This window comes from Hoplias malabaricus, chromosome 17 (genome assembly GCF_029633855.1).
Source record: "Hoplias malabaricus isolate fHopMal1 chromosome 17, fHopMal1.hap1, whole genome shotgun sequence".
Classification (NCBI taxonomy): domain Eukaryota; kingdom Metazoa; phylum Chordata; class Actinopteri; order Characiformes; family Erythrinidae; genus Hoplias; species Hoplias malabaricus.
In genome coordinates this window covers 16,406,959-16,695,316 of record NC_089816.1, presented here as the reverse complement: position 1 = coordinate 16,695,316, position 288,358 = coordinate 16,406,959, and the positions used below count along the sequence as shown (strand labels likewise).

The 288,358-nt window shown below is 40.1% G+C and overlaps 13 protein-coding genes and 4 long non-coding RNA genes across 35 annotated transcripts in view; 6 read left to right on the top strand and 11 right to left on the bottom strand.

Annotated features, from left to right (window-relative positions):
- Window positions 1-4,648: 4,648 nt before the first annotated feature.
- On the bottom strand, window positions 4,649-6,325 carry LOC136673621 (uncharacterized). 3 transcript variants are annotated; one of them, XR_010795950.1, is made up of 5 exons: window positions 6,236-6,325; window positions 6,095-6,157; window positions 5,192-5,948; window positions 5,034-5,112; window positions 4,649-4,871 (listed from the first exon to the last, which is right to left on the bottom strand). It is a non-coding gene; the product is annotated as an uncharacterized lncRNA (long non-coding RNA). The 3 variants fall into 3 exon arrangements; XR_010795951.1 differs by having other exon boundaries at window positions 4,650-4,871; window positions 5,034-5,115; window positions 5,854-5,948; XR_010795949.1 differs by having other exon boundaries at window positions 4,651-4,871; window positions 5,854-5,948.
- Window positions 6,326-10,434: 4,109 nt separating this feature from the next.
- On the bottom strand, window positions 10,435-16,066 carry LOC136673622 (uncharacterized). The gene is made up of 3 exons (XR_010795952.1): window positions 16,032-16,066; window positions 12,381-12,545; window positions 10,435-12,047 (listed from the first exon to the last, which is right to left on the bottom strand). It is a non-coding gene; the product is annotated as an uncharacterized lncRNA (long non-coding RNA).
- A 6,027-nt stretch (window positions 16,067-22,093) lies between these two features.
- Window positions 22,094-24,422, bottom strand: LOC136673619 (melanoma-associated antigen E1-like). Its single transcript, XM_066649208.1, has 4 exons — window positions 24,311-24,422; window positions 24,170-24,232; window positions 22,498-24,018; window positions 22,094-22,300 (listed from the first exon to the last, which is right to left on the bottom strand). The coding sequence occupies exons 1-4, from the start codon at window positions 24,381-24,383 to the stop codon at window positions 22,182-22,184; spliced, it is 1,776 nt and encodes a 591-aa protein (XP_066505305.1). The 5' UTR covers window positions 24,384-24,422; the 3' UTR covers window positions 22,094-22,181.
- Window positions 24,423-31,897: 7,475 nt separating this feature from the next.
- LOC136674159 (melanoma-associated antigen E1-like) lies at window positions 31,898-33,430 on the bottom strand. 2 transcript variants are annotated; one of them, XM_066650045.1, is made up of 5 exons: window positions 33,335-33,430; window positions 33,194-33,256; window positions 32,446-33,045; window positions 32,284-32,367; window positions 31,898-32,118 (listed from the first exon to the last, which is right to left on the bottom strand). In XM_066650045.1, the coding sequence occupies exons 1-5, from the start codon at window positions 33,387-33,389 to the stop codon at window positions 32,000-32,002; spliced, it is 921 nt and encodes a 306-aa protein (XP_066506142.1). In that variant the 5' UTR covers window positions 33,390-33,430; the 3' UTR covers window positions 31,898-31,999. The 2 variants fall into 2 exon arrangements, with proteins under 2 accessions (XP_066506142.1, XP_066506143.1); XM_066650046.1 differs by having other exon boundaries at window positions 31,899-32,118; window positions 32,284-32,364.
- Window positions 33,431-34,803: 1,373 nt separating this feature from the next.
- LOC136674081 (uncharacterized) lies at window positions 34,804-36,967 on the bottom strand. Its single transcript, XR_010795996.1, has 4 exons — window positions 36,883-36,967; window positions 36,748-36,810; window positions 35,967-36,479; window positions 34,804-35,725 (listed from the first exon to the last, which is right to left on the bottom strand). It is a non-coding gene; the product is annotated as an uncharacterized lncRNA (long non-coding RNA).
- A 3,456-nt stretch (window positions 36,968-40,423) lies between these two features.
- LOC136673776 (mucin-21-like) lies at window positions 40,424-44,218 on the bottom strand. Its single transcript, XM_066649490.1, has 5 exons — window positions 44,092-44,218; window positions 43,950-44,012; window positions 41,487-43,358; window positions 41,307-41,417; window positions 40,424-41,107 (listed from the first exon to the last, which is right to left on the bottom strand). The coding sequence occupies exons 1-5, from the start codon at window positions 44,144-44,146 to the stop codon at window positions 40,986-40,988; spliced, it is 2,223 nt and encodes a 740-aa protein (XP_066505587.1). The 5' UTR covers window positions 44,147-44,218; the 3' UTR covers window positions 40,424-40,985.
- Window positions 44,219-49,989: 5,771 nt separating this feature from the next.
- On the top strand, window positions 49,990-57,422 carry ribc2 (RIB43A domain with coiled-coils 2). Its single transcript, XM_066649871.1, has 8 exons — window positions 49,990-50,100; window positions 50,559-50,824; window positions 52,284-52,365; window positions 52,984-53,295; window positions 53,886-54,004; window positions 55,913-56,140; window positions 56,831-56,997; window positions 57,270-57,422. The coding sequence occupies exons 2-8, from the start codon at window positions 50,708-50,710 to the stop codon at window positions 57,349-57,351; spliced, it is 1,107 nt and encodes a 368-aa protein (XP_066505968.1). The 5' UTR covers window positions 49,990-50,100; window positions 50,559-50,707; the 3' UTR covers window positions 57,352-57,422.
- A 320-nt stretch (window positions 57,423-57,742) lies between these two features.
- On the bottom strand, window positions 57,743-65,815 carry ada2a (adenosine deaminase 2a). Of its 7 annotated transcripts, XM_066649662.1 has the most exons (11): window positions 65,687-65,746; window positions 65,375-65,493; window positions 63,809-64,153; window positions 63,378-63,594; window positions 63,075-63,285; window positions 62,832-62,959; window positions 62,648-62,738; window positions 61,235-61,343; window positions 60,944-61,101; window positions 59,467-59,669; window positions 57,743-59,302 (listed from the first exon to the last, which is right to left on the bottom strand). In XM_066649662.1, the coding sequence occupies exons 3-11, from the start codon at window positions 64,113-64,115 to the stop codon at window positions 59,200-59,202; spliced, it is 1,527 nt and encodes a 508-aa protein (XP_066505759.1). In that variant the 5' UTR covers window positions 64,116-64,153; window positions 65,375-65,493; window positions 65,687-65,746; the 3' UTR covers window positions 57,743-59,199. The 7 variants fall into 7 exon arrangements, 5 of the variants coding, with proteins under 5 accessions (XP_066505759.1, XP_066505760.1, XP_066505758.1 ...); XM_066649663.1 differs by lacking the exon at window positions 65,375-65,493 and having other exon boundaries at window positions 63,809-64,119; window positions 65,687-65,735; XM_066649661.1 differs by lacking the exon at window positions 65,375-65,493 and having other exon boundaries at window positions 57,744-59,302; window positions 65,687-65,815.
- A 3,497-nt stretch (window positions 65,816-69,312) lies between these two features.
- cecr2 (CECR2 histone acetyl-lysine reader) lies at window positions 69,313-119,637 on the bottom strand. The gene is made up of 19 exons (XM_066649120.1): window positions 119,432-119,637; window positions 99,355-99,449; window positions 96,499-96,682; window positions 89,938-90,065; window positions 89,752-89,829; window positions 89,154-89,206; window positions 88,851-89,023; window positions 86,487-86,573; window positions 84,073-84,220; window positions 83,253-83,382; window positions 82,511-82,548; window positions 82,329-82,420; window positions 81,468-81,594; window positions 80,638-81,011; window positions 80,123-80,254; window positions 79,242-79,944; window positions 77,294-79,058; window positions 72,546-72,606; window positions 69,313-72,307 (listed from the first exon to the last, which is right to left on the bottom strand). Exons 1-18 carry the CDS (start codon window positions 119,549-119,551, stop codon window positions 72,549-72,551), a joined length of 4,485 nt encoding a protein of 1,494 aa, XP_066505217.1. The 5' UTR covers window positions 119,552-119,637; the 3' UTR covers window positions 69,313-72,307; window positions 72,546-72,548.
- Window positions 119,638-128,140: 8,503 nt separating this feature from the next.
- slc25a18 (solute carrier family 25 member 18) lies at window positions 128,141-139,712 on the top strand. 6 transcript variants are annotated; one of them, XM_066648831.1, is made up of 12 exons: window positions 128,141-128,207; window positions 129,676-129,875; window positions 130,535-130,638; window positions 130,979-131,114; window positions 131,343-131,465; window positions 134,352-134,407; window positions 134,588-134,678; window positions 135,303-135,418; window positions 136,742-136,895; window positions 137,375-137,544; window positions 138,138-138,213; window positions 139,452-139,712. In XM_066648831.1, exons 4-12 carry the CDS (start codon window positions 131,095-131,097, stop codon window positions 139,591-139,593), a joined length of 948 nt encoding a protein of 315 aa, XP_066504928.1. In that variant the 5' UTR covers window positions 128,141-128,207; window positions 129,676-129,875; window positions 130,535-130,638; window positions 130,979-131,094; the 3' UTR covers window positions 139,594-139,712. The 6 variants fall into 6 exon arrangements, with proteins under 6 accessions (XP_066504928.1, XP_066504934.1, XP_066504929.1 ...); XM_066648834.1 differs by having other exon boundaries at window positions 128,156-128,207; window positions 129,769-129,875; XM_066648832.1 differs by lacking the exon at window positions 130,535-130,638 and having other exon boundaries at window positions 128,147-128,207.
- Window positions 139,713-140,703: 991 nt separating this feature from the next.
- Window positions 140,704-148,916, bottom strand: atp6v1e1a (ATPase H+ transporting V1 subunit E1a). Of its 2 annotated transcripts, none has more exons than XM_066648839.1 (9): window positions 148,706-148,916; window positions 146,748-146,813; window positions 146,520-146,629; window positions 146,373-146,439; window positions 146,184-146,273; window positions 144,747-144,815; window positions 144,529-144,623; window positions 143,738-143,825; window positions 140,704-143,303 (listed from the first exon to the last, which is right to left on the bottom strand). In XM_066648839.1, exons 1-9 carry the CDS (start codon window positions 148,736-148,738, stop codon window positions 143,241-143,243), a joined length of 681 nt encoding a protein of 226 aa, XP_066504936.1. In that variant the 5' UTR covers window positions 148,739-148,916; the 3' UTR covers window positions 140,704-143,240. The 2 variants fall into 2 exon arrangements, with proteins under 2 accessions (XP_066504936.1, XP_066504935.1); XM_066648838.1 differs by lacking the exon at window positions 148,706-148,916 and adding an exon at window positions 147,461-147,559.
- LOC136673398 (uncharacterized) lies at window positions 145,749-147,515 on the top strand. The gene is made up of 3 exons (XR_010795932.1): window positions 145,749-145,780; window positions 147,073-147,263; window positions 147,362-147,515. It is a non-coding gene; the product is annotated as an uncharacterized lncRNA (long non-coding RNA).
- A 3,647-nt stretch (window positions 148,917-152,563) lies between the features above and the next one.
- Window positions 152,564-156,231, top strand: cpa4 (carboxypeptidase A4). 2 transcript variants are annotated; one of them, XM_066649053.1, is made up of 11 exons: window positions 152,564-152,628; window positions 152,956-153,037; window positions 153,144-153,278; window positions 153,577-153,675; window positions 153,851-153,952; window positions 154,131-154,232; window positions 154,351-154,461; window positions 154,976-155,066; window positions 155,160-155,359; window positions 155,869-155,953; window positions 156,044-156,231. In XM_066649053.1, the coding sequence occupies exons 1-11, from the start codon at window positions 152,564-152,566 to the stop codon at window positions 156,229-156,231; spliced, it is 1,260 nt and encodes a 419-aa protein (XP_066505150.1). The 2 variants fall into 2 exon arrangements, with proteins under 2 accessions (XP_066505150.1, XP_066505149.1); XM_066649052.1 differs by having other exon boundaries at window positions 154,351-154,465; window positions 154,956-155,066.
- A 691-nt stretch (window positions 156,232-156,922) lies between these two features.
- Window positions 156,923-180,920, top strand: smc1b (structural maintenance of chromosomes 1B). The gene is made up of 25 exons (XM_066649051.1): window positions 156,923-157,113; window positions 157,234-157,422; window positions 157,829-157,941; window positions 158,148-158,351; window positions 158,482-158,720; window positions 159,156-159,414; window positions 159,691-159,831; window positions 160,089-160,171; window positions 160,362-160,569; window positions 160,776-160,961; window positions 161,207-161,392; window positions 161,636-161,782; window positions 161,934-162,071; window positions 162,180-162,296; window positions 162,631-162,737; window positions 162,851-162,992; window positions 163,297-163,442; window positions 176,100-176,253; window positions 176,562-176,657; window positions 176,913-177,069; window positions 177,461-177,615; window positions 177,705-177,856; window positions 178,237-178,306; window positions 179,597-179,707; window positions 179,822-180,920. Exons 1-25 carry the CDS (start codon window positions 157,005-157,007, stop codon window positions 179,915-179,917), a joined length of 3,705 nt encoding a protein of 1,234 aa, XP_066505148.1. The 5' UTR covers window positions 156,923-157,004; the 3' UTR covers window positions 179,918-180,920.
- A 4,355-nt stretch (window positions 180,921-185,275) lies between these two features.
- si:ch211-266k8.4 (USP6 N-terminal-like protein) lies at window positions 185,276-227,905 on the top strand. Of its 2 annotated transcripts, none has more exons than XM_066649351.1 (16): window positions 185,276-185,726; window positions 186,266-186,353; window positions 186,697-186,804; window positions 187,247-187,433; window positions 187,939-188,064; window positions 189,497-189,620; window positions 190,111-190,180; window positions 190,858-190,972; window positions 191,578-191,695; window positions 193,663-193,775; window positions 206,009-206,098; window positions 207,511-207,608; window positions 208,014-208,100; window positions 210,559-210,662; window positions 215,110-215,310; window positions 217,952-218,427. In XM_066649351.1, the coding sequence occupies exons 1-16, from the start codon at window positions 185,587-185,589 to the stop codon at window positions 218,172-218,174; spliced, it is 1,992 nt and encodes a 663-aa protein (XP_066505448.1). In that variant the 5' UTR covers window positions 185,276-185,586; the 3' UTR covers window positions 218,175-218,427. The 2 variants fall into 2 exon arrangements, with proteins under 2 accessions (XP_066505448.1, XP_066505449.1); XM_066649352.1 differs by lacking the exon at window positions 217,952-218,427 and adding an exon at window positions 226,870-227,905 and having other exon boundaries at window positions 185,281-185,726.
- A 16,382-nt stretch (window positions 227,906-244,287) lies between these two features.
- On the bottom strand, window positions 244,288-249,083 carry rassf10a (Ras association domain family member 10a). The gene has a single exon (XM_066649401.1). It carries the CDS (start codon window positions 248,345-248,347, stop codon window positions 246,941-246,943), a length of 1,407 nt encoding a protein of 468 aa, XP_066505498.1. The 5' UTR covers window positions 248,348-249,083; the 3' UTR covers window positions 244,288-246,940.
- Window positions 249,084-251,041: 1,958 nt separating this feature from the next.
- The window catches only part of tead1a (TEA domain family member 1a), a 52,596-nt gene continuing 15,279 nt past the window's right edge, over window positions 251,042-288,358 (bottom strand). The window contains exons 3-14 of one of the 2 annotated variants that reach the window (XM_066649207.1): window positions 283,617-283,698; window positions 281,728-281,958; window positions 268,124-268,188; window positions 267,911-267,973; window positions 261,748-261,882; window positions 261,432-261,472; window positions 260,165-260,220; window positions 259,925-260,049; window positions 258,732-258,905; window positions 256,189-256,329; window positions 255,819-255,971; window positions 251,042-254,337 (exon numbers count right to left, since the gene is read on the bottom strand). In XM_066649207.1, the coding sequence (XP_066505304.1) occupies window positions 254,224-254,337; window positions 255,819-255,971; window positions 256,189-256,329; window positions 258,732-258,905; window positions 259,925-260,049; window positions 260,165-260,220; window positions 261,432-261,472; window positions 261,748-261,882; window positions 267,911-267,973; window positions 268,124-268,188; window positions 281,728-281,929 (1,269 nt within the window). In that variant the 5' untranslated portion in view covers window positions 281,930-281,958; window positions 283,617-283,698 and the 3' untranslated portion in view covers window positions 251,042-254,223. The remainder of the gene's footprint in view (window positions 254,338-255,818; window positions 255,972-256,188; window positions 256,330-258,731; window positions 258,906-259,924; window positions 260,050-260,164; window positions 260,221-261,431; window positions 261,473-261,747; window positions 261,883-267,910; window positions 267,974-268,123; window positions 268,189-281,727; window positions 281,959-283,616; window positions 283,699-288,358) is intronic. The other variant, XM_066649206.1, reaches the window with a different exon arrangement.

Here is a 288,358-nt window from a genome sequence, read left to right as displayed (position 1 = left end):
TCAAAGCGTCATTGGAACATATGTTGTGTAAGGCTCTAAACAATATCTATGGAGCTAATTAAATCTGAATTTTCAATATTTTAATTATATTTGTCTGAATATATTATATCTGAATTATGTTCGTATGACATTTGATAAACTTGAAATTTTGAGGTGGTGAAATTTTCAAATTTGAAAAATTCACATAAACAATATTCAGATCACAAAAATAGTAAAAAAAAAATCAGATTTAAAAAATACGGACCATAAATTCAACTCAAAAAATTGCAAAAATACGAATCTAAGCCAGAGGTCAACCAGCGGGCTTCTCGGGAAAAAGTAAACTTCCACAGAGATCCACAACTGGATAAAAACTTGCTGAACCTCTGAATATTTACATGCACAACACTTTTATAATCAGATGTTTATGAAAATGTAAGTATTTCTACATAAATGTCAGGTTCTGTGCCATGTCCTGTCCCATAATCTGGTAAATAAATAATTGAAATGTATTTGTGTTTAGTAATGTCAAATATATCACTGTTTAAATAAACTGTATTAATCATCGACCGTTACCTCGTGTAAACGTCATTTCTGTAAAGTGTCTTTCTTAAAAGCATGCTAAAGTTCGGGTAAATGCTCTGTTCATGACAGGAGCTTAAAAGATAAAAATGTAATGGTGATGTGTCGTTAAACGCAAGGACCTTTACATTTAATTAACAAGAATAATACGAATGAACAGGGCGATTATATAGAAATGTTTACATATCTATAAAGTCTGATTGGTTAAACAGTGCTTGTAATGGATATTCATTCATTCATTCCTTCATTATCTGTAACCGCTTATCCAGTTCAGGGTTGCGGTGGGTCCAGAGCCTGCCTAGAATCATTGGGCGCAAGGCGGGAATACACCCTGGAGGGGGCGCCAGTCCTTCACAGGGCAATGGAGATTCAGTCTTGTTAAAATATTTATCAAACCACTTGCTCTCTAGTTTGTGGCTTAGATTGGGGATCTTGACTATTTTTGTGTAAAGTTAAAAGATAAGAGAAAAGAAAAGATGTGGTGAACCAGAAAGGAAGTAAATCTGTGGGTTATGGACAGAGGATGCTTTCAATCACAAAATGAAAGACGTGTGTCACAGAAACACCTCCACACATGAATAAGAGATTATGATAAAATCTCAACAACTTTCAACACATTTCTGTCTGAACGTCCAGTAAAATACTATAATGTTGAGCAGAGCTCGGCTAAGTGCAGCGTGAACGGTGTTAGAGCCGTAGTCATGGAAGTTGAAGCGAAGAGGCCAAGTGTCCTATTTCTACTCTCAGTCCCCTTCATCATTTAAACACTGCGCCCCTTTTGCTGACGCTTACACTGTCATTAAAGTGCTCACTTCAAAGAAGTACTTAGTTTCAGGGCAGGATTTGGGACGGTGTGAGACTGCTCTGTGATTGGTGTCCTTGAGAAGAGGGCACTGTGATTGGTTAATTCTGCGATCGTTCTGTCTGTGGAAGTTTACTTTTCCCTGAGAAGCCCGCTGGTTGACCTCTGGCCTAGATTCGTATTTTTGCAATCTGAATTTTTTTTACTTGAATTTATGGGTGCGTATTTTTTTAATCTGAATTTTCTTTACTCTGAATTTTTGTAATCTGAATATTCAAAACGGAATATTTCACCACCTCAATTTCAAGTTTATCAAATGTCATACAAAAACAATTCATATAAAATATAATCAGACAAATATAATTCAAATATTGAAAATTCAAGATTTAGCTCCATAAATATCACATATGATACTTAGACATAATATCATTTATAAGATTACAGTGTTAATCTTTTTAATATTAACACTGCAATCTTATAAATGATATTGTCTAAATATTTGCTGCAAATATTTGTTCCCTTTATGAAAACTATCTAGTAAATTCATACATTTTTTTCCTTCATGGGTAAAGCAAATTGACCAAATTTCTTAAGGTTAGATACATTAATGTTTCATACTGAAGCAAAAGCATGTTGCAGGAATAAATTATATCATGGAATTGATATAAGGGATGTGTCAGAGAGAAAGAAGCTGAGGGAGAAGTTAAAGTGTAAGCCTTTCAAGTGTTACTTGGACAATGTGTATCCTCAGTTGGATGCTTGGGAAGACCTTGTCAGCTATGGTGCTGTAAGCAACTTGTAAAATGTTCTGTTTCCTTAATTTCAGACTTCTAAATAGTCAAGATACAGCATTGAACTCTAGGGTACTCTTCTGTAAATAATATAAACCAATTGTCACTGCTCTTGAAGTCTTATCTGGTCCTGTGTTGCCATATGGCAGATGCAGAATATCTTGTCTGAAAATAACTGTATTGGTCAGGGTCCTGTTCCTGGAAGTGTTCCTAATCTGTATCAGTGTCATTTCTATAGAACTCAGGTATGTGTTTCAACTATCCCACCCTATGTTCATACAACAGTTTAATGAAAAATAAGCATTTCATACTTATAGAAGATAAATGCAAGTTATTCTGAAAGCTTCCAATACTTCCATTATCTCTCAGCTAATTTTGTATTTTTTATACAGATGTGTTACTAAGGAGGAGTGGGGAGTTTTACATTGGAGGCATTAAATCTCACAAGTACAATAGTAACTGTTGCCTTGTGGATCCTGGTGAAGGGCATGGACCTGGATTGCATGACTGTAAAGTAGCATCACAGAAAGGATTCCACATGTACTGGGAATTTAAACAGGTGCTTAATTTTGACAAGGGTTTTGCAAAGCACTCTGCCCTAAACCATGTAAATGTTTATTCGCTTTACTTTTAATTTTCCTAGATCTGTAGCTCACCCTCCTGTAAAACCTGGCAGGCATTTGTGTTCATGTGGCATAGAATAGTATCATATTTAGTTCCAGTAATAAAGTCATTATTTAAAAATGAACAGAAGTCTGGGACTATGGTTTATACATTATATATCTATATATCAGTATATATTTATACATTATAATCACAGCAATGTCATGTGCTAACCATCTGTGGCAAAAAGTGTGTTGGAAAATAATATCCTGGCAAATAGTTAATGAAAGTAAATATTGGATATAACGATGCCTGATGTGTAAAGGGGTCTGTATGTTTTACTTCCAGGGTCAAGAAGTAAGTAACAGACACACAAACCGATGTCTGGAGATAGCCCAGGGACAAGATTCTTATTACCATCTTATCATTCAGACATGCAGTGGCCAACATTGGAGGATACAGAATATCAAAGACTTTTAACCAGCTGTCTCAAATCTGTAAAATCTGTCAAACTTTGAAATATTACCACATTTTAATTTGTATCACTGAATTTGTTTGCACTGAAATTATGTTTTTTTTGCTTTTGAATTTAAGTCTTCAGATTTCCACCTCAATATTCTGCTTCACAATTATGCATCTGAATATAATTGCTCTTGAATTTAACTCATGAATTTTCAAGAACATGTTTTCACTGTTATTATTCAAGGTTAATAAATTCAGACAATTGTGCCACATCTGTAAACACTGGTATAATTTTGTTCTTAAAAAATAAACACAAAAAAAAACCCTTTCAGTGTTTAAAATCCAAGCTATATATATATTTTTTTCAATATACTGCACAAGGCTATTATTCCTATAGCTGACTATTTCTTAAACCTAGCATCAATTCTACTCACTGTGAGGTCCGAGTAACATGCACACAATTTACAGGTTACAACGTCACCCTTTAATTTGTTTTTATGATATTGTTCTTACTTTGAGTCCATTTCACCCATGGGCCATCTATAGTATTTTTATATTTTCGCAAAATATCATCCGCCAAGACTGCCTGACTAGGAGTGAGTTGTCTCTTCATTAAGCATTGTATGATGGTTAACACCAATAAATAGCCCTCATCTGGCCTGCCAAATAGTCTGAGAAGGTTAACACCCCCCCACACACAACCCTTGGTAACATCTTGTCCCATTCATTAAATTGGTTTTGGTTAATCTCCATTTGTAGGGTCTGAAATAATCTGGGTAATAAATTAATATTAATGGAATCCTTGAGGTGAAATAAAATCAAGGAATTAGATTCCATCTTGCAATGCCTTCCTTAATTTTTTATAGATTGATCATTTTGCTCCTTGGTATACTGATGCCCAAATATGTATGGAATCCTTATGCCATTTCAGAGGCTATTAATATAATTTCTGCTGGTGGACTACATTTTAACTTGTTAATCTCACATCCTAAAAACTGCCCATACTGTTCAAACAACTACAAATTAGGTAAAGAATATGTTGGTTGTCATAGATCATCATAATCTTTGTAGCAGGCCAATGTGCACCATCCCTATAACCAACTTCTTTAATGTATTTTGCCTAACATTGAGCAAATGGTTCAAGATAGAGCAGATAGCTGAGGTGACCATGCACAGCCCTGTATTGGGCCCCTTTTTAGGGGCCTACATTTAGTTCTATTCCTGCAGAGCACTGCATTTTGTTACAATGCACCATTGACCAAACTCATTAAACAATCAATTCCATTTAAATGGAAAAAGAAAAAAATGCTTTTCAGTTCCGCGACCCTAAATTGGATAAGCGGTTACAGATAATGGATGGATGCTTTTCAGTTTTAATTAAATTTGGTTCCAGTTTATCAAACCAACTAACTGCCCAAAGAACTTACTACATACAAATTGAAAGTAACAGTTAAAGAGGACATTTATTTTAGAGGCAAGCCACTCAAGCATTACATAAGCAGAGGCCAAGACCTCATTCAGAATGGATCACATTTATGCACTCAGAAATTCTTGGGCCACCACTGGACTGAAGGCTTGTTCCTTGAGCAAAAAGGACAGCAGAACACACAGACCCTCATGTTTCACCTTTGCTTTAAGGGCCTGCAAATCCTCTATTTAAAAAGAGAAAAAAATAGAATAAAGTGACATTTGATGAATGGTGAGATTCTACATACTGCTTCATGGAACAAATTTCTCAAGCCAGTAATATAAATTCATTTGAAACATTTCACTCACAGTAATTTAAACTTGATTTTACCAACAGGAAAACTTACCTTCCGCAAAGGTATCAAGTTTTTCTTCAGATGCTTTACAATTGGAAGGCAGGGGTAGACCTTTCATAGACTTTCTGCTCTGCTGACGGAATAGACATTCAAATTAGACGATCTGACCATTACATAGGCACTTCTAGATCTAGGTTCAGATGCAGTACCTTGGTTTGCAGCGGGAGTCATGGTTCCAGGAGACTCCATAACTGAGCTTGGCTGTGATGTTGTAGTCAAACCAGGTTCTGCAGTATGTTTAACCTCTTCAGAAGGCACCTCTTGCTCGGAACTAGACTGCAGTGTTGTAACTACACTTGAGTCTACAATATAATTCACTAGACCAAAAGATCATTTCCCCAAGCTGGGCTGTGAGGTTGTAGTCAAACCAGGTTCTGCAGTATGTTTCACCTCTTCAGAAGGTACTATCCCAGGAGTGGGCTGTAATGTTGTAGCTACTCCTGTTTCTAGGGTAGGCTTCACCTCACCGGAAGACTCTTGCCCAGAACTAGGCTGTAGTGTTGTAACTACACTTGCTTCTACTACATCATTCACCAAACCAAAAGACCTTTTCCCCAAGCTGGGCTGTGAGGTTGTAGTCAAACCAGGTTCTGCAGTATGTTTCACCTCTTCAGAAGGTACTAAACTAGGAGTGAGCTGTAATGTTGTAGCTACTCTTGTTTCTAGGGTTGGCTTCACCTCACCAGAAGACCCATTCCCCAGACAGGGTTCTGAAGTTATAGCTAAACCAGACTTCTCCTCAGATCCAGGTTGTGATGCTGTAGCTCTACAGGCCTCTACAGTGAGGTTCACATTTCCAGAAGAATCTTACCCAAGTTCAGGTTGTGATGAATTCTTTTCAGTGACAGATTCAGATGTAACATCTCCATTTTCAGCTACAAGGTCTTCAGTGGTCTTCAGTGTCCACTAAGTAAGAGAAAAATTCAGAACAAATTTTGATGGTTACAGCAAAAAGGTCCTGTCTTGTTTCTCAGTACTTACTACCATGGAAATATAGACCCAAAACAACATTCATGGAACTCTTTTGTCACATTGGGAAAGAAAGTTCAGACCTTCATTTCCAGCAGGATGGTCAACAGAACTTGGCTCTGAGAACAAGACTGGAGCGCTCCACACTGAGAATAAGAGGTTCAAACTGATTAGAATCAACATGAAACAAGTGGAAATACTGGAACTGGAAAAGACTAACCAACCTTGGTAAACCCATAGGCTTATTAAACATAGAAGAAGCCTTTTCTAGACTTCCATTTTTTGCATTCACAGTCAAACACAAGGCTTGTCAGGTTGGCTGAAACCAATTTATACAGCGTGCAATCAGCATTCAGGTGGAGCTCATTAGTACTGTGAGCAAGTACTCCACCTCAGCTCTTTCAGGATGTGGCATTTTAGTGTGGCTAAAAATATTCCAATAAAAAATTATAGACTTTTGTTTATCATTTAAATATAATTATTAATTTAAAAAAATATATAAGTGTCATTGCACAAAGAACAGGATGATAGATTTATATTTTTTTGTTAATTTACTGTACAGTTGAATATTTGATTGTTCTGCAACTGACCTTGGAATAAATAGCTTTTGTTAAACTATAATAAAACATGGAGTAACAATAACAAAATCTATGCATTCCACTTTATGTGAATATGTATGTTCAGTTTAACTGATAGTCAGCTGTCACTCAGTTTCAAATGTGAGACTCTGCTGACAAACTCTTTTACATAGAAATACCCAAGTTCCAGATACTAGGGGTGGGCGATATGACTAAAATAATATCATGATATTTTAGGGTATTTTGGTGATAGCTTTGGCGATATGAAAAAACACTGCAAATTTATGAACGCAGAGCAAATTCGCACCGCACACTGTGCCTAAATGATGTAATGAATGTATGCCATATTACGTTTAACTGCAACAATGCATTACAAAAAACAGTCAGAATATCATGGTAATCACAATATATATTTTTTTATTGTTTGAAACATTTTTGCAATATTATTGCACATGATACAATATGGCACAGCCCTACTAGATACATTAATGCTTTGCACTAAACCTGAAGCATGTTGCAAAATAATTTATATAAATAAAAATGATTTATATCTGTTGCTGTTCAGGATCATCAAACTGGTAGATGGGACATGAAAGGAAGAAAGAAGCTGAGGGAGAAATTACATTTGTTTGGTACTTCAGCAGGATGAGTTGAATACTGGGAACATTATTGGCTTTGGTGCCATAAACCCATTTCATGCATTTTTCAGATCAAATCAAATTTATTTGTATAGCGCTTTTTACAACTGATGTTGTCACAAAGCAGCTTCACAGAATTCCAGTAAGACAAAGATTTGACATGAAATGTTAAAAAAAAAAAAAAAAAAATGTAAAAAACCCCAAGTGAGAAAGCCAGGGGCGACAGTGGCAAGGAAAAACTCCCTCAGCTGAGGAAGAAACCTTGGGAGGAACCAATGCTCACAAGGGGTGACCTATCCTCCTCTGGTCAATCTACTGGTGATAACAATTAGTAGTCCGTGAGAACTTCAGTGTAGGGGCAGCTTCATGGCACTTGGTGGTTGCTGGAGCATGGGCAGCTGGTCTGAAGCGTGCAGGAGGATCTCGACAGTCATCCATCAGTGTCCAGACAGACAGGTGGGCAGTCGTTTACTCAGAAAAATGTAAAGGGATGGAATTAGTTTTGAACTCTTTGGTGTTTGTAAAGCAGAAAATGTGAACATTTCCAGAGTGTGGCTAATGACTCCGGCAGATCTGACTATGACAGCTTTAACTAAAAGGAGAGAACCAGACACGGGAGCATCCTGAAACACTGGCATCCCTCCGCTCCACCGTCAACAAACCTAAGTGATCGTGTGAAGCGGCGGGACGAGAGCACCAGCATCTCAGTTTACTATAATTCCCTGTGTCCAAGGACCCCCCGGATCTGCCGCCTTTATCCATGAGGGAGCATTAACTATCAAAATATAAAACAAAATAAGTTTTTAGCCTAGATTTGAAGATTCCCGAACATTTTCTGGAAGATCATTCCAGAGTTTGGGGGCTTTATAAGAAAAGGCTCTTGCCCCAGCTTCTGAATTCTGGGAACAATTAAAAAACCAGTATTCTGTGATCTGAGTAAACGTGGAGGCTCATAATAGGAAATTGTATCTTGAAGGTATTCAGGAGAGAGCCCATGTAGAGCTTTATATGTTAATAACAATTTTGTAGTCAATGCGGAATTATACAGGCAGCCAATGAAGTGATGATAGATCTGGGCTGATAGGTTCAAATTTTCTAGTTTTAGTGAGGACCCTGGCTGCAGCATTTTGAACTAGTTGAAGTTTTCTTAAATTGCTGCTGGTGCATCCTGACAATAGTGCGTTACAGTAGTCAAGCCTTGAAGTAATAAAGGCATGTACTAATGTTTCTGCATCCTGCAGGGATAAGGCATGTCTAATCTTAGCAATATTGCGAATATGTAAAAAAGCTGTCCTAGTGATACTGCCTATGTGTTGATCAAATGATAAATCCGGGTCAATTATGACACCAAGAATTTTTGCTGTTGAACCAGGTTTAACTGGAAAGTCAGCGAGATTTAAAATTAAATCTGATCATTTATTTCTTGCCACCTTTGGAGCCAAAAGCAGGACCTCTTTTTTGCTGTTTAAAAGGAGGAAGTTCCGCAACATCCAGCCTTTCATGTCTTTTACACAGTCCTCTATTTTCTTTAATCTGTGTTTGTCATTGGGCTTGGCTGAAATATACAATTGCGTGTCGCCTACATAACAGTGAAATTTAATGTCATGGTTTCTTATAACTGTGCCTAGCGGTAACATGTATAATGTAAAAAATAATGGTCCTAAAATATAGCCATGTATAAAAAAGCCTTTAGAATAATTTGAATTTAGATTGTTTACGTTTAGATAACGTTACCTTAAGTAAGATTTGAACCATAATAGGGCTGTCCCTGAAATTCCCACCATGTTTTCTAAACTTTCTATGAGAATATTGTGGTCTATTGTATCGAAGGCTGCGCTTAGGTCAAGAAGCACCAACAGGGATACGTGGCCTTTATTAGAGGCAAGAAGAAGATCATTTGTTATCTTAACTAGAGCTATCTCTGTACTATGATGTGGCCTGAATCCAGATTGGAATTTTTCATATATATGGTTCTTATGTAGATATGAACTAAGTTGTTGGGCCACAGCTTTTTCTAAGATCTTGGATAGAAATGGCAGATTAGAAATAGGCCTGTAATTAAACCTATGATCAAGAAACCAAATCTTGATGCTAGTACACTGTCTAATAACTGCTAGTTTAAAAGCTTTGGGTATATGGCCCAGGCTAAGCAATGGGTTTACTACAGTTAAAAGACGATTGACAATAGCTGGTAGTACTTAGAGTAATTTTGTGGGAATTGCATCAAGTATGCAAGTTGTACGGAGGTGATAATCTTCTCTAGTTCTAACTGTGGGAGTGGGTAAAAGGTTTCAAGTCTTTCTTTTACAATTACATTATGTTTTATATCAGTCACATCGGGTGGCAGCCAGGTCGGATTTCATACTGTGGCTTGAGTTTGTTGTCTAACATTCTCAATTTTATTATTAAAAAAGTCCATAAAATCTTTACTGGTGAGAGTTGCTGGAATTAGTTGTTCGGAACCTGTTTGATTTTTTTGTAGTTCTGGAAAACACACTGAACAGTACTCTCTGATTATTTTTATTATTGCAGATCAGCAAGGCCAGATATTCTGAGCGAGCTTTAGTGAGGGCATTTCTATACTCTATAAGGCTGTCCTTCCAGGCAGAATGGAACACTTCCAGCTTGGCTGATCGCCATTTCCGCTCTAGTTTCCGTGATGTTTGTTTTAAAGTACGGGTTTTATCATTATACCATGGTGCAAGCTTTTTCTGTCTTATACTTTTATGTTTAAGTGGTGCTACCTTTTCTGAAGTAGATCGACAGGTATTTTCTAAATAGTCAGTTAGTACATCTATCGCCATTGGGTCTGATCAAGTGGGAACTGGTGTTGATATTTCTGGGAGGTTTTCTATAAATTGTAGGGCGGTAGATGGTTTTATTATACGCTTTGTAGAATAGCGAGGGGTCTTACATATATTATGGCTAAGACGTAGCTCATATGAAATTAGGTAATGGTCGGAGATTGCTGAGGATTGCAGTAAGATATTAATTTTGTCAATGTTAAGACCTAGTGTCAGAACTAAGTCTAAAGTGTGACTGCAGTAGTGTGTAGGCCCTGTTACATTTTGAGTAATACCAATAGAGTCTAAGATTGAGGTAAATGCCTTTTTAGTGGGTCACTTTCCTTATCAAAATGAATATTGAAATCTCCTACAATTATATCTTTATGATTGCAAACCGCCAGGTTTGTAGCAAAAATCGCTGAATTCTTTCAGAAATTCTAAGTAAGGCCCTGGTGGTCTGTAAATGTTGCATAATAAAAATGCATCCTTTTTTGTGACCAGATTTGTAATAATGGTGGAGAGAACCTCAAAAGAAGTGAAGATGTCAGATTGTTTAAGACTAATTTCTAGGGTATTTTGGTAAATTACACATTCTCCACCTCCTTTGCCTGATAATCTTGGGCTATGTACATAATTATAGCCTAGGGGGGTGGCTTCATTTAGTGCTAAATATTCATTTGATCTAACCCACGTTTCCATGAGACAGAAAACGTTGAATTTATGATCACTTATGATATCATTTACGATGACTGCTTTTGAGTTTAGTGATCTCATGTTGAGTAACCCAAATTTTAGTTCTGAGGTGTTGCTGCTATCATATGTGTATGATTTAATATTGATCAGGTTGCTGAAACATGCTGATTTTGATTTTCTACTTTTACATTTAGTTCGGGGGAAAGACACAGTTTCGATGCAGTTGAACCTAGGTGACGCCTCAAGGCAGTTCACAGACGGTCGCTTTAGTCTGTCTGTCTGCGGCCTGGTCCGGGCTCTGGGTTGTCAGCAGCTGTCTACACTACTCTGCTGACTAACTAAAAGACTATGTGCTATGCTGCAAGAAAGTAAGGCAGCAACCTCCCGCGTGGGGTGGATACCATCCCTACCTACAAGACCAGGCTTGCCCTCGAAACGTAACCAACTTTCTATAAAGCCCACTTGATTTTCGGAACACCACTTGGACATCCAGCAGTTTAACGCCGAAAGTCTGCTGTAGGCTTCAACGCAGCAATGGGATGGGACCAGAGCAGATTACGGCATCGGACATCTGGGCCAATTTAATCACCTCTAATATTACCCTTAGTTACCTCAGACAAATATCATTGGCCCCTACATGAATGACTATCCTCGAATATCTCCTATTAGCTAACAGTCTAAGGTTGCCACTAATATCCAACGCTCTGGCTCCAGATAAACAGCTAACTGTTACTGCCGGCGCCCCTAAAGGAGTAGCTAATTTCACGTGTCGAACAATAGAGTCTCCTATAACCAGAGCACTCTTAACAGGCTCCTCAGCGGGTGCTTTGCTGAGCGGGGCAAACCTGTTTGACACGCGAATCGGAGGAGCGTGGTGTCCCGGTGGGCTAGCTTTGGCCTCAGCGTTAGCATCAGCCTTAGCTTTCCGGCTATATTGCCGAGACGTCACCCATTCACTCCGCTGTGAGGGCTCTAACGCCGGAGTCGAGGGGGTGCTAACTCTCCCTAAGGCACCCGGATTTGCTAGCACTGACTCTGTTTATCTCTTGATAATAATAAGCTCCAGATGCGCACTTCTAGCTGGTCCACTTTATCCATCAGAGAGCCAACTAGCTGACACTTGGCACAAACACAATCACTATCGTTATCACTAGAGGTGGAAAAGGGGGTTAACCTAAACATGCCACACTCTGAGCAGGCAAAACAGCCAGTAGTAGCCATGGAATTGCAGGTACTTACCGTTTTTGGTTGATTTTAGTAACTTTACTAAACGAGAAACGTTACTCCAGGGTCCGGTGGCTGTTTTAGTGCCTCTGTAATAAATATTCCTGTGGAGACAATCTATAAGAGATCTATGGATGGTTAGTAAGTTGTAAAAACAAATAAGTACAGAAATAATTGTAGAAACAGGAAAACTAGAGCAATCAAAACAGTTTCTTCTAAACGGGTACAGGAACAGCCAAACGGATTGCTTTTTTCAGAAACATAGAAAGTCTGGATTGACCAACAAACTATAGTCTTGCTGAAAACGTTTAAACCACTAGTTAGTGCTGTTGAAAGCTTGTGTTCCTCTATTGACCTTTGGCACATATGAAATAACTCTGAAAATAACGCAATGCTAGACAGATTTATCTTAAAATTACTGCACCAAAATCATTTTGATGCTCCACTGACCTGTAATAGGGAGAATAAAGCCCCTGTCTTCGCTACTCTGAGCTCAGCAATGCAGAAACACATAGAAAATCTTCATGTGGGCAGGAAACTACCCCTTCTCCATGATAGTGCTGTTAAAGTGGAATACACTGGCTCCATAGGATACCCAAATCCAACCTCTTGTTGCTATAACCGCAATAGGACCAGAGAACATGTATGAATGTATGTAAAAAAAAAAAAAAAAAAAAATTGGGTCTGAAATGCATTTCCACTGGGCATATTTTTTTCCAATACAGTGACATGTGCAACATTTATAAAGAATTGCCTATGGAAAATTACAGCAAAACAGGTATCATTCTCACACTAGTATGTGTTGTGAAAAATAATTTTATTACTTTGTATTAGTGGACAAATATCATTGAATGATGATTAGTTAAAATTAGAAAGTATAATTACATATTCATTGTATGAAACCTTGTATTCATATGAATGATTAACCAGTATTTTAACCATGCATTTAAACAGTTTAGAATCTGCACACCTTCTGACATGCTGACTCAGTGTTTACATCTTTCTAATTCCTTAGATCTTTTAACAGATCTGCACTTAGGCTGGTAGTATAAATTCCAAGTGTTAGTTAGGACAGTTGAATTTTAGGGCACCTCAGTGACCTTAAAGTCCATTAGTGACCCCTCTGAATCTTGGTGACAGAAAAGGAGTGTGGGTAATAAAACCTACAGAGTCAGAAGGGCAGGATGAGTGTTTTGGGGTCATAGGTGCATGGGAAACATGCACGCAGAAACCTGAGTACTAACATGTCTAATTATGCATATTAATATATGTTAATCAGCCAGAAACGCCTTGCCAGCAGGGTATTCGTCATTTGGGGTATAAAAACTGTGGAGTCAGATGGGAAGGTCAGAACTTTGCGTGGAAGGGCACTAGGTTGCGTTTCTTATGTATTAGTTCTCCTGGTACCAGTATTGAAATAAATACTTTGGTTTGCTTTGAACTTCACTCGACTGGTTTTTGTAACGCTTCCGGAACGAGCACGCCTCCCTCAGGAGAGAGGGTGTATTTTGGATCTTTTGGAGATCTTCTAAATTTTAATTACTTTGGGAACGGTCCAAAAAGAATATCAAATTCTTCAATTGGTGACCCCGGACGTGCGGAAGTGTGAGAACAAGACCGACTTCGGACTCCACTTTCCACTCGCGGCCGCAATTTATTGAGGTGGGTGAGCAGACCCTGTTTTATTCAAATTCTGCATATTGGAATTTCTAAATCAGAGTGGTGCGGAGGTCTGAAGGCGGTCTGGAGTGAGGTAATGAGCAAATCAATTTATTTTAAATATGTTTTTATAATGTGTTATTGGTTTATACATTTGGGGTTGCTTGGTTATGGTTTTTATTATGGTTTCGATGGAAGTTGTGCCCATCATGGTTTTTTATAATGGAATTTAAAATGGTATAGATGGATGATTGGTTCCCATCTGAGACAGAGTGGTGGCGTCCTCAGCTCGGAACCTGACGAGGTTTCGTGTTAATTGCCTGGTCTAAGGGTTAGTCCGTGAGAGTTCGTCTCCTCTAAAGTATATTAATATTAGCGGATGTCGTGCCCGCGAGCGGAAGTTGTCCCCGCGTATTTATTAATTTAAAAAGAGCGGAAGTTGTTCCCGCCACGGTTTGAAGTGTATTTTAATGCAACCTGATTGTGTATTCGTGTGTTCTATGTTCTAAGAGGCTGTGTTATTTTTTGGGGCTATTTGCATGACTGTTGTGTATGTCTCTGCTCGCTAGAGGGCGATAGAGGAGTGTCTTGCTGTGTATGTGTATGTGTGTGTGTGTGTGTCAGCTGAAAGAATTTTTTTTTGGGAGAGAATGGAGAAAGTGGGGGACTGATCAACCCCCTTTTCTTCTGCGGTTGTTTTTGAGTGTGTGTGTGTGGAAAACCCTCCATGTGCTGTACAGAGCCATAAATTTTATGTGAGTGTGTTTAGAGAAAAGGGGGGAAAGGACATCTCTGTTTTTAGAGTGTCAGTGAGAGAGTGTGTTTAATGAGAATGGAAAATGTCATAAAGAGAGATTTAGAAATTAATAGGGAAAGAAATTTGTAATGGTATAAATTATGAGCTTCGTTCAAGGACAGTTATTTAAAGAATATGAACCTCAATAAAATAAGGGGTTTGTTTATCTATGACAATGAGCCTGAACGGAAGACGTTTTAAAGTAAAATATATAAAGTAAATTAAATGAGCTTTCTTGGAGACTATACATTAAGAAAATATATATAATGAGCTCCAGAAAGACGTTTTTAGAGGTTGAGAACAGGAGAAAGGAGAGCAAAGTGTAAAGCTGAGTAATTAATAGGATATATTGAGGTAATTGTAAGGTTTAAACACGGGAATTTAAGGGAAAATTGTTAATTGAACACTTGCTCTAATTTTGAATCTGGTTTCTTTGATATTGTTTATTTAGGCTGGTGGTGGATAAAATATATTTTGTTTACTGCTTATTGTCCTAAGAATCTTATTTTTCTGGTTTAGTTAGTATTTTTAACTATGGTAATTAGTCTAAAAAAAAAATATAATAATAATTTTATTTTCTGCCACGGTTTGAATTTTTCGTTCTTCATAACATATTTTGTAACCTGCTTGCTATTTCTCTAGTTCATTAAATTTTGCTTTCACTTGTTATAATATATCTTGTGATTTCACTGTGGCCTGTGGACTGTTGAGTGTGGCTGGAACCTTGTTTTCGTTTTTAAAATATAGTCGTTGGTTTAATTCTGTGTTGTGAGATACTAGTCCTGCTTTTCTTGCTTTTTCTATTTACTATAAATTGTATTTCGTATATTGGCGTGGTATTTGCTTCTGCCTAACAAGCTTTTTCGGTCCGTGGGTCGGTTTCATACTTCATGTAAATTAGGCTTGACTTGCTTTTATATTCAATACTGTGTTTGAAGACAAACTTATGTTTTATATCAACCTGTGAAATTCTTCACAGGGTTGAGGAGGTTCTGCTTTTATTGGCTGAGTTTGTAAACTTGACTGTAAAACTTTGGACTTTTTCTTTTATATAAACTAAGGCGGACTGTGCTGAGAGCAGCGGCGGCTGCGTGGGCGATTTGCGTGGGTGCTGGGAAACTGTTTTAATTCACTCTGAATTGCAATGAAACCTAACGGTGATAATTGATTTGCAATTAAAGGGTGAACTAGAACGAAGACCATTTCAGGTAAGGTCCAATTTTTTAATCAGCTTCTTACAGACACTATGGCTACTCCTAGAGACTTGCATAATGAATTAAACGCCATTTACGGCGTGGGGAACTGGGAATGGAAACCGTTTGTACAACAAATTGAAATAATAACTGAGGGATTAAAACAGGGAGAAATATATTTTTAAAAGCGGGTTAATGTGCACAAAAGTGTGCTACAGAGATTTGAAACATGGGCTAAATTACATACAGGGGAGAAAACTTGTTTAATCACCGGTATTAATCAGTTGAAAAGAGAGCTGGAGGAAAGATTATGTCAGGCTGAAGCAGAGGTTAGTAAGGCTAGCCTTTTCCAAAGACCTAAGGCAAACGCAAGTTTAAAAATAGCTAAAATAGACATTGCGGAGCTTCTAAATTTTAAAATGGCGTTCCTCAGTCTCATTACGCAGCTCTTACTTTGAAAACAACAGGTCAGTCACACTCGAACGCCGTTTAACTCACTGCGTAGAACACGGAAGTGGACAGTGATATGAAACACAAGGGGGAGGAGCCTACAGCTCCGCCTCCCCCATACAACATAGGTCACGTCACACCAGTTGATAATGTCCCACCAGTTGATAATATCCTCCCTGTTTTCAGTGTTGATTCCGGCAAAGTGAGCGTACAGACAGACACAAGTGGCCGGGATTTTGCTTGTGAGCAGCCAGCTCAAAGTGACACATATACAAAAGCACACATACACGACCCATTCCAATTGCGAAAGCCACATGAGTCAATTTTAAATACACATACGGATATTAATACTGACCGTTATGACATTATTGATGACACGGGAAAGCATGTAGAACAGGATAATCTGCGCCTTGTCGATAAACAAACACTAACAACATCATTTAAGAACTCGATGCCACGTAAAAATAAACAAAAAATCAGGATTAAAGCAGATTTAGAGGGCCATGTCACAACGGCTGACTATGATCAGGATGACGGACATATAGCAGATGATGAGGACAGTGCGAATGGACGACGTGGTGGTAGACGGCTTTCTGATTTGAACAAAACATTGCGTGCCATGGAAAAACTCATATTAGAAGAACAGAGACAATTGGACTTAAAAAAAACAGACTTTAGAATGCGACATGCAAACTTCAGACAAAACGGACATTTTGAGACGTAGCACCGGACCTCGACATCCGCCTGACAGATATAAGACTGACAATAACGTTGACACTATGTTTCCATTAGTGGCCACTAGTACAGGAACATATAAATATGTACCATTATCATTAACTGATGCACAGACTTTGGTCGATCAGCTTCTGCCTTTCTGTAGTGGAGCGGCTGCTTGGATTAGAAAGCTGGACAGTCTGACAGGTGGCATGACTCTAGCACTTGGGGATTTTAGAAATATTATTAAAAGATCGACTACTTCCATGGAAGCAGCTGAAATAGAGAAAAAGGCTGAGACATCTACTAAACCTAACTATGATCTTTTCCATATGAACAATTATAAGGAAAAAATTGATAATAAAGACAAGGAGATACTTAAGTTACAAAGAGACCTACTAACTGTTCAACTAGCAGAAGCCAGGAAATCTACAAATAATAATAAAAAGCAAATAAAGTCTGACACCATGATGCCTATGACTGCACTGCCACATATGCAATCACAAGAAATATTTATGAACAAAAACACATATATGCCTACACAATCAGGGCCACCACAAAACCCACCGTATAATTATGGACCAAGTCCATATTTCTCATATCGGCCCTACTCATGGGGCAGGGGGCGTGGTAATGGTGGGAGGAGGGGCAGGGCCCGCCGTCGGACAGCGGCATGTCTAAGATGTGGAGCTTTGGACCACTGGGCAGCACAATGTAGGGCACCACTGTCTACTGACACCAGCTATCCACAACAGGCACCACAACCACAGGCGGCACCAAAACCGGAGCCATCACATCTTCCTGCTGGCCAATACAGCATGGAGCCGTGGGGTGGACATTGACGGGGCCATGAGGAGCACCAGGACAGCAGGGCCAGGGCAGAACCATGCTGTCATTAACTGTGGGGGCCTCCGAAATAGTTTTTCTGGTGGACATGGGAGCCACATGGTCAGCCATCAACGTTGTATTACCTGCACATCTGATGAGCGAACACACTGTGCAAGTAAGGGGCTTTTCGGGGAAATCTACATCACTGCCAAAAACAAGACATTTGCCAGTCAGTACTGGTACACAGACTGTGTCACATTCATTTTTAATTCCACCACAAGCACCCTTGAACATTTGTGGTAGAGACTTGTTGACTATTTTATGCCAACCAGATGGGATCACATTTACGTGGTTGGACGGACTCAAAACTGTGGCAGTGGTGGGGTACACTGACGGTATGTACCTGATGAGACCTCAACAGGATGAGTCGATAGACATTTCCTGGGCTTTAGTGACTGGACAGACGGACCGGTCACCACGACTCATTGCCTTGTTCCACCACTGGTCGACTTGGATTACAGCCATGGCACCCTACGTTCCTCCGCCCGACCCATTCCATGTCACCCTGTTTTATGATGTAGGGGGAGATTTAACTTATTATGAATATTTTCAAAACAGAATTAGAGGGCACACAGTGGTCGGTTAATACCACTGGGATTTATGTGGGTCTTGAAGGGGTGGCATCTCCTGTTTCACTAACACCACAACAACATTGTTGGTACAAACTGTCTGACACGGCGGCACCACACATTTCACTAGCTGTCGATCAGAGACACGAGGCCAAGCAGTTGGGCCCTATGGTATAAAGAGCAAATGAGGCCACGGATTGGGTCAGGACACAGCTGCTTGGTGTCATGTTTTCGCAGTCCACACAGACATATCACATCACTGATAACTCACTCATCTTGGTCACATTGCACCATTAATTGCTGCCTAGACACCATGGTTGTGAGGACTGTGATTATCTACAGATGGAGGTATTATTAGCATCACTACCTGACACATTGTGGTCCACAGGACCAGATGATGTATGATAGACTAATCAGACACTTGTCTATTTTTGTATGAATATTACACAACCAATTTGGATTGCCCAATATAAACAACAAACCAGAGACTGTGTAAGAACATGTTAGCATTTTTAGAACTGACTGGTTACAGCAGACAATACATTACTGACTTTGTTGGACGAACATAACCTTTTAGACATGGTGAAATCTCTAGGGATGAGAAATTTGTCTGGTAAGCTTAATTGGACGGTGGAGTCTGAACAGGCGTTTATAGACGTTAAACAAGCCTTATCCGTCGCAGTTGACTTAGCCAGACCTGACTATTCATTACCTTTTTACACAGATGTTTCTGAAACAGACACTGTGATAAATGGTGTACTGTTTCAGAAAAAGGGGGATGGTAGAGCACTACTAATGTATTTAAGTGTCCCATTGGACCTTATAGAGAGGAGACAATCAAAGTGCACAAGACATGTAGCAGGACTGACTAAATTAGTTCAGAAAACAGCACAGCAGGATATCCATTGCGCATTCTAACCACACATGGAGTAGTAGCGTACATAAACTCACAGATGTTTACACTCACTCCATTGAGACAGAGACGCATTCACAAAGCATTGACTGCACCCAACATCACCTACACACGAAGGAGTTAATATGGCGGATGGGATGATGGAAGGTCCACCACATGAATGCGAGGAACAGGTGGAAAGGCAAGGAAAAGTAAGACCAGACTTACAAGCCACACCCATTCCAGGGTCATGGAATCTATGGACGGATGGGTGTGGGTACAGGGCAGATACAGGTGAAGTCAGAGCAGGATACGCAGTAGTTTAGGAAGCGAAGGGGGAAACACATGAGTTTCAGACAGTTATTGCAGACGAAGTGAAACAAAACCCATCGGCGCAGAAGGCAGAACTGCTAGCAGTAATTTCAGCATTAGAAGTGGCACATATAGGAAAACAACAAAACACTGGAAAATTAAAAACAATGGTGGCATACATGTCAGCATTAGTGGTTGATTACATCACTAAATGTCAGATTTGTAACATTCAGAATGTAACAAAAGCATTTAAACTAGCTCCAGGAAGGTTTCCATTGCCAGATTCTCATGGACATGAGATTAAAATGGATTACCCAGATATGATTGACCCCATTAGGAGATATAGATATCTCCTGGTCGTAGTAGATAGATTATCGGGGTGGGTAGAGGCACTCCCCACTCTGAGGGAAGATGTAAAATCAGTCTGTAAGTTTCTGATTAATTGTTGGATTACGAACCATGGGTTTCCTAGGAAAATTTTTTATTTTTTATATTTTTTCAGATAGCGGGAGTCATTTCACGAGTAAAACACTGCAGTGGGTGGAGCAGTCGTTGGGGCTGCGCCATAGCTATGGTTGTGTGTATCATCCTGCCTCACAAGGTCAGGTGGAGAGGATGAATCAAAATTTGAAAATCAAATTAGCAAAAATTAAACTGGCCACGGGCATGAATTGGCTTGATGCCCTTCCAATTGTTTTAATTAGTGTCCGTAGTTAAGTGAACAGAAATACAGGGTTCACTCCTTTTGAATTAGGGAGGGGCATCGCTTTTCCAGGCCCCTCCAGCGCGCTTGCGTCCCCCCAGAAACTACCTCAAGCAGAGTACTGACAGCTATATGAGAACTAGAAGCTGTTTGTAAAGATTTCTCTATACAGGTGCAGGAAAGGAGAGAAGGAGAAGAAACGGAGGAGAAGGATCCAGAAGTGACAGTCTCACCCTGGGTCCTCCTGAAGGTTATCAAGCAGAAGTGGTACGAACCTCGCTGGACAGGACCCTACCAGGTGACAGAGAGAACCAGTTGTGCAGTCCGGCTGAAGGGTAAAGGCTTATAATGGTACCACCTCACACAGTGCAGAGCCGCACCGACATCTAACATCAAACATTCACTGAAGGAAAACAACACCTCAGAAGAGGCTGATCAAGCAGCCTCAACCAACATAGGGGCAGAATAATCCCCTGAGGCAGGGGCACGACAAGGAAAGTCTATCCTTGCCCCCAGCGCAGATCCCTACCAATGGATGAAGAATACACTTTAACACATATACATATAGGGCTCATTGTAATCTCTTAGTCCAGAGAGTGAGTGGTAGGACAGAGGTGTCCACTCCTAACAGGAGTGGTGTAATTGCCCGCTACCACCACAATCTGCCATCACGCTCTACCTAAGTCACTCGCCAAACCGGGGGTGACCTAGGCAGACCAATTTAACATTAATTGCTTATCATTTATTTAAATGTATTGACCTGTCAGTTGGACAGGTCAAAAGGGGGAATTGTTGTGAAAAATAATTTTATTACTTTGTATTAGTGGACAAATATCATTGAATGATGATTAGTTAAAATTAGAAAGTATAATTACATATTCATTGTATGAAACCTTGTATTCATATGAATGATTAACCAGTATTTTAACCATGCATTTAAACAGTTTAGAATCTGCACACCTTCTGACATGCTGACTCAGTGTTTACACTTTTCTAATTCCTTAGATCTTTTAACAGATCTGCACTTAGGCTGGTAGTATAAATTCCAAGTGTTAGTTAGGACAGTTGAATTTTAGGGCACCTCAGTGACCTTAAAGTCCATTAGTGACCCCTCTGAATCTTGGTGACAGAAAAGGAGTGTGGGTAATAAAACCTACAGAGTCAGAAGTGCAGGATGAGTGTTTTGGGGTCATAGGTGCATGGGAAACATGCACGCAGAAACCTGAGTACTAACATGTCTAATTATGCATATTAATATATGTTAATCAGCCAGAAACGCCTTGCCAGCAGGGTATTCGTCATTTGGGGTATAAAAACTGTGGAGTCAGATGGGAAGGTCAGAACTTTGCGTGGAAGGGCACTAGGTTGCGTTTCTTATGTATTAGTTCTCCTGGTACCAGTATTGAAATAAATACTTTGGTTTGCTTTGAACTTCACTCGACTGGTTTTTGTAACGCTTCCGGAACGAGCACGCCTCCCTCAGGAGAGAGGGTGTATTTTGGATCTTTTGGAGATCTTCTAAATTTTAATTACTTTGGGAACGGTCCAAAAAGAATATCAAATTCTTCATATGACACCATATTAAAACACACAGCTCCAAAGAAACTGCACACAAGTCATTTATGCCCAGAGTGTTTTGGTTCAGTCAGTAAATAAATCCATATTTACATCTTCAGTTAACTACTTACAGATCAATTAGTTGCTCCGACAAATCTGAGATCATAACTTGGTTGGGGTCAGGGCAATTTCACTGAGGATTCAGGTCTTGCCAAAAGGACCACAAAAGCACAACTCCAGAGCTGTTCAACAAACACTGGGAGAAACTCCAGGCAGTGGCAAACAGAGGCTAACCCAGGCCTCCTGGTCACATTCACATTGCCATAAATAGCAGAATTGTCAACACTGGAGGACATAGCCCAAATACTGAAATTTTCACATCCAAAAGAAAAAAAAAAAAAAAAAAAAAAGACATTAAAAAAAAGGCACATTCAAGAGTGTTATACAAATTTAATTTGAGAACAAAGACATACAAGAATCACATAAAAAGCCAAGATGTCATTCAGAATGGATCATATTTATGCACTCAGAAAATCTTGGGCCAACTCTGGACTGAAGGCTTGATCCTTGAGCAAATAGGCCAGCAGAACCCACAGACCCTCATGTTTCACTTTTGATTTAAGAGCCCGCAGCTGTCCTAATAAATTAAAACAAAATCCACATTTGGAATCACAACTGTCAAGAAGCAGGACCTATGAAATGTTTGATAATTTAAAAAAGTAAACAACCCACAGTACATTTGGAAACAAATCTGTCAAGTCAATAAACCCCAAGATTCAATTTTAAACTAAACATTACACTAAGCTTCATTATACTGATGCTAAACATGCTTACCTTCTGCAAAGGCATCAAGTTGTTTTTCAAACACTTCCTGATTGTAAGGCAGGGGAAAACCTTTGACAGGGGTTGACTGTTTCTGCTCTGCTATAACTGAACTTGGCTGTGATGTGGTAGACAAACCAGGTTCTGCAGTAGGCGTCACCTCTTCAGCCCACTCCTGGGATAGTGCCTTCTGTAGTGTTGTAGCTACTCTTGTTTCTAGGGTTGGCTTCACCTCACCAGAAGACCCATTCCCCAGACTGGGCTGTAGTGTTGTAACTACACTTGCTTCTACAACACCATTCACCAGACCAAAAGACCCTTTCTTCAAGCTTGGCTGTGAGGTTGCAGTCAAACTAGGTTCTGCAGTATGTTTCACCTCTTCTGAAGGTACTATCCCAGAAGAGGGCTGTAATGTTGTAGCTACTCTTGTTTCTAGGGTTGGCTTCACCTCACCAGGAGACCCATTCCCCAGACTGGGCTGTAGTGTTGTAACTACACTTGCTTCTACAACACCATTCACCAGACCAAAAGACCCTTTCTTCAAGCTTGGCTGTGAGGTTATAGTCAAACTAGGTTCTGCAGTATGTTTCACCTCTTCTGAAGGTACTATCCCAGAAGAGGGCTGTAATGTTGTAGCTACTCTTGTTTCTAGGGTTGGCTTCACCTCACCAGGAGACCCATTCCCAAGACTGGGCTGTAGTGTTGTAACTACACTTGCTTCTACAACACCATTCACCAGACCAAAAGACCCTTTCTTCAAGCTTGGCTGTGAGGTTGTAGTCAAACTAGGTTCTGCAGTATGTTTCACCTCTTCTGAAGGTACTATCCCAGAAGAGGGCTGTAATGTTGTAGCTACTCTTGTTTCTAGGGTTGGCTTCACCTCACCAGGAGACCCATTCCCCAGACTGGGCTGTAGTGTTGTAACTACACTTGCTTCTACAACACCATTCACCAGACCAAAAGACCCTTTCCCCAAGCTTGGCTGTGAGGTTGTAGTCAAACTAGGTTCTGCAGTATGTTTCACCTCTTCTGAAGGTACTATCCCAGAAGAGGGCTGTAATGTTGTAGCTACTCTTGTTTCTAGGGTTGGCTTCACCTCACCAGGAGACCCATTCCCCAGACTGGGCTGTAGTGTTGTAACTACACTTGCTTCTACAACACCATTCACCAGACCAAAAGACCCTTTCCCCAAGCTTGGCTGTGAGGTTGTAGTCAAACCAGGTTCTGCAGCATGTTTCACCTCTTCAGAAGGCACTATCCCAGAAGAGGGCTGTAATGTTGTAGCTACTCTTGTTTCTAGGGTTGGCTTCACCTCACCAGAAGACCCATTCCCCAGACTAGGCTGTGAGGTTGTAGCTAAACCAGACTTCTCCTCAGATCCAGGTTGTGATGCTGTAGCTCTACAGGCTTCTAGAGTAAGGTTCACATTTCCAGAAGAATCTTTCCCAAGTTCAGGTTGTGATGAATCCTTTTTAGTGACAGATTCAGATGTAACATCTCCATTTTCAGCTACATGCAGGTCTCCAGAATCCACTAAGTAAGAGAAAAATTTAGAACAAATTTTGATGGTTACAGCAAAAAGGTCCTGTCTTGTTTGTCAGTACTTACTACCATGGAAATATAGACCCAAAACAACATTTATGGAACACTTTTGTAAGGTCGCATTGTGAAAGTAAGTTCAGACCTTCATTTTCAACAGGATGGTCAACAGAAATTCGCTCTGAGGACAAGACTGGAGTGCTCCACACTGAGAATAAGAGGTTCAAACAGATTAGAATCAACATGAATCAAGTGGAAATGCTGGAACTGGAAAAGGCTAACCAACCTTGGTAAACCCATAGGCTTATTAAACATAGAAGAAGCCTTTTCTGGACTTCCATATTTTTTTTTTTTTGCATTCACAGTCAAACGCAAGGCTTCGCAGTCTGGCTGAAACCAATTTATACAGAGTGCAATCAACATTCAGGTGGAGCTCATTAGTACTGTGAGCAAGTACTCCACCTCAGCTCCTTCAGGATGTGGTATTTTAGTGTGGCTAAAAATATTCCAATAAAAAATAATAGACTTCTGTTTATCATTTAAATATAATTATTAATTTAAATGATAGGTTTATATATATATATTTTTTTATTTACTATACAGTTGAATATTTGATTGTTCTGCAACTGACCTTGGAATAAATAGCTTTTGTTAAACTTTAATAAAACATGGAGAATAACAAAATCTATGCATTCCACTTTATGTGAATATGTATGTTCAGTTTAACTGATGGTCACCTGTCACTCAGTTTCAAATGTGAGACTCTGGTGACAAACTCTTTTACATAAAAATATCCCAAGGTCCAGATACTAGGGGTGGGCGATATGGCCCTAAAATAATATCATGATATTTTAGGGTATTTTGGTGATAGCTTTGGTGATATGAAAAAACACTGAAAATAATTTTATTCATTTCAAGAACACATTATTTCATCAAAATAAATGTTATTTTAATATTAGTTTAATATATTTCTTAATTTATATTTAATTACATTTTATTTAAGCACAATCTAATAATTTCAAACATTCAGAAGAAACAACATATGTAAATACCCATAACTTGCCAAGATTCTGATGTTGTATAAAAAATACAGATATTTTATATCCAAACTACCTTCACATGACTGAAGACACTCCTCTTTGGGAGCAAATTTATGAACGCAGAGCAAATTTGCACCACACCTGTCACTGTGCCTAAATGATGTAATGAATGTATGCCATATTACGTTTAATTGCATCAATGCATTACAAAAAACAGTCAGAATATCATGATAATCACAATAAATATTTTTTTATTTATTGTTTGAAATATTTTTGCAATATTATTGCACATGATACAATATGGCACAGCCCTACTAGATACATTAATGCTTTGTACTAAACCTGAAGCATGTTGCAAAATTTATTTATATAAATAAAAATGATTTATATCTGTTGCTGTTCAGGATACTCAAACTGGTAGACGGGACATGAAAGGAAAAAATAAGCTGAGGAAGAAATTACTTTTGTTTGGTACTTCAGCAGGATGAGTTGAATACAGGGAACCTTATTGGCTTTGGTGCCATAAACCCATTTCATGTATTTTTCAGAAACGTAGAAAGTCTAGATTGACCAACAAACTATAGTCTTGCTGAAAATGTTTAAACCACTAGTTAATGCTGTTGAAAGCTTGTGTTCCTCTATTGACCTTTGGCACATATGAAATAACTTTCTGAAAATAAAGCAATGCTAGACAGATTTATCTTAAAATTACTGCACCAAAATCATTTTTGATGGTCCACTGACCTGTAATAGGGAGAATAAAGCCCCTGTCTTTGCTACTCTGGGCTCAGTAATGCAGAAACATGTAGAAAATCTTCATGTGGGCAGGAAACTACCCCTTCTCCATGACAGTGCTGTTAAAGTGGAATACACTGGCTCCATAGGATTCCCAAATCCAACCTATTGTTGCTATAACTGCAATAGGACCAGAGACCTCATGTATGAATGTATGTAACAAAATTGGGTCTGAAATGCATTTCCACTGGGCATATTTTTCAATGTTTTGGCTGATGCAGTAACATGTGCAACATTTATAAGGAACTGCCTATGGAAAATTACAGCAAAACAGGCATCATTCTCACACTAGTCCATATTAAAACACACAGCTCCAAAGAAACTGCACACAAGTCATTTATGCCCAGAGTGTTTTGGTTCAGTCAGTAAATAAATCCATATTTACATCTTCAGTTAACTACTTACAGATCAATTAGTTGCCCCCACAAATCTGAGATCATAACTTGGTTGGGGTCAGGGCAATTTCACTGAGGATTCAGGTCTTGTAAAGGATGCCAAAAGGACCACAAAAGCACAACTGCAGAGCTGTTCACCAAACACTGGGAGAAACTCCAGGCAGTGGCAAACAGAGGCCAACCCAGGCCTCCTGGTCACATTCACATTGCCATAAATAGCAGAATTGTCAACACTGGAGGACATAGCCCAAAGACTGAAAGTTTCACATCCAAAAAAAATAAGACATTAAAAAAAAAAAGGCACATTCAAGAGTGTTATACAAATTTAATTTGAGAACAAAGACATACAAGAATCACATAAAAAGCCAAGATGTCATTCAGAATGGATCATATTTATGCACTCAGAAAATCTTGGGCCAACTCTGGACTGAAGGCTTGACCCTTGAGCAAATAGGCCAGCAGAACCCACAGACCCTCACGTTTCACTTTTGATTTAAGAGCCCGCAAAGGTCCCAAAATAAAAAAAAAATAAATAAATAAACAGACAAATTTAAGATATTCCACATTTGGAATGCAACACAACTGTCAAGAAGCAGGACCTATGAAATGTTAGATAATTAAAAAAAGTAAACAACCCACAGTACATTTGGAAACAAATTTGTCAAGTCAATAATCCCCGAAATTCAATTTTAAACTAAACATAACCCACAATATTTAAGCTTCGTTATACTGATGCTAAACATGCTTACCTTCTGCAAAGGCATCAAGTTGTTTTTGCTAACACTACCCAATTGTAAGGCAGGGGAACACCTTTGACATGGGTTGACTGTTTCTGCTCTGCTGTAACTGAACTTGGCTGTGTTGTTGTAGTCAAACCAGGTTCTGTAGTATGTTTCATCTCTTCAGAAGGCACTATCCCAGGAGTGGGCTGTAATGTTGTAGCTACTCTTGTTTCTAGGGTTGGCTTCACCTCACCAGAAGACTCTTCCCACAAAGCAGGAGAAAATGTTAAATACTATTAGTGCAAAACAGCTTGTCTAGTTTCTCAACAATATTGTAGCATTCAAATACAAGTGCATAAACACCTAATTTTACATTGACATTAGAAATAAATATATAGCATTGTTCTCTACACAAATTAAATCTTTGGGCTTTGGTATGTTTTTATTTACAAGAAAATGAACTTGTTCAGGTGGGTGTGTGAAAAATGTTGCAGATATATTGTGAGAGAGTTCAGAGCTTCACTTCCAAAAGAGAATTCAACTGTGGGTAAGACTGGAATACTCTGAGGAAGACTCTACACACTGAGGAAAAACAGGTTAAAACTGATAAGAATCAAAATGAAACAAGAGAAGCTGCTGAAACTAGAAGACTAACCAACCTTGGTGAACCCATAGAGTTAGTAAACATAGAAGAAAGATTTTCTGGTCTCCCAACATGGTCTTCATGCAAGGCTTCGCAGGCCTTTTAAACCAATTTATACACAGTGCAATTAAAAGGTGGAGCTCATTACCACCATTACTTGCTCCTGAGCTGGAGCAAGAACTCCAGCTCAGCTCCTGCAGGGGGGATGCAGCATTTTAATGTGACTGTTTAAAGTTAATTAAAGAGATCCTTATCAATGAACTAAATGCAACCATTAAAAATATATGTATCATTGCAAAAATAACAGGATGATGTTTTTTTTTTCCATAAATATTTTATAAAAAACATATGTTTTTCTTATGTGTGTTTACCTCAATCATTAAAGTATATGTGACACAAAATATAAATATACAATCCATATTAAATTCACATATTATCACACATATATGTCATACATACACCGGCAATCTATATGCATTTAATATAGATTGTTGATATATGTCATACATATATGAATAACATATATGAACTGTGTATTTGAATTTAATATAGATTATCCATATTTATATATTGTCCAACATATATTGTCCTAAATAACATGAGATTTTACAAAGTTGCATAAAGGATGAACATAAGAAAATTAGCCTGGTTGTAGCATGTATCTTCCTTGGCTACACTGTAAATGTGGGTACTTTTCAATTTACCACAAATACATAAACATTGATAAATAATATAAAGGTGCTGAGGCATTTATGATCAGACCTCCATTTCCCAAAGTCACCCAATTGTTTGAAGCAGCCAAACTTTATTCAAAAGTTGTTGGCCACTTTCAACAGTGATGTTTTTGGGCAAGTCAGTGAGGGTTAGTATGTCATACAAAATTAATACATATATAACATATTCAGACAAATATAATTCAAATATTGGAAATTCAAAGAAATTAAATTCAAATATTGAAAATTCAGACAAATATATTTCAAATATTGAAAATTCAGATTCAAATACTCATTCAAATAGTCATTGATTTAGCTCCATAAATATCACATATACTGTACATAATATCATAACATTACAGTGTTAATCGTTTTAATATTAACACTTTAATCTTATAAATGATATTGTCTAAATATTTGCTGCAAATATTTGTTCCCTTTATGAACACTATCTACTAAATTCATACATTGTTTTCCTTCATGGGTAAAGCATATTGACCAAATCTCTTAAGGTTAGATACATTAATGTTTCATACTGAAGCAAAAGCATGTTGCAGAAATAATTTATATCTGTTGCTCTTCAGGATCATGGAATTGATATAGGGGATGTGTCAGAGAGAAAGAAGCTGAGGGAGAAGTTAAAGTGTAAGCCTTTCAAGTCATACATGGACAATGTGTATCCTCAGTTGGATACTTGGGAAGACCTTGTCAGCTATGGTGCTGTAAGCCACTTTTTAATGTTCTGTTTCCTTAATTTCAGACATGTAAATAGTCAAGATACAGCATGGAACTCTAGGGTACTCTTCTGTAAATAATATAAACCACTAGTCACTGCTCTTGAAGACTTATCTGGTCCTGTGTTGCCATTTGGCAGATGCAGAATATCTTGTCTGAAAATAACTGCATTGATCAGGGTCCTGTTCCTGGAAGTGTTCCTATTCTGTATCAGTGTCATTTCTATAGCCCTCAGGTATGTGTTTCAACTCTCCCACCGTGTGTTCATGCAACAGTTTATAGAAGATTAATGCAAGTTATTGTGAAAGCTTCCAATACTTCCATTATCTCTCAGCTCATCTTCTGATTTTGTTTTTTATATACAGATGTATTACTACAGGAGGAGTGGGGAGTTTTACATGGGAGGCATTAAATCTCACAAGTGCAATAGTGACCATTGCCTTGTGGATCCTGGTGAAGGGCATGTACCTGGATTGCATGACTGTAAAGTAGCATCACAGAAAGGATTCCACATGTACTGGGAATTTAAACAGGTGTTTAATTTTGATAAGGGTTTTGCATAGTACTCTGCTCTAAACCATGTAAATGTTTATTTGCTTTACTTTTACTTTAATTTTCCTAGATCTGCAGCTCACCCTCCTGTAAAAGCTGGCAGGCATTTGTGTTCATGTGGCATAGAATAGTATCATATTTAGTTCCAGTTATAAAGTCATTATTTCAAAATTAACAGAGGTCTGGGACTATGGTTTATACAGTATATATCTGTATATCAGTATATATTTATACAGTATAATCACAGTAATGTCATGTGCTAACCATCTGTGGCAAAAAAAGTGTGCTGGAAAAAAACAATATCCTGGCAAATAGTTAATGAAAGTAAATATTGGATATAACAATGCCTGATGTGTAAAGGGGTCTGTATGTTTTACTTCCAGGGTGAAGAAGTAAGGAACAAACACACAAACCGATGTCTGGAGATAGCGCAGGGACAAGATTCTTATTACCATCTTATCATTCAGATGTGCAGTGGGCAACACTGGAGGATACAGAATGTCAAAGACTTTTAACCAGCTGACAGAATAAAATGTGCGCTACTGTATGGAAGTAAATCTGTCAGACTTTGAAATATTACCATCTTTGAATTTGTAGCACTGAATTTTTTTGCATTGAAATTATGTATCTGATTTTTTTTTTTTTTTTTGCTTTTGAATTTAAGTCTTCAGATTTCCACCTCTGAATATTTTGCTTCACAATTATGCATCTGAATATAGTTGGTCTTGAATTTAACTCATGAATTTTCAAGAACATGTTTTCACTGTTATTATTCAAGGTTAATAAATTCAGATAAATTTCAAGCTTAAAAAATTCAAACAATATATTTTGAAGTTGCTCAAATTCTATAGACAAAAATTCAGATGCCAAAATATGAGTTAAATGCAGAGTACACTTATGGGATACAAAGGATAAGCAATCGATTCATTTGGATTTTGTTTCACCTTAAAATTGTGCACTAGTTGCATTCTGTCTTTCATTGATAGTTACATAGTGCTGTGCATTCTTTCTCCTCCTTACATATATTCTTTCTCCTCCTTTTGTTTTAATGTAGAGGGTTAAATGTTTAAGATCTTAGTTCTATACAAGACAGACATTAGAAATAAAATTATATCAGAGTTATATGTATCAGACTATCGTGCCACATCTGTAAACACTGGTATAATATATATATGTTATATATTATATACAATATATATGTTCTTAAAAAAAAAAAAAAAAAAAACCCTTTCAGTGTTTCAAAACCAAGCTATGTTTTTTTTTTCAATAGACTGCACAAGGCTATTATTCCTATAGCTGACTATTTCTTAAATCTAGCATCAATTCTATTCAGTGTGAGGTCTGAGTCATATGCACAATTTACAGGTTACAACCTCACCCTTTGTTTTATTTTAAATGCCCTTACTTTGAGTCCAATTCACCCATGGGCTATCTATAGTATTTATATATTTTTGCAGAATACCATCCGCCAAGACTGCCTCAATGGGAGTGAATTGTCTCTTCATTATTTTTCATTAAGCATTTTATGATGGTTAACACCAATAAATAGCCCTCATCTGGGCTGCGAAATAGTCTGAGAGAAGGTTAACACCCCCCTCACCCCCAACCCTTGGTAACATCTTGTGCCATTCATTAAATTGGTTTTGGTTAATCTCCATTTGCAGGGTCTGAAATAATCTGGGCAATAAATTAATATTAATGGAATCCTTGAGGTGAAATAAAATCAAGGAATTAGATTCCATTCCATCTTGCAATGCTTTCCTTAATTTTTTATAGATTGATCATTTTGCTTGGTATACTGAGGCCCAAATATGTATGGACTCCGTATGCCATTTCAGAGGCTATTAATATAATTTCTGCTGGTGGACTACATTTTAACTTGTTAATCTCACATCCTAAAAACTGCCCATACTGTTCAAACTACAAATTAGGTAAAGAATATGTTGGTTGTCATAGATCATCATAATCTTTGTAGTAGGCCAATGTGCACCATACCTATAACTAACTTTAATGTATTTTGCCTAACATTGAGCAAATGGTTCAAGATAGAGCAGATAGCTGAGGTGACCATGCACAGCCCTGTATTGGGCCCCTTTTTAGGGGCCTACATTTAGTTCTATTCCTGCAGAGCACTGCATTTTGTTACAATGCACCATTGACCAAACTCATTAAACAATCAATTCCATTTAAATGGAAAAAGAAAAAACTGCTTTTCAGTTTTAATTAAATTTGTTCCAGTTTATCAAACCAACTAACTGCCCAAATAACTTACTACATACAAATTGAAAGTAACAGTTAAAGAGAGGACATTTATTTTAGAGGCAAGCCACTCAAGCATTACATAAGCAGAGGCCAAGACCTCATTCAGAATGGATCACATTTATGCACTCAGAAATTCTTGGGCCACCACTGGACTGAAGGCTTGTTCCTTGAGCAAAGAGGACAGCAGAACCCACAGACCTTCATGTTTCACTTTTGCTTTAAGGGCCTGCAAATTCTCTATTTAAAAAGAGAAAAAAATAGAATAAAAGTGCCATTTGATGAATGGTGAGATTCTGCATACTGCTTCATGGAACAAATTTCTCAAGCCAGTAATATAAATTCATTTGAAACATTTCACCCACAGTATAATTTAAACTTGATTTTACCAACAGGAAAACTTACCTTCCGCAAAGGTATAAAGATTTTCTTCAGATGCTTTCCAATTGGAAGGCAAGGGTAGACCTTTGATAGACTGTTCCTGCTCTGCTGATGGAACAGACATATTCAAGTTAGAAGATTTGACCATTACGTAAGCACTTCTAGATCTAGGTTCAGATGCAGTACCTTGGTTTGCATCAGGAGTCACGGTTCCAGAAGACTCCATAACTGAACTTGGCTGTGATGTAGTCAAGTCAGGTTCTGCAGTATGTTTCACCTCTTCAGAAGGTACTATCCCAGGAGTGGGCTGTAATGTTGCATCTACTCCTGTTTCTAGGGTAGGCTTCACTTCACTGGAAGACCCATTCCCCAGACTAGGCTGTAGTGTTGTAACTACACTTGCATCTACAACATAGTTCACTAGACCAAAAGACCCTTTTCCCAAGCTGGGCTGTGAGGTTGTAATCAAACCAGGTTCTGCAGTAAGTTTCCCCTCTACAGAAGGTACTATCCCAGAAGAGAGCTGTAATGTTGTAGCTACTCCTGTTTCTAGGGTAGGCTTCACCTCACCAGAAGACCCATTCCCCAGACTAGGCTGTGAGGTTGTAGCTAAACCAGACTTCTCCTCAGATCCAGGTTGTGATGCTGTAGCTCTACAGGCTTCTAGAGTAAGGTTCACATTTCCAGAAGAATCTTTCCCAAGTTCAGGTTGTGATAAATCCTTTTCAGTGACAGATTCAGATGTAACATCTCCATTTTCAGCTACAAACAGGTCTTCAGAGTCCACTAAGTAAGAGATATTTAGAACAAATTTTGGTAGTTACAGCAAAAGGTCCTGTCTTGTTTGTCAGTACTTACTACCATGGAAATATAGACCCAAAACAACATTTATGGAACTCTTTTGTAAGGTCACATTGTGAAAGTAAGTTCAGACCTTCATTTCCAGCAGGATGGTCAACAGAACTTGGCTCTGGGGACAAGACTGGAGCGCTCCACACTGAGAATAAGAGGTTCAAACTGATAAGAATCAACATTAAACAAGTGGAGATGCTGAAACTGGAAAAGACTAACCAACCTTGGTAAACCCATAGGCTTATTAAACATAAAAGAAGGCTTTTCAGGATTTCCATTTTTGCATTCACAGCCAAACACAAAGCTTCTCAGTCTGGCTGAAACCAATTTATACAGAGTGCAATCAACATTCAGGTGGAGCTCATTAGTACTGTGAGCAAGTACTCCACCTCAGCTCATTCAGGGGTCGATGTGGCATTTTAGTGTGACTAAAAATATTCCAATAAAAAAAATTATATACTTCTGTTTATCATTTGAATATAATTATTAATTTTAAAAAAATATATGTGTCATTGCACAAAGAACAGGATGATATAGGTTTATATTTTTGTTAATTTACTATACAGTTGAATATTTGATTGTTCTGCAACTGACCTTGGAATAAATAGCTTTTGCTAAACTATAATAAAACATGGAGAATGACCAAATTTCTTCATACAACTTTATGTGAATATGTATGTTCAGTTTAACTGATGGTCAACTGTCACTCAGTTTCAAATGTGAGACTCTGGTGACAAACTCTTTTACATAGAAATACCCAAGGTCCTGATACTAGGGGTGGGCGATATGGCCCTAAAATAATATCATGATATATTAGGGTATTTTGGTGATATCTTTGGCAATATGAAAAAACACTGAAAATAATTGTATTCATTTCAAGAACACACTATTTCATCAAAATAAATGTTATTTTAATATATTTCTTAAATTATATTTAATTACATTTATTTAATCTAATAATTTCAAACATTCAGAAGAAACATGTGTAAACACCCATAACTTGCCAAGATTCTGATGTTGTATAAAAAATACTAAGAATATAGATATTTTATATCCAAACCAGCTTCACATGACTGAAGACACTCCTCTTTGGGAGCAAATTTATGAACCCAGAGCAAATTTGCACCGCACCGGTCACTGTGCCTAAATGATGTAATGAGTGTATGCCATATTACGTTTAATTGCAACAATGCATTACAAAAAACAGTCCGAATATCATGGTAATGACAATATAGATTTTTTTATTGTTTGAAACATTTTTGCAATATTATTGCACATGATACAATATGGCACAGCTCTACTAGATACATTAATGCTTTGTACTAAACCTGAAGCATGTTGCAAAATAATTTATATAAATAAAAATAATTTATATCTGTTGCTGTTCAGGATCATCAAACTGGTAGATGGGACATGAAAGGAAGAAAGAAGCTGGGGAAGAAATTACTTTTGTTTGGTACTTCAACAGGATGAGTTGACTACTGGGAACATTATTGGCTTTGGCGCCATAAACCCATTTCATGTATTTTTCAGAAACATAGAAAGTCTAGATGCAAAAAACTGTAGTCTTGCTGAATATGTTGAGACAACTAGTTAGTGCTGTTGAAAGCTTGTGTTCCTCTATTGACCTTTGGCACATATGGAATAACCTTCTGAAAATAAAGCAATGCTAGACAGCAGCTTTACCTTAAAATTACAGCGCCAAAATCATTATGATCCACTGACCTGTAATAGGGAGAATAAAGCCTGTCTTTGCTACTCTGGGCTCAGCAATGCAGAAACATGAAGAAAAACTTCTACATGTGGGCAGGAAACTACCCCTTCTCCATGTATTCAAGACAGTGCTGTTAAAGTGGAATACACTGGCTCAATAGGATTACTAAATCTGTTGCTATAACTGCAATAGGACCAGAGACCTCATGTATGTAACCACAAAATTGGGTCTGAAATGCACTTGCACTGGGCATATTTTTCAATGTTTTGGCTGATGCAGTGACATGTGCAAAATTCATAAAGAATTGCCTATGGAAAGTTACAGCAAAACAGGCATCATTCTCACACTAGTCCATATTAAAACACACAGCTCCAAAGAAACTGCACACAAGTCGTTTATGCCCAGAGTGTTTTGATTCAGTCAGTAAATAAATCCATATTTACATCTTCAGTTAACTACTTACAGATCAATTAGTTGCCCCCACAAATCTGAGATCATAATTCAGCATAAAGCAGAGCTGTTCAGCAAACACTGGGAGAAACTCCAGGCAGTGGCAAACAGAGGCAAACCCAGGCCTCCTGGTCACAGTCACATTGCTGTAAATGGTCAACACTGGAGGACATAGCCCAAAGACTTGTGTGGATGTGAAAAGTTCAAGACCCAAAAAAAAATAAATAAATAAAAATAAATTTAAAAAAAATTGTGTTTTACAAATTTAATTTGAGAACAAAGACATACAAGCATCACATAAAAAGCTAAGTCCTCATTCAGAATGGATCACATTTATGCACTCAAATTCTTGCGCCAACTCTGGACTGAAGGCTTGATCCTTGAGCAAATAGGCCAGCAGAACCCACAGACCCTCACGTTTCACTTTAGATTTAAGAGCCCGCAGACGTCCTAAGGAAAGGGGGGAAGAAGAAAAGAAAAAAAAAAAACCAAATTCAAGATATTCCACATTTGGAATGCAACACAAATGTTAAGCAGGACCTATGAAACGTTTAATAATTAAAAAAGTAAACAAAACCCACATTACATTTGGAAACAAATTTGTCAAGTCAATAACCCCCAAAATTCAATTTTAAACTAAAAATAACCCACAATATTTAAGCTTCATTATACTGATGCTAAACATGCTTACCTTCTGCAAAGGCATCAAGTTTTTTTTCCTAACACTTCCCAGTTGTAAGGCAGGGGAACACCTTTGACAGGGGTTGATTGTTTCTGCTCTGCTGTAACTGAACTTGGCTGTGTTGTTGTAGTCAAACCAGGTTCTGCAGTATGTTTCATCTCTTCAGAAGGCACTATCCCAGGCTGTAATATTGTAGCTACTCTTGTTTCTAGGGTTGGCTTCACCTCACCAGAAGACCCATTCCCCAGACTGGGCTGTAGTGTTTTAGCTACTCTTGTTTCTAGGGTTGGCTTCGCCTCACCAGAAGACTGTATCCCCAAGCTGGGTTGTGAAGTTGTAGATAAACCTGGTTGTATGGTTGAATTAATCTCGTCAGATCCAGGTTTTGATGTCCTGGCTCTACAGTAAGGTTCACATTTCCAAAAGAATCTTTCCCAAGTTCAGTTTGTGATGAATACACTTCAGTAACCAATTCAGATGTAGCATCATTTTTAGCTACATACACGTCTTCCTCATTTAAATCTTCAGTAAAGTCCACAAAGCAGGAGAAAACATTAAAAACTATTAGTGCAAAACAGCTTGTCTAGTTTCTCAACAATATTGTAGCACTCAAATACAAGTGCATAAACATTGACAATTTTACATCGACATTATTAGAAAGCAATATGCAGCATTGTTCCCTACACAAATTAAATCTTTGGGCTTTGGTAGGTGTTTATTTACAAGAAAATGAACTTGTTCAGGAGAGTGTGTGAAAAATGTTGCAGATATATTGTAAGAGAGTTCAGACCTTCACTTCCAGAAGAGAATTCATCATCAGTTGACACTGTGGGTAAGACTGGAATACTCCACACTGTGAAAAACAGGTTAAAACTGATTAGAATCAAAATGAAACAAGAGAAGCTGCTAAAACTAGAAAACCAACCTTGGTGAACCCATAGCGTTAGTAAACATAGAAGAAGGATTTTCTGGCCTCCCATCATGGTCCTCATTGTCCTATGCAAGGCTTCACAGGCCTTTTAAACCATTTTATACACCGTGCAATTAACAGGTGGAGCTCATTACCACCATGTGGATCTGAGCAAGAACTCCAGCTCAGCTCCTGCAGGGGGGACGCAGCATTTTAATGTGACTGTTTAAAGTTAATTAAAGAGATCCTTATCAATGAACTAAATGCATCACGCATATATGTCATACATATACGAGCAATCTGTATGTATTTATTATAGATTGTTGATGTATGTCATACATACATGAATAACATATATGAACTGTGTATTTGAATTTAATATAGATTATCCATACTTATATACTGTCCAACATATCTCCTAAATAACATGAGATTTTACAAAGTTGCATAAAGGTTGAACATAAGAAAATTAGCCTGGTTGTAGCATGTATCTACCTTGGCTACACTGTAAATGATGGTACTTTTAAATGTATCACAAATACATAAATATTTATAAATAATATAAAGGTGCAGAGGCATTTTTGATCAGACTCCCATTTCCCAAAGTCACCCAATTGCTTGAAGCAGCCAAACTTTATTTACAAGTCATTGGTCACTTTCAGCAGTGATGTCTTTGGGCAAGTCAGTGAGGGTTAGTGTAGTTTATATATTTTATTTCAATATGTTCATCTTTTATGATTTTTATTGTTAAACTATATGAAGTAAACTGTATAGAAGTGAACATAAAGAAGGTAATGTATAAATGAATAAAGTAATAGTGTGTATTTAAACCAGATATTTTAAAACACTAGAGGCTGACACTAAGTGATATCTTAGCATTGACAGTCTTTATTTATTTGTTTATTTATTTATTTAAATGTGTACACAGAAATAAACAGATTGTTTTTTTGGCAATTTTTAAACAATTTTCTGAAGAATAGCATAAATGCCTGAGACTTTTTCACAGTATAACATGTGATACCCTAATACCCTTTGATACCTCATGATACCTGATGTATGAGGTATGAAATTTAACCTCACTGATGATTTTTAAGCGGTGTCATGTGATAAATCAACGAGATATAACATTTAAAAAAATCACATGTTCCTTTATTGAAAATAAATAAAGAAATAAATATATTTTTGTACATTACCACACTGAAATAATTGCTATTGGCAGGCTCACCACGCTGCTTGGAGTATTATTGGCTTAAATGGCTGTCATTCAGGAAACTGGCCAATGGGAATTGAGCCCACCTCTCAGCGGTTAGGTTTGTCAAGTCCATGTATTTACTTGTTTGTATCGCTGCTGTTAATCGCTCGATCTAAACGTGTATCTGGATTATTTCATATCTGACCGTCAAATTCTTAATTTAAGAAAACTGTGCGATGTCACCAGAGAAAAAAACTTGGAATATAGACAAAGACGAGTCAGAGGGGATCTGTTTAATCAAGTGGAAAAACCGGGTAAGTCAAGGAAAGACTTTCCTTGTATTTATATGTCCTTAATTATGGAATAAAATAATGTGTTTTAGGGTGAGGAAACGGAAAAGCCATATATTGTTACCAAAACTGCAGAAGGTGTAGGATTCTGATAAAGTTACAGGTCAGGTAATCTATATATCATCAAAAAAGGTCAGCTTTGTTGTCACATCACAGGTGTAAAGGTAAGTACAGTATATACACATTAACATGCATTATAAGATGATTATTCCTGTTACTAGGGGCGGCATGGTGGCGCAGTCACACAGCTCCAGGGACCTGCTCCGGGTGGCTGTCTGTGAGGAGTTTGCCGTGTTCTCTCCGTGTCCGCGTGGGTTTCCTCCCAAAAACACATGTTGGTAGGTGGATTGGTGACTCAAAAATGTCCATAGGTGTGTGTGTGAGTGAGTGAGTGAGTGTGTCGCCCTCTGGGGTGTGTTCCTGCCTTGTTCCCAGTGATTCCGGATGGGCTCTGGACCCACTGTTACCCTGAATTGGATGAGCGGTTAAAAATACAGCGGTTAAATGAATTCTTGTTACTAACTATATGTGATAAAATTATCCTGTATCATTAAATCCATGTCTGACATGTGAAACACACATTAAGATTTTAAGCTTAATGAATTGCTAATTCAGTAAAAGAAATCACTTTTTGTGATTAACAGAGGAACCCATCACATTGTCTGGCACCCTGTGTGGGGCTCGAATGTCTCAGATGAGCCAGTGTAGTGGACTCTATATGAAAATATCTGAATATTAGGCAGCTGCTCTCCAAATTGACAGCAAGTGAGACTCTAAACTTTAATCCAGTCTTCTGGGTCCTTCATGTGACTGGATAAGGATGTTGTTCCTAAGTGCTTTCCTCTCTGTTTACCTATTAGCATTGATTGTGGTTTTCTGTGAATGATTTTGCTAACACTTCATTATTAAGAATGCAGCTCGGTATAAAAATTATCCTTTTCCATTCAGTACTCTATTATTTTAATGCATACATTCATATCTTTGTGCTAACTTTGTGCCCTGCATATGTGGGTAAAAAATGTATACTTACACAAACACCATGTGTTAAAAAATAATCCAAGGTCTAAAATATTGGGGTGGTTTCCCAGACAGGGATTAAGCCTAGTCAGGAATAGGCTTAATCCTTGCCTGGGATATCACCTTATTAATGCTTTGACATTAAGCATGTTGTAGAAATAATTTATGTCTGTTGATATTCTAGGTTAGTCTTCCTGAAAATGTTTAAAATCACTGTGCTTGAGAGCTTGTCTGGTTCTCTGTTGACCTTCAGCATATATGAAATGACTTGCATTACACTACATACAGTAATACAGTAAATAATTTGATCAGAGGCTTCATGTATAAATGGAATTTACCCATAAACCTGGGTCAGAATAACTTCCTGCCAGTCAAAACGCCATACAAACAGCCAGCCACATTAAATAATACAGCTCCATAATAACTGCACATAGGCTACTTTTTCCTGAAAGTAATTTGAGAAAAATTTTAGTTTGTCTCAACTGTATATCCATGTATTTTATAAACATTAAGGACAACACTGCTGCCAGAAGCACATGGAGCATCCAACACACTGGCAGGACATTTGCCTCGCAGTCTTTCATTTTTTTTTTAATAAATATATAATTTTGTAATACTGTATGCTTGGCTGTGTGGCTCTTTTATTACTGTATTTCTCTCCTTTTCATGAACCATTTCATCAGAGGAACACCGACATAACTACAGTTTTTTGAACAGCCAAGTATGAGGGTGAAAATAAGCCTTCTCTCAGTCAGTTTCACACTCCCTTTGCAAAGTGTCTCTACTCTGATTTAACACAAATCTGGCCATTCACCCCTGCCTCTGCTACAGTGCACCTTACAAAACTGGCACTACTGCCTGCTGCAGCTACATGCCACAAACTTGGGAGGTGGTTTTAGTTCCGTTTATTTGTATGACCATTTAAAAAAGGGGTCTGAGTTTGACATTTTCACACATGCAAAAGAAATCAGACACTGAAGAGACTCGAGTGTAAAAATGTAATTAGAAACAACACAGGAGAATACAAAACATCAAAATACACCAGTGGCCTCTAAATTATGAGACACATTCCTTTTCATATGCCCCCTGCAGGGTATATTCCTGCCTTGCGCTCAATGATTCCAGGTAGGATCTGGACCCACCACGACCCTGAACTGCATAAGGGTCTTACATACCTTTTCATATGTAAAGACCTTGCTGCTGTTACTTCTGCATGAAATGACTAGTTGCTCGTGTAATGTGATGTATGGTTGATGTTTACACACTAGTTCTATTCATGTATTGTATGTAACAATGCCATTACTATGTATGCCATAACTATGTATTAATGTCTTGAAAAAAATATATTTTTTATCTTAAATTAACAAGGACCTTACCTTTAATTGAATAAACATTTTTGGTCTCAGAAAAACTGTTAAATATCTAATCTGCCCATGAACTGACTGAAAGCCTCAAAAGTCAAAGTGATTCATTGCATTTCAAAATTTCTAATATGATTTTATTTATTTTTGAGATTGAAGCCACCCACCCATCACATAAGCAGAAACGTCAGGGTCTGATTAAGTCACATTTAGTTCAAAATCTTGGCTCAGTGAACGGAAGCCTTGATCCTTGAGCAAAAATCCAAGCAGAATCCGCATACCCTCACTTTTCATTTCTTCCTTAAGGGACCGCAAATCCCCTAAAAACAGATTTTAAAAAGTCAAGGACATATCTTCAGATATTTCAACAGCTAAAACTGAAACACATCTTGACACACATCCTGTGCAATTTTAATGAACTAGGCCTGTCATTTGAAATAAATGTCGAACCAATAAAACCTAAATTTCTCAAATTTAACCTACCATTAATTAAATATTCATTAAAATGATAATTGTTACCTTTTGCAATGGGAGATTTTGTTGAACCAAAAAGGTTTTTTTCAAGCACTGCCCAATCAGATGCCAGGTGTAGACGCATGTTTTTATGTCCAGACTTTTTGTGCTCAGCTGCTGAAAAAGATGTAAGCAAATTAGCAGAAGACTTTACTATTCCAAAGTAGTTTCTAGATCTAGTAGTACCTTTGCTATCAGATTTCTCTGTCCCAGCAGCATTAATTTCAGCAAAAGCACTTCCAGAATTTCCAGGACAGTTCTTCTTTACTAAAGAGTCTTTCCCAGGTCCAGATTGTGACACTGTTGATTCATCTTCTACAGTAGGGCTCACCTTGCCAGAAGACCCTTTCCCAGAACTAGGAGTTTCAGAGTTTCCAGGAGAGTTTACCTTCTCAGAACCTTTCCCAGAGCCAGATTGTGATGTTTTGACAAAACCTGATACAGCAGGGTTCACTTTAACAGAAGAAACATTCCCAGAAGTAGGCTGCAATGTGGCAGATAAACCAGGGTTCACCTTGCCAGAAGTCACTTTTCCAGATCCAGGCTGTGATGTTGTAGCTAAACTTGCTTCTAAGGTAGGCCTAACCTCACCTGAAGACACTGTACCAGAAGTAGGCTCTAAATGTGTAGGGATAGGAATGAGCTCACTGAAAGATGCTTTACCAGATGTAGGCTGTAATGCTGTAGATAAACCTGCTTCTAAAGTCGGGCTAACACCATCAGAAGACCCCATCCCTGAACTAGCTTTTGACTTGGCTAACCCTGCTTCTAAAGTAGGGCTGACCTCTCCAGAAGACTCTTTCCCAGAACTAGGCTTTGATGTTGTAGCTAACCATGCTTCAATGGTAGGACTAACCCCATCAGAAGACACGATCCCTGGACTACCCTTTGTTGTAGCAAAACCTGCTTCTGTAGTAGGGCTGACTTCACCAGAAGACTCTCTTCCAGAACTAGGCTGTAATGTTGTAGGTAAACTTGCTTCCATAGTAGGCCTAACCTTACCAGAAGTAGGCTGTAATGTTGTAGCTAAACCTGCCTCTATAGTAGGGCTGACTTCACCAGAAGACTCTTTCCCAGGACTAGGCTGTGACGTTGTAGCTAAACCTGCTTTTATAGTAGGGCTGACTTCACCAGAAGACTCTTTCCCAGGACTAGGCTGTGACGTTGTAGCTAAACCTGCTTTTATAGTAGGGCTGACTTCACCAGAAGACTCTTTCCCAGGACTAGGCTGTGACGTTGTAGCTAAACCTGCTTTTATAGTAGGGCTGACTTCACCAGAAGACTCTTTCCCAGGACTAGGCTGTGACGTTGTAGCTAAACCTGCTTTTATAGTAGGGCTGACTTCACCAGAAGACACTCTCCCAGGACTAGGCTGTGACGTTGTAGCTAAACCTGCTTTTATAGTAGGGCTGACTTCACCAGAAGACTCTTTCCCAGGACTAGGCTGTGACGTTGTAGCTAAACCTGCTTTTATAGTAGGGCTGACTTCACCAGAAGACACTCTCCCAGGACTAGGCTCTGACGTTGTAGCTAAACCTGCTTTTATAGTAGGGCTGACTTCACCAGAAGACTCTTTCCCAGGACTAGGCTGTGACGTTGTAGCTAAACCTGCTTCTGTAGTAGGGCTGACTTCACCAGAAGACACTCTCCCAGGACTATGCTGTGATGTTGTAGCTAAACCTGCTTCTGTAGTAGGGCCAACTTCACCAGAAGACTCTTTCCCAGGACTAGGCTGTGATGCTGTAGCTAAACCTGCTTCTGTAGTAGGGCTGACTTCACCAGAAGACACTCTCCCAGGACTATGCTGTGATGTTGTAGCTAAACCTGCTTCTGTAGTAGGGCCAACTTCACCAGAAGACTCTTTCCCAGATGCAGGCTGTGATCTGGTAAAGCCACATGCCTCTACAGTAAGGTTCACCTTGCCAGAGGAATCTTTCCCAGATCCTAGCTTTGATGAGTCAGATGCAACAACTGCATGTTCATTTACATGCTGTTCATCAGGCACTTCCTTTCCATTACTGGGCAAAGTTTGTCCTTCTCCTTGAGGATCCAAGTTCACTAAACAGAAAAGTGTTTATTAATAATAATAATAATAATGATAATAATAATAATTAAACTTATTTATTATTCTATTGCTCAGCAGTTGGGTTCAAGTTATTGGGAGATAAAATTTAATAATTTAAAGCACCAAATAAAAGTACACATCCACCACTAACTGCATGAGATCATATGCTTCCCCAAAAAAATTATATCTCTCTGAGTAGAGAGACATAATTAAGCAATATTCAGTACCTTGAGGATGAGATGGCTATCAAGAACATAAACTAGATTATCCAGCATTTGCACCGAACCTTACATTTATTGTTAATTAACTAATGTGAACGTATTAGTTTTAATGCCAAACAGCAAAATATTTGGCATTTATATACTAATAGCATATGGTTTCTTTAAGCTTGTTTCATGGGTTTGTTTCAAGCAAAATGAACTTTAAAGAATTTTTTTCCAAAATGTTACTAATGTTTTTCCTTGATGGAATCCTCACTGTACACTCAGAACAACTCTGTAGAGCACAAGTAGAAATGTAAGCCTAAAATAGATTAGTGTAACCACACAAAAGAAAAGCCACACTGTGAAAGTGAGAGTTCAGACCTTCATTTCCAGAGGGACGCTCAACATCCCTTGGCACCGAGGGGAAGACTGGAAAGCTCCACACTATACATAACAGGTTAAAAACTGATTAGAATTAACATGAAACAAAAAGAGCTGTTGAGACTGCAAAACTCTAACCAACCTTGGTGAAAACACAAGTTAAATAAACATAGAAGAAGGATTTTCTGGCCTCCCATGGTGGCCTTCAGGGGGAAACAAAAACGTCTCTGGCAGTTTACAATCTGTTTATTGACACTGCAAGTAATGCTCAGGTGGTGCTCGTTAGTACAAAGCAGAAACTGAGCAAGGACTCCACATCAGCCCCTGGTGGAGGGGAGCGCTATTTTAGAGTAATGTAGTCTTTTAGGCCTAGTCCACACATACAGGGGTAGTTTTCTTTTCATTGTTTTTTAAATAATCGCCAACTCCACATAAAAACTGTATGTAACATTAACCATGAAGTCATGTTAGCCAAACAATACTGCACCACTGTGTAATGTACCTCAGATCAGTTTTTTGTTGACAACAGGTGAAAGGGTTTGCATATCAGATAAAAAATTCATCATGTTTTGTTTTAGACAATAAAATGACTTCAAAATATCTACCCATATCAACAGCTGTAAATAAACACTTTGCAGACTAAATTGTGTTTTAATGTTTAAAATGATTTTCTTTTAAAAAATAAAGCTTATGTGCAGCCCATGCACAATCCAAATCAAGTTTCTGGTTCAAGACAGGTAGTGACAGTCTCCTCAAAAAGGACATTGACATTATATTTTGATTGTGATTTATTTAAGTGCAACCCCTTTTTTTATGTTACCTAATATACATTCTTCAATTAAAAATAAATTAATTGCTTAATATAAAGAAAGGAGAAATTGTATGTGTGGGCAAGGACTTAGTTACATTTATCCATTAAATACATCCTTTAAAATTATTGCATAATTTACAGGATTAGGATTTTGATATTTTAAAATGAACCCTTAAGTGAAGGTGATGGTGTTAGTGTCCAATTGTGTGTTTGATGCTTGTGCAATGGAGCTTGGATTAAAATGATTTTGTTTGACTGTAATACAACGTAACAGATGTGTGCAAAATTTTGCTGTGTATTCTCTGTATTTTCAGTACTGACTGTAATGTATTATGGTGTATCTAAAGATTTATGTAACTATATTTAACAGAGAGAACAAAATGCAGAAACGCAGTTATAAAATGGTGCATTTCCATTAAGCACTCTACTGCATCTAATAATTCATAAATATTTTTCTGCCTCCTCTGTGCCCAGCATGTATGGGTAAAATTATATTAACAAAAAAATAGACTGAAGACAATCTGCATTAAATAAAATGAGATCAATACATTAATGCTTTACTTTCCTTAAGTGAATGTGAACATAGTCTGCTGTATTCTTTAAGGAAATTTCAAACAAGAAGCCGGGAAATAAGAAGCTGACTAGCTTTGTAATGTCAAGGAAAGCACAATATTTACAAGTTTTTCCTGTAGAAATAACAGGAAGCAGGAAGGAAGGAAGGATGATAAGGATGCCCAAAATCTGAAGCAGCTAATTCTATTGACTTTGGTGAACAGAAGACCTTCCTTGCTTGGCTCCCTAACAACTCAGTGGGCAGCGTACTGATTAGTTAGTGAGTGTGCTGCGTATTGATTGGCTAGTTAGCTTTGCCAACAAAACAGGATCAAAATTCATGCATGCAGTTCTGGTTTTAACTCCAATGTTTCACTCAAATTAGGTTTGTGAATGAATCTCAGACATGTAAAACATCCATCCATCCATCCATCCATCCATTATCTGTAACCGCTTATCCAATATGGGTCGCGGGGGGTCCAGAGCCTACCTGGAATCATCGGGCGCAAGGCGGGAATACACCCTGGAGGGGACGCCAGTCCTTCACAGGGCAACACAGACACACACACATTCACTCACACCTACGGACATTTTCGAGTCGCCAATCCACCTGCAATGTGTGTTTTTGGACTGTGGGAGGAAACCGGAGCACCCGGAGGAAACCCACGCGGACACGGGGAGAACACACCAACTCCTCACAGACAGTCACCCGGAGCTGGAATCGAACCCACAACCTCCAGGCCCCTTTGTTTGTGCACATACAAAACTAACTCACACATGCACAGCATATTTCTACAGCCGCATATCTATATTCACAAACATGAATTTGCAAGATTTTTTATGATCCTGAATTGATTCCATACCCGAGTCTCTCTGTACTCACTGACTGACATTGTTAGAATGGCTCTGTTTACAAACATAATGCAGATAAATTAATGAATGTATCTCACTTTAATTGTAATGTATAAATTAGGATTTTGAAAGAAACAAAACAATTTAGATATCCTAGTTTTTGTTTCAGTTGTATGTTTATGAATACATGCTCGAAATGTTATCTATTATACAAAATAGCATCAAACACTAGAAGGATCTTACTCCTGTGACTTCCCTGATTTTTTAGAAAATATTTGAACTCAAAATAATTAGGTTTTTTTTAATTCTATTTGTTTTATTCGGCTGGGATGAATATAATATTTGTATGTATTTGTATTTGTAGTGGTATTAATTTTACGAATCTTTAAAGTGCACTATTTAGGGAGTGAAGTGTAGAGCAATTAATATTTCTGGACTTCTTGACTTTGAGTAACTTGAACCATGTTAGTCCGATTGCAGACCCATCACATTTGTTGTGGTCTGCATAGACGTTAACGAGTTACATTTCTGGAAACGTGCACATCACACAACGCAGCCTACAGCAGACAGCGAGCATATATCGGTCCACTGGCATTAAAAAGGTTGGAACACCACTGACCGTAGACCGTAGACACAGATTTTACATTCACAAAGACTTTTATTCTGGAAGACAACATAATACAAATTTTACCAACAACTATAAGAGATATAATAATGAGTATAAGCCTGATATAAAATGATTATGCCAAAAATGTTGACACTGTGATGGATTAAAATTATTTACTAATCTTATTTATAAAGGATAACTAAAGCTAATTAAGGAAATAAAAAATTGGACTGTGAATGGAAAAGTGCTAAACTGTGGCATTCTGTTTAATCACCAGCGGTCTGCCCAGAAAACGCTGTGCAAAACGCTAATGGACCTCCAAATTTGCCCTCAGTGGACCAACAATGGTCCGCCATCTCCTTGCTATCAGTAATAGGTTCAACACAGAAGCATAAATTGGGTTGAATACTAAGGAAACAGCGACCTCTGTTGGCTTGGAGGAGCACCTTGGGTGTATGTGATAGTTGGTATAACATAATTAATTGTATTTAATCTTTGACCATTTCTGTTGTGTTCATCAGTATCAGACTAATTAATGACAATCTATGAAAAGACTGGGGAACCAAGAGTGACAGTCTTTTCACTTACACTAGGTTAAACATAAGTCTTGTTACAGATATTATACTAGTTCATTGGAGGTATAAGGGAAATAGTTTTGTACTTTTTCTCAAGTGGAGATCTACAATGAGGAGTAATATTTTATTTACACCAAGTATCTGTACTTTTTCTCAAATACATGGTTTGTGTACTATGTTTCCTCGCCATTTTCTAGCTCTTCAGTTTGTTTGTGCCGTGGAAACAGACCTATTGTGTTAATGGCAGCCTGTGTCAGTAAACGAACAAAGTGGCTCAGTCACACACGCTAAGCTTCCTTTCTGACTGCGGTTAAGCCAGCCGCCGTTTGAGAAAACACGGTTAAACTAGCCGCACGTCAAATTTTTGTGCGCGTATACTAGTGACAAACCGGTAATACTCGATGAGCGTGAAGACCTGAGCTTATACCCTTCATTTTAAAGCACAAGTAACGGCATTTAACCGGTTTATATATTGGTCATTTCTAGTAAGCAATCCATACAATCAACAGATATCAGTTCAGGGTTTACTACACTATCTATCTATGAAGTATGAGATGATTTTACTGTATAGTTTTTATGTAAATGACATTCAAAATCCCTATAATTGTCCATTGTTTTTTTTTACCTGAGTCAGGTTCACTGCTTTATAATATGGTTATTTCTAATAAGTAGTCCATACAACCAACAGATATCAGTTCTGTGTGTACCACACTATGTACTTATGAAATATGAAGTGATTTTACTGTATAGTTTTTGAGTAAATGATATTCAAAATCCCTATAATTGTCCATTGTTTTTTAACATGAGTCAAGTTCACTGCTTTATAATATGGTCATTTCTAATAAGTAGTCCATACAATCAACAGATATCAGTTCAGGGTTTACTACACTATGTATCTATGAAGTATGAAGTGATTTTACTGTATAGTTTTTTATGTAAATGACATTCAAAATCCCTATAATTGTCCATTGTTTTTAATGTTAACTCAAGTTGGATGTTTTATAAAATGGTAATTTTGAATAAGTAGTGACATACAAACAACATATATCAGTTCAGGGTGTACCACACTATGTACCTAAAAAATATGAAGTGATTTTACTATATACATTTTGAGTAAATGATATTAAAATCCCCATAATTTTCCATTGTTCTTAATGATGACTCAAGTTTGATGTTTTATAAAATGGTCATTTTGAATAAGTAGTCCACACAACCAACATACATCAGTTCTGTGTTTGCCATACTATGTACCTATAAAATATGAAGTGATTTTACTATATAGTCTTTGAGCAGATGACATTCAAAATCCCCATAATTTTCCATTGTTTTTAATGATGAATCAAGTTTACTGCTTTATAATATGGTCATTTCTAATAAGTAGTCCATACAACCAACAGATATCAGTTAAGTGTGTACCACACTATGTATCTACGAAATATGAAGTGATTTTACTGTATAGTTTTCACTATAGTTTTTCACTTCATATTTCATAGATACATAGTATAGTAAATCCTGAGCAGATATCAGTTGGTTTTATGGAGTACTTATTAGAAATGACCATATTATAAAGCATTGAACTTGACTCGTGTTCAAAAACAATGGACAATTATGGGAATTTTGAATGTCATTTACAGAAAGAACTATACAGTAAAATCACTTCATATTTCATAGGTTCATAGTATGGTAAACACTGAACTGATATCTGTTGGTTTTATGGACTACTTATTAGAAATGACCATATTATAAAGCAGTGAACTTGACACATGTTTAAAACAATGGACAATTATGGGATTTTTGAATGTCATTTACTCAAAAACTATACAGTAAAATCACTTCATATTTCATAGGTATATAGTATGGTAAACACTGAACTGATATCTCTTATCTCTTGATTGTATGGACTACTTATTAGAAATGACCATATTATAAAGCAGTAAACTTGAGTCGTCATTAAAAACAATGGAGAATTATTGAGAATTTGAATATAATTTACTCAAAAACTATACAGTAAAATCACTTCATATTTCATAGGTACATAGTGTGGTACACTCTGAATTGATATCTGTTGGTTGTGTGGACTACTTATTAGAAATGACTATATTATAAAGCAGTGAACTTGACTCATGTTAAAAAACAATGAACAATTATGGGGACTTTGAATGTCATTTACATACAAACTATACAGTAAAATCACTTCATATGTCATAGGTACATAGTATGGCAAACACTGAATTGATATATATTGGTTGTGTGGACTACTTATTCAAAATAACCATTTTATAAAGCAGTAAACTTGAGTTAACATTAAAAACAATGGACAATTATAGGGATTTTGAATGTCATTTACATAAAAAACTATACAGTAGAATCACTTCATACTTCATAGATACATAGTGTAGTAAACCCTGAACTGATATCTGTTGATTGTTTGGACTACTTACTAGAAATGACCAATATATAAACCGGTTAAATTCTGTTACTTTCTTTAAAATGAAGGGCATAAGCTCAGGTCTTCACACGCATTGAGTATTACCGGTTTGTCACTAGTATACGCGCAATAAAATCTGACGTGCGGCTAGTTTAACCGTGTTTTCTCAAACGGCGGCTAGCTTAACCGCAGTCCTTTCTGCTCACTGCAGAGAAACGACAGAGACTTCCAAACGTTGAAAGTCAGGAACCAATATGTGGATATTGCTTTATTGCTGCTCCATGTGTGACTAATATTGACTTATTTTGCGGTTTCATATTATTTCGGTAGGAACCCACTGTAACTCCATATGTAAACACTGTGCTACTAATCTATATCGTTCAAGTTACCACTGAGTTTCTGTGATAAATCAAGCAGTGAAAGAAACCTTACAGACAAACTTCAGCCAGGTTCAAACAACAGCGGATTTTCCCCCTCAAACATACGTAAACAAACCAGAGAGCAGTTCCCCACAATCGTAGACGTCCCCTTTAAGTAATTCACGCATTAAATGTGTCGTTAGCACGGCGTATTTAGACATTCCCAGTTTAATTTAGTCACTCCCACTGTTTATTTCGTCGTTCCCATGCCTTAGTAAATTTTCCTGAAAATGTTACAGTCATCGGGAATTTTTCCCTCTTTTCTCTTCTGCTTTAGGGTCCAGTTTATTTTAAAAAAAACATGAGCAGATGTGGTGTTATTTTTTTATTTCTGTGTGTATTATTACTATGTGTGATTTGTCAAGGACCGACAGAGGTCTCCCGTGAATCCTGGTCTCCTGGAAACGGGGTGTTTACATGTGGAGGCAGTTGGGAGGACAGAACCTGTTTGAGACGGGGAGGACAGAGCCAAGAAATAAAACGTTCATTAAAATAAAATTCTGAACTCTCCGAGATGAAGCGTGTCGAGCTGCAGTCAGACCACAGTACAGCCGCCAACCTGGACAGAAGAAAACACCGGGAGATACAGCGGCAAAACTGCATTTTCAACGCCAAAGAGAGAACAATTGGTGTGAGTTGGAGTTATGAACAGGACTTCTGCATATAATAATACATATTTCCTGGTCAAACTCTTGTATATCAGTTTTTTTTAATTTGTTTGTAATTTGAAAATACCAGTGCTGTACAAATAGTGAACATTTGTTACATTTGAACATTTGTTACATCATTTGAACACAACAGCTGTCCTAAAATTAAGATGAATGTTAAAGAATTAAAATTAAGAATGGGTCTCCATCTCCTAAAAAGTTATTAATTTGGTTATGCAATGATAAAGTGGTACAGTTGTATAAAATACCTTTATATGCTGGAGTTTTAACGTTACCCTTTACATGAAATAAGAGTCCTAGGCCTCTCCCTTATAAGATTCACCAGATGATTATTCTTCCTCGATTAAACTGTATTATTGGTAACCTTGTCCTGGCATGTGCAAAACCCAGATTGGTCCATAAAACTGCCAGATAGATACTGCAAGACATATTCACTGCAAAATAAAAGCAACCTATAGTTGTCAGGGAAAACATTTCCTGCATTGTACAATAGTAGGGTGACCAGACGTCCTCTTTGACCCGGACTTGTCTTTTTTTAGACTTAAAAAAATGTCCAGGCGGAATTTCACATACCTCCGGGATTTTGTTTTTCTAGAGCTTACATAGAACTTCGAGAAGCGTTTCGTTCACAAACTAGTCCCGCCCTCCCCTACTCCGATTGGTTCGCTTGAGTGAGAAGGGGGCGTGGTTAAGTAGCCTAAAATCTTCTGAGTGGGCGGTCTGACTGTAGAGCTACCGTTATTGGTCGATAACCTTCTCTGTAAACATTTAATTGGTCAGTCTGCACGTTAGTAATCCTTGTTTACGTCAAGCTCATGTACGTCAGGCAAAGCTCTCGAGCAGCTATGCCGAAACTTAAATGTAAGTTCTCGCGAGGGCTCATCCGAGACGTGTCCTCTTTTTTCACCATCTCAGATTTGGTCACCCAAGTAGAGGTATATTATTGGTCACTAAAGGTACAAACAGTGTAAATGTACCTTTAAAAGTACAACTGTGTTTAAAAGCCCAATTGTATTCCCTGAAAGTACATTACATTCCCTTCTCTGGAAAATATAGGTGAATATTTGTAAGTTTTCATTATAGAACTGAGTCAAATTTAAAAACGTAATAAAAGTCCTGGACATGAAATGTGTATGAAATCAACACAATTTTAAAATCTACAGTTATAATAGAATAAGGTATAATTATGTTCCCTAATTAAAGGTACACATATGTACACTTGAGGGTACCACCACAGAGACAAATTTTCTGACAGTGTATGGCACTGCCACATTCTTCTTTATGACCCCTTCTATGTTTTTTTCTATGCCTGTTTTAATGCATGGCAATATGCTTCATTTGATAAACTGTTAGATATGGGTTGGTAACTGAGTGCAGTCTAACACTTTCAGAAGCACAAGTAAAAACATTTTGTTGGTCTAGATTGACAAGGATGCTCTTGACTGTCAAGTGAAAGAAAGAAGGAATAAAGAAGAAGTGGGGGCAAAAGTCCAGAAGGAATATGGTGAGTTTGTCATGTTAATGCTTGTTTTATAGCATAACAAATAAAGAAAAAATTACCAAATTTACAATAAAATAAATTAATAAGTAAAATAAAATAAGTGGCGGCACGGTGGCACAGCAGGTAGCGTCGCAGTCACACAGCTCCAGGGGCCTGGAGGTTGTGGGTTCGATTACCGCTCCGGGTGACTGTCTGTGAGGAGTTGGTGTGTTCTCCCCATGTCCGCATGGGTTTCCTCCCACAGTCCAAAAACACACGTTGGTAGGTGAATTGGTAACTCAAAAGTGTCCGTAGGTGTGAGTGAATGTGTGTCTGTGTTGCCCTGTGAAGGACTGGCGCCCCCTCCAGGGTGTATTCCTGCCTTGCGCCCAATGATTCCAGGTAGGCTCTGGACCCACCGTGACCCTGAACTGGATAAGCGGTTACAGATAATGAATGAATGAAAAATGAATAAAATAAGCACAGTAAAATAATAATAATAGTGGAGCAATACAATTTCTAAAGAATTTTCCACCAATACAGAGAGCATATAAGTCAAAAACCACACTGGTTGTGCTAATCCTTTATCATATTCCTGATAAATAATCAGTGATTTTGTCTTTTCTCTTCTCTTTTTTTCAGAGGATGGTCTAATAAGCACCAACCGTGTAGCTCACATACTGGCGCACTGGCAGAAAAAAGATGAACGCCTTCTGGAAGAGGCCATTGTACACTTCCGTCACCAGTTCCAGCAGCCCAGCAGCAGACGAAAGTTTGACCTGAATGACCCTGAGCTCCTGAAGAAGCAGGAAGGAATGTGTATTCTGCCAGGGTTGACAGGAGAGGACCCGTCCAGCAGAGACAGAGCACGACAGCAGAAGGATCAGCTGAGAAACTGGATCGTACAACAACAGCGCGAGCTAGAGAAAAAAAAAGAGTTGCAGAACCTGGAAGGTAATTGTATTTCATCAGCTTAGAAACCCTGTCAATGTGCACACCGAGTTTGTATAATATTTCTAGAAAAGAATAAATTGAAAGGAGACTTTCAGGAGCACCTACACATGAGACAGGTCACTATGCTCAATGAGTCACCCATCCTGAGCCCCACTCTGGATGACTCCGGGTGCACTGGTTTCCTCCCACAACCCAAATACAAACATTGGTAGGTGGATTGGCTACTCATAGTTGTGTGTGGGTGTGTGTTGCCCTGCGATGAACTGGCGTCCCCTCCAGGGTGTGTTCCCACGTTGCACACAGTGTTTCGTTGTATGCTTCAGACCCACCACAGCCCTGAACTGTATAAGTGGTTATAGACAATGAATGGATGAATAAATAAATGAATGAATGAATCTCCCACTTAAAACTCCAGTTCCAGTCCCTTTATTCCATTGCACCAATCTCTAAATGAATGTGGGATAGAGCATTAATATAATATTGAAAATATGAGTAGGTTCTCTCCAAAATTTAAAACTGTCCTGTCTTTTTGTAAATTCAATGACCCAGAGACCTTTCAAAGAAGCTGACGATCTCTTGTTTTGTAAAAGATCAGCAGTATGACTTAAATCGAGTAGCTCTGGACAGCAGAGCTTTAGAGATGCAGAAGATGGAGGAAGAACACAAGAGGGCCACCAACACTGCCATCGGAGACTTCAACCTAGCCTTGGTGAGTCCATGGGTGTAACTTTCATTGAGAAACCAAGCACAGGTTAATGTACTATGGATGTTAATCTGCATTGTAATCTATTCAGCCCACCTCCCTTAAAAGAGCTTCATAAACTAGCTACACTGTGTAAACCAGTGGCGGATACTGGTCTTTCAAGGAGGGGAAGCTCAATTTCGGCCTACATCATAAAATGTGTCGGTTTATTTATACGTAAATTCTACCCTCCGTTCCTTTTTAAGAAAATGATCTGTGACCCTGTCGTACCAAAAAGGCGTCTTGACACTTGACTAGTGTCCTCTCAATGGCCAGCAGAGCTAGGCTGCTTAAACGGCCTTGGCCCATGTGAAGTGTGTCCGCCTGTGAGTGCTTTTTGAGGTGGAGGGGCTCAGCAGCACCCGCTGGACAGAAACTGCGATAGAAGTCAGAAAGAGTGATAGAAGTCAGTCTCCAAACACAAGCAGCTACAAAAAAACACACGAGAAACAGAAGCTTGATTTGTCGCTAGTCGTTTTTAACAGGATTCAGAAAGTCTGGTTCAACTCAGAACAGAATGAAAATTTAATGCTCCCACGAATCTTTAAACCAAAGGATCGCTGATTCGCTCATTTCGCTGTCAATCAAAAAGGGATTCAGCCTCAGACAGATCATCCAATCATCATGCAGAAGCTGAGCGTCCGGGCCAGCCGAGGCCAGCCCACTGCCCCATAGACCCCCAGAGACGCTGAGAGTCCGATGGGCGGGACAAAGTCCAGCATTTATCCAATCACTCGTCTCGTTTCGCTGCACTTCGCTGCGTCGCTATTGAACTCTGTAGACACTCAGCGTCCACACTGTTTAAATCACTGTGAATCTGCGCGAATGATTGAGAGGAAAGCCGCGTCTTTACCAGTGATAAGAAGCTGATTCTGAACAAAAGTTAATCGCGTTGTAGTGCATATTTATTCAATGACATGTACACACAACATTATATATTTGATCACTTATTTTTTGACATTTTAGGGGAAGCTGGGAAGCCTTACAGTCTTAGAGCAATTTGTAAACAGAGTACAAGTTCAGCTGTTTAAAACACTGATACATTTAGTTGTAAATATACAGCTTGTATAATATCCTTTGAAAAGTACTTCATATTAAACAGGATGATATGGAGCAGCTGAACATAAGCCTATGTTGAATCACCCCAATGTGTAGACTAGAGCCCCATACCACTGGGCAGTGGAACTGCATTCTGTAGAGTGATGGAGCTCAGTACTGCTTCTGGGATCAGACATCGGTAATGCTTTAATGGATGAATACAATTAACCACACACAGCAATGTTCCACTATTTCATGCAAAGCCTTGCTACTGCACAATCATTTAATTCTTACGAATGGGTTTCCTTCGGGTGACTGTCTGTGAGGAGTGTGGTGTGTTCTCCCTGTGTCTGTGTGGGTTTCCTTCGGGTGACTGTCTGTGAGGAGTGTGGTGTGTTCTCCCTGTGTCTGCCTGGGTTTCCTTCGGGTGACTGTCTGTGAAGAGTGTGGTGTATTCTCTCTGTGTCTGTGTGGGTTTCCTCCGGGTGACTGTCTGTGAGGAGTGTGGTGTGTTCTCTCTGTGTCTGTGTGGGTTTCCTCCGGGTGACTGTCTGTGAGGAGTGTGGTGTGTTCTCTCTGTGTCTGCTTGGGTTTCCTCCGGGTGACTGTCTGTGAGGAGTGTGGTGTGTTCTATACTATACCAGCACTTTTGGACATAGCGTAAATATAATATCTAAATAAAAAAAATGGATGTTGTTTTTCTTGAATTGATTGAATTTTCAAACTTTCTTTGTTGGGAAAAATCAAGAAAAACTCTTTGGGAATTTAGTAAGTGAAGGGGACAATTATTCTCCTTAAATTTGTCCCTCAAATGATTAAATCCTCCATTGTGAACAGGCCGCTGAGTTGTCACAGCAGCGAGAGAAGGAGCGTCATGAGGAAGAGAAAAATAACCAGGCAGACATCCTGAACCAGCTGCAGGGTGAAGTGTTGAGAGAGAGCACCCAGAGAAGTGTTGGAGTCCCGGGACAACCCAGAGTGCGCAGAGACTGCTATAAGGGCATGTCCCCTCAGCAGATTAAGGATTACACCACGTACCAGCTGCAGCAAGCCACGGAGAGGAGGGTAAAGGCAATTCTTTTCATTAGATTTGATTCAATGTATGGTCCCATTACATACACTCTAGAGCTTACAAATACACCATAATTTTCCAGAAAAATAAAATAAAATCAAAGCTAATAAACGCTAAAGAATGAAAATTAAAGACACTTTACACTGTCTGTCTTTGACTGATCTGAGACTTCTCTGATGTAGAATTGGTTTCTTTAAATATCTTTTTGTTTTTGGCCTTCTGAGCTACGGCACAAATGGCTTGTCACTGAGAAGTGAAACTATCCACAGATAGTTCAGTGTTTTTAGTTTGAAGGAGTAATCTCACATTTTTATTAAACAATATTATGAAAGTCCCTGTGAAGAGCTGGCACCAACTCCAGGGTGTTTTCCTGCCTTGCGCCCAATGATTCTGGGTGGGCTACGGACGCATGTCGATCCTGAACTGGATAAGCGGTTACAGACAATGAATGAATATTATGAAAGTGATTTTATTTCTAGAAGGTTCAACACAACTAAATAACCCTGCTGTAGTCCCAGAATGAATCAGTGTGTGCTCTATAAAGCCAGTCCCCCAGATTAGCTGGCTATGTGAGTGATTGCTTCTTTTAAAAGGTTGTATTAAGCTGTATTTTGATTTTAAATTTGCTTAGGATGAATGAACATGGCCAGGTTTTTCCATATATTTGTTGTGTGTGTGTGTAGAAAGTTCATATGCAGCAGCAACAGGAGGATATGCTGCAAGACCTTGAACGTTTGGCCTCAGCTCGTGCTGCTCTGCTGCAGGAGAGACAACAGGCCCGCATCAACAAGGAGTTGCGTAGAGGCATAGACAACACAAACGCACAGCTTGCCCTCATCCAACACAGGCAGTGAGTTATACATACACACACACACACTTTAGCGACCAGATACCAACCTAAAGCTATTCCTTATTTTATTATAAAATGATTAATCTGCTGAGCTACAAGTACTGAATTTTGAATAGTGGTGAATGTTATGACAGAACAGTAATGTTACAAATTAGAGGAAATCAAACTGCAGCCATTTGAGAAGAAAAACAACATCACATCTCAGACTTGCTGTGTATTGTCAGTAGACAGAGCTGTGAATTTAGAAGTGGTATATATTGTCTCCACTACAGGAAGGAGCACCTTGAGAAAGAGGTTTACTCCAATGTTCCTGATGAGAGCTACTTCTCCCAGTTCAATACCAGCAGCAGGTAGATATTCAACAGAATCACAACAAGAAAAGAAAACAAAAAAATAAAGACAATGCTCTCACAAAAAATGTCTTTCTTTCTTCATGTCCTTCATTGCTTGCAAATTTCCAGCAGATTCACAGTTAAAAAAAAGATGCAATAATCTTTACACAGTCTTTAAATATTCTGTTGCTCATTGCTTCCCAGTACATTGTGCCTAATAATCTGCACTGCTAATTAGTAGTTCTGAATTTTACACAATTATAAAACTCCTTGTTGTTCATTACTGGTAAACATAGCTCCAATATTAAATGTAAAAAATCAAATGTATTATATTTTAAATCGACAGAATCCCCATGTGCAATACAAGAAAAACAGTAAATTATGAAACTATTTGTGTTTGCATGGATTTGACAGTGTGTAGTTTCATGCTAAGTGGCTCTTTTCATTTGGAACTAAAGGAAAATCAAATGCTCTAACTGGAAATGTAAAACACAGCAATATAGCAATGTAACAAAAAACATCTTTATTTTGCTCACTAAAGCACTTAAATGCTATGAAGCAAAATATACTGACAGAGATCTGCAAAACATGTGAAACATGATTTTTTAATTTTTCAAAATTTTACTGCATTTATATTACACATATATACAGTTAATCACAATAATGAACATGTAACTGCATACAGCAGTTCCAGCATGACATCCCACACTTTTTCATGGACCAGCTTCATTCAGTTTGACCAGGGTAGTGTAGATTCTCTTTAACCATTAATATTGTAATACTTTCATTTTGTCTTCTTAAACATCTAGTCTCCATAATTATAGATTTTTAATGGTGGACAGCTCATCGCATGACATCAAAGCTGTGTAAAATAAAGAAATCGTGTAAGAATTTAAGGTTTTATATACTGGTGGTCAAGATAATATATGCCGTTTTGACAACAAAGTTGCAACATGATCTAATGTCTATTATGTGAAACTGCATTATTTATCACTAAACTGTACTTTTATTAAAAACTAGGGTGACCATACGTCCTCCTTTACCCGGACATGTCCTCTTTTTTTCACTTAAAAAATGTCCGGCCGGAATTTCACAAACGTCCGGGATTTTGTTTTTCTAGAGCTTACATAGAACTTCGAGAACTTTCGTTCACAAACTAGTCCTGCCCTCCCCTACTCCGATTGGTTCGCTTGAGTGAGAAGGGGAAGTGGTGAAGTAACCTAAAATCTTCTCATTGCACGGTCTGACTGTAGAGCTACGGTTATTGGTCGATAACCTTCTCTGTAATCATTTAATTGGTCAGTCTGCACGTCAGTAGCCCTTGTTTACGTCAGGCAAAGCTCATGTATGCTTACCTACCCTCAGCTCGAGCAGCTATGCCGAAAACTAAATGTAAGTTCTTGGATGAATTTAAAAAGAAATTCACATGTGTAAAAGGACCTAAAAGCACACATAGGTTCAGCTAAGCATACAACGGCAGCGAAGCGAGGGGCGAGAGCCAACCACTCCCACCCCCATTTATCTGAATGACCTGAGATCAAGCGCCCTCTGCCCACCATTTTGTTGTGGACCACTCAGCTGCACTAAATCAATTCCTCCACTAGAGGGCGATGGATGCACACATTGTGCACATAAAAAAACTTGAGTGGCTCACTACATTTAGTTCGTCAGAAAGCCATCCTTTAAAATGAAACAAATCCAAACACAAATCTTACCCAATCTGACAGAGAAAGCATAAAAACATATTACCCTTTATTAATATACTCAAATCAACCCAACATCAATTAACCCCAGCTCAGTTCACTCGACTTGCACTTTTCCAGTGCATGTAAAATTGCACATGTGAAATGTCCAAACCATGAAGTCTATTTCACCAGAAAGTCTGTAGCAGACTTTCTGAGACAAACTTGTCCCACTTCACTAGTAAAGCTGTAATGGCTTTATCCTTCTCTGCGGGGGACAAGGAGCTATACCTGTAAAAGAAAATACAGAGAAATCAGTGTCATGGAAGGTGCACAAACTGGAAAAAAAAAATTCTGCCAAAGCAGAAGTGTAAATGCTGATAAAACATAAAGTAGGGCCAAACATATAGAGGACACAGTTTCTTCTGAATTAATGTAAAGAAGTAATAAGTTACCTAAGAGAGTTAATGACAAGCTCCTTTAGGGTGGCTAAATTAGACCTCATTCCTCCAAACCCCATGAAGGCCTGGTAGAAATCATGAGAAAGGGCTGTCGCCCCAAACAGAGCTGGGTCATCTGAGCTGATCACCATGGGCTGACCCTCTGCCATCAGCACAGCAGCAGGATGATTCCTCATGTCTGACACCAGCTTCAGAACCTAAACAGAGCAAATGAAGAATACAGTTCTGATACAGTATTTACAAACTCCACCCCAGGGAGGACACAGGTCCTGATTAGAGTGAATTCATTGAAATAGGCTAATCGGGTAGTTATTAAGCCTTTTGTGTGTTGAATCAGGGTTTGAGGAAGAAAAGAATAAACAAAACTCTGCTTTAATAAGGCCAGACATAAATACTTATTTTGCACATTGTTTTTTTTAATATCTGAGCAAGAATAAAACCTTTATGCAAAGAGCTCACATATCTTTGCTACAAATAAAAATGAAGACTTGTATGTAACACATACTCTTCTGGAACAATCACCAGAAGTGGGAAATTATAACTGCATTGGTTGGTTAACGCTAACTGTTATAAATATTTAGTAAACCAACATTCATTCTCATTCATTCATTATCTTTACAGATATACTTACTTACTTATACTTACTTACTTAGATATATTTACCCTTATCCAGTTTAGGGTCGCGGTGGGTCCGGAGCCTACCTGGAATCATTGGGCGCAAGGCGGGAATACACCCTGGAGTGGGCGCCAGTCCTTCACAGGGCAACACACACTCACACACACACCTACGGACACTTTTGAGTTGCCAATCCGCCTACCAACGTGCGTTTTTGGATTGCGGGAGGAAACTGGAGCACCCAGAGGAAACCCACGCAGACACAGGGAGATCACACCACACTCCTCACAGTCACCTGGAGGAAACCCACACAGACACAGAGAGAACACACCACACTCCTCACAGACAGTCACCCAGAGCGGGACTCAATCTCACAAGCTCCAGGTCCCTTTAGCTGTGTGACTGCGACACTACCTGCTGCGTCACCATAGTAAACCAACATAAACGCATAAAACAAACATACAGAAATAATATGCTCAAACGTGGATAATAGTTATATTAATAGGTATAAGTGACTATCAATTAAGTCAAATGTATTTCTCATCACAAAGTAGTAGAGTAAATATGGTTTAATTTATAACACAATGTTAAAACTAGAACTCACATGAGCTTGTGCCTTGGTCTCCCCAGACACATCATACAAATGGGGAGTTTCAAATGTAGAGAAAGCCAAGCAACACACTTCTGTTGTAGTGAAACAATGTGGACATGCATTCCTGTTTACAATACTTCCTCAAACTGTTGAAACTCAAAAGAGCTTCATTCTTACTGTGCTATAAAACTTAAAAACTAAAGCACAAGTTTTATTTATAGTTCTCAGCACAAGCTTACAACTGTACATGAGCAGTACTGTACCTGGTTAGAAATGGGGCAAACTTCCAAAGCTACATCCATCTTCCTGGCGAGCTCTTTGACTACAGGGTGGCGTGTGATTGCAAACCCGTGGCCGATGCGAGAGGTATTGAACAGCAGAGCGTCCATCAAGTTCTGATCGACGTCTGTGCCTTCTAAGTCTGCATGAAGATGTTACACAACACAGGGTTTATGAATTCTCAGATCTGAAGGTTCATCATTCAGCCTCAAAGGACAGCGCTAAGACTTGTACAAAAGAAAAAAACAAGCTCTGAGACTCATACAAGCTCATACCAGTCTCTCCTGCATGGAAAAAGTAGGGCAGATAAATGCCCTGTTTCTCAGGCACTTCTAATGCGTCTCTAAAATACCACAGAGGCCTTCCTGTGTCTTCACGACCCACCTAAAAGAGGACAACACAAACATCACTTTTTTTCATATGAACACATTAAAAGAATAATTCAAAGATTGGTTCACAGTGGTGGGGTGTTGGGTGATGGTTTTATATCTCTAATACATTCATCACAGAAACAGATTACAAGAAATCTTTACAATTGCCCTACTTAATGGCTGAGAAAATGTTTTAAAAGAGGACTCAGAGATTTTGTCCTAAAATGTAAATTATGTCTAATTATAATTCATTCATTCATTATCTGTAACCCTTATCCGGTTCAGGGTCGCGGTGGGTCCAGAGCCTACCTGAAATCATTGGGCGCAAGGCGGGAATACACCCTGGAGGGGGCGCCAGTCCTTCACAGGGCAACACACACGCACATTCACTCACACCTATGGACACTTTTTGAGTCGCCAATCCACCTACCAACGTGTGTTTTTGGACTGTGGGAGGAAACCGGAGCACCCGGAGGAAACCCATGCGGACACAGGGAGAACACACCACACTCCTCACAGACAGTCACCCGGAGGAAACCCATGCGGACACAGGGAGAACACACCAACTCCTCACAGACAGTCACCCAGAGGAAACCCACGCAGACACAGGGAGAACACACCACACTCCTCACAGACAGTCACCCAGAGGAAACCCACGCAGACACAGGGAGAACACACCACACTCCTCACAGACAGTCACCCGGAGCGGGAATCGAACCCACAACCTCCAGGCCCCTGGAGCTGTGTTACTGTGACACTACCTGCTGCGCCACCGTGCCGCAATTATGTCTAATTATTTATGTCTAAATAAAAATTTAGAAGCTGTTTTTAGAAATGTCTTGAAGGTTCATTGGTGGTTTTGAATAGTGAATAAATGTTTTAAGCTTTTACTTAAATCTTAGCTTCTCTCCAGTTGAAATCAATACCCTCTGAATGTCTCAATTTCACTATGTTTAGACTAACAATGACAAACATCTCATGATATCCCACGTCTCTTGTGGGCATGTTCAGGGCTGTTATTTATCTGCTTGGGTTGAGGGACAGTTCTGGACGGTGCTTTGCTTTTTAAATGACCCAATAATATTGCCTGGGAAAAATTGGAAATACCCCGTTGCCTGTCAATCTGTTGTTCTCTAGATTGAACAAGGGGAGGGGGAGGTCATGCAAAAATCTAGAAAAAAAGTTGTGCTGTCCTCAAAAACCACATTAACATGGTAAAATAAATTAATGTATATGGAGGTGATCATCCTATAGATCATTTAGCAATTACAAGCAAGTAACACACACTTCTTGGTTAGATAGTACAGTTGTACTTACAAAGTCAAACCCGGCGATGATATCTGGGAAATTCCTTTGTAGGGTCATGGCTTCCTCTACAGCTTTAACAGCTTCCGTTAAATTCAAACCTCTGCGACAAACACAAACATGTGTCAAGGACTAGTAAAAGCAGCAGCCAGTACAATGTAGTGTGTAAATTCAAACACTGGTTTTAAGACTAAACCTGTGGACGGTGAAGATCACTCGAGCACCTAAGAAGTCTGGGTACTGAGCTCTGAACTGTTGAAGAAGCTTTTGACAAGTCCTGAGACTCCAGTCTCTACTGTTTCTCCTGCCATCCAGCTCATATGTCTGAGACGAAGCAGAAAAACAGGGTTTGTCAACTTTTAATATGACAAATTTTATGTGAATTAATTTTAGATCATATCCCTCAGCCCATAAATCATTTAGATCATCATTTAAATACTGGTGGTAGTAGAGCTCTGATTTCCAGATATATGATGTTGTCCATGTAGAACTGCCTGAGGCCTTCATAAAAGTAATCCTTAAAGACGGGGGCATAGGTGACCAGTCCATAAGCCACTAAGAACGCCTGTTCAAACCTCTTCCAGACAACATCTTGGTTTGGATAGGCCTTGTCTGGGTCCTCAGTAAATAGCGTGAGATTACGGATAAAGCTGCAAATTCAAACAGGAAAATAACCATTATTGTCTCTGAAGATCTGTGTTAATACTAAACACTAACTCTCTTTAATGTCTCCTCAGCCCACCTGTTGTCCAGTTCTGTACTGTTCAGATTCAGTCTCAGTGTTTTGAGTAGAGTCCATGTGGAGCAGTGTTCTTTATACTTAGGTTTCCCAGTGGAGAAGAGAAACCTCACTGAGTTATCGTCAGTAAAGCACACATAGCAGTTCTCTCTGTAGGTCACGTTCTTCACCAGCCATTCAACTCCAACCAGGGCAAAATCATGGACATGTAGTGCTGCACCTGCAACACAAAGAGGAAACAGTAAATAATGAGTTCACTAAATGACAAAACAGTTGACACAAAATATCAAGAGGAACTTCACTGACACTTCCAAAGATCTGCATGAATAAATTTAATTCCGAGTACTCTGATGTGAGTTTAGGTATGAAAAGGACACTGGGCTTGTATGAACGCAATGAAGGATCCTATATGTTTCAAATGAACATTACTGTACCCTTGGGCATCTTCTGCAGGAAGCTGAAGACAGCACTCTGTTCGATCAGAGGCTTGGCTTTAAAGAAGTGCATCGCAGGGGGAAACTCTGGCAACTCCATTTCCTGCAGCTTCAGCTGGTGGAGCTTTTGATTGAGGAGCTTTTCTTTGTCGTTCAGCACCACGCTGCCTCCGACTTCTCTGATCACCTCCTGCTGCAGGAGGGCTTGACGCTGTTGAGGATCAGGCCTTCCCCAGCACAGCGGTGTCCAAAACACAAACACAGACCACAGCAGATACATCTGCTTTCTCCAGGACTCAGCAGCCATGAGTCTGTGGAGGTTCCAATACGAAGATAAACATGAATCTGCAGAGGAGGTGAGGTCAGTCATTGAATATGTGCAAATTCACAAATGTCAGAAAGCCATATACATTCATTTTTGTTTTGTTTTACATAAATTTAAAGAATTAATTAATACATCAATTGAAATGATCGCTTTAAATCCAATTTATGAGCATTTAGATTATCAGCCACCTCTAAAAATGAGGTTGAAACATATCTTTAAATTTGCCAAATAAATAAAGGTGATTTACTGTGTATATCACTGTTAAAGTAAACTGTTCCACTGCGTGTTTCATTACACTAGTTCATTTTAACTCTATTGTGCAGTGTGTACAGAATACTCTGGATAAAACTGCTGAATTATTGTATTATTGGAAGAATTTCCTTTTTTGTTTGTTACAATTCATCAAATCTCAAAATATTGTGATGCTTGTTGATTGTTGTGATATTTGTCCCTATTCTCAACTACAACAAATAATTACAGCTACACAATTTATTGCTAATATTACTACTATCATGCTTTGTATAATTCTTAAAGTAGAGCAGAGGAGGCAAGCCTCTTACTTTCTCTTCTCTTTTGCTTTTTCTACACTAAACTTTCTGTTAAGGCCAGATTCATCCATAAACCACAGTTGCACAGAATTAGTAACAGAATTACAGCCATAATTAAAATAATAGTACAGAAAGCATCAAAAGCTCCCTGTGTTATGCCTAAATGAAGCAGCAAGGACAACCCGTGACTCTCTGTCTGTTACTTATTACCAGTAATAAACAAAAATTGTCTTGTCTTGTCTATAGAAATGGCATAGTTTATATACGGTCTTTCAAATACATTTAAATTAGAGTCTGAAATTTAAAGCTTCTCATTGGAATCTCTTGTTCAAAAATGTATATTTCTTTAAGTTATTAAAAATGGGCACTCTACACTTTCACCCTCATTCAGAAGGCACTGATCTAAGAATATGTAATTACTTCCTGACTCTAACTCACATAACCCTCCACCTGCAGCCTGACAGCCACACACCACATGTTGATGGGTTTGGTGCTTTTGCTTTATGACGTCAGAAACCTTGCCTGTCTGAATTTGCCCATTTGAGACTGTCTTTGAAATACTGCTGTTTCAAAGCAGAAATGCTCAGCCGAGGTACTGACTATTTATTGTGCACTGATAAATAATCAGCCGTAAATAATACCAGGATAACTAGTTAAAACACCTGATACTGGAGGGTGTATTTATTATCCTACCTGTGAACTTGCGTCATGTACGTAATAATATTAAAACCCCAGCAAGAAAGCAGTCCTCTCCGAAGCTTTAAGGAGGCAGTGAAGAGTCCGACTGCAGCGTTTGGATTTTGAGAACGACGCTGGTGAACAAAGCAAACGGCAACGGCTGATTTTGTATTTTTCCATAAGATTTACATTAAGAGCTGAGGCAGTGGCCAGGGGACCGAGAGACTGAGACTGTTTAAAAGACACAGCTGACCCCCAACGACACGAAAGACGAGTATCAAGAAATAATTTTTAAAAAGTGGTTTAGTTGCCATATAGAATGCTCACCGTGATAAACAGCGTGGAGTCAATGAGCGGACACACTTCTCTCACAACAACAGCAGCAGCAGCGGGCTCAGCTCAGTCGCCAAAACAGTCAGACGTCACATCCCGCTCTGCACCCATTGGCTGAAAAACATTCCGTCAATGGCCTGCTCTGGTGTATATCTCTTACACGTTAATTCAAATGACCTGAAATTCACTAACATTTCAGTTCTGATATGCATCTCCGCAAAAAAGGAAAGGAAATAAATGCACGGAGGCCAAGTTAATGTGTCAGTGTAGTTGACACACACTGTCACACACGTTCTAACAGTTTATAATTATACATCGGCAATAAAACGCAAAGTAACGTTACACTGCACAACTATGAACATTCAGATGTTTGCAGTTGTCCTGAGACTATCCAGAACCCAGGACTAGGTTGTGGGCAGTGGAGATTCTATACGTCACTAGTTTTCCACTTTCCTCTTAATCAAAACAGGGAGCTGAATTTACTAAAGAAACAAAAGGCATTGCTGAGCATTTTTGAAAGGCACAAGAGGACAAGAAGCAGGGCGCTGCTCTGGGGGAGCATTTCACAAATGGTCAGTCAATTAATCAGTAAATACTACTGAAACCATGTTTATAGGGGATAAAAAACAAATTAAATGAATTCATCAGAAATACAATAAACATGGCATAATTTATTCAAGAAATAAGGTAAATCTTGAGTAACTTCACAGTATATACAGGTGATAGTCATAAAATTAGAATATCATGGAAAAGTTGATTTATTTCAGTAATTCTAATCAGGGTGGCACGGTAGTGGAGCAGGTAGTTTTCGCAGTCACACAGCTCCAGGGACCTGGAGGTTGTTGGTTCCAGTTCTGCTCCGTGACTGTCTGTGAGGAGTGTGGTGTGTTCTCCCTGTGTCCGCGTGGATTTTCTCCGAGTGACTGTCTGTGAGCAGTGTGGTGTGTTCTCCCCATGTCTGCGTGGGTTTCCCCCGGGTGACTGTCTGTGAGCAGTGTGGTGTGTTCTCCCCGTGTCCTCGTGGGTTTTCTCCGGGTGACTGTGAGCAGTGTGGTGTGTTCTCCCTGTGTCCACGTGGGTTTTCTCCGGGTGACTGTCTGTGAGGAGTGTGGTGTGTTCTCCCCGTGTCTGTGTGGGTTTCCTTTGGGTGACTGTCTGTGAGGAGTGTGGTGTGTTCTCCCCGTGTCTGCGTAGGTTTCCTCTGGGTGACTGTCTGTGAGGAGTGTGGTGTGTTCTCCCCGTTTCCGAGTGGGGTTTTTTCCGGCTGATTGTCTGTGAGGAGTGTGGTGTGTTCTCCCTGTGTCGGCATAGGTTACCTCCGGGTGACTGTCTGTGAGGAGTGTGGGGTGTTATCCCTGTGTCTGCGTGGGTTTTCTCCGGGTGACTGTCTGTGAGGAGTGTGGTGTGTTCTCCCAGTGTCTGCGTGGGTTTCCTCTGGGTGACTGTCTGTGAGGAGTGTGGTGTGTTCTCCCCGTATCTGCGTGGGTTTCCTCTGGGTGACTGTCTGTGAGGAGTGTGGTGTGTTCTCCCCGTTTCCGAGTGGTTTTTTTTTCCGGCTGACTGTCTGTGAGGAGTGTGGTGTGTTCTCCCTGTGTCTGCGTGGGTTTCCTCCGGGTGACTGTCTGTGAGGAGTGTGGTGTGTTCTCCATGTGTCTGCGTAGGTTTCCTCCAGGTGACTGTCTGTGAGGAGTGTGGTGTGTTCTCCCTGTGTCTGCGTAGGTTTCCTCCAGGTGACTGTCTGTGAGGAGTGTGGTGTGTTCTCTCTGTGTCTGCGTAGGTTTCCTCCAGGTGACTGTCTGTGAGGAGTGTGGTGTGTTCTCCCTGTGTCTGCATGGGCTTCCTCCTACAGTCCAAAAACACACGGTAGGTGGATTGGAGACTCAAAAATGTCCGTAGGTGCGAGTGAGTGTGTCGCGCTGCTAAGAACGGATGCCCCCTCCAGGTTGTGTCTCTGCCTTGCGCCCAGTGATTGCCGGCCCACCGTGACCCTGAATTGAATAAGCGGTTTCAAACAATGAATGAATGAATAATTCCATTCAAAAAGTTGTCATTCAAAACTTGTAAATTATATTGTTCATTTCTTTTTATGATAATTATAACTGACAACTAATTTTTAGATTTTCTATGGGGTTGAGGCATAAACTGTATAGGAATTTAGGTTTTGGGTTTTAAGGAAAGTTTTTTTTATTCAAATATATTTGTATAGTGCTTTTTTACAACCTGATGGTATCACAAAACATCTTTACAAAAACTGGGAATTATAGAAAAAACGAAATTTATATCCCCAGGTGAGCAAGCCAAGGGTGACAAGGGCAAGGAAAAAAAAAAAACTCCTTTGCAGCTGGAGGAAGAAATCTTGGAAGGTACCAAGTCTCACAAGTGGGACCCAAATCTCTTCTGGTCAAACAGATAAACAAAACTCCAGCAGCTGCTGCATGGGGACAACAAGTGCCACAGATGTGGTGTGAGGGTATGGAGTGTAGTAGATACTGGGAATGAAGGGCAATTATAGAGAAAAACAGTGGATCTTACTGACCCAGATTTTTCCAGTCATGGTGATAGGAACCGGGGACCATGATCCCTATAATAACCTGAATACAACCATTTGGTTTACTACATACAGGCACCAGTGAACTTACCCACCAGGCAGCCGTGGCCGGAAAGCTGCTGGTTCGATCCCCAGAGCCAGCAGGTCATGGCAGAAGTGCCATTGAGCAAGGCACGTAACCCACAACTGCTTCCCAGGGGCCGTGGCTATGGCTGCCCACTGCTCTAGGCTTGTGTGCTCACTGCCAACTAGTGTTCCCTAGTGTGTGTGTGTGTGTAAATGTGTGTTTACGGATGTCTGCGCACGGATTGGGTTAAATGCAAAGAACAAATTCCTCTGTGAGCAAGCACAGTGGCAAATAAAGTGAGTCTAAACCCAATGTAATTTTTATTCTGAGCTTTTACTTCTTACAATGTTCTTCATGGATCATTCTGCCAATGACTACAAGTATATTCCTGTTTCTTTTTTAATGAATATGTTTCAACAGTTTTTTTGTTTGTTTTTTTATAAAAGAGAACTTTTTCAGTGCATGGGCTGTGAAACACACATACAGTGAAACCAAAAACCCAGTAAGATTTTGTGATATGAAAGTCTGAAAACCTGGGATAAAATGAGTAGTTACAGTTTGGTGCCACTTTACATGTAGAGCGCAGAGACTTCAGAATTGTCCCGCCTCCTCATCGCGATCTCTCCAATCACAGAGCTAGACCCATGTTCATGTGAGAGCACAAGAGCGGTTAAACAGAGCAGAACAAACAAAACTATGCCAAGAAATAAGAGCATTGAGTAAAAATGGAGAAAACGAGAACGGAGAAGAAAGAGAACCAACGGAGTCAAAATGGCTAAATATATAAACAGAACTTTGGTTCCTTCTCTTTACTACTGTGAGCTTGGTTCAGGCTCTTTATCATTTAAAAGGAAAAGGCACTGAAAAGTGGTATTTGATCCTTGTGGTATTTTGACAAAAGGAGGAAAGGGAAATGATGTGGAAAAGGGGTATGATATATTCTTTTTAATATTAAAAAATAAATAAACACATTTAAGAATTCACAGAGAACAAACGCTCATGAAAAAAGGTTATTTATTCTAAGAAATGTACAGTATAGAAAACACTTCGGTCCATTTCCAAAATAATCTATGTCAGTCAGATAAGAACTTCACGAAAATGAAACATACAAGAGTCCTTTTGATGCTGTTGTGCTACTGAGGTATCGTCAACTGTTTTAAAAACAAGACAAAATAAAAAAAAAGTAAAATTAAAATGAACAATTATATTAAAAAGAAAAAAACAAGCTCAAAGCAATGTACAAAAAGTAAAACAGCAAATAAATATGATTCATATTTAACCAACTCTAGTCAATTCACTACTTTAGACAGAGACAAAGGACAGACAGACAATGGGGAATGATAGAATCAGTAGATGCAGCTCAGTCCCTAATGCAGCGAACAAACAGGTACAAAACAAATCTGTACACAGCGAATACAACTTAGTCCATAAAACCTAGTCTGTCCCTTCATACAAGAACAGCTTAAGCAGAGAGTATAACTCTGTCTACTGCTAAAACGATAACTCTCCCTATTAAGCAAAGAAAGGTTCGCAGGGCAACGTCTACGTCAACTTACATCTGCTAGAGATTTCCTGTGCCCTTCTTATTTAACTGTAACCTGTGTAACACTTCAGGTGTCTACTGAAAAGATTCCCAAATTAAAAATTGCTGCCAGACACTCCAGGTGTTTGAGAGGCAACAAGTTAAAACAGGTCAGGTTCTGCTGAAGGCTAGTAAAGATGATAAGCCTGTTAAACGGACCTGCCTTCATTTCATTCAAAAATTTCTGTAGTGATGTCGATAACTTTGCAGTCGTTATTTTCACGATACATTCTCGTGATCTCAGACACGGCTGGAAAAACACGACATTCAGCGTGTGTGATGCAACCGACAAAGTGAGATCGGCATGTTCAAGTTTGGCAGTGACGCCAAACAGTTATCTAACTGGAAGAAATAAGGCTTAAGCAGTGTTCATATGATAATACACTGGACTAATCAAAATGAGACAATTCATTGAGGGACTCGTGTGGGAATGCCAAGTACGCCAGACTCATTTTCTGAGGTAGATATGTTTGCAGCTGTTGGCACAGAGCTGTCACATTTAGTGCCTGGTTCCAAATATATATATATATATATATATATATATATATATATATATATATATATACACACACACACACACACACACACACACACACAACTATTAAAAACCAGTAATTGAAAGAGCATACATAGTGCAAGCATCCTAATCCACACATCCATATGGAGAAGCCTGAATCAGGGATGCACAATTAATATTCGACATACTGGGCGACTGAGATTTAATGCATACTTTTTAGCACTTTCATGCATTTCGAACCTTTTGCCATGCATGAGAATCAGAATGGACATCAGCAACTATCAGATAGAAGCCAAAGCTCACAGTTTACATATTTACGCAACCCTAATCCAAAGGATAAGCTACTTTGAGGCAGTGGCGACATGAGATCAACAGAGAGCATCGCTCACATCTTTTTGTCTGCATAAAAGTTTGATCAACACAACTAACCTGGTTTCTTTGTTTGTTTTTTTGCCCACAGTAAAGTTTGTTAATAAGATTTTTTTTTTTTTTTAAGTTTAAGGTGTAATCGTGTAATGTGTAAAAAAACAACAATCTTCTTTAAATGAATAAAAATCAATTATTCATCACAGTTCCAGTCATCATCTCAGGCAACACTTCCCCTTAAAATCATTTGTTAATACCCGTATTAAAAGCATGACACCCTGAGGACATACAGTTGGATCACGCTGAAGTGTGAAAGAGGAAGCACCGAAATAGATAAAAGGGGGGGAGGAAAAAAGAAAAAGAAAGTCCTATATCACAGTCCTAAATATTTCCTAATCATGTACACCAGCTACTTTCACAGTTGTAAATATGATGCTCTTTTCTGACACAAGACTCTTCCCCTCTGAAAAAAGGATAGATGCCACAATTATAAACATGAAAAAAATAAAGGACACAAAGCCTCTCCCTCCTCATAACGCATACACAGAAAGTAGCAGGACAGATCTACTGAGTAGAAAGCATGCATTATAACTCAGAGGGGGCTAATCTCAGAGTCATTTCATACAATCATATATACAGGAGTAGCACACATCTACAAAATTCAAGGCCACTAATTCCAGTATTAAAGACTATCTCTAGTGCATAAACAACAGGAGCAGCTGAGATTTCTGGGAATTCGTGTCAAACACATTCTTCAAAGGCAGCGTTGAAGGATGCATAACCAACCAGAACTGGGAAATTCTGCTGTAGCTGATGTGGAGGTGGTCACCTGAAGAAGATCCATTGGTGGTGATCCACCCAGTGCCCACATCCTGTAAATGTTAGTACGTCTAAAACAACATTCGCACATACATGACATTCAATGAGAATGTGAAAGGCAACAGTGTCCAGTGTGTTCACAAGGATCAGAGATGATTTGAGTACTTTTTGTAGTTTACAAGTACCTTCTGTTAAAAATAATAATAATAATAAAAATCCACCTGAGTTTAACTTTGGAAAGGAACGCCAAGTTGATAAACAACTCCTCAAACCTCTCATGGACACCCACTGATTGCTGGTCCATTTCCTTTCAGTTGCACACACATTGAAGCCTTAAGTTTATAGCTCCTACAGGGAAAGAGGTCACACTATCAAAGTGCAGTTTTCTGGCAGAGCTCTTTCAGGTGAGGATGTACAAAGAGAACAAGCTGCAGTCCCAATAAGATTTGAGTAAATACATCCAAAGGGCAGTGAAATTTTTCAGGCTCCAAATTCATCATCAATATTGAGGCCCACAGACCCTGTGTAGCTCCCGCTGTAGGACGGTGTCTAATCCAGTGGATGCAGCACTTAAATACTGTTCCACAACATAAACAAGACAAAAATTACATTCACTCTGGAAAGCAGTGTCTTTTCACAGTCAGTATCAGTCAGTCAAGAGCTGGAACGTGATCTTCCAGGTGATGAGGTGCAGCACTTCGCTCTGCTTTTTCCTTCTGAATGACATTAAAACAATAATGGGTTTTTATAGAGTTTTTAGAGCAGAGATAGCAGATTTATATGTGTAAATAAGACAACGCATTTCTGTGAGGAAGTGAATCTGAAACTAAGCACATTTAAACGTGGCAGGATTTTCTCACCACCACCACCACGTTTTTCATTTACATGCAACACTGATGCTGGAATATAACAGGAGAAACTTGTTTACATTGTAGCTAAAGCTCATGATCCTACCTTTCACACTCCCTGCTTACTGCCAGGACCGCTAGGAGCTGCTGTGTTCATCATGTTCTGCCTGTCATACATACAAGAGACAGAAGTTGTTGGTAAAAAGATCAATGTGAAACTTCAACACAAACAGCAGACAGCAGTACTGTACTAGCACATAAAATCCGATTACAGGCAATGAGATTACTTAGTCCACAAAAAACCGGTAACAGACCTTTGGTAAACACACAACATGAATAACAGCGCCCTCAGCTGGACAAACTCCACAGAAATACCTTAAGCATGATCTCTTTTTGAAAAAGCCCTATAGCAATCCCTCGTTTTTCGCAGGGGATGCTTTCCAATACCACTCGCAAAAAACGAATAATCAGAAAATTGAACACTGGCATCATCTAGGGGCCAAAGGTCTTTCTCAAGAAGAACGAGAAAACAATATGGGGACATTGCATGGTAGGTGTGTTGTACTACTACGTATTAAATGAGTACAAATAGTGGTGTAGCTACCATTATTATTTATATTATTTTATATAGGTAATGTTAAATGCCGTGTAGTATCATGTTCACTGGTTATCAGTAATATATGGGAAATACATTTTATACTGCTAATATACAATAGAATGCTGTATAGGAATGCTATTAAAAGTGGCAGAGGACTATACTATAAGGTTTAGTGTGCCTGCGTTCTGGTGCTGCAAGTCTCTGACATGTTAACATTGATACCTTAATTCTATCCTGTATTTATTTTGCTTTTTAGGACACACATTTAAAACACTTTATGGTCTGTTTCATGACATCCAGGCTCACAGTACTTGTCCATTCTGTAGAAAGTGTGATGAGTGCACCCAGGACCACATCTCTAAAAAAACATCTCAAGTATTCTGTTTTTTTTAAAGATGCTAGCAATAGTAAGCAGTCTGTTTCTAATCTGAATTTCTATGTTAATAACGGTATATTTATTTTGATAAATGCTGAGGAAATACTAATGGCCAAAATATTCCTTTGTGATCAGTATGACTGTCTTATTATTGAGATTAAAAACTTAAAAAATGATGTGCTGTTTATGATCTGTTGTTTTTGTAGACTTTTGATGACTTGTACAGCTAAACTAAATGTTCAGTAGTAATTACATAATGTTGAATTCTTTTTTCTGTCAGATCTTTTCACAGTGCCATGTTTTTGTGGACAAGTTAAAGACTTAAAAAGAAGTCATTAAATAAACACATGGGCTTTATTGTAAAGGAGAAATTTAGGGGAAATCTGGATTATGTCAGTAGAATTGGATGTCAGCACATATTATGAGCCTTCATCAGAAAGTCATACATTGTCTTGGTTGAAACGTCAGCTTTCAAGAATCTGACATGCAGTGTTGTACAAGGCTATTAGAGCTTCACGTGCCATAAAGACATTTTAATTAATCTAGTAGTCCAGTAGTAATGTTGCTTGGCAGCATTGTGGTATGTGGACATCTTGAAAGTGGTGAGTTTGATGAGTGTCGTATACCCCTTAATGGGAAGAACTTGTAGTTCACTTGTCCATGAACACAGTGACATGACTATGTTTGTAGCATGTCACTTGTTGGGTCCGTTTACATGCTAGTAGCATACGTGTGCTACCCAGTAAACAATTAGCTGTTGATTCGACGCTGAAATAACGTAATGACTGCCATCAACGTTCTCTTAAGGTTGAAAATGAACGTTGAAAAGACGACCAAACACAGATATTGAAAAAAACGACTATTAGACGTATTTTGGACGTCCATTGACGTTATTAATTGGTCCCGAAATAAATTACTTGTATAAAACGCGTTTTGGACGTCCACTGACGTTATCGATTGGTCACCACTTAACTAACTTATTAAGATGGATTTTGGACGTCCATTGACGTTTAAAATATGTGTTTGACGGACAGACTACTTTTAAACCTATTTTGAACGTCCAGGGACGTTCCTTGTTTACTGAGTAGTTAAATATATAGCTAGTTTAAACATCCAAATGCTAGCTAAACTTACTGGCAGATGTTCAACAATGAAGTGGAGTATATGCCAGTGTCATAAAACGGATATCAATGTCATCGGCATTTGCGCAAAACAGAGGCATATGCCACTGTCAAAAAAATAAATAAATAAATAGATGCCACTGTCACCCGTACGTAAGGTGCCGATGTCACTGGCATGTGCCAGCGTCACGCGAACGTAAGATGCCGATGCCTTTCCATGTTAATACTGCCTCTCCTAATACGTGTAAATAATAATAAAAAATACTTTTGGTTATTCATCTTTCACGGTTTTCCTAGAGTTTCCTGTCAATATCCGCGATACAGCGGCCATAAGCCCCCTTGAAAAAACCCGCAAAGTAGCGAAAGATGAACCATGAAGTAGTGAGGGATTACTGTACTCAGGAGCCCTACTTTACAGTCATTAAAACTGTACAAATTATGTTGGGGTGTTTTCATACTTGTAGTTCATTTCCTTTGGTCTCGACCAAACAAGAAAAAGAAATTAAACACATTGTTTCATTACAGTCCTTGTTCACACACAAATTTACTGTTAAATCTAAATAAGAAAAAGGAAAAAAAAATGACTTATGACATACGAGCCTGTGTTCAGAACAATGCCCCACACTGGGCTAACCTTCTATACTGTGTATACATGGTGGATTTTTTCCAACTGACAAAGGGCAAGAAGCAGAAATTGGATAAAGGGGTCAAAATAGCCTCAAAAATTTCTCCAATACACAAATAAAAGAAAGCATTTTTGTTGCATCTTGCGATTTTCCCGTTCTGTGTCTGGTTCATTTAGATTCTTTTGGTTTGAACTGTGTTCATATTCAAATTATACCACACTGGAGTTCATTCAGAAATGAGCCAACATCCAACTGCTCAGGCAGACTCCATCTGCTCATTCACACGTCTTCTAATGAACAGCACTAATGTCCATATAATGACTCTTTTTGAAGTTGAACAATAAAAGGCATCTCATCTTTATCATGTTTTCTGCAAAAATTAAACTTTTCTCCATCTGTTCTAACTGCACCCAGGCCTTCATTAATGCTGTGCAAACATAATGATGCATGATTAATGCACTGTATGTATTTTAAAAAATTAAAACAAAACTTCACACAGTAACTCTGTGGACATCCCCGTTAGTCAACAATAGGTGTGCCAAATTTCACTTCCCAAACTAAATACCTCATGAGCCTCTTTCAAATATGCATGGCAACCCTGAACTTTTCTACACATTACTCAGTGGAGCTGTATGCAACAATCCAAATATGCGACTCAGATTTATTGGACATTAAACTGATTTATCTTGTCAGCTCCCTAGTACATATGGCCAATGTGAATAATGTATTGATATTTCTATCATGAACTTCCTTTTGAGCAAAAAAGTAAAACATCCATTAGATATAGAAGTGTTCATGGTGAAATACAAGCTGCCCTTTTAGAATGTGGAAATCCCAATGAATGATTACAACCGATAGGAAATGCCCTAAAACAGTCTCTAGTCACAATTAATGTCAGGCCAGGCCCGGACAAGAAAATCTTTGGATGTCTCAGGTCCTTCTGTGGACAATATGCTCATTCTAGATCTACCAATGCACTGCCCCTAGAGTATTTTCCAGAGGAGAGAACACAACTGATATTGATAATATCCTGCTGTGTGAAAGGGCAACTCCAAACCTTTATGAATGCATGCACTATTTGCCAATATGGATCTATTTAAACATCCATGCATCCATTATCTGTAACCACTTATCCAATTACAGGTCACGGTGGGTCCAGAGCCTACCTGGAATCGGAAGGCGAGAATACACCATGGAGGGGGCACCAGTCCTTCACAGGGCAACACACACACTCACACACACTCACACCAACGGACACTTTTGAGTCGCCAATCCACCTACCTGTTTTTGGACTGTGGGAGGAAACCGGAGCACCCGGAGGAAACCCACGCGGACACGGGGAGAACACACCACACTCCTCACAGACAGTCACCCGGAGGAAACCCACGCAGACACAGGGAGAACACACCACACTCCTCACAGACAGTCACCCGGAGGAAACCCACGCGAACACAGGGAGAACACACCAACTCCTCACAGACAGTCACCCGGAGGAAACCCACGCAGACACAGGGAGAACACACCACACTCCTCACAGACAGTCACCCGGAGGAAACCCACGCGAACACAGGGAGAACACACCAACTCCTCACAGACAGTCACCCGGAGCGGGAATCGAACCCACAACCTCCAGGTCCCTGGAGCTGTGTGACTGCGACACTACCTGCTGCGCCACCATGCCATCTCTATTTAAACATGTGTCTGTAAATTAAAAAACTAAATAAGATAGGCTTACTTAAGAACCAACAAAAAACATATCTGCCCGCTGTATTTAGCTACACTTACGTTTTTATTAATTTCTATATTTCACAGCAGAATGTACTGTGTAAAATTAGGATGGTCACTGACAAGTGTGCAATATCTTAAAGCACTGGAAACTGTTAGAATTAATTGAGCCAGTTTTTTGGGATATATTCATGAAAGAGACACAAAAAAGCACAAAAAAAAACTACATCTATTACCAACGTTGGTAACATGTTGGTAATAGCTTTGTTTTAAAACTAGACACAAATCTGGGACACCATACAAGACAATTTATGGGATAATTACAAATTCTTAATATTAGCTTATTAGCTAATAGTCTTTTGATTTAACATAATCTTTATTTTCAAAAAGGAATGTTTTGTTCCTTACCCTGGATGATATAAGTGTTCAGGTGCCATTCCTCTTTGTGACACCATCATGCCCTGGAGGTGGCCAGCAGTCGGGGGATGCCTGTACATTGACATGCGGCTTTGGCCTGGTGAATAGGGCAGGTTTTGGGGCCGCTGCAGTGCCTCCATGAGGTGTGGGTGGGGATGCTGTGGGGGAAAATGTCCACTGGGGCGCTGGGGTCTGGGGGGGTATGGCCCGCCGGACATCGCTCCACCATGTTGCATGCTGTGATGCATGCGAGGATCATAGGGGTAGGTGTGCTGAGGATGGGCAGAGTTACGGCGACGGGCTGCGGCATTGTGGCTATCTAGATCCAGTAGTTCTTTAGGACTTTCAGGGCGGTCTGAGGCCTCTTCTGGGTTGGAATGTTTCGGTTGGCTGCTGCCATTCTGACTCTCAGCAGGGCCACCATGGGATCCATCCGGAAGAGGACTGGGGGATATCAAGCTTCCACCAGAACCTTCAGAACCCAAAGGCGACATGGTATTCTCCTTTTGCCGGTCATTGACTCCAGTACCTGCTGCATGTGGAAAAGAGTTGGGCATCATAGAGTGGCAAGCTGTGTACTGAGGCCGTGGCCACTCACCTGCTGGATATGCGTGCCGACTGTTCTGCTGGTGCTGAGGATAGTACTGTTGCTGCTGCTGCTGATACTGATGATGCATGCTGGGATGGGCTTGAGGGTGCTGAGGACCCATGTGATACTGATAGGCAGCATCTTGCTGAGGATACGGAGGGTAATTTGCAGGACTGAGATGAGGGCTTGCAGACTGAGGTGGTGGCGTCTGGTTTGGATAAGGTAAACGACCAAAGGGGGGAGCTGCCCTCCCGGAATATTGGCCGTAATGTGGGGGTCCAAGCCCCGCTATTCCGTTACCATATTGAGCTGGTGTTTGGCTGTGACTTGGAGGCAACTCTGGTCTGTGAGTCTGTGACACTGGAATAAAAGGTTGCTGGTTGTAATGACCATTCATATTTGCAGGAGCAGTCTTGGTATCTGGTTTGCTACTCCCAGAGCTTCCCCCAGGCTCTCGAGTAGGTTCACTGGGTCTCTGATCATCACGGTCAGCAGGAGAGGGCTGGGCAAGTGGCCGTGAAAAAGGGTGGCTGGGTGGTAGAGGTGTAAGGGAGGCAGGCTGCTGAGCACCAGGCTGAGACACCTGAGGAATAGTCTGTGGCATGCCATGAACAGGACCTGGCTGTGGGCCTCTGACAGTTCCATCCTGAGGTATCTGTTGGTGAGGGGTAGTAGGAGGCATGTGTGGGGGTCCATTGTGGGGATACTGAGGGGACATACCTTGAGAATCATGTTGAGGGATACTCTGAAATACTCTGTGAGGAATATTTTGGTGCAACTGAGAAGGGCCATTTTGGGGAAATGGTGGAGGAACAGGATGGAAGGGCATTGCATTTGAACTTTTCTGAGGCATATTTGCAGGAGGAGAATCCTGAGATTTGTGTAACTGGGATTCTGCTTGGGGGCCGTTCTGAGACAGGGTCTGGGGACTGCTGTGAGGTCTTTGAGAAGTGACTTGTGCATGGTTCTCTCCCTTCAATTCCAGTCTTTCTTTTTGTGGTGTGGACTGAGATTCTGATGATACCTCTGCTGAATTTTGCTTTTGTGGAGATTTCCCCCATTCTGCTGCACTGGGGCTTTCCTGGCCAGGGCGTTTGTCTGGTGCTGGATGAGTTGTGCTATCAGACTCCTTACTGGACTGTTTCTCAGCCAACTCCACCTCTTGACCTTAAAGAGAGAAGAATTTTACAACATGGGGGGATGCTTCTTAAGAGTGACATTTTACACAAGAAACATCATTATGATTTTTCTATGAAGGAGTCTTCAAACCTTTGATACCTTAACATCAGACTAAAAGATACAAGACACTGAGAAAGCTAGACAAAACGTTGACTGAATGTTGACTCTTACCTTTGGCTGGTCCAGCTGCACTTCGGTCATCCACTGTATTCTTTCCCACAGAACTTGGATGCTGGTTTTCAGGAGCAGATGTGGTGAGTGGAGGAGGCTGATAATTAACGTTGTGGCGTGAGGATGAGGCAGAGAGCTGCTGCAGGGCAATCATCTCTGGGCTGTCCATCATAGAGCCCATATGCGGCCTGGAGTCTTGTGGGGTCATAGGAGGCCTGTGAACCATGTGTCCTGGGGAACTGGCTGCAGGCATTCTGTACTGGCCATTAGAGGGGGGATATCCTGCAGCACGTGGAGGGTGAATCATGCCATGACCATAGTGATGCTGATTGCCCATAGTATGCTCCTGCATCATAGGACCTCCAGGCAGCTGCTGTCCTTGATGGTTGGTCCAAGCACCGTATGGACCTGATGGAGGGCCATAAGAAGTGTACGAGTTGGGAATTGGAACCCTATGTCTCAGGTAGCTGTTCCCCACAGGGTGCATAGGTTGCCCATCAGGATTTTGGACAGATGGATACATGTTGCCTTCAGACGGTGGGGTGCAGAAGCCTCCAGGCTGCAGGGCCACTGGTCTTGGCCCCAACGACGGGCCATGAGTGGGTCCGATGTAGGTGTGCTGTTGATGTTGAGGCTGAACTGGTCGAGGTTCAGATCCCATTGGGTATCTAGGACCAAGGTGGGGACCATTTGGAGGTGGACCCTACAAAGAAACATGAATTAAAACCCCTTAATATGCATAAATAACTGATTGAGTTCACATTTAAAATATAGAAATTTACCCAGTTATAACGTGAATCAAGGGATGCTAATTTAAGAAATTATTTTCTACAAAACTAAATAAAGAAGTCATAACAAGTCACAGTATTGAGATGTCATACCTGCATGCTGTATTGAGCCATGTGCTGAGATGGATGCTCTCCCTGTCCTCCTGTCATTAGGGGTCTTTGTCCTGGATATGGATATTGGGGGTCCATCATCATATGCTGGCCATACATGCCAGGGTGCTGCTGCTGCTGCCACAAAAATTAAGACAGGTTTGATTTGATTTAGTTACATAACCCGCTAGATTTTGGAATTATTTTTCCATGTTGTTGTCACATTTAACAGGTACGATGTGATTAGTGTTCATAAACACATGTCATTCCAGGATGGGTTTCTAAGCCTCCTCAAAGTAGCAATAAAATGACATTTCTGCCTGCTTTTGAAGTCCCTCATTTATGTCCCTATTGATTGGTTCTTCAAATCCACTGAGGGAAAATAGGGCAAAGGGAAAGTGTATTAAAACAAGTTAGGGACAAACAGACCAACCTGGTTTCTAAATTAGTTAAGTTTAATTAGCTAAAATGTACAAGTCAGGACAAAACTGTGTTCTGTGCACGATGTGGAGCCTTGCCTGTTGGGCAGGATGGTACATAGATGCCCGTGGACCATTCCCTGGATGAGGCTGTCCAGTGTGGATGTTCTGAGGATGCGAGGGCCCATTGGCATATGGGTAGGCAGAGGGGAGAGGAGCAGACTTGGGGCTTTTTTCCTGAGGAAGCTTGCCTCCTTTACTAGGAGTTTTGCGTTTCTGCGCCTGCTCCGTAGCTCGGATCAGGCTTTCAGGTCCTGAGTGACGGCTGTTTTTCCCCTTCTTCTTCTCCTTGCGGTCTCTCTCTTCTTTGCTCACATGGAATTCCTCGTCAGTGTCTCCATCCTCTGAGGGGAAATGCTTCAGCAGAGCTCTGCTGAAACATCGCTCCAGTGACTCCGCCATTATTGTGTATTCTGAGGGAGCGCACACACACAGAGACAAGGCTCATCCATTTAGACCATCAATATGAGACAAAACTTAGAGCACTTAGAGCTGGTCTGCTGACCAGGTCACAGAGCCACAGTTGACCTATGACCCTGCCGCCCATCCTGGTGGGGGGAGAACGTTCTGACAGATGGATGGCTCCAGAGAGGGGGGCTGCAGGGATGGAATGTCTGTATGGCACTGCAGGTCCCAGGACACTGGAGGACAGCTCAATCGCTCTCCATTAATCAATGTCAGCACCTCCACACACACACAAACACACACACCTCCCACCACTGCCATGGGTTCCTCTCTGCTCAACTGCAAGCTTTAAGGAATTACATTATCAAGATCACTGAACATTTAGTTTATTACTGTTACTTTTTATTTTATTGCACTTCATATTTAAATACGTAACAGATATTAAATAAATTTAAAATACTTACCACTCTCTTCTCCATTGTACTCCAGACAGTTCTCAAACATGAGCTTAACGTCAGCTACAAATTCATCCTTGGCAATATACTCCCCTTCATTTAGCTTTCTCTCAATGGTGGACAGATCCATTGGTGTCTGTAAGAAAAGATAAATGTGATATTTTTATTTCAGCCCTGATAGTCATTCTCAAAAGGCAAAGTATCTTTGCTGTTTAGATAAATGTTTCTAGGATAGCTGAACAGGTTAAAAGTACAACAAAGTATCAAAACAAGTCCCCAGGGCTACAAGAACAGGGCAACTAACACAGAAGTACAGTGACCCTATTTACACCTTGTCAAGGCATCCTGAGTTATGTAGATTATATCCAAATACAGATTTTCCACCTAAAAGTTAACATGTAAAAACACCCTAGACTCGTTTAAAGCAAATTCTCTCAAACCACTGCAGGAGGTGATCTGAGATGCATTTTCGCCAGACATTGTGAAAGTGTAAATGCATCTCTCTCTCCCCAACTACCCACCCCCATCCAATACATTCCATCACAAAACATGGGATCCGTGAATGTAAGTAGGCTTTTGTAAATTCATGTTGTTAAAGTCTTATCAGGAATCAATCCACATTAACAACCTGGCGTAAACAGGGCCAAAGAAACAAGTGGTTTTCCCTTGATGATAAGTGTGTGTGTGGCAGGTGCAGGAAAGAAACATGCAGTGACATATCAGACGTTTTAGAGGAAGCAATAGTTATGACATTCTGACCTAGAAGATTTTTAGTTTTAATCTAACACATTTAAAGCAAGACACATTTGATTTCAAACTGAAATATGTGGAGCATTTTCAGCTGAACAAATCCAGAACTGGGATACAAACCTGAATGATTTCATGATAGTTAGGGGCATAGGACTCATCCACAGGTTCCATAAAAGGCCAAGCATCTTTATGAGCCTTCAGAGCCTCCAGAACTGAGGACAGCCAGAGGACAAAAAGATTACAAACTGCTGAAGCCAATGATTCAACACTGTACAGACTATTATATAGTCATCTTCACTCACCTTTGTATAAAGCAGCATAGTCATCATCGATTTCATAGCTTTAACAAAAAAAAAAAGAGAGAATCAGAAGCAAGCATAAGAGAACATGCAGTCAGTTACATAAAAGAAGCCCTAACTATTAAAAATGGCCACCAAGCACAGTGGTTCAATAGAAGACTGATGAGTATGAGCCTAATATTGCTTTATGTACAAAACCTTGTGTGAATAAAAAGTATTAATCATAAACTGTATATTACAATTCAAAGTTTTGTACAAGGCTATCACAGCTCACAAATAACTATGGAACAAGACTGGCATTGTACTTGAAATAAAAAAGACAATACCATGCAAAATAATGTGATTTGAATGTCCATGCGGTGGTTTGTACGCTACATGGCTGCCTGTTATTTTTAAGCTTATTTACATCAGTGCATTTAGTAGAAGCACAGTTACATTAGTGCTTTTTATCATTTAAAATGTACTACTGACTCAAAGCAGTGTTATAATTTTTGCTGCAAAAACCAGTAAACAACGAGTCATAATTCATTATAATTACATTTCTACTCAGAAGTACAAAGAAATCATTTTGCCGTTTCTGAAAAGCACAATTTATGATACACAGAGGGTGGCCATGTTTGAATCGTTGACATATCCAGACAAATTAGTATACAGGCTGTTTCATGGCATGAAGAGGAATATTTAGCGATTTAACATCTAAATCTGTTACTAATTAAAAGCAGGCATATAACTGGATATTTCTTACAACTCCTTCGTGCGGCGAGCACGGCGGATGGGAGAGTGTGGCTCCAGGTGGAGAAGCTCAGGAGGAAGCTCCTTCCCCTGAGACAGCAGCCAGGCCCTCTCTTCACGCTGTTTCCTCCTCCGTGCACGCTCTTGAAACACACACAGCCATGCAAATCAGGCATAACCAAACATGCAAAAATACATTAATACATGCCACCTACGCCGCACAAGCACATGGACACTGAAATTGTACATTGTACAGACATTGTACATCACACTCTAAAGCACCTGTTACTCCCTTGGTCTACACTTCCTACGTGATTAAGAAGTAGGCTAACAAGGGAGAACTCAAATAAGTAATTCATTGAGCAGCTTTGGAAGATAAACTTGATCAAAAGGCTCAGCTGAGATTAAGGGCCGGGTTGCTTTCTATGCTGATATGAAAGGCTGCAGCAGGCAAACCCTGCTGTGAGGATTAAAGGGGTTTGGGGAAGGATCCATCGGAGGGCTCCATGGGCCCTGATCTTCATCCATTATACATTAACGAGCAGAGCAGCCCCTCGGCACAGCCGCGATCAGGAGTTAATTAACCCTCTGTCAGACGATAGAGCCGGGTGGAGGAATTCTGAGTGATGAACGAGGTTTAGGAGTTTAACTCGGCTCTTTGTGCAATTAAACCGGTCTTGGGTTAAAAGCAGGCACTTCAATGCCGCTGTGTAGACACAGGGTCACGCGTGTGTGTATTTCATCTGTCTTCTGAAAGCTCTTTGAGCCTAGGGGTTGTGTGTGGAAATGGAAAGTGAACAGAGTTGAAAAAGTTGAGTGAGGATGATACACACCTTCAACGGCTCTGACTTTCTCCAGCTCTTCTCTCTTGCGCTCTTCCTGGAGGAGTCGCTCCTCTTCTTTTCGCTGCTCTGCAAGAAGGGCTTGCCTCTCTGTATCCTCTTCCTTCAGTCTGACATCCACCTCAGCCAAAGTCTTCAGCTTGTATTAAACACAACAGACACAAACTCATGGCTAGCTGACTTTAAAGCTATTGGTCCAACAGGGTTCATTTGTGGTTTGTATCCCACTAATAAGCATGTGAATCATATTACCACATACATGAATCAAACTGCACTATTATATGGTTTCTGACACTGTATTGCTCACTCTAATACACTGGTGAACCTCAACATTAAAATCACCTGCTTAATATTGGGTAGGTCATCCTTATATGGCAAAAAACAGCTCCGACCTATCTAGTCATGGACTCCAACAGACATCTGAAGGGGTCCTATGGTATGTGGCACCAAGACATTTACAGCTCATCCATTAAGTCCTGTAAGGTGCGAGGAGGGGCATCCATAAATCAGATGTTTTTTTCCCAGCACATCCCACAGATGCTCGTTCAAATCAAGATCCAGGGAATTTTGAGACCACTGTCAATACCTTGAACTCTTTGTCATGTTCCTTAAACCATTTCTGTAGTGTAGCAGGGTGAAAAGAAAAAGGCTGAAAGAGGCCACTGCTACTAGGGGATACTGTTGCCATTGTAGGTGGCTTGTAAGTGTACTTGTAAGGTAGTAAGTGGTCTGGTTCTGATGCTCACGTGTCCACTGCACACTTTTGGCATTGGACCAGAGTCAGCATGACTACCCTAGATAAGACCTTACCTATACCTTACCTACATTATTAACTCTGATCGCCCATGACGCTGTCACCAGATGCCTTCCTTGGACCATTTTCCATAGGTACTAACCACTGCAAACTGGGAAGACCCCAGTTTTTAAAGATGCTTTGACCTAGTCATGTGTTCATCATAATTTGGCCTTTGCAAGATTTGCTCCGATGCTTACACATAAACTGACTGTTCATTATTCAATTCATTTGGTCTCAATGTTGAGGCTGATTGTGTAAATAATGGGTAAATTTAAAATAAAGCAGAAACCTCACTGATTTAAAGGCTAAGCACCAGCTACATGACAGTGTCAAACAAATAAATACAGTGGAATTTAAGTTCCTAACTTGTGTTTATTGATAGTCAGAAAACGTTATTTCTTACTAATTCAAGGAATAAGGTTTAAAAGACCATTGGTCCCCCACCCCAACGGTGTTCGGAAACTCTAATAGGCGTCTTGCCTGTGACGTAGATGGTGGACAACAACTCTAGAAGTTGCACTTAATTTAATGCAAAATGACAAAAAGGTGTGTTGTTTTTGGCTGCAATAATTCAATGTACAGTGGGACATCTCTGCACAAATGGCCCAAAGATCCCAAAATATCCAGAAAATGGACTAAATTTGTCAACTTTAAACGAGCACTTTGGAAAGGACCATCCGCTTACTCCGTTATCTGTAGTGCTCATTTCACTGGTGCTTTTCCAACAATATGGGCATGTAAGGAAACCAACGAAAGGTGTTCAAGAGCTTCTGTATACATGGAGGTAAACAGGGTAAGGACACTTACTTCACCTGTTTTAGTTGATGCTACTTAACGTTAGCTTGACTTGCTAAACTTGGTGTCTCAGATTGTACTCGGCTACGTAGCTGCATTACGGAGGTTTATAGTGTTGGATGAATTCGAGTTCGACTTCGATCACATTTACAAGAATAACGGTACCTCTAAATTTGAGTTTAGCTTATTGCTAGGCTATTGTCATGAATAATATTGGTTATTTAGCTAGCTAGATACTGTCATAACAGTCCATACCTGTTGTCCACCAGTGACGTCACTGTTGCGTTCAAGAATTTCCGTAGTGAGCTCGGGTGTTTCCGTCAATTTAATAAAATTGTCAGTTTTAAAGCAAATTAAGCAGCTATTTTCATTTTAATTCATACTTATATATGTCAGTAACTAAAATAATGTGAAATATTCATGGAGGTCCATTAAGCGGTGCTTAGCCTTTAAAAGATTGTGCAACATTTCAATTGTGCGATATTTCAATGTGCAACTAACTATTGTCAATTTTTACATGTTTACTGACAAGACAAAAGACAAATTAGGGTTGCAACATCTAAAAAAATCCAAATAAAAATAAGCTTCTGTTTAGCAAAAGTACCAAAATTGTTTTCCTGTAAGTTTTGTAAACACAGGCTCACCTCTTTCAGTAGCTTCACTGTTATGCATGAAAATCTTAAATTGTTTTTTGTCAATTAGTTGTGTTAACATTCAACAGTTAACGTTTCTGTCTAACCAATTACTCTGAAATAATTTATGGCCAAAATATTTTTTTAGGGAAAAAAAAAGAACATTTTATAAAAATACTTACATCCTCTTCTTTGCTGATAAATTTTTCTGAAAGGCGCTGAGAGTTTTGTACCAGAGGATTTAACAGTTTCTCCTGTATCTCTCGTTCCTGAAGAGGAAAATTCATGTTAGTTTTTCAATCTCTCTTCATCTGTCACAGGCACAACCTCTGGGGAGCACTTCAAGAGGGTAGAGGTGTTAGATTTGTCACTGGGGTCATGCCATTCTCTAGCGGAGATACCCTTTACTTCTCCCCATTGGAGGTTAATACAGACCAGCAATTAAATCAGCTTCCAAAATTAAACCTCTTTAAACAAGAGCATCATGAATCATTCACATTGTGTCAAACCTACAATGGTGAACAGTCCAAAATTATTAACACACTGACTTTCATAAGGCGTTTCAAATGGTTTTCCTTCTTTTGTAAAATTACCATTTGATGTTTTGCTTCAAGAGTGACAAAAAGATTCTGCCTCGTCTTAGTCACAGCAGCCATCATTCCAAACAAGTCCTAACTAAAACCACAGTGCATGCTTCAAAAACTTCATGGATGAGCTTATGCTACAGTCTTAACAGAAGTGAGAAGCTGGAGCTCAGAATTACATAGTTTTCTACATCTGTACATTCATATACTGGGATAAACTTGAATGCCTCGTTATAACAGGTATGCCTTGTTTTGCTGAACTTGGGTTTGAGGATGCCTTTCCGAGTAGGAATTCCTGAGTAGTAAGGTTCTCTTTGTTATTCCTAGGCAAACATCATAAATTCAGTATTACAAGGTTTAGCTGGACAGTGTGTTAGTCTGAGCTTCAAAAGGTATGCACAACGATTCTCGTTTATGTTCAAGAGCACAACCTTGAACCCTATCATTTACACTTAATAATCCACACGACTACTGATTTTTTTCAGAATGAAAGAAATTCAGTGAGACTTAGAGCAACATATAGTAGCTGGTTTTCAATAGGTTGTGAAAATCAAATCAGTGGATCATATTCTTTGCCATTGCAGATAGCTTCCCTGGTGTCCTGGTGAAGCAGATATTTGGAATTAGCTACAGCAAGACATGAGTGTGTGTAAAATGCAGAATAAGCTACAAACTCCATCATCGTTGTTATTGTCGTCTCTGGATGAGCACTTGGTGTATTACCACATTCCACTTAAACCAGCAGCAAGCAATGGACCACCACTAGTGCTGACACTTAAGAGGTCACCAAACCTGCCATGCAGCAGGCCGTCAATCACCAAGCTGCCTCAAGGTAAGAGCCTGCCTCACGTCAGAGGCAGGATGGATTAGCTCTGACAGGCCCCTGTCTGTCTGTTAGCTGTCAGGGTCATAAAAAATAGACCACTCTGACCATCCCAGATAATTGCATATTTTAACACGCTATATACGATTCACATTCGGGTAATGGAAAAGTGGTGGGGGGATGCTTTATGGTCAAGCAAATGCACAATAATTTGTACTATTATGCTTCTTTAGCACTAAAGCTATGAACACAATGTAGCTGAACGTTGGCGGCATTAAATTCAAGACATCTTTGTAGGAAATATATATTTTTTTATACATGTAGGGACTAAATTTACATCATATTTTCTCTTGAATTTTCAAACTGAACATAAAGGTTGTGTAGGAAAGCCAGAACTGTTTAAAATGCTTGACATTAATATAGATCTGGTGTGGTTTTGGGGAAGGTAATTACCAAAACATTACATAACCATTGATTTCTTGTGTTTTATAGCAATGTTAACCACATAACTACAACGGTAAACTAAAGAAGCAACATTTGAAAAACAAAAGATGTCTCAGTTGAACGAATACATCTAGGGTAAGTAACAAAAAGTGTAGCTTAATCCTTTATTAAAATGGCATAAACTTAGCTTGCCCAGTTTTCTATTAAACATAGAAAATAAGCTGTAAACATTGCCATTTTTAAATCTTGACCACCTCATTTGTTTATTTTGTTTAATTTAGTGCAGCTTCACAATTTTTGTATTCCTAGCAAACCAAAATACAGCTGTAAGTAATTTCAACTTTAGGTTGTGAATATGTCTTTGAGCAGCTGCTTTGCCCCACCCTGGCAGGGGGGACCAGCAGACCCTGCAGCCTTTCCAAGAGAAACCAAGCTGAGCGAGTGCAGACCAGTTACAATCCGCAGAGCAACCAAAAGGAAAGGTATTGGGTAACTCTGTGGATGTGCTTCTTTCCAGCACATCCATCATTTAAAACCAGACACCAAAAAGTCAGAAAGTCACATTTAAAGCTTTGTGTTTTATCTTATAATGGCTTGTTTGTTTGAATTTTAAACCATGCACTGTTTGTGCCTGATCAAACTTAAGCTTCAGGAAACTTGTATAAAATGTGTAAAATAAATGAGTAAAGTCTGACCCTGTGCTCGACCATGTTGCTGATTTCAGGCAGGAAGTTCTGGGTGATGATGCGGTATAAGTGGCGATCCTGAGGAGAGTTTTTGTCCTTGATGCTGTCAGCTAGCCTGGCCCACTGTTCCTCTGTGTCACACACCAGAGACCAGGCCCCACGCTCACGTGTCACACACACCCCTGGGAGATTAATATGTGGCCTTCACAGTTTAATATTCATGTTAACTTGTCACACTTTGCAAGAAGGTATCTGATCCATCCAAACCATATGCATATGAAGTAAAGACGTTTTAAAGTATTTAAAACCCACCTTTAACCAGCGGTTGCTCATCAGCTACTTTTACCTCGGCTGTATCCATCTCACTGGAAAATAGAAAAAACTAGGAATGTCATAATAGAACACTTGTCTCCATAAATTAATCCTTTATAAAACTAAAATCTAATTTCCTCTTAATCCCAGATGCAGCCAGTCAGCAAAGGTATGTCTGATGATGTTTGATGAATTTTAAAAAAGAGAAGCTAAAGGATAATCAACCAACTTTTTTTTTCACGTAAATACATTCCCAATGCTTACCTCCACTGACTAAAATACCATCCAGGGCTTTGGTGTGAACACACAGTCTTGTCACTGTGGTATAGCTGAATGCAGTGACCAGCCATTTTAGACATTAAGTGTTGTGCAAAATCCCTGTCTGACGTTGGTCTGAACGTGTTAAGAGGAGTGGGCTGACTGACTACATCTGAGCTAATTGGAACAGTAAAAGTGATTTTTTTCCTATACATAAGTCCAACTCTAATCTAAGAATGATAAATCAATCAAGTGCAATAACATGGAGAGGCACAAGCAGACATTTAAATCACTACAAAAGAATGAGATTTAAATCTGTACAGCTAAAATAAAGCCTTACCCTAATGAGTCTCCGGTCTTCTTCTTCGGAGGTCTTCCCCTTCTTTTTTTCTCTGGTATTGTTCTTTCAGGGGTTTCACTGAAAATGAATCAAGAAAGAACAGTAGTGTGTTTTGCAACTTTGTGCCACATACTTTTACACAAACAGCAAATATGACAGACCACAGCTGCATTCACTCATCCATACCAGCGTTCAGAGGACTTCCTTCTGACAGGCTCCTCCTTGTACATCCGAGTGCCATAGAAGTACCAATAAAGGGCACCGTTTCCATCTTGACCTAGAGGTTCAACTCGCAAGCTGTCTGAATCCAGTCCCTGAAACAAAAGATGGTAACTTTAAAGGGCAAACTAATAAAAGAATAAAAGCCTATCTATCTATTTATTGACACACCCATCTTCCAAGTTCCCATAATAAAAAAAAAACTTGTTTCCAACTACTCACATCAAAACAGAATTGAACGGCATGTTTCACACAATAGAGAACCAGACGTTTACATTACTCATCACCATGGAAAACCCTATAAGTAATAACATTATGTGATACTCCCTTGTTAAGTTTTGCCAAGCACTTAACTAAGCACACCTTTAAAAGGCTAAGCACCACTTAATGGACCTCCATGAATATTTCACGTTATTTTAGCTACTGACATATATAAGTATGAATTAAAATGAAAATAGCATGCTTAATTTGCTTTAAAACTGACAAGTTTATTAAATTGACGGAAAACCCCGAGCTCGCTATGGAAATTCTTGAAATCAACCGTGACGTCACTGGTGGACAACAACTGAACAACACCGCGGTAAAACACCGTTATGTTTCATATCTCCTGACCGCCAGGGCGGTGCCAAAAGTGGATGCATCCCTGCCGTGCCACGGCCAACCGAGAGCGTATGCCAACGAAGTCACACACGTGACACAGCGTGAGAATCCCACGCAGTATATAACTGCTCGGATCACGCTGTATTGCCTCCTTCTCTTCTCGCCTTGGAAGCCGATTGAGCGCAGCTCGCCTTGAGCTTCGGAATTTTTTCCCGACCTCTAGAGCTTTTTATTTTTTCTTCTCTTCACGTCTCTTCAAGGGATACGTCACCCGACCGCTGTACATAGACTGGTACACCAGAGTTTAGGTACGAGCCTATACGCAGTACGAATCACCGCGAACCTAACGGGTGAGTACTTTTCTCCAGCCTTTAGACGCACAAGCCGCAGTACACCGAGGGCTACAGCGCTAGGCATCAACGTGTTTTTTCCTTTCTGCTCCTCAGTGTTCGGTACACCGAATCCACTGAGGCCACGCAGTATACGCCGGTAAGGAACGGCTTTTGTGACGCAGAGGTTTTTTCTTTGGCAATGCTCTCTCAGATTAGCTGTATTCATTGCCCCTCCATTTTGGAGCCCAAAGATGGACACCGACTGTGCCCGTCGTGTCTGGGCCTGGACCATTTGCGCGAGGCACTTACGGACCCGTGCATTGACTGTGCGGTGATGCCCTTGGCCATTCGCCGGGAACGCCTGGCAGGCCTTGAGGCACGGAACACGGCCGCTCTACCTGCGGCTGCACCTAAAGCACGAGCCAAAAGAAGCGCCCCGCGGAAGAGCCGCGTCAGAAAAAGTCTTATGGGGCTCTATTTGACAGGATGGACACTGTTTTTTCCGAGCTGAACCAGCTGAAGAGCTTGGTTTTAGCTATGGGCAGCCAGAATCAGAGGCAGTCGGAAGAAGCTCCTGTGGATTCTCAGGACTCTGGTTTGCTGCATCCGGAGCCGGATTTAGATATTCTTTCCACGGTTGTATCGGACGTGGGGTTCCCGACTATGCCACCTAGTGGTCGTGAGACTGAGGCCCTTACTCTAAGCCAGAGCTCCCCACTGCCGCCTCGCTCTTTCTCTTCGAGTGGAGCTAGAGAGGATGGAGAAAACCCTGCGGCGTCTTCACGCAGGTCTTCGGTGGAAAAGACATTGAAACTAGCCCTGGCCAGGCTGGGCCTAGATACCCCAGCGGCAGAATGCTTGCGCTCTAACGCTCTGTTTAAGCGCTTGGAGGCAGACGGACTTGCAGTACCCCCCATGTCAGGATTTTGTGGCGGAATTCTCTGCTGCCTTTCGTAGTGAGAGAGTATGTCGTCCGACAGATACGGCTCGCATGCTATCTTCCATGTCCGGAGCGGCTGAATACGGTTTAGTGAACATGCCGCCTATCGACCCCTGTATAGCCTCAACAGTGGTTTCACCAGATGAGGCTCTTTGTCAGGAGCCCCGCTGCCCCAGTGTGGAATGCAGACGCACAGACGAAATGGTTGTTAAACTGCAGGATTCAGCGACGCGGCTAGGTAGGCTGCTCAACACGCTATGCATCCTGCTCATAGCCCTTCAGAACCCTCCTGCTACCGCAGAGGACCCAACCGCTCCAGAAGAATTGCTGAATCTGGCTCTTTTAACAGCTGGCTATATGACCCATGATACTGGACGGCTTGTGGCCACAAGTCTACATGCTCGTCGTCAAGTGTGGCTGGCCCAGTCCTCGCTACCCAAGCCGTGCCGTGCCACACTACGATCAGTACCCCTGGCCCCTGGTTATCTCTTTGGCCCTGCAGCCAAGGAAGCCCTGGAGCGCCGCTCCTCCCTCACAGAAGCACGGAAACGCCATGGCGTGGGACAATCACAGAGCTTTCGTCGCCCACCGCACAGAGTGCGGAGTCATGACCGAGGATGGCGGATTAGCACTCCAGCTCCCCAGGTCTGCCCAGGCAATTCCACGGTTCCTGTGCCGGCCCCTAGGCGGCATGCACGGCCCCCTAGACAGCATGTACCCCGCGGTACTACAGCAGATCGACGCTGACATGTCCCGGCCAGTGACTGGACCCCTCCCTGCTTTCCATCAAGCTTACTGGGACAGGATAGTCTCAGATCCATGGGTCCTCAGGACCATGTTGAGGGGTTACAGGCTGCAGTTTCACCGCCGGCCACCCCTAAGTTCTCGCCCACTGTTTACCAGAGTTCAAGACCCACACCGGGCAGCAAGGCTCTCCCAGGAAGTTCGAGTTCTCCTGGACAAGGGGGCCATAGAATTAGTGGACCCTCACGTTCAGACAGAGGGTTTTTACTCTGTTTACTTTGTAGTTCCCAAAAAGGATGGTGGGCTCAGACCCATTTTAGACCTCCGGCGGTTAAACGCCTATTGAAAGGTTCTACCGTTCCGGATGTTGCACACAGCGGTCACCCTTCGTATGATCGACAAGGCAGAATGGTTCACACTTGTCGACCTTGCAGACGCCTACTTTCATGTTCCCATTGCTCTGGAGCACAGGTGCTTCCTCCGGTTTGCCTTCAATCATAAGTCCCCACTTATGGCAGAGGGACTGAAAGTTCTGCCTTACCTCAACGATTGGCTCGTCTGCGCCTCGACAGAACAGCGTGCGCACAAAGACACACTCCAGATGCTGCAGCACATACAGGCACTGGGGTTCACTGTAAATTGGGGCAAGTGTGTGCTCACTCTGACCCAAACCATCACCTTTCTAGGAATGGTACTGGACTCATGCCTTATGAGAGCATCCCTCCCTTGGGCTCGTGCTCGAGCCATACTCTGCCCCATCCGCCGCTTGAAACTAGGACGCAAGGTCCGGTTTTTGGATCTCTTGCGGCTACAGGGACTGCTTACTGCAGCCTCACGGGTGGTGGCACTGGGGAGGCTCCACATCCGACCCTTCCAGATGTGGATCACCAGCTTAAGGCTGGACGCAGTGCATCACAGGCATTTTCTTGTCAACATTTCAGGAGAATGTGTTTCTGCCCTGAACATATGGACCTCGGTCACCTTCCTCCAGTCAGGTGTCAGGCTGGGGTGCATCCCCTCCCGCAGGGAAGTGATTACCACAGACGCGTCCCCCACTGGCTGGGGGGCAGTATGTCATCACAGGGCAGTTCAGGGACTCTGGTCCGACCGGCAGGCCCAGAGCCACATCAACACGCTGGAGCTGCGGGCAATATGGCTTGCTCTGAGACATTTTCTTCCCATTGTTCAGGGGAGGCATGTCTTGGTACGCTCAGACAACATGTCAGCGGTGTATTATGTGAATCACTTTGGCGGAACGAGATCCCGCGAGCTTCTGAGCATTGCCCAGGGTCTGTGGACATGGGCTTACCCAAGATTCCTGTCTCTCACAGCGGCACACGTGGCTGGTTCCTCCAACAACGTGGCGGACACCCTCTCCCGCTACACAATACACCCAGGACGAGGGACACTGCATCCCGAGTTGATTCAGTCAGTGTGGAAGTTGTTCGGGAAAGCTCAGGTGGATCTCTTCGCCTCACGGGACACCACGCATTGCCCCCTGTAGTTTTTGGAAGAGCCGCAAGACAGCCCACTGGGCGAGGATGCCCTAGCCCACGGCTGGCCGGGGGCACTACTCTACGCTTTTCCTCCCTTTCCACTACTTCCAGCTCTCTTGGACAGAGTACGCTGGGAAAACCATCGGGTTCTCTTGGTGACACCTCGATGGCCATACCAGCCATGGTTTCCTCTTCTGCTTTCCCTGGTTCAAGGTACACCATGGGAGCTACCGAGTCGTACAGATCTGCTCTCACAACTGAGAGGACAGGTGTGGCACCCCCAGCCGGAACGGCTTCGAATGTGGCCCTTTGGCCCCCCACTGGGCAAGAGTCGTGTTCTCCCCAGGTGCAACACACTATTGATAATTCTAGGGCCCCCTCTACTCGTGCCCTTTACAAGGGCAGATGGAAGTTTTTTGAGGTCTGGTGCGCTGGCCAAGGTTTGGACCCGCATTCATGCACGCTACAGACAGTTCTGTCCTTCTTGCAGTCACAAATGAATGAAGGGAAGTCTCCCTCTACACTTAAGGTGTACGTGGCCGCCTTGTCGCACCACTTGGTGCTGTCTGACGGTGTTTCATTGGGTTCTCAGGAATTGATTACGTCCTTCTTGAAGGGGGCGAGACGACTGGTCCCGCCTCGTACACTTCGGTCTCCACCTTGGGACCTTTCAATGGTGCTAGACAGCCTTTGTCAGGCACCTTTTGAGCCATTGGAACAGGCAGGCCTCAAGTGGATCTCCCTGAAGACCACTTTTTTAATAGCCGTCTGCACAGTTAAGCGGAGGTGTGAGCTCCATGCTATGTCCATCAGCCTCTTATGCCTGCAGTGGGGCATAAATGATTCTAGCGTCAGGTTGAGGCTGAACACTGCCTTCCTGCCTAAGATTTTGGAACCTGCCTTTGTGAATCAGGCCATTGACCTTCCCGCCTACACAGACCATTCTGATGCAAGGCGGTCCTTACTTTGCCCTGTGCGTGCCCTTAGGGCCTATGTAACTGCTACGGCTAATGTAAGGAAGACCAATCAGCTGTCAGTTTGCTTCTCTGCCGCCAAGCTGGGTATGGCAGTGTCTAAGCAACGACTGTCCCATTGGCTTGTGGACATTATTCGAGGGGCTTATGAGGCTGCAAGCCACCAGATGCCCTACCATAACACTGGCCATTCTGTCCGGGGTGTTGCAACTTCCTGGGCTGCACTCCGAGGTGTTTCCTTGCAGGAGATATGCACGGCGGCTACGTGGTCCACACCGTGCACCTTCTCCCGATTTTATAGTGTGAACATCGCAGCTGCGGAGGGGCTGTCTACAGCAGTTCTATCCCGGGCCGCAGACTGTCAATAATCCTCCTCGTGACATCGTTGGTACACGTCATCCACTTTTGGCACCGCCCTGGCGGTCAGGAGATATGAAACATAACGCTGGTTACGTATGTAACCGTGGTTATGTGAATAGTGGATGACCGCCAGGGTTCCTGGTCACTCAGAGAGGCGAGAAGATCCAGGTCCCTGAGGCAATACAGCGTGATCCAAGCAGTTAAATATTGCGTGGGATTCTCACGCTGTGTCACGTGAGTGACTTCGTTGGCATACGCTCTCGGTTGGCTGTGGCACGGCAGGGATACATCCACTTTTGGCACCGCCCTGGCGGTCATCCACTATTCACATAACCACGGTTACATACGTAACCAGCGTTATGACTGACTGTTATGACAGTATCTAGTTAGCTAAATAACCAACATTATTCATGACAATAGCCTAGCAATAAGCTAAACTCAAATTTAGAGGTACCGTTATTCTTGTAAATGTGATCGAAGTCGAACTCGAATTCATCCGACACTATAAACCTCCGTAACGCAGCTACGTAGCCGAGTATAATCTGAGCCACCGAGTTTAGCAAGTCAAGCTAACGTTAACTAACACCAACTAAAACAGGCGAAGTAAGTGTCCTTACCCTGTTTACCTCCATGTTACAGAAGCTCTTGAACACCTTTCATTGGTTTTCTTACATGCCCATATTGTTGGAAAAGCGCCAGTGAAATGAGCACTACAGATAACGGAGTGAGCGGATGGTCCTTTCCAAAGTGCCCGTTTAAAGTTGACAAATTTAGTCAATTTTCTGGATATTTTGGGATCTTTGGGCCATTTGTTCACAGATGTCCCACTGTACATTGAATTATTGCAGCCAAAAACAACACACCTTTTTGTCATTTTGCATTAAATTAAGTGCAACTTCTAGAGTTGTTGTCCACCATCTACGTCACATACAAGACGCCTATTAGAGTTTCCGAACACCGTTGGGGGGGATAAAGTTTTCTGACTATCAATAAACACAAGTTAGGAACTCAAATTCCAATGTATTTATTTGTTTGACACTTTCATATCGCTGGTGCTTAGCTTTTAATCAGTTTGCTCATACCTTAAGCAGGTCAAACACATCAGCAGCATCCAGGCGGTAATCACAGAGCCTGTGCAGAATCTCCACTTGGGTGCGAACCGAGAGCTCCTCAAAAGTGTGCTCTTTCAGTGGGTTGGGTTTGCCCTCCTCCAGCTCCCAGCGGTAACTTATGATGTCCTCCAGGTAGCTGCGGAAGACCTGATGCCTGACGAGAGAGGGATATCAAAAGCAAATCAACCTTTAACTGTTGTTTTGTTTATTATTCATGGTTTTACAGCAAAAAACGTAACAAGGAATTTAAAAAAAAAAATGAATATATGGCCAAATATTTACTGACACCCACTCATTTTTTTTCAAATTAAGACAATTAAGAAGTCTGTCCCCTGTTTTCTGTGGTTACAGACTCTTCTTCTGGGAGGTCTTGTAACATTGCTAGGAGTACTTGATAGCATTCAGTCTCAAACATCCATGAGGTCAGGTACTGATCTTGGAGGAATAGTTCTGGATCAAAGATGTTACTCCAAATCATCCCGAAAAGTATTACAGAGTTCTAAAATTCTCCAGACAAGACAGCTGCACTGCTTCATGCAGGAGCTTCATACTCCTCCAGCCTTCACTCAGCATTGGAAATGACACACTTGGGGTGTTTTCACACCTATAGTTTGTTTGCTCTGGTCTGATTCAATTCACGAGATTGTATACGTGGAGAGTCCCCTCCCCCCACCCCAAGTTTAGTTAGTTTTCACACAGTGATAAATCAAAGTGCACCAAAATGCATCACAACAAACCATGTGAGAACATTCTCTTCACTCATTGGTCAGAACATTCGCTCATTGGTCAGACCTGTATGGGTTGGGAGCAAGAAAGTTCATACAGAAAGAAGCTCCTGTGTGGTGGGGTCGTGCATGTTTCTGTGCAATCTAAGATGAAGAAACACAAGCAGTTGCACTTGTTTATAGCACTGACAATTATCTGGGAAATATACCAGGTTAAAGTACACCAGCAGAATGCATTCTCCTTCCCCGGTTAGCTGCTAAAGTTTAGTCAGTTCTTTGTTTACGTGTTTTTTATACACATACATATACACACACATATATATATATATATATATATATATATATATATATATATATATATATAAACATTTTAATTATCCAGTAAACCAATCATCCTGGTGAACCAATAAGCCTGGATGGAAATCTAGCATAAACTTTAGCATCAATTCATGCCTAGGTTGATTTCTTATTAAACGACTTCATCTCTGACAGCTATATATGCATGTGGCAGAATTTCTGAGGAGGAGACAGCGATGTCTTTGGCTTTATTATGACATTAGTTTTAACTGGGCAAACAAACATTAGTTCTGGGTCACACCAATTGGATTAATCCAAGAGTGAGAAGCGCTGTAGTTCCTGCTGGATGCACAGAAACAAGAGGCCAGACCAGGAGTGAACCCCTCCACAAGACACACAAGAAGAAGAGGAGCAAAGAGGAAAAGAATGGGCTTATCTGGAGAAAGCAGAATGCACTCACTCGCTCCCAGCTGCAGACCCCCCACCAACCCATCACTCTTTCTCTCTCTGTCTCTCTCGCTCGCTCAACCCCTCCCCTTCTCTGCTGGGGCATTCAGCGCGTGTGGATGAAAAGGGCAGCTCTCTGAAAGGCCAGGGCTCAGCAGCAGCCCCCGGGATGCCTGCGGCTGTCCAATCCAATAAAACCCATCGTCCAGTTAAAGGAACACTTCACCAAAGCTTGATAGCATGGCTAGAGATCTGGGATCACCTGGGGTTTTCAGTTAGCATGCTGGCATTTTCCCTTCAGTAACCAGAGTTCATTTTTGGCTTTCCCTTTGCTCTCAGATTGATTTGTAAGAAAGGCAGATTATGTTATTGCACCAACACCAGACTGAGATTTACCTGATCTTCAAAGCATGCAGAGTGAGCAACTGTTGATGCCAATTTGCCACTTGTTCCTGTAATGAGGGCACTGTGTATGTTTAATCAGAGTGCTTTTCAAAGGACAGTAAGTGTATAAAGATGCAAAGATTTGTCTATTTGTCTAGAATGAACTTTGTGTTTTTATTGTCCAGCAAACAACAGCAAATCAAAAAAATGGCAAGAGACAACAGATCTGGGGGGAAATATAATTCTGAAACTCCTTTTAAGGCAGTGCCTTTCCTATCCCTTTGAGAAGTTGAATGGGCCAATTTTAAGAGCCTAATGCCATTTTACCTGGCATTAAAGTTAGTATTTGTTGTATGTTCCATTTTAATCTTCCTGATGACACATTTGTCCAAGTTATTATGTTTTAATCCTGCCTATCTGGGGTAACAAGACACTTAATCGTCTATGAAATAGTCAGTCAATTACCAGATTGTGGCAAATCTAATATGGTTGAAACAGGACATTGTTGGTTTTACTATTAGTCACATTAGACTCCCGAGCATGTAAATGGGTCTACCAGCAGCAGGGTAACAGAGATGATTAAGGCTGCTGAGATGGAAGAGGCTCCCGAGATGGAAGAGGCTCCCTCAAAGGCCCCAGCTATTTATCACAGGTCTGACTCAGTCACTAACACATCCACGCCCCTTCCTGAAAGTGAGGGCATGCTACTGCTACCTTAGGCAAACTCTCAGGGACCAGTGTTTAGAACGGTCACACATCCAGCGCAGCTTAAAAGTGATTTGACTGAGTCATGAGCAGATTAGGCCAACCTGCTGTGCAAGCTATGACACATTCTTTGTGAGTGGTGGTGAAAGTTGCGAAACACTCCCAGCACTGTCAACCCTTGTATCCTCAGATGTGTAAACACACAGTACAGATCAAGTTAGCAGTTAGCGCTTTCAGGTGTGGTTCCAAAATGAGAACAACAACTTACGTGATGTCGTGTCGCTGGTAACATCCCTGGAGAAGACAGCAAAGGAGTTCAGAGAGAAAGTCCCTGTTCTGTTTCAGCAGTGCTTGCTCCAACTCCTAACAGAAAGCAGCAGGGAGAAGAGGTTGGTCAATGTTATGTTTTACAAGCACCTAGTTTTGCAAAGTGATGAGAAAATATCAGATTTAACAAGCAACATCGCCCTTTTTATGAGACCAATACAGCACATAAGCACAGCTTAGATGCACATTTTTGGCCTTGTATAGTAGGGGTTTCACGATATAGATATTAATTTTTTTTTTGGATAGGGGGGGGTTTCGATACGACGACGAGTTGTGAATTGACTACATTAAGAATTTATTTTAAAAACTATTCTGAGCTGTTTGACAACCCGCGTTAATGAGTTACTGCCATCTGCAGAGCAGGACATTCTGTAGTTTCATGCGATTGTGTGTAATAGGAATGCTGTGTTACTATGACAATGCTGGAGAAGTGATTGGAGCTACTGGGGTAACCACAGCATGCTATCGTTTTGGTTAGCCTGTTGGACGATTAGCTGGATATGAAATGGCTAGCGGAGAGAGCAAGACTAGGATGAAACTAGTGTCACCAACCGTCTCATAAAATACGGAATCGTCACGTATTTTGACACTAAAAGACATGTTCCGTTCTGAACCTATACGAAACGTGTTATGGCGATGGTATGAGACAGAAACACACAGATTTCTCTCAGCCAGAGCGAGGGGCAGATACTCCATGGCTACTAAACAGAGAACACGCTTCTCATTGGTCGTCACCTTTATTTAGCAAATCACCAGCCAATGGCCCAGTTTTGCTGCAGTGCCGAGAGCAGCAGGTCAATGCTGAAACAATGGGAACTAAAAGCTCTGCTTATGTTATAAAAATGGGGACATGGTGCTATGTATTTTTATTTTTCTATGAAACGTTTTGGTACCAGTCATCCTTTCCGAATATACTGTTGTGTTTGTATTGACTTCTACATCAAAAAATAAATGGGAAATTAACATCATGTTCTCATCATTTTCCATGATTTATTGCCATTTTTTTTCAAGTTTTTAAAAATTAAATTTACCCAAAATGATTCGGGTAACATCACATTTAGTGCTAATTTTTTTAATTAAATTTGGACATGTCTTTCATGGTGGATTAAGTGGAAATTGTGCAAATCAGATATTCTGAAAATTATTTCTTATGTTAGCTCAAAACATATACGCTAAATAAAGGTTACACAAACACACATTTCATAACAACAAAATATTCCAACAGTAGCCTGAAGGTCTGGGAAGATGTGCGACATCTTCAAGAACTGCCACAAGGTTCTTAACAAAGCTCCTGCTAAAGGTTAGGAGCAGCTGAGGTTCAAGTTCAACCATGACCTCTCTCCATCCTGGCATTGTGCACTGGCCATTCAGAGTTTACGAAGCGGCAGTAAGCAGGAGAGTAAACTCCAGTGTGCTCAAAGACAGTGAAGCGGTGACTCTAGGAACCAGCATGAGCCCCCAGGGCCACAGCTGGCGAAACATAGCCGTCCGCTGACCTAGCGCCGCCTTACCCAGCATGTCATGCTCTGAGATGGAGAGCAAGAGGGTGAGAGTGGCTGAGAGGGCAGATATGCAAATGTGAACTAACCCACCATTTGTCCACTTCATTTAGCTACCCCTTCTCAAGAAGCATATCAACATCTCAGGATTTTTTCCCCCTTCGTTTTGTCCAAGGACTCAGCTAGCTGCTCAGCCCTTCTGGCAAAGAAGAGCACTTTTCACCTCTGGTCAAAAAACATCCTCCCCCTTCTCTCCTTCAGTGCAGAGTGACACTCCTAAATTAACTCAATGGCGAGAGGAGGCAGCCGGGGATTCATTGTGAGAGTCACTGGAGCTGCTGATTGCTGCCTCTCTCCACAGAGAGGGTAGAAAAAAAAAAAGCAGGGGTCGCCAGAGGTCGCTTTGCACACCTCCCGGCTGCAGAGAACCACGGAAACCAGGAGACTGGATGAAAAACACAGTAAAGGCTTCAACAGGATGAGGCACATCGTAGCTCTTAGAGTTAAAAGAAAAAAGAAGAACAAGAACCCCACTCACTTCTTATTTCAAACACAGAAAAAAAAAATGGTGACCATCTAAGCATCAAAACCATGAGTCCATTACACTTCCTGGGAGGACTTTAATGACCAATTTAAAAGCTATTGATCACCCCCCTCAGGTGCTCAGCAGAATGTAGAATGGAAGTGTCAAAGCCTTTATTGAGTGAGGCAGTTGGTGAGGAATTAAGTTTGGGAGATGACAGTTCTGGCTGTGAACTGGGCTGGCTACAGCAGGGAGGGTCATTGTCCTTGACTAACCCAGTGGCTCTCTCCATCAAATCAAATTAACAAAATGTTATGAGACTTAATGTGAAATGCTTTTTTATAGGTATTTTTTTTCAACATGATTCATGTCAGCATCTTTTTTAGAACAGTATTTGGTCTAATTCCAATTGCTATTCTAAGGAATTTTGCTGTATTTATTTATAAGAAATAAAAGGTAAATGTTTTAAGACATTCTGCCCAATTAATACAGTATTTATACGCTGCAATAGATTGAAGACAATCCAGGGGAAAAAGGGGGAATGAATGAAAGAATAAACAAACAAACAATCGTTACACAATGATTTACATAATTAGTAAGCGTTCTGTTTTCATGCTGCTTCTTACGTAAAAAGCAAACTTTAGATTTGTAACCTGAGAACATCCAATCACAGCTTTGGATCTGTGTTTATGTGAGAGCCCAAAGACGAGGTTAAACAGAACAAAAAGCATCAAAACAAGTGTGGAGAAATAAGATTACTAAGCAAAAACTGAGCAAAAAACAGGGAAAAAAATATTAAAAACCAGAAATTCTGCTTCTCACTCCTCACTGCTGGGGTCTTACACTGAACTGGGTTGTGGCTTATTCTCATTTAAATGAAATGTGGTGAACCCGGCCATACTCAACAGGGTTGTTTTGACAGGGGAAAAAATACTGCTGTGGTGTTTGATCCTTGCAATAACTTGACCAAAGCAAATCACAGACCTTTCATGACACTCCCATGAAACTGTGATAAACTGTAGATAATTGTGTAAGATTAAATCACAGAATACTGCGTAATGGGAGGAAGTTAAAGATCTGTCTGTAATATTTAATCCTATTGATTCACATTTGTGGACTCGCCTGAAAAGCTTGATACGCACAAACAGAAACATCTGTGATTGATCAGAATGCTCGCAGCACAAAATAAAACCTTAAAATATGGCCTACACTGAAGAACATTTGTTGGGATTGCTCAGGCCAGGATTCAAGTGATGGGCTGCTCTTCCCTTTCTGCAAGTCCCCTCAGATCCTGTGTCACGCTCACACAACTTCCAGGTCCCCTGACAGCCAGTGGGCTGGAGAGTGCCCATCTATCAGTGCAGGCTGCACTTTGATCACACTTCAAACCTGAGTCCGGCTGTGGGGGATTAACACCACCACACTCCACCTTTGAAGTGCCATTCAGCAGCTCAGATGGCAAAGGAGGAGAATTAATGTAGTGTGCATGCCCTTTTCTTCCACACAACCCCCCTCCTGTGTAATTCTGCTGGAGATACAAACTAGCAGAATCCAGTGCTCCACCTGGGTAGCTGCATATAGGTTTGTCAATGTGCGATAGCAGCAACACACACAAAAATGTGCAATAGCACAAGAACACAGTGTCATTGATATGAAGCACCAAAAGCTATTTCCGAGTATTCAGTCTACTAAACATGGGTGAAACAATGAGCTGTTTCAGATCTAAAACTCAAAGTAATATCGTATTAATACAGAGATGATGACTAAACATCGCAGAAGCCACAACAAGCCTAGAAGTGTATAGTCAAAGACTTAAAACCAAGCTGTTCAATGATGTTTCCAAATTACCTCATGAATTTTACACATTCAAAAGCAACCAAGATTCAGACACCTTTGCAGTGTGATTATATCTATGTTCACGTTTCAGTGCATACACTCAGAAAAATTCACATCCACAGCTTGCTTTTAGCAACACTTCCAAAACACAGAGGCGGAAACAGTCCAACCCTAAAGTCACTACTGACAATCTCTCCACTTATTAATTTGTCAACACTTCAATTGTTGACAACAGTTTTGGAAGCTTTTAACCCTCCCTGTTGTCTAATGTTATCAGCCTCTTTTTTGCAGCCTACTGGTGCCAATTTATTCAGAGCCAAACAGTGATGTGACACATTCTGGGCCAAGCTCATACACTCATCTAATGGCGCTTTTCCACTGCACAGAACCTACACAACTCTACTCGACACAGCACGGCTCTTTTGCCTTTCCACTGGCCAAATCTGGTACCTGTTCCTTAGAACCAGGTAGGTTTACAGTCCCAGCTCCCTCGGGGTTCCAATCGTGCTGAGTAGGTACTAAATGGTGAAGTGTAAACCCTGCAGAGCGCTGATTGGCCAGAGCCATGTCAATCGCCACAAAATGAAGAGCTCATTCAAATCCAGCAAAAACCTCTGCTTGCAAAATCTCTTAAATTACAGAAGCTTTCACATCTAATTTTAATCGGACTCATATCGGAGGTTTATAAGCTCCTTTGATCGGTGGCCAGCGAAAATTTCCAGAGAAAGCTGAACGTGCATCAAGTAAAATTGATCTGTGAGAACTGAGCGCGGAGCTGTGTTCAGTCCAAAAAACAAACTACACGCAAATACATGATGAGTAATCAGCTCCTAACATTTCCGCTGCTGTTGTTGGGGTTTCTGAAAAGTGATTCTTGTTAGAGACAAGGTTTTGCAATGTCACCGGGTCCATTTCACAGGGGAGCCCTGCCAGTGGAAAAGCAACAAGCGACGTGCAGAGCCGTGTAGAGTTGAGTCGACTACAGCCGGAACCATGTGGTGGAAAAGCAACATAAAACACAAGTACCTTCAGATCATATCTGGCACAGATGACAGGAAAAATGTTTCGCTGGAAAAGATTACCTCTTATTTCCTGTAGTATCACTCAGCAAGATAGTACCAAGCAAGATATGAAAGCTTACTATAAATGGTTTATTTTCAAGGATATTCAGTTTAGTCTTCTAATTTAATACTGCTTCATGAATACTAGCTCCAATGTCTTCTTAAAAGCCTGCAGTATCCTTTAAATTAAAATCTGTGCAAGACCTGATACAGTTTGAGCATTCGTTTTATTTAATTGTTATTTTCTATTTATTATTTGTTATTTACAGATCCAGTTCTAAACTAAATAAGCAAAAGCAGGCACGTGAAAATTGTGAAAATAGTACTAACATTACCCTTTGTATGTTGACGTATTTATCACAAAAAATATGGACACCCTGTACAGTCCCAAGGCGGCACGGTGGCGCAGCAGGTAGTGTCGCAGTCACACAGCTCCAGGGGCCTGGAGGTTGTGGGTTCGATTCCCGCTCCGGGTGACTGTCTGTGAGGAGTTTGGTGTGTTCTCCCTGTGTGATGCGGTTTCCTCCCACAGTCCAAAAACACACTGTGTATCTGTGTTGCCCTGTGAAGGACTGGCGCCCCCTCCAGGGTGTATTCCCACCTTGCGCCCAATGATTCCAGGTAGTCTCTGGACCCACCGCGACCCTGAATTGGATAAGCGCTTACAGATAATGAATGAATGTACAGTCCCAGCCTATAGCCCTTTCATAATACACTGTCAATTGTAATGCAGGCACTGCAATTCAATAACAAGAACGTAGACAACATTTTCACTAAAACAATTCATTCAAGTGAGAAAAAGGTGAGAGGATTCTGAGCTTTTTAATCATAGATAGAGCTGGTGATGTGCATTTGGTTATACACTAGCTGTAAAATGTACTGAGACATTTAAACAATTTAATGCATTTAAAAGTGTACTGCTATATCTTAAAATGTAAATTGTAACTTAGGTGGCTTTATATAGAGGTATGACATATGCCTCCAGCAATGACAGTTGAACCACTGCAAAATTTGTAATTTTAAGTTGAAGTATGCTCAGATATGGGAGTCTTACCCAACCCCAGTTCTTGCCCCAAGTCCCAAGGTCTTCCTTGAAGTGGGCATTTATATGACGTCTAATGACGTAGTTAAAGGGCGAGCAAAAGGAGCATAAGTGTTCAAGGAGTCTTAAGCACTGAGAGCAAAATGGGACACATTTGTGGCCTTGCCATAGATTGCCTAAACTAAATTAATAAATTAAAGGTTCTGTTTTTAAAAGGTGATGCGTTATTAATCCTGACAGTAGGGGTTTTTTACCGCCATAAGTCAACTATAAGTTAACTCTTATAGAGCAGGCCTGAGGCTTACTAACCAAATAAGCTGACTCCATTCAGCATTATCCATAAACCACTACATTACATGCTATCTCAGCCTACAGCCTCATGATTAGCTGAAGAAACACCAGCCCCAGAGCATTCAAACTGCTTAACTTGAATCAACAGTCTGAGCCTGAGCCCAGAGAAAATCAAGATGTTCCTAGTATCAGTCCCTGATGCACACCAGAGGCTCACCACAGATGGTGGGAGAGCAGTTAACAGCCGTTGCTACTTAAGGGGAGCAAGGGGATGGGGGAGGGGGGTGAGGACGAGTCCTTACACAAACCTACCCCCCTTCTTCTCACAAACCTCACCAGATCTAACACAGCAAAACAAGAACACCTTCTAGCAGTGTGTTTTCATCAAGCTGATGTTGTCTTCAACATTCCTGACTTAAAAAAACCATACCTTCCATGGAGAAACGGTGACAGTGGTCAAACTAATTAATAATGCTGCACGCACGTCTACGGTTATATTTAATAATCGATGTATCCATTTTATTTGTTCTTAATCTACCTAGAGATATGTGAAGACACTTTTCAGTCAAGCTACTCCCTTACAGACAGCTGTTCCACAAGCATGCAGTCTTTAAAGCACCTGACCATCATCCCACGGTTGACCTTGTACTCCAGCATTCACACCACTTAATTAGCAGAAGTAAGGTATTTAAACAGAGTGAGTACTGTATGAAAGTGCAAAGTACTTTGCTTCTTTGACAAAGGGATGCAAATCTGAGGTTCATTGAAGCTAGACTTTGTTTGAGGAACTGAGGGCAAACCGAGCCGGTCTCAATGTCAGGACTAGGTGGAACAGCTGGCCAGGGGTGGGTGGTTACACACTTCCTGGGTTGTGATCACTGCTCAGGCAATTCAGTGAGGGTCATTAACTCCAGGAGATTGAGACTCTTCTGCCCAGTCTACAGGAAAAACCTAAAAAGATAGTAAAACATGTCCATTTCCTTTCTAAACTGATGAATCATGCATAGTTGTCTGCTTGGTGGTCTCATTTCCTGTACATTTAGAAAAGCAAATTAGGACACAGATTAGGACTTGATTCATGCAATCAAGGGCCCACATTTCTATTTGTACCCCCCCCCTCCCTGTTTTCTATTTACTTATGATACTTGTGTGGTTTTATGCAAATAAAAAATAAATACATTACTTTTTTTCCTCTTTCTAAACAGACTTTTTGACCTAATTTGTGTAAATAAGCTCTCTGCCAAATGTTTTTACTCAAAAAGCAGTCCATGTTGAAATGTTCCACTTTCTGTCAAGATAACAACAGTCCCTGGGGTTGTTAACAACATAACAAAAGGATCCAACATCGCAGAACCGCTCTCCCCATCTAAACAGCTCTGTTCTGAATAGCTTTTCAGCGCCTGTTCCTTTAAATGATAAAGAGCTGCATACAGCTCACCACAGCCCAAAGGAAGCAGCAGAAACAAGCCAGGCGCATAATAGCTTTCAATTCAGCCATTTAACTTGGTTCGCTTCCATCTCTGCTCTCTCTTGCCGTTTTAGCTTCATCCACTCATTTATGCTTTAGGCAACTATCCACATAACCATAATCACTTAACAATCATATTTATAATTTATATAAATACATTTTAATGGTATGACTTCTAAACACATTTTCAATATTACATTAGAGGGGGTCCTCGGCTTACGACATTGATCCGTTCCTACATCGCGTCGTAAACCGATTTTCTGTGTAAGTCGAAACATACATACATACTGTACGTAAAAAACATACTGTATACATACAGAAGAGTCTGCCTTACGCTTGGGAGCCATAATGAAGGGCAAAAAGGTTCTGACAGTTATGATCAGGGCTGTCCTAATGTCTCTGCATTGTGGCTGCAGGTTTTCATTTCAAACAAAGCAGCAAGGAAAAGGATCAACTGTTTGAAAACAGACCAATTGCACGGTTCTCCCACATGTGGCGCTTTTCCTCTGCATGGCATGAACTCAAATCGACTCAGCACGGCTCGACACTTTTGGCAGCGGTAATGTTTTGTGCCGTTTACTGAACACTGCTCCGCTCCGCAGTCCTCACAGATTCCCCAGTCCTCAGAGCAGAGTTTCCTAGTCGCAGCGTTTAGTTTTCACTGGAGTTTTTCTTCGGCCACCTATCCTAGGAGCGTTTGAATAGCTGATATTATGAGTCGGGTAGAAACTAATATGACCACTGCTGTAATTTGAGAGATTTTCCAAGCCATGTGCTCGAGGTTTGCATTTTGTGGTACTGATAAGTCCCTCTGGTCAATCAGAGCTTTGCAAGGTTTAAACATCACATTTAGTGCCTGCTTGGCTCACTTCATACCAGGTTCCAGGGCCAGGTACTAGATTTGGTGAGCGGAAAAGCAAAAGAGCCGAGTCAAGTAGGTCCCATGCAGTGGAAAAGCGCCATTGTTTGGCATGAAACCTGCAGCCACATCATCTCTTTGCAGATAAGACTAAAGATCACAGCTGAAGAATCACTTCTCATTGCTTCTTTTTAAATGGAGAATTCTCCAAAAATAAAATGTGTATTGCAGATGATGGGCGGCACGATGGTGCAGCAGGTAGTGTCGCAGTCACACAGCTCCAGGGGCCTGGAGGTTGTGGGTTTGAATCCTGCCGCGTGGGTTTCCTCCGGGTGACTGTCTGTGAGGAGTGTGGTGTGTTCTCCCCGTGTCCGCGTGGGTTTCTTCCTGGTGACTGTCTGTCAGGAGTGTGGTGTGTTCTCCCTGTGTCTGCGTGGGTTTCCTCCGGGTGACTGTCTGTGAGGAGTGTGGTGTGTTCTCCCGGTGTCTGCGTGGGTTTCCTCCGGGTGACTGTCTGTGAGGAGTGTGGTGTGTTCTCCCTGTATCCGCATGGGTTTCCTCCGGGTGACTGTCTGTGAGGAGTGTGGTGTGTTCTCCCCGTGTCCGCGTGGGTTTCCTCCGGATGCTCCAGTTTCCTCCCACAGTCCAAAAACACACGTTGGTAGGTGGATCGGCAACTCAAAAGTGTCCATAGGTGTGAGTGAATGTGTGAGTGTTCCCCTGTGAAGGACTGGCGCCCCCCTCCACGGTGTATTCCCAATTGGCATAGTGGTGCAGCAGGTAGTGTCGCAGTCACACAGCTCCAAAGAGCCTGGAGGTTGTGGGTTCGAATCCTGCTCCGGGTGACTGTCTGTGAGGAATGTGGTGTGTTCTCCCTGTGTCCGCGTGGGTTTCCTCCGGGTGACTGTCTGTGAGGAGTGTGGTGTGTTCTCCCTGTATCCGCATGGGTTTCCTCCACAGTCCAAAAACACATGTTGGTAGGTGGATTGGCGACTCAAAAGTGTCCGTAGGTGTGAGTGAATGTGTGAGTGTGTGTGTTCCCCTGTGAAGGACTGGCGCCCCCTCCACGGTGTATTCCCGCCTTGCGGATAACCGGTTACAGACAATGAATGAATTAATGTATAGATGACCCATTGAAGTATAAAACCAAGCAATGCAAAGTTTGTAATATAATTATAAGTTTTTCATAGGAGCTTGAAAAAACCCACTTTCTATATAACGTAACATGAAGTTGGACAGTTTAATTCAAGTTAGCCTTAAACATACAAGAGCATATCGTTTATCACAATAACACGAGGATGCTGATAAAAGATCAGCATACGGCTAAATCCCACAATAATTTTTAAAGAGCACAATTAAGTAATTTACTTAATTTAATTTATTGACAAGAAACAATAATACCAAAAAGCATGATGAAGGGACAAGCGCATTATGCCAGCCTGAACAACATTATCAGGGGCATTGCAGACAGGCAGCCTGTGGCTCTACACAAACAACTGCTCCCGGGAGCAGATGAGTGTGTCTAGCTGGGCCTTTGTTCCAGACTACTCTGTTAGCCTCTCAAAGCACACAGGCACCAAGCACATCAATACAGCCGGCCTGCCCAACACACACACTTTCTCAACTCCTCCTCCTCAAGCTCAGACTCCCTCACGTCTCCCTGTGCATGCATGCGTGTGTGCTTGTGTGTGTGTAAAGCCTGCTGCTCCTACCCCCCTGAAAACACCCAAACCAATACCCAAGCTCTTAAGAGGCTGTGGGGTAACACTCTCACTGATTACACCCCTTCACCCTTCGCCACCCTCACACCACTCAGCTGTCTAAAGTAGAGGGAGAGCTACAATCCATAACGACACTCGACACCTCTCCATCTCAGTTAGTTCTGTCACTGTTCCTCAATTAATATATTGTTTTAAAAACCCACATGGATTAAAAATTTTGTTTTCGACTAAGTGTCAAAGATCAGGAACTTGTGAGAGGATGATGAGGTATGATGATAATATCAGAAATGTAATCACTATAATCAGGAAGAAACGAATGTTTAGGTAAAGTTGGGCCAAATTATTGCACCATATACATTTCACATCATTTTAGTGCTTGGTTACATGACTGCCCCCGATCACTTGGAAAGCAAATAAAATTAATACATTCTGTAGCCATCACATGTTCTAGTTTCTAGTGAAATGTGAGCTGTGAGGTTTCACTACAATGCGCCCTTTTTATATTTAAAAAAAAACTATATATTTATTTATTTCAGAACCAGAACAGAACACTGGTTTATCTTTGCAGCACAAAACCTGACAGCTACCTTGTAAACCCTAGAGAAACTGTAATCACAGCCAATTCCACCATCACTCAATCTCAAGTTTCACTCCAGATGCCCCAGACTCCAGCAGCAGAGCCCCTGAGAGGGTGCAGTGTGTTGGGAGGCTGCCCCACGCTGGAGACAGAGACAGGGAGCCATAGGGAGAGGCAACAATAGAGGCGGCTGAAACAAACCCCAAGGAGTATGTGCCCCACACATACACCCCCCCCCCCAAACCAACTCCCCATGTGAAACCATCTGATGCATGTACTGCTGCTCTAACCTGTCAATCATGCCTGGGGGAGGGGAGCACATTATTACAATGTAGCTGGATATGGCTGTTAGCAAGACTCAAGTGTTATAGGCGCTCAAAAAGGAGTGGGCAAGCGCTGTCACCTGCTGTTAAAAGATTCATTTCAGCTCACTTGTGGCTAAATCGAGTCATGTTTTTGTAGAAACGAAAGAAACACAGTCGTGTCTGTGGGGGTGTGTGGTGTTAGTGCCAGGCGCAAAAAAGGAATCTGGCGGCCGATGAATAACAAGAGGATAAAACAAACTTTGCTGCTGAAAAGAGCATTGTTGAAGATGTGTGGGAGTCCTTTCTGCTCTCCAGGCATCCTCAATGCCATTGCAGGCATGGGTTAAAAGGTAAAGATACGGGATGAAAGCGACCAAGGCTGATCCTTTTCAAGACACAGAGTTTGCTGTTGAAAACATGGCCTGCTGACCCATTACTTTTTATCCCCACTGCTATACAATAGAGACATGGGGTGATGCCAGCACTTCCTCCTTTCCATCAATGCAGAACGTCTACCCACGACCTCTTATGGCCTCGTTACCCGTCATCTTTCATCAGACAAGAAACTACCAAACACTAAAAGTGCCCAGTTAAATCTACAACCAATTGTAATAATTCAATATGTTTTTAAAAAATACACAGGTTTAAAAATGACTTCTTATTAACTCACAAAAACACAAGTTTTCTTAAACACTGCTTTACAGGTGCTGTTACAATCAGATCTCAAATTAACAGCTGGGCACATAATAGATGGACTCAGTGATGTATTCATTTCATTCTTAGGTTTAATCCTCAACCCATGTTGACATGTAATTAATGTCAAGGTCATGTAATTGATATCTCCAGGGTTTTACCATTGTCTGACTCCATTGGAATATATACTGTGACAAATTTCCATTGACATGCATTGTGTGTGATTCATTCATAAAAGGAACAGCACTAGCTACAGGTAGAGAGCCAGGAACTAATATGATCAAACACTACACAATCCCTTAAATAGCCTTGCTGATCATAACAGTAATGAACGCATCTGCTTGATTTACACAAAAAATGAGTCAGGACTTCATAACTGCCAAGACATGCATCAAGAAACTGACTCCTGAAATATACACAGCGGCTCCCAGACATCACATAAAGATGCTTTCAGGACTGGCATATAAAATGGCACTGTCTGCTTGTGATCACATCACTTCAGCCAAATATTAGCAGCAACTGGGAAAAGGATAACGCTTTCATGTTCATCCAGTAGATACAGTAATGTATCGCTGGCAGAGGGCTATTAATACAGTTTGATTAAAGACATTTTAACAGCTTAAAGTAGTGGTAAACACAGTTGTTCACCAAATGAATGTAGATGGCAATGAATTCATGGGTTGCTACCCCATGAATGTACACGGTAGTGAAAAAAAAGAAGCTCTTGGTAGGGAAAATCCTAGCTCAGGCTCACTTCCTCCTAAAAACCACATGAACCAGTTTCCACATGGCTAGCCTCGCTTAGTTATCAGCAGTCTATAGCAGTTCTGAACCACTGGACTTTCTCTGTTCTGCACATTTAAAATGTTTTCCCAGCTCTAAAACACTTTTGACTCTGTAAGGGACTGTTAAGTAGCTGATTAGTTGGATAAGGTGTACTGGACCAGTGACCTTAGCACAATAACCAAGAGCAGGATTAAGAACCACTGATGCATGATGACATAGAGAAGTAAAATCTAAAAAGAAATTCAAATATATTTAAAATAAATAAATGAATCCATTAACACATAACATGAACCACCTTCTGTATCCTATTGCTCAGGCTGATGAGAGTAACAATGAAAAGCAGGCCCTGATGTTTTAGAGCACCCAGTCAGAAGCACCTCCACCCTCGCAGTGGGGAGAAGCAAAGGGGCGGGGGGGGCGGGGGCTACCATCTGTGATTTAGTCATGGTGATGCCAGCAGGGAGAGAGCTGGAGCATCAGCAGTGGCTCGGTTTGCAAGAGGAGCATCATGAATAAAGGTCTATTCAGCACAGCAAACAGCACACACCCATCACTTGGCCTTGTATGTGTTGTAACTGCCCTGATTTGGACCAAAACAAATGTGCCAGCCAAAGGAGCACCACTTTAATAACCGTGAGGAAATCCTCACTCTCTCATGGAGCACAGGTTAGTAGAGGTGACTTAATGAAAAGTGGCTTCTTCACTGAATGTACTGAAGGAGGGTACGTTTGAACAAGTTATCTGGAAGAGATGCTTGATAAAAGATTTAAAAAGAACATGCTTGGTGGCTAATCCTATGTACTTTGGAAGAGAACCTGGGGACCTTTATGTGAGCTGAATTCTGTGTGCTAGCTGGGCGATATGGTCAAAAATTAGGGTGACCAGACATCCTCTTTTACCCGGACATGTCCTCTTTTTTAGACTTAAAAAAAATGTCCGGGCGGAATTTCACAAACGTCCGGGATGTTGTTTTTCTAGAGCTTACATAGAACTTTGAGAAGCGTTTTGTTCACAAACTAGTCCCGCCCTCCCCTACTCCGATTGGTTCGCTTGAGTGAGAAGGGGGCGTGGTGAAGTAGCCTAAAATCTTCTGATTAGACGGTCTAACTGTACAGCTACCGTTATTTGTCGAAAACCTTCTCTGTAAACATTTAATTGGTCAATCTGCACGTCAGTAGTTGTCACTACACTACCATGTGCTGAACTGTAAACAATAATAATAATAAATAATTTTGTGTGAGGAAAACCACGTCAGGCAACAAACAGTGTTTTCTTGCAATCATTAAAACATTTCCAGGGAATGCCAGGGAAGGTTTCTGTGCTTGTGTTCTGACAGGGGGTCACTGTACCAGACAAAAGCATTTGAAATAAACCTATTATTATAGTCCTTTTCACTTTTTCACGTTCATACGGTCTCCTACGTTCATATACTGTAACAGCATGTGTATAGACGCCTGATAGCATGCAGCTGGCTGTGCTAATCCAGCTAACTGGAATAAAAATGAAGGTTTATTGTGCTCTATTACCCAAAGCTTATCATCGTCATCGAGCAAAAATAAATCACAAAACAAAATCGATATTGTTTTATCGCCCAGCACCAGTGCTAGCCCTGTGCAATGTCACGGCTTTCAAATAATTAGCAAACGTAAAAAAAGAGTACAGCCGAATCTTTTTTTTAATTAAGGGGTTATACTATTTAGTACAATCATTTTTATTTTATAAATAAATGCACATACAGATGTTTCATGTCCTCAGAGCAGTGAAAGCAGGGAACTTATCACTACACAATACACAATACTATGCAGTAAAATACTATGCTCCGAGATCTGTGACAGGTGTTAATAACAGCATTCAGTTATTTGACACAGAATGACCCAATGGCTTTAATTAGAGTTTCTTCAATAGCATGTGTGATCATTAGACAAGCGCTAATTAGGAATATTTACGGGACTACAATTATCTGCTGATCCAGGTACGCAATTCCTTACTAACAAGAGACAATGAGCTACATCTAAACAAGTGAGGAAGCAATGTGGTGTTTCTTCACTTGTTAAGTCTCCTGGGACTAGCCTTCAAATTAGCTTGTCTCATCTGACAGCAGTCCATCTGTAACCAATGACATTTACTTAGCTGTTGCTGCTAACGACACCTGGGTAATCTATTAATTTAAAGAATTTATATTTATCAAATCAAAGGCACTTATTCTTAAATATTTTGAATGAAAGTAATGCTATATGACAAATATAATCCAATATACATTTAATCATTTATTTAAACCAGTGTCTATAATGTCTTCCTGGTAAGGCAAGGTAATATAAATTATTGGTTAATATTTTCTGCTTGTGATATAATCAGAGAGCATAATTAAAGGATAAAGCAAACACTTTTTTCACTTTCAACACATTGCAGCAGCCAAATGTTGAATCTGACAAACATAAACTGAACTTTATTACAGTTTAAAAATCTCTAAGGGAACGCTGAACTAATATCTGATCAGTTATGATCTCAAAGTAGATTTGAGAGCTCCTTTAAAATGTTAAACCTTTGTGACAGATTAGAGGGGAATCATGTCAGTCATAGATCAACAGCCTTGGTTTTGACATTTTTTTATTAATCTTAAATCTTCCTTTCAGAGTTTAACGTAAAGGTCAAAACAGGAAGACCACATACTCCCCACACAGCACCACACAGATAATGAAGACATATGGAAATGGTCATGCAAGAAAACCGAAAATGTCCCTTGTGCTCAGTAGACTGCCCCAGGCTGTATTTATGAGAGCTGGGTGGGTGGGAGTATCCTGGAGGATTTGGGGGTCTCTTAGCGCCTGGCGGTAGGAGGATTTCAGGGCTCGTTTCACAGCCACAGTGCCAGGAAATCATGCGTGCTCAGCTCAGACAAAGAGTGAGGAGATGGCCTGGGTGAGCAGGGCCTCTTCCTGCAGGGCTACTCTCTCTTCCAGACAGGGATGTGGTGAGCAACAGTGAAGTGTAACCAAGAGACAATGTGAAAGGAACCATTTTGTGAGCCTTGCCAAGTAAGAAAAAAAAATCTATTGTGAAGCAGCCGGAACCGAGCCTCTGAAGAAAAGGAGCCGACCAGCACAGGCACCCACCTTCAACCTGGATCAGCGAGTTTGTAATTTCCAGCTAGCGTGGTTTTAAGAGTGCACAAAGGCTGAGCTCTGAAGAGACGGTCTTAGACGGTGCAAGGATTGATTTACCTCCTCCTACGACAATTCATTTTGTTCAGCAAGCTTTAGATTCTTCTTGTCTGGAGAAATTCTTTCAGCGCATCACTTACTTTGACTTCAGAAACACCCACAAGTATGATGTGAAGCTAAACTCTACAGGTTCAGTGTACTCTCTAAGTTTACAGTAATGCCACTTTAATGTCTGCTTTACAAAGCTTTATAACATGACTGAGGATGGATAGCAAACTAGATTATTAAACTGCCAAATGCACATCAACTGACTCTGAAAGCAAGCCATTCTTCATTATCCTTGGAAAATAGGTAAAAGATGATTGCTCAACTAAACATTGATGGTCATTGAAAGACATCTTATTCTCACTAAATTAGAAACTGTCGATGCCATAGAAATGGATGCCTTCCATTTTTTTTTTCCTTAGAGCATAAACTGAGCACATTTTTTTTTTTCTCCCACGAAATCCAACTGAAGACTGAAGAAGCATTTCCTCATCACTTGATCACTGATTGAGACTTGATCAGTCAATCACCTTCCAGGCAAGGATTCTTCTCATGACAAAAGCACTGGATCCGCTTACAACCGGATTTGTGTGCTATTTAGTGAGGCCACCCGCTTTTTTCAGCCCTAGCCGTTTAGGAGGCACCCAAGGGCTAAAAACAAACACACACGGGATTCTGAAGCCAACTAAGCTGCTGCGTTAGCACGTAAGCTTTACCGTCAGGTGTGTTGTAGTCACCCTTGAGTGCGAGTTTGAAAGCGGGTTTTTCAGTACCACAAAAACATCATACTTCAAGATGTATTGGTGTTACAATGCCCATGACAACATTTAAACTGGGGGATATTGAAATGACCCATGATACACTTCATTATACCACCACCACAGCAACATGATTCCTGAAGGTAATGACTGTTCTTACACAACACACCATACCACATCAATGCAAAGGGGACGACTTCAATGCCCACCAAGTATTGAAATATCCTCTGTAGATCACCTCACAAAAGACAGATCTGAAGACATCAAGCTACACAGGAACAACAGCACAAATGCAACACTTCCCTTTCTGAATGTAACAATGATGAAATCGATCATGCAATAATGGAAACAATTTGACAAGTCACAGCTTTGCAGACAACGCCTTGAAAGAAGATTTGATATTTATTTATTTATTTATATATATTTAAAAGATTCTGACTGAGGTTCTGCTCATATCTTAAATTCCACATTTTTTGTTTGAGCAATTAATTTGTTTATCTGACTGCACTGGAAGTAAAACCCTGCTTTGTTTGATTATAGATAGTACAGTGGTATTTCCAAGGTAAAAGAACATACACCCTATTCCCCAACACCCTAAAGGAGCAGACAGTGTAATAAACTGGCTAAGCTGTCCATAATTAATTATTAAATAGGAACACTACTCACATTCTGTTGCCACAATAAAATTCCTGAAAATATATGTGGACAACACAGATCAATATGTAACACACCAGCTCATTCATGTTGCACAACTGAAAGTAGTGTGACAAGTGTAATGTCACAGAGCTTGTTTTAACTGGGCTACAGCGCTGAAAAGACGACAAAAAAAAAAAAAACAACAAACCTCAGTTTCATTTTCTTCAAATTGTTGTGCTCCATAATAAGCCAGACATGCCCATTGGTAACCTTAACTGAGTAAGTTTCCCTTCATCAACATAACAAAAAGATCACAATTGCTGCACAATCCAGGATTTTCCAACACTTACCTATCTCATCAGCACAGACACAAAAGACAAACAGCTCTACGGAGACTGGACTATTATGTCTGCTGACGTCAACGACTCTACACAATGACAAATGACCTGAACTTGATGTGTTAATCAAGAAACAGAGAAAGGATTCACAGCAGGGCCTGATTGTGGGGAAGGGAAATGTCCAGTGCTGCAGCTCGTGGTGCCATGACCTTGTACACATACACCTGGGATGGGAATGCAGAGCAGAACTATGCGGTCTGCTCCAGAGCTTTATGAGTGCCTGTGGTACCATAACTTGATTCATCATCAAACCATTTCTAAATGAGAATCCTCAAAGGAAAATTTATGCTGGAAAATCAGCTTAAAAGTCCAACTGAACAACTGCAGATTGCAGCTGATAAGTGCCCACTGCAGCGCTATTGCAGTACTGTGCCAACGAAATTAACCATTTGCTATTACTTTGCCATTGTATACAAAAAATTAACAATGTCTTAAATCTTCTTAATGCACTTCTCATGCACCAAGACTAACTTTGCTGTGCTTCTCAGTGCAATGTGTGTGTGGGGGGGTGAGGAATTCAACAGACTGGAACTTGGGCAGCATTTAGTTAGTTAAGTAAGTAAATAAATATATCCAATACAAAAATGGCACAGGTTTACCCAGTTTGTGTAATCTCCACGGAAATTAAATAGATATGAAAGTACAGTTGAACAGTAAAAGCTTAATCTATAGAAATGGGACTCCATGCAGTACATTTGGGTCTGGTGGGAGTTTTGGTATCAGACTTTATCATCCAGCTTCAGTACCTGATCTCACCAATACCAGATACATTATTCAGCTCTTCTGGGAAAGCTTTACACTAGAAATTGCAACAATGCTGTGATGACACCAGAATGTCTCCTTGGGTAAAATGCTAAACACAAGCTAAACAAAAGCAGAATGTCTAAAGGTGCAAACACACACACACACACACACACACACACACACACACACACACACACAGAGTATACATAAATGAAAATCACTGGAAGGGTGTTTGAAGACGGTTGACCAAAAGTACTTTAACTTGCACCATTACGACAACAAAGCAAGCAGCTATTGACCAACCCTTTCTGACCAACTTGGGAGGACAGAGGCAAGAGTGTGAACAAAGCCCAAGTCTATGGCCAGCATGCTGGCCATCTAACAATAAACCTCATCCTGAACTTGGCTTAACTCTTCACACCTTACACAAAGGGAGGGAAGTGGTTCAAGTCCTTTGTACAGGAGTAGGAATACAGCCCACAGACAGATTACACTACGTTATAAACCAGTATCATCACTTATGAACAAAGATCATAACAGAGCCTCAGCATTTACGTTCAAGGTGCAGGGATTATATGGTGTGGACATACAGATAAAAAGACTGTAAAAACCGGGCCAGGAAGAAAAACAAAACCTTTAAACATACACATAGATCAGGACTCACTATCCTTACAGCTGCACTGAGACGTATTAATAGCCCATTTCACTAGCTTTCTCTTCTATTTTTTTGCAAAAATAAAGTTGACAATAATCTCAGTTTAACGTGACCTGAAAAAGGTGTTTTTGAGACCACCAATTTTGAGACATTAAGAAAAGCTAAATATTAGTTATATATATAAACACCTGTTTGAGCCTACATTGCAGCCAACACCATTTACTGAAGTTATAAGGAGTGTTTTCAGCCTGGACTGAAACACTCTTGGGAAGAATATATATATATATATATATAAAAAGACGAAGTAATGATCAGGTCAAAATTTTAAAACTACATAAATCCTGCCAACTTCATAAGTGGACTTGGGAGAGAACAAGAAAAAGAACAATATTGCCTTTTAAAACATAGAAAGAACTACAAGATGCAAACGTAAATATGCAAATATTACAAAGATTAATAATAAATAAAGCCAAAGAAACAATTTAGAGCATTTCACCCAGGGAGCTGGGTTTACTGTAGCACAAACATCAACTATAAATAAATAAGTATAACAAAATAAAATAATTAATTCATAAAAAGTTTTTTTACAACCGTGAAAGTAAATTCATAAAAACACAAGAGGGAGTAAAAACATAAAAAAACAAAAATAACGAAGTGCTAACTGAACACGGTTGTTGTTGTCTAGTCAGTGGCAACGAGGCTGCAGTCGGCTCCCAGTTCTCCAGGATCTTATTCTAATTTCCCATTCCACCTTAAAATGGCGCAGCAGTTACATTGTGACGCTTCAGGCGCTATGAAGGAACTAATAGGGCATTTAAGGTGGAAATGGCAATTCGAATAAAAACGCGATCAAATAAGACTTGTTTGCTTGTTTCTTGATGGGTAAAATCAGCTTTGAGCAAAACAGACAAACGTAGATAAAACGCTTATTCACAAGACTGTAAAAAAATATATGTTTACCTCAATTTCAAAGTCTGGTAAGTTGAACGCCGTCCTAAAGAGAGAACAGAAATGTGCTATGGCGGGGACTTCCCACCAAGTCTGAATCTCCTCCACAGAAACTGTACATCCTTGGGACATTTTCACATTTGATATCGCTTTATCGCCGCTATCCACTTTCTGCTTTGATAGAAAACTCTTTCAGCTGAAGAGTAAACTTGCTTTCGTTGCCATTGCGCCACTACTACAATCTGTTCCAGTCTCACAAGAGGAGAACAGATGGGGCGGGTGATACCATCTTCACAAGGAGCTAGGGGTGCACTCGAACCAAAACAAACAATATCGCGTCAGAAAGCAGACTTTTTGCAACACGGAATTAAATATATACTTGGTTTATTTTGACTTTAGTTAGGTTTGAGTGACAATTTTATACACACAATAGAATTATACACCATTATCGGTGGTTTGTTGCCAAATATGCCTCCTACATTAGGAATGGCATGTTCCCATTTAAAGGGAATGCACGACACGCACGTTTGAATTTTCGTTGTTGTGATTGGTGAAGTCTTACGGTACGAGTTCAGCACTGTTAGCCCTCACTCACTCTGTTAGACTAGCTATAACATGTACAGGACATGTATTAATAATAAAGACTATGATTATCCCAAATATTCCGTTTAATTACTTTATTTCATTTAATTTATTTAATTCACAGGTACTATAATCCCATGTGTAGTTTACTAATTTAAACAGAAAACAAAGTTGATCAAGAAAACAGAAACCGGACCAACTACATATTCAGTATTTAGTGATACCAGTCTCTGACCTTATGACAACACCTATCCATACATTTCGTGAGACTTTCAGTCTTCAGCATATATATTCACTGTGAGGAGGTGGGTGCATTTTCTGAGTCCCAAACACAAGCAGTTCAATTGTACTGAGGACTGTGCTTTGGGTGGAAGACTTGTTTTACTCCTGTTTTTATTTTCCTCTTCCTACAAGCATATTTTCTTATATCTCATCTTCACCTACTCACTGTAGTGTTTATGCTAAAAGACAAGTCATGAGTCAAATCTATTGCTGAGAAATACTGCTTTCAAAGTACAGGGACGCATATTCAGACAGCCAATGTTTCTGACGTCATAAACCTAAGGAAACAACACCGTCAATTTTTAAAAAATCCCATAATGCTGCCTTTAAAACATAATTTCTAAATCTTTTAATTTGATGCACAGAGGTGAGTTTTTAGGGGTTTAACTGATGACTGGACGGGGGCACTTGAGTTGAACTTAAGCCCAAAATAGGTGTTGTTTAGTAAGAATGTGCCTCAGTCCTTTCCCTATTGGACACATCTGAATTGAGGCTTAGGTTGTCTAGTTAATCTGAAAAATCATGCTTTGTGGAATACTCCCCAGTTGTGCAATCTGGAAAAGAAACTGAAGGAAAAATAGTGAATATGACAACATTATGATTTAATGTCATGTAGCGCCACCTCGCGGCATCTATGCGCAAATACGTGCAGCGTGAGTAATCTGTGAAAACCAAACCTTAGCTGTAATTATTTTATATATCTTCTGTCATATCATTCATTCATTCCTTCATTCATTAATTAACCTTTTTTATTCAAGATGAGTCTGAACCCTACCCAGAATCAAGTGGGTGCAAGGCAGGAAGACACACAGGACCAAGGCATCACACACTCACCCAGTCACTCACCCCTGCGGACAGGTTCACACAGCAAACTCACCTACCAACATGTGTTTTGGATTGTGAGAGGACACCAAAGCACCCAGAGGAAACAGACAGTGCGAGAACACGTCAAACTCCTTACTGCGCCCTGAGGTGAGGATCAAACCCAGGACCTTGGAGCTCTGAGGCAGAGACACCAGACAGGGATGATATTCATGTAGAGTGTACTCGAATTCTTTGGATGTTTTATCCATTGATAAACATGCTTTAAGTCATTCCATAAAAATGTTATCACATTCATAATTGTTTAAAAGACAAATACACATTATCAGACTGAAGATCTTTGTGTGGAGAAAGACACTGAGAAGAATTCCAACCAGAGTACTGTAAGCACAAAGATAAAATAGGACTGGGTCTACTTTTTCAATGCAGTGTTGTCACTTGTGTTCAGTAATGGGCTCATGAACACAGGTGTAAAATGTAAAAATCCTACAGAAATCTACAAACAGCCTCCAGTTAAATGTCCCTTTCTAAATCCGAACAAGGGTTCTGCTGTTGTTACAGTTCACATGAACTTTTTATTACTGAAAAGAACCGTGTTTTCCAAAACTAAATGCAGCACTGTGATTAAGGCTTGCTGATATAAGATGGTACACCAATTTGACTGTGACATTAATGTTTGTCCTGTGTGTTTGAGTGAGTGTGGCTCCTTATTGAGCTGTGGTCCCTGGGGGTCCAAGTCAGTCTCTGCTGTAATGTTGCTAGGAGACCGTGTTTCATGGTAACATCCTTCTCTCTCTCTCTTTCTCCTGTCAATGTTTACGACAAGCTGCAAAAAAAACCCATCAGCTCCAGGGGTGGGGGTTACTGCCTCACAGGTCGGTTTTCCCAGTAAGGCAGAACACAGAAAATACACTTCTGGTAAAAATAACACACACTACCTTTTTGAAACCTGATATTTCTCGGACTGGTATAAATGTATATTTCTATTCCGATAAGAAAAATACACATAAAGGCTTTGTACACAAGATAGTCATTAATACTGACTCTCTACATGTTTACGTCGTTTCCCTTTAAATAAACCTGCTTAGACTTTAATATGCGAAGTCACAACAAAGCAGCAAAGAAAGTAATCCGATCTGTTTTAAAGCAAGAGCTTTAAAAAGCACAGAGCCTAAAGTTACAGGCACCTTTCTGAATTAAAGAATGTTAATTGGCAGTTTATCTGCCTTTGCCTGCAGTAACAGATTCTACTTATGTGGTTAGTATTTTCAAACATTGTTGTGAGAATATGATGGCTTTTGACACAAGAGCACACAGGTACAGATAACAAACTTATTTCTGCATCACAAATTCCCACATATATTGAATGGAACTCTATCACTGCAGATAACACTGCTGCTCTGAATGCCCTGTGCACGCCCCTTATTCCCTACATTACTCACTATACAGTGAATTCAGGAGGTTAATGATTGATGTACGAAGCTAACTTTGGATTTTACCAAACAAAGCAGTGAATTATGAGTATCCTGTGTCTGCTAGGGTACATCAGTTGTGCTAGGTTTGTGTACACCACTATAAAATGGCAACAATAAATAAATAAATAAATAAAGTAATGCATTATATAGTAAACAGGGCAGTTTTGGACATAGCATATGTCTTGGTCCCTGTCTATACCCTCCGTCAGTTCCTATATTGCCTCATTCTGTAGTCCGCCCATATTTGGAACCCACGTGTAAGCCAGTTCATCTACAGGGGGAAATGATTTGGAGTTTTGAAAAAAGAAAGAAAGAAAGAAAAAAGAAAGAAAGTAAGAAAAAACACTTTCATTGTGCCCTGAGGTAAATAAAAATGTTCAGAGCCTTGTATGTTTTGTCCCATGCATATATTTCTCCTATGGGGTACCTGATCCTTTGAATTCTGAGATTCTGTGATCATTAATAAATTATAATATTTTTGCTTCATGTAGATTAGTGATGTTGCACGGCATGCCCCTGGGGCAGACAATAGCAAACACATGTCAACCTGTGTAGATGAGTTAAATAACCCTGTAAAATCATTCATTCATTATCTATAACCACTTATCCAGTTCAGGGTCGCGGTGGGTCCAGAGCCTACCTGGAATCATTGGGTGCAAGGTGGGAATACACCCTGGAGGGGGCGCAACACAGACACACACACAGGTAGGGTCTATTGTGTTTCAGTGAGTATCAGATGATGAACAGATAACTGCTTTGTAACCTACATCACGACAAGGAAAACCTGTTTCTTTTTCTGATTTATTTATTTATTTAATGTGCCCTCATTCTGTGCACAGAAATGCACTATGGTAATAAAATGTAAAATGCTTCCAGTCTAATGATGTCAGTTCAGTCAATTCAGTCAAGCAGCTTTAGCTCACATGTAGCAATATTATTATTATAATAAGCAAGAAGAATTTATTGGTCACTGAATTTATGAGCTTTTAAACTAGCAGTTATTAAACCTATGATCAAGAAACCAAATCTTGATGCTAGTACACTGTCTAATTACAGGCCTATTTCTAATTTGCCATTTCTGTCTAAGATCTTAGAAAAAGCTGTGGCCCAACAACTTAGTTCATATCTACATAAGAATCATATATATGAAAAATTCCAATCTGGATTCAGGCAACATCATAGTACAGAGACAGCTCTAGTCAAGATAACAAATGATCTTCTTCTTGCCTCTGATCAAGGCCACGTATCCCTGTTGGTGCTTCTTGACCTAAGCGCAGCCTTCGATACAATAGACCACAATATTCTCATAGAAAGGTTAGAAAACATGGTTGGAATCACAGGGACAGCCCTATTATGGTTCAAATCTTACTTAATGGAACGTTATCAATTCGTAAAAGTAAACAATCTAAATTCAAATTATTCTAAAGTAAGATTTGGAATTCCACAAGGCTCTATTTTAGGACCATTATTATTTACATTATACATGTTACCGCTAGGCACAGTTATAAGAAACCGTGACATTAACTTTCACTGTTACGCAGACGACACACAATTGTATATTTCAGCCAAGCCCGATGACAAACACAGATTAAAGAAAATAGAGGACTGTGTAAAAGACGTGAAATGCTGGATGTTGCGTAACTTCCTCCTTCTAAACAGCAACAAAACAGAGGTCCTGCTTTTGGGTCCAAAAGTGACAAGAAATAAATTATCAGACTTAATTTTAAATCTAGCTAACTTTCCAGTTAAACCTGGTTCAGCAGCAAAAAATCTTGGTGTCATAATTGACCCGGATTTATCATTTGATCAACACATAGGTAGTATCACTAGGACAGCTTTTTTACATCTTCGCAATATTGCTAAGATTAGAAATGCCTTATCCCTCCAGGACGCAGAAACATTAGTACATGCCTTTATTACTTCAAGGCTTGACTACTGTAACGCACTACTGTCAGGATGCACCAGCAGCAATTTAAGAAAACTTCAACTAGTTCAAAATGCTGCAGCTAGGGTCCTCACTAAAACTAGAAAATTTGAACATATCAGCCCAGTTTTATCATCACTTCATTGGCTGCCTGTTAAATTCCGCATTGACTACAAAATTTTGTTATTAACATATAAAGCTCTACATGGGTTTGCTCCTGAATATCTTCAAGATACAATTTCCTATTATGAGCCCCCACGTTCACTCAGATCACAGAATACTGGATTTTTAAATGTTCCCAGAATTCAGAAGGCCTCAGCTGGGGGAAGAGCCTTTTCTTATAAAGCCCCCCAACTCTGGAATGATCTTCCAGAAAATGTTCGGGACTCAGACACAGTCGCAATCTTCAAATGTAGGCTAAAAACTCATTTGTTTAGTTTATCATTTGGTAGCTAATGCTCCCCCATAGATAAAGGCGGCAGATCCAGGGGGTCCATGGACACAGGGAATTATAGTATACTGAGACGCTGGTGCTGTCGTCCCGCCGCTTCTCGCGATCACTCAGGTTTGTTGACGGTGGAGCGGAGGGATGCCAGTGTTTCAGGATGCTCCCGTGTCTGTGTGTCCTCCTGGTTCTCTCCTTTTAGTTAATGCTGTCATAGTCAGATCTGCCGAAGTCATTAGCCACACTCTGGAAATTTTCATATTTTCTACTTTACAAACACAAAACAGTTCAAAACTAATTCCATCCCTTTACATCTTTCCGAGTAAACGACTGCCCACCTGTCTGATGGATGACTGTCGAGATCCTCCTCCACGCTTCAGACCAGCTGCCCACGCTCCAGCAACCACCAAGTGCCTTGAAGCTGTCCCTACACTGAAGTTCTCACGGACTACTAACTATCATCACCAGTAGATTGAGCAGAGGAGGATGGGTCACCCCTTGTGAGCCTTGGTTCCTCCCAAGGTTTCTTCCTCAGCTGGGGGAGTTTTTCCTTGCCACTGTCGCCCCTGGCTTGCTCACTTGAGGGTTTTACATTTGTCTTTACATTTCATGTCAAATCTTGTCTTACTGGAATTCTGTGAAGCTGCTTTGTGACAACATCAGTTGTGAAAAGCGCTATATAAATAAATTTGATTTGATTTGATTTGATGAGTGCTATAACCCCTTTTTCAGCTCAGGGCCGCGGTGGGTCCGGAGCCTCCCCGGAATCATTGGGCACAAGGCGGGAACACACCTTGAAGGGGGCACCAGTCCTTCACAGGGCGACACAAACTCACTCACACACATATGGACACTTTAGAGTCGCCAATCCACCTACAAACTTGTGTTTTTGGACAATAGGAGGAAACCAGAGCACCCGGAGGAAACCAACACAGACACAGGGAGAACACACCACACTCCTCACCAACAGTCACCCGGAGGACACCCACACAGACACAGAGAGAACACACCACACTCCTCACAGACAGTCACCCGAAGGAAACCCACGCAGACACAAGGAGAACACACCACACTCCTCACAGACAGTCACCCGAAGGAAACCCACGCAGACACAGGGAGAACACACCACACTCCTCGCAGACAGTCACCTGGAGCGGGACTTGAGTCCACAACCCCCAGGTTTTGTGACCGCGAAACTACCTGCTGCGCCACCGTGCATTGTGATTTTGAATGTCATTCACTCAAAAACTATACAGTAAAATCACTTCATATTTCATAGGTACATAGTGTGGTAGACTCTGAACTGATATCTGTTGGTTGTGTGGACTACTTATTAGAAATGACCATATTATAAAACAGTGAACTTGACTCGTGTTCAAAAACAATGGACAATTATGGGACTTTTGAATATCATTTACAGAAAAAACTACAGTAAAATCACTTCATATTTAATAGGTACATAGTATGGTAAATACTGAACTGATATCTGTTGGTTTTATGGGCTACTTATTAGAAATGACCATATTATAAAGCTTGACAACTTGACACATGTTCAAAACAATGGACAATTATGGGATTTTTTAATGTCATTTACTCAAAAACTATACAGTAAAATCACTTCATATTTAATAGGTACATAGTGTTTTACACTCTGAACTGATATCTGTTCGTTGTGTGGACTACTTATTAGAAATGACTATATTATAAAACAGTGAATTTGAATCATTAAAAACTATGGACAATTATAGGGATTTTGAATATCATTTACTTAAAAACTATACAGTAAAATCACTTCATATTTTATAGGTACATAGTATGGTACACACTGAACTGATATCTGTTGATTGTTTGGACTACTTATTCAAAATAACCATTTTATAAAGCAGTAAACTTGAGTTAACATTAAAAACAATGGACAATTATAGGGATTTTGAATGTCATTTACATAAAAACTATACAGTAAAATCACTTCATACTTCATAGATACATAGTGTAGTAAACCCTGAACTGATATCTGTTGATTGTTTGGATTGCTAACTAGAAATGACCAATATATAAACCGGTTAAATGCTGTTACTTTCTTTAAAATGAAGGGCATAAGCTCAGGTCTTCACGCGCATTGAGTATTACCGGTTTGTCACTAGTATACGCGCGCCTAAATCTGACGTGCGGCTAGTTTAACCGTGTTTTCTCAAACGGCGGCTGGCTTAACCGCAGTGTCACAATGTTGTCTACATTCATGAAACGTTAACAACGCTGCCAAAATGTGGTACACTGACAACACTGCGACCCCCAACCTACCTTTTGTAATGTGTAATGTGGTACCGATTATTTTGCTCTTTGTTTAATGGTCTGAATCCCACAAAGCCAGTTTTCTAAGGAGTTAGCCTACATTCAGGGTGACCAGACGTCCTCTTCTACAGGGACATGTCCTTTTTTTAGACTTAAAAAAATGTCCGGGCGGAATTTCACAAACGTCCGGGATGTTGTTTTTCTAGAGCTTACACAGAACTTCGAGAAGCGTTTCGTTCACAAACTAGTCCCGCCCTCCCCTACTCCGATTGATTCGCTTGAGTGAGAAGGGGGCGTGGTGAAGTAGCCTAAAATCTTCTCATTGTACGGTCTGACTGTAGAGCTACAGTTATTGGTCGATAACAATCTCTGTAAACATTTAATTGCTCAGTTTGCTCGTCAGTAGTCCTTGTTTACGTCAGGCAAAGCTCATGTACCTACCCTCATCATGAATTAAAAAAGAAATTCCCATGTTTCGTGTAGCAAATAAAGGTGTAAAAGACATAAAAGCACACATAGGTTCAGCTAAGCATACAACGGCAGCGAGGGGCGAGAGCTCATCACCCCCCCCCCCCCCATTAAACGATGTGGGCACCCAAACTCAAACATAATGGCAGGAGAGATGTTTTATTTATTGTTTACAGGCGTAATGACTGTGTGTATGCACGTGCTATATCGGGCTGTGTTGCATTCTGCAATTTCTGCCACTGAATCATAGATAAAGCTTTTGAATCTGAACCTGTACGTTTTCACAGCGACATCAGTGGGTTGCCAGGTCTGCGTGGTCTAGTGTGACGCTAGTGCGGATTCTCTGTTAACTATTTCGTCACTTTCTGTCGGTGTTATGACGTAGTCCGTTCCGAGTGACACACTGCGATCTGAAACACAGAGAGGTTTCAGTCGTGAAAACACACAGAAACTGCTCTCAGCTCCTAACTGGCCAGGTTTTTTATCGCTCTTCACGTGGTAAGTGTGCCGCAGAGTGTCTCCATTTGAGAATGAGTACATGTTACTCAAATTATATCTCAAGGTATATTATTAGATTTTTTGCTAAAATAAATAAATAAATAAAGAATATTAAAAGTATTAATATTTTCTTTTTACTGATATAAATTAGTTTCACACAAGATTAATGGGGTCTCTAACCTGTCTTTGAAAGAGCATCAGATGTGACACAAATGATCCATTGATTGTGTAGTTTCATGAGGTACATAATCAATAAACATAATTCTGGGAGCCTATGGGGCAGTAATGCATGGATGTGCTGCTCTGTGAATGTGGTGTTTAAATTTTGTTTGGGGTCTGATCAATTCTGATAAACTCCAAGCACTTCAATTCCTCACTCCCAGGAATGCAATTTTTATGTATTAGTTTTATAGTAGTTACTGAATAATATACATTAGTTACTGCTTAGAAAGTCTTAAAATTAGGCCAATAGTGTGGACTCTTAATTGAACCTGAACCATGTCTATTGTTTTTTAGATGTTTAGCTGTATTCAAATAGGCACATATCACTTCTGTAGCTGAACATGTTTAAATTAGCATATACTGCTGATACTCAACAGTGCCTTTAGTATGGGAGCATACGATGTAGCCTATTGTGCTATAGTCACATGTACATATGGTCTTTGTATTTCTCGTGATATATATACACATATTCTTATTTTGTGATAATTCCTATTGTAACATTCCGTTGTAAATTGGATATAGCCCCTTCAGGATTCTGAGATCAAGATGTGATTCAATTTCATACATTCATTCATTCATTATCTGTAACCCTTATCCAGTTCAGGGTCGCAGTGGGTCCGGAGCCTACCCAGAATCACAGAGCGCAAGGCGGGATATGCATTAATTTTCAGTATTTTAAACGATATTCAAGGGCAATTGCTCTGATTTTTCAGTCTCTCTGCATTATTCAGTCCTTGTAAATCACTATCATTCACGGATAGAATATAGATCTGAAAAAAAGTGCATTATTGTAACTTTTTACTGGTGTTAATAGGAACTAGACATAATAAGTGCTGTTTTACTTATTGATTATCCAGAACAACAAGTGACCCTTCTTTGGTAATCGTAAAATAATGGTGAACCTGAAAATGTAGTCTATGTAGTGATCTACATATGCATTTTACAAATGTAGTTTATGCCAAAACTATTTTTAAACCATTAGACAACTATTTTCTGTAATAACCTTTTGTAATTTGTCTGGCTCCAATTACTACTGCTGTGAACACATAGGAAACATGTCACATCAAAGCACTCTGAATGACAGATTACATATTAATAGTTCCATTATACAGAACTCATGAAAAATCATTGTAATTGTTCTTTAATTGTTTTGTATGCATGTGCTTCATGCACACATTTCTCTGGATTGCTGTTGTAGAGCTGTGTGAATCAGTAAATTGTTTGTGTGTGTGTCTTGTTGGGTTAGTGTAAAGCTGGGTGTTCCTGCCTGTGTCACTGGGAGTCACCCGAAGAGGGAGGGACTTGGTGCAGGGATACAATACTGGTGTTTGTGTAACAGCCCCTGTGTCACGGCCGGCCCTCTCTTCCACTTGGTTACGGTTGCTGCACACATTGTCGGAGAGCAGAAAAGGGAAAGTGGACAGTCCTCTGGACGCACAGATATCGGTAAGGACAGAGAAATTTGCCTCCAAAATCATAGCACTGGTTAAATACTTTGTTCTGAGTTGAAGAGTGTGGTGAGGTTAGTTGTGGGAAGTTTGGGTGACGGGTGGTGAGGGGTGCAGGAGGGGTAGTGGTGTGTGATTTGGCACCAGATGAGTGTGAAAGGAGGGTGGCTGAAAGAAAAGTTGCACAGTGAAAGGCATGCTTAGAATGCACCCAGGCTCCACAAAAGACAGACGGAGTGGAAGAGAGAGGGACAGGAGGATGTGATTGTGGCAGGGGAACGAGAGAGAGAGGGTAATATCCCGAGCTGGAGTGAGTATACAGCAAAGATGACTCTTATTTACATTTGATTTGAGGAAGTGTGGCTGTAATTATAGCTTTACAGAGGCAAAAATAGACCACCGGAAGAAAGTAGGTGGAGAGATTAAGAGTGAGATTAACTAGTGAGTTTAGGATCACAAAGGAAAGCTATAATACAAAATGAACAGAAGGAACGATGTGTGGTTAGGATTTAAACGGACACAGTTGCGGTTTGAAGATTGCATTTCACATGAAGTTGTCTTATTATATGAAGTTAAATACCTGTTATGGAGGGTAGACAAATAGTTTTTCCAATTACCAGGATCTAACCAATGCATTTGTTGATGGTTCATGTGAAGGCTCAGGAATCAGATGCTGTAAACCCCTTGTCTGGAGCTGGCCCCTCTTTGCTAATTCAGAAGGTCATAACCCCTTCAGCTGTAAGCTTAGACTGAATTTCAAGGTGAGGATATTCTATTTGGTCAGCTCGCTAAGGGTCAAATTTATACTACTTCTGAGAATATTCCAGGGACTATACATTTATTTCTTTCATTGTTTCTATCACTTTTAAAATACATTTTATATTTACATGTTTACGTGATCAAAGTTTCTTCATGACGCTCTTGCAGAGAAGCTCCTTGTGTGGTGGGAAAATGTTTCCTTATTCTAAGGCTGATCTTCCTTTAAGTGATACAAAGAAAATACCGGGTTCCCAATGTCATTTTCTGAAGGTTTTGAACACTGGCGGGAGTCAAGGATAAAGCTTGTGTGTGTAAATAGCACGTCATTGTCACCTCACACAGGTGGGCCAGTCAGGCCCTGGCAGGTTGGGCCTCACACCTACAGCTTAGGACTGAAGACCAGTGTAAGGAAGGCATCAGACTTGGTGAAACAGACGGCCCGTGTGGTACTGTGCAGGATGCAAGAGAAGAAAATGAGGTACAATTTTTTGTGGCTTGTTATTTTGTGTAAATCTACGAGTGTGTAGTTTTTTGTGTAAATCAACAACAAATGGCTGCTTAAACGTCAAAGTCCAGCAGTCACAGAATGACATCCTATGAACTCCATAAGCCTTTGACATGTTCCTGCATGTTGGTTTGAGTGTGCTCCTGAATCTTTGCGTGTGTGTGTTTGTGCGTGTGTGTGTGTGTTTTCTGCCATTTTCAGCCTCGTTGCTAAGCTGATTAATGGGGGCGTGGCAGGGATAGTGGGCGTCACCTGCGTGTTCCCCATTGATCTGGCCAAGACCCGCCTCCAGAATCAGCAGGGGGTTGGCGTCTATAAAGGGATGTGAGTACGCCTTTTATAAATCTTTCCCCTTTATCTGCACTGGGCTGTAATTTGATAAGAATTGTTGGAAAAGCTTTGAAATCCTACAGGTGCAATATTACACTGCAATTACTAGTGCTGAATTAAACCCTTAAACCTCAGGGGCCCACTTAAACATACATGAATATACAGATTAGTTTAAGAGACCTTGCTTAATAATTAACAGTATTCAGTAACAGGGACATTCCAGTGATTTATGTACATAATTTAATCACTGAGATGTAAAGAAATTTATTCAGAAAGGTTTGATATGAAATGCTCCCTTGTAGTGACTTACTAACTCAGATGAATTTACAATGCTAATGATTGGAAGCCAGGGTTGCAGTGTCTAAGATGCAAATGCTTTGGTCTGAACAAATAAAACATTAAAATTACCTCCTTGTTTCTGCACTCACTCTTCATTTAATCAAATCATCTTACCTTATGGTTGCACTCTGTATTTGAACACTTACACACTTTAGTTCATGTGCAGCTTTGTTGGGACCACCACAGAGCAGGTATTATTTAGTTGGTGGATCATGCTCAGTGCAGCAGTGACACTGACGCGTTGGTGTTGTGTTGGTTTGTGCTGTAAGAACAGACACAGCTCCGCCCAAATCATACCTGCTCTGTGGAGGTCCTGTTGGTCCTGACCATTGATGAACAGAGTGAATAGGACTAACAAAGTATTCACTGGGATGGCTGCTCGCTGTTTTGTGTGTGTGTGTATGGGTGTGTGTATGTGGGTGTGGGTGTGTGTGTGTGTGTGTGTGTGTGTGTGTGTGTGTGTGTGAGTGTTCACTGCCACAGATGGGTTAAATGCAGAGACACAAATATTTTGTACACTATGCAATGGGAATAAAAAAAAGCATGTAAAAAAATTGGACTACGCTTATTAATTATAGAACTACAACATGTATTTATATGGAAAGCAGAGCTGATGGAATAGGCAGTGAGTGTAGAAAGAAGATAGTCATTTTAATATAGTTATTGATGGGTGTTTAAATATTAGATTTACTAATTATAACCTACAGTGAACATATATCCATTTTCTGAGTTTTTATATATAATATTAATAATATGGGTGGCACAGTGGTGCAGCATGTAGTGTCGCTGTCACACAGCTTCAGGCTAGGCTAGGCTCTGCGACCCTCAATTGAATATGCAGTTAATATTAGAATAGTGAAAAAAATACAGTTTAGCTCTATAATAGCTCCTCTCTGCCATGAATGTATTTCAGTAGATATATATATAAATATACAATATGTGTTTTGGTCTGTGGCAAGGTCGGTGACATCATGCAATGCATTTCTACTATTACACACAGTATTATTAATGTATAAATTTGATCCATGTAAAAGTACAGAAAAGAATGCTGAGAAAAATATCAACTCTAGCAACAAAGAGGGCGTTTCCCCAAAGAACAGAGGGTGGTTCATGTGGGATACATTAAGCCTTGTTTGTATCCTGGCTGGGCAGAGAGTTGCTCTGGTGAACTTTATTACCATGTGATTGTTATGACTCAGACAGACATGCAAAACCTCCTAAACCACGTGTTTCCACCATCTGTGGCAAGCATGCATACCAAACTTAGCCCCTGTCTGTGTTTTTATTTGGTCCTTTTGCACAAATTGCACAGTCACCCAAGTGCTACCCTGCTGTGGGGTGACACTGAAAGAGAGAGAGTTGTAGCGGAGTGGTCATCCTTTGGCATTTTCTGCCTACTTTTTTTAAACTTACATAAGAATCCAAGTGAATACCTCAGTAAGTGGAGAGGAAAAGGCCCACTGCCATGTTTGAGGCACTCTTCCCAGCAACATGTGGCCTTCTAGGATTTCTCAGTGAAAGCCAGTTAAAAGGGAAGTTTTTCATGCAGTGAATCACGGGGAGCTCTGAGTCATTGCTCCATTTTTGTACCTCAATTACTATTGTTTTAGAAGTTTTTCAGGTCTTTTTTATCCCATTATTGATGGATAGAGGAGCCTGTGTCTGCTGAGGTTTCATGAGAAAATAAATTTAGCATTGAACCTTTGTGTGGTTAAAAGGTGTGTGAGCTTTAAGGAGCCTTTTTTTGTGGAAAGTGTCAGTACACCTCTGAATACTTGTTGCTCTGCTCTTTTAGCTTATCTCTAAATATACACCAGACTTTATATATTGCCAGACTTTGTGCAAGAGGCACATTTTAAAATACCTGCTGTTGAGTAGCTGACATGTAAAAAATGTGTTTAGAGTAGTCAGATGGGGAATGGCTCATTTTAGAGAAACTTACATATTCAAAGGAATGTTAATGGGAACCTGGTATTGTTTTGTTTATCATACAAATATAGCAATTTTATTTATTATTTATATATTTTATTACTTCTGAAAACAATCAGTGAACCTGCCCCAGAATCACATTCTTTTATATAATGTTGCTATTGGTAAAAAAAATATATATTAAATTCGAATTTGGGCATTGTTTTGTCTTACATTTGTAGTTGGTGCATGTTAATGCTTGCACTGTGCAGTAGTAAATAAAATAATAAATTAACCCCTCACAAAAAGGAGAGTGAACTGGATGAGTTACTCATAAATTATAGAAGGTAGACATGGAAGTCAGGGCCTGCTAATGGGTCCTGGTCAACTACTAGTATTTAAATTATCATAGTATTTATAAGAAGAATAAAAAATTCCATTTATTTAGCATGCATTTTATTTCCTTGAAAACCACAATGTGCTATAATGGTAATTCATATCATGCTCAGGTTCATCTTGTTCAATACAATGTCATTATTCTGTGCTTCAAACATAAGCTGCGGTTTCATCACTGTTATGAAATATATGTTCTGTGCCTTAATTCTGTTGGCTGACTGTTTTTCTTTGTTGAAGGCTGGACTGTTTAACCAAGACGGTTAGATCAGAGGGCTACTTTGGCATGTATCGAGGTATGGCATAGTCCCACTAGTGCCTGCTCATGTCATAACCCATTTATATATAAATGAATTCCAATGCTTTAACTTTGTTAAACATGAATACAAATTTGTCTTAAATATTCAAAGCCTAGTTTTACATGGTTATTGAAGTGCCTTCTTGTATTCTCTGCTCCGTCACTCTCTGTGTCCCAGGTGCTGCAGTGAATCTCACCCTTGTAACTCCAGAGAAAGCTATCAAACTCGCAGCCAATGATGTCTTCAGACAGAAGCTCTCTAAAGACGGGTACCTATTTTCTCATCCAGATTGTACAAATAAATGAACCTAAGTGCAGCATGGTAGCACTCATTGTCTGTGAGGACTTCCTCCCTGATGCTCTGGTTTCCATGCTGGTAAATTGGTTGTATAGGCAAAAACAATTCACAGGGGTGAGTGTGTGATTGCCCTCTCCAGGGAGTGTTTCTGTGTCCAATGACTCTAGATAGGGTTTGGACCATTGTGACCGTGGATGTAGTGGGAACCTCAAGAAACTGTTTATTAAAAAAAAAGTTTATTATGTAATTAAAATTTGTATTAGTCAGTGTGGTGCAGCCTTGGCCTAACTGTTAGAAAAGGGGGCTTGGAGGGAAGGAGCAATCCCTCAGTCCACAGCTAAAGCATCTTAAGCAAGGCACTGGGGATGGCTGACCACCGCTCCAAGTATGCTCAATGCTCTTAGTTCACTAGTGTGTGTGTGTGTGTGTGTTCAGTGTAATGGAAGGGTTAAATGCAAATGTGAAATTTCGTTGTACATTGTATATTGAAAATAAAGCACGTTTATCATATTTGACTTATTATATTTAATGGGTTAATTCCTTGATTGTTATAGTGATTCTTACCACCTCCTCTTCTGATATTTCTGACCTAAAGGAAAGTGCCCCTGTGGGGTGAGATCCTTGCAGGCTCTGGGGCAGGAACCTGTCAGGTGGTGGTCACCACCCCTATGGAGATGCTGAAAATACAGCTGCAGGATGCTGGCAGGTTGGGTAAGATGTGGCTTATTTAACTCCTTGCTAAACACTGTAGAAAGATGTAGAAAGGCTGGATAAATCCATATCATGGAGGCCACCGAGATCTGTAAAGGTTCTGCCTGATTCACTTAGCAGTTTGTAATCAAGCACTTAGTAATTCCTTAATTACAAACCACTCACCTGGTCACTATTAGAAATACCAGGTATGTACTTCCACTCACAGACCACAAAAGTCGACCATTACTAACACAAGACTTTTTATTCTAACTCATTAATGCTTATGCAAACCCATTAAGCCCAGATGCAAAATGTGATTCTTCCTTGAATTTAAGCAGTTGCTCCATTATCCACTATGTAAAGATCTAACAAAGCTGAAATTAGTGAATATCCTACTGCACTTGACTCTGATTGGTTCTGCTAACTGTTTGGTACCTTGAATTTGGTTGGGTTTTCACTACCACAGCTCACAATTATGGTGACATCCCAAAACACAGTCTCTAATAGGAACAGTGGCTTTTAAAACCACATCATCAGTGGTGGTAACATTAAGCATTGTTTACTCTGTGTATTTCCGTGTTGTTGTTATTTGGGATGAGTACAGCTCTGTGCATCAGTTCAAAGAGGTCAGTAGAACCTCTTCAAAACACCCTGAGATTATTTTAAATGCTGGCGCTGTGAAATAAAAACAATTATAATTGATGCTGCAATGTGGAGATTTTACAGATGGCTGGTTTGTCCTAGATGTCTGCATTTTGCAGTGATTGACAAGTCTCTCTTGTGGTTTATATATCACAGTTTAGTCCCTACTCGGCTCACTTGGAACCATGAGTGAGCAAGTACTAAAAAAGTACGCGGTTCTAGGTATCAGGTGTCAAATTTACCCAAAAAGGTATGTTAAACGTAGGTACTATTCTGTGGTAAAGCTTTTTTAGTCTTATATCAGTTGTGTTTACCAAATCCAAATCAATACAAAGGTCCCTTTCCAGCTCCTGAGTGGCTCAACTGTATAAACGCTGGCTCTGTCATTGGGAGATTACCAGTGATGCTTCAGCCATCTGTGGACATAATTGGCCTTGCTGTTTCTGGGTGGGGAGGATGGCCACCCTACCCCCATCACTCAGTACGTCCCTAGCTAAGGCTAACAAAACAGAACCAGGCTGGTAGCATTTTCCTCTAGACGTGTTGTGCTGCCCATGACAAGGAGATTCTTTAGGGTTTGAAAGACTTGGTAGCTGAACTCAGATTTCAGAGGATGTATGTGCTAGCCTTCACCTTTCCAGATATATGGCATTGTGTGATTAGGTTAATAGGCACCTGTTTTTGTTTATGCCTCCACAGCTGCCCAGAGGTGGGACCCACGTTATCCCACCCCTCCACATCCCTCAATGCAAAGTGCAGCGCCACGTCCTTCAGCCTTCCACATCACTCTGACTCTGCTGAGAGCACAGGGCCTCAGGGGCCTGTACAGGGGTACTGGGGCCACACTTCTCCGGTTAGTTGCAGATATTTTCAGAGTAAATAGGCAATAGGTCAGCATGACCTCCCATACACAAATAAACACACCCACACATAACCTCCCCCTCACACACACACACATACACATGGGGTAAATAAGTGATGTAACCTTTTACTGACCTATCGTGACCTGTTGGCTGTCAGCCCTCATCTGTCATTCACTGCCACTAATTATCATTAACTGCATCTTAGTGGCTCCTCTACCTGAAGCTCAGTATCCCCATTCAAAGCCAACAACAGCGCTATATATAACTACATTTTGTAAACCATGCAGTGTCTTATTAACATGAAAATGAGATAATTATCCATTCTCATTTCTCATTAGTATTGGAGACTGTAATAGCACAAATCAATCAAAAGCCCTGCAGCGGTGTCTGATTCACCCTACTATGCTGTGGCCTCTCTCTGTCCCCATTCTCTCTCTCTCTCTCTCTCTCTCTCTCTCTCTCTACTCAGGGACGTCCCGTTCTCCATGATCTACTTCCCCTTGTTCGCCAAACTCAACGCTCTGGGTCGGAGTGGAAATCTCCATGGTAACCCCCAGGGTCGGGCTCCCTTCATGCAGTCCTTCATGGCCGGCTGTGTGGCTGGCTCAGTGGCTGCTGTAGCGGTCACTCCTCTGGACGGTGAGATACAGACAACAGAGAAGCCCACTGTCACATTTCTTTCTTTCTTTCTCTTTTTCTCTCTCCCTCTCTATCTTTCTCTCTCTTTTCTTCAGAAAAGACCATACTAATGCCATTTAGTTCATAAGCCAACAGGTTCAAGCTGCAACAATCAGCTCTAATCCTATTTAGAACCTGTGTGCTCACTGGGAAATGTAAAATAAGATCATTAGCTTTCTGGTGAGTACATTTGTGTTCACAAACAAGAGAAGGGGCTGAGTACACACCCATTATAAACCAGTATTATACAACATTGTACTATTTAACATGCTGACATCATTATTTACTAATAACTATATAGTAAGTAATATGGTGGTCTGAGCAAGGGGTGTGTAATCAGTACTGTCTGAGTACTGACTGTATAACATCTGTAGAACATATTTCATTATAAAAATACGGCATCTACTCAAAGAGTGACAATGTAATTACAGTCCAATAATGTATAGAATTCAAACACAATATTTAAAGATAAGTTTGAATGCACTTATTAAGAAAGAATGGAAGAAATAAACAGAAATGAAGTCACTCTAACTCTGAGTATGTTCCGCTCTCAGTGATAAAGACTCGGCTGCAGACGCTGCAGAAGGGGCAAGGAGAAGATACATACACGGGGATCAAGGACTGCGCAACGTAAGAGACTGACTGTAGCATTATTGTATGTAAAATGGGAACACACACTGATTGTGGTCAATCAGACATGATCCAGTGGTGTCTCTGGCATGGAAAACTTCTCAGTGAAACTACACAAAACCTCCCTGCCCAGTGAATTCCAGTGGGTGGATAGGAGGCCCCAGCTCTCCCTGCTCGCATAAGTGTCTGTCAGCTGAGGTGTAGTTTTTGTATCATTAATAATTTTGTGCAAAATAGGGCAAAAACTTAGGGGGATGTATATAAAATTACATGAAAATAGTGTCTTCCACTGCTGTCACTTGGCTAAACAAATGCTGAGGGTCCTCACCAGCCACTAATATAGAGGCACCACTGGACATTAACTGTTTGATGAACAATTAATGTGCCTCAGTGTGGTGCAAACCACTTCCCCAGATCATCTCACCAACAAATGTACACTCAGCAGCAGTAATGCTAACATCCTCTGGTTCAAAACATATATGTTATTTTAATTAGTTGAATATATCCTTTAAAATGCTTCCAGAAAAAAAAAATTACTCTGTTTAGCTTCATAGACACACATTACCTGACAACTTATATTTGCAGTTTTTTTATATATAAGGGGAGAAATAGAGAAATAAGCTTGTTTTCCAATTAACCCATTTGTTTCCTTACTGTTTTCAACTGTGCAGCATGTGTTTTCTATAGTTTTGCTGCAAAAGTAAAGAAGCAAACCTCAAATGCCAAACATATCTTGATTGTTTGACTATATCAAAGGAACACTTGGTAGTATTTTGTCCTTAAATTACAACTTTAAAATCTCTGCTTTGCTCCACTGTCCTGTAACAGAGAGAATAGAGTCGTGGGTTCAACGCTCCAGTAACTGCACTACATACTTTTGGAGGAGGGTAGGAAACCACCCCTTCCCTCCTCCTCCCCCTTGATTTCAGGACAATGCTGTAGAAGTGTATTGCACTTTGCAGGAGCAAAAATACCAAATCTTAAATAGTGTTCCTTTAACAGCATGGAGAGAAATCTATGCAAATCTTTTGCCAAATTATTTCTTTCTTTATTTTAATGGCAATGTAATTCTTCACATTTTCTTTATTATATATTGTATTTATTGTAATATATCTTTTTTGGGAAGCACCTTGATATGACCCTGTTATAAAAGTCTTTATTAATATTGAATGCAAATACACCACCGTATTATATGCATTGAAAAACTGAATGTTTTTTTTTCATTGTGTCCTGAACAGGCGTATCCTGTTTCGAGAGGGACCGATGGCGTTTCTTAAAGGAGCAGCATGTCGAGCAATGGTCATTGCTCCATTATTTGGGATTGCCCAGGGGGTGTACTTCTTGGGTATCGGGGAGAAGGCTCTCAGCCTTCTCAAATAGAGACACACAGTACTGTGGGGGAAAGGGGGGTCAATGAAGGGACTAAGTGTTTAAAAAAAGGGCAATGCTCAATTACTTAACCAAAGGAGTTAGGGACAATGGGGATGGGGTTTATTAACGCTAACACAATCAGTGAGGTCACACACTAATCCCTTTTCTTTAGCTGCAAATGGGGGGGGGGGGGGATGGGTTGATTTAATACTGCACAAATATGCTACTGTAAATGCAGTTGCCTGAGCCTGAGTCGAGACTGCTTAGCTGCTGCTGACGCCTTGTCTTAGCCTTGAATTTCTGTAATAGCAGCTCCTTACTCCAGGCCTAAAGGACTCCTACATGCGCTACATCTACAACCTGCTAAACGCATACATCAGTTCCCTGGCTCAACACATAGCATTGCCCCCCAAAAAAATCATATTTACAGGTTCCCCATCACCTTAGCCAACAGTAGTTATGTTTGGTGTTTGAAGTGATTGTGGAATTTTAAAGGCAGTGCTCTTTCAAATGACAGAGCACGCTCAGTTACAACCAATGCCTTCATTTTGTAGATCAAGGATGTTAGTAGGGAGCTTATGTACCTTTGGTGCAGTAACTCCTCTAATCATCTTGGAAGCCATTGCACTGAAAACTGGACAATATCTGTGAGTATTTGATGGTATTCAACCATGAGAGCATTAGTGATGTCAGGTACTGGTGTTGCAATAGATGGAGTGCTCTCATACGATGGAGCACCATACAATACATGTATAAATAGCAGAACTGGTGTGTGGTCCACAACTTATCATCCAACATCAGTGCCTGACCTCACTAATGGTCTCCTGGTTGAATGCCATCAAATCCTCACCGCAGTTATTGCAGTGTAGGTGACCAAACTCTTGATCTAAAACCTAAAATCTGCATTGCGTAGTGTATAAGGTAATGCTACTTAACTGCAAGATAACTTTAGACACCAAATGTGCCTAAACTGACTATGGGGGAACTTGAGAAATAATTTTTTTTTTTATTTGGCAAATAGTTCCACTGAACATTGCTCGGTACCTCTTCAGAATCATAATACTGTAGCACTTTCCACATCTAAATGCAATGGGCAAGGGCTTAAAACCAAATGGATGGGTTCAGTCGGGTGTTTTAGGGCATAGAGAACATCTTGAGGCAGGGGTCTTTCAGGCCTTGGTATGGGACAGGAACAAATAAACTGTGTATGTGCAATAGCTTGATCATTGTTTCATTGTGCTTAATGTCTATACTTAATCATCTTCTGTGCATATAAGATAAATGTAACAAAGCCTTATCTTCGCCGCACCCTAAACGGTGCGCAGAAGTGTCACTTTGAACATGGCACGAGATCAGTGGTTGTTAGAGTTAATATTAGATACATATGTTCTTTTACGTACATTCTAGACTCAGTCTTCTGGCCTGAGGTTGCTGTAATATGTTTATATAGTGCTCTGTGCTTGTTTCTGTGCATGATTTCCGTAGATGACTGTGTGCTGCAAAATTAATGGTGACCAATACATTGACCAGTATGAGGTTTTATATATATACATGTATTACGCTTTTGATCAACATGACCTTGAGTATGTGCCTCTGAAACAATGATCACAATTTTAATAATGCCATCTAGCGACACTACAAGCACCTCAAAAGTCTGTCTGTGTAAGACAATGTGAAGAGCTTAATATGGTAAATATGCAATCCTTACTTTGTCCTTTATTGTACATATAGGCTCTTACAGTATTATCATAGTTACTCCAGTGTAACAGGGAAGAGATGATGGGGAAGGCTTTTACACACACACACAAAGCTTTTTGTATTAGAAGCTGATTTGTATTTAGCCAGACTCCCTACACAATACCTTGTCTAATGTTTAGAGCCCCTTCAGATGTAGAAAAGCTCTATGTGCACTATGCAGTGATTAGAATTTAAGTTTGAGCTTGCTAGTAGATAGGAACAAGCGCCACCTTGTGGTCGTTTTCCTTGTTGATTAATACAGAACTGCATCAGTCATTCAGAGTGGTTTGAATAAGGATTAGTTCATCACTGACTCAGTTGTCTTTCAAATGCAAGTGACAGTGAGGTTCTATTACACAAATACAGTCATTAGATTCATGTTCCAAAGTCCCCAGCAAACCTACAATTCCTCTTAAGGTTTTGTATGTAATGATAATGGGACATGTATGATTCTTCTGGCGGCACGGTGGCGCAGCAGGTAGTGTTGCAGTCACACAGCTCCAGATGCCTGGAGGTTGTGGGTTCGATTCCCACTCCGGGTGACTGTCTGTGAGGAGTGTGGTGTGTTCTCTCTGTCTCTGGGTGCTCCGGTTTCCTCCCACACTCCAAAAACACACGTTGGCAGATGGATTGGCAACTCAAAAGTGTGTGTGTGTGTGTGATGCCCTGTGAAGGACTGGCGCCCCCTCCAGGGTGTATTCCTTCCTTGCACCCAATGATTCCAGGTAGGCTCTGGACACACCGCGACCCTTACAAATAATGAATGAATTAATTAATGAAAGAAATATTTGGGAACTGCTTGTAGCACTATTCATTTATACACTTTATGAAGGAATTTAAAGTTGCTATAGGCTACAATCTCATCTTTCTGTGAAGGAGATTTTTAGACAAGAAACACTTCAGCAGCACTGAAATCCATTGTAGGTTTCCGTAGAATGCCATTTATTCATATCAAGCCACCCTTAATGACTATATATGTTAATTTAATTGAGCAGAAATTTGGAAAAAGTGATGGAATATTGGTTTAGTAATGAAATATACTTATTGTTTCAGGTTGGATGTAATTATATGAAATTCATATAGGGCACAATGAACACTACAAGGTGTGGTCCATAAAGAGCAACGTGTTTTCAGTATTTCATACAAGGTTCTTTACTAATTTGATAAAAATACAGTTGTACAGAATATGTCTTTATCTTGTGTTTCTTTTCACATTTTGATGGAGAATGAATGAAAGGTCGATGTGGATCTCTGTGCTGTTTCTGTTGTAATGGAAATTATTTTAGCACCTTCCACATTTACTGAAAAGATTTCAAATTTAAATAAAATATGTATATGATTTATTACTCATTTTTTGAAGTCACACTAAAACACACACCCAAAAATAATTATTTGAACATAAAGAGATAAAAGGTCATACAGAAATCCACACATATCCGCAAGCATACAAAAGAGAGGGTAAACATCCTGACTTCCTTGAGAAATCTGACACTGCGGCTGTTAGAAAAGTCTACTGAATATGCGAAAGGCAAGAAGAAATGTAAGGCTGTCTGGTGAGAGTTTTGCAAAGGGATTTCAGAAAGGAGAAGTCTAGTCACATACCTGTTCTCAGTGTAAATAATGGGCTTCCCTCCTGAGTAAGTGCCTACATCATCACGTGTAAAACATTACTTTAAAGGATAATGTTCCTCGCCCTAAAGTGAGCACACTTGTACTTTTCCAGACAGTCTTTACATCAGGGAGAAATTGAAGTGGAAAATAAAGCATTTGACCACAGAGTTTTCCAAAGTGAATGACAGAAGTCCAAAGAGGGAGAGAACCCTTGCATAGAACTCAATGAGTGTCATATTCAGTTTGAGTCTGGATTCAGGTCCTCTTCTATATATTTGCTCCTTGTCCTAAGGTAGTAGTATCACCTGTCAGTCCATGAACTTGCGGTTCTGGTTGGCGCCATACAGAGCCACTCTGATTTCTGGCATCATCTATTTAAAAAAATGAATGTAGTTAATAGAAGCCTTATCTAAAAACAGTTTATGTCCTTTTCAGCCAACCACTCCTAAACTGTTGTTTATTTATTTTACTCTAAGCCCCTACTTGTGGAATGTATGTACAATGGTTCTATCCACTGTGTCTTCACTTGCCGCTTACCTCTGCCAAGTTTGAGAACCACCAAGGACAACAACATTATGAAATACCATAACTCCACCATCAAGAAATAATGACAGTTAAATGTAAGAGGCCAAACATGTGGTTTGTAAGTAGTGCTGATCTAAGCAGTGAAGTTTCAATGTTATTTGATGGGTTTGTGGTAGTAAAAAATGTAATAGCACATTATAACCTAGTGTCTAAATGAATGGCACAAGTGAATATTAAATAATAAAAGCTTCCTGTTTTCTAAAGTAGTGATTTCTCCTACCTGCTGGGCAATGAGTTCAAGTCTGCTCTCCAGAGTGTTGGACACCTTGATCTTGCCATTGGCATTGTAGACCTCTACACCTCCAGCGCTGCAACATCAACGAATAAACAATTATTAGCAGTTACGAAATTCTGAAGGAATTTTGGAATGTAATAATAACTGAGGGAATAAAACAACAACATTATTTTATTTTCCATCTATCTGATGATTGTAAACCTTCAAAAATGATACAAATGATACCCTTCATCTCACAGTGACGTCTATAATGAAACTGCTGTGGTCCAACAACTACACATTTATTCCACACAAAGCTTCATTCATTCATTCATTCATTATTTGTAAACTGGAGCATCCGGAGGAAACCCACACAGACACAGGGAGAACACACCACACTCCTCACAGACAGTCACCCGGAGGAAACCCACGCAGACACAGGGAGAACACACCACACTCCTCACAGACAGTCACCCAGAGGAAACCCACGCAGACACAGGGAGAACACACCACACTCCTTACAGACAGTCACCCGGAGCGGGAATCGAACCCACAACCTCCAGGTCCCTGGAGCTCTGTGACTGCGACACTACCTGCTGCGCCCACAGAGCTTCATCTCAAAACCAATTCAAACAGAACTCAAACTTAGGGTTACATATATTTTGTACCCATGTTGTGCGTGACTGTGACAGTTTCGTCTCAAGTAGTGATTCGTTCCTGACATGAGTGACACACCGTGCATTTTCCTGGAATCTCATGGAAACAGAAATGTCTGTAGCACAGTGCAGATAACTTACATATCAGGAGAGAGGAAGGTTTCCTGGTCAATGCAAACTTCAATGTTACTCTTCACCTTCTCCTTATAGATGGGAATATTTTTTTGGACAGCAGCCTAGATTTAAACAAGAACAATTCATTTCATCAACTGACCAGTGTAGCATCATCAATAACAAAGTACAGCATGAGTCCCACAGTAAAATGAAAACATTTTTAAAGGGAGCCAAAGGCTGCTAACCTCCACCAAGGACACATCATCTTTCCGGCAGCGTATTGTCACCTTGGGCTCCAGCAGCTGATAGAAACCCTGGTATAAATGGAAAGAAGGAGTTGCTTAATAGTATCTATTGAAATATATGATTGTTTCCTTTATAGACTTAAATGTTTACAGATGTATAGATATTTTTTTTTACATTTGTGTACAGTAAGCCACATGGAAAGGGATATTAAACTTATTTTACAAATAAAATTACAAATAACATTCAAAAGTAGAAAATAGTTAGAAATATGACTGTAATAGATCAAAGCCTATTATAAGGAGGCAATTTCATTTAAAAAAAACAAAACAAGCAAAATGTATTGTGTAAATTTTAATCAGTCTAGGTGTGATAAAGCTCACCCCTACACCATCGCAAAGTGAAATGGTGGGAGGTGTTCTCTATGGGTAGAGTCGGGCGAGAGGCCTGAGATGTTATAAGGTCGACTCGAAATAACACCGAGAGGTTTGATTTTTGGTTCCCGTCCACCTTTATTTACACACCAGACTTTATATTACTATATACAATATATACTCGCGCGCTCCTTGAGGACAAAAAAAACAAAACAAAATTCTCTATTAGCGGAGACAAAAAGGATAAAGACAACTAAATCAATTGAGTCTTATTATGCCCTTAGGTTATGCTTCTCTCGCTACGGTCTAGCAGAGTCTTCCCTCTTTTACCCTTGTGTGGTATATATATAGGTAGCCCCGCCCCCCTAGAATATACCATTCCCTTAAGAGGTAAAAATTATTGTATCTTGGATACACAAGTTTCATAAACAATAAAAATAACAATGAACTAACAACTGTACCAAGATTCAATTACGGCCATGGCATGTTTAACATTCATTCATAATATCACTATTTATTAGACAATATATTTTCCCTCTTCTAGATGCTAGTTCCCCCTTCCCTCTGTGGAGAATGGATTCAACCAGGTAAATAAAACTCCGCATCAAGAGATAGTACTCTTTTCCCTCTCACATGACCCGTATGCAGGTGAGTAAGTACAGGTAAGTATACATAATGGTTTCTCTTGGTGATGTGTCACAGGTACTGTACATCATCACACAAGGCATATTTGTTTTTGGATATGCTTTATTTTACTGGAGTTATCTCATGCAAGTTATCTCACACTTAACAGCTTAAACTGCAAGTCTCAACCATGTTTTTGCTGTTTCTTATATGTCGTATTTTTAATGTATAACAGCAACAAATTCAGGCTTCAATGTGGCTAATACTCGACTCAAAAATCAAGCAAACTTGAGAAAAATATCTAACTTTGCTGACTGACAACACAAAAGGAAATTGTACTTTTTTTTTGTGGCTGAACTATCCCTTAACATCTAGATGGTGTAAGGTGTCATCAGTCCAACCCTGTAATGTGCCTGTTAGTAATGAAAAACAAAACCTTACTTGTAACACTAATCCTTCTAGGAGAGCTGAATATTTCGCTGGCTCTTTCGCAATGTCCGCCAGTAGCCTACGTGCCTCATTTAGGAGATCCTATGAAAAAGACACATAAAAACCCATGGAATTGGCTGAATGGGATTGTAATTAGAGGTAATAAATGATTTCTGAGACATTTTCCACTGTCAGTCATACCGAGACCATGTCATCTCGTGCCTTAAGCACTTTCAGTCGGGCCTGGTTCATGAGGTTGGACATCTGACTGTGGAGATGGGGGAAGGTTCATTCAGAAACATTTAAGATTTATAGGGGTAAGGTTTTTTTACAGAGAAACTCACTTACATTTTCTTGTGCTGTTCAATCTGCTTCTCTTTCTTCTCATAGTACTCCATTATCTTAACCCTCTGAGTCTGCACAAGACGTCCCTTCTCAATGTTAAACTCTTCTTCTGCCTGTAGCACACAATACACAAAGTATTTGATTAAAAAAAAAACAGGGCTTGACATTTTGAGCAAATTTTAATATGCTGCTATATAACACTATCATCTGATTTCACAATGTATGCTTTACCTTTGCATCAATTTCTTCTGCCTTCTCACTGGCCTCTTGCTCAATGAAGGCCATCATATGTTTAATCTAGAAAGAGAATATGTACATAATTGTGTGTAATAATGAGGCAAGAGTTATCAGCTTCACAGGTAAACTGCAGTATAAATTGCACACTCTATACACTAAAAACAAATGAAAATACGGTGGCTTTTACCCTAGTGGTAACAAAAATGTTCACAACCTTGGTTGTGCCACTTAACCCTACAAACAGTGCTGCTCTGCTGGTGACAATATGATGCTTGTGCCTGTGTGTTTCCTCTTGGGTTACTCCGTTTTCCTCCCACAGTCCAAGAACTCAGGACATGGAAAGGCTGTTCCAAACTTGTGTGAATGTCTAACTGACTTGATGAGTGTTTGATTGCCTGTGTGATGGACTGGCACCCTGTCCAGGATGTGAACCTGGCCCACCTCCAATGACTCCGGATGGGCTGCAAACCCAACCCTGCACAGGATGAAATGCTTACAGAAAGTAAGAAGGTGAATGAACTCCCGTGCTGTCCACCAATCCAGATCACTAACCCAAACACTAATTCATTCATTCATTATCTGTAATGATCACCGCTTATCCATTTCAGGGTCGCGGTGGGTCCAGAGCCTACCTGGAATCATTGAGGGCAAGGCAGGAAAACACCCTGGAGGGGGCGCCAGTCCTTCACAGGGCAACACACACCTACCAACATGTGTTTTTGGACCGTGGGAGGAAACCGGAGCACCTGGAGGAAACCCATGCGGACACAGGGAAAACACCAAACTCCTCACAGACAGTCACCCGGAGCGGGACTAGAAACAACAACCTCCAGGTCCTTGGAGCTGTGTGACTGCGGCAAACTCTGATAGAGGAAAGCCATTCAGTTTCATATAAAAAAAAGCATCACTACCATTTGTAAATCTGGCTTTAACACACATTGTATTCTCTCTTAGACATACAGAAGACTGACCATAGATCTATAAGGAAGTAAGTTATGACGGGGCATTAAGCAAACATGGAATCTCTAGAAAAGGAGAAATGAGACTGAAATGAATATGTTGCTTTTTTATTAGGCAAGCCTAAAGAGTAACTACACCCTGGGACCTTTTATATTTACTGTTGAATTGTACTGTTTTGCAATAATAAAATAAACCAGCCTTGCAGGTCAAGGTTAACTGGTCAGTTCTGCCTCTACGGTGCCCCTTTTAAGTTCAACCCTGCTTTGTTCGTCCTGTCCACTCTGTCTTTAACAAGTCTACAGAAGAAGGAACAGTCACAAGCCAAGAATTTTGTGAGTGGTGGAAGGGAAATATTTTAAAATATTTATTCCAGTGTGGGCATTTTAAAATTTGTCAAATAGGACAAAACAAAAATTAATTACAAATATAAAATTCAATGTATTTATTTCCAACAACGGACTGTATTAAAATTATGTATATATAATGAATTGTTATTTATCACACACACACACATACACACATACATACACACATATATATATATATATATATATATATATATATATATATATATATATATATATATAAAAACACATACATACTTTCTCACACAGAACATTCATGCCCAACAACCTGATTTATTATTAATATACTTATTCTTAATATTCATAACTAATAATAATATCTCCGAAGTGCTGTGTAAGTTAGTTTGGTAATTTAAAAAAAAAAAAAAAAAAACACAGAGCCTGCTCTGGTCTAAAAATTGATCACAGATGGGTTAACAAAATAAGAGCAATGAGACACAAGGTGCTAATAAGTTTTCCATCTTAAATTGAAGCTCAAATTATAGAACTAAAGTGACTCAACAGCGGCGCCATATTTAATTGTTATGAAATTTTAACGAGTGACCCGCATTAACTTTCGGAATACTGGCTTTTTACAGGGAGCTAACACACAGACACAGAAACACAGATAAATCCTGTGCACTTTACCTGTTTCTGGACGTCTGTATCACTGAGCGCCATGGCTATGCCTTTTAAACAGGACTCTGTATCGTAACTGAGCTGAAGTTTAATCGCTGAACAGAGTGTTAAAGTTATAAAATGTTCTCTGCTTTTGCCTTCGGTTTTGCTGTGGCTGGCGACGTGAGGAAGTGCGTCATGTAGCGGGCGCGTCTCAAATCGAGCACTGCTCACTATACACTATACACTTGTCCACCGCAGCAGGTGTACAACTTTACTCCTGTATATAGACATAGGTATCGTGTTTTCGATGTGCCAGCCTGCTTTTCTGTTGTGACAACTTGCTCTTGCTCCCAATGTATATTCAGCTTATGTTTTAAATTTCTAAAGATAATTAGTTTGTTTAAAAAACATTTTCATGGAAAGATCAATTCTCAAAAAGACATACCAAAATCAAAAGCAAGAACTTTTAGTGCTACAGCAGCTGCTTTATCTAAGCTTAATTACACAAGAGCTACTGCTGGGTTTCCTCCGGGTGACTGTCTGTGAGGAGTGTGGTGTGTTCTCCCTGTGTCCATGTGGGTTTCCTCCAGGTGACTGTCTGTGAGGAGTGTGGTGTTTCTTCTGGGTGACTGTCTGTGAGGAGTGTGGTGTGTTCTCCCTGTGTCTGCGTTGGTTTCCTCCGGGTGACTGTCTGTGAGGAGTGTGGTGTGTTCTCTCTATGTCTGTGTGGGTTTCCTCCCACAGTCCAAAAAACACACGTTAGTAGGTGGATTGGCGACTCAAAAAGTGTACATAGGTGTGAATGAATGTGTAAGTGTGTGTGTATTCCCGCCTTGCGCCCAATGATTCCAGGTAGACTCTGGACCCACCGTGTCTCTGAACTGGATAAGCGGTTACAGATAATGGATGGATGGTCACTGCTGAATAAATGTAAAATACCCGTGTTCTCAAGCATTACTGGCTGCTAGCCGCTAATAAGACTGTTAAGAACAACTTTAGCATTAGTTGTTTGACAAAACTTAATTCTATTTTTGTTCAAGACAAATGTCAGTTTTATATAATCGGAGACCTTGATTTTCTGTCAGTATTTTTTCTCATAGACCATATTAATGAATATTGGCTTCTTAGTAGTATTGCCAATCGTCCCGTATTTGGACACTAAATGACACGTTGGGGGGACACGTTTTGTTCCTTAATTTCGAGGTCACACTGTAATGGCGATGGTTTGCGACAGAAACACGCAGCTCTCTCTCAATTGGAGCAGGGGCAGATTCTCCACGGCTCCTAAACAGTCATTGGTCACCTTTATTTAGCCAATCAGCAGCCAAAGTTATCTGCCCATCATTCACTGCTGCAGCCAATGAAGTCACAGTCCCTCTTACAGGGGGTTGTCTTCCGGCAGCGCTGAGAGCAGCAGGTCAGAGCTGAAATACTGGGAACTACAGCTTTGCTTTCAGATAGAACTTAGCACAGTGTCCTGGAGAACCTACATTTCATTCTCTAATAATTAATCAATTAAAAAAAGCTGACTGACATTTACAATCAAAGTAATTATTTATACACAAAATCGCATTAGATAAATTCATATAGATTAACAAACAATTATTAGAGTTCAAGACAAATATGTCCTAAATTAACAACTCATTCTATGGCATTTTGACTGGACATAAGTTAAATGTGATAATGTAATGAGGATGAAACTGTCTTTTGAGACCAATCAGATTATTTCACTTCAGATCTTATTGTAATTAATGATTCTGCTTTGCCATTGTTCAAAAAGGCTACTAACAGGCGCTGACAGTCCTGATGGCAGTTGGCTTAATAAATGTCTGACGTCAAAAATGTTTTATCTGACTGACTACTTATTTTGATTTCAGAAACTTGGCAACCCTGCTTCTTAGCCACATTAACTTTCTGATATCTGAACCCTCAAATCTCCACAACAAATATTTAAAGCAGGATCCTCCCAACTTCAAAGTATGTTTTTTGTTCCTTTGTAGCCTAAAAAGTGGAAAATCTCATTAGAGATTATTGTGGCACAGTCATGTTAAAGTCATGATTGTAATTTAAACATTCAAAGCTGGCCAACTTTATTATGAAGAAACTTGCTTGTATTCACATGCTCTACACTTTTCTCCAGGGGGCCCAACTCACCCTTCTCCATCCAAACCTCTCCTCTCAATGTTTGGACACACAGGCCCAATGCCATTTCTTATATTTACCCCTACCCCTTGTTGTGAGTGTCACCATGCCCCATTAAACTGAGTTACAAATTGTAGTGGTTAAAATATCATTCATTCATTCATTCATTATCTGTAAGCGCTTATCCAGTTCAGGGTCGCAGTTGGTCCAGAGCCTACCTGAAATCATTGGGCACAAGGCGGGAATACACCCTGGAGCGGGCGCCAGTCCTTCACAGGGCAACACAGACACACACACATTCACACCTACGGACACTTTTGAGTCGCCAATCCACCTACCAACGTGTGTCGGTAATCGAACCCACAACCTCCGGGCCCCTGTGCCGCCAGAATAATCATACATTTCCCATTATAGTTACATACAAAGCCTTAAGAGGAAATGTAGGTTTGCTGGTGACTTTGGAACATGAATCTAATGGCTGTATTTGTGTAATAGAACCTCACTCTTTCACAGGGCAACACACACTCACACACACCCACGGACACTCTTTTTAAGTCGCCAATCCACCTACCAACGTGTGTTTTTGGACTGTGGGAGGAAACCGGAGCACCCGGAGAAAACACATGCAGACAGTCACCCGGAGCGGGAATCGAACTCACAACCTCCAGGTCCCTGGAGCTGTGTGACTGCGACACTACCTGCTGCACCAACATGCCGCCCCGTTAAAATATCAACTTAATCAAATTCATTCATTCATTATGCCCTTCATTATTCATTCACCCTTATCCAGTTCAGGGTTGCGGCGGGTCCAGAGCCTACCTGGAATCATTGGGCGCAAGGCAGAAATACACCTTGGAGGGGGCGCCAGTTTTTCACAGGGCAACACACACACACACACACACACACTCACACACCTACGGACACTTTTGAGTCTCGAATCCATCTACCAACGGTTTTTAGACCGTGGGAGGAAACTGGAGCAATTTACTCAAATTTTAATGGGGAATTGGAAATGTACTAACTACAGTGACTTCAGTGAACTACTAATGATGTTTTATGCATGTTATGAAGTAAAGGGTTACAACACATTAGTACTTCATTTAGATAATACAGCGATTATCAATACAGCGATTTTTAAAGGAGAAAATGCTGACATTTGTGGGTTTATTTGGTCTCTTGCACAGCCACCTTGCCAGTGATTCACAAGGCATTCTGGGAAATATATCATAACACTGTTTTAAAGGCCTAACACTTTTCTAACACTTTTCCCTGCTCCTCTATCTAACTAGAATTGAGATACCCTAACCCTAGGCAAAAGGATGAGTAGGGCTAAGGGTTAAATGAGATTAGGTCATTGTATACGCGTCTTATAGCTAGTTAACATTTTGGTAATTATTCTTATCAATATCAATATATAAGTCATTTCAGTCAATAAGTCAGTTCAGTAGAAAACATGACATGACATCCACTAATAGACTTGTGAACCAGAAGTGCTGATATTTAATAAAGGTCAGTGGAAAAAAAAAGTTAATGGGAAACAGTCTGCAATAACCAGCTGTAAAAAACAAACAAACTCATGTCTGTGGCCTAAAATATCAGTGTGTTGCAACATGTTTCAGAAAGAACCATTGCCTGGTATTGACCATGTATGATAGTGCTGAGAACAGAACACTTGTTAGGGAGTATAAGAGCATACCGAAGACTAAAAAACAGATGCAGGAGGAATCATCAGGCAAAAGCACCATGAGGCTCTGCTTAGCTGTGCTTGCCCTCTTTGTGGCAGCTCATTGCCACAAGCTCTTCATAGGGTGAGTTATGTTGCAGCCCAGAGGTAACTTGTGTTGGTCACTCGTTGCTGGGCTTTGACTCACAAGACTTAATAATTAACTTTCTAGGATAAATATAATTAGACCAAATGGAGACATGAGAGATGTCTGATCCAGATAACTGTATTAATAACCTAACTGTATTAATGTGCCAAGACTGCACAAAAGTACTAAAGCTTCTAAAGTACTTCTTCCTGTTTGATATTTAAGACTGTTGCAATATATATTGTTTGGCCATGGCTCCCAAGACTAAGACTCAACTTGGGTGATCGGGGTGACATTTTTAAAATGCTAAATTTTCCTCAACAGACACCAGGTTCTAAGAATCAGTGCAGAATCTGAGGAGCATATTCAGCTGCTGAAAGAACTGGAGGATGATGAAGGGTGGGAGGTAAGGGCATATATGTGTTACAAGCGAAATTGTGCCTTTGGTGCCTACAGATACGTTTATGAAGGAATTGAGCAAATATCACGAATATTGTTCTGTTAATATTTAGCTGGACTTCTGGACTCACCCTGCCTCTACTGAGCTGCCTGTAGATATCCATGTGCCTTTCGCCAGCCTGCACGCTGTTAAGAACTTCCTTCAGGCTCACAATATCCCATTCCATGTTATGATCAACAACCTGCAGGTGAGGTCACACAGCCAGAATAGATTTCTGCATGAACTCAAAGACTACAGACATACTGTGTCTGAATAGTTTATATATTTATAATGTTGACCCTGATTAGGATTTTTCAGAAAGTCATTTACAGTCGTTTAATAAGTTTTACTTGGTCCAAATATTTTAGTTTGAATTTTAGGTTGAACATTATAAAAATATAGATCACATATTTTGAAGAATCAATGCATTTCATGCATCTCTCTATAAGTATTGATGAAGCTGCTTAATTAGTGTTCAATGTATATGATGCTTTGTTGTGTATCAGGAACTCCTGGATGAGGATCAGAAATCTGTGGAAGTTAATGACCTGCAGGAGCGCAATGCAAAGAGTTTCAATTTTGGAGCATACCACACACTGGACACTGTGAGACCCCACACATACCTCTTTAGACACACACACACACACACACACACACACACAAAATTAACTGGGCTGTTCATAGTGTACTTAGCCTCCCGGATACAAATACAAGCTGACATGAAGTAGTGATATGATTTAAGTGCTATGAATATGATCTAAAACACAATAACATTCACAGATCTACAACTGGATGGACACTCTGGTGGCAGATCATCCCACTCTGGTTTCCAAAGTGCAGATTGGCTTTTCTTATGAGAAACGCCCCATGTATGTACTAAAGGTGAGATAAATAAACAACTCAGTTGAATCCATCTATCTATCTATCTATCTATCTATCTATCTATCTATCTATCTATCTATCTACATATATTTTAATGCATAAAATCTTATGTAGATTTAACGTAGTAGAATTATATAATTAAAATGCTTATAAATAAAAACAAAGGATTTGCATTCAGTTCAGCACAGGTGGAAACAAACGTCCCGCCATCTGGATTGACGCTGGGATACACTCCAGAGAATGGGTTTCCTCAGCCTCTGCCGTGTGGATGGCTAATAAGGTAAAATAGTCAGCAGTTGTCTTGCCTGAGTATGTCTCTATTTCAGAGAGGCTCATTGTGCAATACAAATCATCAGGATATTTTTCCAAACTAGCAGTCTTTCTTCCTTTACGTTTAGATGGCTGCGGATTATGGTGTTGATCCTTCTGTCACCTCTCTTCTTGGAAAAATGGATGTCTATTTGATGATTGTGACCAATCCTGATGGATATGTCTACACACATACTTCTGTATGTACAGAATATATATCTGAAAACACTAAAAGTAGCGATACAGTTTTACATGTTTTCAGTCCATTTCCATTCCAGCATAAATGTACCTTCCAAGGTACAACAGAGGTCTTGAGGTTACACTAATTTTCCAGCATTAAAGGTGAATATTATTAAGTTTTCATAATAGAAATCTTTTAGATAGGTAAATGAATGAAAAATTATGGAGTTGAAACAGGATGTGTGAAATCAAGCCAATCTATAATAAGGCAAATTTATCACTACAATTGTAAAAAATACTACTTAACGTTACTAAAAACATACCATTGAGGATACCACCACAGTGGTAAGCCTGTGAACAGACACTGAAATACAATTTACTGTTGTATTGCTGACATTTAAAGGACTAACTTTGTTAAAAGAAAGTGTGTCAGGCTTTGTTGCATTAAACATTACACCTTGCCACCTTGTGGATTCAGTAGAGTAACTAGTGTGCATAAGACAAATTAACTGAGTGTTTTTTTACATGTCTCAGGACCGCATGTGGCGTAAAACTCGCTCTAATAACCCTGGCTCTGTGTGCCGAGGTGTTGATCCCAACAGAAACTGGGATGCTGGCTTTGGTGGTAAGTTAATACTTGAGATTATGCTTAGCAGTTTCATAAGTCTTTTTCCATTAACGCATTTTTGATTTTGTTTCACTGTCTATGCTCTCCTAGGTCCTGGAGCAAGTAAAAACCCCTGTTCCGACTCCTACCATGGTCCTTACGCTCACTCTGAGATTGAAGTGAAGAATGTGGTGGACCTCATTCAGAGCTACGGCAACTTCAAAGCCTTCATCTCCATACATGCCTACTCACAGTTCCTCATGTATCCCTACGGATACAGCTGCAACAGCATCCCTCACCAGGCTGAACTGGTATGCTTTGTCCTTTCTTCATCCCATTTTTCCAGGTTGTAGTTACTCTCCCTAGTGTTAGTATCAGGGAGCCAAATCCCATCCTAAATGCTGCAGACTGCCATTCCCTGCAGTTGCCGTTACCTGCTCACCTTCATCAAATTCATTATAAACAGCATGTAAGCATGTATAAGCAATGTCCAAAGGTTTTAAGACATCTCTTGCAATTAGCGAATTTAGCACCAAGGGTGGACTTAGATATCCAGTTGTGCACACATGGCTTGAATATACTCTCTATAGAAAAGCATGAAATGAAACAAGAAGTTCTAGCTCCACATGAACCTAAGGTCATCATGCCATGGGCTACAGGCAAATAATTATGAAAAACATCCATGAAATTAATCATGTTTTAAAACAGGGAAAACATTTATGCTGTATTAGAGAAATTTTCCAGAATTTAAGTTGGGTGCTCCTGATTCATGTAAAAGCCTAAAACAAAATCCTTTCATGTGTTTCTTTTATTTCTGTAGGACTCTGTGGGCAGATCTGCGGTGCAGGCCCTCAGCTCACTTTACGGAACCAGCTACAAAGTTGGAAGCATTTGCAAGATCATCTGTGAGTTTACTTGCCTTAAAAATGCCTATATCTCTTTATTTATTCCATTTTCTCTGAATGATTCACATAATTTCTGTCCTGTTTCCACAGATCAAGCTAGTGGTGGAAGCATTGACTGGTCTTATGACGTTGGCATCAAATACTCCTTTGCCTTTGAGCTGCGTGATACTGGTCGACATGGTTTTCTGTTGCCTGCCAATCAGATCATCCCAACTGCATCTGAGACCTGGCTCGGCCTTAAACACATTATGGAACATGTGCGTGATCATCCTTATTAAGACAATAATAAATGCTGTGCTTAAACTAACAATAAAAATTGTCAAGTCAATTGTCTGTTTATTCTCTTGTTAAATTAAATTAAGGAAAATATATTTAGCAAGAAACAAGACTGTGGTAAATAGAAATACTTCTGAAATAATTCACTTATCTGAATTTTAAATCTAAAGGTTTAAGGTAAAAAAAAAGTATTGGCATGTTTGAATTGAATCACTTTTAATCTTGTTCATAATACTTGAAAATGAGTAAATCTAGAAAATTAATTCCAGATATGAATTAATGGGTCAAAAATATTTTTCTTTCATGACAGATAAGGGTGTCAATTATACTTTGTAAATATCATTTCAAAAACATATTTTCAACACTTACAAAACACTTCATTAGTAATTTAGTAAATTAGTAATTTAAAGTTAAATATATGTATAGTTGTAAAAGTTAAACTAAGATTTAGTTTCATGAATCCTCATGTAATGCAATCCTTCAGAAATCTATGCTACAAATAAAATATGTGAAATATATTTATATTAAAATGATAAGAACATAATTTAATTGCATATTTATTTTAAGTTAAACACTTTTCTTTTCCTTTTTTAAAACCACACTTTGTGCTTTTCATATTTACTTATTTAAAAAAAAGAAGAAGAAGAAAAAAAAGAAAAATACATTTCCCGCTCATTTTTTTCCTGAGGTGACCGTTGTAGCTCAATCACTAAATTCTCGCTTTCTCAGCTCGCCATTTTATTTTTTACTGGTGTATTTGATATTTATAATAAAAATGAGTTATTTAAAGCAGATAGATGTGGAAAATTTCAAGTCTTGGCGAGGGAAGCAGACTATCGGTCCGTTTAAAAGGTTTAACTGCATTATCGGTACCAACGGCTCAGGTAACGTATCACTACGGTAGCATTCAAGCTACTCCAACTTGCGCAAGCAAGTTTAGGCCAGTTAAGCCTGAGCGTTTAATGGCGTTTATGTTAAAACTGAAATGGTTTGTGTTCTTTAAGGAAAGTCTAATGTGATGGACGCTCTGGGCTTTGTGATGGGAGAGAGAGTGAGAAGTCTGAGAGTGAAACACACTAGAGAGCTGATCCACGGAGCTCACATTCACAAACCCGTCGCCTCCACTGCCTCCGTTACACTCCACTTCTGTTGCGATGGCGGACAGGAGATCTGCTTCAGCAGAACCATAACAGGTCTAAAGCATTCTCTCTCTCTCTCTCTCTCTCTCTCTCTCTCTCTCTCTCTCTCTCTCTCTCTCTATATATATATATATATATATATATATATATATATATATATATATATATATATATATATAAAATAAAATGGACAATTTGTGAAGAAATGAGGTGATTTTAATGTCATAGTTATTGTGTATGTTTATGCCCATACAGTCAGTTTACAGTTTTTTTCCTGAAAACAATGTTGTTCAGTTAATGTTGAGATTTAATATATTAATATAATGTGTCAACCTGCAATAATTTTTATCTATAAATACAATTGCCTTTGTAAAAATGTATATTGTTTCCTGATAGTCAAAGGATGTATATATAATGCCCTGAAGATTTGCTTATCGCATTTCTCTCTGTGCTTCTTCAGATGAATCCTCTGAGTACCGTGTAAATGGCCGGCAGGTTACGCTGGCTAAGTACACAGCAGAGCTGGAAAAGGTCGGCATCGTGGTCAAAGCCAGAAACTGTCTGGTGTTCCAGGTGCTGCTGACATGTTTTTCTTTATAAAAACATTATTACTTCCTTGTTTACATGTAATTTACATATTACAGTTAATCACAAAAATTAAAGTTTTAAAATTTAAATTTATTACACATATTTTAGCATTAGCTAATAGGACTTTAGTCAGTTAATTGAGGTAAACATTTATTAAATTTGTACACTCTTGTCATGGTTGTGACTGACAGGGTACTGTGGAGTCGATTGCTATGATGAATGCTAAGGAACGCACAAAGATGTTTGAGCTCATTAGTAATTCTTCAGAGCTGGCAAAGGAGTATGATGCCAAGCTATCAGCCTTGCAGAAAGCCAAAGAGGATTCTCAGTTCCAATTTAACAGGAAACGGGCGGCTACTGCAGAGAAGAAACAGGTCTTCAAGGACAAGACTGAGGTGTAAAATGAAAGCTTTACCTGTTTTTTGTTAATTATATAAGAAATTATATGGTAGTAGGTTTTAGGCTACTATTATATGTCATTAGATTCTCACAGCAATTTTTAAATGCATATGCTCCTCTGTCCAGGCTGAGAAATATCAGGCATTGGTGGATGAACTCTGTGAAAGCAAGCTCCAGCTCAGTCTCTTCCAGCTTTACCGCAATGAGAGAGGCATAGAGGCACTTTTGGTGTCTCTGAGAGAGAAACAGGAGTCAGTCACTGCTGTGCAGAGTTCTGTAGGTGTTTTGGAACAAGCTTTGAAGAGTAGAAAGAAAGAGCATGGACGTGTCAGCAGAGAGCTGCAGAAATTAGAGAAAGATATCAGGTGAGCGCCTTTTCAGTTAGTGTTTCAATCTACTGTTTGAAAATGAAACATTTGAGAATGCAAACAGTAAACAAAATGTCTGGATCTCAAATTGTACAGTTAAAGTGTAAAGAAGTGTTTTATTAACTTTATATCAGCATTCACATACCAAGGGTTACATACATAATCTAGATCCATGTTTCAAATTGCTGCCTGCTGCTCTGGAATAACTAAGCGATAGACTTAAATGGTACACAGCAAATTCTCCAGTGTTAAATCAACACTATTAGTGTTAACATAACACTGAGAGTGCTGCATTATTACACTAACAGTGTTAATTTAACACTAACAGTGTTGATTTAACACTGGTGAATTTACTCTGTATTTCAGATAGAGAAATGTTAATTCTTTATTAGTCTCATGCTTGAATCTCAATACACATGCATTTTTCTCCAGATCCCAGGAGCAAATACTAAACCAGCAGAGGCCACAATACATTAAAGCTAAAGTGAACACAGCTCACCACCAGAGCAAGGTATATGAGACACAAGCCAGTCTGCAGAAGAGCCAGAAAGAGCAGGCCAAGAAGCAACAAGATCTGCAGGAGCTGGAGAGGGAGCTTGATGACATGGAGAAGGCCTGGAAGGCTTATGAAAGAGAAGTGGAGGAAAAGCGAGCCCAATGGGGTGCAGGTGTACACCTGGATGAAGCTCAGGTTGGAGAGTTAAAAGTTAAAGTTAAAACTGTTACATTCACTGTGTTTTTTACTCTAAAAATGCTTGTCCAACAAATAGTAATGACAAAGTTAATGTTTTCATTTTGAAAATAACTTTGTATTTTAAAGCTGTATCTTTAGTTTATTTTTATTGGAAAAAGAAACAACTGGCTATGGCTAACGTCGTTATTATGTATTGTGAATTTACGCATCAATACATGGTAGGTGCTGCTAGTTAGGTGTAATAATAATGGTTTGTTTTATGTCTTGCCACAGCTGGAGCGATATAATGAGCTGAAAGAACTGGCGAGGAGAAAGGGAGCTGTCTTTGTCCAGAAAGCTGAGAAAATATGCTGGGAGCTGAAGGCTGATAGGGAGAAGCTTGAGTTTGACAAAAGACATAAAATTGAGGTTGAGGTTGGTGTACTATGGACTATGGACACATCGGTTTGAAGATTGCTGAAGATATTATTAAAATATAATACATTATGGGATTTATACTCATTGATTTTAAAATGTTTTTCTATTATTTATTAATATGAGCTGTATAGAAACATTACATTAAAACTTGTCCACATCCTAAAAACATCATATCTGCTTAGGTAATATAGTGTGTCTTTCTTTTTTAAATGTTGTAAATTAATTAATTAATTTGTTTATATTTTGAAATATAGGTGAATATTAGGCATGCTCATATTCAGATGGATGATTTGGAAAGAAGAGCAGGAAAACTTGAAGAATATGTAAACACCACTACGTATGTTTTTATTCTTCATTTCATCCCTATATATGCAGTAATCTAATTCAGAAATTCTTTAGGCTTATTATAAACCTTTTCAAAGCAGGTGTTTGTCTTATCTTATATAAAATGACAGCTACAACAATACTCTATTACCCTTTTACTCTTTACTACCCTTTGAACATGTTCCATTGTTTTTCTTTGTCAGCAAGACTCTGGAGGAACAGAGAGAACAAGAGGAGCGTCTAGCAGAAGAGTTGGAACTTAGCCGTCTGCGGATACAGGAGGTGAATGAGGAACTTGTGAAGGTGCTGGGGGAGTTGCAGAATGCTCGCTTGGACAGGCAGGAGAACCGTCGTCAGCAGAAACGAGACGAGATCCTTGAGAGTCTGCGCAGACTTTACCCGGATGTTGTGGTACTGTAACATAAACAGTAATACACAGCCAGCTACTTGTAATGCATGTGATTTATTGGGATGATACTATTTGAAATAGTATTTGGTTAGACAAGTATAATAGATCAGTAATAGCTTATATCAGTAATCACTTCTTAGTTTTTAGTTTAAACTTCATGACCTTGGTAAGTGTATTTCATTGACTGATTCTTTTTTTTTTTGTCTAGTATGGGCGCTTGGTGGATCTGTGCCAACCCATCCACAAGAAATACCAGCTTGCTGTTACAAAGGTGTTTGGTAGATACATGAATGCTGTTGTGGTGACGTCAGTGAAGGTGGCTCGTGACTGCATTCAGTATATAAAAGAGGAAAGAGCTGAGCCAGAGACTTTCCTCCCTATTGACTATCTAGATGTGAGTAAGGCACTGTCAGCTTAACTCTTGCGTGAGTCAAGATAATACTGAGAGATTTTACTGAGAGATTGTGCACTTTATCACAATCTACATTTGTCAAGGGCTGGCCTATAACAATGGGCTACAATGAAATTATATATTTGTAATACTAAATAACCTTTTATACAGTGATAATTTCAGAAATATTAAACCGCTACCTTTGTTTTGTGTGTCAATTTTGGAACTTTTTCTTATTTTTATGTCAGGTTAGTCCTCTGAATGAGCGCCTGAGGGAGGTACGAGGAGCCAAGATGGTGGTGGATGTGGTGCAGTGTTCCCAGAATGCACCTCAGCTGAAGAGAGTGGTGCAGTTTGTGTGTGGGAATGCTCTGGTGTGCGAGACACTAAAAGAGGCTCGCAATGTTGCTTTTGGTGGCCCAGAACGTTTCAAGGTGAGGTTTATACATGATTATCTAATACATAAACAACAAACAGTTTTGAAGGGATTTGATTAGCAGTCATTCAACAAGCTAAATGAATAACCTAAACTGTGGCAAAGCAGCCTTAAATTGTAATTGTATTGTTTAAAAATTCAATAGATTTAGTACACAGACAGTAATTTCATAAACGTATTAAAGGACACTTCACCGTCTTAGACAAAACTCTACTTATCATGTTGCTCTGTAACTCGGCAGACTGTTGCTTTGGATGGTACCATGTTCTCTAAGTCAGGGGTGATCTCTGGTGGCTCAATGCACCTACGAAGCAAAGCTCGGCGCTGGGAAGAGAAGGAGATGAGTGGCTTAAAAGAGAGGAAAGAGAAGCTCACTGCAGAGCTGATGGTAAAAATATAGGGCAAATGTTTCTTTATGTTTCACCAGCAGAGTTTGGTAGTGCCATGTCATGGAGCAGTCAGAGATGGACTTGCCTCTAAAAAACTGTTGTTTGAGTTGAGTTTAAAGTTGCACAAATCCAAGACTTTTGTGTGAGCAGGGATTGTTGAAGCTAAGACAGAAGGAGGCTGAGCTAAAACAGATTAGAGCCCAGGTCCAAGGAAACCAGACTCGGCTGAAATACACAAACTCTGAGTTGGAGGTCATATGCAAGAAGAGCATCCCAGCATGTCATGCTGTAAGCTTGCATACATACACACACACACACACACACACACACACACATAGACACTGACATCATAACAGCATGTATGTATGTTTGTGTGTCTGTTTGCATGTGTTGCAGGAAATCTCCAGACAGAAGAGTGAGCTTACAAACCTGAATTCCCAGATTGAAGTGCAGGCTGTTAATGTACAAGAAAAAGAGAATGACATGGCAGCCATAAAAGAAAAAGTCAATCAGGTGACTTCTCTTACATTTATGTACAAGTTTGGCAGTTGGCAAAAAAACAGGCAAATGGAAAGTGGTGCTTCAGCAAAACAAATTGTTGAAGTGTGCTCAATTCTGAAATGTTTTATGAGAGTAATTAAAACCTGAAATCAGTGTTGAATAGATAAAGGATATTAGCAATTACTCTACATTAAAAAAAACATAATTAGACATTTTTTTAAACTGGGTTTCATAATAGTAACCTAGAGTATACAATCAATCAAAGTTATGAGTGTGTATATGAGAAGCCCCAAACAAGATTTCAGCATACTTGCTGGGTAGTCTGAGCTGTTTCATTTGGTTATAGATTGAGGATGTGGTGTTCTCAGACTTCTGTGCTGATATTGGGTTGGTCAGCATTCGTGAATATGAGCAGGACTACATGAGACAGCAAGAGGAATTTGAACAGAAGCGGTACAACACTATTACAAATATCACAGGATGCATGAACATATGCCTAGGTCAAAAGTCATTGATTATGTATTTTTCTAGTCACCTGTGTTAAGTATATTAACTGGTTTTTGCAGGCTACAGTTTGAGTCCCAGTGCACACGTCTTAAAACACAGGTGGAGTATGAACAGGAGCAGCTAGACAAACAAAGCAGGATTATGCTCAAAATGGAGGATACAATTAGGAAAGAGGAAGCCATGATTCTTACCTTGAAAGAGGCAAGTCTCAAAGGAAGCATGTCCTTGTCACACCTTGCCAGCATCGTGTGATTGGGGGAGACATAGCTTTTTAAGAGGTGGATGTGGCAGCATTTAATTTTGGGGTTAAATCTACTCACAGTCTGTGTTGATTTCACATCATATATAAGCAATGCATCACTATTATTTTTAATCTTTTCAATTTTTTTTAATATTAAAGTGTTACTTTATATTTGTTATATGTTGTTGTGGATTTACATTCTTTAAATTTTGTTTAGAATTTTTTGAAAAAACCATGTGACAATTTTATATGATTGTTCTTTAGGAGGAAGAAAAGTTCCTGGGTGTAGTGGATGAGACTCAGTTCAAGGTCCAGGAACTAAAAAACTTGCTGGTGGGACAAAAGGCCTGTGTTAATGATGCGAAAGCAGAGCTGGACAATAAAGTTAGAGACCTTCGAGTGAAATCTAGGTATCTGTATACTCTCTGTAGCAATCTTTACTAATTGGATTTATCATAACAAATATAGCCGCAAGCGGCAATGGCGGGTCCTAGCACGGATAAGCCACATCAGAGCACTTTGACAGTCTCAGCCAACAATGAGGTCTTTGGGAGCATGGGCCTGTTTGGCCAAACAAGGGAAATTTGGGTGTAAGATATTGTTGTAGATGTTGTTATAATGTTTAGCAAAAGACATGTGAGATGTGACGTGTGTGTCATGACCGGTGAGTGCTGGTTTCAATTATGATAAATATTTATGTCCATATGTTATGACCTTTCACTTGTGCAGATGAATAGGATTTCATGAATGAAGTTGAACAAAGCAATATTTGGTCTTAGAGTGCCATCTGCTGGTGAAAGCGTGTACTTTTGACTCATGGAGCTGCAGAGGAGTTCGTGTTAGAAATGCACACACACACTTTTTAATTGTTTATTGCTCTGTGAATATGTAACTAACATGGACATATGTGGTATCAGCGGATTCCTAAGGACCTGAACTTTAATAATTATCAATAAAATGTTAAACTTTCATCACCATGTGGCTTATAGGCCCCTCCCAATAATAGAAATCCAGCATGAACACAGAAACAGCATATAACAAAATAAACTCTAATTGTAGCGTCACCTTTTTGTAGATTTGAGTCATATTATACACAATGCTTCAGGGTAAGGCTCTAAATAGTTATGTCAGGTTTGGTCTTGATTGGGCTTAGTTTGTTTAAGCTATAGCTGAAATAATTTATAAATCGCAGCACGGCTCAATTTATTAATTTATTGTGGCACTGGTTTGACTAAATGTTGAACTTTTTTTGATAATTATTGATCAACAGACTCTGCAGATTCCAACAAGGTCAATTGTTTGGGAACAGAGTGAAAATCCAGGGACTAGTATAAAAAGTTCAATTTTGAACAACTGGTTATTGAGAAAAGACGATGCATTTTTTGACAACACTTGCAATTACAAAGTTGTTAGGCCCTGTGCAGAGTATACAATGAAGAAAACTGCGTGTCAATATGCTTAATTTTTGCTGAGAAATATCAAATATTCTTGATATAGCGCCCCCTAGTGGCTATCGTTACGTACATTTTTGTGCACTTAGGAAGTGCCACCAGGGACATATGAGTCAATTCTCATAATGATTGGACCTTGTTAAGGTTGTCAAACAGCTGCTGAAATCTAATTGGCCGATGACGATCACAATTTTGCCCGAATCGCGTTGTTCTTAAATTTCCACTTATAGCCTTGCAGATAGAAGCAGCATGCCAAAGGGGGTTCCGATCTGCCTTACGTATGTTGAGTTATAAATTTGTAGCATTTAGAGCGCCCCCTATATGAATATTGGCTTCTCCTTTGACATGGTACCTCAGAATCATGTCTGGAAGTGTAATATGAAATTTGAACACATTTGAGTTAAGTATGAAATTATTATGAATTTTTAAGTAACACATATGAAAAGCCGAAGAGGTTCATTTGCATATGGCGGCCATTTTGAATCGAAATTTCAAATTTTTTTGGATAATTCCTGACCTTCGAATACCTGTGAAGATTTTGGTACCAAGTTCTAGGGAAATGGACTAAAATCCAGGGACTAGTTCACAAAAGTAAATTTTACAATTTATCAATTTTAACTCAAATTTATTGTGGGCGGAGCTAACATTTTAGATACAATTAGATGCAAGGATTCAGAGAAAAATTTTGTTTCTACGTTATACGGTTTAGGAGATATGGACGTAAACGTGTTTGGTAAACGCCACCTTGAGGCCAATAGGTATAATTTTCCATAGTTCTCTAATTGCACCTCAGCTGTACCTTCCCTTAAATTTTGGTGGCTCTGGGCCTTACGGTCTTTGCTCCAGAATGAGTTTTAGTCGAGAAAAATAATAATAATAATAATAATAATAATAATAATAATAATAATAAAAAACCCGACAATCGCTATAGGGTCCCCACACTACGTGCTAGGACCCTAATAATAATAATAATAAGAAAAAACCCGACAATCGCTATAGGGTCCCCACACTACGTGCTAGGACCCTAAATATAGCCGCAAGCGACAATTCTCGGGGTCCAAGCTTGTATTCGCTGGTAGAAGAACAATGTGCTAGCATATGAGCTGTCCTGAGATAGTAGGGGCTTTTGGGGAAGTTTGTGTAGTGTTTGTAAGGTGTTTTATTCATATGAGCTGTTCTGAGATAATAGGGGCTTTTGGGGAAGTTTGTGTCGTGTTTGTAAGATGTTTTATTCATATGAGCTGTCCTGAGATAGTAGGGGCTTTTGGGGAAGTTTGTGTAGTGTTTGTAAGGTGTTTTATTCATATGAGCTGTCCTGAGATAGTAGGGGCTTTTGGGGAAGTTTGTGTAGTGTTTGTAAGATGTTTTATTCATATGAGCTGTCCTGAGATAGTAGGGGCTTTTGGGGAAGTTTGTGTAGTTTTTGTACGGTGTTTTATTCATATGAGCTGTCCTGAGATAGTAGGGGCTTTTGGGGAAGTTTGTGTAGTGTTTGTATGGTGTTCCATGCTGTTCTGGCATCTCTTTGGAAGTGTAGCGTGAGATGAATGAGTAGCGGATGACAGACACAGTATAGAGCACAGATGTCACTCTAGAGTTGCACTCTGGTTTCTCACCCTAATGTTCAGGAGCCCCAAACAGCAGATATGATGTGGAGTGGCTTGTACTCGAGTCTGTTATCAGTGGACAGAAGACAATCTATGCTGGCAGTGTTTGGTTGTGGACTATTCTCTGTCCAGCAGTGATGCTGAGGGATTTACAACTCCAACACCTGAGTCATACCTGCGGTATGGGTGTCCAGACCATTGAAGAGCAGGGTGAAAGCAAGCAATCTTTGCAGAGCAAGAGGGTAGCATATGACATTTCCTGATACAGGAGCCACACTTTAAGATAGATTTTGTAGTGCTTTAAAATGTGAACCTTGGTGCTCTGGATTGTAAGAAGAAGGGGTAGTAGATAAGTGGGTGAATTTCTGGTCTGCAGACAGGTGAACATCGGGCTTGGGTTACAGAGACAGCCCAGAGCACAGAACTGAATCTGGAATTTCACCCTGGATTCTGACCCAATGTTCAGGACCTCCACAAAGAAGATATGATTTAGGTGGTGGATAATTCTCAGCACTGCAGTGATAGTGACGTTGTGGTGATATGGCAGTGTGTGTAGTGCTCTTATGAGTGGATCAGAAAGAGCAGTGCTACTGGATAATTTTAAAACCTGTGTCCACTCACTGTCTACACTGTTACACACACATACCCTGTTGGTCCAGATTATAGATAAAAAAAGGCAGAGACAGTAGATCATACATTTTCAGCATATCTGCTTTGTATGTGTCCTGACCATTGAAGAACATGTGAAAAGGAGCAATGAAAGTATGCAGAGCAAGAGGTGCACCCCTCTCTGTAGTTTTAGATCTACAAAGTGATCCTGTGTGCAGTGGAGCTGAAAACACGGACACTGAAAGTAAAATGAGGTGGTCATAATGGTATTGTTGATTTGTTTAGATCTGCTTTCAAATGTCTGTGTCCTCTGGCCCTCTCTGACTGGCAGGGAGGGGGAGAGGTGACACTCTGTGTGTGAGGAGGAGAAGGAGGGGCTGAGGGGGGATTCTGCATAGAGAGGATCTGCAGGATGAGATATAACAGACATATATTTGATCATGAACTAGTGCTTGGATCAAAAGCCAATATGGACATATGTGGTATCATGAGATTCATAAGAACCTGAATTTGAATAATTATCAACAAAATGTGGAACTTTCATTACTGAGTGATTGCAGCCTCTGCTTAAATAGAGCTGTGCAGCTTGCCTTTGAAACACTGCATAAGAAACAGATATAACTCACAAATGCGTTAGTCATATGTTATGAAAATGCAAAAGCTCCTTTCCCATGGTCTTTGGAATATATCTGTCTCATCTTGCTGGTACTGCATCTCTAGGTTGCAGAGTAATCAATTAATAACCTATGCAACCAGTTGTTGTCTAATTGTAGCGCCCCCTTTCTGTGCAATGCGGGCATATTTAGCAGAGTACTTCAGAGTAATGACATACATATGTGCACCAAGTTGTGTTTGATTTAGGTGAAGTTTGTTGTAGTTATAGCTCAAAGAGTGCATCGAGTCCCGCCCATGCATATTTGTTAAATTACTGCCACAACAGCGTGTCAAAAGTTCTACATTTTTTTGATAATTATTTACCTACAGTCTATAAGGACTTCAAAAATACCAGTTGTTTATTGATAAGACAATTTTCCAGGAAGGAGTTCGAAATGCTCCATTTTCACATACCTGACTATTGTGGATAAACTATGCATTTTTTGACAATAGTTGGAATTGCAAAGTTGTATAACACTATGCAGAGTATGCAATAAAGCAAACTGCTTGTCAATATGTCTATATTTCGCTGAGATATTCCATATTTTCATATAAAAAATTTGAATTGCGCCCCCTAGTGACTATCATAATGAAAATTGTTATGTGTTTAGGAAGTTCTGCCATGGATATACTATGCAAGTGTCATGATGATAGAACCTTGTTAAGGTCATGAAACAACTGCTGAAATTTGATTGGTCGATGGCGGCCATGTTTTTTCGAATATGACATCATTGTCATAGAATCTAAGTCAGATCATCACACAATACATGCATACCAATCAGCATGTCAATCGGACAATCCTGTGAAGCGTAATAATATTTTTGCTGTTATAGCGCCCCCTAGGCTTGCAGTTGCACAGCCAAGTACTTATGGCTTCCAGCCCTTATAGGGATCAAGCATGTGAAGTATCATAACATTCGGAGAAAGCGTTTGTGAGTTATAGCTGTATTTGTGTGATTTTTGGAACGCGAGCTCAACCCCTGTATTTGGGCGGAGTCTGGAAGCCGAGCAGAGATCAAATTCCAACTTTTTTTGGATAATTATTAAAGTTCAGGTTCTTAGGATTCTGCTGATACCACATATGTCCATATTGGGTACATTTCCAGAGACTAGTTCGCGCTCAAAAATGCGTGCGATTTTGCATATTATGCAAATTAGCTCAAAATCTAAGTAGGCGGAGCTTATGGGTTCTTGAGGCTTTTTTGTAGGGTCTAACCTGAGGAATCAGGGAAAAAAAGAATTTCGTCTCTACGCCACACGGGGTAGGAGATATAGGGAGCGACGCGTTCCGCGTCGCTATAGCGCCACCATCAGGCTGAACGGGCTGATTCTTTGCGCCTGAGTAGCGGGAGGGTTTACTACCAGTTGACCAAACGACAAGTCTGTAGGACCTACGGTTTGGGCAGCCCATCGCGTTTCATCGGAGAAAAAGAAGAAAAAATATAGCCGCAAGCGACAATTCCCGGGGTCCAAGCTGGTATTCGCTGGTAGGAGAACAATGTGCTAGCATATGAGCTGTCCTGAGATAGTAGGGACTTTTGGGGAAGTTTGTGTAGTGTTTGTAAGGTGTTCTATGCATATGAGCTGTCCTGAGATAGTAGGGGCTTTTGGGGAAGTTTGTGCAGTGTTTGTAAGGTGTTCTACGCATATGAGCTGTCCTGAGATAGTAGGGGCTTTGGGGGAAGTTTGTGTAGTGTTTGTAAGGTGTTCTATGCATATAAGCTGTCCTGAGATAGTAGGGGCTTTTGGGGAAGTTTGTGTAGTGTTTGTAAGGTGTTCTATGCATATGAGCTGTCCTGAGATAGTAGGGGCTTTTGGGGAGGTTTGTGTAGTGTTTTTAAGGTGTTCTATGCATATGAGCTGTCCTGAGATAATAGGGGCTTTTGGGGAAGTTTGTGTAGTGTTTGTAAGGTGTTCTATGCATATGAGCTGTCCTGAGATAGTAGGGGCTTTTGTGGAAGTTTGTGTAGTGTTTGTAAAGTGTTCTATGCATATGAGCTGTCCTGAGATAGTAGGGGCTTTTGGGGAGGTTTGTGTAGTGTTTGTAAGGTGTTCTATGCATATGAGCTGTCCTGAGACAATAGGGGCTTTTGGGGAAATTTGTGTAGTGTTTGTAAGGTGTTCTATGCATATGAGCTGTCCTGAGATAATAGGGGCTTTTGGGGAAGTTTGTGTAGTGTTTATAAGGTGTTCCATGCTGTTCTGGCATCTCTTTGGAGGTGTAGCATGAGATGGAGGAGTAGTGGATGACAGAGACAGCATAGAGCACAGAAGTCACTCTGGAGTTGCACTCTGGTTTCTCACCCTAATGTTCAGGACCCCCAAACAGCAGATATGATGTGGAGTAGCTTGTACTCGAGTCAGTCATCAGTTGACAGAAGACACTCTCTGCTGGCAGTGTTTGGTTGTGGACTATTCTCTGTCCAGCAGTGTTGCTGAGGGATTTAAAATGCCAACACCTGAGTCATACCTGCTGTATGGAGGTATAGGTGTCCAGACCATTGAAGAGCAGGGTGAAAGCGAGCAGTCTTTGCAGAGCAGGAGCGTAGCATATGACATTTCCTGATACAGGAGCCACACTAAGATAGAATTTGTAGTGCTTTAAAATGTGATCCTTGGTGCTCTGGATTGTAAGAAGAAGGGGTAGTAGATAAGTGGGTGAATTTCTGTTCTGCAGGCAGGTGAACATGGGGCTTGGGTTACAGAGACAGCACAGAGCACAGAACTGACTCTGGAATTTCACCCTGGATTCTGACCCAATGTTCAGGACATCCACAAAGTATATTTAATATGGGTGGTGGATAATTCTCAGCACTGCAGTGACACTGACATTGTGGTGATAGGTCAGTGTGTGTAGTGCTCTTATGAGTGGATAAGACACAGCAGTGCTGCTAGAGATTTTAACACCTGTGTCCACTCACTGTCTACACTGTTACACACACATACTCTGTTGGTCCACATTATAGATAAAAAAGGCAGAGACAGTAGGTCATACATTTTCAGCATATCTGCTCTGTATGTGTCCTGACCATTGAAGAACATGTGAAAGGGAGCAATGAAAGTATGCAGAGCAAGAGGTGCACCCCTCTCTGTAATGTTAGATCTACAAAGTGCTACTTTGGACAGTGGAGCTGAAAACATGGACACTGAAACTAAAATAAGGAGGTGGTCATTATGTTACTGTTGATTTGTTTAAAACTGCTTTCAATTGTCTGTGTCCTCTGGCCCTCTCTGACTGGCAGGGGGAGGGGAGGGGGAGAGGTGACAGTCTGTGTGTGAGAAGGAGAAGGAGGGGCTGAGGGGGGATTCAGCAAAAAAGAGAAGACTCCAGGCAGGTGAGTGGGAACAGACATGTATTTGAGCATGAACTAGTGCTTGGATCAAAAGCCAATATGGACATATGTGTTATCATGAGATTCATAAGAACCTGAACTTTAATAATTATCAACAAAATGTGGAACTTTCATTACTGTGTGATAGCAGGATCTGCTTAAAAAGAGCAGTACAGCTTGTATTCAAAACTTCACATAACTAACAGCTGAAACTGAAAAATGCTTTAGCCAAATGATATGAAAACGCACAAGCTCCTTTCCCATGGTCATCAGAATATAACTGTCTCATCTTGCTGGTACTGCATCTCTAGGTGGCAGTGTAATCAATTATGAACCTATGCAACCAGTTGTTGTCTAATTGTAGCGCCCCCTTTCTGTGCAATGCGGGCATATTTAGCAGACTGCTTCAGAGTAATGACGTACATATGTGCACCAAGTTGTGTTTGATTTGGGTGAAGTTTGTTGTAGTTATAGCTCAAAGAGTGCATGGAGCCCCGCCCATGCACATTTGTTAAATTACTGCCGCAACAGCATGTCAAAAGTTCAAACTTTTGTGAATAATTATTGACCTACAGTCTATACAGATTGCAAAAATACCAGTTGTTTATTGATAAGACAAATTTCCAGGGAGGAGTACGAAAAGCTCCATTTTCACATACCTGACTATTGTGGATAAACTATGCATTTTTTGACAATAGTTGGAATTGCAAAGTTGTAAGACACTATGCAGAGTATGCAATAAAGCAAACTGCTTGTCAATATGTTTATATTTCGCTGAGATATTCCATATTTTCATGTAGAAAATTTGAAATGCGCCCCCTAGTGGCTATCGTAATGAAAATTGTTATGTGCTTAGGAAGTGCTGCCATGGACATACCATGCAAGTGTCATGATGATAGGACCTTGTTAAGGTCATGAAACAGCTGCTGAAATTTGATTGGTCGATGGCGGCCATGTTTTTTCGAATATGACATCATCGTCATAGAATCTAAGTCAGCTCATCACCCACTACACGCATACCAATCGGCATGTCAATCGGACAATCCTGTGAAGCGTAACAATTTTTTTGCTTTTACAGCGCCCCCTAGGCTTGCAGTTGCACAGCCAAGTACTTATGGCTTCCATCCCTTATAGGGATCAAGCATGTGAAGTATCGTAACATTCGGAGAAAGCGTTTGTGAGTTATAGTTATATTTGTGTGATTTTTTGGAACTCGAGCTCCACCCCTGTATTTGGGCGGAGTCTGGAAGCCGACCAGTGATGAAATTCCAACTTTTTTTGAATAATTATTAAAGTTCAGGTTCTTAGGATTCTGCTGATACCACATATGTCCATATTGGATACATTTCCAGAGACTAGTTCGCGCTCAAAAATTTGTGCAATTTTGCATATTATGCAAATTAGCTCAAAATCTAAGTAGGCGGAGCTTATGGGTTCTTGAGGCTTTTTTGTAGGGTCTGACCTGAGGAATCAGGGAAAAAAAGAATTTCGTCTCTACGCTACACGGGGCAGGAGATATAGGCAGCGACGCGTTCCGTGTCGCTATAGTGCCACCATCAGGCTGATCTGGCTGATTCTTTGCGCCTGAGTAGCGGGAGGGTTTACTACCAGTTGACCAAACGACAAGACTGTAGGACCTACGGTTTGGGCTGCCCATCGCGTTTCATCGGAGAAAAAGAAGAAGAAGAAGAGGAAACAGAGCAAAAACAATAGGGCTCCAGCACTTGCAGTGCTTGGACCCCTAAATATAGCCGCAAGCGACAATTCCCGGGGTCCAAGCTGGTATTCGCTGGTAGGAGAACAATGTGCTAGCATATGAGCTGTCCTGAGATAGCAGGGGCTTTTGGGGAAGTTTGTGTAGTGTTTGTAAAGTGTTTTATTCATATGAGCTGTTCTGAGGTAGTAGGGGCTTTTGGGGAAGTTTGTGTAGTGTTTGTAAGGTGTTTTATTCATATGAGCTGTTCTGAGATAGTATGGGCTTTTGGGGAAGTTTGTGTAGTGTTTGTAAGGTGTTTTATTCATATGAGCTGTCCTGAGGTAGTAGGGGCTTTTGGGGAAGTTTGTGTCGTGTTTGTAAGATGTTTTATTCATATGAGCTGTCCTGAGATAGTAGGGGCTTTTGGGGAAGTTTGTGTCGTGTTTGTAAGGTGTTTTATTCATATGAGCTGTCCTGAGATAGTAGGGGCTTTTGGGGAAATTTGTGTAGTGTTTGTAAGGTGTTTTATTCATATGAGCTGTCCTGAGATAGTAGGGGCTTTTGGGGAAGTTTGTGAAGTGTTTGTAAGGTGTTCCATGCTGTTCTGGCATCTCTTTGGAAGTGTAGCGTGAGATGGATGAGTAGCGGATGACAGACACAGTATAGAGCACAGATGTCACTCTGGAGTTGCACTCTGGTTTCTCACCCTAATGTTCAGGAGCCCCAAACAGCAGATATGATGTGGAGTGGCTTGTACTCGAGTCTGTTATCAGTGGACAGAAGACATTCTATGCTGGCAGTGTTTGGTTGTGGACTATTCTCTGTCCAGCAGTGATGCTGAGGGATTTACAACTCCAACACCTGAGTCATACCTGCGGTATGGGAGTCCAGACCATTGAAGAGCAGGGTGAAAGCAAGCAATCTTTGCAGAGCAAGAGGGTAGCATATGACATTTCCTGATACAGGAGCCACACTTTAAGATAGATTTTGTAGTGCTTTAAAATGTGAACCTTGGTGCTCTGGATTGTAAGAAGAAGGGGTAGTAGATAAGTGGGTGAATTTCTGGTCTGCAGACAGGTGAACATCGGGCTTGGGTTACAGAGCACAGAACTGAATCTGGAATTTCACCCTGGATTCTGACCCAATGTTCAGGACCTCCACAAAGCAGATATGATTTGGGTGGTGGATAATTCTCAGCACTGCAGTGATAGTGACGTTGTGGTGATATGGCAGTGTGTGTAGTGCTCTTATGAGTGGATCAGAAAGAGCAGTGCTACTGGATAATTTTAAAACCTGTGTCCACTCACTGTCTACACTGTTACACACACATACCCTGTTGGTCCAGATTATAGATAAAAAAAGGCAGAGACAGTAGATCATACATTTTCAGCATATCTGCTTTGTATGTGTCCTGACCAATGAAGAACATGTGAAAAGGAGCAATGAAAGTATGCAGAGCAAGAGGTGCACCCCTCTCTGTAGTTTTAGATCTACAAAGTGCACCTGTGAACAGTGGAGCTGAAAACACGGACACTGAAATTAAAATGAGGTTGTCATGATGGTATTGTTGATTTGTTTAGATCTGCTTTCAAATGTCTGTGTCCTCTGGCCCTCTCTGACTGGCAGGGGGAGGGGGAGAGGTGACAGTCTGTGTGTGAGGAGGAGAAGGAGGGGCTGAGGGGGGATTCTGCATAGAGAGGATCTGCAGGATGAGATATAACAGACATATATTTAATCATGAACTAGTGCTTGGATCAAAAGCCAATATGGACATATGTGTTATCATGAGATTCATAAGAACCTGAATTTGAATAATTATCAACAAAATGTGGAACTTTCATTACTGAGTGATTGCAGCCTCTGCTTAAATAGAGCTGTGCAGCTTGCCTTTGAAACACTGCATAAGAAACAGATATAACTCACAAATGCGTTAGTCATATGTTATGAAAATGCAAAAGCTCCTTTCCCATGGTCTTTGGAATATATCTGTCTCATCTTGCTGCTACTGCATCTCTAGGTTGCAGAGTAATCAATTAATAACCTATGCAACCAGTTGTTGTCTAATTGTAGCGCCCCCTTTCTGTGCAATGCGGGCATATTTAGCAGAGTACTTCAGAGTAATGACATACATATGTGCACCAAGTTGTGTTTGATTTAGGTGAAGTTTGTTGTAGTTATAGCTCAAAGAGTGCATCGAGTCCCGCCCATGCATATTTGTTAAATTACTGCCACAACAGCGTGTCAAAAGTTCTACATTTTTTTGATAATTATTTACCTACAGTCCATACAGACTTCAAAAATACCTGTTGCTTATTGATAAGACAAATTTCCAGGGAGGAGTTCGAAAAGCTCCATTTTCACATACCTGACTATTGTGGATAAACTATGCTTTTTTTGACAATAGTTGCAATTGCAAAGTTGTATGACAGTATGCAGAGTATGCAATAAAGCAAACTGCTTGTCAATATGTTTATATTTCCCTGAGATATTCCATATTTTCATATAGAAAATTTGAATTGCGCCCCCTAGTGGCTATTGTAATGAAAAATGTTATGTGCTTAGGAAGTTCTGCCATGGATATACCATGCAAGTGTCATGATGATAGGACCTTGTTAAGGTCATGAAACAGCTGCTGAAATTTGATTGGTCGATGGCGGCCATGTTTTTTCGAATATGACATCATCGTCATAGATTCTAAGTCAGCTCATCACACACTACATGCATACCAATCGGCATGTCAATCGGACAATCCTGTGAAGCGTAACAATTTTTTTGCTGTTATAGCGCCCCCTAGGCTTGCAGTTGCACAGCCAAGTACTTATGGCTTCCATCCCTTATAGGGATCAAGCATGTGAAGTATCGTAACATTCGGAGAAAGCGTTTGTGAATTATAGCTGTATTTGTCTGATTTTTGGAACGTGAGCTCAACCCGTGTATTTGGGCGGAGTCTGGAAGCCGAGCAGAGATGAAATTCCAACTTTTTTTGGATAATTATTAAAGTTAAGGATCTTAGGATTCTGCTGATACCACATATGTCCATATTGGGTACATTTCCAGAGACTAGTTCGCGCTCAAAAATATGTGCGATTTTGCATATTATGCAAATTAGCTCAAAATCTAAGTAGGCGGAGCTTATGGGTTCTTTAGGCTTTTTTGTAGGGTCTGACCTGAGGAATCAGGGAAAAAAAGAATTTCGTCTCTACGCCACACGGGGTAGGAGATATAGGGCCACCATCAGGCTGATTGAGCTGATTTTTTGCGCCTGAGTAGCGGGAGGGTTTACTACCAGTTGACCAAACGACAAGTCTATAGGACCTACGGTTTGGGCTGCCCATCGCGTTTCATCGGAGAAAAAGAAGAAAAAAAACAAAAAAGAAGAAAAATCGGAACAAAAACAATAGGGCTCCAGCACTTGCAGTGCTTGGACCCCTAAAAAGCGGAAAAAACGGAACAAAAACAATAGGGCTCCAGCACTTGCAGTGCTTGGACCCCTAAAAAAGAAGAAAAATCGGAACAAAAACAATAGGGCTCCAGCACTTGCAGTGCTTGGACCCCTAATAAGAAAAAACCCGACAATCGCTATAGGGTCCCCACACTACGTGCTAGGACCCTAATTAGTGTCCCTTAAGCACTTCTTATAATTTTTTGAACAGGAATGGGATTGCTGTGATAATACAATAAAGACAACTGATTTTAGTTAGTCTTCTCTCTTTCTCAGTGGGTTGGTGAAAAAGCAGAAAGATCTTAACTCTGTAGAGACAGCTTTGGAGCAGCAGAGGCTATGTAAGCACAACTTGTTGCTGGCCTGCAAAATTGAAGGCCTGCCCCTTACCCTGCTCTCAGGAACATTAGATGAGATCAGTGACATCCAGGTACACTCACAGAATGCACAGTACTATGAAACATTGTTAACATTAACTTTTACTTTGAAAAATTACTAGGGTAATTTGTTCAAATAATATTTCTCTAATATCCCAGAGTGCAGTATTAGCCCTGCACTTAACCATCATTTTTATCTGGCCTCTATTGGATTTGTATAGGGAATCTCTACTGTATTATGAATTATGAAGAAATGTATAAGGAAATAGTACAACACATTATGAAAACTAAAATTAAATACACAATTACTTTTTCCTTATTGACATATCCCATAATAAAAGCTCTCTGCCCTCAAACACAGCTGGATTCTGAGTCCCAGGGCACAAGCACTCTGGACATCTATGAGCGTGAATCACATATGGTGTTTGACTATGGCCTACTAGGAGAGGAACTCAAAGTGAGACTGGGCATTAACACACACATACAGACAGTGTTTTGTATACAAAGTTGCTTCTAAGGTTTCACTTTTTAATAATTCTGCAAGATTCTTCATTACTGTATTCATCTCCACTGTCAAAATATTTTAATATTAAATTCTAGTGAAAAAATAATCAAGGACAAACAAATCTACTGTTTTTAGAGACTGTTTTTAAAATAAGGCATTGTTTTGGGTCATTAGGACAGTTCTGTTATATTTTCTATGTTTTTCAAGAGTCTGACTGAAGAGGGTGAGGTGGAGGCCCAATTTGAGATGATGCAAGAGAAAGTGTCATCTCTGGACAAACTCATCCTGGCAGCCAAACCACCCAACCTGAAGGCTTTGGAGAAGATGAGGGAAGTCAAAGACAGTTTTCGTGATGTCCTGGACGGTAAAAGACATGCTAAAATGCACCACTGAATTTTTGTGCTTCAGATTTACCCTTGCAGAGCTTAGTTCCAACTCATCTTATATTGAACCAGCCAGTTATACGTTAGATATGGCACTGCTTTACTGGATCAGGGATTCTTGATTAGGGTTGGGCCATCTGCTAATCTCCGGGAGCAAATATCTATTTTTGAGTCCTTTTATAAATTTGTAAGTCAGATCTCTCAGAATGTACTGAAAGAATATTTTCCTTTTCATTTTGCATATTTGAACAGTTATTCTAGAGAAGCTTACACATCACAAGTGTCTTTATCTAGTGTCAATTATATTGGCGCAATATAATTGGACCATGTTTTGTGTGTGTGTGTGTGTGTGTGTGTTTGTGTGTGTGTCAGCTTTCGAAGCTAGCACACGTGCAGCTAAGAAATGTCATCAGGAGTTTGAGCAAGTGAAAGCAAAGCGCTTCCATCTCTTCAGCCAATGCTTTGAACATGTGTCTGTTGCCATCAACCAGATTTACAAACAGCTCTGCAGAAACGACAGTGCCCAAGTGAGACAGGCCTTGGATTTTTTTTTTCACTTTCTTTACAAATCTTTCTTTTTAATTATGAAACCTTTGTTTAAATATTTTTGCACTAGGCTATTCTGAGTGCTGAGAATCCAGATGAGCCTTACTTGGAAGGCACCTGCTATAATTGTGTGGCTCCTGGTAAGAGATTTATGGCTATGGATAATCTTTCAGGAGGAGAAAAGTCTATTGCAGCACTCGCTTTGGTGTTTGCCATCCACAGGTACTTACACACAGAATAAAGAATACTGTCAACAATAATACATTTTCTTGATGTATGTTAGATGTAGGTTTAGGTGTTGGTGTGACTATGTTCAATTTGTTCATAATTGATCAAACTGCAACAATCTGTAAGCACGTAAACAGTACATCACCCTTCTGTATTAGAATCACAGTAACTACCAGATGATTTGTGCTGAATACAAATGCATAATTATTCCTATAGATGATGAAATGGTTTGCCATGACATCTTATTTATATTAATAGCAATGCTTAAAATCTAAATATTAAAGAGTTGATATTAACAAGCCATTAATTATTTTTTTTTACTTTGCTTAGTAGACTAAGCTGTTGTCTTAGTGTTTTTTCTTATTCATTTTCAGTTTCCGTCCTGCTCCATTCTTTGTGCTAGATGAGGTGGATGCTGCCTTGGACAACACAAACATTGGCAAGGCAAGAAATATTCTTTGGGGGATTAAACATTTGTATTACACTGTAAAATAACCTCTAACATCTTAGTGTACCTGAGCCAGGTAATCCATTCAGGAGTGCTCTAATTAAGCCTGGAAAAAAAGCATAAAAACTGAAACATCTATAACAAAGTAAAAGTGAAAATAATATACAAAATGCCTTGTATTTTTATAGAAGTAAATCTGGAGACAACACTTTACTTTAATCCATAATTGCTGTGTATCGTTTTTTACTTTGTTGCTGTTGTTCCCAAAATTTTAAATATTGAATATGGAATCAGAATTGCATATTTTATGGAAATACAATTGCTCAAATTACAAATGATTTCAAATTTGTAAACAAAAATATAAATTGTAACTCTTCACATAAAGTGTTGTCATTAATTCACTTAATTAATTAATTCATTATCTGTAACCGCTTATCCAGTTCAGGGTCGCGGTGGGTCCAGAGCCTACATGGAATCATTTGGCGCAAGGTGGGAATACACCCTGGAGGGGGCGCCAGTTCTTCACAGGGCAACACAGACACACACACACATTCACTCACACCTACGGACACTTTGAGTCGACAATCCACCTACCAACGTGTGTTTTTGGACTGTGGGAGGAAACCGGAGCACGCAGAGGAGACCCACGCAGAACATACCAACTCCTCACAGACAGTCACCCGGAAGAAACCCACGTAGACACAGGAAGAACACACCAACTCCTCACAGTCACCCGGAGGAAACCTACACAGACATAGGGATTACACACCACATTCCTCACAGACAGTCACCTGGAGGAAACCCACACAAACACAGGGAGAACACACCACACTCCTCACAGACAGTCACCCGGAGGAAACCCACACAGACACGGAGAAAACGCCACACTCCTCACAGACAGTCACCCGGAGGAAACCTACACAGACACAGGGAGAACACACCACACTCCTCACAGACAGTCACCCGGAGTGGGAATCGAACCCACAACCTTCAGGCCCCTGGCGCTGTGTAACAGCATCACCCGGAGTGGGAATCGAACCGACAACCTTCAGGCCCCTGGCGCTGTGTAACTGCGACACTACCTGCTGCGCCACCATGCCGCCCCCAATACAATTAAGTTTAACCATTAACTTAATGGTTAAACTTAATCAGATATCCTGTGACTCTGTAACTACAGTACTGAAATAGGAGCCTTTATTGTTATTTATAGTTTAGGTGGACATATATAGTGTTATAGTATTATAATATATAGTGTTTGCCATATTTTGTTTTATTTTTTTTTTCAGGTAACAAGTTTCATTAGGGAGCAATCAGAAGGGAACCTGCAGATCATTGTAATCTCACTGAAAGAAGAGTTCTATTCACGCTCAGATGCTCTGTTGGGGGTCTACTCTGAGGTACACGTTCATAAATATTCAGGAATGCAAGTGCATACATATGATGTGAATGTAAGGTGGAATGTATTAAACTGGCTACTCCTGTTAATATCTCCTTTTTGTCGCCCCCTACAGTTTAATGAGTGCATGTCCAGCCGTCTCCTGTCGCTGGACCTTACTCCGTATCCCCTCAATGACGAGAACAGCAAAGAGATAGACATGGAAGCTTGAAAGAGACAGAAAGAACAAAATGAGATAATTATTTGTTCTTGGCAGCCATATATATATATATATATTTTTTTTTTATTGTTGTTATGTGAATTAGCAGTACTTCTGAAAGTTGAGTTTAATACTAATTTATTTTAATACCGTTTTTTTTAATGTTCATTTTCTACTTAAAGGTGTTCAGATGTTAACAGTCATTGAGAAAGGTCAGAGAAACATAATGATTTGTGACAGTAAGCTTTTTTGCAGTTAACAGTTCAGACCACTCTGAATGACCTTTTTAAATTTACCCTTTAATGTTTATATGACTTTCTGAGTAGTTGAACCTTCTAGCAGTTTTGGTACATTAATTAAAGGAATGTTTCTGTTTTAGTATGTTTCTTTGACCTGGTAATGTTAAAGTAACATGTTATTATGTTAAATATTCATTCATATTTTGGCTTGTTGCAGGTCTGGAATAAGGATGTCCAGTTTTTTAATGTTTTTCTTTTCCCTAATAAATGAATGTTTATGTAAATGTTGTATTTGGGGAGTGATCTAATGGTCTACTCATTAGAAACCCTGCTAACAGTCTGAACACTCTAACACACACTTTCAAAATCTCTTCTTCACTCTCACCCATTTCTCATTTCACACTTTCTGCTTAAATGGGGGTTAGGCAGAGAATACTGATCTCTGAACCATTTCATCTTCATTTCTCACTGGTGCTTCTCATGGCATCCTACACAGTGGTCATTGTGCCTCTGCAGAGTAGCATCAGGAGTTTGGATGCCTTACGATTCTTCCTCTGGGTTAGTCCTTTTAATTATTTCGGCTTGTTAAGTTATTGGAACTTTCAAAGCCTGTTGTTAATTAACAATTTAATTTGAGTCTAACCTGATTTTCCTATGTTGTAACCTAAGTACTGTGGCAAAGATGTTATATTCCTCTACAGACATTTATATAATTTATTGTGCACAGTACATTTAAAATGTGAGTAGTTAAGACCGTGTAGGTGGCTTGTTGCATGTCATGTCATTAAAATGTACCCTGGTAATAATCACTTCAATGAGAGTACAAAATTGGTATTTGTTATGTTTAAAAAGGCAGTTGCTTTGCCCTTATTTTAAAATGATAATACTTTATTTTTATGGATTTGTTTGTGTATTTGGATGACTTCATTGTATTCCCCTCTTGTTAATTATCACAGCCAACTGCAGAATCCCCACCCAGATTCGAGAGTGGTGTTCCAACTCTATAAGAAAGTGTTACACAGTCTATTTTTATTTTTATCCCTTATTGGTCTATGTAAGGTCTCTAGAGAGACACCAAACAAAATGACTAACAAATTCTTAAATTCACAATCTCAGACTGTGCATCTCTCCTTTTAAACATGAAACATTTTAGATGAATGCCGAAATATCTTTTTACATTTATGAAATATGGATCCACTGATTTCAATTGTGTAAATGTGAGTATTGCTAAGAAATGTCAGATGTGAAGACACATTGCAGTATTTTTATATCACTGAATTCAGAGAGGATGCTAATAGCTGACATGTTTGACATATGTTTGGCATACTCTGAAACTCAGGTTGTTGGAATATGTAGTGGAGTATTTATGTAGAAGCAGGTAGAGGACAGTTATATTTTAATACTCAAGACTCCTAACACCTACTGATCAGAAAATTAAAGGTTGCACTGCTAAATGCAACAAATGAAAATTAATATCTATCATTAAATTGAAAGGACATTTGTATCTAAATGTTACTCATTTGATATTTTGGTATTCGATTAGCAAGGATGTTGCTGTTTTTTAATTTACATGAACTTTTTTTGCCGACAGGTAAAGAACATGCAGGAGCTGGAGAGAGAGAGAGATGCTCTGTGGCTGGGTCTGCAGACACTAGAACAGGCCCGGTCCTGGCTGTGCTATAAACTGGAGCAGAATACCCTGCAGCAGGTCAGTAGGGGCTTACAAGTGAATAAATATGCACTGATGCACAGTGTTTAAAAAAGCTAGTAGCTCATGGATCGTGAATGACACATATTCTTATCCTGTTTAGTTGTGCATTGATTTGACAGAGCTCCATCAGATAATTTTGGCTTATCCAGGACCGTTATATTGCAGTCTGAACATTCATTCATTCATTATCTGTAACCCTTATCCAGTTCAGGGTCACGGTGGGTCCAGAGCCTACCTGGAATCATTGGGTGCAAGGCGGGAATACACCCTGGAGGGGGCGCCAGTCCTTCACAGGGCAACACACACTCACACATTCATTCACACCTACGGACACTTTTTTGAGTTGCCAATCCACCTACCAACGTGTGTTTTTGGACTGTGGGAGGAAACCGGAGCACCTGGAGGAAACCCACACAGACACGGGGAGAACACACCAACTCCTCACAGGCAGTCACTCGGAGGAAACCCACGCAGACACAGCGAGAACACACCAACTCCTCACAGACAGTCACCCGGAGGAAACCCACGCAGACACAGCGAGAACACACCACACTCCTCACTAGTGATGGAAATTTTTTTTTTTGGGGAGCCGGCTCTTTTGGCTCGGCTCTTCATAAAGAGCAGGCTCTTTCAGCTCCTAAATGGCTCTTTGTTTTACCACTTATTTCCACTGGTACAGAACAATATTACCTACATTTTACATGACTATATGGACAAAATATTATTGTTCAATATTAAAAATAAAGTGTTGCAATGGCCAATTGTTTTTATGGCTGTCTTGAAATAACTCACTGATTGCACTCACACATTCAGTTGTATAAATAACTGGATTTTTATTTAAACACCTTAATAATAAATCACTTGTAAACTCTGAAATATAGGCAATGGAACCCAAAAGGTAGGTATTACAAAATAGCTTATTAAATAATCATCTATTTCTGGGTAATAAAATAAACAAATACTCTGCAAAGTGCAAAACAGCAGCATTCAACTGTAGTGATTAATTGATTTAACATTTTCTTCAACTATTTTTTGGAAGGCAAATCTGTATTCAGGAAAACCAAGTGTCTCAGCTTGGAGGGGTTGATCCGGTTTCTTCTCTCTGTTATTATCTGCCCAGTTTTTGGAACGATTCTTTCAGAGGGTACTGATGTCGCTACAATAATATAAAACCGTACTTCCAGCATTGCATCCTCTGAGGGAACTCTTCTTGCAGTGTCCTCTGTGGCTTGCTTGTTGTTCTCTGATTGGTTGAATGACAAGCCTTAGAAAAAAATGGCTCAGTCTTGGACGGGAACCGGCTCTCATCGTTCACTTACAAGAACCAGCTTTTTGAACCGGTTCGTTTGCGACCGACACATCACTACTCCTCACAGACCCAGAGCAGGAATCGAACCCATAACCTCCAGGCCCCTGGAGCTGTGTGACAATACCTGCTGCGCCACCGTGCCACCCCACTCTGAATATCAAACATCAAAAAACTTGTCCTATTTTAGTTCAAATTACGTTTGCATGTGGTTTATAATCTGATTTAAATCCTCACTCATTTTGATAATTCAGAGTGTTTATTAGATACATTTTATTTGTAAATTTGTATGAACAGTTAAAGCTAAAAAGTGTTTCTTTCCCCTTTTTGGAGATTAGGGCCTAGCTCCTGTGTTGAAGCGGAGAGTAAACAGGGTGCTGCACCGTCTGGTGTGACTCCCTTTTCGGCACAAATGTCTCCTCAGGTAAAATAAACACTAGCATCAGATCTATTTCTATGTAACTTTCCAAAACAGACCATTCCCATTAGAATTCAGCTCTGTCAATGCAAAATTCATATGTGACATGTTATCTTACCATATATCTTACATGTGGTGTTAGACAAGCCTGATTTCAATGAAAAATAGTCTTGGTGAAATTCCAGTTAGGCAAATGTGACTTCACCAAACAATTGGCTAAATGTTTTGGTTTGGTTTGGTTTATTTATTTGTGTTATACTTCTTATGAGAATAATATGTGACAGCCAATTTAAGGCAGAATAGAGAGTGAGACAACAAATCAGAATGTCCTATTAGTCATTTGTTCCCTTTTGTTTCCTCAGGTGTCCTAGGCGTTGTGGTTTGACAAGTTTCTAAAGCTTACATGTGATGGACAGTTCTGATGGACCAGTGACTTCATGAACAACCTTCATAAAATCATGAACAGTGTACTCTGATTGATCGATCAATCTATCTATCCTTTTATCACATGTAAAGTATTTAGCCGACTCTCTTATTCAGAACAACTTGCTTTGTCATCCTATTCAGACAAGATAATAGGACTAGAATCCAAATAACATTGAACTAAGGTCCTGCTAGATATAGGAGTAATACCTAAAATGAGAGAAATAAAAAATTAACATATCATGCAGTATAATACAGCAGTAATTGCTGATGCCTGGGAAAGACAAAAACAGATGTAGTATTGCAACTCAAGACATTACAGTAAGTGCAGTATTGATTATGTACATATTCACAAATAGACAAATCTATTTGTAAATCTAAATGTAGGGCGGCACGGTGGCGCAGCAGGTAGTGTCACACAGCTCCAGGGACCTGGAGGTTGTGGGTTCGATTCCCGCTCCGGGTGACTGTCTGTGAGGAGTTGGTGTGTTGTCCGTGTGGGTTTCCTCCGGGTCCTCCGGTTTCCTTCCACAGTCCAAAAACACACGTTGGTAGGACACTCCAAAGTGTCTGTGTTGCCCTGTGAAGGACTGGCGCCCCCTCCAAGGTGTATTCCCCACCTTGCGCCCAATGATTCCAGGTAGGCTCTGGACCCACCATGACCCTAAATTGGATAAGCGGTTACAGATAATGAATGAATCTAAATGTATATGATTTCTTTTTAAGTAAAAACTTTCTACACATTTACCAGTCTCTCATGACAGAAAGGGGGTTTCCTCAATCTCATTACTGTCCAGATAGCAGACACATTTGGGCCTAATCTGTGCCAGTTTTGGCACGAACGACTCTATTGCTCAGTTACAGCACTGGCAAGTGTTGTGTGGGCCGGACATGGGCCAGCTGTCATGAAGCAGCTTGACTACGTTTACACCATGTGTTGTGTGGGCCAGCCAGTGTTAGTTAGGCCCCGATATGGTCCACAACACACCTGATATCTATTCTTTATAAGATGGAGCTGTGGCTCAGTTGAGGTAACCAGACTCACTCTGAGTCAACACTGCAATTCAAGGCCAAATGTGATCTATATAGAAACTGTAGATGGGGGCCACATTTGGGTGAAATATTTATTGTTATCTGTGGAAGTTTTGCCATGTCGCAGCATCACAGCATAGAAATCGACCTCCCTGGCTGCCTTTGATTGCCTTTGATATGTACAATAACAAAAGTGTATGAAGCAAGTATAAAATTGTCAGAGCACATATAGAATAATAAGTATTTAGCTAAGCAATATAAAACAAGAATTTTTGCTAATTATTTAAATATTAGAATCACTTTAATGTATTGGATTTAATTCCATTTATATATGTTGGTCTTAGATGATCCGTCACAACTAGCATGCCTTAAATCAGGGGACTTTTAAGTTGAAATACCGCCAACCACTCACTGGCGGCGAATTCAAGAATCAACTGACAGTTCAAACCGCAGAAGCCGCTGAAGGATGATATTTAGCGAGTGAGGGATGGGGTTGAGTGAGTGAACGTTAGTGAATTATGCAGTTTAATGAGAGATAAACTGAATGAATAAATGATGTTGAGGAGAAGGAGTAGCAGTAACAGCACGAAAAGCTGCACGAAGCGGAGGAGCAGCAGCGCGAACTTCGACGAGTTCGGCTTTGCGTTTATTAAAAGAAAAGAAAAACGGAACCACAGACATCATCATTACAGGTGAGGAACTCCACCTTCCGTTTAATGATTTAATCTTTAACAAAACATTATTACTCTTCCACAGTTAGCTGTCTGGTTATTTCGACGTTTATTATTTATAAATTTTATTAGTTTATAATTTTAAAATGTGTTGGTAAGGCTACGTGTTTTGAATAATTTTTCTTACTATTAAAATGGATTGGAAGTTAAAGAAAATTTCTTAAAATATAAAAATACTGGTTAATTTATAGCATTTACGACGACTACCTCCCTCATATCTACACTCATTGTACCATTTTATGAGCTCCATTGACCATACAGGAGCACTTTGTAGTTCTACAATTATAGACTGTACTTCTTTATCTGTTGCTCTTTCTTATCCCATTTTCACCCAGCTCTAGGTGCGCTGCTGTGTCTGATCCACTCAACACAACATACACTAGCACAACACCTCCACGTCAGTGTCACTCCAGCACTGAGAATGATCCAAACATACAATTTAGTATTTGGACTCAAAATGATGTAGCTGTATAATATTTTTTAATGTTTCTTTTCTCCAGTTATCCACAGCCAAATGCCCTGAAGGTCAAAGAGCTGTGTGAATCACTAAGCTATTGGAATAGCTCCAGCTTCATTTGCAGAAGTCAGGTATAGACCCTTACAGTAAATTTGCCTACAATCTGTGTATTTTAGAATATAACATAGGCTATATTTATGTATTGGAAACCCCCCCAGCCATTTACTTAATCATAATGATGATCTAATACCTCATAATTGAGATTACAAAATTGTGACTTAGCATTTTATGACTGAGACCCAGTCCTCATTGTTTAATAAATTACTATTCTTAATGATGTTTGTCATTATAATGTCAATAATAGTCACTGATCCATTTTTATTAACTGACATTTTTGTGTGTGTCTCATTTAACAGTCAAAATCTAAAATAATTTATGGGATTGCTTATTTAATTTTTGTTTCTTGGCGCTTAGATTGAGAGATTTATTCGCATTGGAATCCCTCCAGCTTTGCGAGGACGAGTATGGAGATGCCTGCTGGATATTGACACGGTCAGAGTGTCCAGTGACTTCAGCTATCAGGTACATCACAGTGGTCAGTCTGAGTTTCAGGGTTTTGCTGTTGCTGCTTTATTTCCTCAGTCTTCAAGCTTATTATGAATTTTAATTAATCAGTAGGGGAAAAAATACATTTCATGTATTAGGATTTTCTGCATGAAATGCTTCTTCACAGAGAAAATAATAGATAGAGATTTGCTCACAGTTGTGGTGATAGGAACCAGATTTCTTAAGCATTTCATGACCCTAATTACTCTTTAAAAATATAGCTATAATGCTAAAGATAAATCATACTACTTCTGTTCTTAAAATGACTTCAGAGGCACACATTTCGCACAAACCACCAGCATTTTCTGTGGATTTATTGATTCTATGATCTGTCGGAGCATATTTCTTTAATAATCAGAGTCTTTACTTGAGGAATGTGAATAGTTATGTTGTGTGATATGTTTGTGTCTCATTTCAGGTGTGTCTGAGTGAGATCCGGAAGCCTCTGGTGGATCTCGGCGTGAGCGAGTACCGCATCATCTCTGCCATCACCACACTGGGCGACAAAGAGAACGACCTGGGCTCAGGCCAATCACCTGACATCCACTGTTCAGCCACATTCAGCATGGACGTGGCTCTGTTCAGACAGATCGCCCTGGACCTGCGTGAGTTAAAATGATACTGACTGTCCACAGATTACCAGATTAAAGATAAAGGGTCCAGGTAAAAATGGTCGTAGTGATAGTGTGACCCATAAACAAGTGCTATGAGAAGGGAGCCTGAAACTGGAAAGCTGTTCAAACCCAAGGACTGGCTAAAGACAACTGACCAAATAAAATAACCTTGCTTTACCTTGACCAGAATTTGAGCAGCATACTGTTGTACCCTTTAGTAATCTATATATTCCCAACATTTAGTAGTGGTGCTTTTGTGCTGTTCCTAGTCTGGGATTGGTAGAAAAAAGACAAATTTCCAAGAAAGATGGATCAATATAATAATAAATGAATATAATAAACTTTAACAGATCCCAATAGTTTTTACAGTGCAATTACTAGGGTTTCATTCATCTTCCTTTCATTCATCTTTTTAGGATACAGTATATTTTTAGTTGAATCTGTTTTTGTATCTAGTGCAATTTGCTTATGTTCTATTTTTGATTGTCTTTTGTAGAGAGGTCTTTTCCAACACACCGCTCACTAATGGGAGACAGCCCTGAAGCCATAGAGGGCCAGGCCAAGCTTTTCAGAGTGCTTACTGCATATGCCAAATATAACCCTCAAATTGGGTACAGCCAAGGTGAGAGTGTATACTCAGTGTGTTTATGTGATATTATATGTGATTGAAATGTTTAATATGTGGACAACATACATGCTCAAATATTTGTTCAAACCTCACTTAATTAGCAATTTTACCTACACATGGGTGTAATGTCAGAATGCCCGTTGCCAAGCATCCGCTGGAGAGGTATAAAGATCCCTGGCCTGATTTGAAGTACATCAATTCAAAAATTACATCAAAAAATGTTTTTAGTTACCCCGTGCATCTAATCATGTATGCAAATGTTTTATAATTTGTTTTCTTTTCTCTTTATTTATATTATAATTTATAATAATATAAACCTTAATTACTTGCCTGGTTAAATACCCTAAATCTTAATTACTTGCCTGGTTAAATTAAAGGTTAAAATATAATTAACCGTTAAAATATAATAAAATAAAAAAGTGTTGGTTATCTACAATTTATCATCCAGTATTAGACCCTGACTGTAGAAGTAGATGCAGGTTGTACCCCGTCTGGGAAGAAATTATACTAGACGTTGGAACACTGCTGTAAGAAACAGATTACATACCACATCCACATGACTCTCACGAATGTGTTTGTGATTGAATGCAATTAGCTCCTCACAGCAGTGTTTCAACATCAAACTATTCCCAGAAGAGTACAAGCTGGTACGGCTGTTAATGGTGGATATACACTCTATTAACACCCTTAAATTCAGGAGACAATTTGGATGACCAGCTGTTTACAAATTATTGGTTTAAAAAAAAAATACATTTAGGAATGCTTAGCCATTGCGTGTTGGTCCACATTTGGATGATCCTTTTAATCATGCAAAAGAACGTAACTCATGCTGTGGGGGAATGAATCATTCTTTTTGCAGTAAAATAATAGGTCATTTTTAGATAATAAGAAATGGATAATTATTAAAATTTTACTGATATAAGGAGGCAGCAGGTAGTGTCGCAGTCACACAGCTCCAGGGACCTAGAGGTTGTGGGTTCAAATCCCCCTCTGGGTGACTGTCTGTGAGGAGTTTGGTGTGTTCTCCTTGTGTCTGCGTGGGTTTCCTCCTGGTGCTCTGGTTTCCTCCCACAATTCAAAAACCCACGTTGGTAGGTGGATTGGTGACGGCGTGCGTGTGTGTGTTGCCCTGTGGAGGACTGGCGCCCCCTCCAGGGTGTGTTTTCCGGCTATGCGCCCAATTATTCCAGGTAGGCTCTGGACCCACCGCGACCCTGAAATGGATAAATGGATAACGGTTACAGATAATGAATGAATGATATAAGCAGATTGGTTTATTTTTCACAAGATGGCAGTAGTGAACCATTTATGGAGTAAGTCTAAGTAATTTTATAAGCTTTAGTGTGCGTGTGCGCGTGTGTGTGTATAGTGGTTATCTCTATTTGTAGATTGTGCAGTTTGACAATGGCTTCTCTTCTGTCATCAGGAATGTCTTACATTGCTGCAGTTCTCCTCATGCTCCTGGGTGAGGAGGAATCATTCTGGGCTTTAGTGGTCCTTCTTGAGAATCCCAAATATTTGTCTGAACTTTTTGACTCATCACTTAAGAAGTAAGTTATTACAGAATGTCTTTATAGACTCTGGTAAGTTTGATTTGTAGAGAAAGAAATGTAATTAAATGATAACCAAGTTTTATTGTTTGCGGCACGGTGGTACAACCGGTATCATTGGTGTCGGACAGCTCCAGGGTTTTCTTCTTTCAGGTTTCCTCCCACTCTCCAATAACACGTTGGTAGGTTGATTGGCTGTTCCATAGCTGTGAGTGACTGTGTTCATAATTATTCTATTGTGAATTAGAAAAATAGTGGTAAATCTAGGGAAATAAAAGTTTGTTCTGTGACTATTATTTCCTAAAAGCTTACCTCTGCCTTGAATGAGAAAACAATCACACACAATCCTTATCTTGAAATTACCATTAACTACTCTCAAGCATTTGTCAGAATATTAGTAATCATTTCATGTTACATATTTAATCATGGAGACTGAATTATGCAGATATATTTAACAGTTGATTCCCCTTTAAACCCCTTTATTTCCTAGGATTCAGCATCAGGTGCTGGTGTTTCAGCACTTACTGAAGCACAGGAAACCACAGCTTTTCCAGCACCTGGTAATTATGAGAATATAATGACTTCGAATAGCACTTTGTCATTAAAGCTTTTCTGCCATTGCAAGGTTAAGACAGTGCTTAAAATACAGTTATTTGTAATGCTTATTTATGCTGCGATCACTGCTGGACCAGACTTACTTCACAGACAGTAACTGCTGAGCTTAGTTCACTTTTATTTATGTCTGAATAAGTGCATGTTGTATTGATCAGGACTTGGGGAGTGGGGAAACTAGATCATCACTCTTGATGATAACCTCAATGAATAGTTCCATTACTATAGCACCTTTCTTGCACTGTCTGACCCCTCACTGGCTCACTCCCTCAGCATCACTCTTCATTCTGACAGGAACAGCACTATTGCAGAAGGCCCTGATTTACACATTTTCTTAAAAGACAAAAGTGTCTACACCCATTCGCATATTTCATTAAAAAAAAAATACATTTTTAATTAGTCTGTCGTTCTCTCTCTGTCTGTCTCCCTCTCTTTCTGTCTCCCTCCCTCTCTGTATCTGTCTCTCTCCCTCTCTCTCTCTCTCTCTGTTTCTCTCTCTCCCTTTGTCTTTCTCTGTTTCCCTCTGTTTCTCTCTCTCTCTCTCCCTCTGTTTCTCTCTTTCCTACTGTTTCTCTCTCCCCCTGTCTCTCTCTCTCTCTCTCTCTATCTCTCTATCTCTCTCCAGGAGAACCTGGGTGTATCCTCTCTCCATTTTGTCATGCAGTGGTTCCTGACTCTCTTCACCTCTCTCCCCTGCTGGGACACAGTCCTGGCTATCTGGGATCTCTTCCTGCTTCATGGTATCCACTCCAGAAACTGTACTAAACTTCCTGTACCCTATTTCCTTCTGAGCTCATATTGTTCAGCCTTAAAGTAACTTCACTGCCATTGTTTTTTTTTTTTTGTAACCTATCTCTTAAGCCCAGGTTACTATGAGTCATTTTAGATGCAAATGCCAGCAGCATAACTCAGTGATAAACTCAGTGCTTTCTTTTAGATTAGAGCAATGCTAAATATCTTTTGATTAGAAACACTTGAGTTCACAGAGGCAAAATGCCTTTGATCTCAGTTTGCTTGCCAAATGCCATGCTGACCCTTGCACTGATTTTCTTTATCAAAGTGGCCAAAATATAACCAGGAAAATATGTGAATCTTAAAACAGAATTGCAGACATCATGCTGGAATTTGAGCCTTGCATGAGAAGGAGTTTAAGTGTTAGAATGGTGTCAAAAACCATTTGTTAGAGGTCTTGAAAACATCATTTAATGTCTGTCTGCCCTTCTCTGTCTTTTGCTCCCGCTCTCATTTTCTTACCTCTTTTTATTCTTGTTTCCTTTTTCTGTCTCTATAATTCTGTCTTGGTCTCACCCTGTCTGTCTGTGTCTCTGTCGCTCTTCCTGTGTAGGTCTGCTGGCAGTATTCCGTGCTGGGCTGACTATTTTGCAGCTATTGGAGTCTCGGGTGTTGAATATGACGGAGGAGGCGGCAGTGTTGCCCATGCTGCTGCGTGTGCCTGTGGATGTGTGAGTGTCTCATTCTGAGCCATATCTAAAATCTTCCTCACTGATCATCAGCACATTATGTTTAAGGTGGAAAAATTACTACTATAATTAGCAGTGGTGACATCATTATTATCATATTTCTCTCTTATCAAAGTTTACCATATTTCTCACAGTCAAACTCAAAAGGGAGGTGTTCATTTCAGGGTCAACATGAATGTGTTTTGTGGAGATAACGCTTGATATGGTAACCTGCCCATGGTTTCATCCAACAATGACCTGAAGAGATTGCATGGGCTTCAGTGATCTGACTTCCTACTTATATGTGAAACCCCTCATGTTTTGTGAATTTGTGAGGTCCTTTGAGTGCACTGCTTTGAATTAGTGGGGGGTGCGTTACCATGGCAACACTGCCATGCCCTTCTCTATTATACCCCTTGTTATGGTATGGTCCATGTAGATACTTCATTCCTTTTCGTTATTTATATCCTGCTTTGCACATGCGAATGTCCCCCCCCCCCCCCCCCCTTTTAGTAATCAGGCAAGCATCAGATGGCACAGGGTTGGATTCTGCGGTGGGAGAACATGAGTTCACCCATGTAGCACCCTGTGTGCTTTGTTGGACTCCTTACTCAATTGTAGAGGCAAATAAAGTAATTTGCTAGTTTCGATTTAGGGAGGGGAAGTATGTGGCATTGACATGCAGATGCCAGCCTTCACAAAGGCTCCACACATCAGGTTAAAGGCTTCATGTTGCTCTACTGGCACTGCCTCCATGCCAAGCAGGTCATGCCTAAGTGCTCCTCTCTGTTCCGTGGTCTCCGAGGCTTTCTGGACCCAGAGAACTGAAGCGGCAGAGACCAAATCTCTCCATTTCGTAAAAAACAATAATGGAATAGGAATAAAGAAAGAGGTAAATAAACCAAGCATTAAACTGTTCTGACTTTGGCCCTTTTGAGAATATTGTGTTTTGCTACATTTTATAAAAATGTAGTTTGGTGGAAAACCTATTTTACACTTTTCCCATTTACTCCAACTATTTTTCATTTCACCAGGAAATGTTTTGTGTTTTAAGTTACCACTGGAGGAATGAGTTTAATATAGTTCATACCCTGTGTATTTGCATTATGCAAATTGTATGTATCAATCAATAATGTAGTTTGACTTACTTTTGGGTTACAATTTGGGTTATCAATTTAAGAATAATTGAACTCTCAATTAGAGGAGAAATTGAGTATCATATGTTCGTGATTTACTCTGGAGGACAGCAAATGACTCAGCCAGCTGGCCTGGTGCTGTTTGCAGCAAAGTGGCTGTCTATCAGCTGCCAGAATGGCCTGTGTGGACATTATAGCCGTTCTACCACCGAACCACAGTGGTTCCCTGACTCTCTCTCTCTCTCTCTCTCTCTCTCTCTCTCTCTCTCCCTCTCTCTCTGTCTCTTCATCTGAATACGCCTTGTTCCATTCAGTCGCTGACCCGCTGCCCTCTGTCCTGCCTTGACAGCTCATTTGTTTGCTGCTTTTCAGTGACAGGGCACCTCAACCTCTTTCTCCCATCTCCTGCTCTTTACATAAGACTCACTGGGGGTTTTCACTGCTGACAGCAAGTTTTACTCAATCCTGAATGGGTATTCTGGAGCTCTTAACCTTTGCCTTTTGGAGCAGAGGGAGGGTGGGAATCTTATATTTTGTCTTTTTTTAATATGTGACACTGATTGGTGGAGTGATTAATGCGGCTGCCTTATTTTTGACATCACTGACTCAGCTCTTGCCAAAATATTTTTATAGGGTTTCAGTAAGGAGAGATTTGAAAAAGGGAGATTCCCAATAGATTATGTTGTTGTTACATTTATTTTACCAGTTACATACTGGACATGTTACACATAGATACTTGCATATCATTAAAGTCACATCAACACACAAAATTGTATCTCTAATATATCATTTTCATATATAAAATGTATGCATATGTTGGTGTGTGTTTTCTAGCTCACAGTACTCCATTCTGATTCCGGCTATATGGAGCACTGAGCTGCAGGAATGGGAGATCAACTGCATGAATTGTGTCATACAGGAAGAAACAGCTGAGGAAAATCACACAGGTACACACATGTACAAACACACATACACACAGTTCTCCCAGGGTGGCACCGTCATGAGTACGGTTGTAGATATTTCTGTAATGCCGGTTTCTTAGAAATAAATATGCTTGTTAAACTTATTGCAACTGACAAAAATTTTTCATCTTACTCTTGAACATATTTAAAATAAGTAGATTTTAGATTTTCACAGGATCCAGCTCCATCCTGTGTGACACTATGATACCAGTTTTCTGTGCAGTGGGCCTTTTACACTTGTAGGTCAAGTGTAATGGTCTGGTTGAAACACAGTAAAGGGCTTCAGCTGTGACTCTGTGTCCCCAGTGAATAGCCTTTATCAGAAGGGCCAGTGACAGCAGTGCCTTTGGACTGGATGGTTTGAAGAACATTTAAGTGGATTCTTTATGGGAACAAAATGTCAGTTGCATCTCGTGTTGGACTCAGGAGACAACGCTCCTTCCAGAGCACAAAGCCCACTCTGTCTGCACTCAGTTCCGAAAGACTAAGACCGTTCACAAAGAGCTAATGCAATTTAGATTTTTGATGTTACACATTTGTAGCTTGAGAAATTTTAAGTATATTTTGTTAATAGTAAGTATGGTCCAATTAAAACCCAGATTAGCCATAACATTAAAACCGGCTGCCTAATCTCGTGCATGTGCCTTTTGTGCTGCTAAATCAGCTCCCACTCATTGGTGAAATAAGTTAAATTAATTTTCTTTTTTTTATTATTGTCACAGTTGAGAACAAGCAGAGATAAAATTTTTGGTTTTTTTTGTCTAGAGAAGTCTTTGAAAGAGTGATTTGGTACGTTTGTGATCAAACTAAAATTATGGAACATATTTCATAAGAATGCTGCCATGACTCCTGTCATATTAATAAAATAATTATCAGTGAAGACGTTTTTTTAAATTAGTTACTGAAATGAATCGTCAAAAAGCTCCTTCATTATGTTCTGTCCTTGTCTATGATTACTCTTACATAAGCTCCTTCCCCCTGAGTAAGCGCTATGCTGTCTGAGCACATCTCTGACACTCTGGGGTATTTCTATCTCCTGATACTCAGCTGCACACAGCTGTCCTCAATAACCTTTTTCCTCTTTACAAGAGATGACACCGATCTGATTGCCAGTCCTGCTGTCAAATAAAATCCCGGATTGCTTATCATAGGAGGAAAAGAATCCAAACAGTAACAAAATATCGTACGGAGTTCCTCTTTTACTGCAGTCACGGCTAATGATCCACTTGGAAGTTTTTTTTTAATTAGATGTGAGGATTTGTTGACACTCAGCTCCAGAAATTTCAGGCAGTTCAGGCAGTGATGTTGGAGAATTTTTTTGTTGTTGTTTTTGTTCACCAATACGAGTCCAGCTAATTCTAAAAGTATTAAGTGGTGCTTCGTTACTCCAGAGAGTGTTATTCTACTGCTCCACAGCCCAATACCATGTCCAAGGGTACAACTTGATGTAGCTTAATTCAGTATATGTGGTTTCCATAAAATTGTGGACGTATAGTTTATATAATATGAGTGTGTCCTTTGCCTCTAAATGGTTATGGAGCTGTTTATGATGGATGCATTAAAGGGAAACAGGGCAGACAGGGTATGGGATGGTGTCTAGTAGGCAGGTGGAAAGATTACTGGATGTATGTATTGATCTTTCCTGCATTCCTCTTCCCCAGTCTCTTTCTCTACATGATATTTAAGGAGCAATCTGTATTTATTTTATATGTGATATAATATGTGATATTTCTGAAAGTGATTGTCTATTTATTTATTTATTCATTCATTCATTATCTGTAACCGCTTATCCAGTTCAGGGTCGCGGTTGGTCCAGAGCCTACCTGGAATCATTGGGCGCAAGGCGGTAATACACCCTGGAGCGGGTGCCAGTCCTCCACATGGCAACATAGACACACAAACACATTCACACCTAAGGACACTTTGAGTCGCCAATCCACCTACCAATGTGTGTTTTTGGACTGTGGGAGGAAACCGGAGCACCCGGAGGAAACCCACGCAGACACAGGGAGAACACACCAACTCCTCACAGACAGTCACCCAGAGCGGGAATCGAACCCACAACCTCCAGGTCCCTGGAGCTGTGTGACTGCGACACTACCTGCTGCGCCACCGTGCCACCCTTATTTATTTAATTATATCATATTTAATTTGTTTTTGTAAGTTGTATTTTAGGAAATTGCTTTGTAGTCTGTGAATTAACCGGTTTATGCTCCACAGTGCCAGTCTCCTTCAAACTGGTTTAGTATACTATCCCTAATGCCTCTAGCTGTCAGTACAATTGCTGTTTCAAAATTCAGTGTAGAAAATGACTGATTGCCCCTTTAAACCTCTCACAACTTTGAGTACATCTTTTTTCTCTTGACCCAAGCTGTAGTGCTTTGCTTGGTGTGATTTATTTAGCTGTTTTGTGCATGGAGTTCTCCTGTGATTTACAGCGGTGGTAGCTCTGGAGCAGACACACTTTTCTGCGTCTGCCTTCTGTGACTCAACACATTTTAATGCAGGTGGAACTCCCAGACGCTCTGACTGTGTGTTGTGTGGAGTACACATAGTGGTGTGTAAAGTTAATTGAAAGGCGTGTGTGTGTGTCTTCTAAGTGAAGACAGTGTGAGTCACCGTGAGCCATCTGCTGAGCTGCCAGCCTTCATTACTCTGTTAGCACTGTAGCGCAATAAGAATGAGCTCAGAGGCCCTCTCTCACAAATTCGCACACACACTCATACCCCCCAAACACACCACCCATCCTGACTGAAGCACCTGTTAACTGGGAAACCACTGAATGACCACAGCTCACAGATGTCTATCTGTGGTTTCAGTGATTTAACAGTGCTAAATACAGCACTCTTCAGATTAATAGCCTTTGATCCTGATCTGATCTTAGTTTTGGCACTTTAGTGACCTCACAGCTGCCAGAGGCTGTGTGATGTGCAGGTGCTGCTATTAACACACACAATTTACACTACATCAGCCTGTTTTTCTTTTCATTTTTTGTCTTCCACATCCATGTGCCAGAATTTACACTGAGGTCACTGAAATGGCATCTGCATAGGAAAGGCTTACAGTGCATATCCCAGGTTTTAAAGCTAGTCATGGAATAAAGCACAAGTCTGTGAGATTTTTCCATTGAAGCTCAGTAGTAAGTAAAAAGAAAAAACATAATAATTCACTCCCATTGTAATAGTTAAGTAGGAAAATTAGAACAATTTGGCAAAAACTGTCACAACACGGTTTCAGTTTTCAACGAATGTCTAAGTTATTTATTTTAATTCAATTTATTTTATATATTTATGTGAATGTGGCAGAGTTAGTCTCTGGTTTTAGTTACAAATTAAAAGCCAATGTCATCAGCTTGATAACCACTATATAACACTATATTAAAAAAAAAAAAAAATATATATATATATATATATATATATATATTGTGTGTGTGTGTTTTTTAATGCTTAATAATTTGTGCTCTCACTTTATTCAACTTATAAAGTATACCAATAATGCTTGGTTTTAATCGAGAAGACTGTCCCAAAATTGCTACATCTGCATTTGTACCCTCTGTCCTTCTGTTTTATGAACTGACTCATTGGAAGGGGTCCAAGCCCATGTAAAATTTTTACAAATATATATTTATTTATTTAAATAATTAGGGTATGATTTGTGGGGAGCATGTGAACCATCCGTTTATAATCCTAATTACTGTTAAAAACAAAAAATATATATATTATCTGTAAAACTTATATGTGGGGTAAGAATACTTGGCAGAGTTTGGTGCAAAGAGTGCAGAATTTATATTCTGCTTGTATGAGTGTGATGGTCTGCTCCGTCTCACAGTGCAACAGCAACATCAGCACAACACCAGCATGCTCTCGCTCTCTCACAGTGACTCAGCTTCTTTCTCTCTCAGATTAATAAGCTGCTGTTATACTGCTTTTAGCTGGGTCCTCCAATCCTGTAACTCTATAATAACTTATGCAGTGTTATGTTAAACACAGGCTTTGGTCACCCACAGATAAGTGAGCAATCAGGTTCAGCTTTTACTCTTTTTGATAAAACTGTTCTTTTGAGACAGTAGTCTACATGAAAAGATAAAACAGTTTTAATACTCTTTGCATATTTTTAATGCAACCTTGAAATATCCTTTTGTATGCAAACACAGTGTCAGCTATAATCTTGCAGAAAGAGCAGATTGGTCCTTTGAGTCTGACTTCTCCGTCCCTGAACAACACTCTGCTGAAGGCTGAATGTTTTCAGTAACCTGAGCCCTCCCGCTGGACAAGCTTAATCTAATAGCCTCTCAGCTCGGGGTCAGCAGAGACATTTCCAAATCGGTGCATATGCAGATCTGGCACAAACTGCCAAAGTTTAATTTTAGTTTAAATTTTAGGGTTTAGTGAGGTGAGAGAGGGAACGGTTTTAGTGAAGGAGCTTAGGCCCGAGCCCAAATGGGTTAGAGAGGTGAAATTCCTCTTTTCTGCTGCAGCTGTATCTTTTTAAAACTGGCCCAAAGCTGTTAACAACAAAAGGTTTTGCATCTCCCTAAAAGCTTTCCCCATCGTTCGGTTACACTTTAAGGACGTTTAATACTCCTTGGATTATAAAAGAAGTGTTAAATGCTGAAGGATTTAACAGCTATATGAGTAATTTAAGCTCTGGAGGAATGTCTGTTGTGTTTACATATTCAAACTTTCTGGACCATACCAAACACTTTGGAATCTCAGTAATTAAAATTTCTTGTTTAGTTTTGTTGATTTTTTTATTTATTTTTTTTTAAGTGCTAATTTGTTGGCTTCCTCACTGTATTCTTTTTCCTTCTTGTCTTCATCCTCTCTTTTTCTCATTTCTATGTACTCTAGATTTGCATCAATCTTTTCCCTTTACAAGGTTTCATTTGCTGTTGTACAAAAAAAGACCAGGTAAAACTGAAACACCTGAAAACCTTTTAGAAAGTTTTGGTCCTTGGAACTTGCTGTATAGAATAGTGCTGCAAATACTTTATATGAAAGAGAAGAAATAAAGATGAAAAATGATGACGGCAGAAGCTTGAAGGAATTAATGCTTTGCTCCTCTCTGGCCGGCCGCTGTGGCCTTGTGCTTGACTCTGTTCGCCATGCGTCATAAGCAGCTGGATATTTTTATATCCCTTCATGAAAATGACAAGGTCTTTTCCAAATGATGAGCAGCAGCCTCTGGCAGCTGTGTACGACATCTGGAGATGTTTGTGTGTGTGTGTGTGTGTTTCTCTCTCTGTCTGTCTCTTTCACTCTCTGTCACTGTCTGTCTCTCTTTCTCCCTCTCTCACTCACTCAATCTGATCCTCTTATAGAGGCCGATTCAGCACATGCTTAGCCTTCAATAATAAAAACAGATTTAAAGATGCACACCCTCACACATAGAAACACTTTTGAAAACATGAACGCAATGAAACTTAGTCAGGTGTCAGAAGCTTGGATTACATTCAAAAATTACAAACAAACCCCAAAATGATTTTTGGAAATAAACTTTGGATGACATTGATTCTTGTGATTAAGGGAGGTATCGAAATTCAGAGGCAGAATAATTTTTACTGCCTCTTGCAACCTCTCTATAGCGGTGATGCAGTCCAGAAACACAGGGACATACAGACAGTGCTCCCCTTAATGAGGGCTTAAACATCATTGTTTATATACAAAACTCCTTTCTAAAATGCTTGGCACATTTTGACTTTAGTGATATTTTAGCTTTTCCATCTCAGAGCATAAAGATCTTGAAATTTGGGCTTTTTCCATTCAGGTTATATGTGCATTTTTTTTTTTTATTTGCAACAACGTTGTGGGTGGAAACCCCACTAGATACACCACACACTTCTAATCTTTTTTGTGTGTTTTTCTCATGTACACTTTCACTTTTACAACATTCTCTCTCTTGCGCCTCTAATTTTCCATGTGTTTTATCAGCTCTCTAAACACTCACACTGAACTTTGCCTTTAACATTATTGTCACTACACAGCAGAATGTACTAAATCTAAAATCTCTCCACAGGAATGTTGTTCAGATGAAAAATGCTGAAACCATTCATTCTACTTCTAATTCCTAAAGGGTCAAAAGAAGCATTATAACAAGCTAAAGAGGGTAAATTATAGACCATCCCCACAGTCCTCAGTGTAGAGCTGTTATCAGTAATTATAACAAAATAAGAGAAGAGCAGACTCCAGATCAGAGCAAGATTAAATATGAAGCTGATTATCCATCCTCCAACCACATTTTCTCTTCATTCTGAATATCTTCCAAGGGTTTGGTTCTTGGGTTTACCCCCGATCCAAGTTCAGGCTTTAAGGGTTTAATGATTTCCTATAATAAATTAAATGCATCAGATTTGCTCTTGCCTGTGGAGTTCATTGAGTTCACTAATGGCTCTGTTGATGCTTTCCCTCCTTACATTCATTTAGCTCTCAGTGCAGAGATAATTCACTCTGGTACTTCGGCTGTGTAAGATAACAAAGCTCAAACAATACATATCTTGTGTTTGTAATGTTATGACGTATTTGTTATCAGGGTAAAACTACTGTGCATTGTTTAACATAGTACTCACACAGAGTTTTAGTCAGCATGACAAAATTCAGCAATACACATTGTGTCTAAAATCCCTAACTGATCACACACACTCTCACAGACTGTTTCTTTTTGAGTCCTGAAGCGTATTTATTTGGATGAGCTCTTTCATCCGCTATATTTGACTTTTCATTTATATTTCCAGCTTGTCGAATAGTATGGTGTTTGTTTGTTCACCTTTAACTAAAATATTGTGTGTGCATTTGTTCTGTAAGTGGATGTTAGACCTCCATGGCTTTTCAATCTCAGTGCTTTAATCTCTGCTGTCTAATCTCAAATCTAAATGTATAAACAATACCTAAAGATTACAAAGCATTATACTGGTAGTTATATGTCATACTCCATCAAGAAACCACACATTCTTCTATAATTTACAATAGCAAAAGCCATGAATTATAAATGAGCCTGTTGCTTTGAACGTTGAGCTGGTTTAAGCAGTAAATAGGCAACTATACATGAGAGATTTCATATTGGTGTTTAATTATGATGATTAATTTAGATGAACTGTAACTAAATTTGGGCGTCATGGTGGTGCAGCAGGTAGTGACGCAGTCACACAGCTCCAGGGACTTGGAGGTTGTGGGTTCGATTCCCGCATGACTGTCTGAGGAGTTTGGTGTGTTCTCCCTGTGTCTGCGTGGGTTTCCTCCGGGTGACTGTCTGTGAGCAGAGTGGCGTATTTTCCCTGTGTCTGCGTGGGTTTCCTCCGGGTGAATGTCTGTGAGGAGTGTGGCGTGTTCTCCCTGTGTCTGCGTGGGTTTCCTCCGGTTGACTGTCTGTGAGGAGTGTGGTGTGTTCTCCCTGTGTCTGCGTGGGTTTGCTCCAGGTGACTGTCTGTGAGGAGTGTGGTGTGTTCTCCCTGTGTCTGCGTGGGTTTTCTCCAGGTGACTGTCTGTGAGGAGTGTGGTGTGTTCTCCCTGTGTCTGCGTGGGTTTCCTCCGGGTGTTCCGCTTTCCTCCCACAGTCCAAAAACACACGTTGGTAGGTGGATTGGCGACTCAAAAGTGTCCATAGGTGTGAATGTGTGTGTGTGTGTGTCTGTGTTGCCCTGAGAAGGAGTGGCGACCCTCCAGGGTGTATTTCTGCCCTGCGCTCAATGATTCCAGGTAGGCTCTGGACCCAGCGTGACCCTGAACTGGATAAGCGCTTACAGATAATGAATGAATGAATGAATGTAACTAAATTTCTGACCTTTCTGTTTTATGCCTGTTGTCAAGAGCTTGTCACAAATCTGTTTGAAATTCATGCAAGCCAATTTTTCCCTGCCACCACCAGGGGAAAGATATAAAGTTGACAGTACTGAAGAAGGCTTTGATGAAGCTTTGATTTTAGAGATGGACTGATAAGTGAGTTTGCAAGTTCATGTAACTTACTGTCAGAATATACTTCAACCTGAACTATAATTATTGGCATTTCTAAAAAAGTTCTTTCAACTTATACATTTCCGACTTTGGTGAAGTCCCATCACTCTTTTTAATTTGAGGGTAGAGTTCACCTTAAAGTCACTATACTTGATGCCAGATGTTGGTTTGAGGGGTATCGGTCTAACCCAGCACTGAGTGGTGGAACTGTGTTTTCTGATTTGATAGAGATTGATCAAACACATTTGAAGTGAGTTGGAGAGGCTCCCAAACCAATGCCATCATGTGCTCATAGGAATGTTCCATCATTCAGAGTGGCGCATCAGTGACAAGTGAATTTTAAAATGTAACAGGTGAAGAAGCCCTTTTTAAAGGATCCTTTTAGCAGTAATTAGGGGGAGGATCTTCCTGTTTTAAGAACCTATTGATCAGCATTATTTCTGAAGTTCAGCTTCAAAGCTTTGTCTTATGTGCCTAATGAACACAGGGTTCCTTTTGTCTAATCGGGGGGTATAAACGGTAACCTAAAGGCTTCTCTTTGAGTGGAACAAAGATGTGAAACTGGCTCTTGAGCTCAGCTGGAAACAGGTGTGTGAGCTCCAGCTCTATCACCTCGTCTGAAATGAAACAGAAGGGTGAAGGTTTTTGCTTTGTTCATTACAGATCAGTTAGTGGTCACTGACTTACTTTAATTCTCTGCCAACTGAGTGTTGTTGTTTTTTGCAGTTAAAAACAGAACTTATTCAGTGCTTCTGTGGATACGTTGCTGTACCTGATACTAGGACCTGAAAAACTTAAACTTGTGCTGCTGTAGTTTTTTTGGTTGTTCGTCCATTCTCAGTCCAGCAGTCACGTTGAAGGGTTTAAAATCTCTAGCAGCCCTGCTGTTTCTGAGCCACTCATACCAGCACGACACACACTTACCACCACCACCACCATGTCAGTGTCACTGCGGAGCTGAGAATGATCCACCACCCAAATAATACCTGCTATACAGGAGTCCTGTGGGGGTCCTGACTATTAAAGAGCAGGGTGAAATGGGGATATATTGTAGATAAAATGTTTGCAGACCAGTGTTTGTTTAGTGTATTATGTAATATATAAATGATATTATTTTTATTGTTCATATAATTCATATTAATCTGTTTTGCTTTATTAAATCTTATGCATCTTTATCATTTGTTCTGTTCACAGAGTTTTAGGCTGCTCCTTTTCCTTTCAGTTTCTCTCCTTTTTCTTTTTCACTAATCTGTTTCTCACTTTTCTCACTGTCTCTATCTTTTACAATCTATTGCTTACTCTCTAGCTGTCTGTCTTTCTCTGTATTTGTACTGTGTGAAGCAGCATATTGTCGCTGTCCATTTAAAAACATGTATCTCCCAAACAAGTACATTTACAGGAGAAGGGGGAAAAACTTTCTTAACTTTAAATGGAAGGGAATGTAAAAATAATTATTTCCAAGTAATTTTGGAGCATTTCTATTGGTCCATTTATCATGACATTTTCACACAATGTCAATGACAGCTGCTGTGTTCAAATATTATATTCATGTAAGAATCCACAAAAATGGAGATACATGGTTTTAATTGGACAGCGACGATATGTGGAACCCAACTGACAGTGCAGCTTACAGCAGTTCACTTATTAGCATTAAGCACTGAATATCTGGACGCATCTTTATCTTGTTGTCCTCACTTCAACTTCATATTACATTATCCAGTCTCTGTGTGTTTGTTGTCCTTTTTATGGGCTTAACCAGATTTTTCTGTCTGTTTGTTCTTTCTGGCTGTTTCCAGATGGGCAAAAGATACACAGACCAGTCCTGAATTGAAATCATAGAGAAAATCTTCAGTGTCATGGTGGGATTAGCTGCTAGGCCCCGAGCTCCATGCCTCTGTCATTACTGCAGTGCAGCTGCAGGGGAACTTTCAGCTTTGCATCAGCTGCTAATCTCTTTTGGCTCGTGCTCTTTGAAACAGATGCCAGTGGGAAGAGCGCTGTGCTTCGCTCCATTAACGTCCATCTCCACCAACAAATTATACACTGGAGTCTGTCCCACTCTAACTGGGTTCTATCTCTCAAACTGATCCAAGACCAGCTTCTTCCAGTTAACTGTTAATAAAGGGGCAGTAAATTCAGTCATAGGTCAATGCAAAAAAAAAAACATTTTTTTAAGGCAGTGGATCAGCAAAAACTCTTTATCTTTTCTTTAATCCACACATGCATTTGTTAAGCGAGCTATGTTTTTCAGTGTGAGTAACCTTTTAAATGATGGTGTTTGAGATTTTTTTGGGCACTTCTAGGTATAGTCATATTATTTAGCTGTGATGTTTCGTAGCCAGTTCTGGTTTTTAGTGACTACAAATTATAAAAAAATGTGTGGTATCTGCAAAATTAGACAGTATAATTTGTCATAATTTCTTATCTTTTATTTGTATATTCCAGTAGTTTCATTTAAAACAGTAGCTTATTGACTTTATAATGACTTTTTTTTGGAAAGTACCTTTATTTTAATTGATGGTTTGTAACTCACTCACTCATGTTTAACAGAACGGTCCATAGGAGGCGCTATTCAGTATTTCACATCAGTGACACCATGTGTCCATGCTCTTTAGTTCTTTCTTCATAGGAAAAAGGTAGAAATAATTTTGGCTGGGGGATGTCATGCAAAAAATGATGCATGCTTTAAAAACGAGAGACTGCACTGCTGCTCCCGCTGGGGGTTTGTTTGCTAACTCCTGCTTGCAAAGGGCCCCACAAAAGTCAACCAGAGCTTTGTGGAGGTGGTCAGGTCTAATTCGAGTTATTAAACTAACAAAATGAACAGTAGCTTTGCCACGCTTCATTGTAAGAATGTTGTTGTAGTATGTTAGGCTGTTTTAGACTTCAGTTTGGACTTTTATGTTGATGAGGCCGAATATGGGTGATGCGCTGGGGGAGCAGACCTGTCTGGCTCTCTGGCTAGCTGCTACCTCTGGGGCGTTACCTTTATCGATGGCACCATTTATAAATATATCTATATAAAATCTGAAAAACCAAATACCTACCCAAAGAATGAATATCTGAATAATCGAATATTCTATGCCAGTCCTAATATTTTCAAGTTATTTTTCATAGAAAGATGTCCATGTTGAAATTCATTTGTTCAGCTTGTATTTCTTATGACCCTTTCCGACATGCACGGTAATCTAGTAATGTTCCAGAGTTTACCCGGAAGAGCTATATGTGTGTACTCGGCCACCCGCAACATTTGTTTTGGACCTTACATGGATTTTACCCCCTCACGCTCTGGTAAAAACTCGTGTGAAGTCAGAGGCTGTTTCTCAATACAAAGTACATCAAGTTCGAACTGCCTCACTTGGTAGTACAAACTTACAACAAGTTAGTACAACTTAGTACAAGTTCGACTCCTGGGGGCGCTGTGGTTGTTATGCATTTGGAACACAGGTGTACTTGATGAATCACAGTCTCCAGAAAATTTCCTGCCTGTGTGAACGACCGTCCCGAGACCTGTTGAGGACAAAGTAAAGAATAAGTTAGGGCATTTTTATGTTTGTATGTTTTATATGTTTATTGAACATTGTCATTATTTTAAATAAGTCTTTTTGCTTTCAGTGTAATCAGACATTTGAACGGAAAATTATCATTGTGTCTTTTATCAACAGTGTCATTGCCCACTGCTACTATTCTAGAAAATAACTGAAGGCTACCTGCATGCAGATATAAATCTGTCTTTCACAAGAGGGAAATTGCTGGGAAGGGAAACAAAGAGGAAGGTTCTTTAGGCATCACTTTGGGCCTCAATGGGACTTTTTAACCCGACAGTCTGAAGCACTATACCCTGCAGCGTTCTCACCTGTGGCATGTCTGTGCCTGTGCTCTGTTTGCAGTTGGCCTTGAAGAAGAATCTATAAACTGCTGTTCTCATTGTTGGAGACAGATTGCAAAATTATGACCTTCCGTTCAGCATGGCTTTACAGTTTGAATGGGCCAGTTAGGTACGGCAGGCTTTCCTGTTGACTTTAGTTTTGCCAAACATTTCATTATTAGAGTGCTGAAATAAATCTTTTAGAAAGGTCAGATGTTATGCGATTATTCTTCTATTGTCACCTTATAAGTAAATTGCTATAGGACTTTCACTTTGTTCTTTTCAACAAAGAAACCTATAAGACTTTCAGCATGTATCTGCGGTTTAGGGATTTTATCGTTTTCAGTGACCTTTTTTAAGGTTGTTTCATCGTGCCTTGTTCTCTTTCTCTCCTTCAATTTCAGAGAAAAGTCCACTTCTTCTGAGCCCTGAGGAGCAGAAAGAAAAGAGCCCAGCTGTGGAAACCCCCGAGGAGGACAGACAGTCTAAGAAAGGTCAGCATGTTCATGCCCTGAGAATTACAATGAAGAAAAAATGATGCTGTTTCTCAGTAAAGCCAGAATTAACCTAAATTTATGACTAATTATATGGGCAGCGTGTTTCCCTTGATGATTATACAAACCATTGGAACCCAATGGAGAGGCCCATATTAATACCCTGGCGTCCTGCCCAGAAGGAGGTAACAGAGAAGCCTAAAACTCAGGACATATGTTAAATCTTTTGTCCAGTCTGACTGGAAATTATCTCTGTTGCCTGTAGATGGTCTCTAGGGTCCCCTTACACTTCTTGCAAACTAAAAACAGACATGGAACATGGCCCATATTTTTATGAACCTTTGATTAGATTGTTGGTGTAAGATAAGGCTGATGTTTGAAGACCCTTATGTGGTTAGCATGGAGCTGTGTTGTCCTGCACGTAATGTATTCCCTCTTTGGAGAATGTGCTGCTACTACCTGTGTAAATGTGATATGGTGATAACATGCTGTTTACACTGGAGCATCTATATTTTGCTTTTTTAAAAGGTTTGTTTTCCAGTATGTAACATTTTACAGTGGGACAGTACTTGCTTGCTTGCTTGTGTGTGTGTGTGTGTGTGTCACAGTCACACTCGCGTCTGCACATGTGTGTTGATATGAATCAAAATGTGACTGCATGATGTTATGGTCGCCATGTGTCTGATCTGATTTTACAGTGACATTGCTAAACACTTGGCAAATATATCCAAGGGCATATGTTGTTGGGTACAGATTGAATCTAAAAGGCTTAACTATGATAATGTTTTTTTCAGTAGCAGCTTCATTAAATCTTCATCTAACATTGACAAAGACAGAGCAAAACTTTGTATCTAAAACCTTAAACGGTAACTTTACAGGAAATGAAAAATATTTTTACAGAAGTTAATTGAATTGTAAAACGATGCAAATGATGTATAGATTTTTCTGATTATGCCAAAATAGTAATTTAGTAGTAATAAGAAAAAAAAAATTAAAATAAAAGGATTATAGGTTTTGGTGTGACAGGCATGATATATGCCTATGATGTGTCACATGACCCTCTTCCCATTAAAAAAAAACAAAAGTTGGATCCAAAATGGCCACCATGGTCAGCACCCATCTTGAAAAGTTTCCCCCCTCCCATATACTAATGTGCCACAAACAGGAACTTAATATCACCAACCATTCCCATTTTATTAAGGTGTATCCATATTAATGGCCCACCCTACATATGTATGTGTGTGTGTGTATGTGTATGTATGTAGAATTTTTTTTCTCCATTTTGTTGTGCTTAGGTTGTAGTGTTTTTCTTTTTATTCACTCGTTTTGTCTTTTATTTTGGCCATGTGTCTCTTTTTTTATTTTATGGCTTTAATATTGCTATAATATAATATTACATTTGATCTTTTCAGAGGCTGTAGGACCAGGAGGTAAGAATGTGTTTGCACGCATTCTGAAAGTTGCACAGCGTTACTTGGCAGATGCAGCGAAACAGATCTCAGTGGCTAACGTGAGACCTATACTTTTTTTTTTTTTTTTTTAAATCTTGCATTAATTGAAATGTCATTCCCAGTTAAGCTCACAATTGGTAACACGGTTTGTTCAGTCCTTTTTTATACTCATATTTACGAGGAATAGGACGTGGATGCAGCTCCTGTGTTTAAAAATAGTTTATACGTATTTTTATGGAATAAATAAATGGTAAATTATTTTTATAAGTTGAATTGGCAGTTATTTATAAGTGGATTTAGCCCTAATTGTTGTTTAGACCCAAATACGTTAGTTGTGCTCGTAGTGTAATGTTGCTCATTAGTGCATATTCAGCTTGATGTAAATTTCCTTTAAGTTTCCTTTTTATAATATGGGGATGTGTGATAAATTTTAGTGAATCTTTTATCACGCCTTCACCTCATAGGCCAAGATGACTTCTCCTGCCAAAAGCAGCTCAGCTGTGGCCCGCCAGCCTAAGAAGAGGACATCAGTCTCTTTCACACAAGCACAGGTATGTGTTCTTTTTTTTTAAAATGACTTAATCTGAATAATTAACTTGGCAAAAATTTTGGCCCAAATGTTTATGTAATGGTTTTCACAAAGTCATCACAAAGCAGCTTTACAGAGATCCTCCTTGAGCAAGTCATGGGCAACAATGGCAAGGAAAAACTTCAACAGAAGCTTTTGATTAAGAAGTTTTCAGGTTAATGTTCAAGAGGAGTTTTTGTCTGTGATGTATCAATATGTAGCATGTGACAGTCTGTCCTAATAAAGAAGGTCTTATGCACTTCACAAGTATTGTGGGTATTAATACTGTCTGGATTATAGTTGCTGGTCATTGTGCTGAAATGGGTCACTTTGTAACTCCAGGGAATCTGCTTTGGCAGCAGTGTACTGGAATTGGAATAACACAATGAAGGAATGGTTCTTTCTATTTCCTTATGAGATGCTTTAAAGGATATTTGAATTTTTTTTTAACTTTTTATAATTTTCTGAATGAATTATTACAGTAAAGATATAGCAAATAAAAAAACAAACCCCTCCCATGTATCATTCATTATCTGTAACCGCTTATCCAGTTCAGGGTCGCGGTGGGTCCAGAGCATATCTGGAATCATTGGGCGTAAGGCGGGAATACACCCTGGAGGGGGCGCCAGGCCTTCACAGGGCAACACAGACACACACACACACAGACAGACACTTTTGAGTCGTCAATCCACCTACCAACGTGTGTTTTTGGACTGTGGGAGGAAACTGGAGCACCCGGAGTGGGAATCGAACCCACAACCTCCAGGCCCCTGGAGCTGTGTGACGCTACCTGCTGCGCCACTGTGCCACCCCCTCCCATATATATATATATATATATATATATATATATATATATATATATATATATATATATATATATATATATATATATATATATATATATATATATATTTGTGGTTACGAAACATCTCCCATTTAGTGTATAAAGCCTTGTTTCGACTTAAGTGGTTTGTGTGCGCAGCGGTAAGCGGCTCGGACCCGAGGAGGACGGCGTCACCCCAGTCGCATTGTACGCCATTTTAGCTTGCTGCTACGTCGTTCTCTCTGACGTGTGATTACAAAATACCGATAAAAACCGATAAAAACCGGTAATACCGATAAAAACCGATAAAAAAAATCGGTTTACGACGCAGGGACGGATCAAAGTCGTAAGTCGTGGACCCCCTATATACACACACACACAAACACATCTACAATATAGTAAGGGTGGCTGTAACAGTCAAAAAATTTTGCAATAACAGACACAGTGGTAGTACAGTCTTATCAATATCTTTAAGAGTCAATTTATTCCAGATAGCATAAAATTTTAAGCTATCCCTTTTTATTGTGCAATGAATTTTTTTGAGTTTTAAAAATACATTAAATCCCTAATCCAGTGGTTAAAAATAGGCGGGCATGTGTCTTTCCCTTTGAACAATATCAATCGTCTTGTTAACAAGGTTGTAAAAGCTATCACATTCTTAGTTGATTTACCTATGCAAATATCCTGCAGTGTCACCCCAAATATAGCCACACGTGGTGAAGGTGGAATACAAGGTCCTAGAACATTTGAAAGAAAGGAAAATATTGAATGCTAAAATGTCATTAATTTAGAGCAAGATCAGTGCATATGTGAAAGGGTAGCTAATTCTGTTTTACGTATTTCACACACAGGATCAGTGATCATGATTTTTTAGCTTTACTTTAGACGAATGTAGGCAGTGAACAACATTGAACTTTATCACAGTATGTCTCAAACATATCGACGAAGAATGAATTCTTTTCAAAGCATCCTCCCTTATTTTTCCAGACATCTGTATATCCAGCTTCTCTTCCCATTGTTGTTTTAATGAAAGCGGAGATTCTAATTTTTCTGAATTAATTAAAACATGTACTGTACCAATTCTTGGTGAATTTACCGTAGATTCTAAAATGACATCTAGAAGGTTTTTTAATGGTAAGGTGGGGAATTGGAGGTAATGTAAAACTACAGAGTTTTAAATACATAAAAAAATGTGAATGAGGAATATTCTCTATTCTACTAAGCTGTTCAAATGCTATCAGTAAAAGATCTTTTATTGTATGAAAGCCAGAGTCCCTCCATATTGTGAAAGCTGTGTCAGTTACTGATGGAGTGAAGATATTAGAAAGCGAATTAGATTTCCTTACAGAGCCGTGTTGTGTGTTTTTCTAGTAAGTATGTTTTACAATCAGAATAAGGTCCACCTTTAGTTTCTGTGTGGTTTTATGAGGTAAATGCTGCTGTGCAATTTCACAAAATTGACAATTTTTCAACCTTTCAGACTGGGGAGTAAAGAGTGTGATTTATAATGTTTTCTTTGTACACCTAACCATTATTTCAACAACTAATCATGATATGATTATTATATGATTATTATATATGTATAGTGGGATTAAAATATAACACATCCAACTTTCAGAGGAGGAGGAGCCAAAATAAGCCATTCCAGAATGTAGCTGTGGGCATGGACAGAAAAGGTCCACTCCCTTCTCAGGAGACTGATGGAGCCACAACTGAGTACAGGTATATATGTGTGTGTGTGTGTGTGTGTGTGTGTATGTGTGTGTGTGTGTGTGTGTGTGTCAGAGAGAGAGATGGAAGCTGCTGAGATAGACAAGGACATTAGAACTAATGAGTTGTTAGTACCCCTGTGTCCCTCTAAATGGGTCACTAGTGTTAATGAAGATAATTTTTGTAATGACTGCACCACCTGTGCAGCAGCGTCATAATAATTAATATCACCCCAAACTTCACATTAGAACAAACTCCTCCACCATCATTGAGTGATGATAAATAGTGCACTTTACAGCTGTTTCCCTCACTCAAGTTTTGTTTTGGATTTTAATTAATTATGATTCCGTGTGATTTATGGCCTGTGAAAACGCCTGTGGCAGCCACTCAGTGGAGTCAAACTCTGAGAACTTGCTCCAGGTCTAGAAGTGAACACTCATTCTCCTACCGTGGAGTGGCTTTATGTGCGAGTCTGCTCTGTTCTTGAAAATCCAGTTTACAAAGAGTGCAAAAGTCATATCTATTAGGAGTTTGTCACGCAAGGCTTAATGTTTGATATCACCCACAGGTTTGAGGTGCCTCCTAACAATGTTTTTATTTATATCTCTGTTGTGTGCTTTCTTTCACTGATGGGCAATGAAGCACCATTTTATGTGTTACATAAAGCATGCACGGTGTTTGGACAGGGCATGTAACTGAAGGGAAGCTGGAGACCATCATCACTGGGGACATCTTAACTATTATTTGAACTGATTAACTGAATTAACTGAAACTGTTCAGTGTTGTGGGTCTGGAGCCTACCCAGAATCAGTGAGTGCAAGGCAAACAACTAATGGGTGCGAGTCGTTCATAGGGCATCTCACACTCACTCTCACATTCACTCACAAACTCAGAAACTCACACTTATGGACACTTTTGAATGGCCAGTTCACCAAACATCATGTGGTTTTAGGATTGTGGGAGAAGACAGGTGCCCCTGGAGGAAACGTTTACAGACATGGGGAGAACACACCAAACTCCTCACAGCATAACAGAACTTCTGAGTGACTCAGTGTCTGGTGAAATGATAAATGTTTCTTTCTGCTTGTCTGACGAGCACTAAGAGATATATTTGCAGAGGATTCTGGGAAATAGCTGCATATCTGTCATTCCCCACCAGTCTCATATTGGTGCCAAGTGGCTAAAATGGGTCCAGCAGCCCTGTGGTCACCAGCGGTCAGCACGTGGATTATCCTTAGTAGACAAGATGAGGAAATGGTTTGGCTGTATGTGAGAGTGGCGCTTTTAGGTTTTCAGCACTCAGTTGTCTGAGGGGCCGTGGATTTCAGCCATTACCCACTGAGCAAAAACTGATGAGAGTCTGTTTGCTGCTAACAAAAGTTTTCAGCAGGGATCAAGTGGCATTAAGCCTACACTCAGCTGCTGTTGAGGAAAGTTGCAGTGGTTTTTTTTTTTTCTAAAAATCACTCAGATTAGGACAGTTAGATTTAGTAATTGAGTACTTTGTCATCAAAATAATTTATAGATTAATCAGGTCAGACAACAACAAAAAGAACTGAACAGCTAGGTACCATGTACCTTGTTTATTACTGTATAAGAGAGCAGTAAAACAATTTTAATTTAGCTTTAGAATAATAAAGAAAACATACAAAATAACTTATGTACATTTTTTGTTTTAAAAAACTAGTTATGACAACCATACTCAAAAATGCAGTCACCTGTGAGCACATTAGTTTGGGTGATTATGTATTAAGTATATTTCTCCAAGTGATAACTGTGAGTGAATCTATTGAATGCTTGTGTACTTGAAGTGTTTCCCTACTATTTTCATCATATCTTCATCAGTATAATGTCGCTTCTGAAACTGAGAACTCACATATACTTCTTTACCCAGCCCATAAAGCAGGATCTTTCTATTGAGAGGTCTGTGATGTTAATACATAAAGACAAACAAGCTGGTCTGTAAACCTCAGACCAGTTCCTGCATGACACCATTGACGTTTAAACTTTGATGAGTTATTTCAGGCTTTACAGGATGACTCACAGCAGCACACAGTCAAAGAATTTAAGGCTGTTTATTTCCATCTGGCTTAACAATCCTTTCCATTTTAACCAGAAAAACTGTAGCTTTAAACCACTATGTGCTGAAACAATGCAACTCTGACAGGATTGTGCATTCCTGTTTTATAAACAGTAAGCTCTCTTTCATTTATGTGGATTGCAATATTTTTTTTCTGAATTGTTGCATGCCTTTACACATTTCCACCAGAGATTTGGAAAATCTCCAGCAGTTACATAATGCAGCTATGAAAAACAATTGGAATAGAGAAAGGTTTACATGAAATCAATATTTTAAACAGATATTTGAAGATTTGTATTTAGTGTACTTTGGAAGAGATAAAAAGGAGAGTTGACTCAATATTTGCATTGTGTGTCTGTGTGCGCGCCACACTAAGCATGGAGAACAGAAAGAGGAGAAGAGAACTGTCTGAGGACTTGAGAAACAAAACTGTAGGAATATCAACAGGAATCTCGCAATGTAGGGCCCAGTGTCAGAAATCTGGGTTTGCTTCCTAGGACATGGATCTTCCGGCAGGTCAATGACACCACTAATAATACATATTTCAAAATGCATCCGGATATGGATAGAAACAAGGCGCTGGAGAGTTCTGAAGTCGCGAGGAATGAGTCTGGATCTAAATCCCATTGAACACCTGTGGAGAGATCATAAAATTGCTATTGGGAGAAGGCACCCTTCAAATATGAGAGAGCTGGAACTTAAAGAATTGTTACAAAATTCCAGTTGCGAAATAGGAAATTGTTGCCATATAGGAAACAATTGATTTGAGTTATATATTCCAAAGTGTGTACTACCAAATATTTAGTTGATTGTGCCAATAATTTTATTTTCATATCAATTATTGGGGATTTTATTTCCTTTTTTTTTGTTTGTTTTAAGTGTTGTTCCAATACACACAAAGGAAATAAACATGTTTACAGTAATCCCTCGCTACTTCGCGGTTCATCTTTTGTGGATTTGCTAATTCCGCTATATCGCGGATATTGAGTGCTAAATTTCATAAAATTCTTCTATATTTTTTGCTATTATTAGCCCGTTGTCAACAAAAAAGAGTGCACAAATCTTTATGATTTCGTTTTCAAATCCTTTTCCTCTTCTTTTTAGTTTATTTATTATTCTATATGTTATTAATTTGAATAATGTAGTAGACCCTGTGCATCCTCTTGGTAGCAGACGACATGCATTATACTGCACAGCAACTTCTTGCTAACATATCAATATATCATTTACAAGTATTTCTTACGTACAGTACATGTACTGTTCATGTCCACATCCGAGTGAAATTTACTTACGCTAAATCACAGCTTAGGAATTACTCTATTAAAGAAACTGGTAGGATATCACATGTAGTTCCAGCTGAAAAACATTATAGAATGACTGTTTAATGCAAAGGGTGGGTTGTTAACAGCACAGGGAGGGTTTTAAAAGTCCCAATACTCGTTAAATACATAAATATCTTTCCTCTATTTGCGGAAATTCGTTTTTCGCGGGTGGTCTTGGAACTGTATAACAAAACATGTTTAATTGCAATAATTTTCTGGAAAAACCTTCGTCCATGACTGTATTTATTTGATATATAAATTGGGTTTTTAGACTATGCTTTGTTGTGGTTTATAAATGTAGTGTGTGTTAAAATGTATCAACATGAGCAAATGCATAAAAAATATCAGTTATTTTTAATATCAGTAATTTTGACCTGCAAGTTCCATACCAGTGTAACCTTAGAGAAGGTATTTGTGTACTGTGTATATATAACAGGAAGTGATTTGACCAGATGCAACCCACGTTACCAAAGTTCCTAGGTAGTTGAAAAGCAAATTGAAAGTTCAGTGGAATGGGCACCAATAACTGGTTGGCTCTCTGCCTTTGATAGAGATTGGTAGATGTGTTTTTTGTTTATGTTTTTAAATCAGTTGTGTGCATTGTATGACAGGCTTGTATATTGGTCCCCAGTGTCCCACATGTTGTTATTAAATTCTGTGGTAAAATGTTACTCCCTGGAGCCAAAGGGTGTATGTGTTCGCGTGTGCTTGTGATCGTATCTCATGTGCAGTTGCTTCCTTCAGCCACCTCACTGATGTACAGATAAATCAGGCCACTCTGACATTTGACAATCCATCAATAATAATACTCTCTTATTTTCATCTTTTGTGTCACTCCCTACAGAGATTTGGTAATCAAGTAATTCCATCTTTTCATACTTGATAAGTGTAATCTGTCTCCTTTAGACTTTCAGAAGTAGGACAGTTAGAGAGGATAGTGTATGGAACTCAGAACTTACAAAATGATACAATTTTGTAGCCTGTGAATAATATTTGCTCTCCGTATTTTGCTAATTTGGCTAATGTTGCTAACAATCTGTTGTGTTAATCTTCACAGTTCCCACATGCCTTTGAGGAGGCTGAGGTCAGGGCCTGTGGGCAGAGTGGCTCGTAGACGTAGTGCTGCTCAGTCCAGCTGTGGTAGGTCACTTCTGCATGAAGGAAGCACTGGTCAGTCCCAGAAACCCCTCAGTCAATCCCCAGCCTTCTCCCAGGACCCCAACCAGGCTTGTGTGGAGCCTCGGGAATCCCCACACAGGTAAGAAGAGAAGTGGTAGGCTTAAGGAATTAAGAGGCAAATCCTTGCGGAAGCTGCATTTGCCAGTGTTTACAGTAAAATCCCATTTAGCCCACAGTGATGTATGCTTTGGGTTGTATTTTTTGAGCTACAGTCTTGCTAAAGTGGGTCATGAAGGCTTTGGTCAGCCATTACTGAAGACTAAACCATAGAGGGTGGTCCCTTTTCATCTTTTTGTTATAAACAGCCTACCCTTGTCAAAGGGTTTAAATATTTCCTCAGTGCTTCAGAAATGGGTTTGTTATTTAGTTCAATTAAGCTCACTGTAGACATAGGTTGGCAACTGCTGTGTCTGGAGAAAACATTGGTCACAGACTTTATTGTTGCGCTTGAGGAAAGTACACTTTACATCCCACATAAGACCACAGCAAAATAATACTGTAATGACCATCAAGAAAGTATTTTTTCCATTCACAAATTTTTGTGTTTGGTAAAGCCTTTGATCTCCCTAAGGACTGTCATAGTGAGATTGTTGTTAAAGTCTTTGTTAAAGTGTCAAGGCTTCCACACAACTGATGTGGCTCTGGACCTGCTGGGGTACCACTAGTCTTCAAACATCAAAGACATTTCAAGAAAATGTCCTTCTGCTTAAATAAAGCTTTTACTGGCCACAACTACAGTAGAGCCAAAGCAATGAGAAGTACAGAGTTTGTCAGCATTAAAAAAAAAACAAGTCCTTTTCTAGCTGCAGGCTAAATTCTGTGTAGACCTGTAGATCACATTCTGTAAAGGATTAAGACATTCAAGTATTTCCCTTGAACTTTGTCTCTGAACATATGAAAGAGTTGAGGCCAATATAAAGGAACAGTTTTTCAAAACTTTAGTTTCTTTAATTTTACTCTGGAGCTACAGAACTAATGTAGTTAAGCAGTTACAAAATGCAAACCCAGATCACCACATGTTGCCTCAGATCTGTCAAGTCAAATAATCTGAATCAGACTTAGTGATGTTGTTTCTCACTATTTGGACAGGATTAGTTTTGCATGAAGGGGTGGGGTAACATAATTCACCACAATATGTCTGCGGTTTATGACCAGTTTGCATGGGGTAAAACAGTGTTGGGAGTGGCTAATTGGTTTACAACATTGCACATCCAGGGGCTTAAGTAGATCTCTGGTAAATAAAATTGACACAATGAAAATTGAATTGTGTTTTGAGAAGTGTATAGAAGCTGAAAATATGTTGGATTGCAAAAATAATAGTATTAATTTGTTTAAATGTTTTAAATATGGAAGTAATCATTTTTTACGTGACTGCTTGATTCTCTCTGAATGTTAGTTGTAGTACAGTTCACTTTCATTTTTTGTTTTTGGGATTATTTATTTATTCATTATACTGTCTCTTGCATTTTCCTTTGTACTTTATTTCTTTCTTCTGTCCTGTACACTTCTGTGCTCTTTTCCTACCTTCAATGGAAAAGCCCAAACTGCACCCTCTTATATTCCGTCTGTAACCCACACACACACACACACACACACACACACACACACACACAAGGCCGGAAAAGGTTGTATGTGTGGAGGAAAGATGACAGAAGCCCTGCTCTCTGCTTAGTGATATCAGCAGCCTCATAAAAAAAGGCCATGTTTAAAGCAGCTATATCCGCCATGGCCCCCTGAGGCCTGCTCCCTGTCGTTTCAATCACAGCACTCCCACCCTCGTGGAAAGAGGCAGCTCCAGCCTGGCCATGGGAACAGATGACTCACCCTTCGTCTGCAAAACAGCACCTGGTCTGCTTACTTTCTGCCCTTCTCTCTTCTAGTGTCAAGGACATGCAAAAAGTTCTTTGGCTCTGAGTAGTGTTATCCGCTTTAATGCAGTTTTTAATTGATAATTCTGGACATATTTCCTGCCCTCCTCCTGAGAATATAACCCTACTCCATTCACACCAATTCTTTGGTAACAGTGAGGTTCAGAAGAAAATTCCTAATGAACTTCCTAATTGCTGGCTTCATATATAAAAAGTAGCCCAACTAGATATTCCACTGTTCATATCAAAGGACTACAAAGAGGTTCACTTTTATGTGTAATGAAACAGCAACTATCAATCTCATCCAGTGTGACGTAACTTCACTGACGAGAGCATGTTTAGAGCCACATCCGTTTTAGTTGGAAAGTTACTATATTTTAGATAATTACTGGCAAGGCTTAGTTTTATCTTGTATAAATCTACAATGTGAGACTATGCTATCTTGTAGCATATCTTGTAGTAGAGGTATTTTATTACTGAACCTGGAGTTCACTCAGTAATTCTTTATTGTCACTTCAGGGCTAATCAGACTTCTTTCTAAACGTATGATCTTTAGATCAAGTGTCCACATTGCAAGTCACAACTGACACACACTTATCATAGTAACGACAGACTGTGCTGAAGGCAGAAAAAGGTAAAAGAAAATCCACTTGTTCAAGCTGATGGAAAAACTCTTCTGATTGATCAAACTTGAGTCGCATATTCAGAAATTCTATTTTGGTCTGATTTGATGTCACATAGTGGCTTGACTGCAATCGCTTAAAGTCAGACTTCATGTGGCTTTTTACTGTTCCAGAAATTTGACTTGTTCGATTCATTCATTCGTTATCTGTAACCGCTTTTCCAATTCAGGGTTGCGATGGGTCCAGAGCCTACCTGGAATCATTGGGCGCAAGGCGGGAATACACCCTGGAGGGGGCACCAGTTCTTCACAGGGCAACACACACACCAACGGACACTTTTGAGTCGCCAATTCACCTACCAATGTGTGTTTTTGGACTGTGAGAGGAAACCGGAGCACCCGGAGGAAACCCACGCAGACACAGGGAGAACACACCACACTCCTCACAGATAGTCACCCGGAGGAAACCCACGCAGACACGGGGAGAACACACCAACTCCTCACACAGTCACCCGGAGCGGGAATCGAACCCACAACCTCCAGGTCCCTGGAGCTATGTGACTGCAACACTACCTGCTGCACCACCGTGCCGCCCCTTGTTCGATTCAGCAGAACCAAATAATTAAATGACTATCTGAACAAGGCAAGAGTAGCTCTGTTCCAGTCCTCAGACTAGACTAATGAATTAACAAAACCTTCTAACAGAGGTGACTGTGAAACAGATTTTGTTATTTAGTCTTATTGTCTATTTATATTAGATAGAATACTAGAAAAATAGTAATATATAATATTTCTGGTTGGATTGTTGATGTTTGAAAGGTCTGATCTTAACCTTTTAGATCAATGATTTCTATTTATGATTTTTAACTTTCTTCAGTTTAAGTGCTGTCCATGTTTTTTTAGTATTCATGAGTTTTGTTTTTGATAGATGCTGAATTTTTTTCATTGGTATATGTTCTATTGGCAAATGTTTCAAATGGCAATATTCTTCCTTTATTTCTAGTGTATTAAAATAGTTTTCTTTGTGATGCTTAAAGCCACCAAAAGTGCTCTACTGTCTTCATTGGTTAGATTGAGTTCTGATGTATCTCCTAGTAAGCAGAATAATGGGGATAGGGGGCTGTTTGTTTCAACAGTGGAGTTAAATGATTTCTAATAAGATGGCAGAAATGTTCCTTAATTCATGTACAGGGGTTAGACAATGAAACTGAAACACCTGTCATTTTAGTGTGGGAGGTTTCATAGCTAAACTGGACCAGCCTGGTGGCCAATCTTCATTAACTGCACATTGCACCAGTAAGACCATGTGCATCCAATGGTTCAAACATTGTATCCCAAAGGTGTTGCCGTGTATCAGGATGACAATGCATCAATACACACAGCAAGACTGGTGAAAGATTGGTTTGATGAACATGAAAGTGAAGTTGAACATCTCCCATGGCCTGCACAGTCACCAGATCTAAATATTATTGAGCCACTTTGGGGTGTTTTGGAGGAGCGAGTCAGGAAACGTCTCCTCCACCAGCATCACGTAGTGACCTGGCCACTATCCTGCAAGAAGAATGGCTTAAAATCCCTCTGACCACTGTGCAGGACTTGTATATGTCATTCCCAAGACGAACTGACGCTGTATTGGCCGCAAAAGGAGGCCCTACACCATACTAATAAATTACTGTGGTCTAAAACCAGGTGTTTCAGTTTCATTGTCCAATCCCTATATATCTATCTCAGATTCTTCCCACTATAGTGTACTCTCACTATATATATTGGCTGATTTTTTTTTTTTTTTTTTTTGAATATTTCTGCTTCTAGTTGTCCCCTTGCATACATCAGTGTTCTACAAGATTGTGCAGATCTATCTTCATCAGGATGGTGTCTGTAGAACTTGCTAAAATTAATCAAAAGTGAAGGATTCAGGAAGCACCTGATTTAGGGAGAGGCCTGGGAAAGGATCAGTCCCAGCCAGCCATGTGGGGAGTGTGTTGTGGGCAGCACAGCAATGAAACCCGATTCTCTCTCCAGTGTTTGATGTGTCTGTGAATCCCTCTAGAGTGTGTAGCAGATTACAGTATATCTGGCAACCCTGTCAAAGATGAGATATGTAGAGCACACAAGCTGCTTTCTAGCAGCCGCCCGCATACTGGACCCTCAGCAGCCCTCGTGCAGGAGAGGAGTAGTTTTTGTTCCTCATGTAGTTGGATTCTTGACGTAACAGGAGAGCTGGGGGAAAGTGAAGCTATAGCATTCCTCATAACCTTCCTCATTCAAAGCTAACTAATTACACCTAGGATAATAAGGAGAGATGTGCCACAAGAAGTTGAGAGGAAGCAGTAATTCCTTGATCTCCAGGGAAAGGTGGTTGATCTGCGCTCCCACAGCTCTGAACTGGAGTCATTTTTACTTATTCATGATCCTTCTTGTAATTTCCCATCATTACCCTGCTGTCTGAGGGCTGTTGGTTGTGCTGCTCGGGCTGGACTAAACCCTCAGGGATGTGGTTTCACCCAAGGTGCTTTGAAACCTAATTCAGTGTAACGTTTTCAGACTCGTACGTAAATCGTAATGGAACACTACTTTAAAAGATTTATATTTTCATCACCATGAAACAAGAACCTCTTGGCTTTTTTAATATTAATATTTTTAAACTAACTTTAAAATTGAGTGCAATTAACTGATGACAGGATCCTGAATGTCTATAATACTGTATCTTGAAAATATGTATAAAAATCAGCATATTTTGATTTTTAGTTATTGTCCAGCTCTAGTTACATAAAAAAAAAATTGGATTGAATGGCATGTTATTGTTTTGGCACGGTTGCACACTAGGTAGTGTCGCAGTCACACAGCTCCAGGGACCTGGAGGTTGTGGGTTCGATTCCCGGTGACTGTCTGTGAGGAGTGTGGTGTGTTCTCCCTGTGTCCATGTGGGTTTCCTCTGGGTGACTGTCTGTGAGGACTGTGGTGTGTTCTCCCTGTGTCTGCGTGGGTTTCCTCCGGGTGACTGTCTGTGAGGACTGTGGTGTGTTCTCCCTGTGTCTGCATGGGTTTCCTCTGGGTGACTGTCTGTGAGGAGTTTGATGTGTTCTCCCTGTGTCTGCGTGGGTTTCCTCTGGGTGACTGTCTGTGAGGAGTTTGGTGCGTTCTCCCTGTGTCTGCGTCGGTTTCCTCCGGGTGACTGTCTGTGAGGACTGTGGTTTGTTCTCCCTGTATCTGCGTGGGTTTCCTTCGGGTGACTGTCTGTGAGGAGTTTGGTATGTTCTCCCTGTGTCTGCGTGGGTTTCCTTCGGATGACTGTCTATGAGGAGTGTGGTGTGTTCTCCCTGTGTCTGCGTGGGTTTCCTCTGGGTACTCCGGTTTCCTCCCACGATCCAAAAGCACATGTTGGTAGGTGGATTGGCGTAGGGGTGTGTGTGTGTGTGTAGGTGTATGTGTGTGTGTTGCCCTGTGAAGGACTGGAGCCCCCTCCAGGGTGTATTCCTGCCTTGCACCCAATGATTCCAGGTAGGCTCTGGACCCACCATGACCCTGAAGTGGATAAGCATAAGCATATAACAGATAATGAATGAATGAATGAATGAATGAATATGTAGGTTTTCTTGCTTTAAGGTTGTTTTGCAGGCCCTGCACTAGCGGAAACTATAATTATTTATTATTATTATTATTATTATTATTATTATTATCTATCTATTATCTCAACCCTCAGCAGTGCAACAGTTCCCATGTATAAGAGGTCACCTTGGCTTTGGGTAAAGGAAAAATAAACTTCACTACTAATGTTAGAATTTATCCCGTAGCCCACAGTTCTTTGACCTAGGTCCTAGGTCAATGCCTAGGATGTTTATTATATCAGTCGAACAAAACTTTTATCTTATGTTATTACCAAATTTTTGTTATCAAAGCAATTATAGGGTTATATGGGCAGGTTCTAATTATTGGGAGGGTTGTGACCTCTCCCATCCCCTGAGGAAATTACGTAACAGCGTGTTACGGTAGATTTAAGTCTTTAACTAGGCTGACGACAGATGGTGAGTGCGACAGGTACTAGACAGCGCCAGACTAGAGCTGAAGAGTGTGTGAAAAGGGAGGGAGTGTGTGAGAAAAGTGAGTGAAGTGAATTTGGCTGCAGAGTGGAATGTAATGTCGTTTCTGTTTTCCCTAGTTCAGCCTGGCCTCAGTGGCAGGTTTGCTTTCTGTCAAACAACATTAACCTTCCTCTGATCTCATTTCTATCAACTCTGCTTAATAATCTCCCTCATGTTTGTTTGCACCCTTGTAGCGCTAGGCCAGGCTTCTGTCAGTCAGGATTATTCCTGATTCTGGGCCTATAGGCTGGGCCTCTGTCTCCCTTGGTCTGTCTGGAACTGCTTTCTCCTCTTGGCTCCAGCTTTACTGGACTTGAATTGTCCAGCAGGCTGCGACAGAGCACCTCATAGTGCGGACATACGGTCCAAATCCGCCGTGCCTAAACTCTTCAGGCTATTCTCCATCCACACAATTACAGCAGCCCTGAGAGAGAATGCAGTGAAGAGCAGCTGTTAGACCCTCTCTCACACAGAGCATGTGTTTATAGCTGTCTGGAAAAGACCATGTCTCAGAGGGAGCTGCTGTGCTTGCTAAAGGCACATTGTGTAGGGTTTTAATCTGAAAGCATTGCTTAGTGCAGAACTGTAGGCAGTTTAACTGCCACTCTCTGCGTTCAATCATGTGGAAGCAAACAAAACAACACGTGCATTTAGTGCTTTCAAACGAGTCACTGTGTCCGTCAAAACAAGCTTAAATTTGGCAACATGAATAGGACTGGAAAGAATGACTGGTTTTTAGTCACAATTTGCTCTTGAAAAAGTGAATACCTGTGATACCTGAAATAATTATTATTGGATTTTTTTATTGACTTCCTCTTCCTCTAAAATCAACTCGCATAGCCCTTTAAGACGAAATCCCACTAATAAATTGGTCACAAAGTTTATGTATATGAAATTAAATACTTAAAACCAATAATAAAGATACCTCATGCTTTGTTTCACAACAAACTCCAAGGGTTTAAAACAGATTTAAATGCTAGAGCTTTATATATGAGTTGACTAGTTATTAACTGCAATTTTGCACTATACGAAGTAAAATGACCCAAATGTTTGTTACATGCTTCAAATGTCCAGATTTAGAAATTATCATTACACCTGTCTATATACATAAATGCACACCTGTATTTATTTGCCACTAATATAACCATATTAAAAATCTAGAGCTTTCTGCTGCTTCTAAAGCACAAGAGTAAATACTTAGTTGTTGTAGGGATGCTTTAGTACTGTTTCATTTGAGCTAGAACCACATAACATTAGTCTCTTCCCAATGCTGTGGGCTCTTTTTGTTCCTAACCTTTTGAGGTGCATTAACCTGATGTCTCCTTCTTGTTTGTTCTGCTTTTTATTGCTAGCCTCAGGCAGATGAAGGTGAGAGAGACTGAAATGCAGCCGCTTTGAAAGAGTGTGTAGTGGAAGTAGTATGTAGTATTTGCACTACATAGCGGAGTCAATGATAATTCATTATTATTTTATTAATAATTAATTATTTAATTCATTGTGCTAAGCTCCATGTTTGGGAGCCATTAACTAATATGTAGTGTCCTTACCTGTCTTAATTTTAACTTAGACAAATAGGTCATCTTCACATATTATACAGCAAAAGTAGCTAGAATTAACTATTATTAATGAATTATGCTTATTGACCCGCCGTGGGTTCTTGACTCTGAAATGGAATCTGAACTAGAAGTTAAAATTCCATACAAGAAAGGTGCACACACAAACAAATAACCAAGGATTGGTTTTATCACACAAATGGTTTATTAATAATAATATCAAATAATGAATATTGATTAGACATTCATATAATAAAATGGATTACCGCGATATATGAGGGAACAGGGAGATTAATATATGAGGGAATTTCTCTATGATAATTATTGTCCTAAATTCTAAGAAAGGCTATTGTTTATCCCAGCAAACTTTCAGTACCAACCCATGAGCCATGAGAGACATGAGACCATGTGACCTTACGTATCCGGAGATGAACGGGGAGCATGACGCTGACGGTGCCTTCCGGCACGACTTCCTGGAGAATTGCAGACGCGGGCCTTGTAGGTTGCAACCGCGGGCGTTCATTTTCTCCCGAGGCTTTCAGACGCAGCCGCCGGTGCTGGTGGTGTTCTGAAGGTCTCTGTAGGGATTCTTCGTCGTCGCTGATCTGCTGCCTTGTAAGAGAGAGAGAGGCACGTCCATGCAGGTCTCTCCTGTGCAGGTTTCCACATCTCAGAAGGTCATTCTGAGGGTGCGTGCAGCAGTCCTCTTCGTGGCGTTGTCGTCGTTTGGAGGGTCAGAGGTCTAAGGTTGCCTTCATGCTCTGGGTGTGGCGTTGAAATTTTGCTAGCGTTAAACTATAGCTTTTCTTAATCTGTAGTTTCTATCTGGACCACGCTTTAAAGGTCCAAGACTGTTTAAGAAAGCCATGAGTCTGACGCCTGCAGAGTCATTTCCAAAACTCAGGTCATTTTACTCTTTTAGCCTTGAAAAAGCTAAAAGAGACAACGCCCCAAGTGTCTGGAGCCTTCAAGTGAAGAGTCGAACATCGGAGAAAAAGGGGCAGAAGCCCAAAAAGTTCGAAAAACCTTACAAAGCTCAAAAGCTGGAAAAAGCTTGTTTCATTTGGCGCCACAGGTTTTTAACTAGAGTTTAGAAAACCCGCCCCGAATACCTGATTCGTCCTCAATGAGGGAGAATTGGAGCTTTTCTTGCTCCTGATTGGCTGTTTCCTGTACCTTGGGAGTGGCATCACATAGAATTTATGACACTTGACAAGACAAAGACTTGACCATCCCTGAGTGAATACTTTGCAATATAAAAGATTATATGTTAACACAAAGTAATATAATTAAGAAAAAGATAACCATGTTTCTTTATAATTATTAACCAACTAAACACATAGTATGTGACTACCTTGGTTCTACATAAATTCATATAAACAAAAATGACTTTAAACACATGTAAATTAATTCCACCTATTTTGATTGTCAAAACGGGATTAATTTCAAACAGTTGTGCCCATATACAACTTGTTTTCCATGTAAGAACTTTGGGATGTTTGAGTCTTTTAGAGTTAACAGTCTTTAAAAAGGTGTCCTTTAAAGAGGGCATTGTGGGCTTCAATCAAGATTGAGTCTCTGTGTCTCTCTGCATTCTTTCCTTGACCCTGGGGGTCCTTAAGTCATAAAAAAGGGTCTTTGGAGGGGGTTTTACGGGCCTGCTCTGGAGGTTTATCTCACCTTACGATCTTGGTTAGAGATGTCTCTGAAAACTAGCAAAAGCTTGGGTATTTAAAATCACATCTTCAGAAAGTCAAAATTTCTTATTAGAAATTAATACACATTCATCATATCCACTACAAGTGCACACTGGGCCATCTGGGTTTTCATTTTCAGATCAGACATCTGAGCTGGCCTTCTCTCTGCTGAATGAGCTGACTGAAGGCCTTCATGACCCTAATATTGCAAATTATTGAAATTCAGTCTTATCACCTGTTCCAGGAGGTACAATATATTCAGCTTCACAGATTCTACTAATGGAATATTTATGTACAAATTTGACCACTGTTTTCAAGTGATTAAAATCAGCCAATACTGCCGTCTTTTCACTTGCTAATTTTTCATACTTTACATATCAATATGTAATAAGATATGTCACGGTGAATATTTTGTCTAATGACTCGCCAAGTGACCCTTTTTTGTATATGAACATTCAGTAGTTTTTTATTAAACATTTCCTAATTAATTTCCTTTAAAGGCTAAGCACCACTTATTGGACCTCCATGAATATTTCACATTATTTTAGTTACTGACATATATGTGTATGAATTAAAATGAAAATAGCTGCTTAATTTGCTTTAAAACTGACAAATTTATTAAATTGACGGGAAAAACTCGAGCTCGCTATGGAAATTCTTGAACGCAACCGTGACATCACTGGTGGACATCAGCTGAACAACGCCGCGGTAAAACACCATTATGACTGACCATTATAACAGTATCTAGCTAGGTAAATAACCAACATTATTCATGACAATAGCCTAGCAATAAGCTAAACTCAAATTTAGAGGTAATGTTATTCTTGTAAATGTGATCGAAGACGAACTCGAATTCATCCGACACTATAAACCTGCGTAATGCAGCTACGTAGCGGAGTATAATCTGAGCCACCGAGTTTAGCAAGTCAAGCTAACGTTAACTAACACCAACTAAAACAGGCGAAGTAAGTGTACTTACCCTGTTTACCTCCATGTAACAGAGGCTCTTGAACACCTTTCGTTGGTTTCCTTACATGCCCATATTGTTGGAAAAGCGCCAGTGAAATGAGCACTACACATAACGGAGTGAGCGGATGGTCCTTTCCAAGGTGCCCGTATAAAGTTGACAAATTTAGTCAATTTTCTGGATATTTTGGGATCTTTGGGCCATTTGTGCACAGATGTCCCACTGTACATTGAATTATTGCAGCCAAAAACAACACACCTTTTTGTCATTTTGCATTAAATTAAGTGCAACTTCTAGAGTTGTTGTCCACCATCTACGTCACAGGCAAGACACCTATTAGAGTTTCCGAACACCGTTTGGGGGGGGGGACCTTATTCCTTGGATTAGTAAGAAATAACATGTTTTCTGACTATCAATAAACACAAGTTAGGAACTCAAATTCCACTGTGTTTATTTGTTTGACACTTTCATAGAGCTGGCGCTTAGCCTTTAAGAACACAGTAGAGTTGAGCTTTATAGATCTTATTGAGCCTGTTATTTTGAGCAGATCTTTTTAAATGTGATTCATTCTGGATATTGTATTTTTAAATATTTCTCCTTTATTTTAAGAAACTTGTTTCATGTGATGGATATTTAAAAAATGTAAAATATTTTTTTTCCTGTATTCTAAATAACTATTTCAGTTTATCATATTTTCATGTGGAAAGTGTCATTGGGAGTGATGGTTGAAACGGTTGGTGGTTACATCTTTTTGAATAAAAATCAGCTGGTTAGTGATCGCTCTCTAATTTACATTTTCTTTGTTTTTTTTTTCCCGTCTCCACGTGGTCCGTCCCTTGCTGAGAGAAGTGTCCTCAGTCCACGCATGGTTGCAGAAGTCAGGGAATCTCAACTTATCTGACTGAAGGAAGAACTTCAATTTTCACAGAGCTTCTGTAGCTTGAACAAGGCCAGCTACAGTTACACCCAACACATCCTTACACCACTCATAGAGTGACCACTGAGAAAAGTCCTAACCACTTTCTTAGAGAATACAAAAGGCAGGGGCTGTTGTTTGAATATTATAACGTTTTTCTATCAATTTCCAGATGTTTTTGCTTAATTTTTAAGGTGGACTTCCACAGATCTATCAATTTTTGCATACCTTAATCTCACAATTAGCATGTGTCACTGTTATATGGTAGCTATGAAAGCTTATGATGTATTATATATATATATATATATATATATATATATATATATATATATATTAGTTCATAACAGAAGGGTAAATACAGGGCATTGTAAAGCAAAAACATTTGCATGGTCAGATAATTATTTCCAAGTACAGTAAAATATTTTCTGCCTAAAACCACTTTACTTAAGCATGACAAAAAATGCATTGAATAATTTAATAATATCCTTACAGCAGTTGCATAATGAGAACTAGGTTTTATACTTCAACTGAGAGATACATATTCATTCACCTATTTGATCAAATCCAACAGCTCTTGCAGTCTTAACAACAATCAGGGAAGGCAATAAACCTCAAGCCTTTCTGCTCAAAGTGATAATGCTTTATGATGTTACGAAAGCCATGTTTTCTAACATGGCAAACATAAATCTCAAAGATTATCCAGAATGCTTATCAATGGTGGTGTGATAACACTTCAACCTTTAGTGATTATTTACGTTATCCATCATCGCTGTGATTATAAAAACGACACAGTTACACATGAGCACTGTGTGTGTGTATATATATATGAACCACTTTGCTTCTCGACGAAGGATCCTCTAATGGATTTTTTAAATGTAGCATCTGTTATTTTTATCTCTCTCTCTGGAATTGATGCAGCCATGTCCATGTTTTTATGCACATTTATATGTCCATTTGAGATAATAAAAGGGGAGTCACTTAATGGACTCGGATAATTAATTAATGCTAATGTATTTGCTCCATCTTTCTGTGGTGTTTCATGTGACTGTTAAACTGTCTTCTCACATTAACAGGGGGCTGTAGGTCAGATACTGTAGTGGAGTACTGTACTGTACAGTCACTAAAGCATATATGTGAGAATAATGTGTTCTACAGTGTTCACTTTAACATGAGGGGTGTCCAGCAGAGATGATTATTGAGTGAATTTTGCTTCTATAATTTTACACTGGAGGTTTTCCTGGAGACAAGTGCAAAGGCTTTTCTAAACAACGTAACTGTTTTAGAGAGGAGGACAGTAACAAACACAGCACACGTCAGGGTTTTGTTAGTGTGTGTGTGTGTGTGTGTGTGTGTGTGTGTGTGTGTGTGTGAGGGGGAGAGGGCGTGTCCTGGAGTGTTGTAAGAGTGGAGGCCCTGTAATTATCGGAGGTGTAGGTTTCACACAAACATCATCACACACATAAGAGCTATCATGTGACATTTGTTTGGTTTTATGTGGAGGAGCCGGTTTGTGTTTATCTTCCAGCCTCTCTTTCCTCTGCTGGAGACACTTATCTGTTTTTGCCTGTAGACTGTGGTTTTTTTTTTTTTTTCCCTTGATCTTTCTTCCACCGACTCAGTCTCGGGTGGTTGCTTCCTCTCTGACAGCAATAGCGTGATATTGATGTGTGCTTTTTAAGTCGAACCTCCTCCAACCTGTCTGTTCACTAAGGAGGCCAAGAGAATTGGCCCAGGACTCCCTCTGTCTTGACTAACCTGGGGAGAATTCCTCTCACTCTGAGCTTGAGCATAGGTTTGGCTTTATTTTCTTGTACATTTGTGAACACATTTTGAACACCTCTGGTCAAATGAACTGTTTTGTAGGTTTTCAAAATGTAAAAATTTGTAAACACATCTAATTGTGTTAATTGGTCACGTATGCTCACACATACAAGGGCTTTGGCACCATTTGCCCACAATGCACATCAATTGGCAACATTACACGGCAGTAAAATACACAAAATATCACACACATGCCTTGTTTAACCTAACATTGTGCAGAGTTCAGCGGTGAGATTTGTTAGTGTTGACTTTGTTTGGTCAGACAGTGTTTATTCTGAATTAATCTGTAGTCATTAGAGAAACGAAATGGAGAAAAGTGTATTCACCGACGCTAGGCTTTTAAGGAGTTATTTACACCCGCTACAAGTGTGAGATGGAAGGCATTGTAAAGTAATGTATCGTCTCATAACTATAGTGTGTGTCTTTGTTTTTCAGACTGAGTTTACTGGCTGTCTAGGAATGTCTCTTGATGCTCTGCTGTATGTGAAGCATTCAGTGTGGCAGTGACAATAATTCCTCTGCTTTCACAAGGGATTAAAGCTACATTGAGTGAAAAACATTGGAGAAATACACACAGGGCCCTATTATTAGGACAGTGAAGTTGCAATAGTTTTTGTTGTATTCAGTCATGTGAAAAAAAAAGTACAATCTCTTTTAATTCTATGATATATTGTTTCATTATAAATCATCTGGTCCTTAGCAGATCAACAGCCTCAGAGGAACAACACAAAATGTAAGAGTAATAGAAACAACCAGCGGGTGTAAAGCAGAAGTAGGCAGTATGATTGTTCATGTCAGTTTGTCAGTTTGTATTTCTGACTATATTGTGTATATTTACTCCACTTCAACACATACCATGTATGTTTTCTTACCTTTTATCATACTTTCAAGTAAATAATCATGTTCATAGTGGCAGTACTAGTTCTTTTCTGTCTGTTAAAACATATTAATTCTCAGAAAACCAAAATATTTACAGTTTATTTCTCATATCACTCATTCCAGTTGTAAGGTGTAGTGCTACCTTCAGTTGTGGATTCTTTTTGGGGTTATGTTAGAGCTGATCGATATGGGTAATAATGTTATCACAATAAGTTTTTCTGTATTGATCGATCTCGATATTTATCACAGTATTAACATTTTGTCACACTGACCAAGGGCATTGTTCTAAAAATATAGGGAAAAATAAAGGAAACCGGAGAACCCGGAGGAAACCCACGCGGACACAGGGAGAACACACCACACTCCTCACAGACAATCACCCGGAGAAAACCCACACAGACACAGGGAGAACACACCACACTTCTCACAGACAGTCACCCAGAGGAAACCCACACGGACACAGGGAGAACACACCACACTCCTCACAGACAGTCACCCGGAGGAAACTCACACGGACATGGAGAACACACCACATTCCTCACAGACAGTCACCCGGAGGAAACCCATGCAGACACAGGGAGAACACACCACAGTCCTCACAGACAGTCACCCGGAGGAAACCCACGCAGACACAGGGAGAACACACCACAGTCCTCACAGACAGTCACCCGGAGGAAACCCACACGGACACAGAGAGAACACACCACACTCCTCACAGACAGTCACCTGGAGGAAACCAACGCAGACGCAGAGGAAACCAACGCAGACACAGGGAGAACACACCACACTCCTCATAGACAGTCACCCGGAGGAAACCAACGCTGACACAGGGAAAACACACCACACTGCTCACAGACAGTCACCTGGAGGAAACCCACGCAGACACAGGGAGAACACTCCACCCGGAACAGGAATCGAACCCACAACCTCCAGGTCCCTGGAGCTGTGTGACTGTGACACTACCTGCTGCGCCACCGTGCCACCCACCAAATGTTCAGTACTATACAATATTTAAATATATATATTTATTTGCACAAACAAGCACTTTTAAATTCATATTAGCTGCAGGTTGTACGAGGTAAAAGTTAATAATATAACACACTAATAAAACACTGCTTGTAAAGATCACACCCAGAACTAACGCTGTCTGTCCCAATATACCGTAAGAAGCAGAATAGTACATTCCTTAATGATTTGAAAAATGAATATTCATGCATTTATTCAAACTACCTCTTCTGTATTTACGTCTTTTTATTCTGATCTGTGGCTAGTGCCCCTTAGTTTTGAGTGTGTGTTTTTGCTGCTCATAGGTAAAGCCTCATACCCACCCTCCCCCCGTGTCCGGATCGGCCGTTAGTGTAGTGACCTATTAAGCTCAAGAATGTTTAAGTGAACCTGTCTGACCTTGTCATGGGTCACAGTTTCTAGTTCATGATCAAAGCTGTTATGAGTGGGTTTCATGGGGGACAGCGATACAGCACCTCAGACTCAGTGCTCAATGACGTCAGCAGCTTGGTTCAGTTTCTTTAAAACTTTTTTTAATGTCCCACATCCCCTTAAATTCCTCCTGTTCCTGGAATACCCCATAATGTGCCCCCCCAAAAAAATTATTTTGTGTTGCTGTTAATTATTGTCAGTTATTGTTTCCCACTTCTGTAGTTTCTTGTCTGATATTTTGAATGTTGATATATAAATGTAGTGTGGATCTACTAGTTGGGGCTTGCTTGTGTTCAGATGTAAACACTGTGAAGTGCCACTTATCATGACACTATCAGAGATGTTGTGTTATGGAATAAATCCAATTTTTCCATGAAATTCAGGGTTTCACCAACTTGTTTTTAAAACAAAGTGAAAGTAGAATGGTGAAGTTTGGAGCTCTGTTATTCAGTTTATTCCAGTGTATTCTGTTATTCTTTGAACTCCATGACGAGCCAAGGTTTCCCACCAGAACTGTGCTTGGCCTGAATGACTAATGTAACAACACATTCACGTGTGTGTGTGTGTGTGTGTGTGTGTGTTCAGGTAACATATAACATAAGTTAGTCATAGTACTAAAGTTAAATGTAGCCTGAGGCATTATTCTAAAGGCCAAGATCAAATTCTATGCCTAGTTTTAATTGTATATCATAATACTATGTAAATATAATAACATTTAGGAGATGTAGTATCGTTCATCTTTATAGGGGCTCACATTTCATAATGTACTGAATAATCTCCTTACAAATCACAATCAAATCTTTATATATGAGAGAAAGAGAGAGAAATAATTGACAGCTTCCTTTTTCAACAGCTTCCTCTCTGAGCACAATTTCCAGCTCTTTCAAAAACACCTAGAGAAAGTTTGTGTCACTTTTGAGCCTCCTGATTCAAACAGATGAGCTAAAATTTGTTTATTGTCATATACTGGGAGGACTATGAGCAATATTATGGCCTTGGAAGCATCCTCCATCCATAATACGTTATATAGCATATATAATATCTGATAATGTATGGCATAAGCCTGCATCGTTGCTTATACGCACTTATAATTACATGAAATTGAAAGAAGATTATATTACTATGTCAATTTTCATCCGTTTAAGAATCTATTTATAATCAACTCTAATGCACTATAACATGGTTTTAATCTACAGTGTGTTTAAGGAAACATTTGAAAATGTTATTATTTCTCTTAATAAAATGTCATACATTTATATGTAACTACAATGCTTTATTATGGCTTCTTATTATTGCATTCCTGAAATCATATAAATACAGGATGCCTATTGTGGCTCGTCTTCTTTTTTTCTTTCATTCTTTCTCTCTCTCTCTCTCTCTCTCATGTGTGATTGGTGTATGCAGGAAGGAACAGAGGAGCCATCTGCTTCCTGAGATTCAGACAGTGGGGTGTGTGACAGCGCTGTATTGTGAAGATGCACATCCTCTCTGGACACATGCACTTACATATGTCCTGAGATTAAAAAGTATAGCGCCTGTTTAGTGACAGGATTATGTCAGAAGTTACACCTGGATAAATGTGTTTTTTTAAACAAGATTTCCAGAACTTTCCACTGAAGAAAATATGTTTCAGTCAAAAGTTTTAACTAACACTTCACATTTTGCACAACACAGGGAAACTGCACCGTGTCTTCTTTTGTACAAAATATTCCTGTGTATATCTGCGTATATCGGTCATTAACATAAGCCTTAACGCCCACAAATCATTGCATCAGAAGAGTTAAAATAGTTGGTGCCAATGTATTTTAACTGGCCGCTTTATTAGAAACATTACTTTAGCTAGAAATCATAGCTAATATTCTTCCAATGCTTTTCTTATGATGATACATTTCCCTGAATCTTGAAGCAGATTTGTGATTAAAAAAAGGGCTCTTTAAATATAAACCTGCGAAATGTATCCCGATGGCAGGTGTTTTAGATAAAATGGCCAATATTATAATACATTATTAAACAAACTGTTGGTGAATAATACCTAATATGTGGTCTTTCTTTGGCATGCTTTGTCAGGGTGTAAGATAACATCTGGTAAGACCATGAGAACACCCAAGAGCTCACTGTTAGAAATACCCCTATGTAGAATAGCAGGTGGGACCTGGCAACGATTAATGTTAAGGATGTAAAAATATTGTCGCTGCTGTAGTTCCAGAGAAAGCAGATCTACGATTTGCATTTAAAGCTGAATCAGAAACAGCAGGAACATTGGCAGAGCCGCTGCTGGTCTCGCTCAAAGCAAAAAACAAATCGACACACCACACTAACATACATGACTGAAGTAGGGACGGGGTTTTTGTGATTAACAGCTGTACGCTGCAGGTTTGCATGGTAAATACATGCAGTGGAACACATTGTTTTTTGAGAGTGTGCCCTGACTTGTTTTGCACTAGAACTTGCTCCATCACTGTCTGCTTCACCTGTTCATTTCACACATAATTCCACCCATTCTGTCCACACAGCTGTTAATATATGTCATCACTGTTGAAGTGTCAGCTCTGCTTTATGTTAAATGTTCATAATGAACAATAAAAATGCTTCATCACACCCTCACATTTAACAATGTTAGGTTTTTACTTCTCTTGTAAAGGAACCATTTTGGAGATATAAGGTTTTATTGACAGTGAAATTACAAGACATTTCTAGTCCTAAACTCCTTGTCTCCAAGGTGGCAGGCCTCAATTCCAGTTCTTCCTACAGCAGTGAATATGGGATATTTAGGTCCTTGTTGGCAGGGCACAAACCAATGCATCCTCGTTATTTGGGTTGGATCAAGAACAACAGCCGTGTGCTCAAACCTCTCTTGCTGTTTGTGTTCTTGAATATTGGAATGTCACCTGGGCAGTGGTAGGCGATGTCAAACAAAAACACCAGAACATTAGAACACACAAGAACGCATACTGAAAAACTGCTAAAACTGCTTTTTTATCCCTCTCTCACACCGTTCTAGACTGTTCTCACCTTCAGTGTTCTACAAGGATGGATAGTGCAGTATCAGACAGACTGAAGCCTATAATCTCCACCTTCACTGTGTGCCTATGTGGTAGGCATTTCTAATACACTAAGATAAAACATAAAATAAACCTATAGCCGTATTGAAAGGTGTGACTATAGCTGGTAGTGGATTGGAAAATCAACTCGGCCTGGAACAGAGAGCTGGTGTGAGTTCAGTTTTTCTCTTTGTTTTACTTGTGTTGGTCTCAGTGGTAATGAGTGAGTGTATGGCTAAAGACATTCAGCAAAGAACAGTGTAGAGGAATGCTAGGTACAGACCAGCCACACACACACACAGACAAACACATACCACCTCATTGTGCTTGTTTATCTTTGCCTAAACAGAAAGGTCAAGGCAATGTGCCGGATGTGTTTGCTCTGGTGAATGTGTAACTCCCTTTGTTTTAGACAGTGGCCGCTCCTTACAAATCACTGCACCAAGAAACACAGTACCATGGCGAGCCTGGAACACAGGAGCAATGGAACTATGGGCCTATCCCACATAAGTCTGCTCCCACGCTGAAATAAAATACTCCACATGCTGATGGAGGGGCAGATACGCTGGCACGGAGAACAGCTCTGCGTATGTGGGATAAAAACCACTCTGTTTTAAGTTGGTTTCTTTGCATTTCACATGCTGCTCTTTCGCACTTAATTGCTTTGTCACACTGATCTAAGCCTTACTGTATAAGACTGAGCTCATAATTGGAAAAAAAACAGAAAAGAATAAATTCTATAAGCCTCTCATGCTCTAAAAGACATTATGCTTATCCTCAGAGAATAGATTAATTTCCTGTTGCTCAGACTGTCCAACATGTCTGTTCTTGGAGATGTCAATATTACACTTCAGAAAAACTGTCACTGGAAAAGTACATTTTATGACACTATTCTGGCCCCATCTTCAGTAATTTTTAATTAGGAAACACAACTGTACCATGTTCCATTACAATTCTGTTGAAAACACTGGATTTTTAAAATTAAGTTTAAAAGAGACCATTTCTGTCTGTAGTTTTTCCTGTGAATAAATGCCTTTTCCTGCATACCCATTTCAGCATTCTCATACTAATAGCAATCTGGTTTGAGTATTTCTTTGTTTATGAAACCTATACTAAAGTATAACTTCAACAAATGTTCAGCATTCCTCATTTTCCCTCCATTTGGCTGTGTCCGCCCACTCATATTCGCAGTGAATGAATCCGTCTTTATTCTATAAGTATTCTGACTTTACTCTCAAAATAGATTCTATTTTTTTGGTCAGTGCATTGGGTGTAAAACTCCACTACACTGATTTTAAAATATTGATCCTGGTTTGAGGGCGGCATGGTGGTGCAGCAGGTAGTGTCGTAGTCCCACAGCTCCAGGGACCTGGAGGTTGTGGGTTTGAGTCCCGCTCCGGGTGACAGTCTGTGAGGAGTGTGGTGTGTTCTCCCTGTGTCTGCGTGGGTCTCCTCCGGGTGACTGTCTGTGAGGAGTGTGGTGTGTTCTCTCTGTGTCTGTGTGGGTTTCCTCCCACAGTCCAAAAACACGTTGGTAGGTGGATTGGTGACTCAAAAGTGTGTGTGTGTGTGAGTGAATGTGTGTGTGTTGCCCTGTGAAGGACTGGCGCCCCCTCCAGGGTGTATTCCTCCCTTGCGCCCAGTGATTCCAGGTAGGCTCTGGACCCACCGCGACCCTAAACTGGATAAGCGGTTACAGATAATGAATGAATGATCCTGGTTTGCTGCTGTATCATCCTCCAGTCATTTAGGAAGAGTTTCTACTATGTTTTAGAGTATTGCTGCCGGCATTCACTTCCATATTGGTCTGAGAACATCAGTGAGATCAGTTAGCCACTGATATTGGACAGTCAGACCTGACCCTCAGACTGCAGTTCCACGTCATCCCAACAGCAAAGGACCTCCTCCAGTTTACATATAGTCACATAGTTGGGAGCACACTTCTTCAGAGGGTCTTTGTTTGCTTTTGTTTTCTGTATCATGCATCATTGCAACATTGTGGAACAAATCAAAACTAGGCCACACTATTATTCCCCACCTCCACCAAACATCACAGTCTGCACTGTGCTTTCCAGCTGTTAGATCTCTCTTGGCATCTGACAAATTCAGCATTGAAAAGTAGATGTAGATGCTTTGAAAAGTAGATGCTGGCACTTGATTTATCACTCCAGAGAATGTTTCCGAAGAAATACGGCTAACTGACGGCTACCTGAAACCGTGGGACACTGTGACTGCGATACTTTTAATTGTTTGTCCTTGAAGACTGCGTTGATTGTATTCAGTCACTACTGAGAAGTGTCCACATATTTTGACCACATAAGTATGTGATAAACAAACTCTAAGACTTAAACTCTTCTTTTTATCATGTGTAATTAATATAAAAAGTGCACAGTTCAGCTACAGCTACAATTACAGCAGCTACAGTAATATATTCAAAGTAAGGGAGTTATTTATATAAATTATTTTTTTCCTGCGGTGGGGTAAAACTTAGACTGTTTGACACTCAGCGTTTGATGTGTTATGTAACCTCTGCTCATCATTTGAGTACCTTGTCTTTGTTTATTTGTTCCAGGACCTTCACAACAGTCATGAGCCATTAAGCATGGGTTTAAACCTGTTGTTAAGTATGTGTTCATGTGAATGTGTGTGATTGTGTCAGGGATTGCATTTGTTAATGCTTTGTTCAGAGGGTGTGTGAGAGATGCCATGCCAATGTTAATGTGATGTACATGCCTCAAGCTGTAGCCGTCACATTTGGTTTATATATTGAATGCTGTGTCCCTGCCAGTGTTCTAAAAGGCTGTGTATAAGTGGATAACCACAGAGGGGTCACTTTTTAAGTAGGTCTCTATAACCATATCGGCTTGTTTACAGCACTGAATGTCCTCCTCAGGGAGATCAATGAAAACTGATTCATAAAACTGTCCTAGAACTAAGTGTGTGTGTGTTGTGTATTATGACTGACACATATGAAGCTTCCTTCCTTAAAACAGTTCCACCTACTACCAAACCAGAAGGGTAAAGTCTAATACGTTATTTATTCTCTGAGACATTTGAGGCCATCTACATTGTCCCTTCAAACTGCAGCTAATAAAAGCCCATAGACAGCTCCACACACTTGGTTTGTAGAAGAACACTCACTATCATTTTACAAATGCCCTCTTTGGCTTGTATCATCCTGAGGAGAGAGTGGACTACCCAACCAACATTGTCAAAGACCGACTGAATTATAAATGTCTAGTTTTTATCACTCCCACTTTAAACAGGTTCAGCAATTCGCTGCAATCAATACATGATTTTACAATTATTCTTTTGACCAATATTTATGTTGCACTTGTGCAGGGACCCACAGGCATTAAAAGGGTTCAGAAACTAAGCTTAAACCATGCTCACAGCGTTTTAAATAGTTTTAGAGTTTAAGGATTGAAAGGTTGCAGTCTTCCACCTTTTTATAGAAAGCTGTAATAGTTCCATTTTAAAGGGAGCTGAGAAGAAAAGAATGAATGGGGCTCAGCTCCTTTTGTTTGGCTCTGCTATTCTCTCGACAGATGGGAATGGTAGCTGTGATATGTCTGCGTCCGGAGAACAGACTAAAACAGGTATCTCCACTACTGCTCTTTCATTCCAGCGCTTATCTAATGCACCGTCTTTAGTGTTCTGGTATTCCTGATGGACTTGATTGCCTAGATTTGGGTTTGTTCGGTTATGAATGGAATTGACTTAACCATGATCTGACCACAGATGCACTCTTGTCGTTAATGTTGGAAAATATCCTCTACAACAAACGATATCACAACTGTACACTGATAGATCTATTTCACAAAAGTTTTTATCTAGATGTAGTGAAGAAGCTACAAAAGATTCTGCTGATTTACAGCTAGTAATAAGTTAAATTTACACTGTAGCCTTCAATATTAAGGCTTTATATATACACACAGCAAAAGACGTATTAGTAATGCACTTCTAACTAATGTTTTCATAAAAGCAATTGTTTACTACAGTATTCCATCAGGGTGCATTTTACCTTAAGAACATCAGTAAGATTAGAGATTTTCTGACTAAACCAGAGCTGTAGAAACTTATCCATGCCTTTATTTCTAGCAATGATTACTGTAATGGTCTGGACTTCCAAAAAAGACCATTAAACAGCTTCAGCTAATTCAAAACGCAGCTGCCAGAGTCTCCTTCGGAGCAAAAGAAGAGGTCTTCTCTTTTCTTACCTTACACTGGATACCAGTCTGTTACAGAATAGACTTTAAGGTGTTATTACTGGTCTATAAATGTCTAAATGGGGTAGGACCAGTGTATTTATCAGATCTGCTACAGAGATATGAGCCGAGCAGAGATCTCAGATCTTTAGGAACTAGAGTTAGTCCTGCCTCACGTCAAAACTAAACATGGAGAGGCAGCGTTTAGCTCTGGCGCCGCTCTTATATGGAACCAGCAGAGAGAATATTAGACGAGCGCCGACTTTAGACACTTTTAAATCAAGACTGAAAACGTTCCTGTTTGAGCAGCTACAGCTCGGTTTAAAATACTCTGCACTTTTATTTCTGTAATGGCACTTTATTTCTTTTCTTTTATTGTATCGTTTTAAATTGTTTTAATCATTTAAATCATTTTACTCTTTTTATGTAATTGTTTTATTGGACTTTATTTGATTTTATTCTGGCTTTTAATTTAACTGTTTTTTTTCTTCTGTAAAGCACTTTGAATTGCTTCTGTATGAAAGGTGCTCTATAAATAAACTTGCCTTGCTTTGCCTTGCATTGGATTGTCTAACCTAGCAGTTTGTCTAACCTAGTAGTTTGTGTAACCTAGCAACAGTAGCTTTGCCGGTTCATATGGTAACAATACTGTAGACCATCATTTGCATGCAAGCATTTCATAACAACTAACATACAGCTACAATAACATCTATGAAGTCTTAGTCAGTTTGTTATGTATAAAATATGCTTTTATCATGTGGCCTTAAGAAAAATGACCTACAGGGACATGGGATGGCTGTTACACCTGGAGGGCTAGACCACAGAGAGTCCGATGTTGTACAAATATCTTAATTCTAAATCAAGTTCTAAGTTCTGGTTGGGAGTTTTGGCCTAGCGTTAGGTGTTTTGACTGATCTGCTGTGACATTTACACAGTCAGTCCTCAGAACTGTGCTTCAGAGTATGTGTGTGTGGAAGCACAGTGTTGATGTTTTTGATGTGTTTGTTTCAGTGTTTTGTGTCTTGCTGGGAGACAGAGGCCAACATGTTTTTACAGCAGCCCAGACCAGAAAAACAAAACACTGGCTTTAAAGAGTGACTTTGGTGCTTTCAGTTTGATCCAGCAGCTTGAAAATGGAGGTGTGAGGGAGGGGGATTCGGTTGGTTGTGATCTGCAATCTCACTGCTTCATGCCACTGCTATCTTACATACTGCACCTTTTAATGTCATCGCTGTCCAACAAATAACAAGTATCTCCAAAATGTCAAGAATTTATATCAACATCAATCACCTGTTCTTAATCCAGTCCTAAATTATCCTCTTAATTTTGCTAATTAACTTTGCACTAAAACAAGAACCAGGCCTTTACTGGTACTTAGTTGATATATAATTATTCATTCATTACCAGTAAGTGGTTAACCAGTTCAGGGTCACAGTGGGTCCAGAGCCTACCTGGAATCATTGGGCGCAAGGCGGGAATACACCCTGGAGGGGGCGCCAGTCCTTCACAGGGCAACACACACACTCACACCTACGGACATTTTTTGAGTCGCCAATCCACCTACTAATGTGTGTGTTTTTTTTTGTTTTTTTTTGGACTGTGGGTGGAAACCGGAGCACCTGGGGGAAACCCACACAGACATGGGGAGAACATACCACACTCCTCACAGACAGTCACCCAGAGCGGGAATCGAACCCACAACCTCCAGGCCCCCGGAGCTGTGTGACTACGACACTACCTGCTGCGCCACCGTGCCGCCCTGATATATAACTAGTTTAATATATATTCAAAATAAATCATTAAATATTGATAAAATAAGTTTTGAAGGTTGAAGGTTTTCACTGTAAACAGAAGTGGCTGAGCTGAGTAAAAACCCAAAGTCATGTGGACGTTTACGGTGTGATTATCTACGTGTTTGTAGTGATTTTAGTGTTTGGTCATAAAGTTATCAGACAGCACAGTTCCAAAAACACATGTGTTTGCTTCACCATGAAACGGGCCTTTCTGGGAATTTCTCGTAACTAATCTCTGCACCCCTTGAATGGCGCTGGTCTGATGAAAGCTCTGTTTTAGTCTGAGTGTTTCCCAGCGCTCATTTTTCATGTGGGAGTCTCTTGTACATGCATCACTTACTGTAATGATTCACTGACTGTTATTCAGCAAACTCCTTTAAAATGAGCTCCTCATCTGACATTACTCTCATTATATAGCGTCTCTTAAGCATTTAAAAAAGGCTTTTTGAGTGACGTGTCTTTGATGGCAGCAGCCAGAAATGTTTAGTAAGACTCAATTATGCTTGTGTAATGAAGCTGTTCTGATTGAAGACAGTCAGTGGTATTGCCCAATTTTCTTTGAAGGCTCAATACACACAGTTTATAGAAAAGCCACTTAGTTATCCACCCACTTGCCCTTTGTTTACTGTTCATTGTCTAACAGTTCATTCTCTTACTTTATGAAGTGTAGTACATGCAGGTGGTTTTATGACAATGCAGACTCAATCCCAGTTTATACCTGGGGTGTGGGGTTTTCTTATGATGGACACTTGATCAAAGGCGTTAAGGGGGATGACTGATTTATTGCAGCAACATGTGGGCTACAGTCAGTACATTTCCACTTACAAAGTGCACCTGTGTGGTATGTTGTATGTAAATGCTATTTACACTCATTGTTCTTCTTGACCATATATGTGCCATAATTAGAAAGTGTATAATGTTTTATATGCATCAATAGTTCGTCTCCTACAATGTTTTTCATTAGTGGTCAGGACCCTCACAAGACCATCACTGACAAAGTTGGAATTTTCAAAAACGGTCCACTTCCTGTCCACTCTGTTAGACACACCTACCGTGCTTTACAAAAATCAAGACTGGGAATAATTGGGGCATAAGAAGCAGAAAATTCAACCAACCTCTAAGTCTGAACTTAGACAGGTGTGGAAAAGCTCTTTGAAAAACTGAAAGCCACCAACACACCTCCAAAAAAGAAAAGAAGCCTCAGTAAAGTGTGTCTTCGCACTAGTTCAGTCTGCTGTCTGACACCTTCCTTACTGATAATCTCCATTAATCTGGCGTTTCTTTCTTTCTCTATCAGTTTTACACATCTGTTAAAACTCTGTTCTGCAGGAGAACCCTCCTCCTCTGGTTTTCCTCAGGTTTGTGGCTGTGTTTCAGTGCGCTCCGTTCTGGAGCTGCAAGTTCTAAATGGTTTGCATATTGTTTATTTCAATACTGGATCATCACCCGCTGCTGGCAGCTGCTGCTGCGTTCATAATCTCCCACAGCTTTATGAATATAGGCCAGGGTCACCAACCAGCCGTTGGTTTACACGCATCTAAATCCAATTTTGTTGAATCTTATCTAAATCTCAATTCAATTCAATGTTATTTATAGAACACTTTTTTTTAACAACTGGTGTTTTCACAAAGCAGATTTTTATGGCCCCATGTGAGATTTGCTGAAGAAAAACTAGCATCAGAGCAAAATTAGTGAGAGTTACAGTGAGCATACAGTAGTCCGTTATGCCATGTCATGAGTGGTGTAAGAGCTGTGTTATTCAAGGTGAACAATGAGTAGTTCTAGTAAAACTAAAGCCCGGTCTTGTCAGTGAGTGAAGGTGAGACTCTCCAAAATCTTGAAAATGTCTTGTAAATAACCTACTACTCTGAAACATTAACGATCATTCATTGTTCCTCTTAGTTACCTTCTACAAAGGTGTGAGAATTTAGTGATGAAGATGTCCACATAATAAATAACTGTTGTACATTATATACTAAATACTTCACAGTTATATAAATGAAATGCCTCTTGTTAAAAAAGACACAATGTCTACGTGCTCTGGTGTTTCAATTTTATGATCCGTGATCCACAAATATAAAGATGTGTATTCCATTGGTCTTTTGCGTAATTCAGTCAATGTGATGAACAGACAAAGTCATTCAGAGTGGTCTGAAGGCATGTGTTTCTTTGAAGACTCTGATTTATTTACAGTGGCCCTTTAATTTGCCATTTAAAACCACTAGTGAGATTATATTTGTAGTCTTTATGATGATAAAAATAACGATTCATTTAAAATATAATCATTTTTTTATTCTTCTTTTAAAGCTATAGAAAACAAGGCGCCAAGATTCATAATATTTCAGGTAATACCTTTCTGTGAGAGAGCTTTTAGAAACAGTAAATACTCGTGGTTTCTATCACCGTCTCTGTGAACAGTTCTGACTGTAGAATTTCACATTGAATCACCCTGAATGACGTTGTTTACATGTTAACCATTAGTGATCTCTGAAGAGACACTGTGTGTGTGTCCCTGTGTGTTTTAGGACATGGAATCTAGAGTGTACTGCATTACAGCCCTTACAAGCTGACAGACTTACACAGACCTGGAAAAAAAAAAAAAGGTTTGCCCATGTTTGTAATTCTTGTCCACAGGTTCCTAACCTATTATCTAGATTTCTGTGTACAGGGGGTCCTCGACTTACCACGTTGATCCGTTCCTAAGTCACGTCGTAAACCGATTTTCGGTGTAAGTCAGAACATACGTACATACTGTACGTAAATAACATACTGTAAGCACTTATCCTATCCTAACACCTATCCTCCTCGGTCCCAAGCCACGTAACCATGTATTCTTCCGCCGCGCACACCAAACATGAAGTTCGCGTTACGACGTTTACGACGCATAACCACTTAAGTCGAAACAAGGCTTTATACAGTAAATGGGAGATGTGTCGTAACCACGAAACATAGTAACTCTGGACTGACGTAACCCGAGGACCTCCTGTATCATGTATTTTGGAATTGTGCCTACAAATGAAAAAGCTTTTAAAGTGTTTACATATAAACAAATTTGAGATTTAAAGAAAATAAATAAAATATGCAAATTGTGGGTACAAATTATGAAAATTAAAAACAACCAACATCCCTTATCTCTTTACAATATGTGTTCAAAAGTAGTGTCTTCAGCTCGTATAATTTTGAGAAAAGAATAAAATAGCATGATATGGAATGGCAGCATATCAATTTAGGGTCTGCTAAGTGTGAGCTAGAGGATTATGAAACCCCCAACTGAATTATGGAGTATTGGAGTACCATTCAATAAGATTCAATATGTTGGGGATGAGCTGGAATGGTGTTGATGGTCCACAGCTAATCATCCAACGGCAGTGACTGACCTCACTAATGCTCCTGTGGTTTAAATGCCATCAAATGCTCGCAGAAATGTTCCAATATCCAGTGTTAGACCTTCTCAGAAGCTGGTACTGTAGCAACTGCAAGCACCTTCTCAGTTTCTAGAAGCTGGTATGTTTAAGCTAACCATAATGTATTTTCTTGCTGTTCTTGTGTACTCTGGTACTGGGGGAATGTAATCTCGTTTTGCTGTGTACTTGTATCTGATATCTGATATCCCAAAGATCAGAATACTTGTCAGTACCCTTAATTTGATCAGAAACGTTTGATGAATATGTACCTTGGTGGCATTCATGGCTCTGCTACTTTGTGGGACTAGCGCTGCCATTTTCAAACCCTTCAAGCAGTAGTTTTCCAATGAACAACAAACAATGCTGATCTCTGAGTGCTTAGTCAAAGTCCATGACAAGTAAATGAGAGGGCATTATGAGGATAAAAGAAATCCCTCTGTGGCACATTCCTGCGAGTCTGCGGTTCTTTGGACTAGTCTTTCTTTAAAATGGCGCCAAACTGTCCTCTGAAGGTGTGCTTTTACAGCGATTCTTTGTTATACATCACATCACACCATGCATCACTGCCTTGGAGTTATGACTGAACTCCACACCATCTGAACCTGAGTTTCAGCTCTAAGCAGTTTGGATGTAAATGTCCCATGTTTTTCTGCAACTGCAATGAGCGGTGAACCCAAACGCCCTCGAACACAACCCAAAAAAGTTAGTTTCGTCACACAGGAAAACCAGTTAAATGAAAATATCATTTTAATTTCATAGCATGGCATTCACACATGTAAAACACAAGCCACTGGGGTTATTGAACGTCTCAGGAACATGGCTGATGTTTTCCTCTGTTTTTAAATTGTCTACAATAAATAGGCCTAATTCAGAGTTGCACAGACATGAGACATGACTCTCTGACTTGTGCTCTTAATACACCATGTTGATACTCTGTATGTAATACTTCTTATTCTGAGATGATTATTTAAATTATTTAAAGTATATATTTACTTGTTTTACATCATTATTTCTCTTTCATAAACATTACGTCTTAAAATCAACAAAAGTACATTTCTAGAAGATATTGACACCTCTTATAGTTAGCGACTATGGAATGCTGTTGAGCAGCTGCACCTAAGCTCACTATGTTCAGTGCTAAGTGTGGTCTAGAACAGCATTAAGCAACCCAGCCCTGGGCTGTGGAGCAGTGGAGCATGTTTTCTGTTGTGACAGCGCACCACTCAGTACTTTCGGGATGTGATGGAGTGGATCTAGAACCACCATCCTTAATCAGTACCTACTATTACTAAAGCTTATGTGGCTGAATACCATCAAATCCTAACAGAAATGTTCCAAAATTTGGCATGTGGCCTTTCCAGAATGTAAAAGCTGTTGCGAGAGTAAACCTCATTCAATACTCATTCATTCATTTTCTGTGACCACTTTCAAGGGAGCCTACCTGGGGCCATTGGGCACAAAGCAGGAACACACATTGGACAGTGCATCACACACTCACTTGTGTTCTTGGGCTTTGGGAGTAAACCCACACAAACAGGGGGAGAACACACCAAACTCCCCACAGACAGTGATCAGAGGAGGAGGTCGAACCCACAACCCCAGGACCCTGGAGCTGAGTGGTGGCGACTCTGTTGCGCCACACACAATACGCAAACGGCAATCTCAAATTAAATATGAACTAGACTGGTGATACTACCACCTTAACAGATTAGATACATTCAAATAGTTAGAGGCCTTTAGTGTAGGAATGCAGCACAGTCTCATGCACATTGTTAATGAGTAACTATTTGGTGAATAGCACATTAGAAGCAGATTCCAGTGTGAGACGATGTTAAAAATTACAAGACACATTTGTTTCACATGGGCTTCTCTCTTGAAGCGATTCATGGAGTTGTTTGAGGCGTAGACTTCCCTGAGTTCCTGCTGGGGGTTAAACAATACAGTGTCTCTTAATCTTGATCACAGCATTAGCATTTATTTGGCTCTGCTTATCTACAACATTTACTGACAGCTGTGGTATGCAGTGAATGATGTGTAGAACGAGCATCGTGATTGGTCACAGGTGTTCCAGGTGAGTGCTATTGTTTAAAAGTCACAGTCACAGCTGATCATAAAGGCCTATTCATACCGAGTCAGACGTTTTTAGATGAAGAAAACCTTTGTGGCTTTTAAAGTAGCGGAATATTCACACCAAGTCTGATGTATGTTTTGTCTAAACTCTTTGAAATCACATGAAGATGTTGGAAGAGGAAAAAGAAACTCTGGAGTAGCAGCAGCAGCAGCGATGGTGGATTTATCATTTTACTTAAACTGAAACTAAACGACACGGGTTTGCCTCATTCTACCGAATTGATAAAAACATGAGGAGCCATATAAGGAGCAGTTCGGGAGGTATTTTTGTACGTCATTTTTATATTTAATGTTGCTTGTTCTATACATTTTTTTTCTTCTGCTACAAACAAGACAAGCAGCCCTGCTGTCATCTTGGTGCTCAAGTTTGGCCTGCAAACATATCAGTGGAGCTCTGATTCAATGGCATAGATTTGCTCTTGACATTGGTGGGGACCCATGAATCTACCACTTGCCAGTTTTGCCCCCCCCCCCCCTCCCTTTGCTTCATGATAAAACGACAATGTAAGAGAACTGACAATTGGTAGTTTGTTGTGCAAACCATGTTATTCATAGCTACAGACGATTGTAGCCTGTTGTTATTACGATGGACTCCTTTCATTAGCAAACTTGACTTTAAGTGACTTACACGTTTCTTTGAAATATAGCTCCTTATGTCCACCTTCTTTTTTTATACTGCCATCTTCTCACTCGCTTGTGACCCCCATATGTCACCCACGAGGCGCCTGAGTCTTGCACAGTACTCACTTATGACTGTAAAGTTTTCCTCCCAGATTTGGCGCTGCTCACAACCAAACTACAGAGTCTCACGTGACAGCAGGGAAAAGCACAGCCAATCACACTGGCCATGTGTGTTACAGGGAGGTAGGACTCGAGTAGAGAACGTGATTTAACCCTTTCTGTACCTCTAGGTTAATGGAGGGGATCAAATTATTGCTGGGGACAATTCAGGAATCGTTGGATATTGGTGGGGACACGTCACCTCCGTCCATGCTAATTCTACACCCTTGCACTGATTGGTCAGATAGGTCTGATCTGTACAATGCAGAAAATAGAACAGGCTCTAATTGAAAAAATGGTGCAATGTTGCAGTCCGTCATTTTACGTTAATTTTTTTCAGCCGTAAAAGTCAGACTCGTGTGAATAGGCCTCAATCCATGTCCCATCAAAGGTTCACCAATGCACTGAAATAGCACTGCAATGCACTGCAATAGCAATATAATCACAATATGATATTTATGTCCACATCGATCAGCTTTAGTCCAAATTGCCAATTCTTTATATCCACCGGTCAAACCAGAGACTCACACACTGCCGCATTGTCTGAGTCTTGGCTGTGCATAGAGCTCAGCCCCGTGTCCGAGTCATCGTCATTTCCACCGCCACAGCTTTTCGAAAGTCCCCTCGCTTCCTCCACCCACCCAGTGCTCTGTTCAGCATCTGGCTGGACAACAGGAGGCTCTCCTTTACCTTCTTCTTCCTCCTCAGCATCATTCAGCGAGTCCATTTTCTCCAGCAGGTCTCTTAGCTCTTTGTCTTTGGCCTCCCATAGTGCCCGGCTCATGTCCAGATCATTTTTGACAGCCTCTAAGTCCGTGTTCAAGCGCAGCCCAATGTAGAGGCTTGTGTCCAGCTGCGTTTTGATCTGTTCTTCCTCCAACTGCAGCCCGCAGTCTGACAGAGCATCCACCTCCGGAACAGTTGCTGTGGACGCTGGCGTTTCCACCGTTATGCTCTCTGCATCTCTACCCCTCTGCTCCTTCAGCTCCTCTCTCCGCCGCCGCATCCACCTGTGGTTGAGCTCCTCCTCGATTTCACCCGTTAGTTGGTCCAGCAGGGCCTCGCGCTTTGTCAGTTCCTCCTGGAGCTGGATGACCTCATCCCATCGTGCGGCATAGTCCTCCATCTGCTCCACCTCCTCCTCTGCTGCTGCATCCTCCGAGCTGCTGTCAGCCAGGTAGGTGTCCTGGACATAGTTGACCCCATGGATCCGAATGCGGTCCAAATGCACTTTGGCCTCGTATCTCTCGATCTCACCGTCCAGGTCCTGGAGTCTCTCCAGCTGCTGGCGGATAGTGTGGTCCTGAGACACCACCAGGTGAACCAGGGTCTCCATCCTCTCTGGAGACACTGACACGGACGTCCTGTCCCTGGACCCCAGCTTCTTCCTCTGCTCCCCAATCTCCACCGCCACCTCCTCCTCCTCCACCAGCCTCCTTCCTTTGCCCAGCTTCATCTTCTCCAGCTTCCTGAAGGCTTTGCGCACCACGCGTCTCTGCTTCTCCCGCGAGCATGTAGCCACAGGTGCGCTCTGGCGCTCAGGCGCGCGTTCCCGGCTCTCCGCGCTGGACACGACGCGCGCCTCTGCGCTGCGCGCGCCACCGCTTGGCACAGACGCATCGCTCCGGACCAGCACGAAGCGCACGTTCGCGCGCTCGTGGCCCCATGCATTCCACAGGCGCAGGAGGCGGGTTCGCGCGGGCAGCGTGCGCTCGTAGCCGCGCCACTTCTCCACGATGCAGTAGGAGCGTGGGGACGCGGACGTGCCCTGTTCCTCCAGGAGTGCGCGCACCACGTCCGCGCACGTCGTGCGTCTCGAGAGCCCTGACACAAGCTTTTCCTCGCGGCAAACCCACACAGACACTTTACACTCCTCCACCGCCTCCTCCTTCCGACCTTCCACCAGCTCCAACTCCATCGCACTGCAGCCGCACAGTCACAGGGTGGGGGTTGAAGGGGAGATCACCCCTCAGAAAAAGACGGGAGCTGGGGGACAGGCGTCAGTTTATGTGGTCAGACATGAGGTCAGAACAAACTCCAGAGTATATGCTGTGGGTGGATCTCCTCTCTGTTCCGAGCTGGGGTTTGCTGTCCTCAGTGTGTGTGCCCTGTGCTTTATTGTTCATGCACTTAAAAGTTGAAGTGTGTGTCCCACAGAAGTCTCCCACTTATCCACGCGGACGGAGTGTGTGCTCCAGTAACACCGCCCCCCTGCGCTGTTCAGGACACGGTCAGAAAAGTTTTGCTGACCACAGTAACGACCCACGTCATCGCCTTGTCCGCCGAATCCAAAGCAGGTCATCTTCAGAAATACAGGAAAGCACCGGACCACACCACCCGTCCAACTACAGTCACAGTTCAAGTCCTCGAAGCACCTCTCTGCGCATGCGTGCCCGTCCCTCACGACAGAACCACTTGAAGACCCCCGAAAAGCCAGAGACTAACCCGAACACTGCGCTTAACCCCCGCCCTTTTTAATCAGCTCCATCATCTCCAGCTCCTAGAGTCCCAGCTTAACGCTTAAATCCTGGAGAAAAAGATTGCACGCGCATCTGGGACGTCATCCAGCGAGGAGAGAAAATAAACGCATCCCGGGGAAAAAAATAATCACTATTACAGTTCAGTCCCGTAACAGAACAGGTTACATCCTCGACTCTCTCACCCTCTCCCTCTCTGTTTCTGAGCGGCTCGCTTTCAACCGCGCTCAGACGAAGCCCCGCCCATCTCAGCAATTTGACGTATCACAAAACGCTTAAGATAAGCCCCTCCCGTAATTATATTATCTTTACCCGTGCAGGGATTAAACTAAACTCATATCCTACTTCTGTTGAGGTGAGTATTCTGTAGTGATGGGAATTTCGGGTATTTTGGCTCGGCTCTTCATAAAGAGCCGGCTCTTTCGGCTCCTAAATGGCTCTTTGTTTTACCACTTATTTCCACTGGTACAGAACAATATTACCTACATTTTACATGACTATATAAACAAAATATTATTGTTCAATATTAAAAATAATAAAAAGTGTTGCAATGGTCAATTGTTTTTATGGCTGTCTTGTAATAACTCACTGATTGCACTCACACATTCAGTTGTATAAATAACTGGATTTTTATTTAAACACCTTAATAATAAATCACTTGTAAACTCTGAAATATAGCCAATGGAACCCAAAAGGTAGGTATTACAAAATAGCTTATTAAATAATCATCTATTTCTGGTAATAAAATAAACAAATACTCTGCAAAGTGCAAAACAGCAGCATTCAACGGTAGTGATTAAAACAACCACAACTGTCAACAAACATTTAACTGATTTAACATTTTCTTCAACTATTTTTTGGAAGGAAGATCGGTATTCAGGAAAACCAAGTGTCTCAACTTGAAGGGGTTGATCCGGTTTCTTCTCTCTGTTATTATCTGCCCAGTTTTTGGAACGATTCTTTCAGAGGGTACTGATGTCGCTACAATAATATAAAACCGTACTTCCAGCATTGCATCCTCTGAGGGAACTCTTCTTGCAGTGTCCTCTGTGGCTTGCACATCACTAATATTCTGAGCTGGGACTTCTAACGGAGGGGGGTGTATACCAGTTATATATATATATATATTATATTTTATTACTGCTCTAACTATAAAAGAACTATTAGAAAAAAAAGCTATAAAAGCACAATGATAGGACAGGTAACTCAACTGGACCGGTTCTGTTCGGAGACGTGGACCCGCTCGGGTTTGAACCTCTCCTCAGAAATAAGTGTATGAAATAAGTCTAATGTGAAACAACTTTTGTCTGAAGCTCATTTGATAAAGGAGTTGTTGGAGGCCACAATGAAACTTAGACTAATTACTAAATCAATAACTGGATTAGTAATAAATAATACACAAACATGTATTTAATTTATATTTGTATCATTTAATCTGTCATTTTTATCTATTCATCCATTTATTTGTAAAATATAGTTTGTAATGTGCGCACCGTTTTTTTAAATTTATGTATTTACATTCTCTGAACACATAGCGCCATCTTGTGGTTATGTTCTGTAAAAGCTTGTTTTGTGTAAATATTAACTCCACTCAAACCCACTTTCTCGCTGAATAAATCGACTGTGGATTAATATTTACAGAAGTGCATCCTGAGAAACGTGAGACACTGCTATTCTTTTGTTGTGTAGCCCTTTGAGAAAACATCTCCCTTCCTACTACCAAAGTACATTTTACAAAAGAGATACACAAAAAATTCTATCAGTCTTTCCCTTAAATTCTATCTGGTCGTCCCTTATTTCTGGCCACTGCTGTATATGGTGCAATTCCGCTCTCTCTCTCTTCGTCAATCGCATTGGGTAAAACAATCAAACATAAGATCAAGCCTTAGTAGGGCATTTAAACGCATCTAAACACATCACATCTGTCTCTTGAAAAATGTTGATTTAAGTGAGTAAAGTACTTCTATTTATTTACAGTTAGCTAAGATTTCCAATATTTTAATTAAAATGGCCTGAACTTGGGGTAACTATGCTATTCCGTCTTCTCATCCGGTGTCGTCCCTTCATCTTAAAAAAGCAACAGCCGTACAGAAGAGTCTTGAGATACTCAGTTTTATTTTACATACATTTTTCAATCTTACAAAAGTAACATTTAAACTTGACTCTCTGAACGAAGAGTTCACAAAGCAAACACATTATGGTCACACACTAACAGGTACCAGTACCTACATAGTGACGAAGAACAGAACAGAACAGAAAAACTTGGCACTGACGAGCCATGGATGCGTGAATTGTCAAAGTTGGGCCATGTCTCTCTTGGATACCTCTCTATACACATCGTCTACAGTCAGACCCGGGCCAGTCGGTGCTGTAAATCACACTGCAGTGTCATGCTGGTGTTATTGGTGTTACAGTGTTGATCACTGTTCCCCTCGACATCTACTACCACCCTCTGCTGCTCAGTACAGAAGCATTACTAAATGGAATAAAGGCTAAAGGTATAAGATACATCTACCATGTCCTATACACTGACCTCTGTTTACGTGCACTGCATTACTGACCAATTTTAAAGGAGCACTGTGTTTTTCCTGCTGTTTCTGTGCTGTACAATCAGGAGCCTTTCTATGGTGCTTTTAAAAAGCCTTGTATTCAGAGCAATCAACCAAGACTTACAAGTGATCCCCATCCTCCTCTGGTTTACTCCATGGTACAGGAAAAGGCATTGATATTATATCCATGGTAATCATAGCTGCGATACAGGAACTGACCAAACCTGTGAATCAGGGAGGGCTAAAATCATCAGACATTAACGACCACAGAAGCAATGGAACAGTGTGCTGTATTCGTCGAAGTTGGCCCTGTTTCACATGATGAACTGAATCATATTGATGAACCCTACATCCACTAAAACATATTCCTTCTCAATATTTCAACATATAATAATAAAAAAAATAAACCTAGTCCTTCTAACAGTTTAGAAAAGTTCCCACTTACAGAATTGTGAAAACTCAAAGTACATGTGCCTTTTTAAATAGGATTACGTGTTGTGTTCTGTTTGCTGGGACGGGTCGTGTTTTTTAAATCTCCTCGTTCAAGTTGGAAAAGTTCATACTGAAGGCACTTTTATGGTGCAGCACATGGCTGCACTGAATTGACACACTGCAATATTTTTGGTGTAAAAAAGGCAATATTACTGACACACTGTGCGCAGCTTAGACTGATAAAAAGACATCATGCATCTTCATCATTTTGTACAAGATGGATTTACAGATATAGATAAAACACTCCTCCCCAGAGTCGAACTGAACAAACTGATTTTACTTTAAAAAGTCTAAGGCACCATAGACTAACTTTGGCTATGCTGCTGTGTACGTTTCTGTCCAGTTCTGTGCTTTTTTCCCCAACATTAGGAGAGAATTCACAGCTTCATCTGAAGAAAACAAAACGATAACGGATGTGTAATGGCTCAACAACCAAGATAAAGGAGTTGGTATATAGCCAGAGATCTATCTGTGCTGTAATACATTCACCTACAGAACTTCTGCAGTACACAGAACAAGCCTCAATATTGAGATATTCCTTCATTTGGCTACACCCCTAAAATACATTACGTTTGTATTCAAAAGGTAACAGTGTTGTTTTTTTTTTTGTTTTTTTTTCTACAAAGCACACAAAAGTACAACAATCATTTAAAAATGTAATCTTTAAATATCTTCAACTTTAAAAAGCAGAGAAGTTTAGAATCTGTCAAAATGTGATTTGTTTTAGAGAAATGAGAGAGTGAGAGAAAACTCCTATAATTCATTCATTCATTATCTGTAACCCTTATCCAGTTCAGGGTCGCGGTGGGTCCAGAGCCTACCTGGAATCATTGGGCGCAAGGCGGGAATACACCCTGGAGGGGGCGCCAGTCCTTCACATGGCAACACACACACACGTTCACGCCTACAGACACATTTGAGTCGCCAATCCGCCTACCAATGTGTGTTTTTGGACTATGGGAGGAAACCGGAGCACCCGGAGGAAACCCACGCAGACACAAGGAGAACACACCACACTCCTCACAGACAGTCACCGGGAATCGAACCCACAAACTCCAGGCCCCTGGAGCTGTGTGACTGCGACACTACCTGTTTCGCTACCATGCCGCCCAAACTCTTATTAATTAACATCATTTTAATTTTTGTGATGTTAGTAACTGCCATTTCCCGCCAACTAAATGGGGCTTCCACAATCATACAGTGTTCCCAAGCTGCCTGGGGGAAGGCAAGGTCATGCTTCATCAGAGACACCTGTGAAGCCATCTGCAGCTTCTTTTCAAACTGGTGCCGACACAGTATTGTTGGAAAACTCAGCATGTTTGGAGAACACCACTAACCGGCATTGGCTAGCATTTTACGTGATGGAAGTGGGGCCCAGTTATGGTCTCTTGGCTTCCCTGTTACAGAAGGCTGTAATCCCTGACAGTAGTTGTAACTGTGTATTGCAGGAGAACTGCTGTACTAAGAGCACTGATCAAAGCAGGCATCCAGCCAGATACATACCGCCACTCACAATGAAGACACCATGTCCTTTATCCGCACACTTAATCAGAGCTTTGCACATGGATGATATTAAGGTTATTAGAGGTATAAGAAGTAACGAATCTGGCAGTGTCTTGGCTTGTCTCCTTCTGCCCAAATTTTGTAGTGTTCAAGAACTTCATCTTAAAATGGAAGTGTGTGATAAATTACATGTGTAATTACAGGCTTCAGGTTATATTTCACTTCACTGTTTAGTAACTAATCATGGCTAAACGTGTTTAAGAGCAGGAATATGAGATACTGTTATATTTTGAGTATCTGCAAGGGGTTCTCTTTTACTATGAAATACATATTTATAGTAACAAGAATCTTCAGTGACATAAAAAAAAAAAAAGAATATCAGTGTTAAATGAAAAAGTAACAAAACCGTACCTCCATTTTACTATCACTCACACCCGTGTAGACTCAGAAAACATAGAACACAAAAAAAAAAATGATAACAGATGTCACTAATATGACAACGTCCAGATATGACAACAGCATACTGGATGATTTTTTTTCCTGTAAAGTCCAGAGGCACAGCCACTTCTATTTGTTTTGTCACTCAGCTGGTCCAAAGACTCTGAGACTGTCTGAAAGCACAACACATCATGTCTCTGTGGGCAGAGTTAGTGCTGGACTCCGGCTCTTTCTCACAGAGCAAGGCGGCAGCTCACTGACTGAGTGTCCTTAGGGTTTTGTGTGTGTGTGTGTGTGTGTGTGTGTATGAAAGAGAGAGAAAGTGTGAAGTTATCTCATTCTTGGACCAGTCTGTAGATGTGATGTTGTGCACCGTGTTCACTGTTGGATACTTCAAACACACAGGCCATACACAGCAGCGTCTCCTGGGTTTCCCTGTTTGTGACCACCTGCAGCACACACAGGAACAGTCTGTAAAGGCTTTTTATAAATCTTCTTTCTCATATAAACATGTACGGCACAGGAAAAATATTGATCTCCAGTTAAATCTACTGCACTAATAGTAATAACAAATACAGTAAAGTTACAAGCTATTTATTTTTATATACGGAGGGATAAGTATGTTGTTGTACGTTATATTGGTTTTGTGAGCATGGAGCACGCCCGGAGACGAGTCAGGGTGAACTTAGTAAATCTTGGCTGGAGTTCTGGTCGGTTTGGATGTGTGTGTGTATGTAGAGCTTAATAGATCCAAGGGAAGAAAAAAGGAGACGGGGCTGTTGTGGGTGAAATACTGTTCAACACTGGAATGAAGTGAGAGTGGAGGGATATAAATAGAGGTGGAGATGTAACTGTGGCATGGTCCAGCTCCCAGTACTACATCATGTGGTGACTTCACTTTGCATGACATATATCTGGAACCTTTAAAGGCTAAACACCTCCATGAATATTCCACATTATTTTAGTTACTGACATATATAAGTATGAATTAAAATGAAAACAGCTGCTTAATTTGCTTTAAAACTGACGATTTTATTAAATTGAAGGAAAAACCCGAGCTCGCTACGGAAATTCTTGAACGCAACCGTGACGTCACTGGTGGACAACAGCTGAACAACGCCGCGGTAAAATACCGTTATGCCTGACTGTTATGACAGTATCTAGCTAGCTAAATAAGCAACATTATTCATGACAATAGCCTAGCAATAAGTTAAACTCAAATTTAGAGGTACCGTTATTCTTGCAAATGTGATCGAAGTCGAACTCGAATTCATCCGACATTATAAACCTGCGTAATGCAGCTACGTAGCCGAGTGTAATCTGAGCCACAGAGTTTAGCAATTCAAGCTAACGTTAACTAACACAAACTAAAACAGGCGAAGTAAGTGTTCTTACCCTGTTTACCTCCATGTTACAGAGGCTCTTGAACACCTTTCGTTGGTTTCCTTACATGCCCATATTGTTGGAAAAGCGCCAGTGAAATGAGCACTACAGATAACGGAGTGAGCGGATGGTCCTTTCCAAAGTGCCCGTATAAAGTTGACAAATTTAGTCAATTTTCTGGATATTTTGGGATCTTTGGGCCATTTGTGCACAGATGTCCCACTGTACATTGAATTATTGCAGCCAAAAACAACACACCTTTTCGTCATTTTGCATTAAATTAAGTGCAACTTCTAGAGTTGTTGTCCACCATCTACGTCACAGGCAAGACGCTTATTAGAGTTTCCGAACAACGGGGGGGGGGGGACAACGGTCTTTTCAACCTTATTCCTTAAATTAGTAAGAAATAACATGTTTTCTGACTATCAATAAACACAAGTTAGGAACTCAAATTCCACTGTATTTATTTGTTTGACATTTTCATAGAGCTGCTGCTTAGCCTTTAAATCTCAAACCCACCCATGTGACATTTCAGGGATAAAATTACCAGCAAGATGGTGAAGTTCTCCAACACGCTGTTCATCATGTACTTCTCTGGTAGGTGCTTGAGCTTGTGGATAAAGTTGATCATGTATTCACACATGGGCGAGCGGTTTATTTTGTAGACAAAACGGCCGTTTTCAAAGCGTGCATACTCCGTCTGTGGTATGAGGAATAGAAAAAGACATTATAAAGATGAAGTATTATCACCAACACTGCACTAGCACATAGTGTTTGTTTTTTTCCTGAAGGGCTTTATTAATGACATGATCATTTATGCCATGATTTTAAAACTTTAAGCCAGTAATGTGAACTTTTATTTTATTCTGCCAAACTACGATGTTCCTGATTAGCTGCAGAAGGCTTCAGTGCCTCACCTCCACTTTCTCTACCACTTGTTTGCCAAAGGAGCACACTTTGGTGGAGCAGGTAATGGTCATGTTGTCTGGACTTTCGTACTGACTGGTCACTCCATAGAATGCACCAGAGTCTTCTTGGAGATTGCAGTTCAGATCAGCCTGATGAGACAGAATACACAGTACAGATCAGCACCATTTTATAAATGTTACACACATATTTAAATTCACAGTCAGAGAAAGACGAGCACAGTTTTCTAAGACAAAACCACAGTTCAGAAATGCTTTTCAGACCATACAGGTCTGACCGTATAAAGACCAATGCATGAATTTATCTTACGAAGCACAGTATGTGAAATGTTGAAATAAAAAAAGTATTGTATTTGTAAAGAATTAATGTTGTATTTTTATTTTAAATGTCCCAAAATATCAAATTTCAGGTATAAATAAAAGAAAATAATAAAATGAAATGGGGCGACACAGTGGTAGTAGTGTCGTAGTCACACAGCTCCAGGGGCCTGGAGGTTGTGGGTTCGATTCCCGCTCCGGGTGACTGTCTGTAAGGAGTGTGGTGTGTTCTCCCTGTGTCTGTGTGGGTTTCCTCCCGGTGACTGTCTGTGAGGAGTGTGGTGTGTTCTCTCTGTGTCTGCGTGGGTTTCCTCTGGATGCTCCGGTTTCCTTCCAATGTCCAAAAACATACATTTATATAGTGATGGGTGACTCAAAAGCATCCGTAGGTGTGAGCGTGTGAATGTGCAAGTGTGTGTGTGTCGCCTTGTGAAAGACTGCCGCCCCCTCCAGGGTGGGTTCTCGCCTTGCGCCCAATGATTCCAGGTAGGCTCTGGACCCACCGCGACCCTGAACTGGATAAGTGGTTACAGATAATGAATGAATGAATGAATGAATAAAATGAAATGAAATAAAATAAAATAGTGGTGCATGCCATATATAATAAATGTCTTAAAATATCTTGAAGAATCTTTGTGCTCGGAATCTGTATCAATGTTGATGAAACACGTCTTGAAAATAGTTTCATTTCTAATCACGGTAATTACCACAAGCACTTATTATTTCTCCATCCCTCAATACCCATTGCTTAAACATGTAATCCATGTGCCTGCACATATCAGCTATCACATGAGATCACTGAGATCTAACATCTAATCCCCACCGAATACACCTGCTGGCTTGTGTAAATCCAAAAGCAGGGGTCAACATCCACTCTGAAGGTGTAATGATTGTGAATCTCCAGAGAGAGGAGCCAGAGTGCCACAGCATGTCTGAAAGGGGGAGGGACAGAATCAGATGGGGTGAGGGGGGGTGCAGTTAAAAAGAATCAAACAGAAAAAGAGAGGAAGGTGAGGGAAAACTGGGGACAGGGACAGAGGAAAATAAGAAAGAAAAAAATGTATGTGAGCATGTTTGTGCCAGACCGATATATAAGACAGATAGCATAAGAGAGACTTAGCGGAAAAAAATAGTAAGAAAGAGTTAATGGAAAATAGAATGCAGGAATGAGAAAAAGGAAAAGTGAGTGAAGCAAGGAGGGGGGGGCTGAGAGAGAGACTGATTAAGAGACAAGAAGGGAGGATGGGAGAGAGAGAGAGAGAAAGTCACCGCTGCTCTCTGGGTCCCCGATCTGCAGCACCTGTGGCCCGGTGAGGCAGGTGTTTAAACAAAGCCTCTGTATTGCCTGCAGAGTCGAAGCTGTTACAACAGCAGTGCGCAACAACCCTCCACTGCTCACATCAGCAAGCACAACACTGACCAGACAGCACCTTTCATCGTCTTACTGCCACATCAGCTCTTAAGATTTAATGGTGTAAGAAATCTATACTTCTGCCTTTGTACCACCTTTATCATTGTTTCACACTCATGATCAAATACACATTAACATACCACTGTAAATCCACTGCATTACAGTTAAATAACACTGCTGTAACAAGGAGGATGTGGAATAATTTTTTTTATTATTATTTAATTTACATGCTAAATTTTTATTAAAAGTAGCAGTATTTTCCTCTTTATTCAAATAAATATGAATAAAGAGCTCTCGGACTGTGAAGAGTTAATACAGTCTTTATGTTTGTTTGTTTTAGCACAGAGGCAAGTGTGTGTGTGTGTGTGTGTGTGTGTGTGTGTGTGTGTGTGTGTGTGTATGTATGTATGTATGTGTGTGTGTGTGTGTGTGTGAGAGAGGGTTCCATGCTAATCCTCCTAATATGGTTAAACACAAACTGTGCTTTAAGATCTTTTAAGAAGTGTGTGTAATTAAATATCCTCGGAAGATCCACACAAGGTTTATTTGACCTGGGGTGCCCTAAGTTCTGCCTGCTGTATAATCAAGAACATGCAGCCACACAGGTCGCCAGGGAGCATTGATTAATTAGTTAATTAAATGAATAAAGGAGGGAAACTGACATCATTATCACAGTTCTTTTAAAATATCTGCTAATTACTATTGCATTTGATTTAAATTTAACTCAAAAATCTATAGTGCTCTTTATTCTCTAGTGATTCTCACCCGTAACGTAACCAACACAGAGCCTACAGCCTTGACTCACCCAGAACTTGATTAAGAAGAAGGCATTCTGGGGGCCCTTTGCAAACAGATCTTTCAGGCCGCCTTTCTTCTCAGGAAATTTATCGTAGATCTGGCGGATGTCCACAGACTCCAGTAGGGGGTCACTGTGTAAGTGGTTCGTCTGACCGATGTGTACGAACAGATGCTTGTTGTACTGCGGAGACAAAGTGCAATCAGACGGACAAGAATATTTAATGTATGTTTTTAGGCATATATTAATATTCCTCTTACAGATGTTGTATATTTAAACTACATTTAGAACGCAAGACTTGTCTCCTTGAAATGGGTCAGATTTATATTAGATTAAGTCATGTGATGCAACACCTGCCCAAGTATTTAAAAGACGTCCACATCAGACTGGGACACAGAATTTTATAAAAACAGGTGTGTTCCTGAATGTAGTGGGACACACCTGTGACCGTGAGAAATGAAACATTTCAGATTTCATTGATAACACAATTCAAACCCCTAAGATCCAATTCCCATTGCCTAGTTTGAACCTTTGTGCCATGACAAAGGAAACAAGAACACAAATCATTTCATCTTTCTCTTGTATACACTAGATTAATAGCTGCTGTCACACAAGATCAGAGGGGACAGAGGTTTCATACGCATGCTGCCAAAGTGATAGATCACAGAAGTCTGCTTTAGAAGGAGGGAGCCAACTTTCAGTACACAAGCCGTAGCTAGTGTTCTACCTCCAGTTCTACCTTCAGTGTAAGTTTAGAGGGCATGTCCCTTACTTGTATGTTTTTTTTTTTATTGTGAGGTTTAGATTTTTTTTTAGAAACCTGGTCAGTTCCTTGACTTCTGACATTGACATTTTATAGATTTTGCCAGGCATTCTATATATATTTAGGTAATATATAAAAAGAAGGAGCGTTTCTTTGGGCGAAGGAGTGATCTGTGTAAACAAACACACTGACAAATTAGTTCCGTGTCATTTCCATTTATTACAAACAGATGCTTATTGAAATATGATGAATCATATTTGAAGTATAGATTAATTACATTCCTAAATCCTCTACATCAAATTATATTTGATCAGTATTTTGTATTGATTAGAATATGTGTTTATTTCCTGTAGAAAAGCATTTAAACTTAAAATCTGACCAAATGTGTCCAATGTTTTGTTGTGTCCAATTGTACGTGTGTATATTTGTGTGTACTCACAGACTCAGGGTCTCTCTGCTGCTCCAGGAATGAAGAGAATTCTACGAGCCGCAGTTTGGTTGTGCCAATGGAGCGCCCCTGCCATGCTGGTGGAGTGGCTACAGGTGTTGTGGGAGATTCAAAACCTACACACACACACACACACACATACACACTTGTTTTCAATACGATTCTGTTCATATTTCTGTCATCTTATAAAATGTACAGTATGAATCATAAAATGTGAGAGTAATTATAAACCTGATATGGCTGTGGCTGTCTGAACCGGGTAGGCTTGTTGTGAAAATGGCTTGACACTGAGGAAACAATTATAGCAAGTTACAAAACAACACCAGACACTTTTTCCACTAACCTGCTGTCCTTAAAGCTAAATTACACTCTGAATCTGCTTTCAGAATTTCATTCATTATCTGTAAGCGCTTATCCAGTTCAGGGTCGTGGTGGGTCCAGAGCCTACCTAGAATCATTGGGCGCAAGGCGGAAATACACCCTGGAGGGGGCGCCAGTCCTTCACAGGGCAACACACACACACACACGGACACTTTTGAGTCGCCAATCCACCTACCAACGTGTGTTTTTGGACTGTAGGAGGAAATCGGCGCACCCGGAGGAAACCCACGCAGACACAGAAAGAACACACCACACTCCTCAAAGACAGTCACCTGGAGGAAACCCACACAGACACAGGGAGAACACACCAAACTCCTCACTGACCGTCACCCAGAGGAAACCCACGCAAACACAGGGAGAACACACCACACTCCTCACAAACAGTCACCTGGAGGAAACACACACAAACACAGGGAGAACACACCACACTCCTCACAGACAGTCACCCAGGGGAAACCCACACAGACACAGTGAGAACACACCACACAGACAGTCACCTGGAGGAAACCCACACAAACACAGGGAGAACACTCCTCACAGACAGTCACCCGGAGGAAACCCACGCAGACACAGAGAGAACACACCACACTCCTCACAGACAGTCACCCAGAGCGGGAATCAAACCCACAACCTCCAGGCCCCTGGAGCTGTGTGACTGCGACACTACCTGCTGCGCCACCGTGCCGCCCTTTCAGAATTTCTGGTTGGTTAAATATATATTTAGAAAACTGTGCTAGAACCGATCAGAAAGTGCAGAAACTGGTCTAATGAACCAATGAATGCTAGTTGCAGTGTGTCATGGCTGGTGCGTAAAACGGACATTATCGATCAGCAGAATGAAAGCAAAAGACAAGGCCTGTCACATTTACTTTATTTTACCTGAGTTTTAAATTTAAAAATATATTACTTAAATTTTATCTTGCCAATTAATCAACAATGATTACCAACTTGCATTATGATTATAGATATTTATAAATTCAGTTAGATGAACACAGGATACAGGTACAAGGATATTCAGTAAAGGGACAGAGACAGAAAGGTTTTTATGTACATGATTAGTGCTATAATATGTAGTGACTGCCCTACACTAGATATCAAATAGGGCAGTTTTACTCACTCTTGTGAAGATCCTGGATGCCCTGTTGAAAGCTGCCAAAACTAGATCCGGAAAAAAACAAACAAACAAATACAGTCACACTACATACAACAGCAGAACACAACCTGGCTCCCATCTCACAGCAGAAATGCCTCCATTTGTCAGTGTAAGTACAAAGATGCCATGTAACTGCTGCTGTGTTTCTGGGCATTTACTCTCAGTGTTTAAACACACAGCACAGCTCCAGTCTAAAATGTTTATGCTGTAAATCCTTGTCCATGGTGTCATTACGAGAAGGAGCCTGACTGGCTTAGGGTGTTTCTACGTCTTCTCTTACCCCTGGGGCTCCGGGGAAGCTTGGCTGAGGGAGGCCTGCCAGCCCCAGCTTGTTGTGGATAGCCGTAGCCGAGACGATCTGTGCAGAAGACATGGCCGCCATGCTCTGGAGCGCTTTGTCCTTCACGCTTTGATCCTTCAACAACACAGGAAAAAGGTTTTAACCAGAGTGTGAGTGTGTACATGTGTGTGTGTATGTACATGTGTGTGTGTGTTTTATGCTGTGAGGGATGCAGCAGAAAGAGCTATCAACAGAATACATACACCACATGCAGGGACAGGAAGACAAGTGGGCATATATTCAATTCACTGTAGGGTACTAACCCAGCACAAATGCACACTTTAACAATAAGAATTCTGCCCAGTATAGAAAGTAACATGTAACCATCAAATAAGAAAATAAATAAATAAAGAAATAAATCACACATTCACCCAAATATTGGATACTGGTCTTGGCGGATCAGTTTGGCATTTTAGGAGTTAAATACCATGAGAGAGAATAGTGCATTTGTTTTGTATTTGAATGCTGCTGCGCACATCTCATTATTTGATTCATTTTATTTAAACAGGCAACAAACTGTTACAGATTTATCTAATAGAACATACGAAATATGTTTTTCATTTAACCCACAGAGTGTGAAACTCAATTTAAAAGAAAGCCTATTTAATAATGACAGGTGGATTGGTGACTCAAAAGTGTCTGTAGGTGTGAAAGTATGAGAGTGTGTCGCCACTGTGAAGGACTGCCGCCCCCTCCAGGGTGTGTTCCCGCCTTGCACCCTGTGATTCCGGGTAGGCTCCGGACCCACCGCGACCCTAAACTGGACAAGCGTTTAAAGATAATAAATGAATGAATTAATTAATAATTTTAATAGCTCATGATCAGAGATAAATGAATAATGAAACTGCTACAATCTTGACTTGCCTGGAGATCACATCTTTGCTGCTGAATATATTAAAAAGAACAAAAGCACAAAGGACAGGGGAGAGAAAAAATACAATGCGGGTGTCAGTGAAACATGCACCATATTCATCCTCTCCCCTCTTTTTAGTGTACAGGAAATGGAGGAAGTTTATGACCAGACTGGAGAGATATGAGCACAGGCCTGTTGTGTTATACAGGGCATAACTGTAGAGCAGAGTAGAGTCAGCTGGAGCACATTGCTGCTTTCACAAGAAAACCTCTTGTCTTTTTTTGCTGTTACACAAAGGAGACAGAACACTCTTACTGTTAAATCCCCAAAGGCATTCTGTTAAGAAATGCACTCTTAATTTAAAAAACAAACTATAAACACCTTGTAGTTTTGTGAGAATTAGGCTAAAGCAGTGGAAAGTCTACTCAGATGCTTATGAAAAATGCTCTATACGAATGTAAACTCCTGAAGTAGAAAGCTCACACTTTATTTTTGCATTTACATCTGAATTCCAAAATAAACTGCTATCATTCACCTCCTGAGCACAGCATTAATATACCAGCATTAAGTGTTCTATTCTCTGCTGAGGTTTTCTAGTGATAAAACAGCAAAAAATAAAAAAATAAAAAAAAACAAACAAAAAAAACCCCAAAAACAAAAAAGCATCAGCCGGTCAGAGGGTTTCAAAGCATCTGTGGGTCAAGCATGCTGTTGCAATGCAGGCGATATACAGTGAGACCTAAGGGTCCATCCTAGTGGAACAGTAAAGGCCTTATGGTCATCTACAAACCAAATAGCAAAGCAGCAGCATAAATTAGGTAGAATACTCACCAAATTAGTGACCTGTGCACAAACAGATTAGACTCATTTTAATCACACTGCGTAATACTACGCATGGTTTCCTAAAGCAGTTCTTCACTAATGTAATTTAAATATTAGAGACAATATCTAATTCCTATGTTTTAAAGAGTTATTTCAGACTACATTCAGACTACAAACATTTTTGGGGGTTGCTGCTTTACACTGCTGCACATGTATCTTACCACTGTGAATGTGTTTTTAAGAAAAAGTGTTAGATCACTGAAACATATCATCAAACATTGTCTGCTATTGGGAAGTGTATTCATATTCACTTAATGTAATAACCTTCTGTGAGGTAGCTTCAGGAGACATTCCCCTTTAAGAAAATCCAGAGCTAAAACAGCAGCAACAATCAAAAGACCACATTTCCAGAAAATCTAGGAAGCCACAGAACACAATGATGTGCAAATCATTTAAATCCTTTTTTTTTTAACTGAAAATATTATAAAATAAATAAATATTCATTAATCCATTATCTGTAACCCTTATACAGTTCAGGGTCGCGGTGGGTCCAGAGCCTACCTGGAATCATTGGGCGCAAGGCGGGAATACACCCTGGAGGGGGCGCCAGTCCTTCACGGGCAACACACACACACATTAACTCACACAATCAGACCTACGGACACTTTTGAGGTGCCAATCCACCTACCAACGTGTGTTTTTGGACCGTGGGAGGAAACCGGAGCACCCGGAGGAAACCCACGCAGACACAGGGAGAACACACCACACTCCTCACAGACAGTCAGCCAAAGAAAACCCACACAGACACAGAGAGAACACACCACACTCCTCACAGACAGTCAGCCAAAGAAAACCCACACAGACACAGAGAGAACACACCACACTCCTCACAGACAGTCACCCGGAGGAAACCCACGCAGACACAGAGAGAACACACCACACTCCTCACAGACAGTCACACGGAGGAAACCCACGCAGACACAGAAAACACACCACACTCCTCACAGACAGTCACCCGGAGGAAACCCACGCAGACACAGGGAGAACACACCACACTCCTCACAGACAGTCACCCGGAGGAGACCCACGCAGACACAGGGAGAACACACCACACTCCTCACAGACAGTCAGCCAGAGAAACCCCACGCAGACACAGAGAGAACACACCACACTCCTCTCAGACAGTCACCCGGAGGAAACCCACGCAGACACAGGGAGAACACTAAAGACAATATTTCAAATGTAAAAACAAAAATGTTACTGTTTTTTCAAAAATGAATGTGCATTTTGAATTTGATGCCAGTAAAAATATTTGGAAGGAGAAAAAAGACTGGTAAAGTTGTGTAATGCTCCAAACAAGGACATTAAAAATAAACTAAACATTAAAAAGAGCATCTCAAAGAGATGTGAAGGAAAGTTTGTGGAAATAATGCAACAATTCTATAATAATCTTTTTTAACTTAAAATAGTAAAAAACCTGGGTAATTAATCTTTTACAGTGCATATTATTATTAAAAGCTTCAAAGACATTAGATACATTTCTACATGCAAGGAATAAGGCCTAAAACAAATTTTGTCTGCTGGCTGTAATTACAAAAAATTAACCTTCAATCATTCTTCTACAAAAGTGGGAACATTTCATCCCCAGAGCACAAACAAATTTTGTCTGGCTGCGGCCTTCGAGAGCTCAGGTGGCACTGAATAAAAAAAAATGTTTATGTAGTGAAAATCACATGGTCCAGAAACCCTTCAAATGCAAGTTAAAACAAATGCTAGAACAAAAGACAAAATAATATAGGAACAAGATCCAGAAACTCTGCCTCCTTCTCTGGGCCTGAGCTCATTTAAGATGGACTGAGGTGAAGCTGAAAAGAGTCCTTTGCTCTGACAAATCAAAACTTGAAATTATTTTTGGAACTCATGGACGCTGTGGGTTAAAGAGCAGAGGGATCACAAGGCCACAGTTCAAATAATGCATCCATGCTGGCAAAGGGGTTAATTCACATAGCATTTGTGACTTGCAGTGTGATACCATTAAAAGGACTCAACATTCTGCCATCCAGACAACGTCTTTTTTATGGAAAGCCTTGCTTATTTCAGTCATATAAAGCCAATCTACATTTTGCATGGCTTACAAAAACATGGGTCCTCAGTAATAGCAACCAGGTGCTAAATTAGTCCAGACCTCTCACCAATTGAAAAACAATTAGTGCCTGGTGAAAAAAAAAAAAAAAAAAAAAAAAAAAAAAACTTTATAATGCTTGTAACATAGCTGTTGAGCAGCTGAAATCCTTTAACAAGCAAAAATGGGAAAACAGTTTAATTTAAAAAAAAATCTAGTAATTGGTCCCCTCAATTCCTAAAGGTTTACAGAGTGTTGTTAAAAGAAGAGGTGTTGCATCACAGTGGTGAACACATCCCTGTCCCAAATTTTCTGAAATGTGTTGCAGGCATCAGTTTAAATATTTTTAATTATTAATTCTAGCGTTTGAATGACTTGCACATCATTTTTGTTTTTATTTACATTTTGAAGAGCACCCCATCTTGTTTGGAGTTGGCGCTTGTTAAAGCCAGAGCCACATACTGTTATGCAGTTATCATGTACAGCAAGAGGTCATTCTGAAAAAGGAATCAGGAAAGGCAGAAAGGGTCTCTGATAAGCCTCAAGCCTTAATTACAGCTCTTTTAATACAGCACTGCCATGTTATAGTGCACTGTCTGTGCTGAAAGCCTTGCCTCTTAGGTTTTATGGTCAAATCCTTCAATTCATCATTAATTCTGGAGATTAATTAAATTACTCACATGCACGGTCTGCTTAGACTGCCTTAATGAGCGGCAATGTGTTGGTCCAGCTCATAAGCTGAAGTGACTGAATTACTATTGATTGCAAAGAACTGAAATGGAATTGAACAGTAACTGCGCTGCATTCATGCAGGGTTACTTGAGTTTTGCTTAAGATTTGTTAACCTGTAATTAAAAGGCTGATTAAAAGGCCTGTATCATTTATACAGTCAAAGGAAGTTATACAGGAAGTTTTAAACATTGGTTGGTATGTATGCAGTCACCCTGTTAAAATACCGTTTTATTTTATTTTTTAATTTTATTACAAATTAGTCACCAACAACCTTGCCCTCACCTATGAAAACAGGACACCCACAACAAGTTATTTACGAAGTACCTCAAAATACCATAAGCAACTACAGCAATATCTGAAAGACATGCCCTTTCCTATCCACATTGCACTTTCAGAGTGAGAGTTTTGTAGAAATATCATTTTTTTCTGTCGCATATTCTCATACATACATGGAGATTCCTGTCTATTCTAGTTCATTCTTCCACTAACATCCATGTCCAAACAGAACACACCACTGATTCCAGGATGTGAACTGTAGGGTGCCATAGGACATGATGGAACACTGTAACAACTAAATTGTTTAGCAGGTTTGCTACAATAGAAATGACAAGGTATTACAAAAGAAATTACGTATGCAGTGATTTTTTTCCCAACAAACTTACTATATTTTAGCTGTAGTTCTACATCATTCTTAGCATCAAAAGATGTATAAAAGATTGTATTTAGAGTAAACCTTAGTTTAAAAAAATTGTGTGCTGTGTTTAAATGGTCTATGAGGGCACAGTCCACTTCCTGTCACTATCATAAAGGAAGGAAAGAGTTTAATTGCTGATGAACAATAATCTAGGTGTTTGTTTTCTTTTGTTGGTGTTGTTTTTTTTTGTTTTTTCATCATCTTCACTACTACAGGCTACATTTATTATAAAACAGAACCAAACTATGACACCATAAGCAGTGTCCATGTTAAACGATTCACCCCCCCACACAGTGCAGCTCCTTCCAAAACAAATACACTTTTGCAGAGAACAGGAAGGAAGCAGGGGACAAACAAACATGCAGAAGAAAAGAAGTTAGAGCCGGGAGAGCACATACTGAGCAGGGCGCCAACACACACAATGAATCTGGGTTACACACAGCCAAGCAGCAGGGCATTCTTTCACAGTCACACACCCACACACACTGGTCTACATCTAATAAAAATATTTCAATTTTATCAGAACATATTTTGACTGAAAACTCTTTAATTGAATTTGAGAATTTCTTGGTATTTGGTTGTCCTCCTTTTCCTTTAATGAGAGCAGCTGGTCTGGAGTATGTGTAAAAACATGTAATGAACCAACTTTTGCTTATACTGCTTTAAACACAAGGTTAAAATAAAGGGAATTAAAAATAAATAAACAACAACAACAATAATAATAATAGTAAAAATGACCTGACCATTGCTACAAAATACAGATAGAAAATTTCATTTACACATTAAAAAACAAACAAACAAACAAAAACTGTATGATCTTTATCCCACTTTACATTACATTCAAAAACTAGTCGATGCCAGAATGAAAACTCACACTTACCTTTAGTTTAGCATGAAGTTCTCTGGACTTTCGTCTGGCAAGAACCTGAATGTGACTGGAAACCTGACACACAAGACAAAAATATAATCAGTCTTATGAATACTTTTTTTTTTTCTAATGCTCGGTTATGAATCTGCTGGCTGTAATTACAAAAAATTAACCTTCAATCATTCTTCTACAAAAGTGGGAACATTTCATCCCCAGAGCACAAACCTGTTTCCTCGTCCTTGTCTTTCCTGTCCTCAGTTTGATGTATCTGGCTATCAGTTCATTACGACCTGCAGAGAGAAGAAACTGCTAAGTGTATGGCACATTCACTGCACAATGTACACAAGGTAAATGTAAATTGCCATTAACAATAATCTTAAAGTTAATAATAAGTCAAAATATTACATTAAAATGTTTGTGATGAACTCAACCAACCACATAACACTGTTGATCTACGAATACTTAAAGAGGAACCTGCACTGGTTCTGACATGAAATCCAAATAAACACACAAACAATTTCTTACAGAACACACACAGACTCAAAGGAACATGAATGAGGACTGAACCGGACTTAAAAAAGGGCAAGATAAAATCAGTAATAAAGTCGATAGACGGGAAAATGAAATTACGTTATGATTTAGTTATGGAGGTTCCTGTGTAATGTTTCTTAAAGAGGTACTTAATATTTCTTTTGTTTAGAAATAATATTATTGACAGCTAATCAGATTTCCCACTGTACTCCATTTACAGAGTGATATATATATATATAATGTTTAAATTCTATCTCCAAGCTTAGATTCATCCCAAATTTGTCAACAAACAAACACACACAAATAAATAAACACACACACACACTATCCTAACAGGTGTGTTGAGTGTTTCCCGTTATGCAGCTCTCTAAGGGAGCACTTTTTGGGACAGTAAGGACATTATGTGACACCAGGCCAACAAACAGCACCTGGGGATTTTTTCCCAGCTAGCCTTTACCCAGCGTGCCTGTACTGTAATCTGCTATAGTCCAGACCTGGGCCTCTCTATTCTTTCTTACACACACACACACACACACAGTACACATAACACCACAATACAGGGCATTCATGCACGTCCTGCGTTTAGATCAAAGGGCCACCAAATGGCCGGCTGTAAGCATGCTTACTGCTGCATAATTCATTCTTTTCAGCCGCTTGAAAACATGCTCAGCTGGACTTGGCAAGGCTGCAAAACAACCTCCAGAGAGAGTGAGACCAGGGCAAGGGAGAGAGAGAGAGATGGAGAGGATTAGAAATTATGTGTGTGTGTAAAAGAGAGCATGAGAGAGAGAGAGAGAGAGAGAGAGAGAGAGAGAGATGGAGAGGATTAGAAATTATGTGTGTGTGTAAAAGAGAGCATGAGAGAGAGAGAGAGAGAGAGAGAGAGAGAGAGAGAGAGAGAGAGAGAGAGACCAGGGGGAGTGTGTGTGTGTGTGTGTGTGTGTGTGTAGAGAAGTGCTTTATACTGTGTGTGAGTGGTGTAGAGTACAGGCCACACAAAGCAGAACTAACTAATCATTGATACTGCAACTAAAAACATACTAAAATTGCAATTAACAGACACTGAGCTATTAAACCATAGCCATTATACACAACAATGTATTGTTGACCGTGATTATTCAGATTGCTTGTATAATATACAGTAAAAATGTACAGGCCTGCAATTAGCAATTATGCTGTTTCATTAGCTTGAAGATAGTTTTATTGGCTTGAGGGCAGTTTATAGCTAGAAATGTTTGATTATATTTTGGACGCAGTGGGCGCACTGCTATAAAAGAGTTAATTTAATTGGAGACCTTCATAATTAACTTTTGTAAAAGTGAAAGTAAAAGCCTAATTGTTTAAAAAAATATATGTTTAAGACAAAAATGTTGACTGTCAAATACTGATGAAGCAAAAAACAAAAATGTCCCTGCTTGAAAATAAATAAATAAACGAACACATGCGCACTACATTTCAAAATTTTGTGTATGACACAGGAAGCTGATTCACAAGAATTCATTCATTCATTATCTGTAAGCCCATTATCTGTGTCCAGAGCCTACCTGGAATCATTGGGCGCAAGGCAGGAATATCCCCTGGAGGGGGCGCCAGTCCTTCACAGTGCAACTCACACATTCACTCACACACTCACTTTTGAGTCACCAATCCACCAACCAACGTGTGTTTTTGGACTGTGGGAGGAAACCGAAGCACCCGGAGGAAACCCACACGGACACGGGGAGAACACACTAACTCCTCACAGACAGTCACCTGGAGGTAACCCACGCAGAGACAGGGAGAACACACCAACTCCTCACAGACAGTAACACGAAGGTAACCCACGCAGAGACAGGGAGAACACACCACACCCACAACCTCCAGGCCCCTGGAGCTGTGTGACTGCGACACTACCTGCTGCGACACCGTGCCGCCCTCAGCATCTTACAGTCAAAATAAATTTAACTCAAGTTAAACCCTTATTTACTTACACAGTAAAGATCATGCAGAACAAATCTAAATGTTTTATAGTAATAAACCATGGGCAATAACAATTAGATCACATCTAGTCCAAAAAGAAAAACATTTGTTTTCTCCTGAAAGGACACATCATAAACTGAAATGGGAAAATAGCTGAAAGTGTAGTTACATACAGCAAATATTATGATAATAAAAACTGAGTTCTGCATGAGAATAACAGTGGTTAAGGAGATTTTAGACATATGATCCAAAATAACCACATCCAGCCAATGACTGCCCACTGGAACTCAAGGAGTTACTGGAAACCTCAGAGGTTCTAAATGAGTCAAAACTGATGCAATACTGGAGTCATGAATTGTTTCTCACAGCCCTTAACAGGACTGTGAACAAGAAACACAAAAAGTGCCCTGAAACATCAGGGCGTACTGAGCACCAAAGTTTGAAGCTGAAGAAGAATTCAGTGGAACCGACAAGCTGAAGTGGCCATGGTGAAGTTGAGAGGTCTTCAGGATGGCTTGCATTCCTTAGGAGCGAAAGGGTAAAAGCTGTGGGTCAAGACCTGTGCAGGTGGAGGCCAGACCACAAAGAGCTGCTGAATATGCCAGGAGTCAAAGATCATCAGATCAAAACAGCAAAACACTGCTCTGAGATGTGCTTGTTCAGCAATGAGTAAAGGGTCTTGTATGGAGGCCTAGGGAACTCCCACTGTTCACAGTCAAAACTAGGCTGATTGATGGAACTCAAGCTGACCTGGTGTGACCCTGAAGTATCTCAGGGCACTCACAGATGCAAAAACATCCCGTGGAGATGCAGTGGGCAAACCCTTGTTGAGATACTCAGAACCTGCGTAAAATGCTTTTAACCTGCAAAACTGACATTCTTAGACAGGGTCTATTTTTTAGTCAAAGGACCAGGCACCACCAAACCTGTGTCATGTCAATAATATTAATAAAAGTATCTTGTCCCTCTGTAATAATTGACTTTAATGTCTTTTCCTGACTCTGTTTGCTTGCTTCTTTGATGTAGGTTAACACAAATGAAAGTCTCGTTTCCAGTAATTGCTTGTTTTAAAAAGAGTTTTGACCACAATCCCATGGAGCATTACAGAACAAGCGTGATGTCAGTAGCTGAAGGAAAGCCCAGTTTGTGGCTCAAATCTCATACATGCCACACACACACACAGACACACATACATGCTTAATGTGGCTTTTCAGTATAATGTCTTTCTCCTTACCAGGCTCAGTGAAGAAAAAAACACTCACAGTGAGGGAACAGCCACTGATCACTGAAGGGCCAATAAAAATATCTTCTTGTTTCATGGTCTTCAGATGGTCATTTCCATTTTCATTTCTTAGGAATTGTCAGGACCGCAACTGCAGCCCTGCCCGGGGTGGGACCTTAGTTGTTAACGACATACTTCAATTACAGGCCAAAAAAAGAAAGGCAAGAGGAAGCTAGTTTTGAACTTCCACCTTGTATAAGATTATGTCTTAGATCGTAGCATAGGGATTAAACAATAAATATTTGTTCTGAAACAATCAAATATTTTTCAAGGCAAATATCTTGAGGCACATTTAACTATGTAACCCTCATAAACTATATATTAAAATCTACATGTCCATGCCGATGTACTATTAGCCTGTCAAACCTCTCATGTTAAAGATCTCAGCATCAGAGCTGGCCATCTAGGAGAGAAGGCTAAATGCTACTGACAATGGTCCTGTCGACCTGCCAGCCCTGATGGATCGCTTAAAGGTCTCAGGCTCTATTAACATAATAATGCACTAAGCCATTAATGCAGTGCATTTCAGTAGGAGGTCCAAGTCTCAGGAATGGACTTTACAAATTTGGTGTTGCCGAACAAGTTGGTTCCAGTTTTAATGGTGGTAAACCTCTAGATGTCATAAGATATGACCAGGCTAATGTCATAACAGATGAAGACAATTCTGACTATCACTCATCCCACAGTTTAACCAGGGATTTGTATGTGAAACTCATGGTAAGGGTGAGGTATGTGAGTTATCTCAGGGTAACTCAGATTTACTGATCTGTATTTTATATTTCAGTAAGCTGATCAGTAAAAAAAAAAATGACATAGTTGAACTGAACAAACAGTTGGTAAAACAGATGTTAATTACATCATGCCACGTCTCTGGATATATCTGATTCAGCAGAGAGAAGTGGTTGAACACGTTCCACATCACATTACATGGCTAACATCAAGTACGATCCGGGAATATTGTTGGGGGACAGACAACAGTTTAAATCCTAGTTTAAGACCCTCTAATAACTTCCTGGCATTTTACATCAATCGAAAAAAATCAAGACATTTGATAGTATCTATCTGTTGACTTTGAACACAGGCAGAAGCAGAGTAAAAATAAGAAATGCCAAAGGGTGTAAAGTTTAGCCTCCATGATCATCTAGTGGTCTGGACAATCCCACATCACTTGGAATTCAGATATACTGCACTCGTTTCTCTCAGAGCAGAACTCAGAATGGGTATGTGCCCCTGGCCAAATAAAGCCTTTCACGCAAACTCCAAACATATACATGCACATACAGACACGCCTGTGACTATTTGATTGAAGTTAAACAGCTATCCTTTGTAAACATGATGATCACATGATGTTACATGATGAGACCCCTCCATCCGCAGCCCCTATTCAGATGGCACAAACCCATGACGGGAAGTCCTAAACGTTCCAGAATATATATATATATATATATATATATATATATATATATATATATATATATATATATATATATATACATATATATAAAAGAATCAAAAAGATTTTGAGCTTGTAAAACATTACTCACAAATGTAATCAGAACACTGATTTGTTGCTTTCACTGAACTTTGGCACGCTGTTGGTAAACGCCTCCAAAACTCCGTCATGGTGCTTCCAGCCAGGGATACGATGGAGAGTCAGGTAAAAGAAACATGAACTAGCATTGTTAATTACCTGAATCTCCATTGTATCTCTGATAGTACTTTTCCACCAACAAGGAACCAGAATGGTTCCAGTTCACAAATTAAATTTGGAACCGTTTGGAGTGTTTCCACCGACATAAACTGGTTTGCGAACCAGAAAAGTTTGTCCCCAGCTGGAACCAAAGAAGATCTGGTTTTTCAGCATGAACGTGGGTGTGTCGAGGTTAAGTAAATCAAGAAAGAGCTCAAAGCTTCAAATATAAAGTTATTGCCCAGTGGAGCTTGATAGGGTCATTTACAGCGTTTAATATGAATAAAAAATGGGAAATAAAGCAGGAACACGCCCCATTTTTGTGTGTTTCTGGTGCTGTTAGGCAAGATGCCATGTGCGTTCTCAGCTGTTCACAAGCTCAGCAGGACGGTGGCGGACAATGGGGCGGCAGTCCTTCACAGGGCAACACACACAGTCATACATTCACTCACACACACAGACACCTTTTGAGTCACCAATCCACCTACCCACGTGTGTTTTTGGACCGTAGGAGGAAACCGGAGCACCCGGAAGAAACCCACGCAGACACAGGGAGAACACACCACACTCCTAAAAGACAGTCAACCGGACAAAACCCACACAGACACAGGGAGAACACACCACACTCCTCACAGACAGTCACCCAGAGGAAACCCACACAGACACAGGGAGAACACACCACACTCCTCACAGACAGTCACCCGGAGGAAACCCACGCAGACACAGGGAGAACACACCACACTCCTCACAGACAGTCACCCGGACAAAACCCACACAGACACAGAGAGAAAACACCACACTCCTCACAGACAGTCACCCGGAGGAAACCCACACAGACACAGGGAGAACACACCACACTACTCACAGACAGTCACCCGGAGGAAACCCACGCAGACACAGGGAGAACACACCAAACTCCTCACAGACAGTCGCCCGGAGCAGGACTTGAACCCACAACTTCCAGGTCCCTGGAGCCGTGTGACTGTGACACTACCTGCTGCACCACAGTGCCGTCCAGAATGACTACAATGGTAAGTAAGTAAGTAAGTAAATAAATAATAAAAAAAACTCAAGCAAATAATAACAGCAAAAGACAATTGTGTAACGCACCGGAAAAAAACATATTTAACATGAAAAACACACGGACACATTAAAAATTTTGATCTAAGCATGCACACAGCTGCAAAGTAGCAGATTTCCACAAGGCAGCACAACTCATCAGAATAACGGCTCTGAACTCTGCAACATTTACACAGCAGTATATCTCACTCTGGTCTGACTCTCCACAGTAAACTAAGAATATACAATGACCCTATCATGACTGACTCAACTGACTCAATTTTACAGACAATGAGGCTTCATAAACACATTAGACTGGTTTCCAGCACGCAATAATTTTTTTTTATCAAAAAATTATTTTTGATAATTTGTTTTAATCAAAAATTGTTTTTTGATTACAGTTGTGAACTTTGTCTTTAAAAGATCCTGAATGAAAAATCATCCACCGTAAGACTGCCATGTATTGCTAAATGTTAACCATAGAATCTCTTATACCAAGATGTCAAGTGGTCAAAAATCAATAATAGTCCTAACTCCGTTGCCTTACATACACATACTGTCATGATGCCAAGAAAGTTTCATGGCCAGTTTACACTTACAAACAAGATTTCCTTCCTCTGGAGCTGCTGTATTGGAGGGGCATTCCTCCTCCCACAGCCAGCACAGATCAACACACCATGGCTGAATGGTTGGTCTGGAGTAATTTTCTGAAATAAGGGCAATTAAGCATGCTTCCTGTGTATGTATGTGTGTGTGTGTGTGTATGTGCATGTTTTTTGTGTATTTGGTAACATGGCATACTGACTGGAAACATCACACCAGTCTGCTGGAAATCACACATGGAAAATCCAAACTGCCCTGAAAGGCCTCTGCCTCTCTCTGAAAATGAAACCTCCTTTTATTTTCTAAAATTATTTTTAAAATCATGGGGGGTGTGTCAATACATTACAAATGCAAATTATCTGATCCAAAAGATTCAGCTGAAGAGAACAAAGTTTGTGACTGTGTCTTGTGGAACTGTACCTGACTGTGTCATGTTACTGGTCTAACGCCTACGTCTTTCATTATGAGAGGACACAAACATAGTTCTGAGGAACTCAATTCTAAAAATATATGTTACTGTTTAACGTGAATTGTTAATAATATTCACGCTGATTGATGTTTTGGTATTTGTGTCACTGTATCACCATTGTGAGAGACGACCAGCAAAGTTTGAATCTACTGTTGAAATATGTCAGGCCAAATGACTAGCTGGCTGGAGGAATCCAATGACGTAATACAGGAATCAAGATATTAGTTTCTATTTCAGTCATCAAGCTGTAGGCAGTTATCCATCTCTAACTTTGAGGTTAGGAAGAAGCAGACTCTATCGCATCAGATCAGTCCAGCCTCCTGCTATTACTTTATTGCTGCTGAACAGAGATATGACCTGATCTGGAAAGAGCACAGAAAAGTACATGCAAAATAATGATCACAAGTATTTACAGGGCTCTGAACAATGAATCAAGAACAGGATGTCCCAAGTTTATTAGAGGGATTTAACACTTACAATATATATATATATATATATATATATATATATATATATATATATATATATATATATATATATATATATATATATATATATATAGCCACTTCCTCCTGATCAAATTGTGGTTGGTCCAAAGCCTACTGAAAATCACTGGGCAGGAACACACAATGGAGAGGGTGCCAGTCCATCACAACAACCTAGTCTCTCTCTCTCTCTCTCTCTCTCACACACACACCCTAAAACTATTTTACACAACCATTCCACCTTTCAGCCTTTTTTGGACTAGGTGAGGAAACAGAAGCACCCGGAGGAAACCCACACAGAGACAGAGAAAACACACCAAACTCCTCATAGACAGTGACCCAAGGTGAGGAACAAACCCAGGACTTTGAGAACCTGAAGCTGCGTCGCAGTGACACCTACGCCATCTTTGTTTGACTCATAGCCACATTAAATCAGACACCCATTCAAGTAATTTACCTCCCTACTGATACTTGCCCACACTATATCTGTTTTGCTCTAATGCAAGGTGTTTGTGAGTTAGTAAAGAAAACTAAACAACAAAACATACCTTGATGTAATTACCATAACGACTACTATCATGATATTTAGCTAAGCAAAAGGAACACGTACTAATGTACTGGGAAAGGAAAAAAGCAAAAAGAAAAGTATTCTTCACACTGAAACTGGCCACTGTAAAGCCTGTATATAAGTCTAACACACCTGTCTCCAGTGAACCCACACCCTTAGTAGTCCACCCAAGTTCACAACAATGTCCACTGGGGGTAGAAAATGGCTTATTTTAAAGAATACAGTAAAAAAATGACCTACCACCTGACCCCATTTTCTGTGACACAAAAGAAGCCAAGTGCTTTTTTCTAAGCATAAATACGCGTACGAGTACACACACACACACACACACACACAGAATATACATAGGTTTTGTCAGGGTGGCCCTGAGGCCTATTCTGAAAAGTGAAGACTTCTTCAACTTAAAAATAAAATGCTTCTTCTCTAAGCCACAATACAGTTCTCATCAAAAAGCAATTCCCCATGCATTTCCACAAGCACTTTCTTAGGTTCTTTCATACACAGCGAGTCTCCCAGTTTAATTCAGCAATTCAAAAGCTAGAAGATAGAATAAAAGCTCCCATATCTCTGCCAGAAAAAAAAAAATTTTTTTTAAATAGCTTATTTTATCCAGTCTCATAAGAAGAGAAATCAGTGTTCATCTGCTGAAAATTTTCATGGGAAATTGTACAAAGTAACAACATTATAGACTTGACACTAAAACTAATTGACACAAGATATCATATGAAATATATGTGCACCCACTGGTAAATTATTAGGGCGTATAATATTAGGCGTTGTAATATTACTGTTTATATTCTTATTACTTTAAAGGTAGACGAGATTAATGTATATATATTTCACTGAAATGATAATACTCAAAATGTAAGCATTATTTTTTGCTATTACAGGTCAGTGGAAATGACAATACAGTGATCCCTTGTTTGTCGCGGGGGATGCGTTCCAAGACCACCCACGAAAAACAAATTTCCGTAGAGGAAAGTAATTTTTATGTATTTAACGAGTATTGGGACTTTTAAAACCCTCCCTGTGCTGTTAACAACCCACCCTTTGCATTAAACAGTCATTCTATAATGTTTTTCAGCTGGAAATACATGTGAAATTTACTTGCGCTAAATCACAGCTTAGGAATTACTCTATTAAAGAAACTGGTAGGATATTACCAGTTTCTTTAATAGAGTAATTCCTAAGCTGTGATTTAGCGCAAGTAAATTTCACTCCGATGTGGACATGAACAATACATGTAAATGATAAATGATATATTTTTCTCACTGGCCATAAGCCCCCTTGAAAAAATCAGTGAAGTAGCGAATCCGCGAAAGATGAACCGTGAAGTAGCGAGGGATTACTGTAATGGTGAATTTACAGTTCAGCTGGGAATGAATCTATAGAGATGCCAATGTCTACACTCCTCCCTTGGTTAGAGAAGATTCAGACAGATTTGGAGTGTTTAGGACTTTTATGTTGTCTGGTGCTATTTTGTTTGCATTTTTATCTTTTGCTACCACCACCTTCACAGTTGAACGTTGGTGTGTTTAAATCTGTGTTTTGAACACATTTAACTTTGCCAGACTAACAAACTGCTAAGCTATTCTGCGAATACTTGTGAACACTCCCTCCATTTGTGCAGATTTTTGTTTTTATTTGAATATTATTGACTGCATTAAGGGTGAGCAGCAGGTAGCGTCGCAGTCACACAGCTCCAGGGACCTGGAGGTTGTGGGTTCGATTCCTGCTCCGGGTGACTGTCTGTGAGGAGTTTGGTGTGTTCTCCCTGTGTCTGTGTGGGTTTCCTCCGGGTGACTGTCTGTGAGGAGTGTGGTGTGTTCTCCCTGTGTCTGCGTGGGTTTCCTCCGGGTGACTGTCTGTAAGGGGTGTGGTGTGTTCTCCTTGTGTCTGCGTGGGTTTCCTCTGGGTGTTCCGGTTTCCTCCCACAGTCCAAAATTGGCGGGGTTGATTGGCGACTCAAAAGTGACCATAGGTGTGAGTGAATGTGTGAGTGTGTGTGTTGCCCTGAGAAGGACTGGCGCCCCCACCCCCCTCCAGGGTGTATTTCCACCTTGCGCCCAATGATTCAAGGTAGGCTCTGAACCCAACACGACCCTGAACTGGATAAGGGTTACAGATAATGGATGGATGCATGACTGCATTGAGTTCTGAATCTGCCTGCCCATTCTCTCTCTCTCTCACACCCACAAACAAAACACTTAGGGACTTTGAGAAGAAGCTACAGAGTCGCTAGTGTATCCTTTTATTTTTGTGTTGATTGGGATAAAGGTCTCTGTGTTCAATATGTAAAGTCTGCATGATTGTAGCACCGGTGTACATTAATCACTACACTTTATTTAAAAACATGCCCATGTTTTAGTTATAGACTAGAGATAATACACCGCCTTACCCTTGAAACTGCATTACAATAGCGCTTTTATTTTTTGTTAGTTCTGGGGAATCAAATAAACTCACACACTTCTGTACCCTTCTAAATAAAATAATATTTTTTAATGTGACTATATTGATCACATGGACGGCACGGTGGCGCAGCAGGCAGTGTCACATTCATGCAGCTCCAGTAGGTTGTGGTTTCCAGTCCCACTCCGGGTAACTGTCTGTGAGGAGTGTGTGCGCGTGTGGGTTTCCTTCGGTTAGTAAGTGGATTGGCGACACAAATGTGTCCGTAGGTGTGAGTGAATGTGTGAGTGTGTGTGTTGCCCTGAGAAGGACTGGAACCCCCTCCAGGGTGTGTGCCCAGTGATTCCAGGTAGGCTCTGGACCCACCGTGACCCTGAACTGGATAAGAGGGTAAAGACAATGAATGAATGAATGAATGAATGAATATATTAATCACATCATGCTTCTCTCATGAAGTACAACACAAAGTGGTCAGAATCTGCAATTAAAGTTTGTAGAATGTTCCACGAGTGATTTAACTGCTGATTAACTCGATACAGCACAAATAAAACCTTCCGCTATGAGAGACATTTCAAACACACCCGAATCCCGAGGCCATTTTATTAGTCTAATTAAATTACACAGAGCGAGGTTCAGATCCTATGGACAGTCAAATGAACTTTGTCCATAGGAGCCCAGACTAGACTCACAGCATAGCTGAGACTCCTCTGAGGGCGGTTCATTTCTCGAGTGGAAGCACTAAGATTAAATCAGTCCTTCATCAGCCTCGGTAGGAGACTGTCAAATCTAATTAAGGCATGCTTTCTCCTCCCGGGTTAATCACTCACAAAAGCAGTACAACAGTAGCTTCCGATAGCCATGCTGACAAAAGAAATGCGCTAATTATCTCAAAAGGGGGGAAAAAATCTTGTGACATATGTTCCACAAAGACAAAGGCTATTTGCAGGTTATGGTGAGCTTGCAGCTTGAAAGCGGAAAAAACAGCAGGCCCACTACTGCATGAAGGGTGGACAAAGAAAGAGAGAGGGAAAAAAAAAAATAAACCTTTCCTTGGTGATGGCAATAAGGTTTTGTGTGTAGGGTGTGTGGTCAGTTGAGGTCACCCGCTCGTCCAGCTGCTGGATGGAACGTCCACTCTGCAGCTGTTGCTGTGGTTTTCAGCCTCCTCAGCACTAAACTCTGAAGTTGGCATGAAATCACCCATCTAATGCCACTTGGGCACAGAGGAGGGCCCCTCAGGTAAACAGAAAGATAAGCTCAGCCCCTCAGGTAAACAGCTAGATAAGCCTCAGTATAAGGGGAGGATGACACATTGTTTTGAAGTGAGAGCCAGTTGCTATAGAGATGATTGCTAATTATCTACATAGAGCAGGAAGAACGAGTGAGTGAGGGCACTCAGGACCCACGTTCGAATGTGCTGTGGCGGAATACAAACACAACCCTTGGCCTTCTACCAAGACAATGTTTTAAAGAGAACTTTGATATCCTCGGGTTAAGATGAAAGCTAAGCTTTCAAAGGATGGTCCTTTATTCAACTAGGCAAATTCAATATCAGACACTGCTTTTCCTGAGTGCATCAGTGAAAGTACCATGGCCACCAATTAACTTAGACAGAATAAACAATGTAAAAGTGGCTCCTTCTACCAATTGTGCACTTTCTGTATAATGTATAATGGAGATTTAGTCCTCCTGAGTATACTGCTGTGAAATGGTTAATTGATCCTGATTTATTTACTGTAGTCGTGACAAGATTTTCAATGTCATTTTATTCACTTAATATGTCTTCTAAGTTAAACAAAAATGATTCAGACACGGTCAACAATTCCAATTCAAGTAGTGTTTTTTCTCCTTTCATAGCAAATGACCCTGGGAAAGAAAAGATTGTTATTCTATTTTAAAGCATGAGAAGAAGATTGGACAAGTTCGCATGATGTTGCCAGTCTAAAACACCATGTGCTTATTGTAGGAGGAGTGGTGTAGCTCTATTTGCAAAAGTATGCCAGGTACTAGAACTGTGAGCAGACCAATGCATTCATAGCCAGACCAAACATGCCAATTTTATTTATTTACCTAGACTAAATCATGGCCCAGGAAACCATTTTAGCATCTAGACAAAGATGGAGAAAATTAGAAATATGACACGGTATTAAACTAAGAAAAAATATTAAGAAAAAAAAATGTGTGTACAAGAGAAAGGGGATAGTAGTATTCCCTCTTTCCATGACATCACCCCTTGCTGGAGTTGAGGAGGGGGGCAGAACGCAGCTGGTATCAGCCGAAACACCATCTGCTCCTTCTCTCTAATGGTTCACGCTGGCTTTACAACAGAACCCATCAGAGCTGCCTCGCCACACAGTAGCCTGACAGAGCTACCGCCACTGGGGACCAGGAGCATGTATAAAGCTCTGAGTGCAGATCCCAGATCAGTTTCTGTCTTCCACATTCTAGAGAACGTAGCTGTATTGATAAAATGGGAATCTATCACAGATCTAAAAACTCTGAAGACGTCTAGAAATGATTCCTACACATGGTCCTGAGAGATTCCCTTGAGAGTCTCTCTCTCTCTCTACTGACCAAATTTCCTAGGAATTTTCTTAGTCTTCTTTCCACAGAATCTAGTAAGTTACTTACTACACAACTATTTCCTTAAACAACTTGGCACCGTGCACAGCCCACAACATCTACTAACATCAGATACAACAGAAACCATTAATATGATTCATTCGTCTGTTCAGACTTACACCCACATGGAGTTTATATTTCATCTGACTCACCATACATCTTCCCTTCGTCAGACAGGATGATTTTCCTCCGGCCACAGGGGGGATAGATGGCTAGGGCTTCCTGGAAGCTCTGTTCAATGTCAGGGCTCCACACACCCTCAGCATCATTGTCCATGGGCTTATCTGCTGAGTCGCTCATCCTCTCTATGTCCTCACCGCCGCTCTCACTGCCGCTCCAGTTTCCTGGATCCATGGCAACAGCTGGGACCTCCAAACCCAGGCCTGGGGAAGACACAAAGCATCCGACAGTGCACAAAGTTAGAGGAACTGAATCGGCTGTGAAAGTAAAATAAGAAAAAAAAAAAAAAAGAAAATCAAAAGCAACTATATGCTCCAACTTGTATTTTTCAACTTTTTGTTTTATCAACTGAAATATATCACCAGATATGTTATTGGAAATGGTAAATGGAAACCAATATATTGATGTAATTAAAGTGACAGCAATAACTGTCATACGGCCTATCACGTAAACATTTCATAAGGAATGAAGCAGGAATGTTTTGAGACTAGACCAACTGTTACATTACAACATTTCCATAATGTACACATTTCTCAAAGGCCATTTGTGTACACTTCTGGTTTTGCCTTCATATGCCACATTAAATAATGTTTACCAATGTTCTTCTCAGCCATCTCGTTCCTTGGTACGCTCTATCTCTAGCTCTAGTAAAGAGTCAGTAGATTCCAACATCATCCCATTTCTTTTTAAAAGAAATTAAATATTAAATAAATGCAGCACCGGATCCATCCAATTTTGTGCAGTTTACTTACACGAGAGCAAGATTTTTTTAATAATGTTTGAATGATGATATCTCAGTTTATACTCTGTCTATCCCCATAAAACTAGCACAGCATGATTTTATACGTCTTATCTTCAAACAGTCATGAGGTTTGATCATGCTGGTGCGATCAGAGACTGAACACCTGAACATCCAGCAGAACCCATTTCACCCAAGTGTCCCAATGCAAGCAAAGTCATAAAAACAGAAAAGAGACTAAGAGAAAGACAGACGCCAAGTGAATGTGACACCAGTGTTCAGCCACAAGGGGATGTGGTAGGATGTGAAGAGTTTAGATGTTTTTCTTGACTCTGGAGTGTCCACCTTTGAGAACTATGGACTGAAAAGTACTTCCATCAACGGTGCCCTTTGGATGAAATACAGCATCCAGCAGAAATATATACTAGAGTTTATTTTTCAAAAATGAATATTTGGAAGTTTGAGTGATCATTAAGTGTATTTTAATCTATATAATTTTACTCTCTACATACACACACACACACACACACTTACACTGTCTGATACACACAACCAAATACATGCACTGTTAAAGGTTACTATAAACGTTTTCAAAGCTTTGATTGATCTTTTTGACAATCAGTAAATAATCATTTAATACCATACACCATGTAATTACCTCTGATTAGCTTCTGTCCTGCATCCTTGTCATGTGACACGTGTAAGAAACAATTTTAGGTAGTTTTACATGTACGGGATTTCTGTGCTGACTAGTACAATAATGGCAAAGGAAATATAGAGAGCTATTTACATTCAACCAAGCTCATTTTGGCCTCTGCCCTTTTAACATGGGGATTTCTCTCACCAGATCAAGAATAACGAGAACAAGCTGAAGCAAAAATAAAACACACTGGGCTTTTGCCAGTGCAGTGTGGTTGGAAGTTTGAAAACATGAGGTGGCATATTTTATTCACACCAGAGGAAGTGTGTGTAGCCTGTGTCCTCCCAAGGGACCCACTACTGGAAAGAGAAAAACGCCCAATTAAATTTGGAGAATAAAGGGGAAAAAAAAAACAAATGAAAATGTAGACTCAAAAATAATAACCTATTTAAAATAATCTGAACCACAAACTGTGTACCCACCTTCATGTTTGACAAGATCTTATTAAAAACAAGTAATGTGATCATGCTGAAAGCCAGGGAGGGTGGGCCATCTTTGAAAGGCCTTGAAAGAAAACAAGAAAACACATAAGCTAAGTGCTAATTCAGGAATGGCAGTTAATCCGAAACAGCTGGTATCTTGCTGGAGAATAGTTACAAGCTGTCAATGTTGTCAACCAAGCCCTTTAAATTCATGGTGGGATACTGCTGAATAAAAAGTCTTTTTACTAAATCATGACACAAATGTGGGGTTTATCCAGAGGGCAATCAGTATGCAGCAGTGTTCTGTACATACACTGGGTTTAACTCTGCGCTTTTATGTGAGAGTGCCCTATGCAGAAAATGCACATTAATTATAGGACACACACATCTATTTGTTAATTTTGGAGGCTGAATATGTATGTGTTTAATTCATAAGAACTATAGAATTATGGAACACTATTGTACAATGACGTGAATACACATACATTCGAGTTGACCACGCTATTTTACTTTTAAACATCAAGGTATGAATCAACTGGTGAATCAAATTGATAGAGTGAACAGATGGTCTTTTTTATTTGGCAGGACTTCATTAAACAGTTCAAAACTATACATATACAAATGATTTAATGTTTACTGATCTAATGTTCTATACTGTTACATCCATAAACAGCCTAAGAGCTTTTAAGCTAAACCCTGGACCTAAATTTCCTCTCTAATCCCTTTTCAAAAATGTATTTTATTGTGGTGCAATATCAACAATACGTATCACATAATGAAACTTGTGTATCTGTACACTGCTGACACACAGACCTGGATAATCATATGATGGTGTAAATAAAACAAAAATTTAACTACAAAAGGTTGCAATGAGATCAAACTAAGAGCATAAAGCTTTCCAAGGAAATGCTCAGTGGAAACAGAGAAGCCTTTGTGGAACTCACTCCATGTGTTTCCTGTTGAATCTGAGGACGACTCACATGGTGTGTGTGTGTGTGTGTGTGTGTGTGATACAGAGACACACTGTCTGTGTGTGTGTGAAAATACAGTCTCTAAACAAGCCTTCATATCCAAGACAGAATAATCTTTGGTGCGCTGACTGTTGATGGGACAGAAAGAACTCTCTGGGTTTGTGAGCTAGCCATAAAAGAGCAAGCATACTCCAAACCACCAAAACACTTATCATCTTCCTGAGTAAGAGATGAACTCAGACGATAATCACTTCCAGCACACTGCTGTGGCTTTTGTCCAGAACTGCTATGTGCTGCGCTCAGTTTTCCAACTAATTAATACAAAACATTGGCCAGATGTGTCAAAAAAGAAAAGCTGTTCTGTTGACAAAACATTTAATACAACTTTATAGAAGTGTCTGTTTGAAAATTAAATGTAGTGTAATGGTAGAGTTTTCCTCTATGAAACTTTATGTACTTTAACATATTCACATGTGTACGTTTTCTGCTATTAAACGTCATGAAGTGGCATAGGACAAACTAAGTAAAAACAACATATCATCACTTTGGACTGAAAGAAGACTATAGCTCTACAGTGGTGGCATGAGTAAAATATTTCAGCACAAAAAACCAGGACATGAGCGTACCACCCCTTAGAAGAGTGAAAAACTTGGGGTTATTTTTCGTAACATAATTTTAATTAGCTCTAATTAAAAGGTGGCAAAATTACAATTTTATTTATCATCAAAAGAGGCTTACATTTTAGTATAATCTCATATAATATTGGACTTAATTAAGTTTATGAAAGACCCTGCGATCTCTTTTTATTTTTTTATTTTTTTTTTTTTTTTTTTACACACACTGAGCCTACCTTGACCATACAGTACCTCAGGAAATGAAAATGAAATTGTCCAGCTGGCAAGGAAAGTGTACTATCCATCTTAGAAGCTCTTAATATAATACATTTTGTATAGAAACCAATATAGTTGTGAATGATTCAGAATTGGACTGTAGTTAAAATGGATGGATTTGAAACTTGGATTTACGATGATTAAAGAGCACTCTCTGGAGATGGCTTAATTTAAAAGAGGCAGCTGTAAATACACCTCACTCCCTGTAATTAACAAAGTTCACACTTCAAAAAGAAATAAAAATGACAGCGAAAAAGCAACAGAGAAAAGTTAGCAAGACAAATACAGCAACTAGAAACCTTTTGTAGGTCTTTTGTATAAAGCATTACAATCTTTGTGCTCAAATTAGTGAGCGAGATTGGTAATTAAAGTCACGCATGCAAAACCAAACAGATGTAACATAGCAAACAGCCAAATGTTCCTTGCAAAAAAATCGCATTGCTCCGCTAAACCCGCAGAAATCTAAAAGAGCTCTTCCAACAGCTTTTGGACGTTGGAGCAAATCTCAGTGTTTCGTTATGTGTGCAAACATGTAACAGTCCATAATTCCCGGCTCAAGCGGTCTCATAGCTCCGGCGGTCTCCTACAGTGGCGAGAACAGCCGGAGATGTTGTGACTGGCGCAATATGGCAGCGGTGTCGATGCTGGAGAGGGGCACACTTCCGCAGGGCCGCAGTGGCAGATGGAATAGGGAGATTAGTCATGCAGCAATATACTGTGGTCACACTTACTCTTCACTTCAGCCTCCAGACAGCCTTGGCCAAACTCAGGCCATGGCATGGGTGCAATTCTCCACAAACATGGAGGCACACATCCACCACGGGCAGCTGCTTCACTCCCTCCGGTCTTCACTGGCTGCCAGCAGCTGGGGGAGGCCACACTGACAGAGGGAGTGTGTGCTTGGGCTTGCATTTAGTCCTTTATGGGGACTAACTCTTTACATATGATGACAATTTTTTTTTGTAGATTTAAAAAAGTATGCATGGGTTTTATGACTAAAATATATTATCCTGAAATCTGATGACACAATGTCTGACATTAAATTTGGTTTTACTGAAGTCTGATACATTAGAACAGAACAAAATAAGCGCCACAATAAACAAATACTATCAGTAACTGCAAATACAGATTTCTATTAAACTTTACACACTAAATACAGTTAAAGAGCTCTCTTTATTCTCCATCCTCAGTGCAATTTATCATGCGGTTTGTCAATGTTTTTTTAAGTACTGGTCATATTCACTATCAGTTCAGAAGAGCACAAAGACAAGTTGCCAATGTTCAAAGTTGCAATTTATTACAATAAAGGTAGATATTCCATATTGTCCACCATCAAATATTTAACTGATTGAGATATAAATGTTTTGAAGCATTTATATTGATTTCTGAGGTTTGTCTGTAACTACAGAAGTAACAATTAGATTTAGACCAGTGGTTCTCAAACTGTGGTACATGAAGCAGCAAGAGGTTGTACGCTAAATGACCTTGAAAAATTTACTACTTAATTAAGGAATTTACTCATAACTGAAAACCTAATAATTCTATGTGTAAATTACATAATGTTTCATTATGTAGTTAATTTGTGTTGTAGAAAATACAACGTGCTACACATTCACCGTAGTTGATTACGCCTGTAAGGGAATGGTGGGGGGGGGGGGGCAGCGTTCCTCTGCTTTGTTTCCAGGGAGGGAATGCGATCCCCCAGTTTTCTGAGAAATCGGTGTAAAGAAAGCCCAGTTTCAGTTGCTTACTGGACAAAAGCAAAGGCTACCGACAGATGTGAGCAATTTGGATTTTATTATGAAAAGGGCAAAGCAAAAACATGAAAAACAAGCCAAGACCAAGCCCGAGAAATACTCCGAAGCCCAGAAAGACTAAATCCAGAGTCAGAAATAGAGAACAACTAAGCGAGAATTCTATACACGTGAAGACAAAATAGAAGAAAATACTCGGCTGAAGGAAAACGTGGCCGTTCTTCGCATCATTACAGCCCTAAAACATTGTTAACACAGTTCCGCCCCTCCTTCACCTACTGATACAAGCACAGAAAGCTGCTGTGAGCACATGTCCCAATCCTCCACCGCGCTGTAGCCTATTAAAGCACATAACTGATATTACACTGAAGTCTTCTCATGTTTTATTTCTTTCAAAACTCTTATTGCCCATAGAATTTATATGTTCTTGTAAATTGTGTTTAAAACATTCAGTTTAAGCCTAGTTATTTGTGTTCTCTCTATAATGTTTAGTAATTATTTTAGATAAGTTTGTGTTAAGCATGCAAAATTCAAGTAAATAAAAAGCACATACGGGCGGCACGGTGGCGCAGCAGGTAGTGTCGCAGTTACACAGCTTCAGGGACCTGGAGATTGTGGGTTCGATTCCCGCTCCGGGTGACTGTCTGTGAGGAGTGTGGAGTGTTCTCTCTGTGTCTGTGTGGGTTTCCTCCGGGGGCTCCGGTTTCCTCCCAGGGTCCAAAAACACACGTTGGTAGGTGGATTGGCGACTCAAAAGTGTCCGTAGGTGTGAGAGAATGTGTGTGTTGCCCTGTGAAGGACTGGCGCCCCCTACAGGGGGTATTCCCACCTTGCACCCAATGATTCCAGGTAGGCTCTGGACCCACCGCAGCCCTGAACTGGATAAGCGCTTACAGATAATGAATGAATGAATGAGCAAGCAAGATTTTTGCCTTATGCCCTCGGAACTGAGGAAGAACCAGCGGCGCAAAGGTTTCTGTGGTTAAAAAAAAAAAAATCATAGGTGGTACTTGGAGGTTTTGGTTCGATAACAGTTGGTACTTGGTCAAAAATGTTTGAGAACCACTGGTTTAGACAAAAGTTATTAAGTAAGACTATAATTCATAATAATACGGCATTGCATGTTG

Excerpts from the sequence above, each read along its gene's own strand:
- cecr2 (XM_066649120.1), bottom strand. The coding sequence starts at position 119,551 with ATGTCCCAAGGATGTACAGTTTCTGTGGAGGAGATTCAGACTTGGTGG. Across the intron at positions 84,221-86,486 it reads TTATCAGCAAAGAAGAGGAT|CTGAAGACTTTGGCTGAGGT; the intron begins GTAAGTATTTTT and ends GTTTAATACAAG. Across the intron at positions 72,607-77,293 it reads GAACACTTATATCATCCAGG|GCAGAACATGATGAACACAG; the intron begins GTAAGGAACAAA and ends TATGTATGACAG.
- LOC136673619 (XM_066649208.1), bottom strand. The coding sequence starts at position 24,383 with ATGCAAAAAAAAAAAAATATGGAAGTCCAGAAAAGGCTTCTTCTATGT. Across the intron at positions 24,019-24,169 it reads CCATCCTGTTGAAAATGAAG|TGGATTCTGGAGACCTGCAT; the intron begins GTCTGAACTTAC and ends TCTCTTACTTAG. Across the intron at positions 22,301-22,497 it reads ACTTGATGCCTTTGCAGAAG|GACAGCTGCGGGCTCTTAAA; the intron begins GTAAGCATGTTT and ends TTAATTTATTAG.
- LOC136673776 (XM_066649490.1), bottom strand. The coding sequence starts at position 44,146 with ATGGGAGGCCAGAAAATCCTTCTTCTATGTTTATTTAACTTGTGTTTT. Across the intron at positions 43,359-43,949 it reads GCGTCCCTCTGGAAATGAAG|TGAACTTGGATCCTCAAGGA; the intron begins GTCTGAACTCTC and ends TTTTCTGTTTAG. Across the intron at positions 41,108-41,306 it reads AAAATCTCCCATTGCAAAAG|GGGATTTGCGGTCCCTTAAG; the intron begins GTAACAATTATC and ends ATCTGTTTTTAG.
- smc1b (XM_066649051.1), top strand. The coding sequence starts at position 157,005 with ATGAGTTATTTAAAGCAGATAGATGTGGAAAATTTCAAGTCTTGGCGA. Across the intron at positions 177,070-177,460 it reads TTTTCGTGATGTCCTGGACG|CTTTCGAAGCTAGCACACGT; the intron begins GTAAAAGACATG and ends TGTGTGTGTCAG. Across the intron at positions 179,708-179,821 it reads TGTTGGGGGTCTACTCTGAG|TTTAATGAGTGCATGTCCAG; the intron begins GTACACGTTCAT and ends CGCCCCCTACAG.
- atp6v1e1a (XM_066648838.1), bottom strand. The coding sequence starts at position 147,514 with ATGGGTTTCCTCCAGGTGCTCCGGTTTCCTCCCACGGTCCAAAAACAC. Across the intron at positions 146,630-146,747 it reads CAGAAGAAATTGATGCAAAG|GCAGAAGAAGAGTTTAACAT; the intron begins GTAAAGCATACA and ends TGTGTGCTACAG. Across the intron at positions 143,826-144,528 it reads ACCTTCCTCTCTCCTGATAT|CGCTGGAGGTGTAGAGGTCT; the intron begins GTAAGTTATCTG and ends TTGATGTTGCAG.
- si:ch211-266k8.4 (XM_066649351.1), top strand. The coding sequence starts at position 185,587 with ATGATGTTGAGGAGAAGGAGTAGCAGTAACAGCACGAAAAGCTGCACG. Across the intron at positions 193,776-206,008 it reads AGCTGAGGAAAATCACACAG|AGAAAAGTCCACTTCTTCTG; the intron begins GTACACACATGT and ends CTTCAATTTCAG. Across the intron at positions 206,099-207,510 it reads GGACAGACAGTCTAAGAAAG|AGGCTGTAGGACCAGGAGGT; the intron begins GTCAGCATGTTC and ends TGATCTTTTCAG.
- ada2a (XM_066649661.1), bottom strand. The coding sequence starts at position 64,115 with ATGGCTGCTGAGTCCTGGAGAAAGCAGATGTATCTGCTGTGGTCTGTG. Across the intron at positions 62,960-63,074 it reads TCAGAGCTCTACTACCACCA|ACATATGAGCTGGATGGCAG; the intron begins GTATTTAAATGA and ends GCTTCGTCTCAG. Across the intron at positions 61,102-61,234 it reads TTTCCATGCAGGAGAGACTG|ACTTAGAAGGCACAGACGTC; the intron begins GTATGAGCTTGT and ends ATCTTCATGCAG.
- ribc2 (XM_066649871.1), top strand. The coding sequence starts at position 50,708 with ATGAAGCGTGTCGAGCTGCAGTCAGACCACAGTACAGCCGCCAACCTG. Across the intron at positions 54,005-55,912 it reads GAGACTTCAACCTAGCCTTG|GCCGCTGAGTTGTCACAGCA; the intron begins GTGAGTCCATGG and ends CATTGTGAACAG. Across the intron at positions 56,141-56,830 it reads AGCAAGCCACGGAGAGGAGG|AAAGTTCATATGCAGCAGCA; the intron begins GTAAAGGCAATT and ends GTGTGTGTGTAG.
- slc25a18 (XM_066648837.1), top strand. The coding sequence starts at position 131,095 with ATGCAAGAGAAGAAAATGAG. Across the intron at positions 134,679-135,302 it reads CAGAAGCTCTCTAAAGACGG|GAAAGTGCCCCTGTGGGGTG; the intron begins GTACCTATTTTC and ends TCTGACCTAAAG. Across the intron at positions 137,545-138,137 it reads AGCGGTCACTCCTCTGGACG|TGATAAAGACTCGGCTGCAG; the intron begins GTGAGATACAGA and ends TTCCGCTCTCAG.
- LOC136674159 (XM_066650045.1), bottom strand. The coding sequence starts at position 33,389 with ATGGAAATCCTGAAAAGCCTTCTTTTATGTTTAATAAGCCTATGGGTT. Across the intron at positions 33,257-33,334 it reads AAGCCTATGGGTTTACCAAG|TGTGGAGCGCTCCAGTCTTG; the intron begins GTTGGTTAGTCT and ends TCTTATTCTCAG. Across the intron at positions 32,119-32,283 it reads TCTTTATACCTTTGCGGAAG|AGAATTTGCAGGCCCTTAAA; the intron begins GTAAGTTTTCCT and ends CTTTTTAAATAG.
- rassf10a (XM_066649401.1), bottom strand. The coding sequence starts at position 248,347 with ATGGAGTTGGAGCTGGTGGAAGGTCGGAAGGAGGAGGCGGTGGAGGAG.
- cpa4 (XM_066649052.1), top strand. The coding sequence starts at position 152,564 with ATGAGGCTCTGCTTAGCTGTGCTTGCCCTCTTTGTGGCAGCTCATTGC. Across the intron at positions 153,038-153,143 it reads AGGATGATGAAGGGTGGGAG|CTGGACTTCTGGACTCACCC; the intron begins GTAAGGGCATAT and ends GTTAATATTTAG. Across the intron at positions 153,279-153,576 it reads TTATGATCAACAACCTGCAG|GAACTCCTGGATGAGGATCA; the intron begins GTGAGGTCACAC and ends GTTGTGTATCAG.